Here is a 260,734-nt window from a genome sequence, read left to right on the forward strand (position 1 = left end):
GAACGTCAGATTTTTGCTGAAATTGTGACCGCGCGGCTTAGGGTTTTTTTCAAAAAAAGTTTTAAGACGTCGGGGGCTAATTCTGTTTCCGATGATAAAAACCCATCTGTTTCCACCGAAAAAGCTTTCAGGGGATCGTTTGCAACAGTTTAGCACCATTTTTGAGTGAATTGCAGAACGTCAGATTTTTGCTGAAATTGTGACCGCGCGGCTTAGGGTTTTTTTCAAAAAAAAGTTGTTCAGACGTCGAGGGCTAATTCTGTTTCCGATGATAAAAACCCATCCGTTTCCACCGAAAAAGCTTCCAGGGGATCGTTTGCAACAGTTTGGCACCATTTTTGAGTGAATTGCAGAACGTCAGATTTTTGCTGAAATTGTGACCGCGCGGCTTAGGGTTTTTTTCAAAAAAAAGTTTTCAGACGTCGGGGGCTAATTCTGTTTCCGATGATAAAAACCCATCTGTTTCCACCGAAAAAGATTAGAGGGGATCGTTTGCAACAGTTGGGCACCATTTTTGAGTGAATTGCAGAACGTCAGATTTTTGCTGAAATTGTGACCGCGCGGCTTAGGGTTTTTTTCAAAAAAAAGTTGTTCAGACGTCGAGGGCTAATTCTGTTTCCGATGATAAAAACCCATCTGTTTCCACCGAAAAAGCTTCCAGGGGATCGTTTGCAACAGTTTGGCACCATTTTTGAGTGAATTGCAGAACGTCAGATTTTTGCTGAAATTGTGACCGCGCGGCTTAGGGTTTTTTTCAAAAAAAAGTTGTTCAGACGTCGAGGGCTAATTCTGTTTCCGATGATAAAAACCCATCTGTTTCCACCGAAAAAGCTTTCAGGGGATCGTTTGCAACAGTTTAGCACCATTTTTGAGTGAATTGCAGAACGTCAGATTTTTGCTGAAATTGTGACCGCGCGGCTTAGGGTTTTTTTCAAAAAAAAGTTGTTCAGACGTCGAGGGCTAATTCTGTTTCCGATGATAAAAACCCATCCGTTTCCACCGAAAAAGCTTCCAGGGGATCGTTTGCAACAGTTTGGCACCATTTTTGAGTGAATTGCAGAACGTCAGATTTTTGCTGAAATTGTGACCGCGGCTTAGGGTTTTTTTCAAAAAAAAGTTTTCAGACGTCGGGGGCTAATTCTGTTTCCGATGATAAAAACCCATCTGTTTCCACCGAAAAAGATTAGAGGGGATCGTTTGCAACAGTTGGGCACCATTTTTGAGTGAATTGCAGAACGTAAGTTTTTTGCTGAAATTGTGACCGCGCGGCTTAGGGTTTTTTTCAAAAAAAAGTTGTTCAGACGTCGAGGGCTAATTCTGTTTCCGATGATAAAAACCCATCTGTTTCCACCGAAAAAGCTTCCAGGGGATCGTTTGCAACAGTTTGGCACCATTTTTGAGTGAATTGCAGAACGTCAGATTTTTGCTGAAATTGTGACCGCGCGGCTTAGGGTTTTTTTCAAAAAAAAGTTGTTCAGACGTCGGGGGCTAATTCTGTTTCCGATGATAAAAACCCATCTGTTTCCACCGAAAAAGATTTCAGGGGATCGCTTGCAACAGTTGGGCACCATTTTTGAGTGAATTGCAGAACGTCAGATTTTTGCTGAAATTGTGACCGCGCGGCTTAGGGTTTTTTTAAAAAAAAAGTTGTTCAGACGTCGAGGGATAAATCTGTTTCCGATGATAAAAACCCATCTGTTTCCACCGAAAAAGCTTTCAGGGGATCGTTTGCAACAGTTTGGCACCATTTTTGAGTGAATTGCAGAACGTCAGATTTTTGCTGAAATTGTGACCGCGCGGCTTAGGGTTTTTTTCAAAAAAAAGTTGTTCAGACGTCGAGGGCTAATTCTGTTTCCGATGATAAAAACCCATCTGATTCCACCTTAGAAGCTTTCAGGGGATCGTTTGCAACAGTTTTGCACCATTTTTGAGTGAATTGCAGAACGTCAGATTTTTTCTGAAATTGTGACCGCGCGGCTTAGGTGTTTTTTTTTAAAAAAAGTTATTCTGACGTCGAGGGATAATTCTGTTTCCGATAATAAAAACCCATCCGTTTTCACCGAAAATGTTTCCAGGGGATCGTTTGCAACAGCTTGGCACCATTTTTGAGTGAATTGCAGAACGTCAGATTTTTGCTGAAATTGTGACCGCGCGGCTTAGGGTTTTTTTCAAAAAAAAGTTGTTCAGACGTCGAGGGCTAATTCTGTTTCCGATGATAAAAACCCATCTGTTTCCACCGAAAAAGCTTCCAGGGGATCGTTTGCAACAGTTTGGCACCATTTTTGAGTGAATTGCAGAACGTCAGATTTTTGCTGAAATTGTGACCGCGCGGCTTAGGGTTTTTTTCAAAAAAAAGTTGTTCAGACGTCGGGGGCTAATTCTGTTTCCGATGATAAAAACCCATCTGTTTCCACCGAAAAAGATTTCAGGGGATCGCTTGCAACAGTTGGGCACCATTTTTGAGTGAATTGCAGAACGTCAGATTTTTGCTGAAATTGTGACCGCGCGGCTTAGGGTTTTTTTAAAAAAAAAGTTGTTCAGACGTCGAGGGATAAATCTGTTTCCGATGATAAAAACCCATCTGTTTCCACCGAAAAAGCTTTCAGGGGATCGTTTGCAACAGTTTGGCACCATTTTTGAGTGAATTGCAGAACGTCAGATTTTTGCTGAAATTGTGACCGCGCGGCTTAGGGTTTTTTTCAAAAAAAAGTTGTTCAGACGTCGAGGGCTAATTCTGTTTCCGATGATAAAAACCCATCTGATTCCACCTTAGAAGCTTTCAGGGGATCGTTTGCAACAGTTTTGCACCATTTTTGAGTGAATTGCAGAACGTCAGATTTTTTCTGAAATTGTGACCGCGCGGCTTAGGTGTTTTTTTTAAAAAAAAGTTATTCTGACGTCGAGGGATAATTCTGTTTCCGATAATAAAAACCCATCCGTTTTCACCGAAAATGTTTCCAGGGGATCGTTTGCAACAGCTTGGCACCATTTTTGAGTGAATTGCAGAACGTCAGATTTTTGCTGAAATTGTGACCGCGCGGCTTAGGGTTTTTTTCAAAAAAAAGTTTTCAGACGTTGAGGGCTAATTTTGATTCCGATGATAAAAACCCATCTGTTTCCACGGAAAAAGATTTCAGGAGATCGTTTGCCACAGTTTGGCACCATTTTTGAGTGAATTGCAGAACGTCAGATTTTTGCTGAAATTGTGACCGTGCGGCTTAGGGTTTTTTTCAAAAAAAAGTTGTTCAGACGTCGAGGGCTAATTCTGTTTCCGATGATAAAAACCCATCTGTTTCCACCGAAAAAGCTTTCAGGGGATCGTTTGCAACAGTTTGGCACCATTTTTGAGTGAATTGCAGAACGTCAGATTTTTGCTGAAATTGTGACCGCGTGGCTTAGGGTTTTTTTCAAAAAAAAGTTTTCAGACGTCGGGGGCTAATTCTGTTTCCGATGATAAAAACCCATCTGTTTCCACCGAAAAAGCTTCCAGGGGATCGTTTGCAACAGTTTGGCACCATTTTTGAGTGAATTGCAGAACGTCAGATTTTTGCTGAAATTGTGACCGCGCGGCTTAGGGTTTTTTTCAAAAAAAAGTTGTTCAGACGTCGGGGGCTAATTCTGTTTCCGATGATAAAAACCCATCTGTTTCCACCGAAAAAGATTTCAGGGGATCGCTTGCAACAGTTGGGCACCATTTTTGAGTGAATTGCAGAACGTCAGATTTTTGCTGAAATTGTGACCGCGCGGCTTAGGGTTTTTTTAAAAAAAAAGTTGTTCAGACGTCGAGGGATAAATCTGTTTCCGATGATAAAAACCCATCTGTTTCCACCGAAAAAGCTTTCAGGGGATCGTTTGCAACAGTTTGGCACCATTTTTGAGTGAATTGCAGAACGTCAGATTTTTGCTGAAATTGTGACCGCGCGGCTTAGGGTTTTTTTCAAAAAAAAGTTGTTCAGACGTCGAGGGCTAATTCTGTTTCCGATGATAAAAACCCATCTGATTCCACCTTAGAAGCTTTCAGGGGATCGTTTGCAACAGTTTTGCACCATTTTTGAGTGAATTGCAGAACGTCAGATTTTTTCTGAAATTGTGACCGCGCGGCTTAGGTGTTTTTTTTTAAAAAAAGTTATTCTGACGTCGAGGGATAATTCTGTTTCCGATAATAAAAACCCATCCGTTTTCACCGAAAATGTTTCCAGGGGATCGTTTGCAACAGCTTGGCACCATTTTTGAGTGAATTGCAGAACGTCAGATTTTTGCTGAAATTGTGACCGTGCGGCTTAGGGTTTTTTTCAAAAAAAAGTTTTCAGACGTTGAGGGCTAATTTTGATTCCGATGATAAAAACCCATCTGTTTCCACGGAAAAAGATTTCAGGAGATCGTTTGCCACAGTTTGGCACCATTTTTGAGTGAATTGCAGAACGTCAGATTTTTGCTGAAATTGTGACCGTGCGGCTTAGGGTTTTTTTCAAAAAAAAGTTGTTCAGACGTCGAGGGCTAATTCTGTTTCCGATGATAAAAACCCATCTGTTTCCACCGAAAAAGCTTTCAGGGGATCGTTTGCAACAGTTTGGCACCATTTTTGAGTGAATTGCAGAACGTCAGATTTTTGCTGAAATTGTGACCGCGTGGCTTAGGGTTTTTTTCAAAAAAAAGTTTTCAGACGTCGGGGGCTAATTCTGTTTCCGATGATAAAAACCCATCTGTTTCCACGGAAAAAGATTTCAGGAGATCGTTTGCCACAGTTTGGCACCATTTTTGAGTGAATTGCAGAACGTCAGATCTTTGCTGAAATTGTGACGGCGCGGCTTAGGGTTTTTTTCAAAAAAAAGTTGTTCAGACGTCGGGGGCTAATTCTGTTTCCGATGATAAAAACCCATCTGTTTTCACCGAAAAAGATTTTAGGGGATCGTTTGCAACAGTTGGGCACCATTTTTGAGTGAATTGCAGAACGTCAGATTTTTGCTGAAATTGTGACCGCGCGGCTTAGGGTTTTTTTCAAAAAAAAGTTGTTCAGACGTCGAGGGATAAATCTGTTTCCGATGATAAAAACCCATCTGTTTCCACCGAAAAAGCTTTCAGGGGATTGTTTGCAACAGTTTGGCACCATTTTTGAGTGAATTGCAGAACGTCAGATTTTTGCTGAAATTGTGACCGCGCGGCTTAGGGTTTTTTTCAAAAAAAAGTTGTTCAGACGTCGAGGGCTAATTCTGTTTCCGATGATAAAAACCCATCTGATTCCACCTTAGAAGCTTTCAGGGGATCGTTTGCAACAGTTTTGCACCATTTTTGAGTGAATTGCAGAACGTCAGATTTTTTCTGAAATTGTGACCGCGCGGCTTAGGGTTTTTTTAAAAAAAAAAGTTGTTCAGACGTCGAGTGCTAATTCTGTTTCCGAAGATAAAAACCCATCCGTTTCCACCGAAAAAGCTTCCAGGGGATCGTTTGCAACAGTTTGGCACCATTTTTGAGTGAATTGCAGAACGTCAGATTTTTGCTGAAATTGTGACCGCGCGGCTTAGGGTTTTTTTCAGAAAAAAGTTGTTCAGACGTCGAGGGATAATTCTGTTTCCGATGATAAAAACCCATCCGTTTTCACCGAAAAAGCTTCCAGGGGATCGTTTGCAACAGTTTGGCACCATTTTTGAGTGAATTGCAGAACGTCAGATTTTTGCTGAAATTGTGACCGCGCGGCTTAGGGGTTTTTTTTAAAAAAAAGTTATTCTGACGTCGAGGGATAATTCTGTTTCCGATAATAAAAACCCATCCGTTTTCACCGAAAATGTTTCCAGGGGATCGTTTGCAACAGCTTGGCACCATTTTTGAGTGAATTGCAGAACGTCAGATTTTTGCTGAAATTGTGACCGCGCGGCTTAGGGTTTTTTTCAAAAAAAAGTTTTCAGACGTTGAGGGCTAATTTTGATTCCGATGATAAAAACCCATCTGTTTCCACAAAAAAAGATTTCAGGAGATCGTTTGCCACAGTTTGGCACCATTTTTGAGTGAATTGCAGAACGTCAGATTTTTGCTGAAATTGTGACCGTGCGGCTTAGGGTTTTTTTCAAAAAAAGTTTTCAGACGTCGGGGGCTAATTCTGTTTCCGATGATAAAAACCCATCTGTTTCCACCGAAAAAGATTTCAGGGGATCGTTTGCAACAGTTTGGCACCATTTTTGAGTGAATTGCAGAACGTCAGATTTTTGCTGAAATTGTGACCGCGCGGCTTAGGGTTTTTTTTTAAAAAAAAGTTGTTCAGACGTCGAGGGCTAATTCTGTTTCCGATGATAAAAACCCATCCGTTTCCACCGAAAAAGCTTCCAAGGGATCGTTTGCAACAGTTTGGCACCATTTTTGAGTGAATTGCAGAACGTCAGATTTTTGCTGAAATTGTGACCGCGCGGCTTAGGGTTTTTTTCAAAAAAAAGTTGTTCAGACGTCGAGGGCTAATTTTGTTTCCGATGATAAAAACCCATCTGTTTCCACCTAAAAAGCTTTCAGGGGATCATTTGCAACAGTTTGGCACCATTTTTGATTGAATTGCAGAACGTCAGATTTTTGCTGAAATTGTGACCGCGCGGCTTAGGGTTTTTTTCAAAAAAAAGTTGTTCAGACGTCGAGGGCTAATTCTGTTTCCGATGATAAAAACCCATCTGTTTCCACCGAAAAAGCTTTCAGGGGATCGTTTGCCACAGTTTGGCACCATTTTTGAGTGAATTGCAGAACGTCAGATTTTTGCTCAAATTGTGACCGCGCGGCTTAGGGGTTTTTTTAAAAAAAAAGTTGTTCAGACGTTGAGGGCTAATTTTGTTTCCGATGATAAAAACCCATCTGTTTCCATCGAAAAAGCTTTCAGGGGATCGTTTGCAACAGTTTGGCACCATTTTTGAGTGAATTGCAGAACGTCAGATTTTTTTCTGAAATTGTGACCGCGCGGCTTAGGGTTTTTTTTAAAAAAAAAGTTGTTCAGACGTCGAGGGCTAATTCTGTTTCTGATGATAAAAACCCATCCGTTTCCACCGAAAAAGTTTCCAGGGGATCGTTTGCAACAGTTTGGCACCATTTTTGAGTGAATTGCAGAATGTCAGATTTTTGCTGAAATTGTGACCGCGCGGCTTAGGGTTTTTTTTCAGAAAAACGTTGTTCAGACGTCGAGAGCTAATTTTGTTTCCGATGATAAAAACCCATCTGTTTCCACCTAAAAAGCTTTCAGGGGATCATTTGCAACAGTTTGGCACCATTTTTGATTGAATTGCAGAACGTCAGATTTTTGCTGAAATTGTGACCGCGCGGCTTAGGGTTTTTTTCAAAAAAAAGTTGTTCAGACGTCGAGGGCTAATTCTGTTTCCGATGATAAAAACCAATCTGTTTCCACCGAAAAAGCTTTCAGGGGATCGTTTGCAACAGTTTGGCACCATTTTTGAGTGAATTGCAGAACGTCAGATTTTTGCTGAAATTGTGACCGCGCGGCTTAGGTGTTTTTTTTTAAAAAAAGTTATTCTGACGTCGAGGGATAATTCTGTTTCCGATAATAAAAACCCATCCGTTTTCACCGAAAATGTTTCCAGGGGATCGTTTGCAACAGCTTGGCACCATTTTTGAGTGAATTGCAGAACGTCAGATTTTTGCTGAAATTGTGACCGCGCGGCTTAGGGTTTTTTTCAAAAAAAAGTTTTCAGACGTTGAGGGCTAATTTTGATTCCGATGATAAAAACCCATCTGTTTCCACGGAAAAAGATTTCAGGAGATCGTTTGCCACAGTTTGGCACCATTTTTGAGTGAATTGCAGAACGTCAGATTTTTGCTGAAATTGTGACCGTGCGGCTTAGGGTTTTTTTCAAAAAAAAGTTGTTCAGACGTCGAGGGCTAATTCTGTTTCCGATGATAAAAACCCATCTGTTTCCACCGAAAAAGCTTTCAGGGGATCGTTTGCAACAGTTTGGCACCATTTTTGAGTGAATTGCAGAACGTCAGATTTTTGCTGAAATTGTGACCGCGTGGCTTAGGGTTTTTTTCAAAAAAAAGTTTTCAGACGTCGGGGGCTAATTCTGTTTCCGATGATAAAAACCCATCTGTTTCCACGGAAAAAGATTTCAGGAGATCGTTTGCCACAGTTTGGCACCATTTTTGAGTGAATTGCAGAACGTCAGATCTTTGCTGAAATTGTGACGGCGCGGCTTAGGGTTTTTTTCAAAAAAAAGTTGTTCAGACGTCGGGGGCTAATTCTGTTTCCGATGATAAAAACCCATCTGTTTTCACCGAAAAAGATTTTAGGGGATCGTTTGCAACAGTTGGGCACCATTTTTGAGTGAATTGCAGAACGTCAGATTTTTGCTGAAATTGTGACCTCGCGGCTTAGGGTTTTTTTCAAAAAAAAGTTGTTCAGACGTCGAGGGATAAATCTGTTTCCGATGATAAAAACCCATCTGTTTCCACCGAAAAAGCTTTCAGGGGATCGTTTGCAACAGTTTGGCACCATTTTTGAGTGAATTGCAGAACGTCAGATTTTTGCTGAAATTGTGACCGCGCGGCTTAGGGTTTTTTTCAAAAAAAAGTTGTTCAGACGTCGAGGGATAAATCTGTTTCCGATGATAAAAACCCATCTGTTTCCACCGAAAAAGCTTTCAGGGGATCGTTTGCAACAGTTTGGCACCATTTTTGAGTGAATTGCAGAACGTCAGATTTTTGCTGAAATTGTGACCGCGCGGCTTAGGGTTTTTTTCAAAAAAAAGTTGTTCAGACGTCGAGGGCTAATTCTGTTTCCGATGATAAAAACCCATCCGTTTTCACCGAAAAAGCTTCCAGGGGATCGTTTGCAACAGTTTGGCACCATTTTTGAGTGAATTGCAGACCGTCAGATTTTTGCTGAAATTGTGACCGCGCGGCTTAGGGGTTTTTTTTTAAAAAAAGTTATTCTGACGTCGAGGGATAATTCTGTTTCCGATAATAAAAACCCATCCGTTTTCACCGAAAATGTTTCCAGGGGATCGTTTGCAACAGCTTGGCACCATTTTTGAGTGAATTGCAGAACGTCAGATTTTTGCTGAAATTGTGACCGCGCGGCTTAGGGTTTTTTTCAAAAAAAAGTTTTCAGACGTTGAGGGCTAATTTTGATTCCGATGATAAAAACCCATCTGTTTCCACAAAAAAAGATTGCAGGAGATCGTTTGCCACAGTTTGGCACCATTTTTGAGTGAATTGCAGAACGTCAGATTTTTGCTGAAATTGTGACCGTGCGGCTTAGGGTTTTTTTCAAAAAAAGTTTTCAGACGTCGGGGGCTAATTCTGTTTCCGATGATAAAAACCCATCTGTTTCCACCGAAAAAGATTTCAGGGGATCGTTTGCAACAGTTTGGCACCATTTTTGAGTGAATTGCAGAACGTCAGATTTTTGCTGAAATTGTGACCGCGCGGCTTAGGGTTTTTTTTTAAAAAAAAGTTGTTCAGACGTCGAGGGCTAATTCTGTTTCCGATGATAAAAACCCATCCGTTTCCACCGAAAAAGCTTCCAAGGGATCGTTTGCAACAGTTTGGCACCATTTTTGAGTGAATTGCAGAACGTCAGATTTTTGCTGAAATTGTGACCGCGCGGCTTAGGGTTTTTTTCAAAAAAAAGTTTTCAGACGTCGAGGGCTAATTTTGTTTCCGATGATAAAAACCCATCTGTTTCCACCTAAAAAGCTTTCAGGGGATCATTTGCAACAGTTTGGCACCATTTTTGATTGAATTGCAGAACGTCAGATTTTTGCTGAAATTGTGACCGAGCGGCTTAGGGTTTTTTTCAAAAAAAAGTTGTTCAGACGTCGAGGGCTAATTTTGTTTCCGATGATAAAAACCCATCTGTTTCCACCTAAAAAGCTTTCAGGGGATCATTTGCAACAGTTTGGCACCATTTTTGATTGAATTGCAGAACGTCAGATTTTTGCTGAAATTGTGACCGCGCGGCTTAGGGTTTTTTTCAAAAAAAAGTTGTTCAGACGTCGAGGGCTAATTCTGTTTCCGATGATAAAAACCCATCTGTTTCCACCGAAAAAGGTTTCAGGGGATCGTTTGCCACAGTTTGGCACCATTTTTGAGTGAATTGCAGAACGTCAGATTTTTGCTCAAATTGTGACCGCGCGGCTTAGGGGTTTTTTTAAAAAAAAAGTTGTTCAGACGTTGAGGGCTAATTTTGTTTCCGATGATAAAAACCCATCTGTTTCCATCGAAAAAGCTTTCAGGGGATCGTTTGCAACAGTTTGGCACCATTTTTGAGTGAATTGCAGAACGTCAGATTTTTTTCTGAAATTGTGACCGCGCCGCTTAGGGTTTTTTTTTTAAAAAAAGTTGTTCAGACGTCGAGGGCTAATTCTGTTTCTGATGATAAAAACCCATCCGTTTCCACCGAAAAAGTTTCCAGGGGATCGTTTGCAACAGTTTGGCACCATTTTTGAGTGAATTGCAGAATGTCAGATTTTTACTGAAATTGTGACCGCGCGGCTTAGGGTTTTTTTCAAAAAAAAGTTGTTCAGACGTCGAGGGCTAATTCTGTTTCCGATGATAAAAACCCATCTGTTTCCACCGAAAAAGCTTCCAGGGGATCGTTTGCAACAGTTGGGCACCATTTTTGAGTGAATTGCAGAACGTCAGATTTTTGCTGAAATTGTGACCGTGCGGCTTAGGGTTTTTTTCAAAAAAAAGTTGTTCAGACGTCGAGGGCTAATTCTGTTTCCGATGATAAAAACCCATCTGTTTCCACCGAAAATGATTTCAGGGGATCGTTTGCAACAGTTGGGCACCATTTTTGAGTGAATTGCAGAACGTCAGATTTTTGCTGAAATTGTGACCGTGCGGCTTAGGGTTTTTTTCAAAAAAAAGTTGTTCAGACGTCGAGGGCTAATTCTGTTTCCGATGATAAAAACCCATCTGTTTCCACCGAAAATGATTTCAGGGGATCGTTTGCAACAGTTGGGCACCATTTTTGAGTGAATTGCAGAACGTCAGATTTTTGCTGAAATTGTGACCGTGCGGCTTAGGGTTTTTTTCAAAAAAAAGTTGTTCAGACGTCGAGGGCTAATTCTGTTTCCGATGATAAAAACCCATCTGATTCCACCTTAGAAGCTTTCAGGGGATCGTTTGCAACAGTTTTGCACCATTTTTGAGTGAATTGCAGAACGTCAGATTTTTTCTGAAATTGTGACCGCGCGGCTTAGGGTTTTTTTCAAAAAAAAGTTGTTCAGACGTCGAGGGCTAATTCTGTTTCCGATGATAAAAACCCATCTGTTTCCACCGAAAAAGCTTCCAGGGGATCGTTTGCAACAGTTGGGCACCATTTTTGAGTGAATTGCAGAACGTCAGATTTTTGCTGAAATTGTGACCGTGCGGCTTAGGGTTTTTTTCAAAAAAAAGTTGTTCAGACGTCGAGGGCTAATTCTGTTTCCGATGATAAAAACCCATCTGTTTCCACCGAAAATGATTTCAGGGGATCGTTTGCAACAGTTGGGCACCATTTTTGAGTGAATTGCAGAACGTCAGATTTTTGCTGAAATTGTGACCGTGCGGCTTAGGGTTTTTTTCAAAAAAAAGTTGTTCAGACGTCGAGGGCTAATTCTGTTTCCGATGATAAAAACCCATCTGATTCCACCTTAGAAGCTTTCAGGGGATCGTTTGCAACAGTTTTGCACCATTTTTGAGTGAATTGCAGAACGTCAGATTTTTTTCTGAAATTGTGACCGCGCGGCTTAGGGTTTTTTTCAAAAAAAAGTTGTTCAGACGTCGAGGGCTAATTCTGTTTCCGATGATAAAAACCCATCTGTTTCCACCGAAAAAGCTTCCAGGGGATCGTTTGCAACAGTTTGGCACCATTTTTGAGTGAATTGCAGAACGTCAGATTTTCCCTGAAATTGTGACCGCGCGGCTTAGGGTTTTTTTCAAAAAAAGTTTTCAGACGTCGAGGGCTAATTCTGTTTCCGATGATAAAAACCAATCTGTTTCCACCGAAAAAGATTTCAGGGGATCGTTTGCAACAGTTGGGCACCATTTTTGAGTGAATTGCAGAACGTCAGATTTTTGCTGAAATTGTGACCGCGCGGCTTAGGGTTTTTTTCAAAAAAAAGTTGTTCAGACGTCGAGGGATAATTCTGTTTCCGATGATAAAAACCCATCTGTTTCCACCGAAAAAGCTTCCAGGGGATCGTTTGCAACAGTTTGGCACCATTTTTGAGTGAATTGCAGAACGTCAGATTTTTGCTGAAATTGTGACCGCGCGGCTTAGGGTTTTTTTCAAAAAAAGTTTTAAGACGTCGGGGGCTAATTCTGTTTCCGATGATAAAAACCCATCTGTTTCCACCGAAAAAGCTTTCAGGGGATCGTTTGCAACAGTTTAGCACCATTTTTGAGTGAATTGCAGAACGTCAGATTTTTGCTGAAATTGTGACCGCGCGGCTTAGGGTTTTTTTCAAAAAAAAGTTGTTCAGACGTCGAGGGCTAATTCTGTTTCCGATGATAAAAACCCATCCGTTTCCACCGAAAAAGCTTCCAGGGGATCGTTTGCAACAGTTTGGCACCATTTTTGAGTGAATTGCAGAACGTCAGATTTTTGCTGAAATTGTGACCGCGCGGCTTAGGGTTTTTTTCAAAAAAAAGTTTTCAGACGTCGGGGGCTAATTCTGTTTCCGATGATAAAAACCCATCTGTTTCCACCGAAAAAGATTAGAGGGGATCGTTTGCAACAGTTGGGCACCATTTTTGAGTGAATTGCAGAACGTCAGATTTTTGCTGAAATTGTGACCGCGCGGCTTAGGGTTTTTTTCAAAAAAAAGTTGTTCAGACGTCGAGGGCTAATTCTGTTTCCGATGATAAAAACCCATCTGTTTCCACCGAAAAAGCTTCCAGGGGATCGTTTGCAACAGTTTGGCACCATTTTTGAGTGAATTGCAGAACGTCAGATTTTTGCTGAAATTGTGACCGCGCGGCTTAGGGTTTTTTTCAAAAAAAAGTTGTTCAGACGTCGAGGGCTAATTCTGTTTCCGATGATAAAAACCCATCTGTTTCCACCGAAAAAGCTTTCAGGGGATCGTTTGCAACAGTTTAGCACCATTTTTGAGTGAATTGCAGAACGTCAGATTTTTGCTGAAATTGTGACCGCGCGGCTTAGGGTTTTTTTCAAAAAAAAGTTGTTCAGACGTCGAGGGCTAATTCTGTTTCCGATGATAAAAACCCATCCGTTTCCACCGAAAAAGCTTCCAGGGGATCGTTTGCAACAGTTTGGCACCATTTTTGAGTGAATTGCAGAACGTCAGATTTTTGCTGAAATTGTGACCGCGGCTTAGGGTTTTTTTCAAAAAAAAGTTTTCAGACGTCGGGGGCTAATTCTGTTTCCGATGATAAAAACCCATCTGTTTCCACCGAAAAAGATTAGAGGGGATCGTTTGCAACAGTTGGGCACCATTTTTGAGTGAATTGCAGAACGTAAGTTTTTTGCTGAAATTGTGACCGCGCGGCTTAGGGTTTTTTTCAAAAAAAAGTTGTTCAGACGTCGAGGGCTAATTCTGTTTCCGATGATAAAAACCCATCTGTTTCCACCGAAAAAGCTTCCAGGGGATCGTTTGCAACAGTTTGGCACCATTTTTGAGTGAATTGCAGAACGTCAGATTTTTGCTGAAATTGTGACCGCGCGGCTTAGGGTTTTTTTCAAAAAAAAGTTGTTCAGACGTCGGGGGCTAATTCTGTTTCCGATGATAAAAACCCATCTGTTTCCACCGAAAAAGATTTCAGGGGATCGCTTGCAACAGTTGGGCACCATTTTTGAGTGAATTGCAGAACGTCAGATTTTTGCTGAAATTGTGACCGCGCGGCTTAGGGTTTTTTTAAAAAAAAAGTTGTTCAGACGTCGAGGGATAAATCTGTTTCCGATGATAAAAACCCATCTGTTTCCACCGAAAAAGCTTTCAGGGGATCGTTTGCAACAGTTTGGCACCATTTTTGAGTGAATTGCAGAACGTCAGATTTTTGCTGAAATTGTGACCGCGCGGCTTAGGGTTTTTTTCAAAAAAAAGTTGTTCAGACGTCGAGGGCTAATTCTGTTTCCGATGATAAAAACCCATCTGATTCCACCTTAGAAGCTTTCAGGGGATCGTTTGCAACAGTTTTGCACCATTTTTGAGTGAATTGCAGAACGTCAGATTTTTTCTGAAATTGTGACCGCGCGGCTTAGGTGTTTTTTTTTAAAAAAAGTTATTCTGACGTCGAGGGATAATTCTGTTTCCGATAATAAAAACCCATCCGTTTTCACCGAAAATGTTTCCAGGGGATCGTTTGCAACAGCTTGGCACCATTTTTGAGTGAATTGCAGAACGTCAGATTTTTGCTGAAATTGTGACCGCGCGGCTTAGGGTTTTTTTCAAAAAAAAGTTGTTCAGACGTCGAGGGCTAATTCTGTTTCCGATGATAAAAACCCATCTGTTTCCACCGAAAAAGCTTCCAGGGGATCGTTTGCAACAGTTTGGCACCATTTTTGAGTGAATTGCAGAACGTCAGATTTTTGCTGAAATTGTGACCGCGCGGCTTAGGGTTTTTTTCAAAAAAAAGTTGTTCAGACGTCGGGGGCTAATTCTGTTTCCGATGATAAAAACCCATCTGTTTCCACCGAAAAAGATTTCAGGGGATCGCTTGCAACAGTTGGGCACCATTTTTGAGTGAATTGCAGAACGTCAGATTTTTGCTGAAATTGTGACCGCGCGGCTTAGGGTTTTTTTAAAAAAAAAGTTGTTCAGACGTCGAGGGATAAATCTGTTTCCGATGATAAAAACCCATCTGTTTCCACCGAAAAAGCTTTCAGGGGATCGTTTGCAACAGTTTGGCACCATTTTTGAGTGAATTGCAGAACGTCAGATTTTTGCTGAAATTGTGACCGCGCGGCTTAGGGTTTTTTTCAAAAAAAAGTTGTTCAGACGTCGAGGGCTAATTCTGTTTCCGATGATAAAAACCCATCTGATTCCACCTTAGAAGCTTTCAGGGGATCGTTTGCAACAGTTTTGCACCATTTTTGAGTGAATTGCAGAACGTCAGATTTTTTCTGAAATTGTGACCGCGCGGCTTAGGTGTTTTTTTTAAAAAAAAGTTATTCTGACGTCGAGGGATAATTCTGTTTCCGATAATAAAAACCCATCCGTTTTCACCGAAAATGTTTCCAGGGGATCGTTTGCAACAGCTTGGCACCATTTTTGAGTGAATTGCAGAACGTCAGATTTTTGCTGAAATTGTGACCGCGCGGCTTAGGGTTTTTTTCAAAAAAAAGTTTTCAGACGTTGAGGGCTAATTTTGATTCCGATGATAAAAACCCATCTGTTTCCACGGAAAAAGATTTCAGGAGATCGTTTGCCACAGTTTGGCACCATTTTTGAGTGAATTGCAGAACGTCAGATTTTTGCTGAAATTGTGACCGTGCGGCTTAGGGTTTTTTTCAAAAAAAAGTTGTTCAGACGTCGAGGGCTAATTCTGTTTCCGATGATAAAAACCCATCTGTTTCCACCGAAAAAGCTTTCAGGGGATCGTTTGCAACAGTTTGGCACCATTTTTGAGTGAATTGCAGAACGTCAGATTTTTGCTGAAATTGTGACCGCGTGGCTTAGGGTTTTTTTCAAAAAAAAGTTTTCAGACGTCGGGGGCTAATTCTGTTTCCGATGATAAAAACCCATCTGTTTCCACCGAAAAAGCTTCCAGGGGATCGTTTGCAACAGTTTGGCACCATTTTTGAGTGAATTGCAGAACGTCAGATTTTTGCTGAAATTGTGACCGCGCGGCTTAGGGTTTTTTTCAAAAAAAAGTTGTTCAGACGTCGGGGGCTAATTCTGTTTCCGATGATAAAAACCCATCTGTTTCCACCGAAAAAGATTTCAGGGGATCGCTTGCAACAGTTGGGCACCATTTTTGAGTGAATTGCAGAACGTCAGATTTTTGCTGAAATTGTGACCGCGCGGCTTAGGGTTTTTTTAAAAAAAAAGTTGTTCAGACGTCGAGGGATAAATCTGTTTCCGATGATAAAAACCCATCTGTTTCCACCGAAAAAGCTTTCAGGGGATCGTTTGCAACAGTTTGGCACCATTTTTGAGTGAATTGCAGAACGTCAGATTTTTGCTGAAATTGTGACCGCGCGGCTTAGGGTTTTTTTCAAAAAAAAGTTGTTCAGACGTCGAGGGCTAATTCTGTTTCCGATGATAAAAACCCATCTGATTCCACCTTAGAAGCTTTCAGGGGATCGTTTGCAACAGTTTTGCACCATTTTTGAGTGAATTGCAGAACGTCAGATTTTTTCTGAAATTGTGACCGCGCGGCTTAGGTGTTTTTTTTTAAAAAAAGTTATTCTGACGTCGAGGGATAATTCTGTTTCCGATAATAAAAACCCATCCGTTTTCACCGAAAATGTTTCCAGGGGATCGTTTGCAACAGCTTGGCACCATTTTTGAGTGAATTGCAGAACGTCAGATTTTTGCTGAAATTGTGACCGCGCGGCTTAGGGTTTTTTTCAAAAAAAAGTTTTCAGACGTTGAGGGCTAATTTTGATTCCGATGATAAAAACCCATCTGTTTCCACGGAAAAAGATTTCAGGAGATCGTTTGCCACAGTTTGGCACCATTTTTGAGTGAATTGCAGAACGTCAGATTTTTGCTGAAATTGTGACCGTGCGGCTTAGGGTTTTTTTCAAAAAAAAGTTGTTCAGACGTCGAGGGCTAATTCTGTTTCCGATGATAAAAACCCATCTGTTTCCACCGAAAAAGCTTTCAGGGGATCGTTTGCAACAGTTTGGCACCATTTTTGAGTGAATTGCAGAACGTCAGATTTTTGCTGAAATTGTGACCGCGTGGCTTAGGGTTTTTTTCAAAAAAAAGTTTTCAGACGTCGGGGGCTAATTCTGTTTCCGATGATAAAAACCCATCTGTTTCCACGGAAAAAGATTTCAGGAGATCGTTTGCCACAGTTTGGCACCATTTTTGAGTGAATTGCAGAACGTCAGATCTTTGCTGAAATTGTGACGGCGCGGCTTAGGGTTTTTTTCAAAAAAAAGTTGTTCAGACGTCGGGGGCTAATTCTGTTTCCGATGATAAAAACCCATCTGTTTTCACCGAAAAAGATTTTAGGGGATCGTTTGCAACAGTTGGGCACCATTTTTGAGTGAATTGCAGAACGTCAGATTTTTGCTGAAATTGTGACCGCGCGGCTTAGGGTTTTTTTCAAAAAAAAGTTGTTCAGACGTCGAGGGATAAATCTGTTTCCGATGATAAAAACCCATCTGTTTCCACCGAAAAAGCTTTCAGGGGATTGTTTGCAACAGTTTGGCACCATTTTTGAGTGAATTGCAGAACGTCAGATTTTTGCTGAAATTGTGACCGCGCGGCTTAGGGTTTTTTTCAAAAAAAAGTTGTTCAGACGTCGAGGGCTAATTCTGTTTCCGATGATAAAAACCCATCTGATTCCACCTTAGAAGCTTTCAGGGGATCGTTTGCAACAGTTTTGCACCATTTTTGAGTGAATTGCAGAACGTCAGATTTTTTCTGAAATTGTGACCGCGCGGCTTAGGGTTTTTTTAAAAAAAAAAGTTGTTCAGACGTCGAGTGCTAATTCTGTTTCCGAAGATAAAAACCCATCCGTTTCCACCGAAAAAGCTTCCAGGGGATCGTTTGCAACAGTTTGGCACCATTTTTGAGTGAATTGCAGAACGTCAGATTTTTGCTGAAATTGTGACCGCGCGGCTTAGGGTTTTTTTCAGAAAAAAGTTGTTCAGACGTCGAGGGATAATTCTGTTTCCGATGATAAAAACCCATCCGTTTTCACCGAAAAAGCTTCCAGGGGATCGTTTGCAACAGTTTGGCACCATTTTTGAGTGAATTGCAGAACGTCAGATTTTTGCTGAAATTGTGACCGCGCGGCTTAGGGGTTTTTTTTAAAAAAAAGTTATTCTGACGTCGAGGGATAATTCTGTTTCCGATAATAAAAACCCATCCGTTTTCACCGAAAATGTTTCCAGGGGATCGTTTGCAACAGCTTGGCACCATTTTTGAGTGAATTGCAGAACGTCAGATTTTTGCTGAAATTGTGACCGCGCGGCTTAGGGTTTTTTTCAAAAAAAAGTTTTCAGACGTTGAGGGCTAATTTTGATTCCGATGATAAAAACCCATCTGTTTCCACAAAAAAAGATTTCAGGAGATCGTTTGCCACAGTTTGGCACCATTTTTGAGTGAATTGCAGAACGTCAGATTTTTGCTGAAATTGTGACCGTGCGGCTTAGGGTTTTTTTCAAAAAAAGTTTTCAGACGTCGGGGGCTAATTCTGTTTCCGATGATAAAAACCCATCTGTTTCCACCGAAAAAGATTTCAGGGGATCGTTTGCAACAGTTTGGCACCATTTTTGAGTGAATTGCAGAACGTCAGATTTTTGCTGAAATTGTGACCGCGCGGCTTAGGGTTTTTTTTTAAAAAAAAGTTGTTCAGACGTCGAGGGCTAATTCTGTTTCCGATGATAAAAACCCATCCGTTTCCACCGAAAAAGCTTCCAAGGGATCGTTTGCAACAGTTTGGCACCATTTTTGAGTGAATTGCAGAACGTCAGATTTTTGCTGAAATTGTGACCGCGCGGCTTAGGGTTTTTTTCAAAAAAAAGTTGTTCAGACGTCGAGGGCTAATTTTGTTTCCGATGATAAAAACCCATCTGTTTCCACCTAAAAAGCTTTCAGGGGATCATTTGCAACAGTTTGGCACCATTTTTGATTGAATTGCAGAACGTCAGATTTTTGCTGAAATTGTGACCGCGCGGCTTAGGGTTTTTTTCAAAAAAAAGTTGTTCAGACGTCGAGGGCTAATTCTGTTTCCGATGATAAAAACCCATCTGTTTCCACCGAAAAAGCTTTCAGGGGATCGTTTGCCACAGTTTGGCACCATTTTTGAGTGAATTGCAGAACGTCAGATTTTTGCTCAAATTGTGACCGCGCGGCTTAGGGGTTTTTTTTAAAAAAAAGTTGTTCAGACGTTGAGGGCTAATTTTGTTTCCGATGATAAAAACCCATCTGTTTCCATCGAAAAAGCTTTCAGGGGATCGTTTGCAACAGTTTGGCACCATTTTTGAGTGAATTGCAGAACGTCAGATTTTTTTCTGAAATTGTGACCGCGCGGCTTAGGGTTTTTTTTAAAAAAAAAGTTGTTCAGACGTCGAGGGCTAATTCTGTTTCTGATGATAAAAACCCATCCGTTTCCACCGAAAAAGTTTCCAGGGGATCGTTTGCAACAGTTTGGCACCATTTTTGAGTGAATTGCAGAATGTCAGATTTTTGCTGAAATTGTGACCGCGCGGCTTAGGGTTTTTTTTCAGAAAAACGTTGTTCAGACGTCGAGAGCTAATTTTGTTTCCGATGATAAAAACCCATCTGTTTCCACCTAAAAAGCTTTCAGGGGATCATTTGCAACAGTTTGGCACCATTTTTGATTGAATTGCAGAACGTCAGATTTTTGCTGAAATTGTGACCGCGCGGCTTAGGGTTTTTTTCAAAAAAAAGTTGTTCAGACGTCGAGGGCTAATTCTGTTTCCGATGATAAAAACCAATCTGTTTCCACCGAAAAAGCTTTCAGGGGATCGTTTGCAACAGTTTGGCACCATTTTTGAGTGAATTGCAGAACGTCAGATTTTTGCTGAAATTGTGACCGCGCGGCTTAGGTGTTTTTTTTTAAAAAAAGTTATTCTGACGTCGAGGGATAATTCTGTTTCCGATAATAAAAACCCATCCGTTTTCACCGAAAATGTTTCCAGGGGATCGTTTGCAACAGCTTGGCACCATTTTTGAGTGAATTGCAGAACGTCAGATTTTTGCTGAAATTGTGACCGCGCGGCTTAGGGTTTTTTTCAAAAAAAAGTTTTCAGACGTTGAGGGCTAATTTTGATTCCGATGATAAAAACCCATCTGTTTCCACGGAAAAAGATTTCAGGAGATCGTTTGCCACAGTTTGGCACCATTTTTGAGTGAATTGCAGAACGTCAGATTTTTGCTGAAATTGTGACCGTGCGGCTTAGGGTTTTTTTCAAAAAAAAGTTGTTCAGACGTCGAGGGCTAATTCTGTTTCCGATGATAAAAACCCATCTGTTTCCACCGAAAAAGCTTTCAGGGGATCGTTTGCAACAGTTTGGCACCATTTTTGAGTGAATTGCAGAACGTCAGATTTTTGCTGAAATTGTGACCGCGTGGCTTAGGGTTTTTTTCAAAAAAAAGTTTTCAGACGTCGGGGGCTAATTCTGTTTCCGATGATAAAAACCCATCTGTTTCCACGGAAAAAGATTTCAGGAGATCGTTTGCCACAGTTTGGCACCATTTTTGAGTGAATTGCAGAACGTCAGATCTTTGCTGAAATTGTGACGGCGCGGCTTAGGGTTTTTTTCAAAAAAAAGTTGTTCAGACGTCGGGGGCTAATTCTGTTTCCGATGATAAAAACCCATCTGTTTTCACCGAAAAAGATTTTAGGGGATCGTTTGCAACAGTTGGGCACCATTTTTGAGTGAATTGCAGAACGTCAGATTTTTGCTGAAATTGTGACCTCGCGGCTTAGGGTTTTTTTCAAAAAAAAGTTGTTCAGACGTCGAGGGATAAATCTGTTTCCGATGATAAAAACCCATCTGTTTCCACCGAAAAAGCTTTCAGGGGATCGTTTGCAACAGTTTGGCACCATTTTTGAGTGAATTGCAGAACGTCAGATTTTTTCTGAAATTGTGACCGCGCGGCTTAGGGTTTTTTTAAAAAAAAAAGTTGTTCAGACGTCGAGTGCTAATTCTGTTTCCGATGATAAAAACCCATCCGTTTCCACCGAAAAAGCTTCCAGGGGATCGTTTGCAACAGTTTGGCACCATTTTTGAGTGAATTGCAGAACGTCAGATTTTTGCTGAAATTGTGACCGCGCGGCTTAGGGGTTTTTTTTTAAAAAAAGTTATTCTGACGTCGAGGGATAATTCTGTTTCCGATAATAAAAACCCATCCGTTTTCACCGAAAATGTTTCCAGGGGATCGTTTGCAACAGCTTGGCACCATTTTTGAGTGAATTGCAGAACGTCAGATTTTTGCTGAAATTGTGACCGCGCGGCTTAGGGTTTTTTTCAAAAAAAAGTTTTCAGACGTTGAGGGCTAATTTTGATTCCGATGATAAAAACCCATCTGTTTCCACAAAAAAAGATTTCAGGAGATCGTTTGCCACAGTTTGGCACCATTTTTGAGTGAATTGCAGAACGTCAGATTTTTGCTGAAATTGTGACCGTGCGGCTTAGGGTTTTTTTCAAAAAAAGTTTTCAGATGTCGGGGGCTAATTCTGTTTCCGATGATAAAAACCCATCTGTTTCCACCGAAAAAGATTTCAGGGGATCGTTTGCAACACTTTGGCACCATTTTTGAGTGAATTGCAGAACGTCAGATTTTTGCTGAAATTGTGACCGCGCGGCTTAGGGTTTTTTTTAAAAAAATTTGTTCAGACGTCGAGGGCTAATTCTGTTTCCGATGATAAAAACCCATCCGTTTCCACCGAAAAAGCTTCCAAGGGATCGTTTGCAACAGTTTGGCACCATTTTTGAGTGAATTGCAGAACGTCAGATTTTTGCTGAAATTGTGACCGCGCGGCTTAGGGTTTTTTTCAAAAAAAAGTTGTTCAGACGTCGAGGGCTAATTTTGTTTCCGATGATAAAAACCCATCTGTTTCCACCTAAAAAGCTTTCAGGGGATCATTTGCAACAGTTGGGCACCATTTTTGATTGAATTGCAGAACGTCAGATTTTTGCTGAAATTGTGACCGCGCGGCTTAGGGTTTTTTTCAAAAAAAAGTTGTTCAGACGTCGAGGGCTAATTCTGTTTCCGATGATAAAAACCCATCTGTTTCCACCGAAAAAGCTTTCAGGGGATCGTTTGCCACAGTTTGGCACCATTTTTGAGTGAATTGCAGAACGTCAGATTTTTGCTCAAATTGTGACCGCGCGGCTTAGGGGTTTTTTTAAAAAAAAAGTTGTTCAGACGTTGAGGGCTAATTTTGTTTCCGATGATAAAAACCCATCTGTTTCCATCGAAAAAGCTTTCAGGGGATCGTTTGCAACAGTTTGGCACCATTTTTGAGTGAATTGCAGAACGTCAGATTTTTTTCTGAAATTGTGACCGCGCGGCTTAGGGTTTTTTTTTAAAAAAAAGTTGTTCAGACGTCGAGGGCTAATTCTGTTTCTGATGATAAAAACCCATCCGTTTCCACCGAAAAAGTTTCCAGGGGATCGTTTGCAACAGTTTGGCACCATTTTTGAGTGAATTGCAGAATGTCAGATTTTTGCTGAAATTGTGACCGCGCGGCTTAGGGTTTTTTTTCAGAAAAACGTTGTTCAGACGTCGAGAGCTAATTTTGTTTCCGATGATAAAAACCCATCTGTTTCCACCTAAAAAGCTTTCAGGGGATCATTTGCAACAGTTTGGCACCATTTTTGATTGAATTGCAGAACGTCAGATTTTTGCTGAAATTGTGACCGCGCGGCTTAGGGTTTTTTTCAAAAAAAAGTTGTTCAGACGTCGAGGGCTAATTCTGTTTCCGATGATAAAAACCAATCTGTTTCCACCGAAAAAGCTTTCAGGGGATCGTTTGCAACAGTTTGGCACCATTTTTGAGTGAATTGCAGAACGTCAGATTTTTGCTGAAATTGTGACCGCGCGGCTTAGGGTTTTTTTCAAAAAAAAGTTGTTCAGACGTCGAGGGATAATTGTGTTTCCGATGATAAAAACCCATCTGTTTCCACGGAAAAAGCTTTCAGGGGATCGTTTGCAACAGTTTGGCACCATTTTTGAGTGAATTGCAGAACGTCAGATTTTTGCTGAAATTGTGACCGCGCGGCTTAGGGTTTTTTTCAAAAAAAAGTTGTTCAGACGTCGAGGGCTAATTCTGTTTCCGATGATAAAAACCCATCTGTTTCCACCGAAAAAGCTTCCAGGGGATCGTTTGCAACAGTTTGGCACCATTTTTGAGTGAATTGCAGAACGTCAGATTTTTGCTGAAATTGTGACCGCGCGGCTTAGGGTTTTTTTCAAAAAAAAGTTGTTCAGACGTCGAGGGCTAATTCTGTTTCCGATGATAAAAACCCATCTGTTTCCACCGAAAAAGCTTCCAGGGGATCGTTTGCAACAGTTGGGCACCATTTTTGAGTGAATTGCAGAACGTCAGATTTTTGCTGAAATTGTGACCGCGCGGCTTAGGGTTTTTTTCAAAAAAAAGTTGTTCAGACTTCGAGGGCTAATTCTGTTTCCGATGATAAAAACCCATCTGTTTCCACCGAAAATGATTTCAGGGGATCGTTTGCAACAGTTGGGCACCATTTTTGAGTGAATTGCAGAACGTCAGATTTTTGCTGAAAAAGTGACCGTGCGGCTTAGGATTTTTTTCAAAAAAAAGTTGTTCAGACGTCGAGGGCTAATTCTGTTTCCGATGATAAAAACCCATCTGTTTCCACCGAAAAAGCTTCCAGGGGATCGTTTGCAACAGTTGGGCACCATTTTTGAGTGAATTGCAGAACGTCAGATTTTTGCTGAAATTGTGACCGCGCGGCTTAGGGTTTTTTTCAAAAAAAAGTTGTTCAGACGTCGAGGGCTAATTCTGTTTCCGATGATAAAAACCCATCTGTTTCCACCGAAAAAGCTTCCAGGGGATCATTTGCAACAGTTTGGCACCATTTTTGAGTGAATTGCAGAACGTCAGATTTTTGCTGAAATTGTGACCGCGCGGCTTAGGGTTTTTTTCAAAAAAAGTTTTCAGACGTCGAGGGCTAATTCTGTTTCCGATGATAAAAACCCATCTGTTTCCACCGAAAAAGATTTCAGGGGATCGTTTGCAACAGTTGGGCACCATTTTTGAGTGAATTGCAGAACGTCAGATTTTTGCTGAAATTGTGACCGCGCGGCTTAGGGTTTTTTTCAAAAAAAAGTTGTTCAGACGTCGAGGGATAATTCTGTTTCCGATGATAAAAACCCATCTGTTTCCACCGAAAAAGCTTCCAGGGGATCGTTTGCAACAGTTTGGCACCATTTTTGAGTGAATTGCAGAACGTCAGATTTTTGCTGAAATTGTGACCGCGCGGCTTAGGGTTTTTTTCAAAAAAAGTTTTAAGACGTCGGGGGCTAATTCTGTTTCCGATGATAAAAACCCAACTGTTTCCACTGAAAAAGATTTCAGGGGATCGTTTGCAACAGTTTGGCACCATTTTTGAGTGAATTGCAGAACGTCAGATTTTTGCTGAAATTGTGACCGCGCGGCTTAGGGTTTTTTTCAAAAAAAAGTTGTTCAGACGTCGAGGGCTAATTCTGTTTCCGATGATAAAAACCCATCTGTTTCCACCGAAAAAGTTTTCAGGGGATCGTTTGCAACAGTTTAGCACCATTTTTGAGTGAATTGCAGAACGTCAGATTTTTGCTGAAATTGTGACCGCGCGGCTTAGGGTTTTTTTCAAAAAAAAGTTGTTCAGACGTCGAGGGCTAATTCTGTTTCCGATGATAAAAACCCATCCGTTTCCACCGAAAAAGCTTCCAGGGGATCGTTTGCAACAGTTTGGCACCATTTTTGAGTGAATTGCAGAACGTCAGATTTTTGCTGAAATTGTGACCGCGCGGCTTAGGGTTTTTTTCAAAAAAAAGTTTTCAGACGTCGGGGGCTAATTCTGTTTCCGATGATAAAAACCCATCTGTTTCCACCGAAAAAGATTAGAGGGGATCGTTTGCAACAGTTGGGCACCATTTTTGAGTGAATTGCAGAACGTCAGATTTTTGCTGAAATTGTGACCGCGCGGCTTAGGGTTTTTTTCAAAAAAAAGTTGTTCAGACGTCGAGGGCTAATTCTGTTTCCGATGATAAAAACCCATCTGTTTCCACCGAAAAAGCTTCCAGGGGATCGTTTGCAACAGTTTGGCACCATTTTTGAGTGAATTGCAGAACGTCAGATTTTTGCTGAAATTGTGACCGCGCGGCTTAGGGTTTTTTTCAAAAAAAAGTTGTTCAGACGTCGGGGGCTAATTCTGTTTCCGATGATAAAAACCCATCTGTTTCCACCGAAAAAGATTTCAGGGGATCGCTTGCAACAGTTGGGCACCATTTTTGAGTGAATTGCAGAACGTCAGATTTTTGCTGAAATTGTGACCGCGCGGCTTAGGGTTTTTTTCAAAAAAAAGTTGTTCAGACGTCGAGGGATAAATCTGTTTCCGATGATAAAAACCCATCCGTTTCCACCGAAAAAGCTTTCAGGGGATCGTTTGCAACAGTTTGGCACCATTTTTGAGTGAATTGCAGAACGTCAGATTTTTGCTGAAATTGTGACCGCGCGGCTTAGGGTTTTTTTAAAAAAAAAGTTGTTCAGACGTCGAGGGCTAATTCTGTTTCAGATGATAAAAACCCATCTGATTCCACCTTAGAAGCTTTCAGGGGATCGTTTGCAACAGTTTTGCACCATTTTTGAGTGAATTGCAGAACGTCAGATTTTTTCTGAAATTGTGACCGCGCGGCTTAGGGTTTTTTTAAAAAAAAAAGTTGTTCAGACGTCGAGTGCTAATTCTGTTTCCGATGATAAAAACCCATCCGTTTCCACCGAAAAAGCTTCCAGGGAATCGTTTGCAACAGTTTGGCACCATTTTTGAGTGAATTGCAGAACGTCAGATTTTTGCTGAAATTGTGACCGCGCGGCTTAGGGTTTTTTTCAGAAAAAAGTTGTTCAGACGTCGAGGGATAATTCTGTTTCCGATGATAAAAACCCATCCGTTTTCACCGAAAAAGCTTCCAGGGGATCGTTTGCAACAGTTTGGCACCATTTTTGAGTGAATTGCAGAACGTCAGATTTTTGCTGAAATTGTGACCGCGCGGCTTAGGGGTTTTTTTTAAAAAAAAGTTATTCTGACGTCGAGGGATAATTCTGTTTCCGATAATAAAAACCCATCCGTTTTCACCGAAAATGTTTCCAGGGGATCGTTTGCAACAGCTTGGCACCATTTTTGAGTGAATTGCAGAACGTCAGATTTTTGCTGAAATTGTGACCGCGCGGCTTAGGGTTTTTTTCAAAAAAAAGTTTTCAGACGTTGAGGGCTAATTTTGATTCCGATGATAAAAACCCATCTGTTTCCACAAAAAAAGATTTCAGGAGATCGTTTGCCACAGTTTGGCACCATTTTTGAGTGAATTGCAGAACGTCAGATTTTTGCTGAAATTGTGACCGCGCGGCTTAGGGTTTTTTTCAAAAAAAAGTTGTTCAGACGTCGAGGGCTAATTCTGTTTCCGATGATAAAAACCCATCTGTTTCCACCGAAAAAGATTAGAGGGGATCGTTTGCAACAGTTGGGCACCATTTTTGAGTGAATTGCAGAACGTAAGTTTTTTGCTGAAATTGTGACCGCGCGGCTTAGGGTTTTTTTCAAAAAAAAGTTGTTCAGACGTCGAGGGCTAATTCTGTTTCCGATGATAAAAACCCATCTGTTTCCACCGAAAAAGCTTTCAGGGGATCGTTTGCAACAGTTTGGCACCATTTTTGAGTGAATTGCAGAACGTCAGATTTTTGCTGAAATTGTGACCGCGTGGCTTAGGGTTTTTTTCAAAAAAAAGTTTTCAGACGTCGGGGGCTAATTCTGTTTCCGATGATAAAAACCCATCTGTTTCCACGGAAAAAGATTTCAGGAGATCGTTTGCCACAGTTTGGCACCATTTTTGAGTGAATTGCAGAACATCAGATCTTTGCTGAAATTGTGACGGCGCGGCTTAGGGTTTTTTTCAAAAAAAAGTTGTTCAGACGTCGGGGGCTAATTCTGTTTCCGATGATAAAAACCCATCTGTTTTCACCGAAAAAGATTTTAGGGGATCGTTTGCAACAGTTGGGCACCATTTTTGAGTGAATTGCAGAACGTCAGATTTTTGCTGAAATTGTGACCGCGCGGCTTAGGGTTTTTTTCAAAAAAAAGTTGTTCAGACGTCGAGGGATAAATCTGTTTCCGATGATAAAAACCCATCTGTTTCCACCGAAAAAGCTTTCAGGGGATCGTTTGCAACAGTTTGGCACCATTTTTGAGTGAATTGCAGAACGTCAGATTTTTGCTGAAATTGTGACCGCGCGGCTTAGGGTTTTTTTCAAAAAAAAGTTGTTCAGACGTCGAGGGCTAATTCTGTTTCCGATGATAAAAACCCATCTGATTCCACCTTAGAAGCTTTCAGGGGATCGTTTGCAACAGTTTTGCACCATTTTTGAGTGAATTGCAGAACGTCAGATTTTTTCTGAAATTGTGACCGCGCGGCTTAGGGTTTTTTTAAAAAAAAAAGTTGTTCAGACGTCGAGTGCTACTTCTGTTTCCGATGATAAAAACCCATCCGTTTCCACCGAAAAAGCTTCCAGGGGATCGTTTGCAACAGTTTGGCACCATTTTTGAGTGAATTGCAGAACGTCAGATTTTTGCTGAAATTGTGACCGCGCGGCTTAGGGTTTTTTTCAGAAAAAAGTTGTTCAGACGTCGAGGGATAATTCTGTTTCCGATGATAAAAACCCATCCGTTTTCACCGAAAAAGCTTCCAGGGGATCATTTGCAACAGTTTGGCACCATTTTTGAGTGAATTGCAGAACGTCAGATTTTTGCTGAAATTGTGACCGCGCGGCTTAGGGGTTTTTTTTAAAAAAAAGTTATTCTGACGTCGAGGGCTAATTCTGTTTCCGATAATAAAAACCCATTCGTTTTCACCGAAAATGTTTCCAGGGGATCGTTTGCAACAGCTTGGCACCATTTTTGAGTGAATTGCAGAACGTCAGATTTTTGCTGAAATTGTGACCGCGCGGCTTAGGGTTTTTTTCAAAAAAAAGTTTTCAGACGTTGAGGGCTAATTTTGATTCCGATGATAAAAACCCATCTGTTTCCACAAAAAAAGATTTCAGGAGATCGTTTGCCACAGTTTGGCACCATTTTTGAGTGAATTGCAGAACGTCAGATTTTTGCTGAAATTGTGACCGTGCGGCTTAGGGTTTTTTTCAAAAAAAGTTTTCAGACGTCGGGGGCTAATTCTGTTTCCGATGATAAAAACCCATCTGTTTCCACCGAAAAAGATTTCAGGGGATCGTTTGCAACAGTTTGGCACCATTTTTGAGTGAATTGCAGAACGTCAGATTTTTGCTGAAATTGTGACCGCGCGGCTTAGGGTTTTTTTTTAAAAAAAAGTTGTTCAGACGTCGAGGGCTAATTCTGTTTCCGATGATAAAAACCCATCCGTTTCCACCGAAAAAGCTTCCAAGGGATCGTTTGCAACAGTTTGGCACCATTTTTGAGTGAATTGCAGAACGTCAGATTTTTGCTGAAATTGTGACCGCGCGGCTTAGGGTTTTTTTCAAAAAAAAGTTGTTCAGACGTCGAGGGCTAATTTTGTTTCCGATGATAAAAACCCATCTGTTTCCACCTAAAAAGCTTTCAGGGGATCATTTGCAACAGTTTGGCACCATTTTTGATTGAATTGCAGAACGTCAGATTTTTGCTGAAATTGTGACCGCGCGGCTTAGGGTTTTTTTCAAAAAAAAGTTGTTCAGACGTCGAGGGCTAATTCTGTTTCCGATGATAAAAACCCATCTGTTTCCACCGAAAAAGCTTTCAGGGGATCGTTTGCAACAGTTTGGCACCATTTTTGAGTGAATTGCAGAACGTCAGATTTTTGCTCAAATTGTGACCGCGCGGCTTAGGGGTTTTTTTAAAAAAAAAGTTGTTCAGACGTTGAGGGCTAATTTTGTTTCCGATGATAAAAACCCATCTGTTTCCATCGAAAAAGCTTTCAGGGGATCGTTTGCAACAGTTTGGCACCATTTTTGAGTGAATTGCAGAACGTCAGATTTTTTTCTGAAATTGTGACCGCGCGGCTTAGGGTTTTTTTTTAAAAAAAAGTTGTTCAGACGTCGAGGGCTAATTCTGTTTCTGATGATAAAAACCCATCCGTTTCCACCGAAAAAGTTTCCAGGGGATCGTTTGCAACAGTTTGGCACCATTTTTGAGTGAATTGCAGAATGTCAGATTTTTGCTGAAATTGTGACCGCGCGGCTTAGGGTTTTTTTTCAGAAAAACGTTGTTCAGACGTCGAGAGCTAATTTTGTTTCCGATGATAAAAACCCATCTGTTTCCACCTAAAAAGCTTTCAGGGGATCATTTGCAACAGTTTGGCACCATTTTTGATTGAATTGCAGAACGTCAGATTTTTGCTGAAATTGTGACCGCGCGGCTTAGGGTTTTTTTCAAAAAAAAGTTGTTCAGACGTCGAGGGCTAATTCTGTTTCCGATGATAAAAACCAATCTGTTTCCACCGAAAAAGCTTTCAGGGGATCGTTTGCAACAGTTTGGCACCATTTTTGAGTGAATTGCAGAACGTCAGATTTTTGCTGAAATTGTGACCGCGCGGCTTAGGGTTTTTTTCAAAAAAAAGTTGTTCAGACGTCGAGGGATAATTGTGTTTCCGATGATAAAAACCCATCTGTTTCCACGGAAAAAGCTTTCAGGGGATCGTTTGCAACAGTTTGGCACCATTTTTGAGTGAATTGCAGAACGTCAGATTTTTGCTGAAATTGTGACCGCGCGGCTTAGGGTTTTTTTCAAAAAAAAGTTGTTCAGACGTCGAGGGCTAATTCTGTTTCCGATGATAAAAACCCATCTGTTTCCACCGAAAAAGCTTCCAGGGGATCGTTTGCAACAGTTTGGCACCATTTTTGAGTGAATTGCAGAACGTCAGATTTTTGCTGAAATTGTGACCGCGCGGCTTAGGGTTTTTTTCAAAAAAAAGTTGTTCAGACGTCGAGGGCTAATTCTGTTTCCGATGATAAAAACCCATCTGTTTCCACCGAAAAAGCTTCCAGGGGATCGTTTGCAACAGTTGGGCACCATTTTTGAGTGAATTGCAGAACGTCAGATTTTTGCTGAAATTGTGACCGCGCGGCTTAGGGTTTTTTTCAAAAAAAAGTTGTTCAGACGTCGAGGGCTAATTCTGTTTCCGATGATAAAAACCCATCTGTTTCCACCGAAAATGATTTCAGGGGATCGTTTGCAACAGTTGGGCACCATTTTTGAGTGAATTGCAGAACGTCAGATTTTTGCTGAAATTGTGACCGTGCGGCTTAGGGTTTTTTTCAAAAAAAAGTTGTTCAGACGTCGAGGGCTAATTCTGTTTCCGATGATAAAAACCCATCTGTTTCCACCGAAAAAGCTTCCAGGGGATCGTTTGCAACAGTTGGGCACCATTTTTGAGTGAATTGCAGAACGTCAGATTTTTGCTGAAATTGTGACCGCGCGGCTTAGGGTTTTTTTCAAAAAAAAGTTGTTCAGACGTCGAGGGCTAATTCTGTTTCCGATGATAAAAACCCATCTGTTTCCACCGAAAAAGCTTCCAGGGGATCGTTTGCAACAGTTTGGCACCATTTTTGAGTGAATTGCAGAACGTCAGATTTTCCCTGAAATTGTGACCGCGCGGCTTAGGGTTTTTTTCAAAAAAAGTTTTCAGACGTCGAGGGCTAATTCTGTTTCCGATGATAAAAACCCATCTGTTTCCACCGAAAAAGATTTCAGGGGATCGTTTGCAACAGTTGGGCACCATTTTTGAGTGAATTGCAGAACGTCAGATTTTTGCTGAAATTGTGACCGCGCGGCTTAGGGTTTTTTTCAAAAAAAAGTTGTTCAGACGTCGAGGGATAATTCTGTTTCCGATGATAAAAACCCATCTGTTTCCACCGAAAAAGCTTCCAGGGGATCGTTTGCAACAGTTTGGCACCATTTTTGAGTGAATTGCAGAACGTCAGATTTTTGCTGAAATTGTAACCGCGCGGCTTAGGGTTTTTTTCAAAAAAAGTTTTAAGACGTCGGGGGCTAATTCTGTTTCCGATGATAAAAACCCAACTGTTTCCACTGAAAAAGATTTCAGGGGATCGTTTGCAACAGTTTGGCACCATTTTTGAGTGAATTGCAGAACGTCAGATTTTTGCTGAAATTGTGACCGCGCGGCTTAGGGTTTTTTTCAAAAAAAAGTTGTTCAGACGTCGAGGGCTAATTCTGTTTCCGATGATAAAAACCCATCTGTTTCCACCGAAAAAGCTTCCAGGGGATCGTTTGCAACAGTTGGGCACCATTTTTGAGTGAATTGCAGAACGTCAGATTTTTGCTGAAATTGTGACCGCGCGGCTTAGGGTTTTTTCCAAAAAAAAGTTGTTCAGACGTCGAGGGCTAATTCTGTTTCCGATGATAAAAACCCATCCGTTTCCACCGAAAAAGCTTCCAGGGGATCGTTTGCAACAGTTTGGCACCATTTTTGAGTGAATTGCAGAACGTCAGATTTTTGCTGAAATTGTGACCGCGCGGCTTAGGGTTTTTTTCAAAAAAAAGTTGTTCAGACGTCGAGGGCTAATTCTGTTTCCGATGATAAAAACCCATCTGTTTCCACCGAAAAAGCTTCCAGGGGATCGTTTGCAACAGTTTGGCACCATTTTTGAGTGAATTGCAGAACGTCAGATTTTTGCTGAAATTGTGACCGCGCGGCTTAGGGTTTTTTTCAAAAAAAAGTTGTTCAGACGTCGGGGACTAATTCTGTTTCCGATGATAAAAACCCATCTGTTTCCACCGAAAAAGATTTCAGGGGATCGCTTGCAACAGTTGGGCACCATTTTTGAGTGAATTGCAGAACGTCAGATTTTTGCTGAAATTGTGACCGCGCGGCTTAGGGTTTTTTTCAAAAAAAAGTTGTTCAGACGTCGAGGGATAAATCTGTTTCCGATGATAAAAACCCATCTGATTCCACCTTAGAAGCTTTCAGGGGATCGTTTGCAACAGTTTTGCACCATTTTTGAGTGAATTGCAGAACGTCAGATTTTTTCTGAAATTGTGACCGCGCGGCTTTGGGTTTTTTTAAAAAAAAAAGTTGTTCAGACTTCGAGTGCTAATTCTGTTTCCGATGATAAAAACCCATCAGTTTCCACCGAAAAAGCTTCCAGGGGATCGTTTGCAACAGTTTGGCACCATTTTTGAGTGAATTGCAGAACGTCAGATTTTTGCTGAAATTGTGACCGCGCGGCTTAGGGTTTTTTTCAGAAAAAAGTTGTTCAGACGTCGAGGGATAATTCTGTTTCCGATGATAAAAACCCATCCGTTTTCACCGAAAAAGCTTCCAGGGGATCGTTTGCAACAGTTTGGCACCATTTTTGAGTGAATTGCAGAACGTCAGATTTTTGCTGAAATTGTGACCGCGCGGCTTAGGGGTTTTTTTTTTAAAAAAGTTATTCTGACGTCGAGGGATAATTCTGTTTCCGATAATAAAAACCCATCCGTTTTCACCGAAAATGTTTCCAGGGGATCGTTTGCAACAGCTTGGCACCATTTTTGAGTGAATTGCAGAACGTCAGATTTTTGCTGAAATTGTGACCGCGCGGCTTAGGGTTTTTTTCAAAAAAAAGTTTTCAGACGTTGAGGGCTAATTTTGATTCCGATGATAAAAACCCATCTGTTTCCACAAAAAAAGATTTCAGGAGATCGTTTGCCACAGTTTGGCACCATTTTTGAGTGAATTGCAGAACGTCAGATTTTTGCTGAAATTGTGACCGTGCGGCTTAGGGTTTTTTTCAAAAAAAGTTTTCAGACGTCGGGGGCTAATTCTGTTTCCGATGATAAAAACCCATCTGTTTCCACCGAAAAAGATTTCAGGGGATCGTTTGCAACAGTTTGGCACCATTTTTGAGTGAATTGCAGAACGTCAGATTTTTGCTGAAATTGTGACCGCGCGGCTTAGGGTTTTTTTTTAAAAAAAAGTTGTTCAGACGTCGAGGGCTAATTCTGTTTCCGATGATAAAAACCCATCCGTTTCCACCAAAAAAGCTTCCAAGGGATCGTTTGCAACAGTTTGGCACCATTTTTGAGTGAATTGCAGAACGTCAGATTTTTGCTGAAATTGTGACCGCGCGGCTTAGGTGTTTTTTTTTTAAAAAAGTTATTCTGACGTCGAGGGATAATTCTGTTTCCGATAATAAAAACCCATCCGTTTTCACCGAAAATGTTTCCAGGGGATCGTTTGCAACAGCTTGGAACCATTTTTGAGTGAATTGCAGAACGTCAGATTTTTGCTGAAATTGTGACCGCGCGGCTTAGGGTTTTTTTCAAAAAAAAGTTGTTCAGACGTCGAGGGCTAATTCTGTTTCCGATGATAAAAACCCATCTGTTTCCACCGAAAAAGCTTCCAGGGGATCGTTTGCAACAGTTGGGCACCATTTTTGAGTGAATTGCAGAACGTCAGATTTTTGCTGAAATTGTGACCGCGCGGCTTAGGGTTTTTTCCAAAAAAAAGTTGTTCAGACGTCGAGGGCTAATTCTGTTTCCGATGATAAAAACCCATCCGTTTCCACCGAAAAAGCTTCCAGGGGATCGTTTGCAACAGTTTGGCACCATTTTTGAGTGAATTGCAGAACGTCAGATTTTTGCTGAAATTGTGACCGCGCGGCTTAGGGTTTTTTTCAAAAAAAAGTTGTTCAGACGTCGAGGGCTAATTCTGTTTCCGATGATAAAAACCCATCTGTTTCCACCGAAAAAGCTTCCAGGGGATCGTTTGCAACAGTTTGGCACCATTTTTGAGTGAATTGCAGAACGTCAGATTTTTGCTGAAATTGTGACCGCGCGGCTTAGGGTTTTTTTCAAAAAAAAGTTGTTCAGACGTCGGGGACTAATTCTGTTTCCGATGATAAAAACCCATCTGTTTCCACCGAAAAAGATTTCAGGGGATCGCTTGCAACAGTTGGGCACCATTTTTGAGTGAATTGCAGAACGTCAGATTTTTGCTGAAATTGTGACCGCGCGGCTTAGGGTTTTTTTCAAAAAAAAGTTGTTCAGACGTCGAGGGATAAATCTGTTTCCGATGATAAAAACCCATCCGTTTCCACCGAAAAAGCTTTCAGGGGATCGTTTGCAACAGTTTGGCACCATTTTTGAGTGAATTGCAGAACGTCAGATTTTTGCTGAAATTGTGACCGCGCGGCTTAGGGTTTTTTTCAAAAAAAAGTTGTTCAGACGTCGAGGGCTAATTCTGTTTCCGATGATAAAAACCCATCTGATTCCACCTTAGAAGCTTTCAGGGGATCGTTTGCAACAGTTTTGCACCATTTTTGAGTGAATTGCAGAACGTCAGATTTTTTCTGAAATTGTGACCGCGCGGCTTTGGGTTTTTTTAAAAAAAAAAGTTGTTCAGACTTCGAGTGCTAATTCTGTTTCCGATGATAAAAACCCATCCGTTTCCACCGAAAAAGCTTCCAGGGGATCGTTTGCAACAGTTTGGCACCATTTTTGAGTGAATTGCAGAACGTCAGATTTTTGCTGAAATTGTGACCGCGCGGCTTAGGGTTTTTTTCAGAAAAAAGTTGTTCAGACGTCGAGGGATAATTCTGTTTCCGATGATAAAAACCCATCCGTTTTCACCGAAAAAGCTTCCAGGGGATCGTTTGCAACAGTTTGGCACCATTTTTGAGTGAATTGCAGAACGTCAGATTTTTGCTGAAATTGTGACCGCGCGGCTTAGGGGTTTTTTTTTTAAAAAAGTTATTCTGACGTCGAGGGATAATTCTGTTTCCGATAATAAAAACCCATCCGTTTTCACCGAAAATGTTTCCAGGGGATCGTTTGCAACAGCTTGGCACCATTTTTGAGTGAATTGCAGAACGTCAGATTTTTGCTGAAATTGTGACCGCGCGGCTTAGGGTTTTTTTCAAAAAAAAGTTTTCAGACGTTGAGGGCTAATTTTGATTCCGATGATAAAAACCCATCTGTTTCCACAAAAAAAGATTTCAGGAGATCGTTTGCCACAGTTTGGCACCATTTTTGAGTGAATTGCAGAACGTCAGATTTTTGCTGAAATTGTGACCGTGCGGCTTAGGGTTTTTTTCAAAAAAAGTTTTCAGACGTCGGGGGCTAATTCTGTTTCCGATGATAAAAACCCATCTGTTTCCACCGAAAAAGATTTCAGGGGATCGTTTGCAACAGTTTGGCACCATTTTTGAGTGAATTGCAGAACGTCAGATTTTTGCTGAAATTGTGACCGCGCGGCTTAGGGTTTTTTTTTTAAAAAAAGTTGTTCAGACGTCGAGGGCTAATTCTGTTTCCAATGATAAAAACCCATCCGTTTCCACCAAAAAAGCTTCCAAGGGATCGTTTGCAACAGTTTGGCACCATTTTTGAGTGAATTGCAGAACGTCAGATTTTTGCTGAAATTGTGACCGCGCGGCTTAGGTGTTTTTTTTTTAAAAAAGTTATTCTGACGTCGAGGGATAATTCTGTTTCCGATAATAAAAACCCATCCGTTTTCACCGAAAATGTTTCCAGGGGATCGTTTGCAACAGCTTGGCACCATTTTTGAGTGAATTGCAGAACGTCAGATTTTTGCTGAAATTGTGACCGCGCGGCTTAGGGTTTTTTTCAAAAAAAAGTTTTCAGACGTTGAGGGCTAATTTTGATTCCGATGATAAAAACCCATCTGTTTCCACGGAAAAAGATTTCAGGAGATCGTTTGCCACAGTTTGGCACCATTTTTGAGTGAATTGCAGAACGTCAGATTTTTGCTGAAATTGTGACCGTGCGGCTTAGGGTTTTTTTCAAAAAAGGTTTTCAGACGTCGGGGGCTAATTCTGTTTCCGATGATAAAAACCCATCTGTTTCCACCGAAAAAGATTTCAGGGGATCGTTTTCAACAGTTTGGCACCATTTTTGAGTGAATTGCAGAACGTTAGATTTTTGCTGAAATTGTGACCGCGCGGCTTAGGGTTTTTTTCAAAAAAAGTTTTCAGACGTCGGGGGCTAATTCTGTTTCCGATGATAAAAACCCATCTGTTTCCACCGAAAAAGATTTCAGGGGATCGTTTGCAACAGTTTGGCACCATTTTTGAGTGAATTGCAGAACGTCAGATTTTTGCTGAAATTGTGACCGCGCGGCTTAGGGTTTTTTTCAAAAAAAAGTTGTTCAGACGTCGAGGGCTAATTCTGTTTCCGATGATAAAAACCCATCTGTTTCCACCGAAAAAGCTTTCAGGGGATCGTTTGCAACAGTTTGGCACCATTTTTGAGTGAATTGCAGAACGTCAGATTTTTGCTGAAATTGTGACCGCGCGGCTTAGGTGTTTTTTTTTTAAAAAAGTTATTCTGACGTCGAGGGATAATTCTGTTTCCGATAATAAAAACCCATCCGTTTTCACCGAAAATGTTTCCAGGGGATCGTTTGCAACAGCTTGGCACCATTTTTGAGTGAATTGCAGAACGTCAGATTTTTGCTGAAATTATGACCGCGCGGCTTAGGGTTTTTTTCAAAAAAAAGTTTTCAGACGTTGAGGGCTAATTTTGATTCCGATGATAAAAACCCATCTGTTTCCACGGAAAAAGATTTCAGGAGATCGTTTGCCACAGTTTAGCACCATTTTTGAGTGAATTGCAGAACGTCAGATTTTTGCTGAAATTGTGACCGTGCGGCTTAGGGTTTTTTTCAAAAAAAGTTTTCAGACGTCGGGGGCTAATTCTGTTTCCGATGATAAAAACCCATCTGTTTCCACCGAAAAAGATTTCAGGGGATCGTTTGCAACAGTTTGGCACCATTTTTGAGTGAATTGCAGAACGTCAGATTTTTGCTGAAATTGTGACCGCGCGGCTTAGGGTTTTTTTCAAAAAAAAGTTGTTCAGACGTCGAGGGCTAATTCTGTTTCCGATGATAAAAACCCATCTGTTTCCACCGAAAAAGCTTTCAGGGGATCGTTTGCAACAGTTTGGCATCATTTTTGAGTGAATTGCAGAACGTCAGATTTTTGCTGAAATTGTGACCGCGCGGCTTAGGGTTTTTTTCAAAAAAAAGTTTTCAGACGTCGGGGGCTAATTCTGTTTCCTATGATAAAAACCCATCTGTTTCCACGGAAAAAGATTTCAGGAGATCGTTTGCCACAGTTTGGCACCATTTTTGAGTGAATTGCAGAACGTCAGATTTTTGCTGAAATTGTGACCGTGCGGCTTAGGGTTTTTTTCAAAAAAAGTTTTCAGACGTCGGGGGCTAATTCTGTTTCCGATGATAAAAACCCATCTGTTTCCACCGAAAAAGATTTCAGGGGATCGTTTGCAACAGTTTGGCACCATTTTTGAGTGAATTGCAGAACGTCAGATTTTTGCTGAAATTGTGACCGCGCGGCTTAGGGTTTTTTTCAAAAAAAAGTTGTTCAGACGTCGAGGGCTAATTCTGTTTCCGATGATAAAAACCCATCTGTTTCCACCGAAAAAGCTTTCAGGGGATCGTTTGCAACAGTTTAGCACCATTTTTGAGTGAATTGCAGAACGTCAGATTTTTGCTGAAATTGTGACCGCGCGGCTTAGGGTTTTTTTCAAAAAAAAGTTGTTCAGACGTCGAGGGCTAATTCTGTTTCCGATGATAAAAACCCATCCGTTTCCACCGAAAAAGCTTCCAGGGGATCGTTTGCAACAGTTTGGCACCATTTTTGAGTGAATTGCAGAACGTCAGATTTTTGCTGAAATTGTGACCGCGCGGCTTAGGGTTTTTTTCAAAAAAAAGTTTTTAGACGTCGGGGGCTAATTCTGTTTCCGATGATAAAAACCCATCTGTTTCCACCGAAAAAGATTAGAGGGGATCGTTTGCAACAGTTGGGCACCATTTTTGAGTGAATTGCAGAACGTCAGATTTTTGCTGAAATTGTGACCGCGCGGCTTAGGGTTTTTTTCAAAAAAAAGTTGTTCAGACGTCGAGGGCTAATTCTGTTTCCGATGATAAAAACCCATCTGTTTCCACCGAAAAAGCTTCCAGGGGATCGTTTGCAACAGTTTGGCACCATTTTTGAGTGAATTGCAGAACGTCAGATTTTTGCTGAAATTGTGACCGCGCGGCTTAGGGTTTTTTTCAAAAAAAAGTTGTTCAGACGTCGGGGGCTAATTCTGTTTCCGATGATAAAAACCCATCTGATTCCACCTTAGAAGCTTTCAGGGGATCGTTTGCAACAGTTTTGCACCATTTTTGAGTGAATTGCAGAACGTCAGATTTTTTCTGAAATTGTTTCCGCGCGGCTTAGGGTTTTTTTTTAAAAAAAAGTTGTTCAGACGTCGAGTGCTAATTCTGTTTCCGATGATAAAAACCCATCCGTTTCCACCGAAAAAGCTTCCAGGGGATTGTTTGCCACAGTTTGGCACCATTTTTGAGTGAATTGCAGAACGTCAGATTTTTGCTGAAATTGTGACCGCGCGGCTTAGGGTTTTTTTCAAAAAAAAGTTGTTCAGACGTCGAGGGCTAATTTTGTTTCCGATGATAAAAACCCATCTGTTTCCACCTAAAAAGCTTTCAGGGGATCATTTGCAACAGTTTGGCACCATTTTTGATTGAATTGCAGAACGTCAGATTTTTGCTGAAATTGTGACCGCGCGGCTTAGGGTTTTTTTCAAAAAAAAGTTGTTCAGACGTCGAGGGCTAATTCTGTTTCCGATGATAAAAACCCATCTGTTTCCACCGAAAAAGCTTTCAGGGGATCGTTTGCAACAGTTTGGCACCATTTTTGAGTGAATTGCAGAACGTCAGATTTTTGCTCAAATTGTGACCGCGCGGCTTAGGGGTTTTTTTTTAAAAAAGGTTGTTCAGACGTTGAGGGCTAATTTTGTTTCCGATGATAAAAACCCATCTGTTTCCATCGAAAAAGCTTTCAGGGGATCGTTTGCAACAGTTTGGCACCATTTTTGAGTGAATTGCAGAACGTCAGATTTTTTTCTGAAATTGTGACCGCGCGGCTTAGGGTGTTTTTTTAAAAAAAAGTTGTTCAGACGTCGAGGGCTAATTCTGTTTCTGATGATAAAAACCCATCCGTTTCCACCGAAAAAGTTTCCAGGGGATCGTTTGCAACAGTTTGGCACCATTTTTGAGTGAATTGCAGAATGTCAGATTTTTGCTGAAATTGTGACCGCGCGGCTTAGGGTTTTTTTCCAGAAAAACGTTGTTCAGACGTCGAGAGCTAATTTTGTTTCCGATGATAAAAACCCATCTGTTTCCACCTAAAAAGCTTTCAGGGGATCATTTGCAACAGTTTGGCACCATTTTTGATTGAATTGCAGAACGTCAGATTTTTGCTGAAATTGTGACCGCGCGGCTTAGGGTTTTTTTAAAAAAAAAGTTGTTCAGACGTCGAGGGCTAATTCTGTTTCCGATGATAAAAACCAATCTGTTTCCACCGAAAAAGCTTTCAGGGGATCGTTTGCAACAGTTTGGCACCATTTTTGAGTGAATTGCAGAACGTCAGATTTTTGCTGAAATTGTGACCGCGCGGCTTAGGGTTTTTTTCAAAAAAAAGTTGTTCAGACGTCGAGGGATAATTGTGTTTCCGATGATAAAAACCCATCTGTTTCCACGGAAAAAGCTTTCAGGGGATCGTTTGCAACAGTTTGGCACCATTTTTGAGTGAATTGCAGAACGTCAGATTTTTGCTGAAATTGTGACCGCGCGGCTTAGGGTTTTTTTCAAAAAAAAGTTGTTCAGACGTCGAGGGCTAATTCTGTTTCCGATGATAAAAACCCATCTGTTTCCACCGAAAAAGCTTCCAGGGGATCGTTTGCAACAGTTTGGCACCATTTTTGAGTGAATTGCAGAACGTCAGATTTTTGCTGAAATTGTGACCGCGCGGCTTAGGGTTTTTTTCAAAAAAAAGTTGTTCAGACGTCGAGGGATAATTGTCTTTCCGATGATAAAAACCCATCTGTTTCCACCGAAAAAGCTTCCAGGGGATCGTTTGCAACAGTTTGGCACCATTTTTGAGTGAATTGCAGAACGTCAGATTTTTGCTGAAATTGTGACCGCGCGGCTTAGGGTTTTTTTCAAAAAAAAGTTGTTCAGACGTCGAGGGCTAATTCTGTTTCCGATGATAAAAACCCATCTGTTTCCACCGAAAAAGCTTCCAGGGGATCGTTTGCAACAGTTGGGCACCATTTTTGAGTGAATTGCAGAACGTCAGATTTTCCCTGAAATTGTGACCGCGCGGCTTAGGGTTTTTTTCAAAAAAAGTTTTCAGACGTCGAGGGCTAATTCTGTTTCCGATGATAAAAACCAATCTGTTTCCACCGAAAAAGATTTCAGGGGATCGTTTGCAACAGTTGGGCACCATTTTTGAGTGAATTGCAGAACGTCAGATTTTTGCTGAAATTGTGACCGCGCGGCTTAGGGTTTTTTTCAAAAAAAAGTTGTTCAGACGTCGAGGGATAATTCTGTTTCCGATGATAAAAACCCATCTGTTTCCACCGAAAAAGCTTCCAGGGGATCGTTTGCAACAGTTTGGCACCATTTTTGAGTGAATTGCAGAACGTCAGATTTTTGCTGAAATTGTGACCGCGCGGCTTAGGGTTTTTTTCAAAAAAAGTTTTAAGACGTCGGGGGCTAATTCTGTTTCCGATGATAAAAACCCAACTGTTTCCACTGAAAAAGATTAGAGGGGATCGTTTGCAACAGTTGGGCACCATTTTTGAGTGAATTGCAGAACGTCAGATTTTTGCTGAAATTGTGACCGCGCGGCTTAGGGTTTTTTTTTCAGAAAAAAGTTGTTCAGACGTTGAGGGCTAATTTTGTTTCCGATGATAAAAACCCATCTGTTTCCACCGAAAAAGCTTCCAGGGGATCGTTTGCAACAGTTTGGCACCATTTTTGAGTGAATTGCAGAACGTAAGATTTTTGCTGAAATTGTGACCGCGCGGCTTAGGGTATTTTTCAAAAAAAGTTTTCAGACGTCGGGGGCTAATTCTGTTTCCGATGATAAAAACCCATCCGTTTCCACCGAAAAAGTTTCCAGGGGATCGTTTGCAACAGTTTGGCACCATTTTTGAGTGAATTGCAGAACGTCAGATTTTTGCTGAAATTGTGACCGCGCGGCTGAGGGTTTTTTTCCAGAAAAAAGTTGTTCAGACGTCGAGGGCTAATTTTGTTTCCGATTATGAAAACCCATCTGTTTCCACCTAAAAAGCTTTCAGGGGATCGTTTGCAACAGTTTGGCACCATTTTTGAGTGAATTGCAGAACGTCAGATTTTTGCTGAAATTGTGACCGCGCGGCTTAGGGTTTTTTTCAAAAAAAAGTTTTCAGACGTTGAGGGCTAATTTTGATTCCGATGATAAAAACCCATCTGTTTCCACGGAAAAAGATTTCAGGAGATCGTTTGCCACAGTTTGGCACCATTTTTGAGTGAATTGCAGAACGTCAGATTTTTGCTGAAATTTTGACCGCGCAGCTTAGGGTTTTTTTTCAGAAAAAAGTTGTTCAGACGTCGAGGGCTAATTCTGTTTCCGATGATAAAAACCCATCTGTTTCCACCGAAAAAGCTTTCAGGGGATCGTTTGCCACAGTTTGGCACCATTTTTGAGTGAATTGCAGAACGTAAGATTTTTGCTGAAATTGTGACCGCGCGGCTTAGGGTTTTTTTCAAAAAAAAGTTGTTCAGACGTCGAGGGCTAATTCTGTTTCCGATGATAAAAACCCATCTGTTTCCACCGAAAAAGCTTTCAGGGGATCGTTTGCAACAGTTTGGCACCATTTTTGAGTGAATTGCAGAACGTCAGATTTTTGCTCAAATTGTGACCGCGCGGCTTAGGGGTTTTTTTTTAAAAAAAAGTTGTTCAGACGTCGAGGGCTAATTCTGTTTCCGATGATAAAAACCCATCCGTTTCCACCGAAAAAGCTTCCAGGGGATCGTTTGCAACAGTTTGGCACCATTTTTGAGTGAATTGCAGAACGTCAGATTTTTGCTGAAATTGTGACCGCGCGGCTTAGGGTTTTTTTCAAAAAAAAGTTTTCAGACGTCGGGGGCTAATTCTGTTTCCGATGATAAAAACCCATCTGTTTCCACCGAAAAAGATTAGAGGGGATCGTTTGCAACAGTTGGGCACCATTTTTGAGTGAATTGCAGAACGTCAGATTTTTGCTGAAATTGTGACCGCGCGGCTTAGGGTTTTTTTTCAGAAAAAAGTTGTTCAGACGTCGAGGGCTAATTCTGTTTCCGATGATAAAAACCCATCTGTTTCCACCGAAAAAGCTTCCAGGGGATCGTTTGCAACAGTTTGGCACCATTTTTGAGTGAATTGCAGAACGTCAGATTTTTTTGTGAAATTGTGACCGCGCGGCTTAAGGGTTTTTTCAAAAAAACGTTGTTCAGACGTCGAGGGCTAATTCTGTTTCCGATGATAAAAACCCATTTGTCTCCACCGAAAAACCTTTCAGGGGATCATTTGCAACAGTTTGGCACCATTTTTGAGTGAATTGCAGAACATTAGATTGTTGCTGAAATTGTGAATCACCTGGAAGAATTTCTAAGCAGATCCTAAACAGACCCTGCTAATAAACCCACCAGATGGGATATGAACCCCTGGGAAATAGAATTAGCCCTCGACGTCTGAACAACTTTTTTCTGGAAAAAAAACCTAAGCCGCGCGGTCACAATTTCAGCAAAAATCTGACGTTCTGCAATTCACTCAAAAATGGTGCCCAACTGTTGCAAACGATCCCCTGGAAGCTTTTTCGGTGGAAACAGATGGGTTTTTATCATCGGAAACAGAATTAGCCCTCGACGTCTGAACAACTTGTTTTTGAAAAAAACCCTAAGCCGCACGGTCACAATTTCAGCAAAAATCTGACGTTCTGCAATTCACTCAAAAATGGTGCCAAACTGTTGCAAACGATCCCCTGAAATCTTTTTCGGTGGAAACAGATGGGTTTTTATCATCGGAAACAGAATTAGCCCCCGACGTCTGAAAACTTTTTTTGAAAAAAACCCTAAGCCGCGCAGTCACAATTTCAGCAAAAATCTGAAGTTCTGCAATTCACTCAAAAATGGTGCCAAACTGTTGCAAACGATCCCCTGAAATCTTTTTCGGTGGAAACAGATGGGTTTTTATCATCGGAAACAGAATTAGCCCCCGACGTCTGAAAACTTTTTTTGAAAAAACCCCTAAGCCGCGCAGTCACAATTTCAGCAAAAATCTGACGTTTTGCAATTCACTCAAAAATGGTGCCAAAATGTTGCAAACGATCCCCTGGAAGCTTTTTCGGTGGAAACAGATGGGTTTTTATCATCGGAAACAGAATTAGCCCTCGACGTCTGAACAACTTTTTTTTAAAAAAAACCCTAAGCCGCGCGGTCACAATTTCAGAAAAAAATCTGACGTTCTGCAATTCACTCAAAAATGGTGCCAAACTGTTGCAAACGATCCCCTGAAAGCTTTTTCTGTGGAAACAGATGGGTTTTTATCATCGGAAACAAAATTAGCCCTCAACGTCTGAACAACTTTTTTCTGAAAAAAAAACCCTAAGCCGCGCGGTCACAATTTCAGCAAAAATCTGACGTTCTGCAATTCACTCAAAAATGGTGCCAAACTGTTGCAAACGATCCCCTGGAAGCTTTTTCGGTGGAAACAGATGGGTTTTTATCATCGGAAACAGAATTAGCCCCCGACGTCTGAAAACTTTTTTTTGAAAAAACCCTAAGCCGCGCGGTCACAATTTCAGCAAAAATCTGACGTTCTGCAATTCACTCAAAAATGGTGCCAAACTGTTGCAAACGATCCCCTGGAAGCTTTTTCGGTGGAAACGGATGGGTTTTTATCATCGGAAACAGAATTAGCCCTCGACGTCTGAACAACTTATTTTTTTTAAAAAAAAACCCTAAGCAGCGCGGTCACAATTTCAGCAAAAATCTGACGTTCTGCAATTCACTCAAAAATGGTGCCAAACTGTTGCAAACGATACCCTGAAATCTTTTTCGGTGGAAACAGATGGGTTTTTATCATCGGAAACAGAATTAGCCCTCGACGTCTGAACAACTTTTTTCTGGAAAAAAAACCTAAGCCGCGCGGTCACAATTTCAGCAAAAATCTGACGTTCTGCAATTCACTCAAAAATGGTGCCAAACTGTTGCAAACGATCCCCTCTAATCTTTTTCGGTGGAAACAGATGGGTTTTTATCATCGGAAACAGAATTAGCCCCCGACGTCTGAAAACTTTTTTTTTGAAAAAAACCCTAAGCCGCGCGGTCACAATTTCAGCAAAAATCTGACGTTCTGCAATTCACTCAAAAATGGTGCCAAACTGTTGCAAACGATCCCCTGGAAGCTTTTTCGGTGGAAACGGATGGGTTTTTATCATCGGAAACAGAATTAGCCCTCGACGTCTGAACAACTTTTTTCTGGGAAAAAAACCTAAGCCGCGCGGTCACAATTTCAGCAAAAATCTGACGTTCTGCAATTCACTCAAAAATGGTGCCCAACTGTTGCAAACGATCCCCTCTAATCTTTTTCGGTAGAAACAGATGGGTTTTTATCATCGGAAACAGAATTAGCCCCCGACGTCTGAAAACTTTTTTTTGAAAAAAACCCTAAGCCGCGCGGTCACAATTTCAGCAAAAATCTGACGTTCTGCAATTCACTCAAAAATGGTGCCAAACTGTTGCAAACGATCCCCTGGAAGCTTTTTCGGTGGAAACGGATGGGTTTTTATCATCGGAAACAGAATTAGCCCTCGACGTCTGAACAACTTTTTTCTGGGAAAAAAACCTAAGCCGCGCGTTCACAATTTCAGCAAAAATCTGACGTTCTGCAATTCACTCAAAAATGGTGCCCAACTGTCGCAAACGATCCCCTCTAATCTTTTTCGGTGGAAACAGATGGGTTTTTATCATCGGAAACAGAATTAGCCCCCGACGTCTGAAAACTTTTTTTTGAAAAAAACCCTAAGCCGCGCGGTCACAATTTCAGCAAAAATCTGACGTTCTGCAATTCACTCAAAAATGGTGCCAAACTGTTGCAAACGATACCCTGAAATCTTTTTCGGTGGAAACAGATGGGTTTTTATCATCGGAAACAGAATTAGCCCTCGACGTCTGAACAACTTTTTTCTGGAAAAAAAACCTAAGCCGCGCGGTCACAATTTCAGCAAAAATCTGACGTTCTGCAATTCACTCAAAAATGGTGCCCAACTGTTGCAAACGATCCCCTCTAATCTTTTTTGGTGGAAACAGATGGGTTTTTATCATCGGAAACAGAATTAGCCCCCGACGTCTGAAAACTTTTTTTTGAAAAAAACCCTAAGCCGCGCGGTCACAATTTCAGCAAAAATCTGACGTTCTGCAATTCACTCAAAAATGGTGCCAAACTGTTGCAAACGATCCCCTGGAAGCTTTTTCGGTGGAAACGGATGGGTTTTTATCATCGGAAACAGAATTAGCCCTCGACGTCTGAACAACTTTTTTTTAAAAAAAACCCCTAAGCCGTGCGGTCACAATTTGAGCAAAAATCTGACGTTCTGCAATTCACTCAAAAATGGTACCAAACTGTTGCAAACGATCCCCTGAAAGCTTTTTGCTGAAATTGTGACCGCGCGGCTTAGGGTTTTTTCAAAAAAAAGTTGTTCAGAGGTCGAGGGCAAATTCTGTTTCCGATGATAAAAACCCATCTGTTTCCACCGAAAAACCTTTCAGGGGATCGTTTGCAACACTATGGCACCATTTTTGAGTGAATTGAAGAACGTCAGATTTTTGCTGAAATTGTGGCTTAAGGGTTTTTTTTAAAAAAAGTTGTTCAGAGGTCGAGGGCAAATTCTGTTTCCAATGATAAAAACCCATCTGTTTCCACCGAAAAACCTTTCAGGGGATCGTTTGCAACAGTTTGGCACCATTTTTGAGTGAATTGCAGAACGTCAGATTTTTGCTGAAATTGTGACCGCGTGGCTTAGGGTTTTTTTAAAAAAAAATTGTTCAGAGGTCGAGGGCTAATTCTGTTTCGGATGATAAAAACCCATCTGTTTCCACCGAAAAAGCTTTCAGGGGATCGTTTGCAACAGTTTGGCACCATTTTTGAGTGAATTGCAGAACGTCAGATTTTTTTGTGAAATTGTGACCGCGCGGCTTAAGGGTTTTTTCAAAAAAACGTTGTTCAGACGTCGAGGGCTAATTCTGTTTCCGATGATAAAAACCCATTTGTCTCCACCGAAAAATCTTTCAGGGGATCATTTGCAACAGTTTGGCACCATTTTTGAGTGAATTGCAGAACATCAGATTGTTGCTGAAATTGTGAATCACCTGGAAGAATTTCTAAGCAGATCCTAAACAGACCCTGCTAATAAACCCACCAGATGGGATATGAACCCCTGGGAAATAGGATTTGCAGAAGGAAATAGGCCCCTTGATTCCATCCAACAGGATGGTTCTCATCAGAAGCACCAATGCCTTCCCTTCCTTCTAACAACAGCAAAAGAAAAACCTCTGTCTAGAGATGCTTAGAAACCAAAGGCCAGTTTATACAACCAGTAGAAAAACTGGGCTGTACAACTTCACGCTGCAGGTAGCAAGGGTGTATTGCATGTTCACAACCCCTGCTCACAGACAACTAACATGACAGGGACAGTTTTCTTCCACCACCTTCTCCCCAACAAACTTTCTTCTTCTATGAGTAGCACTTACCATTATGGTGCAGCAAGCATTCAGATATTAAAATCTTGTGTTTGATCTGATGATAGAAAAATGGTTCTAGGTTTCATCACTTAATATTTTCTGGAACAGCTGAAAATTCCTAAAGTGGTACAATTTAGGCAGAGGTGCCTAGCGGGTGGGGGGAGCTAAGATTTACTGCATTATTAAAAAGCTGATGGAACTAGACCTTTCTTCTACCATCTGTGACTGGATTAAAGACTTTCTGAGGACACAAACAGTGAGGATTGGGCCTGTTACATCTACCTCCGCAGGGATGTGTGCTGAGTCCCTACCTGTACTCGTTGTATACATATGACTGTATTTCATCTGATCCATCCACTGTAATTATTAAGTTTGCAGATGATACTACCATAATGGGTCTAATTACAGGTGGAGATGAATCAGGGTACAGGGGGGAGGTTCAAAAAGTATCTACATGGTGCTTAGAGAATAACTTGCACCTAAATATTAGCAAGACAAAGGAGATGGTGTTGGACTTTCAGAGGAAGAGAGGGGAACTAGCCCCGTTGTATATCGGGGGGGGGGGGGGTTGTGTGGAGAGATTCTCCTCCTTTAAATTCCTGGGAGTTTACCTTGGTGAAGACCTGACTTGGAAAAACAATAAAACTCAGGTGGTTAGGAAGGCCCAACAGAGACTCCATTTTCTCAGGGTCTTGCGAAAGAACAGTGTTAAACAACAATTGATGACCTTCTACTGGTCCACAATAGAAAGTGTACTTTCATATTGTATCACAGTGTAGTATGTTGGCTTGACAGCCACGGACAGAAAGTCTTTACAGAGGATGGTGAACACAGCACATGATATCATGGGCTGTCCCCTGAGCCCGCTAGATGACATCGCAGGGGATCATTGCCTTAGGAGAGCGAGAAAAATTCTCAGGAACGATTCACACCCCGGCCAGCACCTCTTTAACCTTCTACCCTCGGGCAGGAGATATAGAAGTATTATCAGTCATACCAGCAGGCTAAAAAAACAGTTTCTATCTGTGGGCTGTTAGGCTGCTGAACGGAAAATAATATAGTGCAACTGATTTTCAGGGTTGGTGTGTTGTGCGACAAGCACACAGAGTACAATGAGATTGAGTGTTTGTGGGGGGGAGGCTTGGTTAATTTCATTGTACACAGGTCGTACATTGACAATAAAGGTATTATGTATTTTATTATTTATTTATTTATTTATTTATTTATTTATTTATTTATTTATTTATTTATTTATTTCACTACAGTGGGAATGCATTTTAATTTGGTACCTAGATGTTTATTCTAAAGCCAATATTTAAGATGTTCTTTGGCAAGGCATAACTAGAGGCTGGTGAATCTGTCCGGGTTTTTTCTGTTTCCCATTTAAACTCGGTTTTCCACATTTCTATAACAGTGATTTATTTATTTCAACCCACATGAAATCATCAGCATTTTAGTAGCAATTTCTCCCGATATACACATTTTTCTAAGCAATTCCCCCCAAAATAATGCAGTTTGGTATGTTATTTTTCACTGATGTAAGTGTTTGGGGTTTTGTTTTGTTTTTGCACATTTTACGTATATGCAATTTGGTTTTACACATTACTTGGCTGGAGAGCTGACTTGAAAAATTCAGAGAATTGCACATATTGTCTCAGACATGATGACTTAGGTAGGTTCACCTTTAAATGCAAATTGAATCAATTTTCTCCCCCACCCCTGGACAAAATGCAGGCATGGAAACAGCATTTATCATTGGCTGCTAGCTAAATAAAACACCCAAGTTTAAAAGGCAATAATTTCTAGAGTTGCCCCCCCCTGCCATTGCAGCAAGGGTCTTTACTACTTTTTGTGTTACTTTTGTTCTTATGGTAATTATGTTTTAATCTCCATTTCCCACTTTTAGATGACAAAAAGGCAAAGCTAGAGGGAAACTGACTAAGAGGGGAATGTGAGAACTGACCTTCAGGCATGCTTTTAAAGCCCCGTGATGGCCTGTTGGCTTGAGACCTCAAACTGATTGAGAATGCAGAGTTTGACTATGACTTTTTGCCTGAGGAGAACAATTTACATAATATACAGCAGGGCTGTCCAACTTCCAAGAGACTGTGATCTACAAACCACTATAAAAAAAACTGGCAGTGATCCATTCAGAGTTGGACAGCCCTGATATACAGATTGCGGTGCGGGCAGCATGAAAAATTCAACCGCTCCCATCTTCCCAGCCAAATATCCTCTCAAGTTGTTCTCCTCATCCAGCTCTCTGGGTCTTGTTTGTTGGAGATGGACTCAGACGAGCCAACAGGAGTGGAGCTCTGGTGTTTTCATCACCTTTGGCCCCTGGGGCATGCGAGGTTAATTACCATTTTGTTTGCAAGACATCAGCTGTTGCTTTTTATTTGTACAAACTTGTTTGAACACCATGCAAAAAAGAAGGAAAAAACCCACTACCACGGATACATCCCTAGGAGCACTTATCTGGCTCAGATCTGCAAATTGTCCCTAGCAGCTGATTAGCTCATTCATAGGAACATAAGAAGAGCTTGCTTGGTCATCCCAGTTGCTTATCTTGTCCAGCAACCTGTTCGGCCCAGGATACCTGAAGGAGTGTCTTCACCCCCATCGTTCAGCCCGGACACCGGGGTCCATTTCAGAGGGTCTTCTGGTGGTTCCCTCGCTGCGAGAAGTGAGGTTACAGGGAACCAGGCAGAGGGTCTTCTTGGTAGTGGCGCCTGCCCTGTGGAACACCCTTCCATCAGATGTCAAGGAAATAAACAACTACCTGACTTTTAGAAGACAACTGAAGGCAGCCCTGTTTAGGGAAGTTTTTGATGTTTGATGTTTTATCGTGTTTTTAATATTCTGTTGGAAACCCAGCCAGATGGGCAGGGTATAAATAATAAATTATTATTACTTTATTATTATCACAGTGGCCAACTAGACATGATGGCTAGTAGCCATTGATAGCATTCTGCTCCACTAAAATTATCCAGGTTGGTGGCCATCACAACATCTTGTTGGGGGGCAAAAACCATAGTTCAACTATGCTTCATTATGTCTGTCCTGAAGAGAGGTGCCAACTTGCGAGGGTTATGGGGGGGCAACGCCACAAGCGTGATGCTGCGACGTCGCCATGTCGTGTGCATGATGTCAGGCATTGAGAAAAGCCAGAGCTGGGTGCGCTTTGGGAAGGTGGTGAGAAGGTTCTTAGACCCCAGAGTATCATGTCTCTCCCCCTAAGCCAGGCAGAAGTTCCCAGGGCTTTGGGAAGGAGGTGCCAGGCCTCTGACAGGATGGTGAAGCCTTTCTGCCTCCTTCCCAAAGCTCTGTGCTTGGGGGACATCAGGGGGGGCCATGTTAGGATGCAGTTCTGTTCCACCTTTAGAACAGGCATGTGGAGTTGTTTTTTGTCACATGTCTGTTTACTTCCAGCACAGTCTACTGGGAACTTCTGTTGTATATTGCTTTTGCTGTACTGCTGTTTTGCTTGGACACAAAGGGAAGCAGATGTGTTTTTCTTTTGTCCTGCTGCTGAATAAATGTTGTAAATATGCTTACATATGCTATTTCCGTAGCAAAGAGTTCTTATCTCTGCTGGATTGCGTGCTCAGTCTCTAAAGGTTTCTGAGGCTTGAGTCGCAGTTTTGATGCTGCTCTGAGAACCGGAGTTTCGCTCGGCTGCCAGCCGGTGGGCTGGAGCTAGCTGGGGGGCCTGCCAAATGCTGTCTCCCCGGCAGCATTCCAACAAGCCCTTCTCCAGAAATATGGGGGGGGGGAGGCTTGGCACCTTGAAGCCGGTGCCCCAGTCCTGAATCTTCCAACAGTCAGTGTCACTGAATGTCCCCAAAATCTTGTGTTATGAGGGAGGGTTCATTTCTTTTGATTAGGACACACTAGTTACCCTGAAATGATTCTGGGAGATGATATATAATGAGTTAAAAAAAATGTTGAAATATACATTTATAAAGAAACCAGAAGCATTTCTATTGGGCATTGTGGGGAGTGATATAAATAGAAAGGAATGCAAGCTCTTTTTATATGCAATAACAGCAGCAAGAATATTATTGGCCCAAAAATGGAAGCAAGAAGAGTTACCGTCAATTGAAGAATGGAGGATGAAGTTAATGGACTATGCAGAATTAGATAAACTAACAGGAAGGATTCGAAACTGGTGAGACCAGAAATTCATGGAAGACTGGAGTAAATTTACGGACTATTTGAAAAGTAATTGTGAAGAACAGACGACGTTTGTAGGGTTGCAAGAAGTTTTGTGAGGAGTATTATTAGAAGTATTGTAAAAATGAACAAGGGGGAGGATGATTCGTTAAGAGATGTAAAGGCAATCTAAAGTTAAGAAATGCATAAGAAGTGATTAAAACGGTGGATCATCAGAGGTGCTGATGGAAGTCCAAAAAGATTGTATAAGTGATAAGTTTTGTGGTACATTTTATAATTTATATGTTAAAATTAATAAAAAATATTATATATATAAAAAAGGACAAACTAGTTACCCAAAGTTTAGGTAACAGTTTTATTTTTAAATATTCCTGCACTAAGCTCTAACGATAGCCCAGAATTTAGATTATTCTTTGACAACCTCACCATACGTATTTTCACTTTTTCCGAAAGTAAAGCAACTGCCGTGCATCTCAGAGTGGTTGTGTTGGAGTCTGTTCCAATGCTTTGAAATTCTCCACGTGGAACAATCCTATGGAAACATCCATGTGGCAAAAATGTTGCATAAACCAGCACGGCCACATTGACAAAAGATGTTGTAAGAGTCCAAACATAGGGAAGCGTTTGGCTTCTGATATTAAGAAAGGGGTTTAGGATCCAGGGACGCGGACTTATAAAAAATATTGGGGGGGCCCGGGAAAGCTCATGAATAATAAATAAGCTCATGAATATGCAAATAAAGTGGCGCCGCCTCCTCGTGAGCGAATAGGGGAGAGCGTGCTGCGCCTATTAATCAGCTCCAAAGGAAATTGGGTGGAGCTTTTGCTCGGGAGGGAGGGCAGGAGGCATCCAGCCCGCCCCTCCCTGTGCATTTTGGGCTAGGGGAGGGGCGGCGATGGCGCTCTGCTGGAGGGGCGCCGGAGATTATTGGGGGGGCGGAGCCCCCCCAAACGAATTTTTGAGGGGGCTCGGGCCCCCTCAAGCCCCATGGAGTCGGCGCCTATGTTAGGATCATTTGCATGATTACAAAACAGGACATTCTCACATCAATTGCATTTAAAGACTGCCATCTTGTGTTTAAAAATATTTTTGTTTTATTAGAAGATCCAGGTTTTATACCCTGCTTTTGAAAACTCCATACTATGTGGGTCTCATTTTGGATACGTCACAAGTACTAACACCCTGAAATCTATCTGTACTTTTTTCTCCCTGAGATCAAGAGAAGCTTTAGTGGGATTTTAGTTGGGGAAATGGCATAAGGAAAATTATTGCCAGGTGATGAAGTGGCTAGGAGTGGTGGTTTTCTTTACTTCTAGCTGCCTCTCTGAAGCCCCACAGCTGGCGCAGAGGAACTGCCTGTGGTTGAAACATGCAAAAGGGAAAAATAATTCAAAATTTCTGCAGCAGAAAATGCATTTTGGATGAATGCATTGGGAAGGCAAGTCTATACAAAGCATCAGCCTAATCTGGTGTTATGAAATGTTTCTTTTAAAAAAGAGCAATGTTCCAGGTAAGATGACTTTGAAGGTGCACACTGTCAATCAACAGTCTCATTGGCAAGACATTTGCTGCACTGTTAAGCAAGCAGCAAAGAACAAACCTAAAAAAGCAGTAAAAACACAAACAAACAGAAACAATATACAGTGGTGCCTCGCAAGACGAAATTAATTCGTTCCGCAAGTCTCTTCGTCTTGCGAGTTTTTCGTCTTGCGATGCACGGTTTCCCATAGGAATGCATTGAAAATCAATTAATGCGTTCCTATGGAAACCGCCTTCAGACCAGGTCCGGGGACAGTCTGTCCCCCGACCTCTTCTGAAGGCTGGGGGGGGGGGACAAGGGCTTTTCTTCCCACCCCCAGCATTTTAAAAAACCCCGGGACAGCGGAGGACTTCTCCGCTGTCCGGGGCGATCTTAAAATGCTGGCGGGCGGCATTTTAAAAATCGCCCCGGGACAGCGGAGGACTTCTCCGCTGTCTGGGGCGATTTAAAAGCCCCTGGGAAGGCAGGCAGGGGGGACAAAGACTTTTGCCCCCCGCCAGCCTTCAGAAGAGGTCCAGGACCTCTTCTGAAGGCGGGCGGGGGGCGAAAGTCTTTGCTCCCCCCCCCGCCTGCCTTCAAAAGCCGTCCGGGACAGCGGAGAAACGCACTGCGTTTCTCCGCTCTCCCGGGAAGGCAGGCAGGGGGGAACAAAGACTTTTGCCCCCCGCCGGCCTTCAGAAGGTGTTCCCTCCCCGCCGCCCGGCTTCGGAGCATCGTTCCAAAGCCAGGCGGCGGGGGGAGGTGTTCCCTCCCCGCCGCCTGGCTTCGGAGCATCGTTCCGAAGCCGGGCGGCGGGAGGAGGTGTTCCCGCCCCGCCGCCCGGCTTCGGAGCATCGTTCCGAAGCCGGGCGGCGGGGGGAAGTGTTCCCTCCCCGTCGCCCGGCTTCGGAGCATCGTTCCGAAGCCGGGCGGCAGGAGGAGGTGTTCCCGTCCCGCCGCCCGGCTTCGGAGGAGCCTTCCGAAGCCCGGCGGCGGCGGGAGGAGGTGTTCCCGCCCCGTCGCCAGGCTTCGGAGGAGGTCCGAGGACAGTGGGGAAGACGCGCTGCGCTTCCCCGCTGTCCCGGAGATTTCCCTATGGGCTGTCGTCTTGCGAAGCAAGCCCATAGGGAAATTCGTTTTGCGAAGCGCCTCCAAAACGGAAAACCCTTTCGTCTAGCGGGTTTTCCGTCTTGTGAGGCGTTCGTCTTGCGGGGCACCACTGTACCAGAAAAAGCACCAGAGTAAGTTATTTACCAAACAGATAATTACCAAAATTACCAAAATTTCAGCCCTTCAGCAGGCAGCTGAGATGGATATACACCCAGTGCTTGAGCCAAAGTCCACCTACAGCTTTAATCAATAAATCTGTGGCCAATTTTTATCCCAGATCATTGTCTTGTCAAGTTTTGTTCCTTTACACCAGGGACGTCCAACTCCCAAGAGACTGCAATCTACTCACAGAATAAAAACCTGGCAGTGATCTACACCTTTTGGGGGTGGCCGGGGGTGGGTTTCAGGTCAAAGGTGCTGAGCTCTTTTTTTTTTAGGGAGGAAAGTCGAAGTTATTAACCTTTTTTAGAGGGGCAGGACAGCCTTGCAGCGAAAATTCCGTCTTCTGTTCTAGCGATTTTGAGTGAATGGAGGAGAGGGTGGGGCTGAATGCTCCCCCCACCAAGGAAAAAGAACCTGAGATCGACTGCGATCGACCAAAACCTCGCGGGGATCGACCAGTCGATCACGGACGACTGGTTGGACATCCCTGCTTTACAGCATAGCTATTGCCTATGCACAGGGGTGCTGTAACTGGGCTCGCAATTGAATTGTATCAGAGTTCACTGACATTTTTCTGCAGGGTTTCTTCCTTCTAGACGGAAAAATAAAGAATGCAAGCAGTTCAAGTGCAGTATCAGCAACTTTATTTACAAATACAAAATAAGTCAACAGAAGGGGGGAAATGCTCAGTCTTATTAACTTGTTTGAGGTGCAAGTAGAGTTACATTTCTCAAACATGAAAAGAAAGAACGCCTCAGAAATAATTTCCCCGATTGGCTATAACTATTAAAGCACAATGAAATAGTGAATCCCAGGCAAAACAGACTGAAGTTTACATTTTAGTTTTAAAAACGATAATATTACTTAAGCTTAGTAACTCAAATATAGACAGCAGCCACCTGTATGTCTTTGAATGCAATTTCATAATATCCTGCAGAACTTGATAGCATATACATCAGATGTAGAAACTGCGGTTACGAATACATACTTGTTATTTCAGTAATGCTCATTTAAGAACATTAAAAAGCCTCCTCATATATGATTGGAAAATTAAAGCTATTTCCTCGCAAGTCTCCAACATTTTTAAATTACCCAATTAAATGTTTTTCTCCCTTTTGTATGTGTGTGTAGATATATATAAGGATGGAATTATACATTGAACTTAAAGCACTCTGTTTTATTTATTTGTGATTACCTTCTCATAAATAGCTCCATATAAGTATAATAAAAGATACCATGAATTTTCTACATGAGCTAGACAGGCAAACATATTTTTTAAAAACCACACACACAAAATATATTTATAGATCTACAGCAGCAGCTTCCTCCTCTATCTGTAGCAGTGGTTTCATATTAAGGCTTCTATCACATAATGGTTGGCTGTCCAGCTGTTTAAAATAAGAGGAAAGAGAAGGATTAATTAATGCAAGGGTTCAGGAAGATAAAAACATCTCCACTGCAAACTGCTTTCTTAAAATCCTCAAATATTTCTTGCATTCTGCTTAATTGCGCTGACAACATCCAAACTGTTCTGGAAAAGTAAGGTAGCTTGTGGGTAGAACCCTGAGAATTTCATTTTCAAGCTCTCATAATGAGATCCCCCAACAAGTTGAATGAACTAGCACACTTAAGTGCCATTAGATTTTCACAAGGCCAGCAGAAGGAGCTCTTGTAACAAAAGTTTACTCATGAGCCAACTAATGGACAGAAAAGGAGGGGGAGACTTGGAGAGAGAGAGACTTGAAGCTACCACAAGTTAGTAGCTGCCTGGAATTGTGGAAAGTTACGGTCAGGCTCCAATGAGCATTTCTCTCCTGATATATAGGAGAGAAGAAGAATTTCCATGAGCATCACAGCAGGAAAAAGGGTTAACCTCTCCCTCCACATCCACTGTGTTCCCAATGCTGCTCAGAGCTATGCACATTAAAATGACACAAAAGTGCATGAAAGTATTTAACATAATGTGATATCTATTTGGGCCCTTAGAAGACCAGGACAACATGACTAGCCCTTTAAAGGGGCTCAAATAATGACAACGGCAACAACAGGAGTGTTCTTAAATGGCATCCCAAAATATACTGAGGATAAAAGAGGGTGAAAAGTCTAAGGGCATGTGCCCATGATTTGGCCTCAAATTTAAACACCTACATTGGTTATGATGTTCGACTGCACTAAGAATTATTTTCCTCAGCTTTTCCTTCCACATCAACAATTGCAAAAGTTCACATAACCAACATGAGGGGTTAGAAAAACTGAAGTCTTAGGCATGCAACCACCGGGCAGATATTTTGGCTACAAGTTAATGCTACCACGCACAACTGGGCACTTTAAAGGTGTCTGAAGCAGCCTTCACTGTGATTGGAAGAGTCTTACAGTATGGAAAGCCAGACAACCAGTCCCTATAATCTTATGTGGGCTAGCAAGCAAGCAAGATGGGTGGAAGTATCCCACTACAGGGCTGGATGCAGACAGAAGTCCTGAACCCCTGAATTTGGAGTCACCTATAGGCATTTTGAGAAGAGCAGAAGCTGAGAGCAGCAGGGAGTCTAAAAAGGCAGGGATGTGGATTAACATAAAAAAAGCAGATTAATATATAAGAGCAAGATTATAAGGAAAAACTCAAAGAGGAACACAAAAGCTACCTTGACAGGACATGTTTAAGTCAAGAAAGCATTTTCAAGTTTCCTGTCTACTCAGATGTTTCAAGAAAATGAAACATCTAATGATGTGAATTGGCTCCACGGAAAAGCATTGCATTTCAAGTGGCACCAAGGTGATATGAATATTACGTCTGTGTTATTAGATATGCAAAGGCTCATTTACACAGAAAGCTAATCCCCTGATGTTGCAGTCATTGCGTGAGGAACTATTTCCAAACAAGGCTGAGATCTGTGTTAGGACACTTCTGTAACTCATGATGCTTTGCTAAGAGGCCCACTCTTCTCTTGCCAAAGTCCCTGGAAGAGACAAGGTAACGTCAACCTACACTGGAATTCTTGCTGGGGAACCTTCCAAATATCATACATGGATAGGCCACCAACTGTTCAAAGCCTCATACTTCAAAAGAAACCTAGATAGGCTACACTAGTAAAAGTACTTCCACTTCATCTATAATGGAATTTGTCTAAAGTTAAAAACACTGCCCTGTGATTTCATACAAAGCAGAAATGTGTTGGTTCAAAGCAGAGCTGACATTTCAGGTATGTCATCTCCACCTAAAAGTAAGTCAGGTAAAGGTAAAGGGTAAAGGGACCCTTGATCATTAAGTCCAGTCCAGTCATGGATGACTCTGGGGTTGTGGCGCTCATCTCGCTTTACTGGCCAAGGGAGCCGGCGTTTGTCTGCAGACAGCTTCCAGGTCATGTGGCCAGCATGACTAAGTGAACCAGAGCAGCGCACGGAAACGCCGTTTACCTTCCAGCTGGAGCGATACCTATTTATCTGCTTGCACTTTGACGTGTTTTTGAACTGCTATGTTGGCAGGAGCAGGGACCGAGGAACGGGAGCTCACCCAGTTGCGGGGATTCGAACTGCCAACCTTCTGGTCAGCAAGCCCTAGGCTCTGTGGTTTAGACCACAGTGCCACCCGCGTCCCTTGCAAAGTAAGTCAAGCAACTATTAGCATGGCACACACAGCACAACACACATTATCCCACCTAAAAGGCCCCTCAGAACAGCATACTAAATAGCCACAAAACCTGAGTAAAATAAAAAATAATAACTATAAAAGACCAGAACAATGGAATGAACTGGGATCAAAATCCAACAGCAACAGCCCACAGAATCCATAATTGGAAGGCAAGCAACTAATATTGAAGAGTGGTTAAAAATAAGGCAGCCTTCAGTAAACACTTAAGGTAAATAAGGCAAGGGTTGCCTAAGCCTCCCAAATTTCAGATGCTGCAGCCAGGAAGTTCCTGCCCCGTGTGATCAGCAACTGTGCTTCTGATGGCAGTGGGATGCACAGCAAAGCTTTCCTAAAGACAAATCTGAGTATAACAAGATTAAGGGAGCAGACGAACCAGGCCCCATGATCTCTAAGATATTTAATAAGTTGGCCACCCAACAGATTTCATGAAGCTGAATTCCTTAAAAGCATACTTAGGATCCCAGCCAATGAAAAATTAATTTTCTCAGCTCTTTAGATCAAGTCTTCCTCCAGCTGTGACCACTAAGAGGAAGCCTCCTTATCCCAGAGGAGGATGCTCCTTCAAAGCAGAATAAAATTTATGATTTGTCATAACTTGCAATATCTAAAACATTATAAACCATTCATCTTCCTCCCTAATTATTACTAATCAACTGTTTAATATGTAGGTGTAGTACTTTTAATGTATCATGACACATAGTGAGAGAAATACAGAATAATGTAAATGCTATCCCTCAGACATACTGGTTTCTTTTCTTTTAGTCCTATTGCTCCAATTGCGCTTTTGGTAATTGTTCCATTTTTTCTTTTTAAATATTTCAAATCAGGAAAAAAAATAGCCTCATTGATCCAAGAAGAAAATCCTCCCAAATCCCAGTGGAAACAACCACTACAACACAAATCATCCCTATAGCACATACACAGAGGAAAGCTATAATTCTGAAAAGCATTTGGTGTAGGCGTAAGTAATCAAAACTTTAGCATTGTTGAAGGAACCCCTTACTCTTAAATCTGAGATAGCAGTCATTGCAGAAGAGTTCATTGTTTCGGATCCGGACTTCAGTCCCGGCCTGAGAGCCCCCAAGGTCGCACCCGCAAGCATTGCACTGTGAAGAAAAAGGAACAATTAGCAGCACGAACACATTTTGCAATGACTTTTCAAATACAAGATTTGAACCATGTACCCTCTTGAGGAAGAGCGGGAGTGTGTTAATGTGCAGGAGAGGTTCTAATACTAGAAATAAGCAATGTGAAGAGCTGCGCACTTTAAGCAGAGAAGAGGAATGAACCAGGGATTAGTAAACGAGAGTCTTGCTTTCTGAAACAGAATGGTTTCCATGGCACAAAAGAATCAAAAGCAGTGATTTTGGCACCAAGCATGAGTCACAATCAGATTCCTGCCACCCTAGATCTCCTTTCTTAAAGTCTGGTCAGACTTCATGTTTACAATGACATCAGTGCTACTAATTCTGTGTGAGAATGCTTATTTAAGTGTATCTTACTTTATTTTTAAAAATCACACACACACAGCTTCTAAGAAATGCTCAGGATGGCTTGTAATATATAACTTCAGTATACCTTGTTCATCGATTTTAAAGCAGTCATATTTTCAGATGGAACTGCCATAAAACCCATTCAATTCCAAAGGCTCACTAGAATTCTCCATCAACTTCCTGAAGACCCTAAAGAAGCTAAACCAAAAGCTAAACAACCTCACCAGGAGGAGCACCTATGTGCCATCACTGAAAAAGCCTTACCAGCTTCAGACAGTGCTGGCATTCAACACAAAGCCCCACCCCCTTATGACCTAAGTGCACAGGGAGTTTCCTATTGGAGCCAGAAGTGTGTGGTGGTGGTGGTGGCAGCAGAGGGACTATATTCTTCCATACATTAACTACCCTCATTGTGCGAATGCAAACAGATGAAGATTTGAAGACCGAACTAATCCACCTTACATGATTAAGGATGTAATTGCAAATGTAGAATGCTAATTCAGATGTGTGCAAGGTTGCATGAAACCACTGATGGAAGATATTTCGAAATCCTCAATCAAATCAAGAACCTGATTATTTTAATTTGAAGCAGGTGAGCAAGCAGAGATATTTGCCAGGCTGAGTTATGCATGTAGCGGAAGGTTGATTAGCAAAGCCCCTAAGTCTTCTAAGTTGCCATGCTAGCCTGCAGTGTAAGGTTCCTCCATCTCCCTGGCGTTTTGCCCACCTCTCACCTTAAAACAATGTAAATGATAGCAAAGACCAAGAGATTCGATGATCATGGCTGCTCCTTTGCCCAGAACGTTTCTACAGTATGAGCACACTCGCTTTCCACTGACCGACCTAAATACAGAACAAGAAAGCGGCTGAGAGGCAGATTTTAGGAAACTAGAGAAATGTCATTGAAAAGAAAGTGCTACAATGGCATGAGTAATGAACCCAAACCCAGGACTGCTAGAAGAAATCTGCAAGTTACTATCCTAGAACGGAAATTTTCAAATTGGGAAAAGAAGTTACCATTTCAATGATTAAATGAGTGCCTTCAGCAATCTCTCATGCAATATAGTGCCACCATAAATTTTCAACATAAATTACAATGTCCAAAACATTTCTAAATTTAGCATGCAGGAATATATGATTTAGATTCCTCTCTTTTTCTTTATCTGTGGGAAATGATTATGAATACATTTCAGAAAGTGCTCCTATCCAAATCCCAACAGCTGTATCTTTTTAGGCAACACAGCACTAGGCTGGGATATACAACAGAAACCTCTCTGAAGTCCTGCCATATAAAATTTGAAGATAACACTACAGTCTAGTTCACATATTGTATTGCTGATCACTAACAGTTGGGAGACTGGAAACTTCCCAATGAGCTCACAAATGCTTATTCCAGTCCTTGCTTTGTCATCAATAAGCATGATTTTACCGTGTCATCAAAACTGATGTAACCATGGTCTGCTCTCAAACCAGAGAGGTTAAAAACCAGCATTAAAAAGTTGCAAGAAGACAAGTATCATATTATTTACATAATATAAACATGCTCTTAATGTACATTTTCCACAGAAAAAGCCATACAAAGTACCGTATTTTTCCGTGTATAAGACGCCCCCATGTATAAGATGCCCCCTATTTGGGGGGGCTCAAATTTAAGAAAATGTGGCGGGGGGTGGTGGCTCCATGTATAAGACAACCCCCACTTTTCAACATAATTTTTAAAGGAAAAAAACTAGTCTTATACACGGAAAAGTACGGTATTCAAAAACCCTGAAACAAGGAGGAGTGAACATGGTACTTGGGTGCTTAAATGTGTGCATTCATGTTCTAATTAAATACACATTGTAAAATGGAATTTTATAACATTAGTTACCATGCAAAACTGATTTGGAACCCATAAATATCAATTATGAGGAAGGGGTCAGAGGGAATCGGGTTCAGTGGAAGCACATCTTGGGAAGGCCACAATCCTTCGCATGACCCTGTTCAAAATTTCAGCCTTCCAGAAGGAGGTTGAAATGGATATATACCCAATGCCTGAGCCACTGGCTTACAGAATATATGTGTGTATGGCTTGATTTTATAAACGTACACTTTGAGGCATAAATCACTTTAAGAATAAAACAGCAAAAGAGGCAGAGCTGACAAAATAATTTTTATGTCCCTCTAATTATGTAGTGCAAAACACATTCTGCAGCTCTGTGTGGGTCTCTAGAGCTTGCAAGCTTAAAAATAAATGGTGCCATTTTAATTATTTTCTGCACGGATGGAAGGAGTTCATTGTTCTCTATATCACCCCTTATGAAAACTCAGTAACGTTAAGTTATACATAAAAGTTTTTAGCCAAAAGTTTTAGACAGAACCCCATACCTGCTGCGTTGCTGAGTTCCAGACTGGGAAGCAGAAGTTGGTGACTGAGAACGGGGAGCAGGAGATTGCGCAGATGGAAGAACATGAGGCAAGGATGATGTTTTCGTGGAACTGGCCGAAGGAGATGGCAGGCTGGAAGAGGGTATGCGCGTGTAGGCACGATTTGAAGTGGACACTACAGGAGGCACATGGTGACTAAAATCTTGACTAGATGATAAAGACAGTGAAGATCCAGACTGGCCTATCCAAGAATGAGGCCTCCGGGAATTTGAAGAATCAAGGTTATCCAAACTCTCACCTCTGTACGTTAAAAAATAAGAAGAAGATTATATGGCTGCCATTGTAGCAAGAAGGTGAAGGTTGAGCGTGGACATAGTGTGCTTCAACAGGTTTGCATTTTTTTGGTAACAAAATGGTACCTTGGTCAGAGCACACCCGAAGTACCGTGTCCAGTTCTGGTCGCCACAATTTAAGAATGATACTGACTAGCTGGGATGTGTGCAAAGGAGGCCAACCAAGATGAGCAAGGGTCTGGAAACCAAGCCTTATAAGGAACATTTGAGGCAGCTGGGTGTGTTTAGCTTGGCTAAGAGGAGACAGAGGAAGGCATAATAGCCATCTTCAAATATCGAAAGGGCTGCCACATGGAAGATGGAGTGAGCTTGCTTACTCCTGCTCTGGAAGCTAGGACCCAAACCAATGGATTCAAGTTACAAGAAAGGAGATTCTGACTAAGCATCAGGAAGAACTTTATGATGCTAAGATCTGTTGGACAGTGGAATGAACTCTTCAGAATGTGGTGGACTCTCCTTCATTTCAAGCAGAGAGTGGATGACCATCTATCACGGAGATGCCTTGATGGCCACTAGCTTAGAGAACTTTGGACAAATTCATAGAAACTACTAATCTGTCTGTCTGTCCATCCATCCATTTAGTATACCAACCTTCATCTGTAGATCTCAGGACAGTTCTCAACATAAAAATATGGCTACATGGAACTTGCAGATTCAGAGGCAGAATAGTAAGGTAAGGTTATTGCATTCATGCCCTGCTTGTGAGGTTCCCAGAGGCATTTGGCTGGCAATTGTGGGAAAGCAGGATGCTGAACTTTTCTTATGATGTTAACAATGCTCCCAGATGTTCAGATTCAAAGCCAATTTCTATAATAGGTTCACAAAGTGACAAACTCTGAACTCCCAACTGTGAAGCGAGTTGTTTTCCACATGAATACACAGGCGGTCTAAAGGACCATGCCAAGGTGGCAATGGATTCATGTTTCAGAAGCAGCAGTTTCTCAAGCTTCAAGGAAACTCGCTTCCAAAATTGAGAGGAGCTTCAAAATCAGTTTGGGAGATAGCCTGTGGGCCTGCTGTTCCAAGAAAACAAAAGCAGACCCAAGGCTCTTGAGTGTAACAAGAATAGCTCTTTCAATCTCAGCTAGGGTGAATACCCACACACACACTGGGAATCCAAGACAAATTATTTCATCAACAAATTTTGCTAATGCAGCTCAAATAGGTACAAGGATCATAACAAATGCTGCTTAAATGATACATCAACTTCAAAAACAGTGCACTACATCCAGGAATCTCTCTATCTAAGGGGGAAATACAAATTTTCATGAAAAAACTGAAAATTTGATCCATCTCAAATTAAAATAAATTCTTTCCTTGACTGCTTTGTAAATCAATCACAGTTCCAGAATGGCATGAGCATCATACAGTCAACGATAGGCAACACACAGTGAATCAATATTACCTCCTCATTCTAGTGCCAATAAGACTAACAGGCTCTTTGTGCATACTGGAACTGCGTTGTCTGATCCAGCTGTTGTCGGTGTGTAGGGATGTCTTCTTTCTCATTTCCTGAAGGATCTGCTGTCTTTCCAGCTCAGCTGGGGACAAGCCATGCTCTTTCTGAGATCTCTTCTGTGAGTCACCAGCATTTGAGGACTGCTCGGAAAGTTTGCTCTTCATGCCTAATTTGAAAAATAAAGAAGCACAGACACACAAATCACACAAGTGCACTAAAGGGGTGGAGGGGAGATAAAAAGCAAACTCAGTAACATCTCTTATGATGCACGATACTCTATATGCATTGTAGTATGAGTCATGATTCGTGACAGAATACTGATAGAAAGGTGAAGCATTCTGCCTACTTTTTACAAAGGCAAATCTCTGCTCCAGTGGAGAAAAATACTGGTGTTAAAATGAGCTGTGAGTCATCCAAATGGTTGCATCTCCCTGGGATCTAGTGTTCAATAATGCACAACATGTCCCGACATTCTGACCCAGATCAGATTATGTACCTACCTGTATCTATAGGTAAAGGTAAAGGGACCCCTGACCATTAGGTCCAGTCATGGCTGACTCTGGGGTTGCGGCGCTCATCTCGCTTTATTGCCTGAGGGAGCCGGCGTACAGCTTCTGGGTCATGTGGCCAGCATGACTAAGCGGCTTCTGGCGAACCAGAGCAGCACATGGAAATGCCATTTACCTTCCCGCCGGAGCGGTACCTATTTATCTACTTGCACTTTGATGTGCTTTTGAACTGCTAGGTTGGCAGGAGAAGGGACCGAGCAACGGGAGCTCACCCCATCACGGGGATTCGAACCGCCAACCTTCTGATTGGCAAGTCCTAGGCTCTGTGGTTTAACCCACAGCGCCACCCGTGTCCCACCTGTACCTATAGACAAGGCTTAAGGCTAGAACCTAAGTTCTGCAATAATTCAGTCTTACCAAATAACCAATGACAAAATAATCCAGTATCTCATATTGTTTCTGAGCATCCGGCTTCGTCCATCCCTATGCTTTGTTTTTTTTTAATCTCCTTTTACAAAAAACAAAAATATGCACACACCACTCACCATTTCTATTTGCATGAAGATCATCTAGATCTGGAGTTGATCTGGATTTACTTCTAAAAACAATTAAGAAGTTACATATTAGTAGCTTTACTCACCTCACCTCAACATACCCCATCCCCTCACAAAACTCCTCCTCCTTCCTTTACATGTGGCTAACCCGGCCTCCTCTCTCCCTTTACATTCCTCACTTTACAGCTCAACCAAACCATGGGCCACACAAGCTGCAAAGGAAGAGCCAGGCTAGGCCAGCTCCCCATCAACTGCTCTTCTGCTGCTTCCCTCCTCAGACTCTAGCACCACTGAGGCTGAAATGGCAGCAGTGGTGTAGCAGAGGACGACGGTTGCCAGGGTGCTACCACAGCCTGTCCTAGTTGTTCCTTTCACCGTGCTGCTCATGCGGCTGCCTACTGGCGGCCACATGAACTGCCATGTGACAACAGCCTTATGATTTTATTATACAGAGAGATTTAATCCTGCACAGCATTTGCAAATTGTATGTGGGTATCCAGAGAACAGTCCAGACCCCTAATCTGCACTGCTGCTGGGGATTAAGATGTGGTTGAGGTATCCCTCAGCTGTATTCCACCAGTTTGGGGTTGGCAGGGGGAGCCCACATGTTAGCACAGTTGGTGTGCCTGCTGGGGCAGCGGACACAATGGCCCCAAATGGGGCATTTTAGGGGTGGGGTGGAGCAAGCGACAGATCTGATGGAACAAAAGCCAACTCATATCTTGGTGAGGGATCCAGTCGGAGCCCCACTGGCCCAGCCTAAAAGCTGGTGCTGCAAAAGAGAAGAATCAACTGCCCCAACCTTCCCCGCAAGCAGCGGAACTGTAAATGTAGTAGACAACCCACTGCTCCACAAGCTCTCTGCCCCTATTAGGGTTGCTCCCTTAAAACACTCAGGAAATAGGGTCAAGCAAATGCATATGGATAAAGCGAACAAGAGTCCCAGGTAGATTCGGAGGACTATAGACTGCAACATATTGAGCCAGTTCTTTGTGATTTTAATTTGGAGAGGTACAATCTTATAAGGTGGGAAATAACTGCTGTTTCAATGTTCACTACATAAGGACAATGAAGATAACTAGGCACGAATGGGAAAATGCCTCAGACATATGGATATGAATGGAAGATGTAACAATTAAAAATAGATCAGGAACACTGAACATATTCCCCCCCCCCCCTGAATGTCCTATGTGACTACAGAAGCTCAAGCAAATCCTGTCGCTGTTGATATCTTTGCTCCCTTCTACGCCTACTCTTTGCTTTTCATATTTTAGATTATACAACCATGTGGGTGAGCAGCCTATAACAAAGTATGATGTAATGACGGTCAATAATGGTTGAAGATAAAAAAATAACAGCTGAAATTATCTGGTGCCTCATTAAGCCAGTCACATCTTAATTTTCCTCTACATTGAAACGTATACTGATAAACATGGTGCAGAGGCTGCTGTGAATCACAGAATTACACTTTAACATCTGACTTTGCTACATTACATCATATCTGAAGGGCTTCCAAAAATACTATTAGTATATGCTTTTATCTCTTCTAAAAACCCAAATATCTCTTCTAAAAACCCCAAAAATATTCTGCAGCTGTGGTGGCTTTGTTTTATGTGGTATGATCTAAGGCAGGGGTAACTCAGCTAGGTGCTGCCCAGATGCTCTTATCAGACTCATCACCCTTTGATCACTGGCCACATGTGCAGGAATTGAAGTTCCAACAACCTCCTTTACTACCCAAGATCTAAGGCAATGCAGCTGAAATGACACTTTATCCCATCATACTCATACCCATAAAAAGGTAAAGGGACCCCTGACCATTAGGTTCAGTCATGACCGACTCTGGGGTTGTGGTGCTCATCTCGCTTTATTGGCCAAGGGAGCTGGCATACAGCTTCCGGGTCATGTGGCCAGCATGACTAAGCCGCTTCTGGCGAACCAGAGCAGTGCACAGAAACGCCGTTTACCTTCCCGCTGGAGTGGTACCTATTTATCTACTTGCACTTTGACGTGCTTTCGAACTGCTAGGTTGGCAGGAGCAGGGACCGAACAACGGGAGCTCACCCCGTCGTGGGGATTTGAACTGCCAACCTTCTGATCGGCAAGTCCTAGGCTCTGTGGTTTAACCCACAGCGCCACCCGCGTCCCTCTTCATACTTCCATAGTTGCCCATTATTAAGTAATCCACAAACTAATGCTGTATTTCCCTAAGCTGTGCCAGGATTCCAGCATTTCAGAGGCACACTTGTAAAAGAATCCCAAACAAGCATAATTTGAAGGACAGGAAAGCCAGCATAGTTTTACCTGTTAGTACTGAAGTAGCCTGTTGGTTCATCAGAATTTCTTGGTGTTTCAAAATGCCTAAAGTAAACATGCAATAGAATGAATAGATTACACAGGAAGAGATACTCATTTGGCTGGCACTGCAGGAAGATACAAAACCATGAACAATAGCCTCCCACATATTGAACAAGAAATTCTTGCAAATCTAGATTTGCATCCAAGAAAACAGGAAGCTGTAGGAGAAGGGATGGCAGATTAGGAAGTTAGACCTGTTCTTTGTTGTATAATTTACAACAGCAGCATGACTTGTCTTAGAAATGCTCAGTGCCAAGTTCTGAGCATTTACAGTTTGCAAAATAAAAATAAAATAAAATAAAATATATACAGTATATTTCACTTTTGAAATGCAAGACCTGAGGTTCTTATGCACTCAAATTCATTTTTAAGGTTTGGACACACACATTGGGAAGACACAGTGATGGTGTGACTGAGAAGCACGTGGGCAAGAGAAGTCTGTGGAGGGAGGAAGAGAAATTAACCCCCCCCCCTCTCTGCAAACTTACTTTCTCCAGCTGAGCAATGAGAAAGCAAGGATCTGCTCCCATTTCTCAGTGGGCAAAGACAGCTGATTATTCAGGCAGCTTTCAGTGTGCCTGGATGGCAACTTCTCCTGGATTCCTTTTGGCATGCTCAGAAAAGGGCTACCCTTAGTGCACAGAGAGGAAGCCATGGGAAGCAATACTGGGAGTATTGCTAAGATGTGGGAGTGCAGTGCTGAAAGTCTCAGTGCAGAAAGAGAAGAAACCGGAGGGAGGGGAGAGAGGGAGGGAAAGGGATGGGTGCTAGTTAAAGGTGTGTGACTGTCTGCTGCCTGGCCACAGCCACCAATGCAAAACAGTTTCCAAAAGCTTTACACTAGAGTAATGTGGCCCTTGCCTTCTTCCCCACCCCAAAGGATCCCTGCCCTGGTTTAAATACAGGTAGATCTGCAAAATCTGACAGTCCTGGTGGGCATCCATTGTAAGTGCTAAGGACTATGTACACACAGCAAACTAAAGCAGTGGTGGCAAAACTGTTGCCCTCGAACGCTCACCAGCCTTGCCCAGCATGGCCAGTAGTCAGGGGTGATGGGAGCTAGAGGGCCACATATAAGCCTTCCTTGACCTAAACAAACATGCAAAGGTAATGCCTACGTTAGCAATCTATTCTCTTAAACCACGCTGGTTATCTATGCATCTGTTTGCAACAGGCATGCAGCAGGCCTTGTTAACTGTAAATCCTGGTTTAAGAATGAGGGAGGTACAACTGATGGCAAATACTTAATCCAGCTTTCCTTTGTAAATTTTGCTGCAGTAGCTGCAACACATTTTTTTGGCTCAGGCTTTTGCTGGCAGCATACCCAATGATGCAGTGGCTGGAGCCCATGAATGCAGAGCTTAACTGAAACAGTTCTTCTGGAAATCAGTCAGTGTAGCGTCACGGAGAGGGAAAGTGTTATAGTTATTATGGTTTAGTGATGGGGCAGATTTCTGATTCCTGCATCCTAACATATCAAGTTAAGATTGGCTCTAGAGTCCTCAAAAGTCCAGGGAGATCTTAACAGAGTCATATATGGGGTTCTTGCCCATTGCAGCACTTGGTGTCAGCTCTCCTGAAAGACCCTATTATTGATTTAATAAGGTGGGATGAGGATAAATGAAGAATGCTTATACTGATGTGTGACAAGAACTCCACTAGGACTTGGTTGCTGCTGCCAAGTGTATATTTGCATCCAGGGATACTTGCAGCCATGGGAAACAGAGCTTTTACCAAAGTCCTACCACAAACCTCAACATAAATAGTCCAGTTAACAATTTGAAACTGACATTGTTTCAAAACAAGCCTATTGGCTGATTCTATTGCTTTTTGCACTCACAAGTACTTGTGCATCAATATAATAAATTCTCATGAATATAAAGTATTTTAGTCATACATTTTTGAGCTTATGCTTATGTCTTCTGTAGGTCACTATAGCAAAAAAAAACAACACATAGCGAAAAACTGAATGCACACCTTTGATACTGGGGCCTCTGTATCGAAGTTTCCTTGACTTGTTCAACCTGCAATTTCTGTTCTGCTGCTTCCTGATACCTCGGCTCCTCTGCATAGCACACATTTCGTTCCTTCTCACGTTCTAGTTCTTGGCGCTTCCTCTCTTGTTCTATTCGTAACGCTGTTGCTGCTTCTTCCAGCCTCTGGGCCTCCTCAAGACGTTTCCTTTCCTCTTCCTTCTTCTCCTGTTCTCGTTCTTCTTCCCATCGTCTACCAGCATCAGAATAGTCAGCCTTGTGATCTCCATTTGCTCTCCACGTGGAAACAGGAGGTTCTTGTGCAGTTACAGACACAGTATTTGGCTTTAATACAGTCTCCTCCTAGAAGAGAGTGCAAGGCTTATAAAAATGAAACAGACAGGATGGCGCAGAGTTTTAGGAAATGGAACTATTGAATATTATTAGCACTTGCCTTTGCCTCTAACTTTTAAAATTAGTGGTTTTTGCCATATTTAGCACATTTAGTACTTCTACTTACATTTTATTTTACTCATTTGCTTTAACTTAAAGCAGGCATTTATTTTTAAGTTTTAACCAATTTTTAGCTTTCTGTATTGTATTTCTTGTACACCGCTTAGGGAAGATTGCAGTTAAGTGGTCCATTATCAACCATTTAAGTCTGTCACACTGTATGTTTACATGATTAAATATGATCTTTGCATTTTATGGATCTGGGAACTGAACGCTATACCTGCTAAGCCTCTGGCGACTGAACACTTGTAGATTAGTTAGTATGACCTGCACTGTAGAGCCCTCAGTGCAGGGCTAAAGCTATCTAAACTTTTCTTGAAGTCTTCCAGCAATCTCCATGGTCATGGACACAAACAACTAAAAGATTGATGGTAGTTTGCTGAAATGAATAAAGGTGAAAGCGACAGTCTTTCATCCATCCACCTTGTATCCAAATTGACAGTGCATCCATTGTCAAAAAGAAGTCTTACCCGGACTTCCTTCTCAAGATTTTTAATTGAAACTGGCTTAAGGAAACAGATCAGCAACAGCTGGTGAAGGTAAGCGGTGACACAAAGACACAAATTAAGCCACCAACTACTACACAATATGTGATTTGTAATAAGAAATTCTGCTTGGATCTCTTAGTACAGATCTCCCCAAACTAGTGCCTTCCAGATGGATCTGGACTTCAACATGGCTAATGGTCATGGCTGATGGCAGTTGTAGTTCAACAACATCTCAAGGGCACCAGGTTGAGGAAACCTATCTAAATGGAACTGTTAGCATCTGTTTTGACTTTCAGTGTTTTTTAATGCACATTTTAAGATGATTTATCATTACTGCTAGAAACTCATGCTACTCATGGATTTGTGATTTTCAGTTTGTCCTGATTATTATCATCCTGTTCCTGTTTAGATTTTCTTCTAGTGGCATATAGTTGCCCGCATTTCCTGATTCTGGTGCATTTGCTTACTAGCCAGGGAGAAAGCAAATTGTAAATTTTGTTCCATGGAAGTACCAAGAGAGGGCAATCCACAATAAGTTATAGCGCTCACCTCATTTAAGTATTTGGAGTTCTCCTTTTCAGCCTCTTTCTGAGCTTTCAGCCATTCTTCCTTCAGTCTCTCTTGTTCACGCCTGTATTTCTCCTAGGTTTTTTAAATTAAAAAGTATATTAATTTCATGGCATAATTAGCTGAACATATATATTTTTTTTCTGGCAATGTAAACTGCATAGAAATGTGGTATGTTGACTGTACTGTACAAAGTAAGATAAATCCATAGTTGGGCAAGCCTTGCACACACACTCTTTTACATTATAAATATCAGTTTCATTTCAAATAGTGCCCTCTCAATAATGTCAAAATCTCAGTACTCTTATGAAAGCTAGTTCTGGCAAATCAATGGCAAGGGAAGGTACTTTCTAATATACCAAAAAAGCACTTTTGAGGATGTGTAAAGCCGTGGGTGGCACTGTGGTCTGAACCACTGAGCCTAGGGCTTGCCAATTGGAAGGTCGGTGGTTCGAATCCCCGCAACAGGGTGAGCTCTCGTTGTTTGGTCCCAGTTCCTGCCAACCAAGCAGTTTGAAAGCACATCAAAGTGCAAGTAGATAAATAGGTACCGCTCCGGTGGGAAGGTAAACGGCATTTCCGTGTGCTGCTCTGGTTTCGCCAGAAGCGGCTTAGTCATGCTGGCCACATGACCTGGAAAAACTGTCTGCAGACAAACGGCGGCTCCCTTGGCCAGTAAAGCAAAAGGAGCACCGCAACCCCAGAGACATTCGCAACTGGATTTAACTGTCGGGGTCCTTTACCTTTAAAGGTGGTGCGGAAGTATAATACAAATTTGTAATTGCTTCTGCACAAATACAGTAATTGTTACCTTGGTACTTTCTCATTTACCTATTATTTTACTTCTTCCTATAAGAAGCAACCCACTCTTCCTAGAAAGGAATGAGTTAACCTTAACCTCTGTCTAGGGAGCAAAAATAAGTCATCAGACTTTTAACATTTTATCTCAAAGCAGGATTCGGTTTTGTCTCAAACATCTAGTTCCTCAGAGATTTGTACAATGGATTAGAACATAGGGAGGTTGGGCAGTAATAAACACACAACTGGTTTTCAGACAGCTGCATTCAGGATGCTTAAGAACATATTAAGATGGCATATGCTTTGCCCCAGAAGCCTTTTACTCTAAAACAGATGACAAGACATCAAAATAGGATGAACTCAGAGGTGCTTATTTGGAAATAAAACCTATTAGCAAATGAGATTTTATTCTAAGTATCTATACAAAGCAATTATAAACCACATATTGATACCATGTTTAGTATGAATGGTGGGGATTTCCCTCTTTAATTGCTTTAAAATAGCAGTTATATACTCTCCAAAACTTAGCCTCACTAAGTTAAGCTTAATCACTATAGACCATTTCTATTGGCAGCATAAATTCCAGAATAGGCTTATTTTGGAGGTCAGTCTGGCTGGCCAAATCCAGAGCCAACCTTGTAGTGATGGGCATTGCATTATTAAGTCCACACCTGAAGTAAGCGATCCTGTTCTGCTTGCCATTTCTCTTGTCTTTTTCTTTCTTCCTCTTGATCCCAGGCCCAGCGGCTAGAAGCACTGATGGGTGGAACTGGGAGCTGAAACACAGAAACATAAAATCAGCTAGAGCAGAATGTTTTGTTTTGCTTTGAACACACACACACAATGTCAGTTACAGTCTTAGACCAGAAATAGATATTTGGCAGCGAACATGGATTCCCAATCTTGAATTTGTCTTAAGTTTGACAGAGTGGGCAGATAAGGAAAATGCTTAACCCTGCACACTATTGCTCGGCAAGCTATCACACCCACACAACTTGGCCAGTCTTGGAAAGTGCCCAAGGAAAAAGAGGGTTCAGCTCTGTTCCTTCCCACTTCCATGGACAGGTTTGCATATTAGAGGCAATTCGAACTGCTAGGTTGGCAGAAGCTGGGGCAGAGCAACGGGAGCTCATTACATCACACAGATTCCAGCTGCCAACCCTATGATTGGCAAGCCCAAGAGGCTCAGTGGTTTAGACCACAGCACCAAATGCCGGCTCCCTCAACATGAAGCGAAATGAGTGCAGCACCCCATAGTCGCCTTTGACTGAATTTAACCATCTAAGGGTCCTTTACCTTTTTACCTTTAGAGGCAATGTGATATTGGGAGTACTTTTTGGATCCAAACATCTGGTTACATCCCTTGTTCACCAAATAAAGCTATCTTATGAAGAACCTTTCTTTAGGTTTCAAGCAGGTAGATTTATAGTCACGGGATGGTAATCCACTACAATAATTAACATGACTAAGCTAGATCCATTAACTTTTAACAGGTCTGCTCTGAGCAAATATTAGTTGAATACCACCCATAGTTCTTGTTCATCAGTTTTTAAAGTAATAATTTTCATGATAATGTGTGACTGTATATTTCCCCCCAAGTTATGCATTATACTATTTTATCTCATAATAACATCTTTATTGCTTTGCGTATTCATTTTCATTTGTGGGAATGTACACTTTTTAAATGTTATATGATTATCTCATTAGTTAAATACTATTTACTATAACTTAAGCAGCAGTACTCACATCAGGAATGGCAGGCTCTGGGCCTCCTGGCAGTGAGAAGAAATAATTTTAAAAAGAAAGAAAAAGAAACTTTGTTAGTATGACCTGGAAGATACAATTTAAAGTTGTAGGCTATTGGAAGGCACTATTTAAGCTGTTGGGCCCCATTCCCTTATCAGGTCAAGGACTTTCAGATGAACAAACACCTATTAGACTTGTATGATTTTACAGTTTTTCATCAGTTGGACAAGCAAGGGACAAACAGCTGTTCTACACAGAAAAACACACAACAACGATGGTAATCTTAAGGGTGAATATGTGCGTCACCACATCAAGAGAAAACTGAAAGAAGTCTTTATTTTCCCCAGACTTTCTCCAGGGTTTCATAATGCTTGCCAAAGCAGTATTTTATCAGGAATGTTATATTCCCGCATTTTTTTCAGATCGTAATCCACCACAGGCTTCTGACCACAATAAGCAGGAAAAGATAGCAGCTGTAGGACAATTAGGGAGTAAGGATCTCTCAGTATGCACTGAAACGTGGATAGTCTTAGAACGATATGAGGAACAGCAAAACGAAAACACACAAAATGAGATATCGAGATTAATATATCACACATCAAATTCAGTGAACTGGGTTGGAAAAAGACCTCCCTCTTTCCTCCTCTCCCCAATAACCCATACAACCAGAAACGAGGAGTGCACCAGAAAAAGGTGGACACATCCTATTCCCTGCCTCAAAAGATGAGTAGCACTGGCAGAAAGCACAGTACAAAAACAGGCTGCATGAGCACAGCACATAGTTCATGGGTGCTGAATGCAAGATTCATCCCTCAATGGCTCCCCCCCCCCCCACTTTAACAATGCACAATGGAAATAGGAAATATCAACTTAATGGATATATACAAATTTGTAGACACAGCATAGATAGCTCTAAATATGCAATAATATTACTAAATATTGCTTTAGTCTTAAAAGAATTCATCTCAACTTTAGCGATACCACAAAGTTCGCTAAAGAATCTTCTTTTAAAAACCTGGCTAGAACCACCAAGCCACTTTTCAATTTAGAGATAAGCCAAAGCTCATCACAAAGCAAGGAATGCACTGGAAAAACTCCCCACTTCTACTAACGCAGTATACAATTAAACAACATATTATTTGAAAGTTACTACTCATGTACTTTTCTGAAGGTCTAGGGCCATCAATAGGGATGGCTCCCTTTTTGTTGTTTTTAAAGAAACAGCTGCACGTACATTTTTATCTTGCTTACCAAAGACATTACATTGGTGTATAATTCACTTTCATTCCAACCACAGTTTAACCTCTATGTGATTCTCCTTAGCACCCATTTTTGCAATGCCAAAACCAACCACATACATCAGATGGGTCAGGTTGTGCCTTTGCTTTGTCTGATACGATTTTTTTAAAAAATTACTAGATATATTAATCACTCAGCATAATGCTCTTAGGGCAGCATATATAAAAACAATAAAAACACGCACAACAGAGGTCAAATACAAAATCAGTAGGATTGGTTAAGTGCTCCTGCACTGGAACTGTATGCTGAGAAACTGCACAACTTCCAGAGAATTGCAACACTAGCAGTAATATATTACTGCTAGAGTTGCAATTCTCAGGAAATTACTTTAATACTTTATATATACACAAAATTAAGTATTGGGATTATAGTGGCAGACTGCAAATAATTGTGCAGGGGTTGTTATCTCTTCTGGTCTACTGTATAGGAAACGTTTAACAATCATTTCCCATCTGCAACACATGGGCACTCTAAGCGGTATTTGTAATCGAGGGAAGATACATATTTTTTACTTATTAGTGACAACAAAGTCTCTTTGCAACAGCACCACCCTGACAGAAGATGAGCGGACTCTCACATCAGATGACAAACATGCGATAAAAAGATGAAGTGGAAAATTCTAAGGAAACCAGTGAAAATAATAAGACCACGTTCCATACCACGTTCCAGCAGTCTTTACTGTGAAGCGCATTCCATGTTTGGAAAAGCCCTACCTGCACAGCCAGAGAAGCTGGGGGATTGAAATGTACAAGGAGGCCAAGGCCTCCCATTCTCCCCTCTGTTGGCTTTGAAAAGAACTTATAGAGGAATATGCCATCACAATAAAGGATGCTTGACAGCTATGCTGAGACATTGCAGATACCTGCGCTAACCCCATGAGCACAGGAGGTACTGTAATTCACTCAGCAGTATATCACTAGGACAAACCATCCAAACAGAGTCAAAGAGAAGCATTTTAATATTTTGTACTTATCAAAGGGACGTATATATTCAAGGGGAAACAGAACTTTGGTGATACTTAATGTTATAATAAATGTGAAGTGCCCTAATAACTTCAACACATTCCATGTGCACAAAAATACTGAAACAGGTACGAGCAAATTACTGAAGTGAAAATGAAGGAGGTGAGATGCAACATGCAAAGGAGAAGCCTTAGAGAATTGTGACAAACCATTCACAGCCGAGACACTGTCATTTTGATTCTTAAAACCCTTTTTCAAAGTATTTTGGAGCCATAAGATTTGCTCATGGTTATGGAACAGGCATTTTGTAATTAGCTACTGCATACTAATCTGCCAATTTTTAATAAATCTAAATCGCATTATGAATACATTTAAATTTGACTGCATTTCTCGGGTTGGGAATTTATTGTAGCATGTCTGTTGCTTTGCTCAGCGTAATGGCATTTTGTAGGAAAGCTGCAAATCCGAACAAAGGTTTCTGTACTTCACACTGCTCCCCAGTGAGAGCAGCGTTTGAACAAATATCAGAAGTGTAAAAGGTTTGAGATACAGAGGAACACACAAAGCCCATTACCACAAAGGTAGACCCATGAATTGTAAGAAAAACCTGATGACCCTAAGGAAAGAATGGAAACAGATTAAGCTAGTTTGGCATGACGGCAACAATCAATGACTGAAGAAACTTAGAACCCAACACCAGAGACTTGTTAAGAAGAATGTACATTGGGAAACAATTTCATGAAAGTACATGAAATGTTAGCTTTTGGGGTTGTTGTTTTTTTACCTTGTTCAAAAAACTGTGATCGCCTTTTTAAGTTTTTCAAAGAAATGGGTTCTGTGTCTATTTGGAAAAAATATGAAGATACAAAACAAGTCAGTGTGGTGTGGTTTGGCTTTATTTAATATCTGTCCAATGGATAAACACTATTCAGAGCATCCAACTTAAGCTGCATTGAAACAAACATCTTGCCAGCATAGTAGCCTATGTCATAGGAATGTGTTTACCAAAGTACAGTGCTCCTACTCTATACATCATCTTTCAGTGTTCAAATTTCAGCAGAGGCAGAGCTAGGGTAGTAAACGAGATTGTTGGGAAACGAACAACCAGAAAACCTGGACATTGATCTCTGCTTGTTTCATTGGGTGGCCTGGGATTAAGTCATTCTCTCTTGGCCTGAACAACCTTACAGGGTTGCTCTTCCACACTTCCACATCGGTGCCCTGAACTCCTTAGATGAAGGGTGAGTTAAAACATGTAGTAATATCATTAAATGTTGTCCGTAGGGTCTGAATGGGCTTCTTGCTCAAACGTTTCTTTCAATTCTTTAGTTATTTATCATTTTGTACATGCTACTTCTATTCAGCTTGCCTTTTTAGAAAGCTCACATTAGCCTAGATATAACTATCAAACAAAACAAATCTTAAATAAGTGCACTGGGCTCATGACAAGTATCAGGTGTCCTTAGATCAGCAAATGCGGTGTCTTCTTGCCAGTGGAAGGTTCACTTCAATTTCTATGTGCTGCAGGCCGGAATTATAAAAATGCATTCTTAATCTAACTGCATGGGTATAGGCCAGACTTGAGAAACTTGGGCTCCCAGATATTGCTGGACCACAACTCCCATCATCCTTATCTACCAGGACCAATGAGGATGATGGGATTTGTAGTCCAACAATATCTGGGGATCCGAGTTTGAGAAAGGCTGGCATAGGCACACAAAGCTGTTGCCATCAACACACCACCGGAATAAATGGAAACTGCAAGGGAAACTAAGCTCTTGGGCTGAAATGCATTCTAGTTTTATATTACAGGATAGGTTTTCTCTTCCTTTGCCTTCCTCAAAAGTCTAAACTTTCAAAAAACATAAGCTAACTCCAAGTCTTACTGGGCACACATAAATTTTCACCATACAATTTTCTACACATTGAATATACTTTTCTTTTTTCTTTCAAAAAGCATTTTATAGAGTATCTCCCTCCAAGCACACACACTGAAGCTCGGACGTGACAGTGAAAGACAGGTAATCCCATGAACTTGCTAGGACCTCAACGCCAGTACTGTTTAAAATTATTTCTGCCTTCCCCCCCTCTCTTCTTTCATTCTTATTACACACACTCATACTGTCAGTCATCCAGAAATAAAGGAACAAGCTGCCATCTTGTTAGCAGTTCTTTATATATGCACAACGCTTCTGGAAGAGAACCCAATTTGTCTTCTGCATGCAATTATATTTATGAGCCACCAAAGAAAATTGGAAGTTCTTATATTTCAACTGTACACAACTCCCCAGTACACCATATCCACTAGGTATACATTTCCCCCTTCAATCCCAATCATTGCCTGCAGCTAGCAATTGAAAAGCTCTGATGGTTTTACCTTTTTTCTCATTGGAATTTGCATCTCCTTGCATTCCATTGACCTTTGTTTCTGAATCCTGAAACCAGAAAAAATAACATACTGAAATAATTCCATGACTCTTACTTTCATGCCCCACCCCCGCAAAAAAACCATATACCGTATTTTTTGCACCATAACACTCACTTTTTTCCTCCTAGAAAGTAAGGGGAAATGTCTGTGCGTGTTATGGAGCGAATGCCTGCGGGTGACAGAGGGATCTGCTGCAGTCGTGAGTCATGGAGTCGTGATCCATGGTTCCCCTTCCTTCCATCCTCCGTGGTTACAAAGCATGGATCCACATGGATCCTCAGGATTTTTGCATTGGGCTACTCCAAACTCACTGTCAGATCACATGTCTGTGGCCACAGCATGAACCACAAAAATCATATATCCACTATTTCGTTTAGAATATTTTTTTTCTTGTTTTCCTCCTCTAAAAACTACGTGCGTGTTATGGTCTGGTGCGTGTTATAGAGCGAAAAATACAGTAACTACAACTGCTTTTGTATGGTAAGCCATAAAACCTGTAAAGCTAAAATAGATATTTTTGGTCCTACCCCTAAAGAACTTTACTTTTATGCATATTTAATAAATGATGCAGAGTGAACAATCATTCATCTAATAATCTATTGCTGGATTTAAAATCTAAAAGAACTAGCAATCAGTTCATGTGCCATTATGGGCTTCTGATGCTTAGAAAATTAAGAGAAGAGATTCCGTGGAACTTGTTCCTCCGTCCTCAAGAAGGAAAGGGTTATGCAAATGTTTCTCAGACTTCTGGCAGCTAAGTTAAGTTTTCCGATTTAATACTGAACATGCAAGATGGTAACTGGCACACTCATTGATTTGCTTTGTTGCAAATAACTGGCTAGTAATTTGCTTTGTTGTTGCACTGGGAGAAGCTGAATGATCCAATGAATGAATGGACAACCAGGAAATTGAGAGCTAAATTTGTGGTTCAACTTTGAATTGTTTTTGGTTTTTTGGTGGGTGGTGGTGGGTTTTTTTGGATATCTGTTCTGTGAAGGTTTATAGATACCGTATTTTTCGCTCTATAAGATGCACCAGACCACAAGACGCACCTAGTTTTTGGAGGAGGAAAACAAGGGGGGGGGAAATATTCTCATCTCAGAAGCCAGAACAGCAAGAGGGATCGCTGCGCAGTGAAAGCAGCAATCCCTCTTGCTGTTCTGGCTTCTGTGATAGCTGCGCAGCCTGCATTCGCTCCATAAGATGCACACACATTTCCCCTTACTTTTTAGGAGGGGAAAAGTGAGTCTTATAGAGCAAAAAATATGGTAAATAAAATTATTGCCTACCCTACCCAATGCAGTAGGAAAAAATTACCCACCTGGATGGGAAGAAAGCAAGGCCAGAACAGATAAATTACATGACAACAGTGAGCAGATGCCTCTATGGGTATTTACGTTGGGTTCACAGGAAACTCCAGTAAGTTAAAAAAGTTTCCTGCAGTATACTAGCGCTTCTCTCATAGCGCAATAGAACAACTGACTTGAACAACAGCAGAAGTATCTGGCCACATCACTTTTACATGTCCTGGCATAAAATGTTGCTGGCCTGCATCACCACCTAGCTAACAATAGGACCTGGACTTCTGGTCAACAGGCCAAGACAACATTTATTCATTAACCGAACCTTGGAGACGTTTAACTTTCATTGAGTACTTTCTAAAAGGTAAAGGTAAAGGGACCCCTGACCATTAGGTCCAGTCGTGGCCGACTCTGGGGTTGCGGCGCTCATCTCGCTTTATTGGCTGAGGGAGCCGGTGTACAGCTTCCGGGTCATGTGGACACGGAAACGCCGTTTACCTTCCAGCTGGAGCGGTACCTATTTATCTACTTGCACTTTGACGTGCTTTCGAACTGCTAGGTTGGCAGGAGCAGGGACCGAGCAACGGGAGCTCAACCCGTTGCGGGGATTCAAACCGCCAACCTTCTGATCGGCAAGTCCTAGGCTCTGCGGTTTAACCCACAGCGCTACCCGCATCCCTTGAGTACTTTCTAGGCACAGTTTAATGTGGCTGAGAGAAGAAATGCAGAACCTCTTCCCAAATGCAAACATAGGCATACTTACATCATTTTGAAAATTGTTGTGCAAGTCTTTTTGTGCTGATATGCTTTGACTTTTGGCTGAAGTGCTGTCCACAGATGTTGCATCAATCCATTTGTTCTCAGGTGTACCTATAATGTTGGTAGCCATACTGGTGAGATTGAGGATTTTGTGCCTTGCATATGGCAGGGAAGGCTGGTCTTTGCCCCAGTCTGATTGGCATGTGGAGATCAAAAAATTGAAAAGTAGACAGGGGAGATGTCAAAGCATAAAGAAAAAGACTTAATGAAAATACATCAAAACCAAAACACACACAAAAAAGACAGGAGGGACAGATGAAGTAGAAAGTGAATTGGAATTTGTATGTGTGGAAATTGGTTAGGGCTTTTTATGAACAGACCGCCTTCCCCAAAAAAGCAAGCATTAGTCAAAGGCAAGCACAATGAACAATAGCAAGTTTACTAACTTTTATTCTTCAAATACAGGTATACACTACAGTGCTAGAATATTTGGACAGAGAAAGGACCTAATTGCAAGGGTTTGGGTGTGGGGAATAGATCACATGGATGCTCTTCCAGGAAACTGAACCACAGAACTAATCATAAAAGTGCTGGATTCTTTCTGCATCTCTCTGACAAGGTCAGGAAAATCAGTATTTCTGAAGGCTGGGGGAACAAGAAAGCTACGTGGATATATTTCTCCTTGAAAAAAGTTATCTCCCGTTTAAGAAAAGTAGACTTGCTAATGCAGATTTACACAGCTTTAACACATGCAAAAAACAACAACCCAAAATTAGCAGCAGCAGGAACTGTATTTACAATAAGCAGGTGCTGCCAGGAAAAAGCTGTTGCTGCAGAAAGCTGCCGAAATAAAGGGCTCATCCATCCCAACAAGTTCGCAGGCAAAGAACAGACACCTTTCAGGTCACGCAGAAGTCACCCCAAGCAAAAGCTCACCCTTCTTGCCGTATCGCCTAACATCCATGACAAGGTTTCCGGTTTCTAGTGAGCTGCCGATGGCTGCTTCCCACTGACTCTGGTCCATACCTGAAACCTTTGTGCCATTGAGAGTAAGGATTTCATCCTCAACATTCAACTGGCAAAAGTCTGCTGGGCTACCTGGTGGTGGTGGAAAGATGAGAGCTAACTTGTAATGTCAGAAACATGGGGCAGCTAAATGAAAAAGGCACTCACTCTAATTTTTAATGTTAGTTTTTAGACTTATTTTTTGTATGTTTTATCTTTGTGAGAGCTGCTGCGAGTGCTGCACTGCCTTGGAAAGACAACGGGGGGGGGGGGGTTAGAAGCCACTGAATAACTACCAGGACTTGTCATTCATATTTAACATACAATATGTCTTTTATTGTGCCTAAGACATGACTAAGCCTCTTCTGGCGAACCAGAGCAGCGCACGGAAACGCCGTTTACCTTCCCGCCGGAGTGGTACCTATTTATCTACTTGCACTTTGATGTGCTTTCAAACTGCTAGGTTGGCAGGAGCAGGGACCGAACAAGGGAGCTCACCCCGTCGCAGGGATTCAAACCGCTGACCTTCTGATCAGCAAGCCCTAGGCTTTGTGGTTTAGACCATAGCGCCACCGCATCCCACCTAACTACTTCTATGCAAATAATTGTTGGAGTGCACCTTTGGGGATGAAGTCAAACCATTGGAGAGTTACAGGGCCTGCTGTGGCTGTAGATAGTGGTATGGAAGAGACATGTTTTGTTGCAGCTGGGGGCAGATGAAGGCGCCTAGATGCGCTGCTACAGGTGCACCATGGCGTTAAAAGTGTGGATTAATTCAAGGACACAAGAGGTACAAATAATCATAATGACTCAGCATTATACAGCCTTTATTGATAGTTAATTGACATGACTAGAATAGTTTGGTATTTTTATAGGCGTAAAGGTTTGTTGTGAATACAAAGCCAAGCAGTTAAGGTGGTGTGGCAGTTTCTTGGTTTTGCAAATTGTGAACAATTATCTCCTCCTCTCCTACATTAACAAAAAAAAATGCTAAAAAGGCAAAAGCAACAAATGATCCTATATAAATCTAATATGCCACCCTAACAGATCCGCCAGAGACCCGCCACTGCTGTTTTGCAACTTGTTATCTATGTTGCCTCTGTGAACATTTTAAAAACACACTCATATTTCCTCTGTTTACACTGGTTCTCAACCATGTTGCTAAGCACAGCAGAGAAGTGTGAACACTTCAGAGCACTTTCCCACCCAAGATCAAGAGCACTTGCCAATGTCAGTTCCAAGTTATGAAATGAGATTTTTTTTAACAGGCACTCTCAAATGGTGAAATTTTAATAACCTTTTCTATTACCAACCCCACACCTGCTTCCCATCTTTCCCCCCCAAGGGGCTGACATGTGATGTTACTCAGCTTTATTCTAACTCAGGCATGTCCAACTTTCAAGAAACTGGGATCTACTCCCACTGTAAATAAAACTAGCAGTGATCTACCAAAATTGTCAATGTTGTTGAGCTTTTTTTAGGTGGCGGGAGGCTCCTGAGATCTACCACGGTCTACCTTTTGGACATCATCTGCAACATTGACAGTGAACTTGCCTGACCAACTTTACCAGAATGGAGACCTGAATCCAGGGTTCTCCTGCCCAAGTTAATGCCACGCTGGCTCTAAAGCACATTTCAGGTTTTAACAGAGAAAGTTCCAGGTGCAACACCCAGCATCTTCAACTAATAAGGTCTCGGACAACAGTTCTGCGAAAGACTTCTCTGCTCAGTGCTATCCAGCAGAGCCATTCCATGTTGTGAAGGACCTTTTACATCATGGCAAGCAGACGTTACATGAGGTCATGGAACCCTATTGTGACCTATTTGCAAAGCACTTTGCAGATAAAATTACTTAGATCAGCTCCAACTTGAACTTCGCAGGAGTCCGGAGGAATTTTGGATTAGAGAGTCTGTTTGTCCTGTTTAATTGGATACCTTTCAGTTGATTGGCTGTGAGGAGGTAGGCAAAATCTCTGGGGGGGAAATGGATTCAATGGCCCATTATCTTAATTATTGCTTATCCTGTATGATAAATCAACTGTCTCAGCTTCTGTTGAGCCAAGGACACTATAGAATGGCTCCCTTTGGCCATAAAGAAGCAATGATATGACTTCTGTTTAGCAAACTATCTTTGGACCACCTTGAAGCTGAGTAACTATAGTTCATTGTCTAATATGGTTACTTCGAGACTGGGCTACTGCAATGCACACAATGTGAGGCTTCCCTTGATACAGAAGCTGCAGTTAGCATAGAATGCTGCAACGCAATTGCTGACAGAAGTGAGACCTTGTCAGCATATAACACCTGAGCTTAGAGATCTGCGCAGGTTGTCAATTTGTTACCGGGTCAAGTTGAAAGCTCTTCCCCATGGCCTGTGCCATCTAGAGTTCTGTAAGGATCTATCTTTTTCTCCATGCTTCTTAATATATTCATGAAGCTGCTGAGAGAGGTCATTAGCTTCTGGGCTGTATTCAAGGCACCGGCCATTCAGGGTTTTATAGGCTGAGATATTTCCTGATGTGGCTTCTACTCCAATGAATGACTTGCCAAGTGAGGTTCAGAAGGCCTGTTGCTAGACTGCTTTTCAGGAGGCTGGCGAAGAATTGTCTTTTTAAAAAGGTTTTCGATTCTGATAGCAAAATGTTGATAGGTTTTTGGTAGCAGAATCTGGATGGCCATTGGCCATGTATGATCTAGCTGAGATTCCTACATTGCATGGGGTTGGGATAGATGAACTTCGGTGTCCCCTCCAACTCTACAGTTCTTTGATTCTATGATTAATGGTGCAATTTGGCCAGCTCAGTTTGTTGCTGGAATTTGTTAAACAGGGTGGATGCCGTTAATTCATTAATCTGAATGTAAATTGTGGTGCTTTGGCAATTCTGTCTGATTTTATTGCTGTTTGTGCCACTCTGAGTTTTCTTGGAGAAGCAGTAGGGACTGGACTTTTAAAAGAGAAATAATAAAAATTATTCTGCTTTAGGCCTAGAAGAGCAGCTATCAATATGTGCCCACAGCAGTGGGCAAACGAACCAACAGCCTGACTTGGAGGGTGACAAGAGGGTGACAGCTGCATGCGTTAAGATTGTCGCCTGAATCTATAACTTCATGGCCTCTACTTGTACCGAAAGCACCACAATCAACTTTGCCTGTGCTAAGTTTCACGGATTCAGGAGTTGTCTCAGACTTGTTGTAGGTCAGACTCTGAGCTTCTTTAATTATTAAAATCTTAATCTCACTGCTTAGTAAATTACAGAAAAACCTTTACTGCTCCTTCTGCTATGGCATGCTTCATTGTTGAAGAGCTCTAATGAATTCCTTTTGGGAGGCCAGAAAGACAAGCTACAGCTTCTATTAGGGAAATAATCCTTTTTTGTTGTTTTAAGAGTAGGGGGGGGGGGACACAAAGTTTTGTAAATTAATGACGCTTTACAACAAAGTAAAATCAATACTGCCGAAAAAGTGATATAATTTCTTCACAAAAATGTCATGCAAGTCAAAGAGCTGATATAAGAGACATCATTTATTTCCTCTGAAGTATTGGAAGGGTGTTATTTGAATATGAAAAGTTGATAAATTTAAAATTCTAGCTCAGCTAAAGCTTGCTTATTTTCTTTTAATACTATTAATGATCATCATGATTTGTTACTTATATGTTATGATGTCATACATTGTTTTGTTTTTATCACAAAAGGAAATAAAATTTATTTATTTTTAAAAAATAACCATCATTATTTTATTCAAAGACAACTAAGAATTTATTGACAGTATTGTCAATAAGTTTAACTACATAAAAGACAAAAGACAAATCTTACCTTCTTCCTTGCATGCAAATTATTTTAAAAATTGCAACACATCTATATGAGAAAATTAATGCAGTGCAATATAGACCTAAAGACTTTTTTTTTTGGGGGGGGGACATTATTTTCCTGGCTGCTACTGGAGAGCTACAGCTGACAGCATAATCAATCACACATGCAAATAAGAACACAAATTAATCTTAGAGCATTCTCTCTCTACCATCCCCAACAGTTTTTCTTTTTCCAGCAGCCTTGCCACCCGAATTTGCAACCTGAATTCTTCAGATCAAGTTAGATCAATTGCTTGCCTTCCAATTAACTTTCTCAAGGCAAGCACATTACGAGTTTACACAGGAATTTTTACCTTCTTCTATTGACTTCACAAAGACTCCAGAAGGATCCTGGTGCACTGCAAACCCAAAACTCCGACTGCTACCTGGTCTCTGGTTTATACTGATTCTCATATCACTGTACTGGTCCTGAAAAAAAAAATTAAATAGAACATGATACTGCAGTATCTGGTGTCACAGGCTCCTACATGGAGGAAAGTCTATCCATTAAATAGGTGAGGCAACTTACAATGTGCGCTCTGGGCTTTTAAATTATCTATCAAGCAGACAGAAGTGTTCTCTGCACTAAAGAAGGCTAGCTAGTGCTTTACTTTGGCAACTAATTTTAAATGTTGCATTCCTATAAATACTTGGGCCTTGCTGATAAGACCTGTTAAGAGGTGCTTCAGCGGACAGAAAGTAACCCTTTGATATGCATACCAGTGATGACAGGCAGTTCAATTGCTCAAACAAGTACGTTTTTACTTCTGCCTCTTGCATTCAGCAAATGAAGTCAAACTCGAAATTAAAAAAATGCTCCAGGCACATTTAGTGGTGAGAGTCCCCCATTCATATGTCTCAATAATCCATGTGTTGACAGAAGCTCCTTTGGTAGCCATGAATATGTTTTGTATTTGAAGATGAGCTGCATTCTCATGATACAAAAACCAACACACACATACGCCACAACCAACTAACCAACCTACTTCACCAAGTCAGACAGGTATTAACATGATCTAGAGGCCTAAAAACAGCATCTTAAAAAGCAGAGGCATCACCTTGCCAACAAAGGTCTGTATAGTTAAAGCCATGGTTTTCCCAGTAGTGATGTATGGAAGTGAGAGCTGGACCATAAAGAAGGCTGATCACCGAAGAATTGATTCTTTTGAATTCTGGTGCTGGAGGAGACTCTTGAGAGTCCCATGGACTGCAAGAAGATCAAACCAATCCATTCTTAAGGAAATCAGCCCTGAGTGCTCACTGGAAGGACAGATTGTGAAGCTGAGGCTCCAATACTTTGGCCACCTCATGAGAAGAGAAGACTCCCTGGAAAAGACCCTGATGTTAGGAAAGATGGAGGGCACAAGGAGAAGGGGGCGACAGAGGACGAGATGGTTGGACAGTGTTCTCGAAGCTACCAGCATGAGTTTGACCAAACTGCGGGAGGCAGTGGAAGACAGGAGTGCCTGGCGTGCTCTGGTCCATGGGGTCACGAAGAGTCGGACATGACTAAACAACTAAACAACAACAAGAGGCCTAAATTTGAACAGAAGAAGAGCTTGCCAGATCAGGCCGGAAGCCCTATCTAGTCCAGTATCTTCTTCTTACAGCGACTAACCTGATCCGTATAGGAAACCTATAAGCAGAACCTGAGTGCCATAGCACCCTCGACACCTGGGGTTCTTCCTAGCAACTGGTACTGGTCTCCAGCAGTGGAGGTAGAACATAGTCACAGTAGATAGTAGCTACTGGTAGTCCTATTCTCTTTTGGGAATATGTGTGGTTCAATACACCCCAACTATTACAGAAATATCAAAACATTAGCACACCTCTCCCCCAAAGACTGGCGGATTCAAAGCTGAAAGCATTGTCAAGGAATAAATTGGTTTAAAATGTCTGGGAAAATCCGAGAGTATGGCAGCCCATATCGGAAGTGTTGATGGGGGGGGGGCCCAAATTCCCCCCCCCCCACAAAAGCTCAACAACTTTGGCCAAACAAACAAACATTTATACCCCACCCATCTGGCTGGGTTTCCCCAACCACTCTGGGTGGCTTCCAACCGAATATTAAAAACAATACAGTGTTAGACATTAAAAACTTCCCTAAACAGAGCCGCCTTCAGTTGTCTTTTAAAAGTAAAATAGTTGTTTATTGCCTTGACATCTGCTGGGAGGGCGTTCCACGGGGCAGGCACGACTACCGAGAAGGCCCTCTGCCTGGTTCCCTTTAACCTCACTTCTTGCAGCAAGGGAACCGCCAGAAGGCCCTCAGAAATGGAACCCAGTTTCTGGGCTGAACGATGGGGGTGGAGACGCTCCTTCAGGTATCCTGGGCCGAACATGTTGCTGGACAAGATAAGCAACTGGGATGACCAAGCAAGCTCCTCTTATGTTCCTATGAATGACACCTCAGTGTCTGGGCGGGATGATGGTGATGGAGATGCTCCTTCAGGTATACAGGACCGAGACCATTGAGGCCTTTCAAGGTCAGCACCAACACTTTGAATTGTGCTCGGAAACATACTGGGAGCCAATGAAGATCTTTCAGGACCGATGTTATATGGTCTCGGCAGCCACTCCCAGTCATCAGTCTAGCTGCCACATTTTGGATTAACTGCAGTTTCCGAGTCTCCTTCAAAGGTAGCCCCACGTAGAGCGCATTGCAGTAGTCCAAGCGGGAGATAACTAGAGCATACACCACTCTGGCAAGACCATTTTGTACAAACCTGAGACTTTTTTGTGACTGCAATGTACCCTTACTGTACAAAATGGAAAAGCGACACCTGCTGCTTTTGCGTCTAGCTGGCTACAGATCCACTACAGGCATGTGGCCCCCAGAAGGCTGCCCAAGAGGCAATGTGGCCCTTGGGCTGCAAAAGGTAACCCACCCACTTATTTACACGGATTCCTCTCCTGGCCTATCCTAAAGGTGGCATTAAAGCACAATGGCAATGATGGATAAACATATTCACAGCCAACAGAGAGCAAGCCTGAATGGAAAAGCTTTAAGGCAGGGATGGGGAGCCTTCAGCCCTCCAGATGTTGTCAGACTACCACTGACATCATTCCCAGCTAGCGTGGCCGATGGCCAGGGATGGTGGGAGTCCAGCAACACCTGGAGGGTCCCCACCTCTACCTTAAGGGGAAAGGGTGTTGATGTTACAGGTTGGGAGAAGATAAATATATAATCAACATTTAAGGTAAGAGTAAACCCTTGCCATAAAGTGTAGTCTGATTTCTAAATCTCACTGAATGCATTTAAATGCACTGCTCCCCCAATCAATGTGTGCTATCTTTGTCTAAGCAGCAGAAACAATTCTCGTCTTGGGGTATTATTTAGTGCATTGAATTGCACCCAGGCTCAAATTTCTGCTTCCCAGAGGCTCAAGCACAAAAGAATTATTGCCTTTTATTCAAACCGTACCTGCATTTCAGCAGCTAAATAGGCAATCAACAATCTCCTTGCAACTTTGAGAATAAATTGACTGGGAATAAATGTTTGTTCGGAACAAAAGGAGAGGGCTGTTGCCTTCACATGACCTTCCCAGAGGCATCTAGCTGGTCACTGTAGGGAACAGGATGTCGGCTCAGAGAGATCTTTTGTCTGACCCAATGAGGCTGTACTAAATATATGTGGGGTAAAGGGGAAATGCACAGAGGCTAGGCTTCCCCATCTTTGAGGTCACATCCACACCAAACATTTAAAGCACATGGCTTCCTACAAAGAATCCTGAGTCCTGTAGTTCACCCATCCCAGAGCTGCAATTCCCAGCACTCTTAATGAACTACAGTTCCCATGATTCTTTAAATGCATAGTGTGGATGTGATCTGAATCACCAGGTGTAATGGTTCTAGGGGTTCCTCGTGCGTAAGCCTGTGCCAACACCTGGCTGGGTTGCCTGAGTGAACCTTTCCTGTCCGGACAGCCACTCACCCGTGGCTGTCTCAATCGCTGGCAGAATCCGTCAGTGGGCGTTTCTTAAACTTCTTCCAGCAAAGAAGCTCTTTGACGCCCAGTCTCCTCCTACTCTCCCTGCGCGGAAGCCTTCTGCGCAAGGAGGGCGTAGGCAGCGGAGGACTCTTCCTCTCCCCCCTGGTCCCCGGCAAGGAGTCATGGGACCGCCTCGCCGATTCCCCCATCTGCCCCCCTTCTCCACTGGAGCTACGCTGATTCCCTTCCCCAGAAGATGGGCTGCCTCTCCCACTCCCGGGACGCTCTCTGGGATCCCTTTGGAGCTTGCTCTCTCCCTTGGACACTGATGGCAGTTCCCTGACACCAGGATATGTCTCACTCAAGACTCTACTATCTGCTGTCACTGCTTCTCCCCTTTCATTATACCTGCATTTATTGTACTAGTTGGGATACATATTTCAGATGCTTAGAATTGCAAAATGAATTACGCTGATTTGGAAACCTATTATTTGGCTTCCCAAATGACAATCAATTGTAAGATATATTTTTTTAGAAAAGTTAGAAAAGGGTTGCATGAAGATTTGTTTTAAGATATGGGTTGAAATGAAAACACTTTTTTAAAAAGCCACACCTAGGGATTAGACAACTGTCTGGGAAAGTTGCTTCATGGATCAACATCCCAGGGCCTAATTAACATTTCCTTGCTCTAAGATAAATAATACTTATAAGGAAAGTAAGGAATGCTACTCACTAAGTGGATAGTCATTAAGTGTTGCAAGATACAAGGGTACCAAAGGTCTGGCTGCTGACACTAATTTTACATTTCTAAGTGAGGAATGATGGGGACACAACAGCTTCTGTCAGTATCATTAAAAAAGCTTTAGTTTCTGAAGCTAGAATTAAATCACTTTCATAACTTGCGAGACTGCAAACCCATAGCAGTGGGGCAAGTTCAAGCTCAGAAGAATTATACACCCAAGTGATCTTTGTGCCATAGCATTTGCCATTAATGAAGAGACATTCTGGTGTTTGGGCTGCCATACGTCCGGATTTCCCCGGACATTACCGGGATTTCAAAGGTGGAATTGACATCTAGGGGAATTTCTGAAAGGTGGCCTCTGTCGTGGATCTTAGGCAAGTCAATCAAAAAAGTGCGGGCTTTTTGGCCTTCTTGTACAAGAAACTCAAATTTATCTACAAAAAATTTGGGGTGTCCTGGTTTTTACTTTTTGAAATATGGTAACCCTACAGCTGTTCAGTTTTCTTTTACCAATGGGAACAGTTAGGAAGACACCATCAAACAGCACGCAAGCTCAGACACCTTCTCCCATGCACATCTGCTTATTTAGTCTGTGGATCAAGATGTCAGCATTTGCAGAAACAGTTTGAAAAGAAAATGATGGAAGGAGATTCACTTCAAAGTTTAGCTGAACAGTTCATGAGCTGGGCGTAGCAAGAACAAGATAGAGAAAAATAAAAATGGAAGGTGAACAATACTTAGCAAGTTTATAAACATATGTTGAAAGCTAATCTCTTCTTAAGACATTTGCCCTTCCAGGATGGAAATGTACTATATTATTAAACTGACTGCAGGGGAAAAGTCAGATAATCCGCAACACCTGGTTAAAGTGTTGCAAATAATTGTGAATGCAGAACTAGCAGAACAAGCCGCCCAACAATTGCATGTTTATATTACAAACTGGGAAATAATTTCAGGCCCACATCCGTCAGGACATCAATTAGATCCGCAAAGTGTCTTGGGAAGATGAATGAACCTACTGTTGCCTTCAGTAATTCAGGCTTCAACCCAAACATGGCAGTTTCAGCTATTGTTTATCTATTATTTGCCCTAAGAATTTCATTATGCTGCCTTGCTAATGCCACCTCAATCTTTTTTTGTGCAGGTTCAGTTGAAACACTTGCAGCTTGCCCTTCCTGCCTTGTATCTTGCAAGCGACTTACGAAAACAGTACAAACACCACTAAAAAGCACAACTAAACCAGCTACAAATTTAACATAAGGATCAAAGATTAACCACCAATAGATGAGTTCCTTAATGTAGAAAATATGGACCATTATCTTTAATTTGCTGCCATACTACTTCTAGAAATTATTTCTACAGCTGCAAAAATCCAAAATCCTCATGGAAACTATTGACATGGCCCTACTCCCCCAAGCCACAATTCTAACTTTTCTGGAAGGGACTTACTAGCAGGTCAATTTACTAGCATGCATTGTGTGTGTGTTGAATCTAAATAACTCTACTCATCAGGCTAAACCTCTCTTGAACTGCCCTAGCCAATGCTGCTGCCTTATTTTCCATCCTGTATCTGAAAGAACTTCCTCCTATCCTAGTCTCGCCTGCCAAATGTAAAATTACAGTTCACCTTGGACAGAGACCACGCATATCCTCCTGTGCCCACTGCTCCTAGCACACCAACAACAGCCAACAAAGCATTACAGTGTGTAAATGCTAGCATCTCTCCATACTCACTTGTGCTCTTGAAACCTCAGTCTCTGGATGGCTTGTTTGTTCTGATGCTGAAGACCCAGCTGCAACTGAGTCATGGGTAGTATGATGCTCTGATTTAGGGCCCAAGTGATGAACATCTGCACCTTCGCTTGCAATGGCAGCATTCTCTGTAGGCAATTGTCTTGTCTTTGTCTTGTCCTCAACAGATGAGTATCTTGTCCAAGTCTTGTCCTCAGCACTTCTTAGGTCACTTATAGATTGGCTTTGTCCAGCTTCTGGCTTAGAAAGTGAATTGCTGGTGAATGCGTACTGAGTTCTCTTGGACACATCTACTTCTCCATTATATTTTGGGGCGTCATCCATCTAGGAAAGGAGGTAGTAGTTGGTGGTTTTTTTTAAAAAAAAAAAGATTATTATTTACAATTGGTTTCAACATGTCACCCTAAATGTTTGCCTTCTTCCTCATGTTCTCTCAGGCCCTCTGCCCACTAATGATTGGCATCATCACTATTAGAGGAGATTTCAAAAAGTAAAAATTACAGTGGTGCCCCGCAAGACGAATGCCTCGCAAGACAAAAAACCCGCTAGACGAAAGGGTTTTCCGTTTTTGAGTTGCTTCGCAAGACAAATTTCCCTATGGGCTTGCTTCGCAAGACGAAAACGTCTTGCGAGTCTTGTGATTTTTTTTCGCTCCCCCCCCCCTTTTTCTAAGCCGCTACGCCGCTAATAGCCTTTTAGCCGCTAAGCCGCTAATAGCGCTAATCCGCTAATAGGGTTGCTTCGCAAGACGAAAAAACCACTAGACGAAGAGACTCACGGAACGGATTATTTTCGTCTTGCGAGGCACCACTGTATATAGCTTTGGTCAGAGTAAAATATTCAAGGAATAAACTGCCTGTGCTGCAGTATATGAAGGTAATTAAATTAAACCCTTTAAAATCACGAGTTGGGGTAGCCTGACGTAACAGAGACACAGATCCACTGAAAAGAAGCAGCACAAAAATGCATTTATTGCTGTGTTCTCCTTTAGCAGCAACGCCATTGTCTCTTGCAAGTCTCTATGAGGTAAAAGCATTTAATATCATTTCCCCCAAAATATTAGTTTATACAGAAACATCTGTCTATATGTTTTAGGCACTAGACCAGGTAACTACTCATTGTCACTGCAACACATTTTTAATCATTTCTACATGGTGGGGGGGGGGGAGTGAAAGCTCCTTTGAGTTTATTCAGAAGAATTACCCACAGAGACATTAGGAAGATGGTTTGTTTTTTACCGTAAATGACCTAGGAAGTGATGAGATTCCTCTCGAATGGACACCAAAGGGCCTTGGTGTAACCACAGACGTTAGTCTGGCAGTATCGGTTTTCTGGTAACTTCTTGGGAGAGAAGCCGAAACCCGAGCTGACCCAATTGGTGCATTTACTGAATGATATGTTGACAAAGGGGGCTGGTGCTTTTCTTCTGCTACACTCTTAGGTGGAGCTTGAGATTCGATTCTTGCATAGCTCTCCGTTCCTTTATTGCTCTCTTGACTGTTTTCTTCGCTCTTCAAGGAGCCGGCAGCATCGTTTTCAACAAGGTGCTCTTTTGAAGGTCTTGAAGGAATTTGCTCTCCACTAAACACATCGTCGTTTGACAAATACATTCGCCTGTTTTCCGCTCGATGCTCAGCGCTGCTATAGAGCCCTTGATCTCTGCCCTCCCTGAGGGGGGGAAAAGTGCATTACGACATCAGTGACATAAAGAACAGGTGGGATTTCAGTCATCATTTCGCTATTAGGTGTACTGTGAAGTGAAGACAGAACAGTAGAAAGGTTTGTGGCTATTATACAAGCTTAATCCGTGCACTCATAAACAGAGATCACAATTCTCTCTCTTTTTACATATAGTACTATGTATATTTTCAGAATGTTAGGGGTTTCCACAAATAACCTTCTCTTTGGCACATTTAGGAAGATATTTCTTATGGCTGGGTGCCCAATATATAGTGCAATCCTGTAATAGTGAGTTCACTGAGACTTACTCTCAGGATTATGCTGTGATCATGTACTGCAGCTTGTATGTTTTATTGTGGTTCAGTGTAGGCTTTTCAAATAAAGGGTTTTATTTTAAAAAACTAGAGATATTTCAATACGGGCATCTCTCAGTTGCCATTTTATTTGTTATGGCTTAATAAAGGCTTAATAAAGGTTTTCATATGCTTCTGATTCCACTGGGAACACGCTGCATTCACTCCACAGTTGAGTTGGGACAAAGACATGCAAAAGCCTTTGTCATATTGTAACCAAGAATAGCTCACACAAATATCAGGTTTTTTAATAATCTAGAAAGACCTCACCCTATCAGCTAGAAGCACAATCACAAATACTCTTACAGCAGGCATACTAAGTCAGAAGCAAGTCACAATGCAATCAATGGGTCTTACTTCACACAAATAGTTTTAGGATCTGGGTGCGAACCCTACTAATCATTTTAGTTTGAAAAGGCAATAGGATTGAAAAGGGATCCATAAATTTAAACTTAAATTAGAACTTAATTATTCACTCCTTTTAAAAAAAATCTACTAAGGTGATTAACATACAGTGAAACTCATTTTATTAGCAGAAAACACCTTAATCACTTCTTAAGTACTGAAGGAATCAGTAACCATGGAGGAAAAGCTGAAGACTGAAATAAAGTAGTCACACTTGAGTGCTGAAAAGGTTTTTGGCTCCATCCTAATAAATACAAAGGAAGTCATTTAAACTCTGTGCAACCTACTTCTAAATAAACAGACGGAGCTGTTCGAAATGCTAAATATTGTTTGCCAACGTTACCTGTCCCTCTGCATTTCTCTCAGAGATTTGCCGCGTCTTTCGGAACTCTCAGAAGTTCTCCGCTCAATTTCTTCTCTCTCCTCCTTTTTCTTTTGCAAGTCAGAAGTGTGGCTTTTACGACGGCTTTTCCATTTTGCCAAATCCTGAGTACAAATCAGGCAAATGAACACTGCATTTGCTACAGACCTTGGTAAGAGCTACTACTGTGAATGCTCACGGATCTCATTACCTATCCAAGAGTGCTCATTCTGACTGGATGTTCAGGCGCTCTAATTTCACTCTACATGTCTAGTGTTCCTGCATTCTCAAGTATCTTCCTGCAAAATTGTCTCTAAAAGAGCTGGGCAGTGGCTGTCTTCTGTTCAGATGAAGAAGATAGTAGTCTCATGTTTAAAAGCATAAAGACTTTGCAAGGGAAAAGGAAGTACACTGTCTCAAAAGCAAATCTGTCAGTGTAAATATTTGCTCATCTCTTTCACAACAACAGTCAATGGAGGTTTAATTTTAAAGAGACTTTTGTTCAAACAAAACAGGAACACAAGTGTGTATTTTATATTTAGCTCGTCAGAACAGTTTAGGACAGTGTTTTTTATTGTTTCCTGTTGGATACAGTATAGAAATACAGGCTCTCTTTAATTATGTGAATGACAGTTGTCTGGAAAAATTGTCCATCCCAAAATGTACCTTGGGTACCTGCATGAGGCATTCCGATTTAACAGCCCCTTGGCACCTCTTGAAAACCGCCCAGGCTGGGAATTGAATTCCCCTGCTTTTGTTCCACGGACAACAGTGCCATCCCTACAGTCAGTTTTTGCCATTTGCAGCCCTTTGTCTTGCAGTGCAAGACAAAAGAGCTGCAAGAGAAAATATAATTCCCCTCCCTTTTCCTCAAGGAGAGGTATACAGATTCTTGTCCTGTGCTATCTTGAAGTGGCCACGAACTCTAGATTCCTCATGACTTAAAACTGAATAACTGTTCATAATCATGGCCAGTGGTGGACCTTGATGTCTTAAATTTCAGCAGCGTCCTTTTCTCAAGCCAAATTCGGTGCCCCCTGCCTCTTACCTTCCATTCTGCATCATAGTTGCAGTGCCCCCTGTGGTGCTCCCAAGGCTCTGTGCCCAGAAAACAAATCTGGATCTTTGGAATTGTCACACCCCTCTCAAATTAAAGGCAAGGAGGCAGAGATTTGTAGGCAGAATAAATGGGAGTGGAGTGCTTACCTCTTCCTGTGCCCACCCATTCCTTTTTTCTTATTTTAGGCCTGAATTAGACTATTTGCAAAGTGACTTTGGATTTTACCTGAAAGTAGGGAGCACTGAATTCTAATTGGTACCACCCACTTTTTGCTTCCCTTTGACTGTTGAAAGATCTTCATGCTGCAGGATTTAAAGTGCATCTTCAACATGCTGTTATAAGTTAGGGGGTTTGTAGGTTATAGATTTATAGGTTAAGGTTAGAGAGTATCATAGCTAATTTCCTTGGAGGAGATAGCTTGACTCATGTGTGTTTAAGATAAATCCGGGTGTGTATTTAAGATGCGTAATTAGACCCCGTTAATCTTTTAATTAGCATGTGTGAGGGCCCATCTAAATCAAACCCTGTGTGCTGGACCATGTGCCAGACACCCTTAATCCGGTGATGTCAACCTGGGTTCAAAGGTACTGGAGACAGCCTAATTTCCTTTGAGGTGAGAGCCTGGGGGTCAAAGGATCGAAGACCTAGGTGTGAGAATACAGATGAGTAGGGACTATTTGTGCATTACAAAAGAGCAAGGCTTAGGTTAGCAAGGCTAGAACAGGTGGGATATGACCATTCTCAGAGAAAGGTAAGCAGCAGAGCAAGGACACTGCTGCTTTTAGAGCAAGGACACTGCTGCTTTTGGAAGAAGGTGGCGCCGCTTGGAATGTAAAGCTCAGAACCCCCTCCACAGCAGGTACAGGTTATGTATATGTGCAATTAAACCATCTATCACAGGCTTCCTCAACCTTGGCCCTCCAGATATTTTGAGACTACAATTCCCACCATCCCTGTCCACCGGTCCTGCTAGCTAGGGATCATGGGAGTTGTAGGCCAAAAACATCTGGAGGGCCGAGGCTGAGGAAGCCTGATCTATCATAAAGACATTGCAGTTTCCACTGTGCCTCTTTTTCAAAAAGGAAACACAGACCCTGGTGAAAGCTCCTGCAACCCCTGGAATCTCACTCTGCTGGTGGAAATTGGGGTGCTGTGTGACAATACTTACATCTTGCCATTGTTCATCTTGTTCTTGTAGCTGAGATCTTATTCTCTGAAGCTCCTCATAACGCAACTGACGGATCGTTTGGAGCTCATCTGCACTGACATCATTCAAGGATTTGCTCCTAGGAGTCAACACATCATTATGTTCAAGTTTCAAATGGCCTTAATGTGGAGTAACAATTACTTTGGAGAGGGAGCTAAACTATCCATTCAATAAACCGAACTGCACTTAAAAACAGCAAGTGATTACTTAAAATTATACATTTATATTGTTGGTGCTCAGATGTTTATATTTAATGACCATCTAAGAGAGGGTTTTTTCACTTGACAGGAATATGCCACAGTACACTCTGATATTCATAATATACTTTAGAACTAGGATTGTTTTGTTTATGTGGTGTCACTTTAACAGCAAATCATTTCCGGCTGTCATCACAAACAATGTCTCCCTCTTTAACTGCTTACAGAGGGCTAGACCATAAAGCCCAATATTGGCTGATGAAGCTGGAAGTTAAATATTATGGTTGTACTCTGAACAACACACACTGGGGAGCAAGTCCCATTAAATCAAGTGGGATTTACTACTCTGTAAACATACTTAGGATCACACTGTATGAAATAATAGAAACATTGACTGCACCCCAGTTACTGAATGAAGTTTAAAAAGGCTTAAAAATCTAATGTATTTGCACTTTTAAATGTTTACAATGTTTGTTACAAGTCAATGGTTTTTATAGGGGGGAGAAATTACTCAAGTCAAAAGTTTCCCCAAGAAGTCAAACAACTTTACAACTATTAACTTGGTTAAAGCAACAGAAGACCTAAATATATTACATGTAACCTCCGTTAAGGAATGGAAATTCCAGCTAAGTCTTTAGTACTCTTTCATACCCTTGCTGATTTTGGCAGCATATAACCACTTATTGTGGAGTTATCTGAATACTTACTACAAATCTAGTCCATTTCCAAAGGTCATTGCCAAAAAGCCACGAGAGACATTAGACAAGATTGAAATAAAGTCACAAAACGCTCATGCACATTGTATTCTACAATGCAGCATTCAGCTCCCAAACAAAGGCAACCTACATGCATATAATCTGATAGCATTATCTAAAGTAAACGCCAGAGCTTTCCTTTAAGCAGCATTTCAGTAGCAATCATGCTCTGTATTTTCATTAGTTTAGTGTTGTTAGGGTATCTGCTCATATAAGTCTTTGCAAATATTTGTTTCATCCTGTTTTTCCAACAAAAATACTATTTGCAAAAGCTGTCTGCCACGACTACAATCCCATACAAACAGTAAGAATATAGTTCAAAATACTGCTGTGCAAAGCGTATTTTTCTTTGGGACTGGGTTCGGGGACAATGGAAAGTATCGTCTTCTCCTCCCTCCCTCTCTCTTTCTCTCTCTCATAGCTTGCTTTATGTTGTGGATTGTCTGATAAATAATAGCTAGAAAGGAATGTTTGTTACTCATTGCGAATATTCTTTCCAGTTGGGATGAATGAGGCATCCAAAATGCTGAGTTATAGCCACCAATTTCCCAGAAAAGCAGAGAAAACCTTGTCTAGTTCTGTCTCATGGCAAAGCTTGAGACAGAAATAGTATATACAGTTCCCAAAACAGTAAGAAAAACACTACTTGTGTCAAGGCAGGAGAAAAATGGTGGATTCACTTTTTAAATCTTTGATCTTTCTCTCATAAGAAACTATGCTAACTTGATACTCAGGTGGGTCAGGATGTAAAAAAGGACTAGCGGAAAAGATTTACTGTGGAGAGAGACTTTTATAAGGTGACCCTGCAGATCTTCACAAATAGGGCATTTGTTGGTGAAGCTACTCTTGTATAGTGTGATGAGATGCAGCAAGGTTTTGTTAAATGTTTAGTGTCATAGGCTAGAAAGATGCAGGATTAAGCCTATGACCAAGGTCGCACTCGACACTTTCTTACCTAAAGATATAGGGTTGAAAGAGACCAATAGGGAATTGATCCATCTGACAGAGGTCAAATCCTATGCCTTGGATGAGAGAGTTGGAGACAAAAAAGATGGTAGGATCAGTTCTTGTTCTTTGTATAAGAACAAGCTGACCTTTGGAATAAATGCTGGATTCATCTGACTATCTTTGTGGAAGTTACACACATTTTCTCTCACAAAGAAGGCTTCCAATTCAGATACTCTGTGAGCTGTTATAGCTATCGAGGGGGGAGGAACACTTCCAGAGATAGTAGCCACCTCTGTTCTTATAGATTTTAACAAGGCAGGCCAATTCTGGTAGAGCTCGTTTGAAGGATTGTGTCACCCAAGTCCTTGCATCAGGCAAGAGGTATGCCAGCTCTTGTAGCTCTGTCAAAAAGTGGTGGTGATTTGGAGGGGTAAGGCAGAGGCATCGTGACTCTTTTCAAGAGCTTGGCTTGCTCCTTACTCCCCATCTCCATGGCCCCTTTCAAGAGAATCATTACTCCAGAGAATAACAGAGCTCAATAGCAGTGCTGGCAGTGAAGTCTCTACTACTGAGGTTTTAAGTGTCTCCATAAATTTGTCTGGTAATTTATAGTGCTTTTGAGGTAAACTAATAACCTTTTTGCTTTGTAAGCTATTTGCCCATTCCTGATCAATCATATTAGGGGGGAAATGGACAACAACAAAGAAGAGTTGGCTTGTATTCAGTAAAAACAGATGCGCATCTGGAAACTGGCTGAAAAGCTTCTGGAGTTTCAGATTGTAAATCTAGGATGGAGATAAGACTTAGATGGTAAAGGCATGGAATCCTCATTATGAAAAGACTAGACGGGGGAATTCCTCAGGAAAACAGCTTCCCTCTTCTTTGCTGGGATACTCACGGGAATTGCAATCACTTTGTAGATACTCATGGGAATTGTACTACTCTGTAGAGGGTACAAGAGCAGTGCTACATGGCCTTTGTTTTTCTCATTCCTTTTGGAAGGCAAGCAACTGGAATGAGGCTGTAAGGTCACGAGAGACTGTACAGCCTTGATGAGAACCTTCTGATGAACAAGGGGTGGAGCCAAGGGGCTGTTTGGATGGGTGTTTTTGATATGGTGGCCAACCTGGGAGGACCTTAGAGGTTTTGAGATGTCCCTTCTCTGCTCTGGTGAAACAGCTGAGCAGAGATATCTGCTAGGTCTGGCTGCTTAATGTTTCTAATAATTCATTCCTCTAGAAGGAGGGAAGGTAGTGCTAAACTGGAAGCTTCCCTTGGGGGGGGCACAATGCAGGTGCTTTTGTGTACAAAAATAGTAACTGGCCTGTAAGATGGTGCCTTATGGGGAAAACACTGAGGACTCCACACCCAACTGAAGGGGACACACTCTCTCATCACAGGCCCCTTCTGTATCATAACTGTGGGTGATGGTCAATGTGTGAATGTCTCCACTTTTAAGGCCTTCTGTTCTCTCACAGTAACCCTCAGCAAGTTCTCTCACAGTAACCCTCATAAGCATAAAGAGGAGAGCCAGTGTGGTATAGTGGTTAAGAGCGGTAGTCTCGTAATCTGGGGAACCGGGTTCGCGTCTCCGCTCCTCCACATGCAGCTGCTGGGTGACCTTGGGCCAGTCACACTTCTTTGAAGTCTCTCAGCCCCACTGACCTCACAGAGTGTTTGTTGTGGGGGAGGAAGGGAAAGGAGAATGTTAGCTGCTTTGAGACTCCTGAAGGGGAGTGAAAGGCGGGGTATCAAATCCAAACTACTACTCTTCTTCTTCTTCTTCTTCTTCTTCTTCTTACGGACCACTGCGTCCTGAGAAATGCTGCCCCAGATGAGAGAAATTTCTGTTGGCTGGGAGTGGTGTCGAATGGGCAGGGATGCTGCTAACTGGTGGTCTTTAGATACTGGTGGCACTGCTTGCACAAAGGCCCCTGGGTGTGGCAGCAAAAGTGTTGTATTCCTTCCTCCCCAACATCCCTCAAGTGTTTTCTTTGTTGAAGTTTTTGCTGTCCTTCCAGAGGGAGTTGTGCGGAAGGGAGGCTAGGCAAACAGAAGAGAGAAGGTTCATAGACAATACAAAGGTCTTTTCTTTCCTCCTTTGAGAATTTGGGGGGGAGGGAGGAATGAGAGACTAAAAGGGGGGAAAAAACTAAGAAGGAATAATAATTACAAAATATGCTGAAGAGGAGTCATACAGGAGAAGCTCTATCCTGGCTCTATCCTCTATCAGGGAAGGAACTGGAAGAGGAGCCTAAGGGACACAGAGCTATCCCAGAATTCTATCACATGCTTCCTTGCCTTCCTGGGCAATTGGTGGCTAGAACCCAGCTTATTGGGATTCTCATCACCCCAAATGAGAATAGGTGCTTAAGAGATTTTAAGAAGACTAACAACCTTAAAACATTATCTAAGAATACCTGAATCCTGGAAGTCCACATTTTATAGCTCTGTTAGTGCAGCTGCCCTCTTCAATGACTCTCACATTTAGTTTCATGACCAAACTACATGTAACTTTAAAATGTGGCCATGGTTGTTGTTGGTTTTTTTGGGGGGGTGAGTAGTCATCATGTACCTCACTCCCACACCCACCCTATAAGATGTGGTACAATGTCTCACATCTTACTCTCAAAGTACAGTCGTACCTTGGAAGTCGAACAGAATCCATTCCGGAAGTCCATTCGACTTCCAAAATGTTTGAAAACCAAACTGTGGCTTCTGATTGGCTGCAGGAAGCTCCTGCAGCCAATCAGAAGCTGCAGAAGCCTCGTCAGACATTTGGGTTCCAAAGAACATTCACAAACTGGAACAATCACTTCCGGGTCTGCGGCGTTCGGGAGCCAAAACATCCAAGTTCCAGGGCGTTCAGGATCCAAGGTAAAACTATATTACAAATGTCCCTGATGTGCACCAATGCTAGGGAAAGCCAGGACATCATAATCTCACGTTATGTAATTTTTCCTATATGCTGTGAAAGAAATGAAAGTTTGTGCTTGCTGTGTTTGGTGCCAGAAGCACTTTTATTTCATCATATCTGGCTTTGCTGTTAGTAGTCAACATTTGTGAAATAATTTCCTCAATTTTAGAAACTCTCTAGGTGCATGGAACAGGCAAAACCCAACTGGTGGGGGAAAATGTATTATTAAAGGATACCAATTTTACCATTTATCTCATTAAAAGATGAAAATCCTTTCCCTGGTGTGAATATTTACCACTTAGATGCCTCACAATATTTCTCGTTTAAGCTCTCTTTCTGTCAATCTTTCTCCAAGGCTGAAAGGGGATTGTGTACAAAGAGGCTGCTGCTGAAAACCTACAAATACTTATAAACACCACCGTCAAACTGCTTGTGAAAATTTCCTGGCACAGCTGCTGGTACATCCCATTCTCAGGCACAAGTTATTGGTTCAGGAAAGTTGCTGGTCATCAACTTCTCTGGCGGAAAGTCAGTTTTCATTTAGCTTAAGGAGCTACTTGCGGGAAGTGTGGATTGCATAAACAGTATTCAAACATACTCTATCCGAAGTGTGCCACATGCTAGGCTTCAAGCAATGAAACATTCCCAGCTTGTTTTAAGAAGCTGCTAGACTATAACTGCTCATTTTATTTTCCTCCATACATGCAAAACCTTTGCCATTCAGAGTTCCTCCTAGACGAGGGGTAGAGAACTAGTGGCCATTCCAGATGTTGCTGGACTTGAACTCCCATCATCCTTGACCATTGGCCATACTTGCTAGGGATTGGAGCTGATGGAAGGCAGAAGTTGAGCAACATCTGAGAGGGCCACATTTCCTGCCACTGCCTGATATGAATCCCAGAAACTGCGGTGCAAACCAATTAAGCACTCAAGTACGAAGCATCATGCACATTTTGCCTCAAAGCACAAGTCTTTAGCCAGTGCTGCAAATGCATAAGCTGCATGGTTAATCCATTGCATTATGTTGGAATCTTTATGCTCTGCCATGCTTTTCTCAATAAACTTACCCATGCTCATCAGTAATCTTTTGAAACAGCCTGAGGGGGAAATCAGAAAACCAAAACAAGTTCATACTACCCATTCCATTTTCACCATGTGTAAAAATATGCCAACAATATTATGTAGAACATATGAACTAAAACAATGAACAAGTTGCTAAAGTAATGTGAATATGAAAACCCTATGGCAATATCAAAATTCAGATATTAGGCTGAACTTTGAGAATAATTTAAACTCTCAGATTCAAATGCCAACACAAATACTTACACCTGCTTTTTTCTTTGTGGTTTAGTATGGACCACAAAATGTGAATACCAAGAAACTTTCCTTAAACTTAATCTCAAAAATGCAAATATGAATGGGTTCCCCGCCCCCCCCCCAAAATCTTGCATTGCACGTCTTAATCTATCAAACACACAGAAGACATATCAGAAGCTTAACACATTAAATACAGCCGCAGTTACAGCTCTGATTTGTATCTAGTAGTTGTTTATATAATCATTGCATAACTATTTAAAACAGTCACAGAGTAATATGTTAGGGCAAAGATTCAGCCCATGCCTTTCTGAGCCATTTACAGAGCACAGCTCTCGGATAACTAAAAGAAGGCAGGGAGATTCAGGGAAAATGTAAGGTGCCTCGCATGTTTCATTCTAATTGTTCCTTAAAATTTGTTAACTGTGTTAAGCTTAAGTATGCAACCAGCTTGCAGTTATACTTTCCAACGAAACATGCATAATTGGTGCTCTAGAACTACTCAGCAGACAAAAAAAACATACAAAGTTTGCTGAAGGACTAATGAATGCTCCATGTAGAATGAAATGGATGAGGGTATTTCAAGATGGAAAACACTTTACCAGGTGAATATAAGAAACCTCATTAAGATTGACCCAGGACTGTTTCTTCATGAAGATAGGTGTTGTCAACAACCGCAAATTATGCTCACTAGTATCCAAACATCTTCTGAACAGGTTGTAAAGTCCTCCCACATTAGGGCTAGATTTCAGTGGCTGGATTGGGACAGAGTTACTTGTTAATATTTTAGTGGGATTACTAAATATCTATCTATCTATCTATCATCTATCTATCTATCTAAATTCACACTCATAATTGCTCCACAAAGTGTTTTTAAGTTGGGAGTTCTTTTTGAGTCAAGAATGGGACAGAAGCAATTTAGAAGCAAAACTATGTATAAACTGCTGGGAAAGGTCAGCGGTTGCAGATTGAAATCTTTGCTCCACCTGTGAGCAACCTTTGAGCATACCTAAAGGGCCACATGACCTGGAAAAACTGTCTGCGGACAAATGTCAGCTCCCTCGGCCAATAAAGCGAGATGAGCACCTCAACTCCAGAGTTGTTCGCGACTGGACTTAACTGTCAGGGGTCCTTTACCTTTACCTTTTTAAAGGGGTTATTTAGATCACATAGACGTTGACTGCGGAGAAAGAGGATGAAAGAGGAGAAGCAATCCACATGTACGTTTGCTCCTGTTCATCCACAGATGTGTTTTCGATACAAGAATATAAACACCTTAAACAGTAGTAGAGCAAGGAGAAAAAAATTATTATACCGATTTAGCCACTCCTACACTTGAAATGCACACATTTCCAAGAATGTCTGCAAACAAATACTTTGAAGTACCAGCTATGTTGAGTCTGTTGTAAGCAGAAACTTTTATTTCTGATCCTTTAAATAAATGTATTTGTGAAGGTTGCATTAGTCCAGTGATCAAACAGTCCTGAAACTCCTGAAGTATTTGGTTTGTATTGTTGATGAGCTTGACAACCAACACGACAACTTATGGGACAATATACAAAGACACAGACTGAAGTTTCACACCAAGACATGCACGGTTGAAAGCAAGATGTTGCTGTCCCTTGTTCTCTCTTAAAAAAACAACAACACCATTTCAGAATATTTTGGATGCAAGCACAATCCATGCATGGCCTTGAGCTGACCTTTCAACCATTTGCCTTTTCTTGTGCCTGATTTTGCTGGCCTCTCTGATTGCCTCCCATTTTTCCATGTCTTCTTTGCTGCATGTTCCTGGAGAGAAACTAATGGGCTGCACATTGACTCCTACGTTGAGCAGCTCCATCTTGCGGGTCAACATATCATCCTTCTTTTGCCGTGAAGAAGGAGATAAAATCTTTCCACCACTTTGTCTCTCATCCTTCGTTGTTGTCTTCTCAAGCAAACAAAGAAATTTGGCCTGGATTTCTGGTGGGAGACTCCAAGGATCCGGAAAGAGAGCAGGCCAGTATCTATCTGGGGCTCCTGATAAGGGCACTTCTTTCTTCTGAAACTGAGCTTTGCGAACTGTCAAATCATCTTTTTCCAAATCTGGAATTACAGTTTCATCGTCTCTGGGTTGCAGAACGATCTCTCCTTCTATCTGAGGACCTTGCTTAAGATACTGAAAACCTTGGAGGATTACCGGATTCACATGGGAAGCACCAGTCTTACGAACAAACAAATCATCATTTTCCAAATCTGGATAATTGTCTCCATTTTCATTGTCCCTTTGGTCACATCCAGGCCTAAAATAAATTTTTTTCCTGCAAGTTATGAGCCTAGGCCCTGAAGAAGGATCAATTTTGGTTCTAGTTTCAGAGGACAGGTAGTCGTCAGAATATTTTTGCAGTGCCCGCAGAAATAAAAACTGACTGAGATATAAAAAAGACACACAAATTAAAACTTGCGTTAACTAGTAGAAACAGAGACCTAGCTCTCACTGAGGTGCTAAACCTGTGTCTGGCATATAAAACCAATATGTCAGGTTTTCTATTTGGGGGTGCTTTTTTTTTTTAAGGACTGTTTATTCAAGTTAGCCCTCAGTGCTAGAGCTCAGAAGTTTCCCAACTCAGTGAGAACAAGGCCTGAAATGCAGACCAAAAAGATGCCAAAAAAAAACTTTGCAACTGAAAAGGGGTGCACACTGCAACATTGAAATGTGGCTTGTTACGACTCCAACATATTTTTAAAAGGACAACACTTTTACTCCTGCGTAGCAGCAAAGCATAGCAATCGTTGCAGGGGAGACAAGAGCATCGACCAGCACAAAAAATAAAATCCACTCTGCTTTAGTAGTGTGAATTCAGTAAGCCAACATGTATGGACATAGCGGGGGAAAGTTCAAAAGGCAGCGATCCATATTAACTTTTCACTTTAACTTTTAGCAAACAGCAGGTTTCCGTACACACAGGACAGCATAGTTCATGCAATTGTAGCAACCTTGGTAGATCAGAGGAACAGTTAACATTTTCTTCTGCAGCTTGTAGTACTGATTTTGCAGCACGTTCCGCAGTCTGTTTAATGCCGTTTGAGTCTTCTCTGCAACTGTTACCCAAGTTACTCAGGCTGTTGCTTGTCTGGACTCTTGCAAGATCCTCTTCAGAATCTGCACTTTTACTGCACAGTAGCACGTAAATGAAGAAGGGGGAAAACAGGGAATATGTAAGTTCTGGCACAAAAATGGTATGCCGTAATCTGTTTGAATACACTGCTTAAAATAACTGGTATAGGAAGAGGCTGCATTTAAAAATCGAACAGAACAGCAATTCAGTTTCCACAGGCAACAGCCAGTGAAGACTCCACGCCCCCTGCCGCAACTCAAATCGTGCAGTGATTTGAGCCACTTAAGCATGTGTGGTTTTTTTAAAAAAAGGTCTGCTTGGATGAAAAAAGAACATGCAAGACAACAAACCTGAATCCTTGAATATCCTTATACCATTGCTTGGAAAAAGATATCCTTTTCGCTTTTTTCCACTGCAGTTCTTCCCCTGGAATCCAAGACTTGGGAAGAAACTTATGAGAGGAAAGTTTTGGGTTTGACACTGCAGCATTTATTTTGCGAACATAAAGGTCATCTGTTTCAATGTCTGGGGTGCCCATTGTCTTTTCTTCTTCATCCTCCTCCTCCAAATAGTTGGAGAAGCCTGAAAGAACGTTAGCTGATGTATGGCATTCCGTCTCTCGCTGCAAAGCTCTTCTCTGGTTACTGTACAAAATACCCAATCAAGTTATATTTTCAAACACAATTTGTTGTCGAATGCAGAACAGATGACATATTTGGCTAAAAATTACAAACTTGTGAATGAAGCAAAATTAGTTCTGAGTATCAAAGCACTGCAACTATGAAAGAATGCCATTATAACAGAAGATTTTTGTTTCATATGACCAAAAGAAAAATGTTGGGAAACTGTTCAAAGCATACACATACACATGGGAAGTGGTTTAAGTTTCTGTACAGGCAGATCAAGAAACTCTGGCTTCAGAATACACTATTCACAGATAGTGTGTTTACAGATATTTTTTGATAGTTGAGGAGTAAATCATAAGAACCCAGCGAAGTAGACCTCTAACCACATCTCTTTCAGCACCATGGGTAATGGGTCAGTGGTACAATGTCTTGAGCATCAAGCATGGAATAATAATTTTGCTGGGCATAAAGAAATCCAGGTCTAGCAAAAGCTATTTTCACCAAAAGGCTGCACTTTGCCAAATCATCCTGAATAACATCTGTCAGCTTTCCTTTCAACTTCCAAATAGGAACTACCATCAAACTGGCAGGTCACCTGTGGGGAAGCTGGATGTGCAAAGCCACTCTCTGCTCTGCTATTTTGGCTGGAAGGTAAAGGACTCCTTTCACATCTGCTGAGATCAGTCATAATAGGGATGAAGCTACAGAATGAGAATTGGTAAGCCTAGTCACCAGCTCTACTACAATCACAGCATAAGGCAATGCTATGTTCAGCCATTTACCAGCAGCACCCTGTGTACCACCCCACATTATTTAGGAAGACCTTCCAAAGGGGCTTTGGGAGAGACAAAGATGGCTTCAAATGGAAGGAGGGAATGGGAAAAAATCCTTCTATGAACTTCAAGTTAATCTCATTTTATTATCTGAGTAAATGAACAGAATATTTACTCTGTTACCTTACAAAAAGAGTTAGCAAGTTTTATTAAAAGTCACATGGGAAAGCAAAAAGAGTGTGTCATATTTTAATAAACAACACATCAATTTAGCAAGCTTCAAAAAAAAAAACCCACAAAAAAAACCCTACCAGAAATTCAGGGGCACCCTTTTTTTAAAATATAAAAACACTGAGTCAACCTTTTCATAAAAGCAACTTTGTTGATCTGGTGTCATGGTTAGGAAAAGGAAAAATCAGAAGCCTACTGAAGACTCATGAGCCCTCTCACCTTCTGTCTCTCACACGAAATCCCTCCTTTTCCACGGTTTCTTTTAACCACTGTTAAAAGTGCCGTATACAAAGTTTGAAACTCAAATGTGAAATGTAAGGGCAACTCTGGCTAGCATAAAATGAGAACGTAGTACAGTGGTACCTCTGGATACGCACACCTCTGGTTGCGCATCCTTCAGGTTATGCGCGCAGCAAACCCGGAAGTATTTTTTCGGGTTCCGCCATGCGCGCATGCGCAGAAGCGCTCTACCACGCTGCGCGCATGTGCAGAACAGACACCCCCGGTTGCGAATACCTCAGGATCCGACCGGAGTTCCGGAACAGATCCCGTGTGCTGTACCTGCAAGCATAGTTAAAGCAAACCATAAACAGGAAGGGGAACAGAACTGCACAGAAGGAAGGAGAAGATTACATGCCCTCATTATTCCCCTGATCTCTACTGACAATGGTATGCTTGCACCAGGCCTCTTCTGTAGTGATAAGTTAACATTTGCCACAATGGCAACATTTAACACATTTAAACACCACACGAATACCTTGAAAATGTTCCATCCGGCTCTGTAAACACAGGACTTGCCCAGCTTCTTCTGTTATCCTCATTCTTCTCTGTTCTTCTCTTCCGCAAGGGCGCTGGCATGTATGTTGGTGGTTTAGCTTTGCTGGGTAAGAAACGATTGAACTCTGCAGCAGGCTTGGGTTCAATCAAAGAAACTCTGCGGTACGACATGTCATCTTTACTGGGATCATGCATTCTTGCGCGTGTTTCAGAATCTGTGTCACTTTCACAATCTTTTAAGCAAAAACACACAGAAATCCTCTAAGTTGAAATTTCAGCATCAGAAGTTTACTCTGTTATAAGCCAGCGCTGACCTAAGCCCTCTTATGATTTTTATTGCAAATAGAGCAAGAGAATATTTTTAGATGCTTGTCCTGATGCTATATGAAAGTTCACCTGGCTGAACTTTGGTTTTCCTAGTTAAAGGTACCCCTGCCCGTACGGGCCAGTCTTGCCAGACTCTAGAGTTGTGCGCCCATCTCACTTAAGAGGCCAAGGGCCAGCGCTGTCCGGAGACACTTCCGGGTCACGTGGCCAGCGTGACATCGCTGCTCTGGCGAGCCAGAGCCGCACACGGAAACGCTGTTTACCTTCCCGCTTGTAAGCGGTCCCTATTTATCTACTTGCACCTGGGGGTGCTTTCGAACTGCTAGGTTGGCAGGCGCTGGGACCGAACGACGGGAGCGCACCCCGCCGCAGGGATTCGAACTGCCGACCTTTTGATCGGCAAGCCCTAGGCGCTGAGGCTTTTACCCACAGCACCACCTGCGTCCTAGTTACGCTGCATTAATTACATCATTTCCTCATTCCCACTTGCAAAATGAACTGTTGATCTCAATGACTGTGCTCTATAACTGATACTTCTCCATAGAAATAACAAGACCAATAATATTAAATGAAAACCCCTCTCTGAACTGGAAGCAACTTTTTCAATTTATTTCTCAGTGCCAGAATAGACGGGTCAAAAATCACATACTGTGCCACAAAACTAACAGAGGTCACGAAGTCCTTACAAAACTGTTTGTGAAGTCTCTGTTAATATTATCATAGTTACCAAAATGGATTTGTTGCTATTGTGAACAGCTATTCAACTGCGTGCCTGGGTGTCTCACACCCCACCACCCAGCCAGTCTTAGGAACAGTAAATAAACAAAATATGACAATGTACATTTTGGGTCAGATCAGGCCACAACTTTATTGACTGCAGAGGTAAAGAGGTTTGGCAGAGGCACTGGGTAAAACTAATGACTTCCAGCTCACCTGCCAGATGTATTTGGTATTTGGGGTCAAACTGGAAGTGAGGGAGTCCTATGACCTATCTAGTATCAATTCCCCATTCAATTTCCTTCAGTCAGTTGTTTGATAGCTAGCAAACGTGTTTAAGGGAATGTTCTTTAGCTATCTGACACTCGTCTGGAAAACCTCAGGATATTTAAAACTAGGAAAAGACTGGTGTGAGAAGGCAAAATGTAAAAGCATCTAACCCTTACAGCTTTTGTTGTCCTACTTCTCTCAAGCAAATATGGCTAGTAAGATTTTAAAGAATATATTACCTTCACTGCCACCTTTCAAAGTTACGTCTGATGAAAAGCTTGCAGAAGATCTTGAGCCAAAGGAGTCCAAGCTATCAAAGGAATCGTCTCTCTTGTGGCTGATAGATGACGAAAGTGAGTCACTGCGTTCAATATACCAAATATCTCCGTATCCGCTATCCCTTCCGCTTCGTTTGGGACTGCTGGATTCTCCAAGAGCCTGCAATGAAAAGTTGTTGTTGCTGTTTGTAATTTTAAAAAAATTATCAAAGGATTTTAGCGATGATAATTTTGCAACATGTTCTGTTTGAGTGACATGAATCGTGATCTTCTCAATGGAAGCTTATAGCCTTTAAGAAACTTGAAACAGAAAATAAACAGATATAATCACTACTTTATAATTACTGCTGAATGCGAATTATAACTAGTAAAGTTCTGTAGTGATACATAATTGTGCTTGTGAGTAACAAAGCATTGTGCTGTGGATCTGCAAAATGACACTCTCATGGCCAAATCCATTTCTCCAGTTAGTAGCTCCCTTCCCCAAAATTGCAATATCAGAAGTGAAAAGTCATGTGCAGAGCAATGGGAGACTACAGTAGTACCTCTGGATGTGAACAGGATCCATTCCGGAGCCCCGTTTGCATCATGAGCAGAACACAACCCGCGTCTGCGGGTCACGATTTGCTGCATCTGCACATGCGCATGACGTCATTCTGAGCACCTGCGCATGCGGCAAAACCAGGAAGTAACCCGTTCCGTTACTTCCGGGTCGCCGCAGGACGCAACCTGAAAACGTTCAACCTGAAGCGACTTTAACCCGAGGTATGACTGTATAGCCATTAGACTTGTTGTCAGTGCATTTGGAGGTTCAGGGTAGATGTGAGGCTCAACTCCCCATTGCTCATTCCCTCTTCTAAGTGACCTCCTATAAAACTAGCTGCCAAACTGGGTGTCACACAAATGGACAAAAGCACATGCAATGTTTATTATTATTATTACTATTATTTTACTAGTCTGCCTTTTTGCCTGCCCAAGGTGGCTTACAGCAATGAAAAGTATATAAAAAGGAAAATTTAAAGCTATAGATTCCCTTCCCCTCAAAAAGTAGAAAACTGAATCAGATAAAACATGCTCAGCTGGTCAAACACTTTTTTCCACAGCTATAGTGGATAATCTTTGCTGAAATTACTTTTCCTTCCATGAATGCCTTACCTTTGTCAAGGCTTGTCCTAGTAATTTCTCAAAGGCTTTTAAATTTAGCTGTGGGCCATTATAGTAAGGGTTGCTGTGCGCTTTCCTGCCCAACCAATATAATGTAATCAAAACCTAAATTTAAAAAGAACGAAACATTTATGAATAATGATGTGAAGCCAGACAAACACACACACACAAATTATGCCAAACGTATGCTTATTATAAAACTTCTTACTTTCTTGCTTCCAAGACAGACATTTTTAACACATTTCCTCAACTGATACCTGCTATTAGCATAAAAGCATACAAAAAGCCTGCTAGATGAGACCAGTGCTCCATCTAGCCCTTCCCCGTTTTCACAATAGCCAAACAAATGCCTATGAAAACCCCCAAAGCATTTCTTAGTGGCCTCCCCATTTTCAGTTCCCTGCAACAGGCACTCGGACGCCTCTTGCCTCTTGACACAGGAGGTAGAACTCTGCCGCTATGGCTAGCAGCCTTTGATAGCTTTATCCTACATGAATCTGTATATTTCTTTTTTAAAGCCATCTGAGTTGAAGGCCATCACTAGGGGTTTTGGGTTTTTTGTGGGAGCAAATTCCACATATTGACTGTGCTGTCTGAATAAAGGATTTTCCTTTTCATGTTTTCCTTATCAGAGGCCTTCTTCAAACTGATGGCTAAAGCTAGTATTTTCTGGCCGGTTTACAGGCACTGGTCCTGGGGCCCTTGACAAACATGAAAAAGGTTTGCTGCACAGTGAGTGTGGTTTGCATGCACAACATGCATACTTTGGAGGGTGAAATGGAGCAGCAATAATTTTCCATCGCTCCCCACACTTCTCTTGCCACTACACTGGTGCAGAAGGAAAAACTCCCAAATTACCTTATTTTTTGCTCTATAAGACTCATTTTTTCCCTCCTAAAAAGTAAGGAGTCTTGGTTGACCACAAACTTGACATGAGCCAACAGTGTGACGCGGCAGCTAAAAAAGCCAATGCAATTCTGGGCTGCATCAATAGGAGTATAGCATCTAGATCAAGGGAAGTAATAGTGCCACTGTATTCTGCTCTGGTCAGACCTCACCTGGAGTACTGTGTCCAGTTCTGGGCACCACAGTTCAAGAAGGACACTGACAAACTGGAACGTGTCCAGAGGAGGGCAACCAAAATGGTCAAAGGCCTGGAAACGATGCCTTATGAGGAACGGCTAAGGGAGCTGGGCATGTTTAGCCTGGACAAGAGGAGGTTAAGGGGTGATATGATAGCCATGTTCAAATATATAAAAGGATGTCACATAGAGGAGGGAGAAAGGTTGTTTTCTGCTGCTCCAGAGAAGCGGACACGGAGCAATGGATCCAAACTACAAGAAAGAAGATTCCACCTAAACATTAGGAAGAACTTCCTGACAGTAAGAGCTGTTTGACAGTGGAATTTGCTGCCAAGGAGTGTGGTGGAGTCTCCTTCTTTGGAGGTCTTTAAGCAGAGGCTTGACAACCATATGTCAGGAGTGCTCTGATGGTGTTTCCTGCTTGGCAGGGGGTTGGACTCGATGGCCCTTGTGGTCTCTTCCAACTCTATGATTCTATGATTCTAAGGGGAAATGTGTGTGCGTCTTATGGAGCGAATGCAGGCTGCACAGCTATCCCAGAAGCCAGAACAGCAAGAGGGATCGCTGCTTTTGCTGTGCAGCGATCCCTCTTGCTGTTCTGGCTTCTGGGATTCAGATTTTTTTTTTTCTTGTTTTCCTTCTCCAAAAACTAGGTGCATCTTATGGTCTGGTGCATCTTATAGAGCGAAAAATATGGTATACTCACATACAGAGGTTTGGGGAAAAAACATGATGGTCTTGAAATAAGCAGCATATCCTTTGTACTGCATTTACTGGCACAACTGTTACTGAATTGGCCAAGTCCATTCAGAATTCAGTCTTAAAAGAACTGAAGTCAGCAAACTGCACAAGCACCTCAGGAGAACTCTTACTATTATTTTTAAAGTAAGCAGTGTTCAAATAAATGAATGCATATGGTTTGCATAATTCCTTGTTACATTTACATAACATAATTTATTAGTGTCATTTGAGTTCTCTTGGAGCAGAGTTTGGTTTATTTTGTTCAGAATTGCTTATTTCCTTTTAACACAACATTATTGAACCTTGAACCTACATTATACATGATCTGCTGAAATTCAGATTGTATCAATGCAGCTTACTGCACAAATAGGTAAAGGTAAAGGGGGCCCCTGACCATTAGATCCAGTCGTGACTGACTCTGGGGTTGCGGCGCTCATCTCGCTTTATTGGCCGAGGGAGCTGGCGTACAGCTCTGGCGAACCAGAGCAGCGCACGGAAACGCCGTTTACCTTCCCGCCGAAATGGTGCCTATTTATCTACTTGCACTTTGACGTACTTTTGAACTGCTAGGTTGGCAGGAGCAGGGACTGAGCAATGGGAGCTCACCCCGTGGCGGGGATTAGAACTGCCAACCTTCTGATCAGGAAGTCCTAGGCTCTGTGGTTTAACCCACAGCGCCACCTGCATCCCTCCGACTGCACAAGTATTATCATACAAAAATATGCAATAACGTTGTCCAACTTTGCATACGCTCACCAGAGTGAAACATACAGTGGTGCCCCGCAAGACGAAATTAATTCGTTCCGCAAGTTTTGTCGTCTAGCGAATTTTTCGTCTTGCGAATTATTATTTAGACAAAGGAAACAAAGTCGCGAGACGTTTTCGTCTTGCGAAGCAAGCCCATAGGGAAATTCGTCTTGCGAGGCAACTCGCAAACGGAAAAACCTTTCGTCTAGCGAGTTTTTTGTCTTGCGAGGCATTCGTCTTGCGAGGTACCACTGTACACACAAACCCCAACCATGATATAAGCAAACAGGCCTTAGGTCCAAGATAGTAAAGGGAGACCCACCCACCATCTGAAAAGCAATTTACCTTGGTTGCATGAGGTTTGTAGATATGTTGTAAACCTATCTAATAAAACGCACCGCACACACTACATTTAACTAGATTGTGCCATTTGAAGGATCTTTCTACTACTTGACCTCTTTCAAGAAGAGGGGAAAGCTTGGTTAACTAAGCTAAAGGTCCAAGTTTGTTTTTTAAACCATCTGCATGTTTGAATCAAATAATGAAAAGAGAATGAGTCTTACATTCTTCACTCTTCTGTTAGTCTCTTCTGGTCTGCAAAAACACACAAACAGTAACATGTCAGGCATATATTACATCTTTTAGAATGACTAATACCAAACAGTACTGTAATTACATAGTGAAACTGACTGCTCAAGTCTATTAACATGCATTAAAGTACAGATTATCAAGACACAAGCCAGAGAAAAGACCATATTTTTTGCTCTAGAAGACTCACTTTTCCCCTCCTAAAAAGTAAGGGGAAATGTGTGTGCGTCTTATCGAGCGAATGCAGGCTGCACAGCTATCCCAGAAGCCAGAACAGCAAGAGGGATTGCTGCTTTCACTGCGCAGTGATCCCTCTTGCTGTTCTGGCTTCTGAGATTCAGAATATTTTTTTTCTTGTTTTCCTCTTCCAAAAACTAGGTGCGTTTTGTGGTCTGGTGTGTCTTATAGAGCGAAAAATACAGTACTATTCTAAAAATGCAGAATTCTAGTTGCCTCTATGAACTTTCCCTGAGCTTTCTGGTCCCAAAGGTTATGGCAAGCTTTATGGCAAGACCTCTACATAAAAAGGAAAGCAACACTAATTGATCTTTGAAACTCTAAGCTTCAAGTCCTCAGCAGTGATAGAAAGGATGAAGATATAGCACTCTAGAAGCAATTCAGTTTCACTATAGAAATAAGAAGAGAGCAACTGTAATTTAAAAGCATACGGGGAGGAAATATGGGTCATCTAGCAAGAATTCATACATCACACAGACGGAGGTGGGGGGGTGGGAGTTTACATCCATTGTCCTTTTTTTGGAAAAAGGACATAAAATATAACTGAAATTTTGTTATAACAATGGATGGTTGGAAAGGCAATACAGTGGTACCTTGGGTTACGAACTTAATTCGTTCCGGAGGTCCGTACTTAACCTGAAACTATTCTTAACCTGAAGCACCACTTTAGCTAATGGGGCTTCCTGCTGCTGCCGCGCCGCCAGAGCACAATTTCTGTTCTCATCCTGAAGCAAAGTACTTAACCTGAAGCACTATTTCTGGGTTAGCGGAGCCTGTAACCTGAAGTGTATGTAACCTGAAGCGTATGTAACCCGAGGTACCACTGTACTAGTTACAGAGACACATTTACAATCATTTAGATGTCTAACGTGAATTCTTCTTATTATAATGCCAACAGAATGTGAATTACTTTACTGAAGGTTATGTTCATTTGAATATAGCTGGTGAACATGTTACCATCTCCATAGGGATGCAATCAAAAATGGAACTACCTTTAGTGAACAACTCTGCAAGAACTCACTTGTCCACAACATGTTGGAGTATGCTTGCAAACATTATAGGCCATGGAGGAAACAGTTGTTAATACAGAGCGGCTATTTTTGGCACCCCTCTCATGGGAACACAACCTGAAACGGCTAGTAAGCTAGACAGAGGCCGTATCATTTTCAAGAATGGGATTCACATGAACATGAATCATGGAATCTGGCGGGGAGCGGCAAGGAAGTGACCGTGCAATTTTCAATTGTTGCCCTGCAATAATGCAAGGAGGCCAGCTCCACACTTCTGAGTAGTCTTAAGTTCCTTATAAGGAACACATAATGGAGACTTGGGATCATTTTCTAATGCCTGCACATTTTTGAATGCTACAGAAATAATGCAGGGAAGGAAGTGTGTCTGCACACACATAGTACCAGCTTTTAAAGCAGCAGCACTCTCTCAAATCGAGCAGTATGTCTTTGTGGGTCCCCAGTGACCCTCTTTACCAGCTGAAATATTCAGAATTATCTGCACTTCACTCCCTGTGTTCTAATCACCAGATTGTTTCCAAGCTCCAGCCAAGCAAATGGAGTTGTGTGTTTTTATCAGTTAGCAACCTTCAAAAGGCCATCTGTTTAATTTAAACAAGCGATCTCTAGAAATCAAGGGAGTTTATTTTACTATTTGCTATTTTTTTTAAAGGAAAACTCTAGAAGTTTGGACACTTCTTGCTTTTGTAGAAAGGAGAGCGTGCTTCACCTTTGGCAATATTACAATTATAGCTAGAATGGGTCCGTGTGTGTGTGTGTGTGTGTGTGTGTGTGTGTGAAAGGCCAGGATAAAGAGGTACTTCTATGCTTCTCAGTCATTGCATTAAAATGCAGACACTCAATGTCTCTTACAATTCTCCCGAGGTAACACATAGAATGGAATCTCCCCAAGTAGTTACTGAAGCTGGGAGGAAAAAACTCAACCATTGCGCAATATAGCTTTATGCACTCAACATTCTGAACATTTTATTATCTCCCTCAAGCATGAACTTTACAAGAACCAGCGTTTGTTTTATCAATACCACACTAAAGGAAGTAAAGAAAATTTAGCTTAACACTACGTGCAAAACAGGCCAGTGTTGCAGACATCAGAGTCGCTGCTCTTAGGAAGGTCAAACTATAGGGACATACAGAACACGAGAGAGCTGAACAGGAACTCATTTGGCTATCAAAGTGGGGGCTTAAGACTGTGTTTTCTATCAATACTATACAAATTCTACATTAAAAAAATTATATAATATCCCTTTAAAAACTTTGTTTCCAGCTTTCAGCTGATTTTTCCACCTTCCTTTACCTACTCAAATTCAGATTCTGCCAAAATGCAAAGCTTAGTATGTTTTACAATAAAAAAGGATCCAAGAAGTTAGTCTCAAGGTGCCATCGAACACATTCTTATTTTCTGCCTGAGTGACATCTCCTGTCTGGGAGCAGGGACACCTCTCCTATTTGCAGTGCACTGGGTGGACTTTTAAGATCTTTATGCTCAGCTAGGAAATATGCTAGGCAACATCTAAGACCAGAGCTTGACTGTACCGTCCTCCAACTGCCTCCCTGCAACTAAGGTATCTTCACTCACCCACCAGTGTTTCTGCAATGCAGTCCAAACAGCTTTTGAAGTTCATCTGCCTGCCTACACTGTCCCCACCCTTGGACAGCTGCACATTCCTTCCCCCGCCAACAGCTGACTCTCAAATTGATCTCTGAATACATGGCCAGTCAGTTAGCAGAGATGTGGGAGTGCTTAAGCATCAATCTGTTGGGGGCCCCAAGGCAGCCTTCTGGAAAATATGCTAGGCCAGGAAATATGGAACAGGGAAGCCCAGTCTCACCACACGAGCACTTTTGGTTAATATTTTATATTAACTTTAGGAACTTGACAACATGGGTCTCTGCCCACCTCTGCATAAGAGGATCGGAAATGAAGAAGCTTAGGAAAACCTTGAAGGATTTCACAAGTACGAGCTTGCTGGCTACACTTAAAGCTCATGGGATGGGATGGGGATGTTAACATGTGCAAACAGTTTATCTATTAATTTTAAATTCAGCATGTTAGGCTTTTAATTCATTATTCACCCTGAGTCTAACCCAGGGGTCAGCAACCTTTTTCAGCTGTGGGTCGGTCCACCGTCCCTCAGACCATGTGGTGGGCCGGACTATATTTTTTTTGGGGGGGGGGAGGAATGAACGAATTCCTATGCCCCACAAATAACCCAGAGATGCATTTTAAACAAAAGCACACACTCTACTCATGTAAAAACGCGCTGATTCCTGGACCGTCTGTGGGCCGGATTGAGAAGGCGATTGGGTTATGACCACAAGACCAGCACAATCCCTAAACTTCAACTGAGGATACAGTACAGTGGTGCCTCGCAAGACGAAATTAATTCGTTCCGCGAGTTTTGTCGTCTTGCAATTCTTTTCGTCTTGCGAAGCACGGTGTCGGGAAAGTTTTGGAAAAGCTTCAAAAATCACCAAAGTCTTCAAAAACCTCAAAAAAGGCTACCACACCGCGTGCTATGAGTTGCTCCTCGAAGTCAAGTCGCAACTGTATTAACGGTGTTAAGAAAAAGGAAACAAACTTGCGAGACGTTTCCGTCTTGCGAAGCAAGCCCATAGGGAAAATCGTCTTGCGAAGCAGCTCAAAAAACAAAAAACCCTTTCGTCTAGCGAGTTTTTTGTCTTGCGAGGCATTCGTCTTGCGAGGTACCACTGTATTTCACATCAATGCACCGCGAAGGGCAGAAGAAGAAGAAACAAATTTCTATTTAAAACCTAGGGAATTGTGCCTAACAGTGGAAAAGATCCATGGCTTCTTGCTGAGCCTCCTAGAGTTTACCCGCCAAGCCCATTTCCTGCCCCTGTTTCCATGCATTGTGAATATGAATACTGCAGTAGCTCGCTATAAGTGAAACCATGTTTATTTTCAGAAAGGTTTTGATGCAGCCCTTTCACCCCCGGAACAATAAACCAAGGCAGTGTCAAATCACAGCAGGGTTTGTTTCTTTCCTGCATCAAACAAACAAAAACAAAACCCACCCACCCCCCAAAAAAACTTCCACCTTAACAGCTGTTGGAAAAAGCAACCTGAGAGTCAAATGGCTTATCAGTAGAAAATACTTCACGTACGATAGTTTATAGTTATTTTCCTTTCCAGACAGCCTACAAAGGCTAAGTATGCTGCACCAGCCTGATGGATTTCATCCTCCTACACACAGAGACACATTTGCTGCCTGGATACCTTCTCTTTGGCTAACCGTGTTGGAACTATTAGATTTGCTATACTCTCACTTGCTGCTGGAACAAAACAGTTGTTATTGGCAGAAGGTAGAGAGATGATTACAGCAGCTATGCTAGGCTGCTCTTATAGAGGTCAGGTGGTTGTTTAAAAACCCCTGAGCAAGACACTGTACTTAATTCACATAACCACAGAAATCTACAGAGCAAGGGCCAGTTCTCACAACCAATATCTGGGGTATTTTCCCATGGTATCTGGGAAAACCTACTGTCATTTGAACATACCAGCATGGGTGATGGTGGTTAATTGCATTGTTATCCCACCTTTTCCTCCAAGGAGCTCAAGGTGGCATATGTCGTTCTCCCTCTCCTCATTTCATCCCAAACAACAACCCTGTGAGGTAGATTAGGCTGATAGGCATTGACTGGCACAAGGTCACTCAGGGAATGCCATGGTCATATGGGTTTTTGAACCCTGGTCTCCTAAGCTCCTAGTCTAACACCACACTGGTTCTCTCAACAATTTAACATGTCTGCAACTGCTAGATAAATTAGGGAATTTGTGTCAATGAGTTTAAATGGTATGGGAATTCAGATTCTAGGCTTTTAGAGCACTAAGAATACTTCTAGAAGACTGTGCCAACTGGCAGATTTATACAAGACATTTTGTACTCTTGTCTAGCGAGATACATGTGTCCTATGAAGTCAGTGGGGCTGAAATCTAGATAGCATGAAAAAAAACGAGGCAGGGTGCAGACAAGATAAGCAAGGCCTTTGACAGGAAACAGTAGCAAGCCAAGTCTTTGGCTCAGGCCAGAGATAAAGTTCAACACTAAAACTAGTCTATCAATGTTCAAGATGCTTTTTGCAGGTCTCGTTGCTAGTGATCATTTATTCTTCTCGACCTGCCTGACATTCTGAAAATCACAAGCTCAGAACTTGTTGTCTCCTCAGGCACAGACTTTGAGAAAACAAGTTTGTATGTGCAGTGCTTCACCCCCTCTGAAATAAGGATTGCCTTCAAAATGTTGAAGAGGCAGCAATCAACACATTTTTGGGAGCTTTACATAGAAAAATCCAGTTATGTTTGTCATTTACTGGATTTTAGTTGCAATATAGAGATAACAGCCACTTTGGGACCCATATGGTGAAAAGTGGGGTACAGTTTTTTTTTTAAATAAACATGCAGACTTTGGCTCTCAGCATAGCCTTTCCTGTCAAAGCTGCATTTCATATTTTAAATATGTCAATACTATGTTGGTACAGTATTTGATTTTTGATATTGGACTTTTGTCTTCCTGCTTGTTTTAGCTTGTTAAGAGTGTTGCAATTTGATCAGAATCTTCCCATCACCCCACATACATGAGGAACAAATGAAACCCCACACCCTGAAACTATGGAATAATTCTCACTTCCTACCAGTTAACATAGCAAGTTGTTTAACTAGATTACACAAGGAATGAAAAAGACAACAAATAAAGATTGTGCAACAGCAGGCAGCCTAGCATGTTTCTTATTTTTAAGATGTATAGATCGTTTCTCTCTCCAAAAGCTGCAGTCTCAAAAAAAGGAATTGATTTTGTATGTTAGGTAACTGCAATGAAGTTTGTGCTGTTATGTGCAGCGGGATCACATACAAAAGTATTAATAAATTGTATGCTTTAATAATACAAAAGCATTCTAAGTTTATACAAAAAGTATAAACTTAGACATTGTTCAACTTTAATGTGCTCAAGAAACTAAAAGCAGATATTCCATCAGTTTGTAAGAAAGGCAACAGAGATGTCATTGATTTAAAAACAAAGAGAAAAATAAGGGGGAAATGTTATGCTCAAACCATCCATTTTATCCAACAGGGTAGAGAAAGAAGAACTAGACATTACAAATTATGGCCTTTAAGTCTGCAGAACTTGACAATTTTTTTCTAAATGCCAAAAAGCAGACTGAAATCCAAAGAGTGGAAAGAACAAAGAGTGGTTAAAACTACTCAAGATGTCAGGAACAGATAACTATTTCATTAGTGGGTGCATCTAATTTTATGCCTACTTAACTTTGTTGGGAAGAGATTCATTCCTTCTGCTGTGAGGTTTCAAAATGCTATTTGTGCTTATTCGTGTTACATAGCTAAAATAAGTGGGATAATGCATACAGTTTCTATTCCAATGTTAGGCAACTGATTTTGGGTGTCATGAAGGGACACCCAGATATTGTATTTTTATGGCAAAGTCATTCTGGGATTTTCTGCTTCAGGTGCCAAAATAACTTGGCTGGCCTTAGATGCTATGTACCTTGATGGGGTATGAATACACATCATTTGTTACTCTGCCTTAGGAAACAAAATGTCTTGGGCTGTCCCTCTACACATACCTGAATGTATGTATTCTGATCATTTAAATTACAGCAGAATCCTGCCTTGACACAGTTCTATGACAGAATGAACCAGTTTTCTTCCTTTTATACAACTGGAGTACAACAATCCATTCAAACCATCAACCAGAACATCCTTCTGGACCGTCTAGAGGGGCTGGGAGCTGGGGGCACTGTCATACAGCGGTTCCACTCCTTCCTCCTGGGCCGTGTTCAGAAAGTGGGGGGGGGATGAGTGTTCCGACCCCTGGGATCTCACTTGTGGGGTGCCTCAGGGTTCTGTCCTCTCCCCCATGCTTTTCAACATCTACATGCAGCCATTGGGAGAGATCATCAGTTGGTGCTGACCTTTAAAGCCCTAAATGGCCTTGGTCCAGTATACCTGAAGGAGCGTCTCCCGGATACTGAGATCCAGTCCCAAGGGCCTTCTGGCGGTTCCCTCGCCGCGAGAAGCCAAGTTACAGGGAACCAGGCAGAGGGCCTTCTCGGTAGTGGCACCCGCCCAGTGGAACGCCCTCCCGCCAGATGTCAAAGAGAAAAACAACTACCAGACTTTTAGAAGACATCTGAAGGCAGCCCTGTTTAGGGAAGCTTTTAATGTTTAATAGGTTATTGTATTTTAGTGTTCTGTTGGAAGCTGCCCAGATTGGCTGGGGAAACCCATCCAGATGGGCGGGGTATAAATAATAAATTATTATTATTATTATTATTAAGCATTCTATCAGTGAATATGGTACTTGTTTGTACTTAAAACCATTAACCTGAACTCTGGAAAACAAAACTGGGGTACAAGAGATGAAGAAAATGCATTTCAAAGTCTTCCCACCCCGTGTCTATTTCTAGGGTTGTTTGGATCTGCCAAATCTTATTTTGCAGAACCGTAGTTAGGTGATCTTGCGGCCCTGATAGAACCGTCCAGATTGCACCCCCTAGCCATGGACAAATTAGCTTTTCTTTCCACCTCTCCTCCAATCCCCCTTTCCACCCATTCCATTCACCCTCTATTTAAAACCTTTTTATTTATGGACATATTTTAAGCCGATTTTGCCCCCTCGCCTGCACCCCTGGTGGGGGCCCACCTCACCACCCTCTAGCTACAGCCCTTCTACCTAGTACAGTGGTGCCTCGCAAGACGAAAAGAATCCGTTCCGCGATTCTCTTCGTCTAGCGGTTTTTTCGTCTTGCGAAGCAAGCCCATTAGCGGCTAAGAGGATTAGCGCTATTAGCGATTTAGCGGCTTAGCGGCTATTAAAGGATTAGCAGCTAAGCTGCTAAAAGGCTATTAACGGCTTAGCGCCTTTGAAAAAGGGGGGGGGGAGCAAAAAAAAATTGGCGAGACTCGCAAGACATTTTCGTCTTGCGAAGCAAGCCCATAGGGAAATTCGTCTTGCGAAGCGCATCGCAAACTGAAAACCCTTTCGTCTAGCGGGTTTTCCGTCTTGCGAGGCATTCGTCTTGCGGGGCACCACTGTACAGGAAATCAGAATATCAAAGAAGGCTGGAAATCTTTTTATTGCCTACTTTAACTGGGAAGCGACAACCATCTTTTAAAAATTATTATTTTAAAAAAACACCCTCTACTTTATTTTTTAAAAAGAACCTAAAAGGGAGAGCAACTAAACACGCTTGTTTTACCACCACCACCTCAAGCTTGTAATCGGCATGGTGTTAGCGGTCAGTTGCGACCAATGCTAATTTATAAAGATGTCCCAGACTTAAAAATCATACTGTCACCCATATGTCATACTCAAAACTGTAATTACACAAATGCTGCTGAGGGTCAGAATCAAAGGCATATTTTAGAAATCAACAAAAACAATGAAAATGTGCTTAAGAAGTCTGACTAGGTATTTTTCTGTATGTATTTCAGTAGGAAACAAAGTTCAAGTGTTTGCCATCCAACATGAAACTCAGACTGTTTCAGAACATGCCAAGTTGTTGCCTTCCAACTGTTTACAGTTAACATTTAGTGTATTATGACTGATTGCTATATTACAATGAAACTGACTATACTATTTCATAATAAGGGGCATAGGATTCCGACTACCAAATCTAATTATCTCTAAATCTTGTGAATAAAATCTAATTCAAGCTTGTCAAGGTCATAAGACATTCCTGCTCCTGGCACAGACAGACCAATATTTCAACACTGGGGTGCATATGGACAATTTAAAGCAATCCCTTGCATGGCAACTGATCAAGTCTCTAACCAGGATGGAACTCCGTGGATTTTGTATAGCCTTGGATTCTTAATTTAAAAAAAGAGAAATGCTTCCTAGAAGTTTTGACTGGTATTGCTGGGCAAAACACAAGCGGACAAGGAACCAATCTTGGCTCAGTATGGATGACCCAAACTAACTTGAGACTAGTTTGACGGGTTTCTAAAAACCCAGAGACGATGAAGGAGGATCAGTAAAATACAGCCACAGCAAACAGCATGTTGTGCATCCAATTTAATAAATGACTAAATAGAAATTAAGAATACACCCAAAAGCACTCAGTCATCGTGCCCCTGTATATGTCATAGTCTCTATATATGACAAAGTAGTCTCTAACGCTATGGTGCAGCTGTAGCAGCAACATCAGACAACTTCATCTGCACCACCTGCAATAAAACATGTCTCTCCTGTACTGGTCCCTACAGCCACAGCACATGCATTAACTGTCTATCAGTTTGACTTTACCCCTGAAGACACACTCTTCCGGTGTCTCCAGAGACAGACAGATGCCAACAAGTCTCTAATTCAGAGTCTCTATAGTCCTAGATCCAGCTCACATATGCATGTTGATTGCTGTGTTATAGTTTTCAGAGAGAGAAACACATTACTCGTCCGTCACCACACATAAACTTTTCATGTCACTGACCCTACCATGAGGGAAGATGAGCCCCTTGCTTCAGGCAGCATATTGAAGAAGTGGCAGAGCTTTGCCTGCCCACTCCCACTGGCCCACTCCTTGCTGCTATTCCTGCCCCCCCTCCAGCTCACCACCAAAGTAAAACCCTTTCCAGCTGGATTCCTGTTTGATGCCTCAAGGCCAGATTCTGGCAGACTGCTCTTTCTTCTTATGCTGAAAAACTGTGGCTGCCAGATGGCTTCAATCTAAGAAGAGAAACCTAGATGTCTGCCCACTCAGCAGAGCTGCAGTAGCTGTACTGATGAATCACAGAGCCTTCCTAGTCACTCTCTTCTCTTGTTCCTGCGACAGAGCTTCCATGCTGCTCTGAAATATGGCCACTTCCAGGTTCCAGAAATTATTGATGTCGCCATGATTTTGGTGGTTTACAAAGGGATGAGGAAATGCAATGATATGTGTGGGTTAAGCACCCCACAAGCAACACAGAATGAATGCTCATTGTCACAAAACTACCCTGTAAACAAATCAAAAGGAATGCTCAGGAAAGACCGGACACAGTCTAACCACCATGTTAGCTTTGTGCAAACAAGTAAGAATGAACACTGGGTAGACAGGTCGCCTGGAAGAGCCCTGGAAGTTTTAGTTCTGCTGCAAACCTGGGTCCTTCTAGCAGTGGGCAGAGTTGTGCTTTTGCGCTAGGACAACTACTTCCCTGGGGCAATGGTGACCAGTGCATTTGAAAGGATTGCAGCTTGCCTCTCCTAGCACGTTTAACTAGCATAGCACCATTGGCAGCTGATAAGAAGCTGTTCTTTTGCCCCGGTAAAGTAAAATGTTTCTCTCTCTTTTTCTTTTTTGTTAAAATAGAGAATAGGAAAGTTCCGTAGAAGCAGCCACGATTCATGGGCTTCCCTGCCACCCTTCCTCTTCCTCTGTTTCTCTTCTTTCTGCACTGAAAGGACTCTCAGAGTCATTGTAATGAAAGCTTAACTTCCTCTGCCTCCAACCGCACCCCCTTTAAGTTAAGTGATGTTGAATTTCATAATATGAAGCTGATAAAGTTAGGCAGGGGCTTGGCATACTACAGTGCCCCCTTCCAGACAGAAAAACCCCACACTCTACCACCTCTCAAATAGCTGTTAGAATAAAAATACACATAATTGCCTGCTTTCTTCGTATAGGTAGGACAAAAGTTTGTTTCTCTGCTTTTTGTTCATTTTTGTTTGTTTGTTTAAAAAAACCATTTGGACACAACCCCATTATTTTTTCTTTATGTCTGAATCAGGTCATTAATTGATTCTAGAGATGAGAGTTTCTGGTCTGACCACCAGACACAACACCTTTAATTCATGTATTTACAATATTTCTTGGAGCATGCCTGCCCAAAGCTTTAGGAGACTTCCAAAAATATCCTATATACTACGTGGACTATTCCAGCTAGTATTAGAAACAGAATACAAGGCCAACTTTTATTTTATTTTTTGGGAATTGGACAATATTTTCCTCTCATTATACAGATCCTTCCTCATTCATACAGGTATCTTACCATTTCACCCAATGAGACTCGCGTACCAAGACCGACAGCATACTCTATGCAAATATGACCATTCAAGTTATTCAACCATGTGGTGGAACACCAACGATACCGTTGCTTGCATAGTTTTCAACTTATTCAGATTGTGTGAAACTGATATTACCCAGTGAGTCATCCATAAGAATTTCACAAATAGGCCTCAAAAACTCCATGTGAGGCTACAACCCTGGGGAGGAAATGAGCACAAGGGCATGTATAAAAATGACTCAGCAGCAGCCATCACATACTGTAACAAAGGATAAGACTTTACGTTTTGAAAGCAATGTTCATGGAGAATGTTCCATTCCGAGTTCATAATTATGCAATGTAAAGGCTGAAATTACTATTAGAATTGTGGCTACAAACATACCACAGGAAAGCCTCTTACCACAATGTAAAACACATCATGCATAAATACAAAACCATTCCAGAAATAGAAACCTTCTAGTATTTGGAGCCAGCAAGAGAAAAATTCTGAATTACTACTATCGGTGATCGAAATAGGGTAGGATGTTATCCCACTACTTTTCTAGGAAGCCTATAACCAACCCTCTAATTTTCAGGGGAACATAAATGATCTTCAAATATCTAAAGGGCTGTCACATGAAAGATGGAGGAAGCTCCTGTTCTGGAGGGTAGTACCTGAATGATAGGATTCAAGTTACAAGAAAGGAGATTCTGACTAAACATCAGGGAAAACTTTCTGACAGTAAGAGCCATTCGACAGTGGAACACACTTCCACAAGAGGTGCTGGACTCTCCTTCCTTGAAAGTTTTTAAGCAGAGGTTGGATGGCCACCTGTCGTGTAGGATCTAGCTGAGATTCCTGCTTTGCAGAGGGTTGGACTAGATGACCCTTGGGCTCCCTTCCAGCTCTACAATTCTATGGTTCTAGGAACCTATAACCAACCCACTTATTTTCAGGTCTACATAAGTAAGTCTGTCCTAACCACGGAACTTCCTTTTGTCTCCCACCTTCAAAGTGGGATTGTGTTCATCTTATTTTCCTCCACCCACTTCAGGGACCGCTTACTAAATATCTACAGTGGTACCTTCGGTTACATACACTTCAGGTTACAGACGCTTCAGGGTTACAGACTACGCTAAATAGTACCTCGGGTTAAGAACTTTGCTTCAGGATGAAAAGAGAAATTGCGCAGTGGCGGCAGCGGGAGGCCCCATTAGCTAAAGTGGTGCTTCAGGTTAAGAACAGTTTCAGGTTAAGAACGGACCTCCAGAATGAATTAAGTTCTTAACCCAAGGTAGAGGTAAAGGGACCCCGACCATTAGGTCCAGTCGTGACCGACTCTGGGGTTGCAGTGCTCATCTCGCTTTATTGGCCGAGGGAGCCGGCGAACAGCTTCCGGGTCATGTGGCCAGCATGACTAAGCCGCTTCTGGAGAACCAGAGCAGCGCACAGAAACGCCGTTTACCTTCCTGCCGGAGCGGTACCTATTTATCTACTTGCACTTTGTGCTTTCGAACTGCTAGGTTGGCAGGAGCAGGGACTGAGCAATGGGAGCTCACTCCGCCACGGGGATTCGAACCGCTGATCTTCTGATCGGCAAGTCCTAGGCTCTGTGATTTAACCCACAGTGCCACCCGCGTCCTTTTCCCAAGGTACCACTGTACTAATAGCCACCATCAAAAGCCAAGCAATCTCTTTCTCTCTCTGTTGCACACAAAATTCCCAGCATGTTTCTGGGCAGATCATTTCCGGGAGGGGGTGTGTGTGTCAACCACGTGCTCTTTTGGGCCCATCTTATTTTTTCCTTCTGGAATAAAAACAACAGCTACGGTTTATAGAGCAACCTTAGAAGGGAAGCACTCACCTGTACTCACCAATCTGCACTCATGATTATATTCTGCCTATATTAAAGTTCATTGTTAATATAGTCATGAGTTGGGGAGAGTTTTATCCCCCCCCCCCCCCCGCATACAGCTGAACTATACCAGGTGAAAATTGTTCCCCCCCTTTGCTAAGGAAAATAAAATACATACTTCCTAAAAGAGCAGGCCTCCAGGAAAGCTTTTCAAGTGAGCTCTTAAACTTCTGTTTCACTCAGTGCCAATGAACCACAAGTTTAAAGTACTGTTCAATAATAGCTGTATAGCCATATGGCAAGCACATGCCCCCCCCCAAGGTAAATATGAGTTATTTCCAATGCACCCAAATGTTTAACGTTCTAAAAGCATTGCACTATGTTTAGCTACTGACTTATACAGCTAATCTGATGATCCCATAGAGCAGGCAAGTGCTTATGCTACATCTCTAATACATGGGTAAATAATAGTCATGGGACAGAAGTATTCAAAGAAGATACTATGTTTGAATGATTTATGTAGCTGTTGATATGTTTATTCACTCAGAAGCTTTGCTTTGCTATGCTTTAGTAATCTCACTCCACTTCATTTTATTTTTACATAGTTATGTAAATATTTAAGATTCAGTATTATTCTTTATAGTTACGGATGCTGCAGAGTTTTGTAATTAAATTTGTCATACGTAGGAAGAAAGCAAAAAAAGGAATGTCACTCAGATTGCTTTTTTCAATTTAACTTTGCAAATGTTCTTCTTATGCTGTTCTTCGGTTGTTCAAGTACAGTATTATCGCTTGTTTGCAATTACACCCAGGGTTATTACAGCACCTTATCTTTTGACCAGTAACTTAGCGGTGCTATAAAAATATGCCGCTTTTATATTAAACGTTTACCAGGAAGAACACTTTAACCTTCACTAATTCACACATGGCCATTTTAATTTAAATTCTTGTTATATAACCAAACCTTCACATTCTTTGGCATAAATTAAGGCTCTGATATTCCAAGCTAAATCCCCAGTTCATCTTTCTTAATTTAAACCAGAATGCTCATCTCAAGTATAAACAGTCAAACAACTCTGGATGAAGTAAGGCAACAATTTGTTCTCAGTTTGGGGCATTTCAGGCATCTAAACCTGGTGGATACTATCTAGGCTCTTGCGGCTGATATTAGGGAGGGAACTCCAAAAAGGTTGGCATTCCCTGATCTAGTGATATTGTTGTTTAGGCTGAACAAGACCACCATTAACGCCAAAGGGATCTAGCCTCCGTGTATCTATTGCCAAAACTGAGGTCACATCTGACTCCACTAGGAAGCTGTGGTGAATCAGGAGGATAAAGGTACTACAAAATTTCAAGGAGGACTGAACTCACCTGTAATGATTGGGATGTGAGAATAAAACTAATGGGAAGGCAACACATGAAACCTACACACACTTATATAAGAAAGAATACTATTTAAGAAATGCCCAAAACTATACAGCATGCTGTGAGAAGGACATAAATGTTTAACTCAGATATGTACCATTACGCACACACGACGCTGCACAAACTAGAATATTACAGTCCTTTGCTCACCTCGGATTTTTCCTCTACCTCTCATACTCTCCAAACCCAGGGCTGTGTAACAAAGCTGAGTGTTGGAAGTGCTTCATACATCGCATACGTAAATTTTAGGGTGGTATTTACTTCAGTTTTACTCAGGAGTAGACCCGCTGAAATTAATGAACGTGAATAAGTTAGGTCCGGTGCTTCTTTCCCTAGAAAAATAGGTGCTGGTACTCACCATGAAGTTGTTATAGTGAGTGCCACACTTTTTGGGGCGGGTTTTTTTTTTAAAAAACCAACAAATTTATTTCTAGACTTTTAGGGGAGGTCTTTATTCTTCTTTCTTTTGCTGGAAACTTATCTGTTACAGGTCTGCTGGTGAACATGTGCATTTCAGACCAGTGATGCCAATAAGTACAATATTATTATTTTTAAAAGATACAAATCTGATTTGTTTTGCTTTCTACAGATTGTTATAACAATGTGACAAATAAAGCATCTCTGTTGGCATGTGAACCCGCTTATCAGCATTTGGCCTTTTAGTACATACAATACTTAAAATTTTGCAGTACATGCTGCCGCTTCTCAGCAACACATAGTATAACCAACAACCACTAACTCAATAATCTTGCTTGGTTCAGAGACACAGAGATGCCACAAACAGAAATGTCTATGAGGTAAGCAGTAAGAAATGTTCCTGAAATTTGGACAGAATTAATCCAGCCCTCCTGGGTCCTGCGAATGCTAGAAACCTTACAAGCCTGCTGTCCTTTTCCATTTGAATAAGTTTAGGTAAGATCTTAACTGCGTTTGCCCTCAAAAATGAAGTTCTAATTCTGTTTTGCTTTAGCAGCATACAGGCAACTAGATTATTCTTCATCATACAACTCTGTTAGCTGGGCTTACTGAATGAGATTTACAGGTTATTGTTTGTATTTTTTTTAAATTAAAGGTAAAGGTAAAGGTACCCCTGCCCGTACGGGCCAGTCTTGACAGACTCTGGGGTTGTGCACCCATCTCACTCAAGAGGCCGGGGGCCAGCGCTGTCCGGAGACACTTCCAGGTCACGTGGCCAGCGTGACAAAGCTGCATCTGGCGAGCCAGCGCAGCACATGGAAACGCCGTTTACCTTCCCGCCAGTAAGCGGTCCCTATTTATCTACTTGCACCCGGGGGTGCTTTCGAACTGCTAGGTTGGCAGGCGCTGGGACCAAGCAGCGGGAGCGCACCCCGCTGCGGGGATTCGAACCGCCGACCTTTCGATCGGCAAGCCCTAGGCGCTGAGGCTTTTACCCACAGCGCCACCCGCGTCCCTTTTTTTAAAATTAGCATTATGCTATAATTGACATCAACAAAAACCCTAATATATCATAACAGATTAAACACACACAATACTTAAATTCCAGAAGATAACCTATCATACCGCATGATTCCACATTTGATATATGAAAGGTGCATTATAATATAACTCTCATATGCCCGATGCTTTCCATCACTGGAGTGCCACACTTTTTAACAACAACAAAAGAGGGGCCAGTACTGCATACCCTTGAGTACCCCCTGGAAAAAAAGCACTGGTTAGGTCCATTAATTTTAATGGGTCTACTCTGAATAAAATTCAAGAGGTACTGATTGCCAGAAACTTGGATAGCTTTAAAAAGGGATTAGACGTATTCAGGGAGGGTGAGGTTATCAATAGCTTGTGGTCATGATGACTGTGTGCTACCCTTCACTGTCAGAAACATATGCCTCCGTATGCTGGTTGCTGGGACTCTCAAGAGGAGAAGTTGCTGTTGCACTTATGTTGTGCTTGCTGATTTCCCATAAGCACCTGGGTGGTAACTATGGGAACAACGTGCAGGGTTAAATGACCCTTGTGCCTGAACCAGATGTTTGTAGGCATTAAATACTATTGTGTGTAAGTAAATATACCTAAGCAAGGGTATAATATCTATTTCCATTTTTACAGTCCATAGATAGATCCATTTTTCAATCTATAAAAAAGAGAATTTCTACAAAGCAGATTTATGTAAGAATTTCTAGTGTGAGTTTTCTTTCCAGAACTACACAATACCAGTGTTTCCAAATCTATGGTTTCGATATTTATACAAGTTTCAATTTTAAAACATAACAAGGCACTGAAACTTCCAAACTGTGCGTCACAGGAAGAATTAAAGAGTCCGAAATGTACTGTTTAGCTCTACCCATGCTACTGCAAGTATTTTTAGCAAGAGTTTCACATTGCACCCTATAATATTCTCGGCTGACCTTAAAGCACATTTACTTCCTACAGAAGCAGAGATTCATACTCAACCCCCCCCCCCCCCCCGTGCAGAAAACATGTCCCAATAAAATAATTATACACTATTTTCAGTAGTTCAAAATCTAGGCATTCTCCCAAATGACTAAACACATACTTACTGAATTTCAGTGTTTATATAGTTCCAATCCTAATGCTGGAAAAGGCAGCAATTGGTGTAGAAGTTCTCAATCTCCCCTCCAGGGGTTGAGAATATACATTAGCTGTTTGCCACCCAACTCTCCAAACATAACTACCTGCCTAGGTAGCATTTAGGAAGGAGTCCTGCCTTTAGCTTCTACGCTGAAACTCACAGCTGCACTGAAGACTCTTTGAAGCCGAAAATAACTGGTTCTGAAGACCATTATGAACAGCCCGCTACAAATATACTTGCAAACACTAGTCTAAGAAAACAGTGTTTGTCTCATAAGAAACGTTCAACTTAAATTCCAAAGTCTAATGTTCCTTTATATGCTTAAATGCACTTATGAAAAGTGCACTGTGAACTGATATTGGTTAACACTCTCAGCACCCTTTACAAACTACAGTTCATAGGATTAACTGGGGGATGCCATAACTGGTAGAGGTATAAAGGTAAAGGTAAAGGTACCCCTGCCCGTACGGGCCAGTCGTGTCCGACTCTAGGGTTGTGCGCCCATCTCACTTAAGAGGCCGGGGGCCAGCGCTATCCGGAGACACTTCTGGGTCACGTGGCCAGCGTGACAAGCTGCATCTGGCGAGCCAGCGCAGCACACGGAACGCCGTTTACCTTCCCACTAGTAAGCGGTCCCTATTTATCTACTTGCACCCGGGGGTGCTTTCGAACTGCTAGGTTGGCAGGCGCTGGGACTGAACGACGGGAGCGCACCCCGCTGCGGGGATTCGAACCGCCGACCATGATCGGCAAGTCCTAGGCGCTGAGGCTTTTACCCACAGCACCACCCGCGTCCCTATGGTAGAGGTATATAACAATGTTTAAAAGTATGGTTTGGATGTGGTGTTATTCTAAAACGGATATTTCGAATGTAACTGTCTCTCCCTCCAATTTAAATCATGATTTAAAGCTGAACACCAGACAGGTTTGTGACATGCTTGAAAGCTCCAATTAAGAGAAACAGACATGTCATTTTCTTACACGACTTCTCATACATACATCATGATGCTGTGCAAATTCTAATTAAGTTAATGGGAGCTGTGATAGTGCTTTTGTTTCTCTAGGACCAGGACAAAGAATCTTCTCAGGAGGTAGTGTCCCTTGGGTAATGATGCTTTCATTGATAGTATGATCTGTCAATAACTGAAGGTAATTGTCTCATGTTGGGACTAGTCCACTGCTGATTATATATTTATTTGCCTTAGTCCGGGTTGTGCAAACAATCTTTGCACAAATCATTAATTGTTAATTGTAGTGCATTGTTGTTGTTGTTTTGCATTTGATAGCAGCTACTAGACATTGTTTGCTGTAATTATAAATCAGCTTAACTAATGAAGAAAATAATATTTTTTTGTGAGTCTGATGTCGAGCTCATCATAATGTCTGTTAGTTCTTACTCCAAGAACTGTAAGAGATACCAAAATGATAACAGCAGTTCTCAAATTGAGCTACCATTCCACCATTCATTTCACTGCCAATTACCATATATCCCTGTTGCTCATTTTGGACTAGAGTTCATGCTTATAGTTTTAAGGAATATCTTGCACAACTGTTTCCTTTCAAGCTATCTGATCTCAGTTTCAGTTTATTACATATCCTAGTGACTATAGCTGAAGATGAGCTCATGTCACCTTCCAGAAGGAAAACAACCACTGTAGACTGTAGAGGTAGTGTGGTTTATTGTTGCTTTGCTGCAGTATGTTTTTGTTTTAGGAAGCTAATCAATACCTTTGCAAACCTAAAAGGAACAGGGTACACAAACAGTAAATCACAAAATGTTTATTAACTGAACTCAGCTTTACTATTAATGAACAGAATTATTTAAGTTTCATTAGGCCACTGTGACAAGTGCCACAATGTTGGCCACAGGATTCATGACGATATACAATGTTTGTGTGGTAGTGGAAGGGGTATCATAACATTTCTTGACAAGGGAAAACTCCTATAACTTTATTTAAAGGAATCCAGGGAAACCTTGCAAATAATCAGGCGAAAGTCAATCATCCACCCCCAATCCATTCATCTGAGTCTCCTAGAAGACATGACACAGCAGGAAGGAGGGGCAATTGCCATTACTGCCAAGCTATGGGCTGGCATCAATGGTAGCTGCTTCCTTTCTATTCTCCATACTTAAAGCTCCGGGTGGGGGGACAGAGACTCTGGACCCAAGGGCAGCATCTCATGACAGAGTCCAAGCTTGGTTTCCCCTCACTCTCCTGCCCCCACACACACAGAAGGTGGGGGAAGAGATAAATCAGCCAGCCAGCCAATCACAGCTGAGGTAACAGAACTCATTCCTCTTTGGGATGTGGGACAACAGAAAACACAAGGGACAGTTCTACAGCATTTGCAGCAGAGTTAGAAGGATGTGCCTTTTCCTAGTCTGCTCCTGTTAGAGCAGGGCTTCCTAAAGTGGTTGATATTGATAGTGTCAATGGGTCTGTGAAGGGGTGAATAAAGACCTAGAGACTGAAAGGGAGAGGTGGTCGGCTGGAGCCTTCCCTACCTGGCCCTTGCTCCGCCCCCCAGCCAGCAGCTGATTGGCTAGTCAGGGAGGGCGGAAGCGATGGCCAGCAAGCAAAAAGGGGGGTGTCACCCAGGCTCAGGAAGCCCGTGCCAGGTCGCAAACCCCGCCCACCGCTTTAATGGGTGAGTGGTAATTACAGGACACAGTTCAAAAAATAATAATAACTGGGAACTATGAGCCTCGGAAACAAAGGGCATGGACATGTATAGAGTACACCTTCATTGCCAGTGAGGAATGGAGGGTATTTCTTCACTTAATTTCATTTACATTTGGGTTAGTGTCGATGACAGCTTTATAAGCTTATCAAGGGGTCAATGAACTCACGAGGTTTGGGAAACCCTTTGCTAAAGAGGAATGAACACAATGCATGTGACCTCTTCCACCACTACCAGGATGCTTTTCAGAATGGGCCACCCCAAGACCCAGGAAGGCTGATGGAGGGAACAGTCCCATTCACTGCCTCCAGAGGAGTCAGGGAGTTTGTCTGCAGAATCGTTGCTTTGCTTTTACAGCAGAGAGAGCCAACCTTCAGAACAGGAAGGAACCTGCACAATAGTCTCTCTTGGTTGGCCACCTGGAGATAACCTCTTACACATATCATCCGATCGATCAACAAAATGGTTATTTGCAGCGCTGGTTTTGATTCGTAGAGTTTTCAGGTTGCTGCAGGCTTAGTAATGCTGATTTCACAACAGTGTTTACCATTCTTAAACTAACATTCTTGGCAACTGCATTTACACGCATATTGCCCTTCTCAAATGGCCTGAAAGACCAAGGGTAAAGGTTTCTCTGAATCCTTGCATTCTTGCCTTGTTGATTACTGCCCTACCTACTTCTCCACAACCTGTAACCACTAGCACAGGTTAACAGCCCAGGAAACACTTCCTGTATGCTGTATTTACCTTAGTAACACTTGTTAACGACAAAATTCTTGGCAACGTTTTAAGGACTTTGTCTTCAGTGAAACTCCTGGCCGTATAGTAAAGCAAGCTCTGGCAGTTCCAAGATTATAGAAAGCAATGAATAATTTGTTCAAGACCTAACATTTATATTATCTCGTGAAACAGACTATAATAATAGCAATTATACATAGCCTGAACACACTGTACTTAGCTTTCCTTTTCATGAGAATAGTTTCTCTCTGATACTGCACACACTAAGACTTCTCAAACCTATTCTAAAAGTGAGAAAGACTGCCCTCAGGAATAATGAAATTATTCTTTATTATTGTCATTATTATATGGTACTCTCAACACCCTCAAATGCTTCATATATATTGTTTTCAGTAATTCATACATCAGCTTTTATAGCAGGGCACTGTTATCACCCTGATATTACAGACGGGTCACTGTGGCCAAGATTTAGTAGCTTAACACAACCTTTGATCAATGAACTGCTTAGGAAAAATGGAATCAAGGACTTCTAAGTCCACAGCACATAAACTTAGTCACTTTAACAAGGCTGGGCAGATCAGAACCTTCTGGTAGATCTCTGGGTAACCTGCAGTGGCTCACCAGGGGTTTCTGTGAACAATTGTTTAACAATGTCATTTTTTTAAAAAAAAATGTGCTTCCTCCTCATCTTGAATTAGGTAGCTGAAGAGAAGAAAGCTTGGGGTAACAGTGGAGTTTTTCATGAAAGGGCTACAAGTTCAGTTCAGGTGCTGAAAAGTTCCTAGGCTCCACATATGCTCAGAAGCACCCAGTTCTTTTATTCTAAATCTATGTCCTTTGCACCTGGTTGTTAAATCTTGGGGGTGGGGTGTTGTTTAGTAAAAACAAGCAAAGTAGATATATGACAAGCCTGCAGTCTGCCCAACTCTGCACTACACAATATTACCTCTGTTAGTAATGTATCGCACAACATTTTAGCAGAATATCCATAGGCAACACAGTATGTCCCTTGGGTTCAGCTCTCCAGTTAAGAGATTTCAAGATCTGAATACTAAACCAAAGGTGGGTACATGCATGCATAGCAAACACACAGAGAGAGTACCCTTCTGGTAATTACACGCTTATAGTGAAGCCTTCCATTTTTACTTTCACATTTAAGAACTGTTGAACATACGACTTTGCATCTTCAAGCGATGCAGCCATTAATTAGTAAAGCAGCTTGGCACATTTTAAATGTCAGCAAATACTTAAAAACAAAATGTACCAAGGTAGTTGCTTCAGAAAAATGGACGCAAATTAAATCCCAGCTTTTACCGGCTTGAAGATCTAAAGAAGCCTGACAGCTTCCACGCTGAACATACAAAGGAAACATTATATAAAATCCCTGTATACATGAACAGCAGCACCACAGAAGTCACATTTGAATATTCTTAAAAGTCAACTGATAAAAACACAGGATACTTACTTGACAGTAACTCGATTAGATAGATCTTGAAGGTCACCAGGATGAAAAAGCTGAGCTTCTTTTAATCCAAGATTTTCACAAGCTTTCAAAAACACATTTATATTATCCTGTGAAGAGAAGTGGAAAGCAATTGCTTAGTTGAGCAACGTGAAGGAAAGGATTGCAAGCTGCTTAGCCGAAGTTTCAAAGTCCAGTATGCGGAGAAACAGAATGCCAATCTTCTGGATCATAAATGCTAGCAATATTTCATATGAATCCTCTGGTTAAGCAATGGTCTCTGTGACTGACAGACCACGTTAAAGATTACCAGGTACAAAAGCAAAAATGCTCAGCCAGTAAGCAGCAATCTACACTTTGATGTCAGCTCTGCAAACAAACGCCCTCTTTTCAGCTTTGCATGACAAGCCTCACCTCTCACATTTAAAAATAACTACAGCTACTGACATTCACCCACCCAGAAATGGCTGGCAACGGAGGAATTAAGAGGAGGAACTCTGTTTCTATGATTACAGATTGATCATAGAATAATGCACCTGGAATCTGGCTTTGGTTACCGAGCAAGCTAATACGAGAAGAAGCAAATGAAAGGCAAGAGCAAAAAGACACAGCACAAATGTGTGGTTTTCATTGGGCAAGCTGGAAAACATAGGTGTGGTTTAGCACTGACTTAACTACACCTGCTCTGGGCCGGCTGCTTGAGTCATGCACCGAAAGCTACAGGGAGACTTTGCAGTTCGTGTCCTCACTTTTTTGTTTAAATTACATGTGTACTTATGACAGCGTCTGGCTGGTCCACGTTAAACCCCGTCATCCAAAGTGGCCAAAGAATTTCTACTCGTACATTCCAAAAGATACCTAGTAAAAATAGCACCCAGGAAGGGAAACAGAACGCAAATATACATGTCTATGATTGTGACATAAGCAATCCAAAGCTTTTAAAGTGCCTGCTCTTCGGCTAGGAGCTTCAAGAATAGTGTAATGGGAGGAAAGAGATATCTGAAAGCAATAGCAAGGGAGAACTTCCAGTGAAATATACCAACAGTGTCAACCCTTCCTATGAAAAATGGCACATACTGTTGTTTCATCCACCATCACTCTGGTTAAAAATGGAATTGCTGTGTAGGATCATTAAGGGGCAACATCAAGAGTCACCAATCTTTTTGGATTTTGAGGCAGCGCTGGGGGCACCAGTCACAAAACATCTGCCAAGGGTGGCATGGCATAACACAAAATTAGAAAAAGTACAATTGCAGTGAAGTTTTCCCATAATTTTTTCTTCATATGAGAAAAGGTTTAACCTGTTGAATTTCTGCCTAGGAAATGAGACAGATGCAGGAAAAGTGTACTAGAAGGGATGTGAAAACAGCAGCTCTTGGGGGCCACAGGGATTCCTGTAGCCTTGGTGTCCAAATGTCTCACCATTTGCAGCTCTGATTACCTTCACTAGGTTTAATAAATAGGTAAAGCTACAGATTGGCTTTAAAAAATAGTTCAAAATCTGGGGCTCTGAGTTGGCAACCTCTGGGCTAGACCCTTAGGTGTTAATAACTCAGGGTTTAATGATTTAACACAAATAATACTAGATACTCAGGATTTTACTTAGCAGCACTCGATATTTGATTTCACATTCATTTCGCCTCATTGGAGCAGTGTATTCTTCAATATATTTGCATCATTTGCCCGATTACTAAGTGGCAACTGGGAAGTTAACTGAGCGCCTTGATCAACAACCCTGAATTCTTTTACTTTGCACCAATCTAGTCTATAATCCGCTAGAACCTTGTACTACAGTTACTGACTGGGGTGCAGCTGCACTGGGCCCAGTACTGGTAAGGGAACCACAACCCAACTTCATGGGTTTTTAACCCTTATAAAACCAACTTCTTTTAGCCAATGAGCAATGTCAGAGCTGTGAGTGATGAATGCTACAGATAACTTTAAATGATCTAGGAATCTGTTTCTCCAAGCAATGGAAAGGGGCTTCATTCTGAAGCTGCGCCCATTCCTAGCCCCAATTTCCCCTGGTACAGAGGTGAATATTGTCCAATAAAATAATTGATCAATGTGTAGTTACGGCCTGGCAATAGCACACCCACCTGAAAGAAAAGGCAGCAACAAAGACAAGACCTCCTGCTCTAACACAGGATTAATTTCATGCCCTCATGTGGCGACCACACAGGGTCCCCAGACGTTTCACCGTCTATTGATCCCTGTGCCACCACTTTATTTCTCGCTGCCACCACCCAGGCCCTACCTGGTACAATACTGAGTCCAGTCAGGGTTAAATTGGAACATAAACTTCTGTTTATTTATTGCAGTTTAACAAGCGTGTGGTTTCATAAACGGTATCAGTCAATTACAATCATGGGGTGCCTATCCAGACCTATACCGTATTTTTTGCACCATAACACTCACTTTTTTCCTCCTAGAAAGTAAAGGGAAATGTCTGTGCGTGTTATGGAGGGAATGCCTACAGGTGGCATGCCTACGGATTTTCCTCCTCTAAAAACTACGTGCATGTTATGGTTGGGTGCGTGTTATATAGCGAAAAATACGGTAACTTCCGCTACCTGCTCTCACTCCCTAAACCACCTCTCAGATATTTACTTGTCTTCCTAGCCCCTAACTGTTCCTGACTCAGCTTATTTTGCTACACTAACTCAACCTCCCCACAGACTCTATCCCAATTCATTCCCACTCCAACCAACCTCCCAACGTACTCTTCCCTTCACCCCTCCCAGAGCTGGTTTTATAGTCCCTCTGACTCCACCCCCCTGGGTTCTGATTGGGTAACTTGTTTAACTAATTCACCTCCAGCACTCTCATATGTTAATGTCACACCCCAGCTGCCCCCCCCCCCGAATTACTCTGCTTTGAACTTATAAAATCAAATAAAATGTAAATAAAAACCATCATTATAATACCATATGTTTGGGGGAGAGAGGGGGAGAAATGGCTGTGGTGGGTAAATCATGGGTTACATCATTTGTGCAAAGCAGCTCAGTGTTGCTATACTAATAATGTTTTGCCGGCTCAGGGTGGGGCCCTAAATGTATATGACAACCTTGCAGTGCAGACCGATGTTGCCATCAAGTCTCTTGGCATATTGGGACTTCCCCCTCCCTCCCTCTTTCTCTCTCTCTTTCTTTCTTTCTTTCTTTCTTTCTTTCTTTCTTTCTTTGGAAAATGCAACTGCAAATGCAGCATGTGATTAACTTATTTCCTCCCATGGGGGGTGAGGGAGGAGAATGGATGTATTCTTGCAGTGGGCTGTTCCTGATCATATAAACACAAAAAGGGGTATTCATGTCAAAGACTCAAGTCCCTTTTGTTAACAAAAAAGAAGGGGTTGGGGAATGAGCAGTTGTCTGACCTGTGCAGATAACACTGCTGTAGTTATCAGGAGGAGGATGAATAACCACAACAATGCTTTACAATTATACTGCTTACTTTTTAACAGTTTACTCTTGAATTTACCCAAGTATGGGCATCTGAATCTTGCTATAAATATTAAATGCCTTTTGATCTCCCGCCGCACCCGCTCAGCCCCAACCACGATGTGAAATACCGTGCCTGATCTTCCACTGAGTGTGATATTGCCAGCCTAAGATCAAACTGAGGAAAGACATACAGTAAGGGTGCAGAATCTCTGGCTGTTTTCCACAAGCCATGCCCACCTGCCTCAAACTTGATGTCATACATCATGTGTGGGGCAGGGGGAGGTGCAGTTGCCAGAATACAATCAGGAGCCTGAAAAGTATGTCTTTGGCTTATCACCCATCAGCTAAACTGGATGTGCTAGCATGTTCCCTGCAGGAACTCACTTGTGCAGCCAGCGCCTGCGGAAAGTAGACTTCAGCATTACCACCCATCAGCTGATGGGCGGTAGAGCCAAGCCAGCTGGATCGGCTGCATGAGCAAGTCACTTTAAAGCACCAAAAAAGGCCTCAAGCACTCAATCATAGTGATGCCAGACCCTGCCCACATGTCAAGTTTGGCCTACAAGGCTAGGATCTCATAATGATCTGGCGTGTGGAGCCCAAAAGGCTCACTACCCCTGACTTAGTGTAACCTACCTGGTTTGCAACTCATGAAACTTGAGTTCTTTGAATGGCTTAGAGTTGGCACTTGGGGAGAACAGTGCTCTTCTAGCTCTAACAGCCAGGTGGTAGGCAGAGATAGAATGGGTTAAAGTATTTTGTACTACGGAACTATAATTGAGAAAAGCCTCACCTGTTCACATTCTTATTGCTTGTGAGAGGTTTATCTTTGAGGCCCTGTGAAAGATGACATGTATTTGCATATAATGCAAAACCTATGCAAAATTGTGCTTTCTTCTGGTTTTCACCTTTAAAGCCCTATGCGGCCTAGGACCCACGTACCTATGGGGCCGCCTCTCCTGGTATGCCCCACGGTGGACCTTAAGGTCCACAAATGACAACATTTTGGAGGTCCCAGGTTGCAAAGTGGTTAGATTTCTCTCAACTAGGACCAGGGCCTTTTCAGTACTGACCCCGACTTGCTGGAACGCTCTGTCACAAGAGACTAGGGGCCTGCGGGATTTGATATCTTTCCGCAGGGCCTGCAAGACAGAGCTGTTCCGCCTGGCCTTTGGTTTGGACTCGGTCTGACCCTTATGTTTCCCTCCCCTTATGGTCTTGATTTATCGGCTACTTTAAAATGAGGCTGCATTTTAAATTGCATTTTAACCTGTATTTTAAATTGTGTTTCCCTCCCCCCTCTCTTTCCCCCCTATTATGTTTTTACTGTGATTTTATTGGTGTTAGCTGCCCTGAGCCAAGCTCTGGCTGGGGAAGGCGGGGTATAAATAAAATTTATTATTATTTATTATTTTTATTATTAAATTGGGTGAAGGGGCTGATCCGCATGCAGTCTACTAAGCCCATAAAATCCTGCTGGTAAAGAGGAGACTGAGAGGAGATATTATAGCCCTCTTCAAGCTTGTTTTCATCTGCTCCAGAGGCTAGGACCCAAACCGATGGATTCAAGTTGCAAGAAGGGAGATTCTGACTAAACAACAGGAAGAACTTTCTGACAGTAAGAGCTGTTCGACAGTGGAACACACTTCCACAAAAGGTGGCAGACTCTCCTTCCTTGGAGGTTTTTAAGCAGAGGTTGGGTGGCCTTCTCATGTATGATCTAGTTGAGATTCCTGCATTGCAGGGGGTTGGACTAGATGTCCCTCGGGGTCCCTCCCAACTCTAGGATTCTGTGCACACAGAGCTACTACTGTCACCTATTCCCCACAATATTTCGAGATATCCCTCCATGGTTTTGCTACATTGTTAATGCTGACTCCCCAACACACAGAATTATTATTTACCAAGACCTACAATTTCACTCTTGTGTGCTTGTATAATTGCATATATGGCTGCCAAAAGCTGTATTTCTCCACCCATTCCAATTATTGAATTGCAGAGTCCAGAAAAGAAGGGCACAAGCGGATGAAGGGGGATTATTCCAGCAGCCAGATTTACCCATGATAGGCTCCTTGTGATTTTAAGAGAAAAGTTATCCTTCAAATTATGGGACAACTTGTTTTGATTCTATCCAAGTATGCACTGGTTACATTAAAACCAACTTAAATCCTCAAGAGAGAGCGTAGATCTATTATGTAGGAAACAAAGTTTAAAACCCTTGGCTTCCTGTTAATTCTATCTGGGCAGAACCCTCCCAGCTCTTCAGTATATTTGCTTTCTTTATTGTTTAAACAAATACTTATGAGGGGAGTCATACGTTCTCCTTACGTAACAAATATAAATTCCAGCATGCACACCCCAAAGTACCAACACTGCATTATTCGGCTGGGACAAACAGCTTCTACGTAGTATCAGAAATACAAGTTATGGCACATCTTTAACATTCAACCAGAGAGGCGGGGTGGGTGGGTGGGAGGTTAGGTTTGAAGAGGAAGCCTAAACTAAATTAGAACACTTAGTTTATGATGCAAAAACTACAGGAGTTTCTCCAGGCCATAGGAAGATTCAATCTTCCAACACATATTTTGGACTGTTTTCTACCATTATTTACATGCCTGCCACTCCGGTTTATGTACTATTCAAACCAGTGTTACGCAAGCAAAACCAGAATTAGATTTAATGAGTATGAATTAATTAGCGTGAAATATATGCACAGAGTCTAGGAGTCCAAAGGTTGGTGTTAGATATACACACATCCTTACTCAATGACTTTCAGTGTTTATTTTGACCACCTTAAGTTGCATTAGAAAGATTTTTGTTTAATTCCTTTAATACCTCACAAAACTTAAACAGCAAGGGAACGTAAGGGATTGGGCATACCAAGAGCTACGTAAGTAGAATCTAATGAATCATGACATTGTAAGAACATTGTATTACTATACCCATCAGTATTAGAAGCGAATATGCCAATTCAAATATTTAGTAACAAAGTCCGTATTTATCAGTGAATGTGAAACAGCAAAGACCACTCCACCTTCTAAGACAAATTCTAAAAACCATAGTTTATAAGTACATTAACACTCTCAACTTTTCATTTAAAAAAAATCAAACTCATGTGCCTCAAAGTTTTCTAAGTTATGAACTGTTGTCCACAGTTATGTAGAATCCCCCACTGCCCCAGAATTTTGGCATCCCTTCCTTTTAAAACATTTCACTCACATAACACAACACACACATCTTTTTTCTACTCTTGGCTGAGTGAAGGACCTAAACACGAGCTTCAATAGCAAATCAGAAGGGTCTAGCAATATTTATGTTAAGACTGGAGATTCAAAAAGATAAAGCAAAAAAGGGTGCTTAAACAGCTACATTCACACATGATGCTAAACCATGGTTTAACATTGCAAAGAAAAGCAGGAAAGAGCTACCTCCCCTCTCCTTCATTGTCACAAGGATGCCTTTGGCAGAGTTTAAGGATACCCAGATTAGCACTACAGTTAAACCAGGTTCTCTTGTTTGTTTGTTTGTTTGTTTGTTTGTTTGTTTGTTTGTTTGTTTGTTTGTTTAAACAAGCTAGCTTCATAACCTATGATTTGAAGTTGGCTTGTTAAGTAACTGGCCAGAATTAATTTTACAACACAATGTTTGGTTTTTGTATAACAAGGCAGGTTTCATGGAAAGCAAGATTAACTCTACCAATGTCCCTGCTTCTAGCTGTACAAGAGGACTGAGGAACCAAAGCATCTTTTAGTGTCCCATGTGAATTTTAAAAATCCCATCTTCAATTGATTTTTATTATTATTCTGTTTTGTTTTCAGCAGACAACCTGAAATCTGTAATCTACAGTGCGCCCGGTTAATTTTACATATTGCATAAGATCTCAAAGCTGATCTCAGATTCCAATAGCCAAAAGTATTTGCACTGGAATATTTACAGAGCAATCCTATGGAGGCTGAGAAGGGGGAAGAATTCCTTTGAGGCAAAACCACCAGTTCGAAAACCCTGCCAGCTTATGCCAGTCAAGGCAGAAGAAGGGGGCATGGGGAGGGCTTGTTCATTTTTCTCCTGCCACAAATGACTGCAGTGGGAGGGGAGAGAGTAAACCACACCAGCTTCCAGCCAAGGTTTGGTTTGAAGGGAGAGAACAAGGCATAAGCCTGAGTTCAGAAGTCATGGCAAGCCAGACACTGGCTTGTTTCCCCAATGATGTGGGAACAGGAGTGGGAAAAGCCACACAGCAATAGGTTCTGCCCATCATGCTGCTCACTCAAGTTAAACCAAGGTTTGTTTCTAACTATGTTTCAATGTGATGTGCAAACGAGGGTGCCGGTACTAATTTCATAAGAGAAAGCTGCCCAGGACGGAGCTGCCCAGCATACTAGGCGACTGGGCTTATAAGACGAACCCCCAAATTGCAGCTGCCAATTTGGGGGGTTGTCTAATACGCCCAGTTGCCTAATACGCCGGAATCTATAGTACTTTATTTACACAATGGGCCCCACGTGATTGGCTAATTCCAGGATTCCCCTGTAGGCCAATCAGGTTGCAGATTCACTTCCACCTGGAGCTGGATTGGGTGGCTCCTGTGGACCAATCAGACTGCTGCATTCTGGACCCTATTGTTCTAGGACCAATCAGACTGCTGCATTCTGAATCCTATTGTTCTAGGACCAATCAGACTGCTGCATTCTGAATCCTATTGTTCTAGGACCAATCAGACTGCTGCATTTTGGATCCTATTCAACTCAGTACATAACACAGTTCTAGAAACAGAAACTCTCCCAACTTCCTATCACAACTCTCTTTGCAATTCACTTTCCTGCAAGATCTCCAAAGTGTTTTTGTGCATACCCAACAGTACAAAAACTAGTTTATGCTTTTCCAAGTTGTTACACTATGTCATTATCTTCAATCAAGTGTACAGTTCCTATTAATTTGCTTTCAAAATAATGCTTATATGCACGAGTTAACTCCCCCCCCCCACCCCTAGTCTATACTTTCCCTACCTGTCCTTATTACCGATGAGCCAAAACTGGTGTGTGTGGATTTCACATAAATCAGTGCCCCCCCCCCACAAAGGACACTGTCCACTTTTTGCTCTTTTTACAGGTCGTAATCAGATTGGTATTCTTGCCTTTCTATGCTGTTCTGGTGAGCAGTTTTCTGCCAGCACACCATGCGAAGACAAATGTTTCTGCCCAGTTGCTTTGTGGGCAAGAGGCCAATAGTCATTCCTCTCCCCCTTCAAGAGCTGTGACTTTCGTATACAGCTACACATGATTGGCTCCATACTGGCATGGTCCCAATTGGCTGGAATCAGAAAGTGAAGCAATTGCCCTAATTATAAAGAAGGGGCACTGGTGCAGTGCTGTAGTAGGTTACAACCAGGACACAGACAGATGCAACAAGGAAGTGTATAGTAGCAGCAGTGGCTACTAACACCCCACCTTTTCTGCAAGGGACTCATGGTGGTGTAAATACAGACCTCCTCCTTCCCATGTCATCCTCATAACAGCTCTGTGAGGAAGTTCAGGCTGAGAGTGAGGGGCTGGCCTTTAAAAGCACACCTTGTGCACCAAAAACTTTCAGTGGTTAAAAAAAAAATGCAGGGGAAGACTAAGTCTTAACAGTGTTTCCTTTTTGAAATTGCTGCCTAAAATAAAATAAAAAACCTTCATTCATTAGAAAGTATGTTCAGTCTAGAGGCGAGTCTCAGAAAGGGCATTAGAAACAAAGGAGAATTTCCTGGACCAAAAAAATCCACCTGCAGAAAACAGGGATTAGGGCAGTTTATATGTTTCGAACATCAACTAATATTTCTGTGGCAGCATAACTCAACTTTTCACAATGGCCATGCCCCAAATTTTACAGCAGATGTGGACTAAAACAAAGCGATCATTTTCAAACATTGGAGCACATAATAAATGTTAAGTCTAAGGAAGAAAATAAAAATTTCTCATGATTTGGAATTACCTGAACTACTGCCACTTTTGTATTTTGTGTGTGTGTGTGTGTGTGTGTGTGTGTGTGTGTGTGTGTGTTTACCTCCCTTCAACTCCTATGGATCATAAATAATCAAAATTGTGAGGGATACTTCCAGACTACAATCTCAAGATCTACAGAGTTATAAAATGAGCTTTTTCATACATAGGGCATTTATCATGTTGGGCCATAAAAGCTTATGCATTCTACAATTACAGTGGTACCTTGTTTTGCAATCCGTTCCGGAGCCCTGGTCGCTGGCCGAAAATGATGCTGGGCAAAGTGCCACGTCTGCGCAAGTGCACGGAGCGATTTGTGCTTCTGCACATGTGGCAAACCTGGAAGTAACCCGTTCCAGTACTTCCGGGTTTGCTGTGGACGTTCGATGGAATGGACGCTTGACGAGGTGGACACTAGACGAGGTACCACTGTAATTCAGTTCCATGCTTGGAGGTGCATGTAGTTAACCAAGTCAGAGCTGCACATTGGTACTCACACCCCGTTTATTAGAAACAACACAACAAATAGCTGGATTTGGTTTTTGCATTCAGAGGGCAAAAAGCCTTTGTGACTATTCATCACACATGCATTAGAATTACTAATTATCGTTATGGCGCATGGAGAGAAACAGGCGGCTGGTCACATGAGTGGGAAGTCCAGAATTCCCAGACACTAATCTCAGCTGACTGTGACATTCCATCTATGTAAAAAGGAGAAGGACCAAAGTTGCTTTTCTCCAGGCTGCACTAAAGATTTATGCAACTTCGATTGAAACTAACTAGACCACTGTGTGGTAGAAAGTTTAGCAGTGCACATATTTTTTTACCTGAGCAAAGGGGAGGCCAGGGGAGCCTGCATGTAGAGTGTGCAACTAAACTGTAACTCTCCTCCCACATTTTCTGCCTTCTTTTGCAGCCAGCTTCCCCTAATCTGTTGCATCTAAAGCCAGCAGAGATATTGCAAAAGTATAATTTATAAACTCAAAATCTACCTCTCTTTCTCTTGCACACTCACAAACTGTAAGTCAAATCACATTTCTACTACTGTAGACACAGTTATAGTATTCGGGATGGAAGACCTCATGTGAAGGCAAAGTCCAGCACTTCAAACCAATATAAAATAGGGAGTACCGTAAATCTCAAAGGTCAGACAGTACATTTAAATCTTTACACTGTCTTTAAAAAGTAGCTCACGATGACAACATCACAAAGCCAACAGCTTTCATGTCTGGGGCACACTTTCACACTGTGCATAGCTCTTTGCCCATCCACATGATTAAAAATGGAGAATTACACAAACCAAGCATACAAAGCATATAAAGGACACATAATTCCTCCTTTACTTGGTGCTGAACTGGGCACAAACATTTTATATAGTGAAGAGGGATGAACAGCATTTCATATTAAGTTACATATCAGGGGAATCGGCTTTACTCATCGGGCAAAGGGAGCCACATGCTTCTTTCACCAATTCAGCCACTTACTTACTATTCCCTAATGACCCTTGGCAAACCTGCTTTTGATCTGGCTTCAGCTGCCTCTCTCAGTTACAGGGGCTGCACAGCTGACAAATACAGAAAGATTGATCCCTGGGCCAAGTGAACACACTGCAGGAAACAGAAACACCCCCTTCCATCAGATGGAAGGATTTGGGAGAAAGACCTGCAAACCTTAGGTACCACTTGCCAAGATGAAAGTTCCCTCCCAGTCTGATTTAAGGAAAGGTACTAAAGATCAGAAGGTCGGTGGTTCGAATCCCCACAACGGGGTGAGCTCCCGTTGCTCGGTCCCTGCTCCTGCCCACCTAGCAGTTTGAAAACATGTCAAAGTGCAAGTAGATAAATAGGTACCACTCCAGTGGGCTGGTAAACGGTGTTTCCGTGTGCTGCTCTGGTTCTCCAGAAACGGCTTAGTCATTCTGGCCACATGACCCGGAAGCTGTACGCTGGCTCCTTCAGCCAATAAAGTGAGATGAGCGCCGCCGAGGGAGCCGGCGTACAGCTTCCAGGTCATGTGGCCAGCATGACTAAGCCACTTCTGGCGAACCAGAACAGCACACGGAAATGCTGCTTACCTCCCCGCCGGAGTGGTACCTATTTATCTACTTGCACTTTGACATGCTTTCAAGCTGCTAGGTTGGCAGGAGGTGGGACCGAACAACGGGAGCTCACCCTGTCATGGGGATTTGAATCGCCAACCTTCTGATTGGCAAGCCCTAGGCTCTGTGGTTTAGACCACAGCACCACCTGCGTCCCTTTAGCAGGCCTTAGTTTTTAATAACAAAAGTTTGTAATATGACCTAAGAATGCCAGAATATGGCATTAGGAGAAGACAACTTTATGGAGATATTGGCAACTACGAATGCCTGAATATATACAAGGCTACCACCTATGATTCCCTTAGTTTCTCTAGAGGGTCTCAGGTGCAAGGTAAAGGATTTCAATGTGAACTGAAGTAGAGCAGTTTAACTCTCAAGGTATCATATTATCTGAAAACATAACAGGTGCAGAGATTCATTTGAAGCTTGGAGGTTTCTTTCAGTCCATTAAACCTTTTCTGCATTTGCTTCCTGTGAAAAGGCTGCTACAGATACTTGCTTTTATCACTATAAACTTCAGAACACACATCACTCTGTAGAACGGCACAGTCTTCTGCAGTATGTGCTTCTGTTGACACTTGGTAGTTTTGTTAACAGAGGGGAAGGTTGACAAACAGCAGTGATGGCACATCACACAAACACTCACTTGTCAAACCAGAGTTGGAGAAGAAATACAGGCTAAAAGTTGCCTGAATCTAGACAGCTGCCCAGGAAGTGTAAAGGGCAGGGCAAATGTTGCACATTCCTCATCCGCCCATTGCCAGGGTTGCCAACGCATTGCCTCCTACACTGAAGCCAGGAGTACATTTACTAAGAATTCAGCTTGAAAACATTGCCCTGATGCTCAAAAATGCTACACCCACTAGAAACTATTTGCTCTGGCTTAACTGGTTTGTGGTTCAGACCTGCTGTGGCTCCAGCTGCAATTCCAGCATTAAGCAGGAAACACAATACAGAACAATCTCTTAACAGGGCAGGCAAAAGTATGCTTACCCTTTATGGCATCAATGACCTTTGAACGCCTTAGCTCCGCTGCTGTGTTTAATCATCCACAAATACCATTTGTTGACTTGTTTGTGCTTCCACGGCGAACATTATCCCCAACAGCTCAGGACACACCCACATTCAGCAAGTGTGCACAATAGCACTACAGAGGAAAGTTCATGTAAAGTTTTCAACTGTCTAGCACAGGGACAGAAAACCCTTCCTGTTGTAAAGGACCATGCTGCCATTTATAAATTTGTTTGTGGGCTGCATGGAACATATACTGCACTAACAAAACACTCAGAGATACAAGCTTCAGCACATACAGTATAGAGAAAAGAAAATATGTACAGCAGGGGGTGGGAGGAGACATCTCAGTCGCAGGAGCCAAATATGGCCCCATTTGATCTTCAGGACATTCCCCCATCACACACAGCCAGCCCATAATACTTCCCTCACTGGCAACCCACCCACCTTTCAGCTGGTTGGATTGTGTCTTTGAATTTTGATAATGCATCTTGTTGGGATGGAAGATAGAGAGATGTGTGCAGAAACTAGACACACAGTGATACAGAGGTAATTCATTGCTCGGTTCATTTTTGCCTGCTCATGGGCACTTGCCCAGAAGAAGTGTGGCCCTTGCATTGCCCTCACTCCTGATGTATACGGACATATGCTTACATTTTTCCTCTGCTTGTCAATTCTATACAATGCTAAGTCACAGCAGACTATCTATCCAACCAAGCTGGGACTGTGTGTACTTGTGTAGCTAACTAACACAATCACAATGCTTGTTTTGCTGCAGAAGTTTGGTTCCATGCCCTCATAAATTATTGTGGGGTTTTTTTAATGGCAAGGACTACTTCCTTCACCTGCGAGGGGCTTTTACTTTGCCCTAGATATGCATACTTCAGAACATATTATCTGTCTTTTAGTTTAGCTTCCTTGAGCGCCACCCCACCCCAGCAACACACTCTTAGTTTTCCTATGAAAATGCTTGCTTCACAAGTCGATTCGCATCTTATTTGCAGCTTAAGAAGCCCAGCTTTCGCTGCATGCTTTTTTTTATGTAAAGAGCATCACACAGATGGAATTTGCTAATTGGAATGCTGCCCTTCCTGCAGTACACAATGCCCGATTCAAAACGTTCAATCGCTCCCCAAACATTTTCAAGAGAAATAACATTCAAATGCGCTTAGTGACGAACAGTACTGTGAAGAATGCTATGGGTTCTGTTCTAAAAATAATCCTACCTACCATGCCCAACGCGGGACGCGGGTGGCGCTGTGGGTAAAACCTCAGCGCCTAGGACTTGCCGATCGTCAGGTCGGCGGTTCGAATCCCCGCGGCGGGGTGCGCTCCCATCGTTCGGTCCCAGCGCCTGCCAACCTAGCAGTTCGAATGCACCCCCGGGTGCAAGTAGATAAATAGGGACCGCTTAGCAGCGGGAAGGTAAACGGCATTTCCGTGTGCTGCGCTGGCTCGCCAGATGCAGCTTGTCACGCTGGCCACGTGACCCGGAAGTGTCTGCGGACAGCGCTGGCTCCCGGCCTCTAGAGTGAGATGAGCGCACAACCCTAGAGTCTGGCAAGACTGGCCCGTATGGGCAGGGGTACCTTTACCTTTACCTTACCATGCCCAAGGCATTAAAATACTACTTCACCTGAGGGAACTCACCTCTTCTTTGTTTTGTTTTAAAAATAATTTATTACCTATAAACATTTTGGTCAGCAACTCACGTTCCAACTGGTGAGATATTTTTAACACATCTAAAAAGGCTGGCTATCAACACCTCCCTTCTCCCAAACATCTTCCAGTAGGTGAAGAGCTGTGTCTTGGTACAGCCCCTCTCATTATACAACACGGATGCTCACCTTAAGATACCAAGGCTTCTGATCCACGCCCCCCCCCCCCCCCGGTACTGCACTTATGCCATCAGCAATAAAGTTGCTCTCTAGTTCGCCTCATCTTCTGAGGACCACGCTAGATGCTGCATAGACATCTATGATGGATCTGCCCCAACATGCTTTTCTTTGGTAAGCAGCAGCCATAGGGAATGAGCATTTGGATAACAGCTACACAGATTGGATGAGGAGCAATTTTACCCTTTCTTCAGTGGTAATCTGCCATAAAATGTCTATTTTGGTTCAGTATCACTCTTCCTGCTATGGAAGGGTTAAATGTTGACTCACTGCGCAAGGGAATGTGGTGTAAAAATATATTTACCTGTATCCCCCAGGGGGGAAATAGCTAATGTGTCCAACACAGGAAGTGTGAAGAGCCCCTAGACCTGAAGTTGCTTATCCCTATTAAAAATACATTTTCTGTTTCAAATGGTGCAATGAAACAAACTAATCTGCTGTTTCAAAATATAATTCATTTGCTTAGCAACGGCAGGAGAGTTTGTTAAATTTAAATGAATACCATCATTGGAGGAAAGATAGGGGATTATGGTAGGAGTGAATAAAACACTAGATAAGTTACTTTAAAACTTGACCCAGATGTTGCATATGGAGGCAGGAAGTAAAGAGAGAGATACGACTATCCTTTTAAAGGCAACATTAGTAATGCTTAGTAATTGTGTTGGTATGAAGAATGAGATGAAACCCAATTCAAGGAAAATATTGCTGTACATTACTAGGCTTGGCATAGCTTTACCAATATCAATACATTAAGAACATGTTGTGAACATCTAGTAAGTCTATACTGTAACATGCAAACAACAAGGGGGGAGCCAGATGTTGTTGGACTACAATTCCCATCATCCCTGACCTCCTGCCATACTGGGGCTGATGGGAGGGCACACAATGGCCAGTACTGCACCCAAACCTTATATTAATATCACCTCTAAAAATCCAATTTGCCAATGCTAATTTGAATAAACAAAATCCAGAAAGCAAAACTGACAATGCAAAAATATTATTTACGACTTACCAGACCAGCTATTGGTGTTGACAGACGATTAATCTTTCTAATGATGCCAGGTTTGATCTTGTTAATTAGACTAGAAAAGAATGAGAGTTAACCAGGTTTTATAATGCAATTTTACTCTAGGGCTAAACATAAGCATTAAAATTACAAAGTACTGCTCCTCTCATTTAAATTATACGAATCAATTAAACAGGTGACAACTGCCTTTGCCTCAGCTTTTCTACTGATAAAAAATATAACATATGCATGTGTACACGTATGTATCAAAAGACTTGGAAATGTAAAACAAACAAACAAAAATCTTTAAGCATGGGAAAATACATACTAAACAAATACAATGTACGGTAGTTACACAAAATATTGCTGTTCGTACCATGAAGCTGCATGCATAGACAAGAATCTTTTCTGTTTTGTTTTGTGCAACCTGCTATTTAAAAAAAAAGTTGTTTCAAACTTTCTACCTTCAGGGAACCCTTGGATTTACCCGCCAAGGAATCCCTCCTGTGCATTGCGAGAGTTTGGGAGTGTCTTAGAGCTGATGGTTCACAAGAACTGCTGGCCAGGCCTTTTGCTTGCCTCACCACAGCTTCAACTGCACAGAGAATGCAACTATCACATTGTAAGAAGAGACTAGTGAAAGGGACGAGCGGGGTTGTCTTTTAGAGAGGCTTATGCACCATTTTCAATTTTGGGAATTCATGAATTTCAATTCATTGGGAATAGCCTCTAATAAGCTTCTGGGGAACTCTTGTGCTCCTCATTTAGAAAAGTTGTACTGACCAAGCAAGGACCAGTTCCCTTACTCAGACAGAACAAAAGCAAACACCACCCATGTAAGATAAGACTACACTTTGCTACGAAGAAGAGGGGGGAAAGTATTAGTCATCACTCCCATCATTACTACAGAGAAGGACAAACAGATGTGACTTGGGACAAAGTTGTTCAGTACCCTCTTGTAGCATATGCATCACAGCCAATTTACACAACTGGGAGATTCATCATACACTTAAAAAGCAGGTCCAACTAGAGCACTGACCAGTTCAGCATACGAAACTGGAGCTGAAATGAACGCTGGGCTTAGTCCAGCTGGCAGCAGCTACAGTTACACAGTGTTATGTGAACAGGCAGCACCCAAGTCTCCCCAAAGCAGATTTTTAACAAGGTAGAACTCAATCAATACTCTGCCTCCAGTTTTGACAGTCCTAACAGAGTGGTTCACACAGGCAAGTAGCTCACAACTGCTTACTTGCCAAGGTTTTGTGGACTAACTCTACTGAAAGGCGTTAAGATAAATCACACATGCATGTCATCACTTGATGTGATGGTTGTCAGGTGGTGAGCTGTATGTGTGAACCAGCCCCACCAAGAATGAGGCATGGACTCCAAAGGTCTTAATTTAGGAAGATTCATTATGACAAAGTTGAAAAATTGCCTATAAATACAGTATCTGAAGCAAAATAAAACTTCAGAAACAGTAACAGCTCTGTCTCCCACAAGCCTGGTAGCCTAGATCACCGTAATTGAAGGTCTTCCATTTATATACAACAGCATGCCAACAGGTAAAAACATTTTTTTCTCAGTTCGCTCACAAATACTTGAGAATAAGTGGAGGGGAGAACATAAAGTGAATGATCTATAAACCCTAACCATAGAATTAAACAAGTTGCAGCAGTGCAGCTTTGCATTCTCAGAAAGAATTTCATTTCTAGAGGCTGCCATCCAAGATCTTTCTTGATTGCAAGTGGGTGCTCATTAGTATGAACGAAGGGAAGCTTCAAAAACGGGGGCAGTCCCATCTGCCAAATGCCAGATATTTTCACATTTCTATTGCCAAATATGACAAAAGCACTTAGGAAAATATATCTTTGAAAAGGGTACCTGGTAGGAGTTTTAAACCTTTCCAAAAACCACAACTACTTATTAAACATGTGGCAGAGGAAGAGAGGGAGAAGCACCATGCTGATGTTTCAAAAGGTTGGGGCACTGGGAGAATAGTACCATAACACTCCCAAATACTGACACTTTTGGGGTATCCTTTTGCTAGATAATATGTAAGAGAAGCCAGGAAGAGAAAGCTCCCTCTCCTCAGATGATTGAGGAATTTAACTGTAAATAGACTTTCAACAGAAACTGACCTGTGTGAATCTGGCTAATGTACAGGTAAGAACTTGGAGTTCTCCACTGACGAACACACTTTCCAAATGTTCCAAAACAGTTCTCAGTTTTTTAAAATATATATATATTTAAAATGCATATTTTGAGAGAAAATACAAATGAATGCTCATGTGTATTTCTTTCTCTTACCACGTCACAACTTATGTTGGAATTGGGGTGGTATGGACATATGGGGAAACACATGACACATATTGCATGTGATATGTATCATGTGATACATATTGAAAAACACACCAGCACCTTCCAGATGTTGTTGGATGCCCATCAGCCCCAGCCAATATGACCAATGGCCAGGGATTATGAGAGATGCAGCCCATCAACATCTGGACGACCACAGGCTCCCAACTTCTGAACTAAATTATCCTCAGAATTGGTGCTAATGAAACTGACCTTCTCTGCAGATTTTTTTGGCATCAATTGGCTGAAGAGGAGGACTGTGTCACATTATGCATGGGAATAATAGAAGTGGGTAGATTTATACCAAATTTGCCTCTGTTGAAGGTGGTTAATGTTTAGTTTTATATGCATCAAACAAAGTATAGAAGAGAAATGCATTAAATAAAACACCCAAGAGCGCACACAATTATATTTTCAGTTGCAATTAAACATTTTTCATGTTGGCCATGGGGTGTGCAAGGCATCCTGGAAGACAAAGCAAAATACTAAGAAGTCTTGTAAGCCTGAGAAGGGCAGAACTGCTTCTGCTGTTGCACTCATCAATAGATGATCAACAGCTTTAAAAAGCTTTACAGATAAATGCTAGCCTTTTCTTGTCAAAAATACTTACTCACACAGGAGGACTCCATTTTCCAAAGCAGCACGGAAGTCGTTCTTTCCAAAACTTTTCCCAGTAGCTGCCTAGAAAGAAAACATAACATAAGCTGTCTTTTCAGAAAATGGGAAACAAGAGAATGCAGCCCTTTTAGATGTATACATAGGATGTTATTTCTCAAGTCTGCAGTTTTACTCAGCATGGTGAAAAACCTCCCCGGCCCCCTTATCCTGGTGAGTGTGACAAGTTCCAATCTCCCTCCCAAGTTTGGACATAGAGAAGGGGCAGAAGAAGATCCACACTTTTGTGCTCAGTAGGCCTGAAAAGCACACAGGAGCTGCAAATATGATCTCTACCCTTCCCTAGTTCACCTAGGAAGAGACATTGACCCCAACTTCACACTGATTTTTGTAGGTTTGTAGTAATGTCGGGGCAACCACAGGTTTTGAGTTGACTGTCAGCATCCCTAATGATTATTCATACTTAGGAATGCAAGACTATGCTATCTTTTAATGAGGGCACAGGTGACATTCTATCAGGGAAATGGCCCCAATAACAAATTTGCTACATTCTTAAGGTGTTTTACTTCAAGGGCCTGAAAGTTTGTTCAAAACTACGTCTACCATACTGTGTCTCTATTCGCACTTTTATTTTATTGGAAGCAGGGACAGGGCACACACCTCAGCTTCATAACCTGCAGGTTCCCATTGTATTTCATTCCTGCAACTTTCATTAAACATACAGGGTTAAAGGGTAAAGGTAAAGGGACCCCTGACTGTTAAGTCCAGTTGTGAACAACTTTGGGGTTGTGGCGCTCATCTCGCTTTACTGGCCAAGGGAGCCGACGTTTGTCTGCAGTTTTTCCGGGTCATGTGGCCAGCATGACTGAGCCGCTTCTGGCGAAACATAGAGCAGCGCACGGAAATGCCCTTTACCTTCCCGCCGGAGCGGTACCTATTTATCTACTTGCACTTTGACGTGCTTTCGAACTGCTAGGTTGGCAGGAACTGCTAGGTTGTTATGCCTTAGCATATAAGTAATGCATTCATAACGACATTCAAGCCAGAAAAACAAATAGCTGCTAAACCCTCAAATGTCTTCCCACCCCCTTCATAAATTACCATTCTTCTGAACCATTCTTTTCTAATGGCATTCATCTTTTTAAACAGTTATACTAGGGTCTGTATTATTTGATCATTTGGATATTGCCCTCTACATGGAGCTGCCTTTAAAGACAATCTGGAAATTACAGTTAGTAGAGACATCACCTTGCCAACAAAGGTCCGTATAGTAAAAGCTATGGTTTTCCCAGTAGTGATGTATGGAAGTGAGAGCTGGACCATAAAGAAGGCTGATCGCCAAAGAATTGATGCTTTTGAATTATGGTGCTGGAGGAGACTCTTGAGAGTCCCATGGACTCCAAGAAGATCAAACGTATCCATTCTTAAGGAAATCAGCCCTGAGTGCTCACTGGAAGGACAGATCGTGAAGCTGCGGCTCCAATACTTTGGCCACCTCATGAGAAGAGAAGACTCCCTGGAAAAGACCCTGATGTTGGGAAAGATGGAGGGCACAAGGAGAAGGGGACGGCAGAGGACGAGATGGTTGGACAGTGATCTTGAAGCTACCAGCATGAATTTGACCAAACTGCGGGAGGCAGTGGAGGACAGAAGTGCCTGGCGTGCTCTGGTCCATGGTGTCACGAAGAGTCGGACACGACTAAACGACTAAACAACACAGTATGCCAAAGCAAGATAATAGAGACAGACATCAAGGATCCTGAACACTGATCCTGAAAGGTCAAAACTGCATGACCTAATCATTTCTAGGCTAAATTTAAGATGACTGTCTTATAAAGCCCTCTGATATCACTTGAGGGACCAGGTATATGAAATTCCACTTCATGTTGGCAGCCTGCCTGGGTGCTTAGATCAAGGGGAAGCTTTTTCATTGTTCCAGCACTAGGGTGATGACACAAGATAAGGCCTTTTTGGTGGTAGCACCCCAGTTATGACCTACCTTCTCTCTGGAAGTAAGCCTGGCATGGACATTGTTGACATTTAAGTGCCAGGTTAAAATCTGTTTGCCCAGAGACTTGTGGAACATCAGTCTGCTGCTGCAATTGGTATGCTGGAATGTTTATTATGTATTTTATTTGTAATAATAATAATAATAATTTATTTATACCCCTCCCATCATGGCCTGCTTGTATTTTGTTACAGTTGTTACTTTAATTGCTGTTTTAGTCCACTCTGGGATTAATTGATGAAGGGAGGTTTAAAAATGTCCCTAATAAATAAATATCACAGGCGGCTAACAGTTTTATTTCTAAGGTACTTTAGTAAGTATGACATTTAAGAAATGCAATTAGCGGACAACTTGTACTTTCAACACACACAAAAAATGGGATGCATCAACAGGAATAGACAAAAAAGAGAGAGAATCGATTTCAATGTACTGAAGAAAGAGTAGGTTGTACTCTTTTCTTTTCTTTTTAAATTCCTAGAGGAATACCTCATCTAGCTGAAACATGCTGGGCATCATTAAATAGCTCATTCTGCATATTGAGATCAGCGCATACTTTGCATCACAATGTCTAATCTCACTAGAAACTGCATACAGAAGGAATTACAGAACAGAGGTTTTTCCCAGCAGGCAACGCGCAGCATTCTCCACTGGCCAAGTTGACGCAAACTATGTTAACTAATCCCCACATCCCTGTGTCTGCAACCTTTGCCCTACAGCCTTGGTAATGATATCATGTATTAGATAGGGCATTGCTATTCATAAAAAGGTTTGATAAGAGCCTCTTACCTGCCTTTGATATGTTTTTGACATTAGAGATGTCAAATCAAATCAAATCAAATTTTATTAAACGGTCACAGACCAGGTTAACTCGTACAGCTAGTCAGCGAAGCATAACACCAGGAAAAAACAAAGGACAATTTCAATACAGATTAGGCCATAACAGCAGTTTGAAATTAGACAGCATAAATAAAATTAAGTATTTGCCTTCGCCTGCATATTGACGTTGGAAAGCTCTTGTTTCCTGCGCCTAATAGCGGCTACACAGAATTTGGCAACATTGATCGTAATTTCAGGAACCTTATCTTCTACCAAGGCTCTCATACGTTGGGGTTCTGGTACCTTTTTAAGCTTTTGTAGAACTGGGGCAATAAAGGTCAGGCGTAGATCCTCGTAGTAACTACAGTGCAGCAATACATGCAGACTTGTTTCCACTTCCGATGAGCCACATGGGCAAACACGTGACTCATATGGTTTGCCCTCATATCTGCCTAGCAGCAGGGCAGAGGGCAGAACGTTAAATCTGGCCAGGGTGAAGGAGTGTCTGTACTTAGGTATTTGTAAATCAGCCAGATAATTTGCGGGTGAGAACCCTCTTCCAAAGTCTCTAATTGTGGCATGTTTATCCATTTTGCCCATATGACATTGCAGCTCTATGTCCCTAATGCGTTGGAGCACTTGACTTCTGGCTCTCTCATATCCTGCCGCTATCAAGATCTGCGGGGAGAATCCCAAGCTTCTTATCTTTTCAAACAGGGAAGCTTTCCAGGTAGAATGAAAGGTGTCTAAGAGTGTTAAAGGAGCCAAACCGGCCGGGAAAAAAATAAGTTTTAACCAGTAGTGTATCTTTAGAATCCACAACCGCGCGTTAACGGGTGGTTGTCCAACTTCTAAGCGGACAGCTATATTAGATACACAGGGGGGGATTAGAGATGTCTAGTAGCTGTGGATTTGCTGCCCATATCGCTTTGGTAGCCAGCATGACATTATATTTAAATGAACACTCAGCAAAGATAGCGTTGTTCAGTTCTCCCCAAGCTAAATCCAACCCTGCCCACTCTACTGTTCTGGCTCAGAAAAACAGAAAAAGACTGCTTCAAAAATGGCATTTGGCAACTGTTGTATGACTGCTGTTTAAAAGCCAAGATCTCTTTTACTACTCGTCCCCTTAAGCCATTAATATATCATATCACTGTGGTGATAAATCGTTAGCTTTTAAAGCATTATGATTCATACTTTGATCACACACACCATTCACCAACTGGTTAATTCAGAGGTGTGGTGTATTTCTTTAATCCACATCAATTAATGAAAAAGAAAAAGGAATCCAGTGTGTGTCGCATGCACCTCATTTGACAAATCACATTCCAGAAGAAACGAGGCTATCAATTTCAGAGCATTCGACTTCCTTTACTCCAGTGCCTACACCCAAGTATGAGCCTGCTTGGCTTTCAGTGCATAAAGAACTAATTATTTAAACAACATTTCTGAAATTCCTGTGTAATTACTTGCTTGCTACTGTCAAAGTTTACTGAAGTAGATTTTCAATGCTCTTTGTGATATCCATATTTTAGTTCTAGGTTAGTCTTGTTGACTTCTTTCTCCGTGTGGCAAAAGAGAAGATTAAGCATCTGAATATTTATGTGGAGTGAAACACTCACATTAACCAGGTATTACTAACCGGTAACATATAGAATTTACCCAATGACTACTGGAGAACTAAAAGCAGATAAGGATCATACTTAGGACGTGGGCAGCCAACATGTCCATCCAGTTAAACCTTGTCTGGTGAACAGGCTATATCACACAGGGGTACTTGCTGCTACAGTGGTGCCCCGCAAGACGAATGCCTCGCAAGACGAAAAACTCGCTAGACGAAAGGGTTTTCTGTTTTTTTGAGTCGTTCCGCAAGACAAATTTCCCTATGGGCTTGCTTCGCAAGACGAAACGTCTTGCGAGTTCTTGCGAGTTTGTTTCCTTTTTCTTAAAGCCGCTAAGCTGTTAATAGCCGCTAAGCCACTAAGAGCCGCTAAGCCGCTAATAGCCGTGCTTCGCAAGACGAAAAAACCGCAAGACGAAGAGACTCGTGGAACGGATTAATTTCATCTTGCGAGGCACCACTGTACTTGCTAAGTAATCATTTTTATTTATTTAGAATAATTTATATATTACTTAAATTTGTGGTTTCTAAGTGGTGTGCAATACACATATACATGCACACATATACAAAGATCAATTAAAATTAACAGGATCAGAGAAACTAGAAGTTATATCCTGTCAATGGTACCCTTGTAAGATTTTAAGAGGTTATCTAGACCCTAGAAAACAGTGGCTAATAAAAGTTATCATTTGAGTTGATTGCCATCTATTTTCATCTCACAACTAACAAGCAGCAAAATGTAAACACAATGCAAAATGGCTGCATTAGGAGATTCTTTCTGGGTACTGTGTTCCAGAGGTGGAGCCACCAGCATACCTTAATGCACACTGGTTTGCGACATGAAGAGGCATTGCCAAGGCTGCTATTGCTGTGGGATACATGCACCACATTGTAATTTAAATATTTAGTTACCGCTGGAAAATAAACAATAACTTGAAGCTTCCAGGAATAATAATAATCAATTCAGCAACATCTAGGAGAGCCAAGTTTCCCAAATTTGGTCTAGTGCAACGGTGCTGTATCTTTTCCCGCAGGAGTTAAACGATGTGTAATTAATGCAAATAAAGGTAATTGTCCTAATTTAATTCGAGTGGCCATGCTTTTCAAACTCTGCAGGAGTCGCTCAGCATATTAAGGTAAATAAAGAGCAACAGTTAAACACCAAGTCGAAGAACTTATAAGAAAGACTGATTCAAACTGCCTAATTCAATTGACCTATATAAAAACAGTCAGCTTTGGAATTCAATGCTGGTATTACAAAGTAACCACCCTATTTCTAATAACATGTGTTACAGTAAGTTTGGGAGGGATGTCTTTTGTAACAGACACCACTCACTTACTGTGATTATAGATTTTGCATTTCTGGTTGTAGTCCATTTCATTACTGGGATGCCTAAAGGAATGTGTTGTGCAATAAGATCTATAGCTTTACCAGAAGTTTCACATGGTACCTTTCATATCTAACTGGAGTGTTCCTTGATGAGGTAACCAAAACAGATTTGGGAACTAGGTCCTGACTTGTAAGGATTGCATTCCTCTGTGTCAATGAAAGTTCTCTTTCAAGCAATACCATTCACGCAAGACCATGTTTCGTATTCTATTCCCCTTCCCCATCACAGCAGGGAGTTTGGGGCTGTGTGTGTAAAAGGATGAAAAGATGGCTTGGCCAATGGTGTCACAAGACCTTGAGCAGAATGTGCTGAAAAAAAGGAGGGAGAAAACAGCCTGATTAGAAAAACTAACCAACAAACTTAAACCGACACGGGGACAAATAGAAGAAGATGCCTTACACAGCCCAACAAGACAACGACAAGAATCCACCAACAGCGTACGAGTCAAGATGGCTAACCTGATTCAAAAGCACCCACCCACCCCACTCACACACGAAAACAAAGTTCACCACAGCCTAGGCCAGGGGTCTGCAACCCGCGGCTCCGGAGCCACATGTGGCTCTTTTACACCTTTGCCGTGGCTCCGGGGCAGATACTAGCGAGGGGAGGAGGCGCATTGTGCGCCCCGACACTCCCCACTGTGGCGGGCGCTGTACTGGCTGTGACGTCACATGGGGGCGGTGCGTGCGTTAGTCACACACCGTCCCGACGTCACCTTCCCGCCCGCCCACTACATTGTAAAGGGCATGTACGCTGGTCACTGCATTGAAAGGGGGCATGTACGCTGGTCACTGTTTTGAAGGGGAGTGAAGAACACACACACACAAAAAGGTAACTTGTTAATTTAACGTTTATTTCTATGAGGAGGAGTAATTCTGAGGGGGTCAAACAAAGAAATAATAAAAAAGTGACAAAAATGTTATTTTTATAATGACGAGTTTTGCGGCTCCCAGGTTTTTTTTCCTTCGGAAACGGGCCCAAGTGGCTCTTTTTGTCTTAAAGGTTGCAGACCCCTGGCCTAGGCCAACCACAACCTCTCTCACCACAAGCGAATAGTAAAAGGAGCACAAGCGAATAGTAAAAACCTGTGCAAGCGACGCTGACACAAAAACCCACACAACATTAAGTAGAATAGAAATATTGCCACCCGACCCCACCCCCACTCACCTCTTTCCCCCTTTTCTTCCTAATGTAACACTAATGTCTCAGCAAATAAAACTGATCTGTAGAAAATGTAACTTGAAAAAAGAGACATTGCACATACTTTTGTAAACCAAGAAATCATTAATAAAAATATGTTGTTGTTTTTTTGAAAAAGGAGGGAGAACTCTCTTTTAGGGAAAAACATGCCCTGCAACTCATTTCTCCCCACCATTCTTGCTGCCTTCTTACTTTTACAAACTTTACACACCTAACACACTTTTATCCCACATGTTGCACAAAGGGAAGCACATTAGTTCTGTCTGAGTTCTTTAATTCTCTTTCACTGTGCGGTCTTGAAGATTATCCAGTATGTGACTGAATCTCTCCTGCAAAACAGCGGCAGCCTGGAAGCAATCGTGATCTTTCTGACCATGTGACAAGGAGATTTTTGGATAAGCGTATCTCCACTTAATAAGCAGAGATACGAAGGAGCCTTTTGACTGCTCATGAGCATTCCTCTACAGTAGAAAGAAAACAGCGGACATGCCGCCATTACACTTCATTAGCACAGCAGGGAAGCAGCTAGCTCTACTTGAACAAATTTCTAAACATGAGGAATTATTCAAAAAGTAGCATCTCGCCTACAGCCAATGCAGTCCCATTTTATCACATCCTCCTGCTGCTCGTGAATTTAGGGCAAAGCAGCATCCTACACATTACAGAGTATGACGTGGCAGAATTGTGGCATCTAGCACTTTAGCACTTTCCCATGGTGGTCGTGAGGAGGAAGACTTTGGTGTTGTAAGCTACCATATCAGAGAGAAGAGCCTTCAGCACCGTTCTCTTCCTGCTGTGCTAGTTTACTGCACAAGAGTTTTAATGTGAGGGAAGGTTGCAGCAGGAAATTTTTACAGAAGACCAGCTCTACCCTTCATCGTGTGAACTGTGCAAAATGGTTCTAACACCTATGTTGGTCTCATAGAAGGGCAGCCTATTGTTCTGCTGCAAGCCCAATCGAAGCACACAAACTCAGAGGCTGATTCTTTCGGGAAGCTTAGTGAAATATGTTGATCCGACAACATGCCCCTTGCATTCCTCTTGGAGCCCGGAGGGGAGGCAGGGAGAGAGAGAGAGAGAGAGAGAGAGAAACTTAGCACAGAATTGCAGTTTGGTTCCTTAGCAAGCAATCTCACATGTCACCTGGGAGGCTGGAACACTTGTTCACACCTCCATTGGTGTGTCTGAGATTTAAGTGGCAGGGAAGGTGTTCCTACCTCCTGAGAGGCAGAAGAATCAAGCACAGCACCCCCCTCTGGAGAGGCAAGGGTAGAATCTGTGTCTGACTTTAAAGGCTGGATGGACAGAGTGACAGGAAGCTTCAGTACTGGCCTCTGACAGTTCTAGAGAGGGAGGAAGGCAGGGCGTGTGGATCTCACTGTGGTGACTGATGAGACTTGAGCGCAGGATGAGGAAAATTTGGATCCCGCACCCTTAGGATCCTCAGCATCAAACACCTGTGGATCACACAGTGACTTGCCAAGTCTTCTGGAGCCTTCCCCAGGGTCCACTGCAAGCCACCCCTCGTTGTCGTCTTACCTCAGCCAGCCCAAGACATACATGGAAGTAATGAACAACTCCAGTGTTGAACACGCACATCTGAAAAGCTAGTCTGAAGGAGGAATGGTGCAAACAGTGGAACCGTGTACTGCCTTCCTCATAACAGTGTACAAACAGAAGCAGATTGCTGCAGTGGTTTTCAACCCATGTGCCGTGGCACCCTGGAGTGCCTTGAATGATGGTCAGGGGTGCTGCGGGCAACACTGGCCTCTGTCCCTCTTTCCTTCCTTCTGATGTCCTCTCGCGTCTCTGCCTCCCAAAGGCTTGTTTGTTGCAGCAGCCCCAGCTACAAGCTCCGCAGACGAATGGTGCCTCTGGGGCTGGCCAGGGGGTGCTGGTTGCCAGAAGCAGAGGCGGCCCAAGGTATGGTGCTGGCCTCATGTTTGGCCAGTCTCCATTAGGCCACTAAGGCTCAGGGGATCCTCTTCCGTGGACTCAAAAAGGTTGAAAACCTCTGGATTACTGTATTGGGGATTTGGTTCTTGCAAGCCAGTCCTGCACACATTTTAAAGGCTTTTGGTAGGATACTTCCACCCTTTTCCAGAAAGCAGTAGAATAAAGCAAGGAGGAAGTGGCATGCTAAGTCACCACATATAATTTGAAAGAGATTTTTGGAGCCAAAAATTATAGTTTGCAGTGATTTTCTGTCAAAAGCAGAGCCTTAATAGTACTTCTGGATATATTTTAATAGTATTCATAGTTTCACTGGCATTGAGGCCTCTTACTGTTTATAAAAAGTTTGAGGTTTAAGGCTAAATGAACTCATCCTTCCTCTGAAAAGTCCTGAATTTAGCAGTGCTGCCCCCCTCAAAATACCAATTATATGCATATATTTTACAACTTAGTGTAAGAAACGGCAGACTTAGGTAGCTGCCTTTCAACCTTCTCTTCTTTATTGCAGTTTTCCAGTTTGGAAGCAGCTTCTAACTAGTTTTTCTTTTCGTGCCCAGGTTTTAGATGTGAGAATTCTGTTCTTTTTCCTGCTTCCCACTCTTTAAGATTCTTCCGGATTATCTCTATATCGTATATTTGACTAAAAAACAGAAGGATGCAATGTACAACACTTAAAATGTCAAACACATTTTCTAGCAATCTTCACCCGCCATGCACTCACAGTCAGTGCGCACTCAGGAACAACACTGCTTCCTTGAATACCATTTTATTTTTAAGGTATCAGACTTTTAAAATTTAAAACCAGGTTTGACAGTGGCTAAGGTAGGTGGTCTTAAACCATTGAGCCTAGGGCTTGCCGATTGGAAGGTTGGCGGTTCGAATCCCCATGATGGGGAGACCCAGTGTGGTATAGTGGTTAAGAGTGGTGGAATCATAATCTGGTGAACCGGGTTCGCTTCCCCGCTCCTCCACATGCAGCTGATGGGTGATCTTGGGCTAGTCACACTTCTCTGAAGTCTCTCAGCCCCACTCACCTCACAGAGTGTTTGTTGTGGAGAAGGAAGGGAAAGGAGAATGTTAGCTGCTTTGAGACTCCTTAGGGTAGTGATACAGCGAGATATCAAATCCAAACTCTTCTTCTTCTCCTCCTGTTGCTCGGTCCCAGCTCCTGCCAACCTAGCAGTTCGAAAGCATGTCAGAGTGCAATTAGGTAGGTACCGTGCACTGCTCTGGTTTCGCCAGAAGCGGCTTAGTCATGCTGGCTACATGACCCGGAAAAACTGTCTGCGGACAAACGTCGGCTCCCTTGGCCAGTAAAGTGAGATGAGCGCCGCAACCCCAGAGTTGTTTGCAACTGGACTTAACTGTCAGGGGTCCTTTACCTTTTAAGGTAGGTACAAGGATTCTAGGTAGATTTGCTGCTGAGTTTAATTTATATGTTACAGGTCATAACTAGGTACACATTTTGCACTATACCTGGCATACACAGTGCTGATGCACTGATCAGCAAAAATGCATTCTGGACTACATGTCAGATAACGATTTCTTTCCTGCTCAGCCATATGTAGATGTGACAAAAGTTTGAGAACTGTACCAGTCTAATGAAGTTAGGCAGTTATTTTGTTGGAATCCAAGAGAAAGAACAGATTTGAAATTAGAAGTGAAAATGAAGAAATGGGAACCCAAAACAGTACCATGTCATTTCTTTTCCCCAGAGCAAGGAAAAAAGATGTGTTTGGTGATCTTAACTCCCACTACTATTCTACAATATTGCTAATATCACACATTTTCAGCCAGGCTACCCTCCATAAAATGCAGCACTGAACATAATGAAGAATTAACTTTGTTATCAACACTTCCCATGGATCAGGCTTCAACTCGTTTCCATTACAGGGATGTTTTGTAAAGTACATGGCAAAGGGAGCATGGCCAACATTGCCCAGCATAGCCTAATGAAAGATGCACGGTGCAATATTACCACAGGTTCAGAGCCAACGCCAGGCTTGTTCACTGGCAAGGGATGAGAGAAACTGCCTCTGGCAGATATGTTCAAGTAATTACAGTCAGCAGAGGGAGGACGGGCATAAATCAACATAAAATCCGATGGAAGAAGGGAATCTGGATTCGTTCACTGATTTGAAGGAAGCTCAATTGTGTTCTCTACGACACCAACAAAAAAAATCCATTAACAAATATATACTGCAGAAGCGATAGCAATTTTGCTGTGAAAAACTGCTACAAATAAGCAGTGAACAAACTCACCATTTTCTTAGCAATACATCTGCACTTTCTAGCCTGAGCTAATCTCCCTTACACATCTCATTCTATTACCTTTGCCATTTGGTCAGTCATTTTCCTGTGTGGCAGCTTAAGCCTCAAATTGCAAGTTTTATTCTGCCCAAGTCAACCTGGCTCTAACTTGCATCCCGTCTCCCTTGCAGGAAACTTCTGGAGCTGTTTCACCTCACTATAACATGGCTGAGATGAGCTAAACAAGTTTGACAGAACCCTTCTCTCTTATTAGGGTGTGTCTCCCAGAACAAAAGATCAAATTACCACCCTGCTAGTTGCTATGTACATTACCCACATACCAACTACAGATTAACAAGCCAAAAGCAGGCAGGAGCTATTATTATGTATAAAGCCTCCTACAGAGTTGAAGGGACTGATTTCTAAAGCTAACCAAGGAAAATTCTGCTTTGTATATCTGTCTATGTAAGAAACTCCCTGCACTTGTCTCCTCTGAATAAGGTGGGGGGGGGGGAGAGAAGGGGAAATTGTTTGTAAAACATCAACAGCATGTTCATGTAGTGAAAGCCTGGCTATTTTGGTCCTCAACTGAAGGCAAACCCTGGTACAGCATCAGACTCTTGGAAAATCACCAATAATCATAAAGAGCCAAGGTGCCAAACCTGGAGTCAGTGTCAAGGGTTTTACGACAGCTAGATATCTTGTGCAAAAGAGGAAGACCCTAAAGCATTTGTCAGGATACAACAGTAGGATGAGAAAGAGGTTCAGGGTCCAGTAGAGAAATGCAGGGAGCTGCAGGCAAATGTGTAAGCAATCAGGATAAGCAATTAGGAGCTATGCGTGCTTCCATCCATCCGCGAGTCAATTAGAGGACCATCATGCAAGGCAGGTTGATGAAGAAAGGTATAAGGAGATTAAATAGGAAATATTTCAGTGGAAACAAATGAAGTTTAGCTAAGGGGAATCAGGGGAATAATCAGGGGAAGAGCCAATGAATGACCACAGTAGCTCATTAAGTCAGATGCTTGATAACTGCAGTTTGGACATAGTGGTCCCAGAAACAAACTGGCAGCCAGTGTAAGCGCTTTGGAACAAGGGTTATGCGAGTTCCAAATGGACTCTCAGCTAGTAATCTGGCCACTACATTTTTGATCAGCTGGAGTTTCTGAGCAGTCTTCAAGGATAGTCCCACACAGAGCGCACTGCAGCAATCCAATCGGGAGATTACCAGAAGACTGAATACAGTCGCCAAGTCACCTCTGTTCAAAATGAGTCATAGCTGACAAACCAGTGAGAGCTGGGAATAAGTACTCCTAGTCCCTGAGGCCACCTGAACCTTCAAGGACAATGTTAGATCCAGGAATACCCTCAAGCTACAGACCTGCTCCTTCCAAGTGATACAAAATAATAGAATTGGAAGGGACCCCAAGGGTCACCAATTCAACCCCCTGCAATGTAGGAATCTCAAGAGGTGGTCCCCCAACCAATCTGAAACCATACCAGATGCTGCTTAGCTTTGCAAATATGCTAGTGGCTCTATTGCTGCACCACTAGGCACTGAAAACCCATTCAAAACAGATCATCTCACCACCTCTTGGATTCAAGAACTTGCAACAATGCAGAGGCAGTTTGGCTTCAATGTTCACTGAATGTTCATTGACTTCATTGTTGCAGTGTGGCTTCACCAGGTGCACAGCCGAGGAGGGCGCCTTCTCAAAGCTTGGTAAGCACTTGCCAAGCCTCGGGAAGGATGCGTGAGGGCTCTGACAGGATCCTAGAGTCCTTCTTTCTCCTTCTGAAGCCAGACAAGCGCTTACCAGGAGATGGGAAGGACCCTGCTAGAGCCCTCACACCTCCTTCTCAAAGCCTGGCTTAAACTGGCGCCATGAGGGCTGGGGTGGAGGGTGTCAAATGGCCTTGCACAGGGTGGCATATTACCAAGGTCCATCCCCAACAATAACGCCTCTGTATTTTCTGGGTTCAGTCTCAATTCATTGGCCCATACTGAACCCATCACCATCTCTAAGTATGGGCCTAGCTCTTCAAACACCTCTCTCAGTTCAGATGGAACAGAGAGACAGAGCTGGGCATCACCAGCATATTGGAGAACTGCAGCTTTGGCACTGCTAAAAAGATGGGCAAACAGAACAGAAAATGGAGAATCAGCACTGGAGTTACGAGAGTATTTAAACCATCAATTTAGAGATTAGAATATCCTGAGCAATTGAACCATGCAAGTCCTATCAGAGTATCTAGGGGATTTCTACCACTTGGGGATAAACTTTGGCTCGCCTGATGTTACTACAATTCCCATCATCCCTGGCCATTGGCCAAGCTTGATGGGCCTGACAGGAGTTGTAGTTCAAGAAACATCTGGAGGGCCAAAAGTTCCCACACATGTGCTACATTTAACATTGTCTGCTGGTAAAGAAGTCCTTTTGCCTCCCCTACACAAAAATTGCTTAGAACCTCCAAAGACACACGACAGGAAACTTAATACAAGGACCTGATGATCATACACAAGGAAAATTTGAAGGTTTAATGGTACTTGCCAGAAACTACACACAGCAAATCATGGATGGAGGAAGTAATCTGGCTGCAAACGAGTGAAACTGCAAAATGTTAACGAACAAGAGCTGCCTTGTATTGGGCGGAATCCTGGTCTTACTCAACATTAGCTTGCACTCCCTTTTTAGTCAACATGGGAGGCATTATTCTACTGTACATTACAAAGCAGACAGCAGCAAATGAAAATATTTGCATTTCTAATCTATTTATACTTTTTCTGTGGTCAGTGAAATAATTTTGGAGATCTGACCCTTATGGAATGCTCTTCTAAATGCATGACATTAACTATGCAAGAAGGCTTGCCATAGCCCAGACTGCTCATGTGTGTTAGACAAGATGCTTAAAGCTTTATTTGCAGACCACAATGGTTTCTATGATCAGCTACATATTGGAATGTTCAGACTTTAAGAATGTCTGAAGTTCTGCCTAGCAACTCAGACAAAGAACAGCCTATTCCATGTAAATACATCTTCTCAGCAACATACTCCATGGCACCAGGCCCTTCTCAGCTACTTAAACATAGCAATTATTTTCTGAAACAAAAAAAAAAGAGTTTTATTTATAGACCAGTAAAGCAACTGAAGACACCTCTTCCACTGTGCCCTGAATAAGAAATTAAAGCTAATAAATACCTTTAGCATTAAGCTATACATCATACAAAACAACTTGATGGCTCAACTGCAAGATATAAAAAAGGGGGAGGGTGTTGAAAGGGGAGGTCAAGTCTTAAAATTCCCTATTTAATCTTCTATGTATCAAGTCTAATCAGATTTCTTTAAGTAAGGTTTAGGGGTGTTTTTGGCATGATGACAAAATTACATTACATGCTGGACATTTCTAGAAGGATTTGCAGCGGTCCATCATTCAAATGTTAAGCACAACTACGGTTTGTGGAAGTCCCACTGGGCTTGCAAAAAGCTTGCATACAGATAATTTTAAGCAAAATTGTGGCTGAAGCACTTATCATGGCACCATACCTTGCCTATCCAAAATACAGAATTTTGCCATGATCAGCCCAATTCATTAATTTAATTATTATTAATCAAAAGGTTCTTTGCGCCAATAAAAGCTCACTGGCATAGACTGATTCCTTCATACATGTTTGCCGTTCGCAAACTTCATTGCACGTCACTATTGCCAATTCATCAAGTTCCAATTCCTGCTCCAGAACATCCAGTGAAAAAGATAAAGTGATTTATGCATCTGTGTACAGAATATGTGACTAAAATGAAACTGCTTGATGATGCAGCTGAAAATGAGCAAAAGTTTTAACAGCCTCAAACATCTGTCATAAATACGCTTTTTAGCCAATCTGGGACTATTTGTTCTATGAGTGGATAGGGTACACAAGAGATTTGACATCTGCATTACAACCTAAAAGAAAACAAATTTAAAAAAGCAATGTCTAAAAATGTGCTTAATCTACAAAGAAGTCAGACCATTGTTCCATCTAGCGCAGCACTACCTGTTCTGACTGACATCAGCCTTGCAAGGTCTTTTAGCATACCTATCATAAATTTATCAGAGGAGATACCAGGGATCAAACCTCTTAAGCCTTCGGTATTCGAAGCACACAACATGCTTTGAGGCAAGCATCCCATAATCTAATCCAGCCACAGCACCTGCAGCTACCTGGGATTCTCCACCCTGTTTACATTCCAACTTGATTAGTCCATAACATCGAGATTACCATATATGTCACTAGCAATGACAAGGTGTGGCTAAGATGCATCACGGTGGAAATACATGCAGAACAAGTTTAACGAAATGTTCACGTGGCTCCAGCAAGCAAGCTCTGCCAGAACCTCAGGTAAACCACAATCCAACAACCGCCCAAAGACTTCAAAACATAGAAATGAACAACCAATGCAGCTTGTAATAAATGGCTATATGTATATCATAAATGTAACAAACCCGCTTGGGATCATCAATGTGTACAGGGTCAGCTTTTAAATAGTCTGATGTAAGTTCAAATTTGTATCTTTGGATAACATTAATTATTCTGCTCTTGGAGCCCTGCCCAAGAATGGTGGCAGCCAATTCAACAAAGCATTATTTTTGCTCAAGCAGGCTATCAAAAGCTGATGCATACCAACTTTGCGGCAAAGAATCAATAAAATGTATGTGTGCCCAGTTCAGACCACATCAATGTGCCTCAGAGGCAGGGATGTATGTAATGCAACAAGACTTTTATCCTTCTACTTGGGTCTTAATATTTTTTTTAAGCCTTTAAGTTTTCTTAGATGTGGCTTCACTTCATTCCATGGGACCACCACATAAAACATCTAAGAGTAATATATTGCATTGCACATATGTTCCATATATATCACAAGTCAGGAGAACAGGAATCATGATATACTTCAGAAGGAATTTGGCACTTGCTAATTATGACATGTTTATCTCCGGTTTAGATTTGAAGGCAATAAGATAACAGGATGTGGGACTATTGTGCAAATACTCCCAAGAATGTACAGTTGTCATAACCTTCCATTTCAGCTCAGTAGACAACAGCTGGGTTTCCTCCTCACCATAAAGTGCCCAATCTATAAGAACTCCTGCTTTGTTTTTATTGCAATTTTCACACAAGAAAAGGTATTATAATTGAAATATTCAAAAGGAAGAAAGAGTCACCAGTTTATTCAGGTTTCTCAAGAGGCTGATTCTTTTGAAAACCAAATAAATAAAAACAAACAAACAAACAAACAAACAAACAAGTGGGTTAAAATGCTTAGGGCATCAATTTTTAAATAACAACCAAGTTTAAAAGTAAAGGTACCCCTGACCGTTAGGTCCAGTCGCGGACGACTCTGGGGTTGCGTGCTCATCTTGCTCTATAGGCCGAGGGAGCCGGCGTTTGTTGGCAGACAGCTTCTGGGTCATGTGGCCAGCATGACGAAGCTGCTTCTGGCGAACCAGAGCAGTGCACGGAAACCCAGTTTACCTTCCCGCCAGAGCGGTACCTATTTCTCTACTTGCACTTGATGTGCTTTCGAACTGCTAGGTGGGCAGGAGCTGGGACCGAGCAACGGGAACTCACCCCGTCGCGGGGATTCGAACCACCAACCTTCCGATCAGCAAGCCCTAGGCTCAGTGGTTTAACCCACAGTGCCACCCGCGTCCCTAACAAACAAGTTTAGTTCTGCTTTTAAAAAAGTACTATGCACTATTAATACTTTCATAAGTTTGTCCAGGTTAGAGTTTTAACTGATAACAGTTGGTACGCTAGCTGTGCAGTGGGGAAAAACAACACCTGGAGAGTCTTAAAATGTGAAAATGCAGACATGATACGTCTTAACTAGCATTAACAAGAATTAACAAGGTCTAGTTAGCACTGCACCATTTAAATATGTTTTTTAGTACATTTCTGATTTCATCATTTTATTTTATTAGTTTACTTAGTTGTAAATCATTTCAGGGCTATATATATATATATATGGAGAGAGAGAGAGAAGTGATATATACAATTGCACAAGCCTACCCTAACCATAGGGACGCGGGTGGCGCTGTGGGTAAAAGCCTCAGCGCCTAGGGCTTGCCGATCGAAAGGTCGGCAGTTCGAATCCCCGCGGCGGGGTGTGCTCCCGTCGTTCGGTCCCAGCGCCTGCCAACCTAGCAGTTCGAAAGCTCCTTCGGGTGCAAGTAGATAAATAGGGACTGCTTACTAGCGGGAAGGTAAACGGCGTTTCCATGTGCGGCTCTGGCTCACCAGATGCAGCTTCGTCACGCTGACCATGTGACCCGGAAGTGTCTCCGGACAGCGCTGGCCCCCAGCCTCTTGAGTGAGATGGGCGCACAACCCCAGAGTCTGTCAAGACTGGCCCGTACGGGCAGGGGTACCTTTACCTTTTTTACCCTAACCATACCAAGAGAAGAGGTGGGGAAATTGCATGAGTGAAACAAAGCTATGTGAGTTTACAGCATGCTCCCAATCTCTTTAACTATGGCTAGGAGCTCACTAGGCCACTTGGGTGAAAGCACCACAAGGATTCAAAGTGGTGAACATTCCAGGCTGGCTCTTTTTATTAAAACGAAAATAAAGTTGTTTTTCTGTCAAGCATGGATCAGCACTCTGAGGTCAGTTTATTCAGGGAAGTTTTTCTGTGAGTTGTTTTTGATACCTGTGCTTTACTTCAGAATCTGAAGTGTATTTGTTTTCCTAGCTTCTGTGGACAGAATTACTAGCTGATTTTCCTATAAATACGATGCTCTTAGCTGCCTATAATCTTTCCCACTCTTTCTTGCAAGAAAATCCTGCTCTGCTCCATTTCAGCTTTTTGCACTGACCACAGCATAAGGGAACAAGATCTTGTGAGCCACCCTAAGATCTTTTGATGAAGATATAACTCTAACAACACCACCACCACTACAATAATAATTTGGTGCATAATAAAACTGTTATATATTTTACAATAATAATTTCACTTAGGGCTGCAAGACAGTATGGTGAAGCTTTGCTTCTTATTTCTATATATATGTATTGGCCTTTTAGAAAGGTAAATTTATAACCACCACCATTTGGGATATCAACTCCTATTTCCTTAAAATACCAAAGAGAAAAAAGGGGGGCATTAAAAAAAAAGATTGCTTACTTTCAATGATGGCAAATGATTAAGGAAAGAACTACAGTGGTGCCTCGCAAGACGAAATTAATTCGTTCCGCGAGTTTTGTCGTCTTGCGATTTTTTTCGTCTTGCGAAGCACGGTGTCGGGAAAGTTTTGGAAAAGCTTCAAAAATCACCAAAGTCTTTAAAAACCTCAAAAAAGGCTACCACACCGCGTTCTATGAGTTGCTCCTCGAAGTCAAGTTGCAACTGTATTAACGGTGTTAAGAAAAAGGAAACAAACTTGCAAGACGTTTCCGTCTTGCGAAGCAAGCCCATAGGGAAAATCGTCTTGCGAAGCAGCTCAAAAAACAAAAAACCCTTTCATCTAGCGAGTTTTTTGTCTTGCGAGGCATTCGTCTTGCGAGGTACCACTGTATTAAACTTTAGAAGTTTTGTTATTATTACATATAGAACAAAATATGAGAGCTAAACAAAAAAATACCCAGTGAAAGTTCTTGTACAACAAATGTCAATAAGACTGATAACAGAATATTTACAGTACATGATGGTAATATCATAAACAATAATACAAAATAACCTAAATATGGTTTAAAAAGCCTTCTCCATGGTACAGCAATGCACACATATCTACGTATCTGCTAACGTGCTTAATATATGCTTGAGGAATGGAAGGGAGAAAAATAGATTTGTCACACTAGCAAAAAAAAGGAAATTGGGGGGAAATGTTTCCTATTAAAAACGAAGCTGAGATAACTTGACACTGATGCTGCCATTGCTAAAATTCAGTGTTATTTTCCTCCACCCTGCTCCCAAGCATGTTATCTGGCTTATTACTGATGTTTTTGTATGTGGTGCATTGCTATGTATTTTTTTGTTCAGCTCTCATATTTTGTGGGCCTGTATTAAATGTTTGCTTATTTTGGTTTTATATCATTGCTCCTTAACCACAAAGCAAAACAAAAGTTAACACAGTGAACAAATAAAAGTTATCTTTTCACATTTCATAAGAGAATGTATTCTGTCACGAGTCACCATTTGCTATTGCAGTCTGACCTCTGCTGTTCTTGCCTGGAATTTGTCCTGCACATCAAATTTCCTAGTAAGAGATTTGTTTTGTAGCACTTGTTTCTTTCACAGAAGAAATTAAATGATAAATCATTGCCACAGCCTTTTTCTAGAGGTAGTTTATAAGTAATAGGTTAGTACTGAACTAGCACCACATATTTATTAAATCTGTGCAATCACTAAAAATAAGCAGAGGAATATCCCTCAAATAATAAGTAGCCCAATAATTTGCATATATGTGTGTGTGCACACGCGCGCATACCCGCGCGCGCATACCCGCGCGTGCCTGTTTCCATCAAATCTTACCACAACTTCAAGAACTACAAAATCACTTAGACAAAGGATTTTTAATCTCACGTTATTTAGCAGCTAGGAGCCCTAGCTAGACTATGCTGAAACTGTGGAATTTTCAGGACTTTGGGGGAAACAGTTTTGGACCATTTCATAGTTCGTTCGTTCATTCATCATATTATGGCTAATAAGGGATAACTGTGATATAGCACATACTGAAGTAATTTTAAAAGGATTGGCTTGGGGGTCAAATTGTAATGACCTTCAGTGACTGAATGAGACCATTTTGCCTTTTGAAATAGCACTTCCAAATTTTGAAATAGCACTTCCAAAACAGGGCATTTTGCTGGAGACGGCCAAGAATACAATGTGTTACAGTGTTACCCAACTTGGTTCTCTATTTGTGTTATGCTCCTGGGAACTATCAGTATCCCAGAAAGCAAGTTTTGCCCCCCATTCCCTCTTTCTTTTTACCTAATAAGTGATAGATGGATCACTATTTCTGGCCCATGCCAATGTTGCAATCAGTCTGTCCAGCTGCATTTCTGCAACTGTTCAATTACATCTGTAAAAATGGAAGAACATGCTTATTTTTGCTCCTATGAGGGCTTTTCCATTGGTTCCACTGATGTGTAGCCTCTCAGAGAGAATCTTTGTTCTGTCCTGGTCCTTTTTGATGCCACACCATGCTGAATGAAGCCAAGGCTTGGGTTTGTATCCAGCCCAATTGCCTTCTAAATCCGGCCCACGGACGGTCCAGGAATCAGTGTGTTTTTACATGAGTAGAATGTCTCCTTTTATTTAAAATGCATCTCTGGGTTATTCGTGGGGCATATGAATTCATTCATATATATTTTTCAAAATATAGTCCAGCCCCACACAAGGTCTGAGGAACAGTGGACCGGCCCCCTGCTGAAAAAGTTTGCTGACCCCTGGTTTAGTGCATTGTCCAAACTGACTCTCTCCTCATGAGCTGCAGCCAAGGTTCGTTTTGGGTTTGGTTTAGTGTGCCATGTGAACCAGCTCAATGCATGGCAAATGACCGTTAATACTTTAGTTATGACATCACAATAGTGGTGTCAAGACCTCTGCCACAGAAAAGGGTATAAGAAGCTCAAGGTTTAACAATTATACCCAAGCCTTTAACATTAAAACAATGTCTGTGGTGATAGAAAGCAGGTCACCTCATCAGGGGTAGAAGCTCCTAGCTCCCTTAAAATCAAAGGTACCTTTTCCAAACAAAACAGATCACCTTTATAAAGTCTTCTAGATCCCATGTCCCCTACAAATTAATTTTGGGGCATGCTTTTGGAAGCATGATGGGCATTATTAACAACTGCCAGGGTAACAAAACTATTCACATTCATAAGAGCAGTTTAGAAATATAGGGCTGTGAGAGTGGAGTTCTACTTGCGCAGCTGACTTCTCCTTCCTCTTCCCCACGGCATGTTCCCAAAATCTGTTCTGGAGCAGATTTAGAGCATATGCTTTGGGGTGGGGGGGGGGAGAGAGAGAGAGAGAGAGAGAGAGAGAGAGAGAGAGAGAGAAGAGGAAGGGGAATTGCACTGTACAAACAGAAACCTGTTGTGTGAATGAAATGAGAATGCTAGATAAAACCTATACTGAGCCATTTGAAAATATAATTGAATTGGGTATCATTTCTGCCTTCTAAGTTCTTTACACCTCAGTCACTAGCTCATAGTACTTTCTTGCATGCCTCTGAGGGAAATAAGCCAGTTTCAAATTAACTGCAGCGGCCTGTAATGTATGAACTCAGAAACTAATTTGCTTAAAATAGCCTTCAGCAACCTGGTGTCCTCCAGATGTTGGAGTGAACATTAAAAACAGAAACCTGCTGGATCAGACCAAGGGCCTATCTAGTGCAAACATCCTGTCTTCATAGTGGCCAGTCAGACGCCTATGGAAAGCCCATAAGCAGCGCTATCCCTGCTTGTGGTTCCCAACAACAGGTATTCGGAGACATACTGTCTCTTGACACTGGGGACAGCACACAGTCATCATGTTTAATTGCCACTGCTAGCCTTAACCTCTATGATCTAAACCCTTTTAAAAGTCATCTAAGTTGGTGGCCCTCGCTACAGCTTATGGGAGCAATACTATGTGGAGAAAACAGAAAGAGCTGGCTCCCTCTGGAGGTGGTGGACTCTCCTCCTCTGGAGGTTTTTAAGCAGAGGCAGGATGGTCACAGATGTTTTAGATAAGATTCCTGCATTGCAGGGAGTTGGACTTGATGACCCTGGGGGTCCCTTCCAACTCTACAATCCACGATTCTAAATACCGTAATTTTTCGCTCTATAAGATGCACTTTTCCCCTCCTAAAAAGTAAGGGGAAATGTGTGTGCGTCTTATGGAGCGAATGCAGGCGGGAGGCTCTGCTCAGCGCTCCCTTTAAAGAAGGCAGAACTGATACCCAATTCAATTCTATTTTCCTGGGGTAAAATCAATCCCTCCAATCCTAAAAAAAAGGTCAACAGCTTTTGGCCCTCACGGCCCTTCACTTCATCAAATCTGGCCCTCTTTGAAAAAAGTTTGGACACCACTGGTTTAAGCAAATGGGTAGAGTGAATATGCGAGGGTCCAAAATCATGGTTTGTATTGGCTTGCTCTCACTGAAGCTTCAAATTCAGATGTTATGAGGAACTGTGGTTAGCTGAAAACTGAAGTTCTCAGTTCCATACCTGTGGGAGCAGAAGAGGTTAGAGAGGAGAGAGGGAATATTACAATAGCCTAATGCTAGCATCTTCTTGTTCTCATAGTGGGAAACCATGAATTCCTTTTTATGTCGAAACTGGCCAACAGTCTAAATTTGTAAAGGTACTACAGGCAACAAGGACCAGGAGAATGTAATAAGAAAGCTGCTGGATCAGACCAAAGGCAAATATATAGTGAGTCCATCACGCTGATTCTCACGGTGGCTGAACAAATGCTTTCAGGAAGCCCACAGATAATGCTGGGAAGCAATTGCCTCTCCAGCAACCAATAGCTAGTGGCATATTGCCATTGGACAGCTCTGTGGTACGAAATGGAAGCTGAGGTTTTTAGAACTGTTGAGACCCCCACCTGGCACACAGATTTGAATGGTTTCCAGAGGTATTGGCCTATTAGGTTAATGTACAATACAATTAATGAATCTATGGCTAATAATGATGATGATGATGATTATGAGCCGCCCACCTGACTGAATTGCCCCAGCTACTTTGAGCAGCTTCCAACAAATTAAAACACCTTAAACACACACACACACACACACACACACACACACACACACACACTACAAGGTTTTGTAGACTAGAACCTACTTTGTGAAAGATTGGGCATATTCCTACTTCACAGGTATATAATTAGTGAGTGAATGTGCACTCATGTTTGTAAACAGTGGGACAAAAAGCATATGAAATGCAAAGAGTAGCAACAGGTCTTATTTACGCTCTGCAAAGTGACTCATTATTAAAACTCTTGACCGTGTTTGCATATTACTTGCTATTTAGCAGTTGCAATTGCTTTTAATGGAAAATATATTCCCCAATCTCTAGTAGGTTCCAGTTCAATATATATTCTAACTGATTCCAGTAACAAGTTACTCTTTTCTGAAGTATCACTTGACCGTACCTTGTACCAAGCGCTTCTCTTCCAAGCAATTACATTCAACTGAAATAATCAAGTCAAATTAGAACAGAAAACATTAATGTCACGTCTATTAGCATTTTTTAAACAGGAAACTTTTTTTTTAATAGCCAAAACACTGATTCTGGTTTTAGTCACATTTGTTATTTGTACATGATCTTGCAGAGACAATCAGTAGTTTAAAATGAAGAGGCAGAACTTTAAGCCAACCTTTTAAAAGAAGCTAAGTGTGAAGACAAAGAGACCCAACCACACTGGTTCCACTTACATCAGCATGCAGATTTCTTAGTCCCAGATATTATCTTCAGTCAGGATTTCTGGGGAAGGATTTTTAGCTGCAAGGGAATATCAACGCTGCTTTTGAATCCTACAGCGTTTTGAATTCTGAAGATTTTGGACAACATACTGTAAGCTATCAGAAAGCAGAAAATGGATAGCTTATGACTGAGTTCTGAGACAGTGAGGGACATAGAGATCGGATTCAAATGAAATGAATTCCATGGCCACATGAACAACCCTGCGCTTAACTTGTGATATGAAGAACGCCTACCAGTTAAGATATTTTTAGACACAAATAAGGGAGATAACCCCCCCCCCCCAGCAACTTATGGAAGACAAACGCTGGCTCCCTCAGTCTGAAAAGCGAGATGAGCGCTGCACCCCATAAATCGCCTTTACTGGACTTAACCGTCCAGGGGTCCTTTACCTTTACACTATAACTATAATCTTGAAAGTGTGGTACATGAAGAATATGACATGAACAAACAAGATAGATGTTGCTGGGCCTACTTAAGAGGAAAAATACATATTTAGCTGAATAGCTAAGCCATAGTGAGTGTTATTTTTGAGATGCTGGAATGTCCTTAATCTGGGCACATTCATTCAGCACTTTGTAAATGATTAGCTCAGAGTCTCTGCAACAAAATAAAAAAGCTTGTTCCTGCCCATTTCTTTTGGCTATTAGTATTTAAATGAATCATGGTCTGAAAGTTTATTTGCAAAACTGCAGCACCCGGAAAACAGATAAAGCCTGGTTTATTAATATGCAATCCAAGCCTGCAAAGGGTTCTGTTGTCCTCTTTAATATAAGCAGTTCAGACAAAACCTTCCCAATAAAAAGATACAGCCAAATACTTGTTCGTAACAGAGAAATGTTTGTCTGAATCACATATAAATGCCACAGACCCTGGGTCTAATCCTAGCTCCACCATGCTCCTTCCCTTGCCTAAGACAAACTGAATGTGCCCTTGTTAAAAATGTATGTATCCTCCTAACAACACTTTGACTCTGCTAAAGTGGCAAAGACCTGGCTCTGGTCAGCTGCTTCACGTGCTAACCTCTCTTCCCGCTTCCTAGTTTGATAGTATATCACCATCTTATAGCAAAGACAGACAAAACAACAAGAGGAAGGGGGAATCTCAATGTCTTGCAACCAAAAGAAACTGATTAAAATTCCTAGCTTTAAATATATAGACAGCCACAGGGCAGAGCAGCAGCTGCATGTTTCCGCCAATGTGTTGTCGCTACCAAAAGTGGTGGCCCTGTGTTCTTCCAATGATCTCAAGAGGAAAGGGGTTAGAACGGTGGATAGAATTAGTCACAAAGCACCAGGCCAGGAAAAAAATGGAGGCGGGAAGGAAGGCATCCGCAGTGGGTTCTGCCAGCTGCAAAAGAATGCCAGGTGTTGATGCTGGCCTTTGCTCTTGGTCCCTCCTCTGCCAGCCCTCAGGAGGCAACAAGGATGTATTGGGCGAGACAGACATTTTTTGCAGGCTAGTAATTTCCATGGGTTTATTTACAAGGCTTAACTCGTCCACTGAAGGCACTGACAGATTACTAAGCAGGACACATTAGGGAGTAAGAGCACAAGGTATTGTTCAGGCAATAGAGTACCATCCTCACCACATACCCACCCCTGTTCTTAACTGCAAACAGGCCACCGGGTAGGTTTTTCCATCAAACAGTACTATGTGGGGGTTGTTACCCTGTAGAACACTGCCTAAGCTACAAGAAACTTCAATATTATGCAGTCTTATCTGGAGCTCTGCAATATCTCGCTGCATTCTTAGATAAATGCCACCTCCATGCAAGAAAGGTATGCATGAGGTTTGTTTGAACACCTGGAGAAATGGTGTAGCTGTGAGAAAGCTCCAGAATTATATATTGTGCTCTGCTTTCTCTCCACTTTAACCTAGCAATTCTGCAAGGCAGAGGTTAGGATTGAGAGGTAGTGAGAGGCTCAAGGTCACCAAATACAACATAATAAAGTGTCTTGGTGGATCAGACCAAAGGCCTATCAGCATCTTCTTTCTCGTGTGGTTAACCAGATACCTATGAAATGCCACAGGATATGAGGGCAATTCTGCTGTTACTCCCCAGAAACTAGTATTCAGAGGCATACTGTCCCCAATCCCATACAGTACCATACAACTACAGTGACTAGTAGGCATTGAGAGTCTTATCTTCCATGCATCCAATCGCCTTCTAAAGTAATTCAAGTTGGTAGTCATGACCATATCTTGAGGTAGCGAATTCCACAGTTTAATTATGTAGCCTGTCGTGGATGTCCACCCTTTGGCTTTACTGATGCCAGCTTACAGGAAAGGGAGAAATGTCTGCCAATTTCTTGCACACCATGCATAATAATAATAATAATAATTTATACCCCACCCATCTGGCTGGGCTTTCCCAGCCACTCTGGGCGGCTTCCAACAAAGTATTAAAATACAGTAATCCATCAAACATTAAAAGCTTCCCTAAACAGGGCTGCCTTTAGATGTCTTCTAAAAGTCTGGTAGTTGTTGTTCTCTTTGACATCTGGTGGGAGGGCGTTCCACAGGGCGGGTGCCACTACCGAGAAGGCCCTCTGCCTGGTTCCCTGTAACTTGGCTTCTCGCAGTGAGGGAACCGCCAGAAGGCCCTCGGCGCTGGACCTCAGTATCTGGATAGAACGATATAATGATATAAACCTCTATCATGACGCTCCCTTAGTTGCCTCCCCCCCCCCCATATTGTTACCCATATTTGCACGCTTTTCCAGCTGTTCCTCTTTGTGATGGGCTATCAAAACTGTACATAGTATTCAAAGTGTGGTCTCACTACTGATTTGTATAAAGGTGTTCTACACCAGTGTTTCCCAACCTTTTTTGGGCAAAGGCACACTTGTTTCATGAAAAAAAATCTCGAGGCACACCACCATTACAGCCCCGTGACGTCAGCGCGCAGCGTCACGCCGGGAGGGACATGAATTGCTAGCAAATTACATAATCACCTCCTTGAGGGCTGGCTCATCTTCTCCGAAGGCAGAACCCCATTAATTAACAGCACAGACTCACACCATAGCCAAGACGAGGGGGGAAAACCTCAGTCATGCACAGTCATGCACATGTGGGGGCTAAATGAGGACGAAGACCGGGCAGAGAGCAGGGTTCAAATCACCCCCACCTGGCCAGGACAATCCCTGGGTGCTCCCTTGGGCCACTCGCCTGACCCACCTCGCAGGGCTGTTGTTGCGAGGATAACACGGGGAGAACCACGCGCGCCCCCGGGAGCTCCTTGGAGGAGAAAGCGGGCGATGAATGCAATGCACGAAATATATGAGAGGCGACCAGGTTTTGCAGGTGAGGGGCCCCCGCCAGCCTCCGCTTCCAACACCCGGCGCAACGACGCCGAAGTTTCCCCCCGGGCTCGGCTCGGGGAGCAGCGCTGCTCCCCCCCCCCGGCTCCCCTTCGCCCTCCCGGCTCTCTCTGCCACCCACTGGGGACCCCCCTCACCTGCCAAGTCCGGAGCGCCGGTGGAAGTTGCATGCATGCATGCAGGGCGCCGCGTTGCCATTGCATTGCACTGCACTCCATGCAACGCCTGCACGCATGCATTGCCTTGCACGCCCGCCAAGGGGTCTCCCCGCGGTCCGATGCGTCCCCTCCGGCGCGGATGCAGCATTGCAAAAATAAAAAACCCCCGACGCAACCCTACCTGGGGGGCAGCCTCCGCCGCTCCGCCTCCGCGGGGATCCCCGGGCTCCATCCTGCCGCCCGATCTCCGCGGGGGCGCAGGCAGGCTGCGCGGGGTCTGCGCGGAAGAGCCCCTGCCCGCCCGGCCGCCGCCACTGCGCTCATTCCATGGCCGGGAGAAGAGCGCTTCAAACAAAACGCCCGGCCCGCCAGGCCACGCTGGGAAACGTAGTTTGCGCACCCCACACGGGCGCGGAGCCCAAGGGCGAGGGGACTACGGATCCCGGCAGCCTCCGCGCCGGGGACGGAGGGGGAGAGGCCGGGTGCAGGGATGGAGGGACGGGTGGGCGAGCAAGTGAGTGAGTGGCAGCCGCCAAGCCTTGGCCGAGAGCCAGGAAGGGCCTCCCCGGAGGAGGAGGAGGAGGAGGAGGAGGAGGAGGAGGGAGGCGCAGAGCGGGAGGGAGGGAGGGAACCCCAGGGATCATCTAGTGACGGCGCCCCAATCGAAAATTTGACTTTAAAAAAAAATCTTTCAATTTTTTAATTTTTCCCGCGGCACACCAGGCAACATCTCGCGGCACACTAGTGTGCCGCGGAACAGTGGTTGGGAAACACTGTTCTACACTGATAATTTTGTTTCCAATCTCTTAATGATCCACTAAGCATGGGTTTTGCCTTCTTCACAACCACTAAAAACAAGCTTGACATTTTCACTGTGTTGTCATTCACGATCCCACACTGTCAACTCATTTCCCATCAGTGTATATGTGAAGGTATCATTGTTTTACCCTGATGTGCATCACTTTACACATAGTTAACAATGAACGGCATTTGACAGATGGGAGTTCATCTCTATCTTCCCAGTGTATCCACTGCACAAAATACTGTATTTTTCGCCCTATAGGACACACTTTTCCCCCTCCAAAAATGAAGGGGAAATGTGTGTGCGTCCTATGGGGCAAATGCAGGCTTTCGCTGAAGCCTGGAGAGCGAGAGGGGTCGGTGCGCCGGGCTCCCAAGGGTTGCACAGAGCTGCCTGCGCTCCCGGGCTTCCCGCAGCTCTGCGCAACCCTCCGGAGTCCGGCGCAAAGCCGCACTGGGCTCCCGAAGGTTGCGCAGCGCTGCCTGCATTCCGAAGCCTGGTGTGCGCTGAAGAGCGCGCCCAGGCTTCGTGCAGCTCTCCGCACGCCTGGGGAGACCGGTGCGGCTCCCTAGGCTTGCGGATAGCAGGCTGTTCTGGGGGCTTGGGTCAGGGGAAGCTCGGGCTTCCCTGCGCCTGCCCCGTGCCTGGGGGGGATAATTTTTTTTTCTTTATCCCCCCCCCCCAAAAAAATTAGGTGCATCCTATGGGGCGGTGCATCCTATGGGGCGAAAAATACGGTAGTTTTCTGCAGAATTCATCTGACACAACAGTGTTTAATATGTGCAGAATTTTATTCAACAGGAAATTAAAAGGAACCTGGTTGATTTGCGTGCTTGGAAGGAAGAAGTCAGTGTTAACACGGTTTGTCTGTTCTTAATTTAAAAGCTGGAGTTTTCTAAAATATATGGTTCTCTTTGCACAGAAAATTATAGTAGTGTGGAAATGCCAGTCAAGTCCGACACTGAAAAACCTTGATTTAAAAAACAGTAAGCGGTGACATATTATAAATGCACAAAGTGGAATTTCTTATCACACTGCCATGCAGATACAAATAAATATTTCTAGTGCACAGCTATATTGAGTCAGTAAGAAGAAATGTCAGCCTAAGCAACTCCTGATTGTTAAAATGCCCAATAGCCACATTCATTGAGGATGTGATAAGCAGAGAAAAGCTTTTCTAAAAATGGGGAAACCACATGCATAAACAGAATTGGATTTAACACAAACCATATGACTAACTTGCTGTGCCTTGTGGATTTTTCCTTAAGAGAATGCAATGTCCAAGAAAAAAAGTTATTTATAAATAATCACTGCGATATTTAACACTTGCTTCCTGTGCTTCCTTGCGAAGCCATTCCTGCCAAAAGCTCACTATAAAGAAATTGCACAAGATGACATGTTTTTATAAATCATCAGTTCTATTTTGAGTGAAACTGAATCATCCTCAAGTGCATTTTAAGTGATCCTTGAATGCTCTTACCATAAGTCTCCAGTCAACTATGGTTCAAGGCTTTGTGGGATTGCATTTTTTAAAGTGTTCTGGCAACTGCTAGTCAGGAAGCGACTAGGGAACTTTATTCTCACTTCTGAAGGCCTCCCCAAGAGTAGTTTAGAGTGGGTGGAAATTCATGACAGCGCAATCCAAGATTAAAAACAGAACCTCTTGGCAGAAAACCTCAGTCTTGAGTCCATAAACACCACATAAAAATAGTGTTATGGCTGCTGAGTGACCATCTTTCCTTAAACTGATTGGCTGGTGTTCTCCCTCAGTGAGAGCTGACCAGACAGGTTTTCCTGAATGGGCACTTACCATCAGGGCTGCGCTTGACACCAGTGACCTGCCAGTGGGTGCATGAGACAGAACACAAGCTGTTTGAATGTGGGGCAGACGGAGAGATGGGAGTTCCTAAACTGGAGCTGAGCCAGATTGGAAAGCAGCCTGGAAAGACTCAAGCGGCCCAAACTCTTGTTGGAAATCTGATGCAGGATCAGTTTCGCTCAATGCTGCACGAGCCTCTGATTCCAATATATTCTGCTTGCATGCAGTAGATGTAAACAAAAAAAGAAAGGAGAAGCAATCTGAAGATGCTGGAAAGTACAGTAATGCACTTTTTATTAATGCCCAATGTGTTTCAGCACCAGGTAAACAAGTCAAAAAGGAATGGGGTACATATGGACTCAACTAGCTAGATTCACATTGCTGTCCAGCTATCCAGCTTATGCAGTTTGACCAATGAGTTTTGTTTTGCTTTCTGTACTAAACCAAACCAATCCTAAAGGTGAAAATGTTGCACAGAAGAGTTTGGATTTGATATCCCGCTTTATCACTCCCCGAAGGAGTCTCAAAGCGGCTAACCATCTCCTTTCCCTCCCTCCCCCACAACAAACACTCTGTGAGGTGAGTGAGGCTGAGAGACTTCAGAAAAGTGTGACTAGCCCAAGGTCACCCAGCAGCTGCATGTGGAGGAGCGGGGAAGCGAACCCGGTTCACCAGAATACGAGTCCACCGCTCTTAACCACTACACCACACTGGCTCTGAACAGAGACATAGGAAGTTGCCTTATACTGTGTCAGTTCATTGGTCCATCTAGCTCAGTCTTGGCTCTCCAGGATTTCAGATGTGGGTCTCTTGCATCCCTATGTAGAGTTGCTGAGGATTGAACCTGCGACTTTGTGCCTACAAAGCAGATGCTCTACTCCTGACCTCCGTGGTCAGAAGCAGTATGTATTGCCTTAGCCTGGCACTGCGAACAGAAGTGCTGGGCTGGCAGCTATCGCCACCTTAATTATCCCCAGTGCTTCTGTGCCCAATCCCTCAGTGTAGGATATGCTGAAGTGGGGAGGGGGTTGTCCAGTGGCATTGGGCTATTAACACAGGGTGGGGAAGAGGGGTTGAGAAAAGCACAGGTAAAGATTTGCCAAAAAAGAAACACAGACTTTTTATGTACGCGACTACGGCAGCTAGGGTATTATGGGCACAAGGATGGAAAAATGATAAAGTATCAACTAAAGAAGAATGGCAAAGAAAACTTACAGAATACACCGAATGGCAAAATTAACAGATAGATTAAGAAATACGGACAAAAAATCCTTTAAGGAAGACTGGGAACCATTTGCGGCTTATTTACAAAAACAATATGAGGAATTGGACTCATTAGTAGGTTTCGAGTAAACACAAATAGCAGCATTAATTGTAATTAAAAGATTATAAAGCCAAAATTAGGATAGGATAGGGAAATAGCAGGAACTGGGGTGATATGAAAATAAACCAGAAATGGGAGTTGAGGGAAGTCCAGCAGGGGAGGGGGGAAATAGAGATGGAAATGATTTATATGGTGCTTGTATTATTGTATTAATGGAATTTTTTTTGGAAAATGTCAATAAAAATTATTAAGAACTGTAACTAAAGGGGGGGAGAGAAGCACAGTATCCAAATGCTAGTGGCATTTGGAGTTTAAATGGATCAGCAGAAGTTGAATTCAACTCTGAATCTCGGTTGGAGGAGCACACTTTACTCCAGATACAATCACACTGAGATTCTGAATTTAGAAAAATAAGAAAGCTATGTTTGTTGCAGGAAATACACACTCGATGGGAGAGATCCAAGTTCTAACTAGGTAAGCTGTTTGTCTTGTGTCCACCTCTTTTCTCAGGCACTGTTGTGGTTCTCTTGCACCTCAGCAGGAGAGAATGAGAAGATGCCTGCTCTCCCAAGGTGAGGACAAAGAGGAAGGAAATAGGAAATGAAATGATCAACCCTAAGGGTACCATTCTCGTCCAAAGATTGGTCATTGCAGGCTTAAAGGGCAGTTTCTCTCTCCATCAGCTCTTTCCCACGCAGACACATCAGCCTCCAGGTCAAAACAGAGTTGCATCCATGGGCGTAACCGAGGGGGGAGGGAAGGGCAGCTCAACCCCATCAATAAAAATCAATAAAAATACATAGCTAACTGAGGTTCTGCCCCTCCCCAAACAAAAGGCCTGGCTACACCCATGGTTGTATCCCAGCAACTTTCAACGACTGCCACATGCAACACAGACAGCAAAGAGCAGGGCTCACTGCCATTATTCTGCACCACCCTGAAGAATGCACATTGAATAGGTGTAAGAGTCTGAAAAGTGTTATAGGGTTAAAGCCTTTCACCCTATGGGTGTAAAATATGAGAACCCAGTCTGCTATACAGAAGGCCTGTGGAAGCCAAACAGAAAAACTTCCCATATCTTAAGGTCAAGTTGTTTCCTATATTCAAAGGACAACCATAGCATATGGGGGAGGGGTAGGTTTCAAACATCCTGAAAAATAGACGTGCATTGGTTATTTAGGTTCTGAAAATAATTTGGGTTGGGGGGCGTTATTTGGCTAGGTCTCAAATATAAAATTTTGATCACCGCTGCCGAGACGCTATGAAAGATCAAGCAACCTGTGACTGTAGTGAATCATGTTTTTTTAAAGTGTAGTAAACATGACAGAAAAGACTGTCAGCTAGCCAGAGGCAGAGTTACGCTTACTTTAAAAGAATGCTGCCTTTTTCTCAAGAGAAAACCTCAAAGCCCTGGGATTTATGCAAAGACAGAGCATTACCTCTACACTATAACCCACCCCATTCTCAGATTCATGGATTACTTAAAATAGGAGTTCCAACATTCAGAGTGTAAACTAAAAATTTTTTAAAAAAAAAATGGTTACGCTGTAGATGTTAAAGCTTGAAAACCACTGTAAGTGTGAGTGTCTTCTTTTGCAATATACATGACATTGTAAGAAATCAAAACTCAATAAATGAAGTTCATGTTGTGTGAGGCTTCATGTAACTAAGAGACAATTTAAAGTGTACTATTCCCTAATATCTTTGCACTGAACAGCAGTCTTTAATATGTTGTTTTAGGTGCTACTCAAAATTTCTGCTATTGCAATAATAATAATAATAATAATAATAATAATAATAATAATAATAATAATAATTTATTACTTATATGCCGCCTATCTGGCCGGGCCTCCCCAGCCACTCTGAGCGGCTTCTAACAGGATAATAAAAACACGATAAAACATCAAATATTAAAAACTTCCCTAAACCTTCAGATAGCTTCTAAAAGTCAGGTAGTTGCTTATTTCCTTGACATCTGATGGGAGGGCATTCCACAGGGCAGGCGCCACTACCGAGAAGGCCCTTTGCCTGGTTCTCTGTGGTCTCACTTCTCGCAGGGAGGGAACCGCCAGAAGGCCCTCGGAGCTGGACCTCAGTGTCCGGGCTGAACAATGTGGGTGGAGATGCTCCTTCAGGTATACTGATATGCTAATATGCATCCACTTCAGAATTGTGCTTTTACTGTAAGTTTGATTTGGGCTGTATCCAATGTTCCATGCACATGATTCTGAAACAGGACTTCAGTTTCCTTTCTTCCCTCCAGTGCATTCCCAAAACCTGCTCCAGAAAGTCCCCCAATCCTCTAGAGCTGATTTCAAGAGTTTATGGGGACTCAAGAGAACAGGAGAGGAAGTTCAATTGAACACATGGAGTCCACTGTACCAGGGGAACTGCAGCATGAAATATAGTCCTTAGTTTTTATTGTTTTACTTGTTCTAGTTTTCATAATCTGCAGTGAAATATCTGATTAAAGGCAGCACACAAATACTTGTACAGTGGTACCTGTTATGTACTGAAGTTCTCACCTGGGCCAGCAGGGGGATACTGTAGATAGTTCAGGTCCACATATGCAAATAAGGGATTGAAAGTGACGTTCAGTGATTGGATAGTTACAGAAAGTTGTTACAGTAATGTTGTACAGGAGCTCTATATAAGCAGGCTGGCTGAACCCTTCAGTTCAGTTCTGTTCTGGTCTATGAATAAACAAGAGCTGTTTGAAGAATCGCTGTGTCGTCTGATATGTTCACCCACAACTTAACAGTACCTCGGGTTACATACGCTTCAGGTTACAGACTCCACTAACCCAGAAATAGTACCTCAGGTTAAGAACTTTGCTTCAGGATGAGAACAGAAATCATGCTCCGGCGGCGCGGCAGCAGGAGGAGGCCCCATTAGCTAAAGTGGTGCTTCAGGTTAAGAACAGTTTTAGGTTAAGAACAGACCTCCGGAACGAATTAAGTACTTAACCCGAGGTACCACTGTATGTAGATTACCATGATGCTGCTACCATGACACTTACCCGGGAGTGAGCCCAGTTGAACACAATGGGATCTACTTCCAAGCAGACATACATAGGATTATGCTGAAGATATACAAACTGTTAAGCCATTTAAACTAGTTAAATTCACTGGGAAGCAGAATTAGGAGCGATATGTCAAAAGGAGTAAGAGGTACCCAAAACTGTAGGCTTTTTAATTGTTAGGTGAAGAAATGGAAACTAAAAATGGGCACTAGAGTTAATATGGATTAAAATGTGAAGAACTCTGTGCTGTTTCTCCTTGATCTCACAGAAGGTACTAACATTTTCCTGGCAGAGTGCAACCTTCCCACTGCTAAATATTTTGCACAGATGCCAACATATTACATACCCCATTTTATCAATTTTGAGTCATTAACCATGTTTTTGAACATTTCCATTCCCACTCTCATTGTGGACCAGAAATAAAGATGTCCTTAATTTATGTCGGCGTTTCCGTGTGCGGCTCTGGCTTGCCAGAGCAGCGATGTCACGCTGGCCACGTGACCCGGAAGTGTCTCCGGACAGCGCTGGCCCCTGGTCTATAGAGTGAGATGGGCGCACAACCCCAGAGTCTGGCAAGACTGGCCCGTACGGGCAGGGGTACCTTTACCTTTACCTTAATTTATGTCCCAATTCGCACACACCTTCAGCAATGTGTTTGTGTCCCAAAGTCATTATTCCGAATGCTCTCTTGTCCCTGCTCTTCATGATGGCTACTACTGCCATAATGACATCGTGGGATTGCTATATTTGGCAGCAAACTTCTTTCTTGAAATTCCTACTTCTGCTCTAAAGTTCTGCAAGCATGGCAAGGTGCAGATCTAGCTAACCAAAATATTAACATCAGTGTGTTAAATAAAGTTCAAATCACACAGAACCGCTGATAATCAGAGAACCAAAGAACATCAGCAGGGTGTGCTCCTGGGCCTGTAATAGCACATGGTTTCATTTGCACATTTGTTATTCTACCCATATGACTATTTTATGATTTGCTTCTTTTAGATTTATTTATAGTGCTTTCGTACATACAGTGGTACCTCGGGTTAAGTACTTAATTTGTTCCGGATGTCTGTACTTAACCTGAAACTGTTCTTAACCTGAAGCACCACTTTAGCTAATGGGGCCTCCCGCTGCTGCCACACTGCTGGAGGACGATTTCTGTTCTCATCCTGAAGCAAAGTTCTTAACCCAAGGTAATATTTCTGGGTTAGCGGAGTCTGTAACCTGAAGCGTATGTAACCCGAGGTACCACTTTATTATGTAGGAAAGCTGTAACGTCCAGAGAATGAGCCATCAATTTATATATACACAATGCAAGTTACAAATTATTATTTTCTCTTCCAGCATACTTTCCAACTCCGCTGAATATTTTACAGAACTTCAAACAACATTGCAGGATACAAGCAGTTCTGCTTTTTGCTAATATACTTAAGGAGATAAGCACTCCTCTGTTCTAAACCATCTGTGCAGGTACGCAAGCCCTTTTTAAAGCAAATTTAAGTATGGGTTTTCCTTCTCTCTGCCTTAGCCAGGAATGCTGAACTCAAATGTGTTTGTTAAAAGATTTAAAGAGGCAGTACTAGAAGGCGAGGCTGTGGCAGAAGAAAGAACAGTGAAAGTTTTGACAGGGAAACCGTGTTACAGGAGGCAGCGAGGTTCATTATGAAGTGCTGACAATACTATCAAGTATGGAAAACATTATCTGACATCTGTTCACTCTTGAACTATGGAGGAAAACATCAGTACCTTACAAAACTCATGAAAGCTTTAGGTCATAGTTCAAGGAGACAGAAGCAAGAGAGTAGTAATGGTTCTGAAACAAATTATAGCTTGCAACCATGGCAAGACATAACTCAAAAGATCAAAAGGCACGCAAGCACACAGAACACTCCATCATCTATAAATTCAACTCTAACACACACTTTTCTTTTTTATGCATACCCAATGCATCCAGAAGTATTCCTGCTCTTGGCCCAGCTAATCTCAGTGTGATCCTTCCTGAAAATGCCACACTTGTCAAGTTATATTTTTCTCCGATCCAGAGATGAAGTTTTCTTTATACATAGCTATCACTCATAAAAAGGGGCATTTCACCAAAGAATATGGGTGTGGAGCGCATTTAAATACATTAACAAAAGGTGAACTGCTTAATTTTTTAAATAATGCTTACAAGAAAACATTAACACAATGATCTATTTTCAGCTAAATAATTGCCATCATTACTCTCTTGCTAAAAATATACGTCTTCCTGAGCATTTCAGGAATTCCGGCATGAAGGATTAGTATGGATTAAATGACCTATTTCAGTACTTGATGGCTGACATGAATTAAAGTTCTTGCACGGAGTTAGACATTAGGGATATTTGGTAGTCAAGGTTAACATCTCTCTCAAAGGTATTCACAGTTTGAGGGAAGAGAGAGAAGTCAGGAGCTTGGCCACAATCCAATGCTCCAGGTCACTGATTTCAATGGTTTTAAGGACACTTCAATATGTGTTGGATAGTGTTTAATGCAATACTGTTCCCCTGCATTAGAGATTTGATGTGAGCACTCTTTGGCTCATTATTTTAGGGCTCCTACGCTCCTCCCCACCCCCTGCCCCAAACTGGGGAGTAGCGAAAAAAATGTCCACCTCCGAAACACAGGGCGGATATACGCTCGTGATTTTTAACATTAAGGGCGGGTTAAAGAATGCTTTTGAGAACGTAGATTGACACATGACGTCCTACTTTTTACATCCATAATGCGTTATTACCGTGTCTTTTTGATTGCTTAATTTTTAATTGTTTTATGCTGCTATATCGGTGAAACACTGCTCATATGTCCCTATATAGCGGGGGGTTTTTTTACTGCATTCAAACTCCGAGGGCCTCCCCCCGCAATGGTATTTGAGGGGAGGTGTTCAGTTCCAATAACAAAGGACACAGATGGAGGGAGGAGGAATTAAAATGTGGCACCAGAGGGCAGGGCAGAGCAACCAGTGACCACCAGCAGGGAAAGAGACAGCATTTTGGAAATTGGTATAGCTGGGTATTACTTACATTTGAAAAAGAAACAAAAAACCCAAGGTAAAAAACATTTTAATTAACAAGTATGCCCTGTGACGTTTTAGAACAACACATCGAATATCATTCTAATGGGGGAGCCACGTTGCACTGCTGGAGGACCCCCCCCCTCCCAAAACGTGTGGGCACCCACAATCCTGAGGTCGAGATGGTGCCCCTGACGGGGATGACAGAGAGATTCCACAGACCCAGCTGATGCACCATAGGAACTGAATGCGCACACAGTCTAAGAGCATCCTCTGGAATCTTATGCACAAACGTTCTTGCAAATCAAAATGAAAAGCATTCTCTGAAGAAAGAAACTCTTTTTTTAAAAGGTGTAAACATTTCTGCGTCCTTGGCATTAAATAGTAATTCAGCTTTTAATACTGCAGTTTGAATGTTTACATGTATCGTCAACTCTTCGATCACCCTTTGAACTAGGAAGTACAACGGATTATAAGAATGGCAAGTGACGTGCACAACTGCTTAGCAAGATCTGAAGGGGTCTCTCACAGCACACACCATTATTCTGACACGCTGTAGAGTTTCTTTTCGGCCCATGTAACTAATCTAGAGGTAGATCACGATGACTTCCATTTTACAGACTGAGAACTGAAATGGATACTATCTGCCAAATATCAGTGGATGAGCATTTGCCTGATGCAAGCATCAAATCCAGATTCCCCAAGATTAATGCAAGTTGTAGATCACAATGCCTGCAGTTTCTCTTAATTTTTCTGCCAGTTCATTACCCAGGCAACAAATGTTTATACATCGACTGGCCACATTTCAAACTATGATTGAGGGCCCCTTGAAACACTGCTTCCCCCACCTTCACACACAGTGAAATAGCAATACTCACCTAAGACTTAAATATATCCCTTATGCAGATGTTTAAAAGCTAAGCCAAGACCATAGCAACACAGCTATAAAAAGCACTCCAGAAAAGGCCCACCCAGGTTTTACAATATGAATGAATCACTTGATTGAGTTATGGGCTTTGTCTTTCAGAAGTTATTTTAAATATATGATCATAGTTCTCTACCCAGTCCTTGCCATACTGTTGAGATGCTTTGGGGGGGCGGGGGGAGAGACTACTTGCCTATAAATATTAGAGTTAATTCTACTCCTTTAGGTTGCACAAGATGAGTCTGAAAGCTCATTATCCCTGTTTTCCCCCCGTTTGTCCCTTCTATATAAAACCATACCCCAGTGATTAGACCCATGCTTTGAGAAGGAGTTTTTTTTTGGGGGGGGGGGGGGAAGGCTCTTTATGCAAATTCAGGAAATCTAACCCAGGCAGACATCTTTCCTGCCCTGGCAGAAAAGCAAACCATAAAAACATACAGTAGACAGACGAGCTTTAAAACAAGTTCCAGAAATAGAGACATGTGGTGGCCACATGTTGGACAAACCATTTCCTTAGACTCCATATATTGTACTTTCAAGCTAGAGGCAGATTTATTTAAAGCAAACGTCTACCTCAGAGAGAATAAATTCTGTCCTTTCAACTAATCCTCCTGGAGCTGCTTCTCAAGAAAAGGTTTTGTGGAGTCCCCCCCCCCCCCACAGCCCAGATATCCTCTAAACATTACCTAATGGTGTCTACTCAATTTATCTCAGCCCCAGAAGAGGGTCAGTTGTGTCTCCAAGATTATGCCCTAGCCAAGCCAACTTAATAAGGAATAGGTTTTTCTCTCCACTGTGCTCCAGGAAGCCCTGCAGCTCCTGGAAGTTTTTTTTTTTTGTTCTTTGAACAGGACACAATGGTTCTGTAGCAGCTGGCATGTTGAGGGTTCCCCAGAAAACAGGTCAATGTAAAAGAAAAAGGGTTCCCTAAAGACAATTTCTGGCCTTAGAGATTTCTACACCTACTGTAGGACCTACTACACCAACGTCAGGAAAAATGGTGCTTTGCTCCCTTGAAGAAAGTAAAAGACCCGGTCTTCAAAACTTGTATTGTCCTGCTGAGATCTCTACTTTTAGAGCAGCCATCCTATACACAAGAAGCCTGTATGAAGCAAGACCAGCCTAAATTAAGCCACCGTAAGTAACCAGATCCAAACTCCATTCATGAGTGGGTTTACTGATAAGTCTTTGAGGTTCACCACTCTATTTGCCAGCTCAACTTTCGTTGAGTTGCCCAGTCATGTAACCAATCTAACCAGGCTTAGATCGGATCCTAAACCAGGCTTAGACCTCATGGACCTGCCCCCACCACCATACCCCCTTTTCAGGGCTTACACCTATTAAGAGAGGTTCAGCCACCTGGTTCCTGGCTCAGCAGAGAAACATTGGCACATCGTCAGCTGAGCTGAGGATAAAAGAGTTGAGCTGGTGCAGTCCAGCTGTGCCAGGGGCCTCAGATGGATCCAAACTCTGCTCTTGCCAGCAGAGCTTGCTATAGGATTGCTCCTTCAGCCACGACAATTTACAAGGCTTTGTTTCTTTCCTGCACCCCAGATTGCTTTGGGTTCGTTTCCTAGCAACAGCGGCAAAATTATCTGCTCTAAAATAAGAACCTGTGGAAATGAATCTTTTCTTCTTCTTCTAAACTGCAAGACATCAGGATCAGCCACAGACATAATCTAAGCTGTCGGTGGGAGAAACGGCCCATGCCTCCATCACCCACCTTCGCACAACGCAAATGTGACGTATGTCTACTAGCATGCAAAATTAAAGGCAGTATTATTATTTTAGAGCTTCGGGAAGCTAAGCACCACATTTCGAAGTAAATGCCTCTGCAGGGGAAGCATACATTTATATGAATCTTAGCCGACCACGAATTCAGGGAAAGAAACATCCAAAATGCAAATCATGAAGGACAGCCAGCCTTGAATATCACATGGAAGTCCAACATTCCTGGTGACCAAGCATCCATCAAATGTCGTCTGTGGTTTTTCAGATCATTTGACTATTCAGACCTCAGTTGATTTTTAAAAAGCAGGTCACAAGGGCATTTTCCTAATGAATAAGCTGGGCATGCTGTTTGCTCAACATGCATTTTCGCCAGACTGGGACAGTCCAAGTTGTTTGCTCCTTTTCCAGCTCCATAATGCTTGGAACGCACTCCGAAGCAATGCTAAGAATTTCGAGCAGTTGCTCATCAATATTTACTACTTTACAATGGGCTCTTATTTGCCTTGGGAATGAGCTTCTAACCAGGGCTATTAACGCAGCTGCAATTGCTCCCAGGGGACAACTTTGTTCCAATATCTTGGCTCTTCTTTAAGTTGAAGAATTTAGCCAATGCTTCACATGAACTCCAGAAGATGAAAGTATTTTTGCTGTGCCAAATAGGAAGCCATAGTCCATCTGGGACAGTCCTGCACAAATGAAGACCCATCATGTCACATGCAGCACCCCAGCCATGTGCATTGAAACTTGCCAGAGGTCACCACCAGCCACACTCACTGCAGCACCAACACTACTCTATGCAGACTAAAAAATAAAAAAAATAAAGAAAGAGCAACATCCTGCGGTCTGGACATGGCCAGAAAAAGCAAGAAAGCAAATTTGAGGTTCGAATACTTCCAGCAGCTATATATTCCCTAATCTACAGCTGCGGGAGAAAATTTGGTCCTGGTCCTTAGAGGCAGGATTCAGAGGAATCCTAGTTTAACTAAAGCGAAGCATCTCTTTATCCTGGATAATAAAAACTTAAAGGTAAAGGCTCCCCTGACCATTAGGCCCAGTCGTGGACGACTCTGGGGTTGCGGCACTCATCTCGCTTTATTGGCCGAGGAAGCCAGCGTACAGCTTCCGGGTCATGTGGCCAGCATGACTAAGCCACTTCGGGCAAACCAGAGCAGCACACAGAAACGCTGTTTACCTTCCCTCTGGAGCGGTACCTATTTATCTACTTGAACTGGCGTGCTTTCAAACTGCTAGGTTGGCAGGAGCAGGGACCGAGCAATGGGAGCTCACCCCGTCACGGGGATTCAAACCGCCAACCTTCTTATTGGCAAGCCCTAGGCTCTGTGGTTTAGACCACAGCGCCACCCGCATCCTTGCTGTTAATGGAAGGACAAATCTGAAGCACCTGATGTTCAGTGAAAGTACCCCCAAACAAGAGCTCTTGACCACAATGGCTAAGGAAGCATCAATTAATTTCACCGGCCCCCCTCCCCACAAAACTGCTGCACACCAAATTATATTTTTGAAGAACCATATTGAGCCCAAAATGTCATTTGCTAATAGAATAAATTCTACTTAGCTTTTTGAGTTGTTTTTTCTTTCCACTGAATCTCTCATCAACCATGTCCATAAGCCCGTTTTGTAAAAATTATTTTTAAAAAAATAATTAAAACTGCCAGTAAATCTTTTCACGTTGTCTGGCTCATTGGTAACTATTTGCAACATATGTAGTGCCTCTTCTTTTCATTATGAACATGGATAATTAACTAGTCACAGTGGTTTGTAAATCATTTTGAGCATGGGTAGGCAAACTAAGGCCTAGGGCCCGGATCCGGATCCGGCCCAATCGCCTTCTCAATCCAGCCCGTGGACGGTCCGGGAATCAGCATGTTTTTACATGAGTAAAATGTGTGCTTTTATTTGAAATGCATCTCTGGGTTATTTGTGGGGCATAGGAATTCATTCATTCCCCCCCCCCCATATAGTCCGGTCCCCCCCCACAAGGTCTGAGGGACAGTGGACCGGCCCCCTGCTGAAAAAGTTTGCTGACCCCTGGTTTTGAGGGTTGTTTTTACAAACAAGAGGTATATAAATTTTATGAAATAAAATAAGACACTTTGAAAACAGACCACTGATTTATACCTCACATTTTGTCACTCTAAACATCTAAATAAATAAAGATATGAGGAATGATTCCCCCCCCCCCCATTTTTTCTTCAAATATATTTTGTTAAAATCACCATGTAGGAGGTTTTCTCCACACCTCTCAAATACCTTGGTAAAGGATCAGTCAGTGCTGTTTAAGAAGGTAATGGTGATGCTTCCCATCTCATGGCTTACATCCAAGACTTGCACTACCCAACTCATCTAGAAGAATCTTTATGGCAAACTGGATTAGCTACACAAAACATCTAAGCCTCCCGGGCTCACCTTAAGGTTCCAGTACATGCTATCTGGATTTTCTTTATTAAAACAATTGCAATCCCTAAACAAAACCAAAGCTTGCCTTTACTTTCTTCACTTGATACGGCAGTGGAAACTCAAATAACCAGAAGTTACTTTGGCGCAGCTTGTTGTACTGGTTTAAAGTTAGCCCTGTTTCCACTCCATCTTGCTCTCAAACTTTTGTGCTGTGCTGAGGCTACAAGGAAGTATGTGCATAGCTAAAAACCACTAGAAAAAGCTGAAGTGTTTTCAGTTTGGGGGGCTCACCCACACTTCCGCCTAGAAAACGCAGGTCAGAGAGCTTTTCCGCTGGGCTTTCTGTCTGCCCCTCCGCTTTCCCTGGAAAAACCTCTTTACTGCAGAATCGGAGCAAATATCAACGCATGGAAAACCCAACTGAGGTTGGCTCCAATTCAGGAGTAAAGAGAGGCTTTTCCCAGAGGAAAAGCAGAGGGACAAATGGAATTGTGTATGAGCCCTAAGTGTGCAGCGTTCTTGAGATGCAGACCAATGTCCAGTGGGTGTCCTTTGCAATCTTCTCAGGAACAAATATAGTTGTTGTTTTTAAATGATTTTTTATATTTAGGTTAGCCAATTATTTTTTGATCTTAGTGTCAGAGATGGAATATTTCCTTTCCATCACTTATAACACAACTCCCAAAATATGTCAGCAGCAAAAGCAGGCGAAAACGGATGCCTTTCCCTGCTTTCCAAACCAGAGTTGATTTCAAAAAGTGTATAACACCTTAACAAATCGCAGCTGCTGGACTTGAATCCAGGTGCACATGCCTCCAGACTTAAGGAGTCTTCATACACAACATGAAAAAAAAACTGCCACTGAGTCCCTGCTGAACTATTTTTAGCGTGTTGGAATGTTGTTACTGTGGGACAGGAAACAGAGGACACCCATTCCGAACTGAATGTGTATGTCGACCACTGTAGGGTTTTTTCATTCGCACTGAAGTTGTGTATCAAACTCTTTGGGGACAAACTAGGTACATTCAGGAGGCCCACGAACAAGCTATCCAACATTCCTCCCACCTTTTTAAAAGCAGCCACAGAAGGAACCCAGTGCACATCAGAAGTGGGAGAGTGAGGTGGTGAAATTAACCTTCTTTCCCACCTGAAAGCATCGCCTTCGGAAACTGCTATTTGCCCCACAGGGAAAAACAAAGTAAACTGTAGATTTCCTTCCACTGGGAAGATTGTGGGATTTATATCAGCAAGATAGTACACTGGTACTTCGGGTTAAGTACTTAATTCGTTCCAGAGGTCCATACTTAACCTGAAACTGTTCTTAACCTGAAGCACCACTTTAGCTAATGGGGCCTCCTGCTGCTGCCGTGCCGCCAGAACCCGATTTCTGTTCTCATCCTGAAGCAAAGTTCTTAACCTGAAGCACTATTTGTGGGTTAGCAGAGTCTGTAACCTGAAGTGTATGTAACCTGAAGCGTATGTAACCTGAGGTACCACTGTAATGAGAAGGAGGATTAATAGCATACAGCACTATGACCCTTACCTGAATTGTACCCCATCACAGTGCTTTGAAGTTTTTTGTTCATTTTTTAACAACCTGGAAGACATTCTGTTCATCAGTCCCCCACATGACACCTGCTTTGGCCCTTGGAGATTCCTGCCATTCTACAACCTGAACATCATACATCTGCCTATCAAACAGCAGCCAACTTCAGTGCGAAAGCCCACTGTATTTCTATAGCCTGTTGCCCCAACTTCTCTGTATTTTGGGTCTGTAGCATTCCCACCCTGTATTACCAAGGAAACCGCTTTCCAGTTTTGGTGCATTTACCTGCCTCCTCCAAACAATGACACCCAAGAACTTGCTTCTTATCAGCAATCCTTTGGGACCCAGGTCTTGACAGCAAATCTTTAGACAGCTGCAGACTAGGTCTCTGTTTTGTCTTCACTGTCTGATGACCTGCCCGCCTCTCTGGTAACCTGACGTTGCCTTCCAAAAATATCCTGCCAGAGGCCCCATCTCACACAAAGAAGTGGAATGCAAAAGAAATAGGATGCAAATTGACAAATAAGGAAGGTTTCCTGGATGGCATTTCTAAATATGCAGAGACACATCCACAACTACCGTCCTTGCTTCCTAATCACAGTGATCTAATATACCTTTAGGATGCATTTCCTAACTTACGTCAGGGTTTCATAAGGGCTGCAATTTCTAACACATGGTTTTTATGATGCTTTATGAACAACATACCATTAACAATACAAGAATTGGCTGGCTGGATCAGGTCAAGAGCCATCTAGTCTTGACAACAGCCAGCAAGATGCTTTGAAGCTCAAAAGCAAGACACAAAGGCAAATGCTTTTCCTTTTCTTTCTCCAGCAACTGTCTGCTTAGAAGCAAGCGTACCAGGGAACCCACTGGACTCTTCCAAGCGTGTGCGCTTCAGACAAAGGGATGTACAAGTTGTGCTACCTGTTCCTTAAGGAAAAAAGCTCACTCATCCAAACACCCTGTATGAATAGTGTAGAACATACGGTACCCCTCATCAGAATCAGACCCTTTTTGCCTTCTCAAAAGCCACATCTTAAATGAAAGAAAACCCATATCTCTTTAACATACAGTGGTGCCTCGCAAGACGAAAAGAATCTGTTCCGCGAGTCTCTTCGTCTTGCGGTTTTTTCGTCTTGCGAAGCAAGCCCATTAGCGGCTTAGCGCTATTAGCGGCTTAGCGGATCAGCTGATTAGCGGCTTAGCGATCAGCTGTTAAGCGGCTTAGCGGATCAGCTGTTAAGCGGCTTAGCGGCTTAGTGGATCAGCTGATAAGCGGCTTAGCGGCTTGGGAAAAAGGGGGGGGAAAGGAAAAAAACCTGCAGGAACTCGCAAGACATTTTCGTCTTGCAAAGCAAGCCCATAGGAAATTCGTTTTGCGAAGCACCTCCGAAAAGGAAAACCCTTTCGTCTAGCGGGTTTTCAGTCTTGCGAGGCATTCGTCTTGCGGGGCACCACTGTATTAGCTACATCTGTTCTAAGAAAAATACTTCAGGTCCTAGGGGATAGTCTGCAGTGTACATCCCCTATCTGAAATCGTATCATCATTGCATTTTAACTATTGTAATGTTTGAATTAAGCATGCTTACTACGCTTCACTGTGGAAGTTCTCCCTATACTTAGTTCGAAAACACACACACAAATTTGTATTTCACCATTTCACATTTAGAATTTTATTGCTGTTCCCACCTGCGTGTTACTGGCAACAAAGAGGGACTACTGAGAGTGCTATTGCTACCATATGTTAACAAGCAATACGACTTGTGGTTGCATTTATATTCTTAAAGTGCATTTTTATCAGTGTCAAGGATATCATCTTGCACATACGCCTTTGAGTTGAAAACGGGTATCAAGATAAATACTAGAGGTGTGGGCGATGCAAAGCAGACATTTGGTGGGGCTGTATAAAAATAAAAGATTTTTGGTTCCAAAACAGAATGGCTAGCATCACAATTCCTATACAGTATATAAAATCTACTGCTTTGCCACATTTGAAATTTCAGTTGGCCCATTTAAAAAATTGAGACATTTGACTGGCTACTGTCAGAAACAAGAAGTCTGGCTTGATGGACTCTTGGTCTGACCCTGAACTCTTGCATCTAATAACTGAAAATTATTTGAGTCACTCAATTAGAACACTCTACACCCTTCTAAATGTGTCTGTGAGAGGGGGCGTTATTGGCTTGCTTTGTTCTTGTTCTTGTTATTATTATTCATTTTGCGTTTTTTATCTTGTGTTTTGACGTTGTGAACCACCCCAAGATTTACGGATGAAGGGCAGCATACAAAGTTAATGAAATAATAATAAAAATAAGTACATGAAATTCATTTAGCAGTTGTATTGAGGATACCTCTAAGGTGGAATCTCATTTACTGATTAAAAAGGAAACAGTCTGCAAAGGTAAGAAATGGGGCAAAGCCTCTTTGCAAATGTCTTTACTTGGCAAGTGGAAGCAGCAGAAGTTAATTGCAAGAGTCAATCACTACTTCTTTCTTGTTATGCTTCCCATCAAGAATTGCAAGGTCCCATTTCTCCATAAAATTGGGGGGGGGGGGCGCTAATAGATTCTTCACTCTGGTTGGCTGTAGCTTCTGTGCTGCCTCCATAATCAAATTAAGGAAAAGCATTGCACTTGACATCATGGCCCAAATACAATGCCAGAGCCAGGTGTCTATTCTTCAGGTGTCTATTCTTCTACAAATGTCAACAAATAAGGATGTAATCCTAACCAGCCTACTCAGAAGAAAGTCCTATTGAATTCAATTGAGCTTACTCATTGGTAAGTGAGGTTCAGATTGCAGCTTAAATTGCTAGGTTGTTTTTTTATTAGTTCCAGGGTAAAAGGGAAAAGTCCCAGTTATTAATAGACATCCATCAAAGGAAAAATCCTCCCATATCCTAAAATAGTACACAAACTCCTTGAGGGTAAAGAAAAATTCAATTATCTTATCGACCCATTAACTTCACCTTTGTGGAGCAATATTCCTTTTTCAAACACTATGGTTGCAAATAAGCAAGTTTAAAAATCTGTTTCAAGAGTTTGAAAGCAATTCAGGGCAGAAGTATGATTCTCCCTGATAGTGCCCCTCTCAATTCCTTTTTAGTGTTATGGATCATAAGCCTCATATTTACTTTCTAACTTGTAGCTCCACTCTCACTTGTTATAAAGTCAATTGTAATTAACACTACAATTACGCTCTGCACACCTGCTGTGCATGTGAGCCCAGTCTTCACATATCCCACATAGGTGCCATAAACCTGTAGGCTCAGAGTCTACTTGCTGAGAAATTCTACTACCCGAAACAGGACAAGGCATGGGAATACATTTAAAATTCCAGTTTATTCATTTCCTGAAACAGAAGAGGGGGGGCAAGGGGGGGAAGTGTTTCCCTTTTCCCTTCCTTTTAGAAACCTAGTAAAGTGTATACAGAAATTCCTGGAGTTGCAAACAATTTTCTTGCAGAACTGTGAATAGTTTTACAGCAGAACTTAAGTGTCGCTTTCCGAAAGTGCACAGGTGCCTGCAACTATTGGAGATGTTCAAAAGTGTTTAGCAGTTGGCTTCTGCTGAACTGAGCCACCAAGGCACCTTGTTAACTTTATAGAGCATCACCTCTTTCAACTACTTGAGTTCCAAGCATAAGTTAGGCTCTTTTCCGGAATCGGCTGTCAAATTTCTCCCACAAGTGCAATTCCATTGTCCCTGGCAGGACTACATTAGTTCAGGTTGACAACTGAATTGCCCCCTTAAGAACAGCACACAGATCCAATCCCTGCCACAAAATTTAATATATGCTTTGCTAAGTGGAAAGGAATGCACCCTCCCAAATCCTGTTGTTCATTTGAGAACATTTAAGGGGAAAGTTAAACCAGATCTGAAGGCCATCTAACTTAACCATCTGCACCTGAGCAGGATTCTTCATTCCCTGCATTCTTAATGAGCAACTCCCAATAACAGCAGTCTGCTGGCTTATCAGGGCCAAGAAATGCCTGAGTTTCTAAACCAAACTTTCACTGAAGGCACTGTTTTCCTGAAGTTGCCATGTGGAAAATAATGAATACCGAATGCAATTCACCGAAGTGTAAAAGGACATGAATGAGACCCACTGTATGTTCCAACAAGTCATCTTCTAGTACCTTAAAGGCTAAGAAATTTGTTGTGGGAATCAGGCTTCCATGGACTGCAAGACCTCTTGGGGAGTTGTTTTTCCTAGAGCAGTGTTTCCCATACTTAGGTCTCCAGCTGTTTTTTAGAATACAACTCCCACAATCCCTACTTAGCAGGACCAGTGGTCAGGGGATGATGGGTATTGTAGTCCAAAAACAGCTGGAGACCCAAGTATGGGAAACACCGTTCTAGAGCAAGAAAGCCATGCCCCTCTAGTTGTTGCTGACGGACTACAACTCCCATCAGCCACAGCCGGTGTAGCCACCGGGATAATGGAAGCTGTGGTCCAACAACAGCTGGGGGAGGTGCTACAGGTTCAAAAGCCTATTCTCTTGAACCTAAATATCCTGTAACAAGAAACTTTCCTATACATTAAAAGGATATGCCTAAATAACAGGGGATCCAGCAATTGCAACACAGAAGCAACTCCAACTTGGTACACATACTCAGAAGTTATTCCTACAAAATCCAGTGGGCCTTATTTCCAAGTGAGCTAACATCAACCCCATCAAAATTTCCACAAAATCTCTGCTTAATTTGAGCAAACGCTCCACCCAAGAACCTGTGGCTGAACTCTCAAATGACAAAACAAAACACACTAGTCAGAGCCATAACCAGGCTCCTTTGACCTCTCTGCCCCTTGCACTCTCTGCCAAGGTGCCCAGATGAGCCTGTGTGCCTCACCCGGTTGCCCAGGGCAGCAAAGGAGCACCCCAGGGAGAGCACAGATGGGCGGATGGGCTCACTCCAAGCCAAGTGGAGAAGGTGCAATTTTGGAAACTGGGCCTACACCCTTGGCAGGGACAACCTAACCAACACCTGGGCACACCTCTGAATCTAGTGCTCATACTAGAGGAGAAAAAGTTGGGTGGCCCTTCCTGATAGCCGTAAGGCCCACACCCCATCTCTCTTCAATTTTACCCATATCATATCATACCACACCCTACCTAGAGTGTGTTTTCCAAGCAAGACAGTAGTTAAAGGGGCCGTCCCCACCCTGTTATTTAACAAGGCATGAAAGGACAGGGAGTATGCAAGCAAAGATACCTTTACCTCCTCAAATCCCCACCAGGCACATCTGGAATTGGCATTAGGTGCTTGCAGGAAGGTTGCATGACCAACCGGCCAGCCAGCCACTCCACTTTTTGCAAGTTAAATGCTACACCCAAACCCCTGCAAGGAGCAGTGCTTTTTTTCCCCTGGGGGTAACTCAGGGGTAAGCAGTACAGGCTAATTTTGTTTCGGAAGAATCATACTGGCTTTTTCCAGGCTGCAAAACTTTCTGAGACTTCTGAATGGAAAGGAGAGAGGAGAAGCGTACCTGTTTGTAACACACCCACCCCAAAAAACTTAGTTACAGATAGGTAGCCGTGTTGGTCTGCCATAGTCAAAACAAAAAAAATTCCTTCCAGTAGCACCTTAAAGACCAACTAAGTTAGTTCTTGGTATGAGCTTTCGTGTGCATGCACACTTCTTCAGATACACCAATACGTGTACAGATACGTGTATCTGAAGAAGTGTGCATGCACATGAAAGCTCATACCAAGATCTAACTTAGTTGGTCTTTAAGGTGCTACTGGAAGGATTTTTTTTTTGTTTTTCCCAAAAAACTTAGTATTTTTGTTACAGTTGAACCAATAACTTTTGTTTTATGGACCCAAAAGGTAAATCTGGAGGGTGATTCACTCTGTATTTTGCTACAGACCATTTCCCCGTCCCGTTCTCTTTTCCACCCACCTCCCCATTTGAAAATACCGCCCGTCTGGTGAAGAAGTGTGGGCAATGCCAGGGCAGAGGAGGACGGGGAGAAAGAGAGGGGGAAGCAGCCTTCATTGTGCTGGGGCCTTGTTGCTTTTAAAGGGCAATATCTATAAATGCTCACGACAAAAAACAACCCCCCCCCCCTGTCCTTCCCACTGCCCCGCTTTTCTACCTGCGGGGCGCAGCAGGGACCCCGCGCGCGCGGCTCTCTTACCTCCACCCAGCGGCGAGCTTCGGCAAAGGCGCCCTCGCCGCCGCCGCTGCCGGCGCCCTCGGCATCCTCTCTGCTCTCCATGGCCGGCAAGAGAGAGGAAGGCGCGGCGGGACTCCCGAGCTGAGGAAGAAGAAGCAGGGGGAGAAGGCTGGTCAGAAGCGCCCCGCCGCCCAGGGAAACGGGGGGACGGACGCCGCTCAGGAGGCGTCGCCAAGTCGCCGCCCTCGCAGCCTCCCCCCCGCACGAAGGGGAAAAGGGGGGCAAAGTTTGGGGAGGGGTGTCGTCACCCCCTCACCGTTACCTCAGAGAGAAGCGAGGGGCTCAGCCGACGCCGCTCTCGCGCCTCAGCCCCCTCGGCGCGCTCCAGCCGCGACGCGCCCTTTCCCTCTTGCGCTGGAGCGCTGCGGCGCCTCGCAACCGGGGACCCCTCAGGCGCACTTTCGCCGCCGCCACTGCAGCCCCTTTCCCCGCTCTCTCGCTCGCTCTCTCCGCGGCGTCCCGCTAGGAAAGGCGCGCCCGCCCCACTCCTCCTCCTCCACCACCTACCTCCGGCCGGCGCTCCAGCCAGCAGCCGCGGGCAAACTTTGGCCAACTTCCCCGGGGGACGGAGGCGCGACTCCCACCTGGCGGCAGGTAAGGCAACGGCAGCCGCGCTCCGAGGACCTTCTCGGTCTCTCCTTAAGGAAGGGAAGCGCGGCGGCGCCCCCTCCCTGCCAAAAAGCGGCACGGCGCCTGGAGAGAGCCTCATTGCAGGGTTTTGGAAACTTTTAAAGGTAAAGGTAAACCCCTGACCGTGGCCGACTCTGGGGTTGCGGCGCTCATCTCTCTTTCCTGGCCGAGGGAGCCGGCGTTTGTCCGCAGACAGCTTCCTGGTCATGTGTCCTGCAGGACTAAGCCGCTTCTGGCGAACCAAAGCAGGGCACGGAAACCCTGTTTACCTTCCCGCCGGAGCGGTACCTATTTATCTGCTTGCACTGGTGTGCTTTTGAACTGCTAGGTTGGCAGGAGCAGGGACTGAGCAACGGGAGCTCACCCCGTCGTGGGGATTCGAACCACCGACCTTCTGATCGGCAAGTTCTAGGCTCTGTGGTTTAACCCACAGCACCTCCCGTGTCCCTTCTTACTTGTGGGGAAATTGCTGCTGCATCAGCGGCCTAGACCTAATCCAGCAAGCCCACAGCGATCAGGTGCGTGGTCCATTTGAAAAGCGCATGGAAAGCACTGTTGGCCTTGGGGTGGCTGCAGGATGACCCTCAACCCAAAGATAAGCAGATCTTCCTCATGCAAACCATCCTGGCTGGCAGAAGGAAGCATGGCTGCCTCTGAAGTCCTTTCAGAGGCCAGGTTCCTCACTGGGACAAGACAGCTTGAGCCATCTGGGACTCAGCTAAAAGGTAAAGGGACCCCTGACCATTAGGTCCAGTCATGGATGACTCTGGGGTTGCGGCGCCCATCTCGCTTTACTGGCCGAAGGAGCCGGCGTACAGCTTCCGGGTCATGTGGCCAGCATGACGAAGCCGCTACTGGTGAACCAGAGCAGCGCATAGAAATGCTGTTTACCTTCCTGCCACAGCCGTACCCATTTATCTACTTGCACTTTGACGCGCTTTCGAACTGCTAGGTTGGCAGGAGCAGAGACCGAGCAACAGGAGCTCACCCCGTCGCGGGGATTCAAACTGCCGACCTTCTGATTGGCAAGTCCTAGGCTCTGTGGTTTAACCCACAGCGCCACCCGCATCCCGGGACTCAGCTATACAGCTGCAAATACATTTTAAGTGTGTTTTAAGTGCATCATACAATTGTGACAGGGACGCGGGTGGCACTGTGGTCTAAACCCCTGAGCCTCTTGAGCTTGCTGATCCAAAGGTTGGTGGTTCAAATCCCCATGACGGAGTGAGCTCCCATTGTTCTTTCCTAGCTCCTGCCAACCTAGCAGTTTGAAAGCACACCAGTGCGAGTAGATAAATAGGTACCGCTGTAGCGGGAAGGTAAATGGCATTTTCGTGTGTTCTGGTTTCCGTCACAGTGTTCCATTGTGCCAGAAGTGGTTTAGTCCTGCTGGCCCCATGACCCGGAAAGCTGTCTGTGGACAAATGCTGGCTCCCTCGGCCTGAAAGCGAGATGAGCACTGCAACCCCATAGTCACCTTTGACTGGGGTCCTTTACCTTTTACTTTTTTTTTTTTTTTACATAAATGTGACACTAGATGGCAATGGTGAGCTTGTGGCAAATTCAATATATTTTCCAAAACTTTTTTAAAAATTAGCTGCCAGGCACAATTCCAAGTGCTGGTTTTGACTATATTTTTTTTTTTATAAATTTTTTATTGCGTTTCTTTCCATAATTTTATAGGTTACAAACAAATAACATAATTGCAAGAAACAAATTTTCCCTTTTTTTAACAACAAAAACAAACAAAAACAACTTGGACTTCCCCACCCCTTCCGATTCTGCGTTATTTACATTAACAATGTCAGCATTTTGTTACCTTATTTCATGCCTTATTGTAACTTTCCAATGTTATGTACCCAAATTCGATATATTGTATCTCATATTCGATGCCTTTAAAATAAACATAACATGTTCAATTCAAATTGTCTCCTTTTCTCTTTTATCACTTATTTTACAATTTACTTAATCATAATTGCAGAAGCATAACTTTTCCTAATCATGCACTATCTTAAGATTCATACAGCTTGTAGTATTTTTGCATATAGTCTTTAAATTTTTTCCAGTCCTCCTCAATTGTTTCTTTATCCAAATCTCGGATTCTGCCGGTCAGTTCAGCTAATTCCATGTAGTCCATCAACTGCGTCTGCCATTCTTCCAGCGTGGGTAAATCTTGTGTCTTCCAGTTCTTTGCAATGAGAATTCTTGCTGCTGTAGTAGCATACATAAACAACGTTCTGTCTTTCTTTAACACTTTCTGGTCCACCATGCCCAGCAGGAAGGCCTCTGGTTTCTTAGGGAAGGTATACCTAAATACCTTTTTCAGTTCATTATAAATCATTTCCCAGAAAGCCTTCACTTTTGGGCAGGTCCACCAGAGATGATAAAATGTACCTTCTGCCTCCTTACATTTCCAACATTTATTGTCAGACAGGTGATGTATCTTAGCTAACTTGACTGGGGTCATGTACCACCGGTATATCATTTTCATAATGTTTTCCTTCAAGGCACTGCATGCCGTGAATTTCATTCCGGTGTTCCATAACCTCTCCCAGTCTTCAAACATAATATTATGCCCAACATCCTGTGCCCATTTTATCATAGCAGATTTAACCAACTCGTCCTGTGTGTTCCACATAAGCAGCAAGTTATACATTCTAGACAAAATCTTGGTCTTTGGTTCTAGCAATTCTGTCTCTAGTTTCGATTTCTCCTCCTGGAAACCAACTTTTTTATCCATTTTAAAAACCTCTTGCATTTGAGCATAATGTAACCAATCTCGCACCTTGTTTTTTAGTTTTTCCTGGCTCTGCAACTTCCAACTGTCTCCAATTTTTTCAATTAATTCCCAATATTTCGGCCATTGACTATAAAGCCTTAAAACAGCTCAGGACCACAATATGTCAAGGACTGCCTCTGCCATTATAAACCTTCACAGACCCTAAGATCATATTCTGAGGCCCTTCTTTGGGTGTCTCCTTCCAGGAGAGGTCTGAAGGGTGGCAACATGAGAAAAGTGCCCCCCCTTTTTTTGCATTGGCTCCCCATTTGTGGGGAACCTCCAGAGGTTCACCTGGAACCTTCATTATATATATTTTAGATGCCAGACGAAAATGTTTCTCGTCAGCTAGACCTTTGGCTGATTAACATTCCGTTGCCTTTTAAATGTGTTTGTGGTGAGAGGGGTTATTGGCTTGTTTCGCACATGTTATTGTGTGCTTTGGTGTTTTCATTTGGTATGTTTCCATTGTGAAAAACCCTGTGCTCTTCGGATGAAAGGTGGTATACAAATTCAATAAAGAATAGTAATAGTTCTAGAAGGAAGTTTAGGGATGGTAGTGGGCAGGGAAGCTATAATTGTGTTGTTGCAAACTTTGGACCAGTACTGCACCCATAAACGCAGCTTCCTTATTGGAACTGAACACAGTATATAATCACCCTTATCATACTTCCATGAGACAAGGCAGGGCTTACTTTTATTCCAACACCAATATAAACCAAGGGATTGAGGTTTTTGTCCCTGCATGTAAGAATGCAGGCCTTTGTGGTAGTCACGTCGGGGAACGGAAGGCATTCTGTTTACTGTGTCTGTATCAATCATAGCTTTTGTTGCCTTGGAAAGTCCAACAAGGGCAGATGTCAGAGGAGAGATTCACAGCATCTTGTGATGACCCCCAGGTGCTCAGTCCCATTCAAAGATGTAGACTCCAATGTTTCAGTTGTTACTGAGCCAATGTATATGTCCTCTATATTTCTCCAACCATATGTATCTTTCACATATTTAAGCTTAGAGGTAAACGATGTATAAACAGGAATAAATTAATTCCACTGATATTCCAAGGCGATGCATATCCACTTTTGAAAATACCTAGAAAAATCAATTGTAAAGCTTCCATCCCCTTACTACCTGAACCCAGTAAGAACAAATAAAATATGATCTCCCCTCTCCCCATTTTTTTAAAATTGAATTCCTCCTGGATGCAATTGCAACATAAAAGTCTAAATGCCTAGATACTTCATACTGATGTAAAATGTCATTTTAGGCACTCCAACATTCTATCTCAATTGCTATCAGATAATACAAGGTAGTTGCAGTTACCATAAATTTTCATTCTTTTACAGCTCGTGTTTAGCAAAGTATGTTGAAGGGACATCCCTGTTTTGTCTGAACTCGGGTATTACAAGAATTATTTTAATTTTCTTCCATAGAGCAAATGTGTGTTCCAGTAAGTTCTGCTTTTGGAGAATTTACTTAATCACCAGCAAGTGCTGTTTATCACAGGGGTCATTTGTTCTGTAGCAAATTGAAACAAGTCATTTTATTAGTTGCTATTTAAAAAACAAAACAAAAAAACCCCAAATGCCTGCGTTCCAAAATCGTTCTGAATGCCATATATGCTCATTTGGAAGAGGCATTCTAACTTTCATTTTCCTCTAGTCACTAGGTCAGCTGGAGGTTACAGGGGCAGGGCAAGGGGGGAGAGAATATAATGGGAGACTGACAATCTCAGCTATCTACTCTTCCAACTTGATAGCCCATCTTAGCCAAAGCATCCTACATTCCAGACAGTTGTTTTTCCATACAGAACTCTCCAGTAGCAAGAGGACCAGGACACAGAAGCATTTATAAAAGGGAGGGTTTTTTGTATTTTGAAATTGAACCCTTGTAAATTCCTCTGTTGGGTTTGTTTCTGTGCAAAAAAGAAAAAAGAAAAAAGGGGGGAAAAGTTACTACTCTGTCACCTCTTAACAGTTCCTTTCCCCTTAGATACAAATATTAGTTAACAGCCCAACTTCCGAGAGTTTGCTATTTTAAAAACAACAGTGCAATCCTCTACATATTTAAAGTTGGGGGGTAATCTAGAAGCTCAGACCTGTAGTACAGCCACGAGCTGTTTTCCACAATGGCTTGGTAACAAGCCTTGCTCCCTACCTTTGAGACACAACCACTATGACGGCTTTAATTCTACTTGTTACTTTCCTCCTACTTCTCACTGTGATGCTGTTCCCAGAGCCCATAAAAAAATGATGAGAGTAGGCTTGAGATACAGGTGGCATAACCTAGAAGAGGCAGCAATAGTTGAAGGGAAGGCCAAGCCAAGCAGCAGCAACCTGCATTAACCTATGGAAGGCAGGCATCATAAGATGGACTAGAATCAGTGTTTCCCAACCTTGGGCCTCCAGCTGTTTGTGGACTACAACTCCCATCATCCCTAGCTAGCAAGACCAGTGGTCAGGGATGATGGGAATTGTAGTTCAAAAACAGCTGGAGGCCCAAGGTTGGGAAACACTGGACTAGATTAACCTGTTTGCTTCTAGGAAGGCCCTCCTCCTCTTTACCTGTTGCACGGTGCAGGAACAGTTTTCTCAAACATCCTTTGGTTTCCATCATTTGTTCTGTGTGCAGCAATGACTTATTTCACAAGGCATGTGCGTGTTCTCAAGTTAGTACATTTCAGCCACACTATCTTAAAACCTTAGAACGTATTATCCTTTGTTGTTGTTGTTGTTTTGTCGTGTCCGACTCTTCGTGACCCCATGGACCAGAGCACGCCAGGCACTCCTGTCTTCCACTGCCTCCCGCAGTTTGGTCAAACTCATGCTGGTAACCTCGAAAACACTATCCAACCATCTCGTTCTCTGTCGCCCCCTTCTCCTTGTGCCCTCCATCTTTTCCAACATCAGGGTCTTTTCCAGGGAGTCTTCTCTTCTCATGAGGTGGCCAAAGTATTGGAGCCACAGCTTCAAATCTGTCCTTCCAGTGAGCACTCGGGGCTGATTTCCTTCAGAATGGATAGGTTTGATCTTCTTGCAATCCATGGGACTCTCAAGAGTCTCCTCCAGCACCATAATTCAAAAGCATCAATTCTTCGGCGATCAGCCTTCTTTATGGTCCAGCTCTTACTTCCATACATCACTACTGGGGAAACCATAGCTTTCAGTATACGGACTTTTGTTGGCAAGGTGATGTCTCTGCTTTTTAAGATGCTGTCTAGGTTTGTCATTGCTTTTCTCCCAAGAAGCAGGCATCTTTTAATTTCATGACTTCTGTCATTATCCTGTATTATCCTTGCTTCGTGTTTTACTGTTAACAACAACATACGCAATACGGGATTGCAATTGCTCCATGGCAAGATACCCATAACCTCTTCCCAGTGACAGAGTGACATACTCCTTGTAGTGTTTAGCGAACTTAAAAAATATATATTATGTTACAGGCTCCTGGAGTTCAAGAAAGGGGTACCTCATACAGGAAGTGGATTGAGGCTGAATAAAAAGGAGCGGTGGTGGAGGAATGTTAAGTTGTAAACAAGCACAATACGACTTTGGAATGGGCTTCCTGCTGACGTGGAAGTGAAAGTCAAGTGCTTTATCTTGCCATTTCTACTTGTTTTAGGGCACAAGTAAATTGTAAGCACTGCAGCTCTAAAAGCCAAAGCTATTTTCCTGAATTTAAAAATGAAACACCTGAGCAGATCTCACAATAGCTGCTTCTCTGTCTGTCTGTCTGTCTGTCTGTCTCTGATTGTCTGTCTGTCTCTTTTCTATCCAATACATTCATACAGGATTTTTGCAGGCACTCGTCACTCCAAGAGCAGGGCTCATGGAGACCTTACATTACAGGCACAAATACAGCTAGCACAAATAAGCAGATGTTAGAAACAGGCAGGTGTTTCCAATTACAGTATTCTACAGGGGAACCTTCAAAAAGTTTATTCTCCTTTTTCCTTGTCGGCATTCATGTGATCAAGTCATCCTGAACCAAAAGCTCAGCAGTGCTAGCTCAAACAAACAGAAAAATGAGGCTAACCATTAGAGGTATTCACAAGCGTGCTAGAAACACACACGTGCTCACAGACATATGCACAGCCCATAGCTCAATTAACCGCTCAGTGCCTGCTTTGCTTCAAGTCTCTGCAAGGAAAATAAAACCCTTTTAATGAGACATTTAGCAACACTGACAAGAGTAAGGATGGGCAAGGCCACAGGTCAGGCTAGTGATGAAGTCTGTTGAATAGTTGGACCATCTGAATGAATTCAAAACCAGGGGGCCGATGACATCTTCAATGATCCTGAATCTTAGTTGGAAAAGAATATGGGAACCATTAGTTAGCATGGCTGTGAATGATTTTTTTTTTTTTCAAGGCTTGCAGCCATCTCTTAAGAACGTGGTTCGTTATCTTCAGTGGAAAGCTCAGGGGAATTATGAACAGAGTAGCTTGACTTCTGTAACAAATGTTACAAAAGCAAGTAAGAGCTAATCACAAGCATATAAAAGAAAGTCAGTGACTTTATTAAGACACAAGACAATAATGGTGTTCTTCTTCAGTCCAGTAGCTGGCTATTTAATACAGTGTCATCATAGCAGATAAAAAACTTCAGAAAGGCTAGGATTAAGATGAAAAGTCAATTGGGGGGGGAGAGGTCTACAGAGTACAGTGGTGCCTCGCAAGACGAAAAGAATCCGTTCCGCGATTCTTTTCGTCTAGTGGTTTTTTCGTCTTGCGAAGCAACCCCATTGGCGGCTAAGCGGATTAGCGCTATTAGCGATTTAGCGCTATTAGCGCTTAGCAGGCTTAGCGGCTAAGCTGTTAAAAGCCTATTAACAGCTTAGCGGCTTTGAAAAAGGGGGAAAAAGCGGGGGGGGGGGAATGGCGAGACTTGCAAGACGTTTTCGTCTTGCGAAGCAAGCCCATAGGGAACTTCGTCTTGTGAAGCGCCTCCGCGACGGAAAACCCTTTCGTCTTGCGGGTTTTTCGTCTTGCGAGGCATTCGTCTTGCGGGGCACCACTGTAGTAGTATTAATTAATGGATTGGTCAGAGATATTAATATTCCTCATTGGCAGGGATAGCTCTAGTCCAGGCTTCCTCAACCTCAGCCCTCCAGATGTTTTTGGCCTACAACTCCCATGATCCCTAGCTAGCAGGACCAGGGGTCAGGGATGATGGGAATTGTAGTCTCAAAACATCTGGAGGGCCGAGGTTAAGGAAGCCTGCTCTAGCCCATGTTATTAGTGTCATTTGCCATAAAAACCTGTGCTCATTTCAGAGGTGTATGGCATATGTTATTAATATGGTCTGTTTACACAGTCAGTTCTAAGGCCTACTGCGGTTAAGAGCAACCCCAGAATGCAGAAAGTGTGGGGAAAGTCAAACACTTTCAAACACTTGTTTTCCTCTCTGACAGATTTGGGCCAGCTCAGCTGAGAGCAAGTAGCCTTGCTCCTGAATGGGGTTTGGATCTGGTGTAACTTTACACCGGATTAACATATATGAGCTTCTTGTGTACAGGACTGCTCCCTTAACAACATCTCACGAAGTTGGCAACTGCTTACCAAAAGTCCATGCGATAACCCGTAAGACCAGATCAGTTGCTCTGCAAACAGGAGTTGTCTTGACCTTTCTTTTGTTGCACGTTCATGTTGAGAACTGCATTGTGCCTGCAGCAATTTACTTTATAGTGGTGGAGCTTTCTCTGGCTGCTGCAATCAGAGAAACTGCTATGGGCCACATCCAAGGTAGCCAAATTAGACAGCATCAGATGAATTTTGCTGTGCTATGTATGAGGATGATCAGGATTGCTTGCTCTCAGTAAAAAAAAAACACAAAACCTGTGAACTGGGTCCATTGCGCTTTTCATTATGTTATGCTACTAACACAGCTGCTCTCCTGGAATGCATTCATGCAATCATTCAAAATACACTAGAAGAAACAGGCTACACGAGATAAAGGACAAATTTGAAGTTTAATCCACATCAACATATTATTTGCATGGTATCAAAAACTCAATCATTGATTTATGGCAAAAGCATTATTCTGTTACAATACATTAGGCAGTTTCTGTCCTTGTGCAAGAATAATTTAGGCAGCTGCTAGAGCAATTGCATTGAACCTTAATTCATCTGGATCACGTTCCATGAATTTCTTGCATACTTCTACTGCATCCTAGTAAGAGGAAAGAAAGGATAAGGATGTGTCATCTATTTTGCAAAACAAACACAACTGAAATTGATCAGTCATTGCCTAACTAACACTAGGAGTGGTGAGAACAGTTCTGCATTTGTTTACCAGGAATTTTGACTGATCAGAAGACTGATCATAAAGATAATACCAAGCAGAAAACAATATTCAGTATGCCCAGCTTCTAGCAGTACTGGCAATTTGAAGCTCATCTAAGTTTGTACTATATTCTACAACAGCAGTTTCACAAAATAACATAGTAAATACTTCATACCACCCACAACAGCTCTGCTATAAGAAGTGTCAAAGTCTGCTGATATGAAACAACATTCCTACCTCTAAAAAAGTGTCGTCACTAGATTGCCCATGGTTTATTGGGAAAGGCTTCCGTCCATCTGTTGGAAAACACAGAAAGAAAATTCTTAAGAATTTATGTAGAAAGCATTAAGTAGTAAATTTGACATGGCAATCTTCCTCATGGGGAAAATACTACACCTCACGTGATCCCATAAAATAAGTTTTAAGGTCATTTAATCCTTTGATATTTTCCCCACTATACGTACAACGAAATTGTACTATAGTTAAATTTGTATGAGTAGCCAAGGTTTAAAATCATCATCATCATTATTTAATCACCTTCCACAACATATGTCCCAAGGCAAGGTATGACATGCAATAAGCCCTACTAAAAAAAGTTACAAAACTATACAAAAAAACCCCTAAACAAAACAGGAAGTTTAGAAACAACAGAAAATGGACATCTGGGATAGCCACAAATTCCTGCATTGCAGGGGGTTGGACTAGATGATCTTCAGGGTCTCTTCCAGCTCTACAATTCCATGATTCTCAGAGACCTATTCATCCAGCTGCAAAAGCTTGTTGGAACAAAAATGTGAATGACTATGCATTAACAGCATATACCAATTCCACTGACAGAGTTGGGCATTGCTGGGCATTGCTCTAGTTCTTCCTTTAAAAACATGTACACAGATAATAATAATAATAATAATAATAATGATGATGATAATTTTTATTTATACCCCGCCCTCCCCAGCCAAGGCCGGGCTCAGAGCGGCTTACAAGCTATAATAAAAACAAGTTGAATGATTACAACTTAAAAACAAAATTAAAATACAACATTAAAATATTAAAATGTAGCCTCCTCGCAGGAGGAGAAGGAAAAGAAAAAAGAAAGAGGGAGGGAATCAAATTGGCTCCAAGCCAAAGGCCAGGTGGAACAACTCTGTCTTACAGATCAAAGCAAATGGAAAGCTACTGGGTTTTTCATGCTAACTTACTATAAAATGAATTAAGATCCCCTGTAGACTAGCTTCCCATTGCCACCACTGGAGCCCAGACACACATCTCCAAGTTCAAACAGGACACAAAGGCAAAAGCCCTTCTATGCTTGGTTTTATAAATTCAGACATTCCCTGCCCTTAAGTATGGAGGCACAATTTAACTACCTGATTAATAGTAGCAGGCCGATCCTCCATGGCAATTACTTTTTAAAGCTATCCAACATAGATAGCCAAATTCATGAAGCCAACTTCTCAGCTTCCATTAAATATGCCGGGAAAGACTTCGTCTTCCATTCCCAGTTTTCAGTTTCTTGTGTAAATTCATTTAGTTTGGTAGCTATTTTTATTCCATCACGGACAAAATCCCTAAATTATTTTCATATGAGGTATGCGCTTCAGACATTTTCGATGTGTTTACTGCAATGGTTGACTTCTATATACGCAGCGCTCCAAGAGGCAGTTCCGCAATGCACATTGTAATAGTAATAGTGCCACTGTATTCTGCTCTGGTCAGACCTCACCTGGAGTACTGTGTCCAGTTCTGGGCACCACAGTTCAAGAAGGACACTGACAAACTGGAACGTGTCCAGAGGAGGGCAACCAAAATGGTCAAAGGCCTGGAAACGATGCCTTATGAGGAACGGCTAAGGGAGCTGGGCATGTTTAGCCTGGAGAAGAGGAGGTTAAGGGGTGATATGATAGCCATGTTCAAATATATAAAAGGATGTCACATAGAGGAGGGAGAAAGGCTGTTTTCTGCTGCTCCAGAGAAGCGGACACAGAGCAATGGATCCAAACTACAAGAAAGAAGATTCCACCTAAACATTAGGAAGAACTTCCTGACAGTAAGAGCTGTTCGACAGTGGAATTTGCTGCCAAGGAGTGTGGTGGAGTCTCCTTCTTTGGAGGTCTTTAAGCAGAGGCTTGACAACCATATGTCAGGAGTGCTCTGATGGTGTTTCCTGCTTGGCAGGGGGTTGGACTCAATGGCCCTTGTGGTCTCTTCCAACTCTATGATTCTATGATTCTATGATTCTTGGTTGTGTTCCACAGACCTAGAGCTGACCACACACAGTTTGCAAGCTAAGTTTTTTTAAATTCTATTCCCTAGTCTATTCTGGTAAATTGTTATCTATAAATATAAAGAGCATATTTTCTGTGGCAAAGCGTAAGTGTTTTGTGTTTAGGTGGTCTTCCAGGATTCAAAAAGCAAACAATCTGAACAGACTAAATAAGGCACAAAAGGACAGTACAGTAAGAGGAGATCTTAGGAAACTTTGGATGTCCAGTTTTGGTGCTATGGTTTCAAATCAAAGTTATACTAATGACACAGCACTAATGAGTATTAGAAGTTCAGAGGTCTTAGGCAACTGCCTCACTTAACCCTGTTATTAGAGATTGTTTGATCAGATATTCTTGGGGACTGAATCCACAGCCTTTTTCACATGCAAGGTTTGCAATTGCAAGTTTCCTATGACTTCACTTTATACAGGCTCATGGAAGACAACGTACATCTTCAAAAGGTCACTCTAAATCCATGGCACATTCAAGGCAGGGAAAAACCCATTATCAACTCATACATTAAAAAATCAGAAACACGTTATGAACTAAAACGGAGGCCTGCTCATCAGGTTAACAGCTTTCCCCTTTCAAAAGTAGCTGTTCCAATATTCTTCCATTCCTCTTAACTGTGGTTCTCGAAAGGCAGAACATAATTACTTGACCGAGAATTCTTTACTGGACGATCTTATAATCACTATCCGTTCTTGGCAGGCAGGTTATACACCCGAGGTAAAAATATCAAAAATTAAGCATTAAGTAGATGATAATATGATCCGTTTTGAAAGAGAAGGATTGCTCTTACCCAACTCGTAGAGATTGCCATCAATGTTTACTAATGCGATGAAGTGAAGATCTACTTTTTCATCTATACTGGGTGCCTGCGAGAGAATACAACATGCATGCGAGTCATTAGTAGGAGCTGAAACTCTTGCTCTACCCAGTTGGGAAGAACTTAACCCGAGCCAAGGCTCAACCTATGAACCCGGTTTGAACAATACATGTGAAGTATAAAAGACATGGGCTTCTAAATAAAGAAAAGCACACTCTTCCTCAAGACTGAACCAGCTTTTAGGATTGGTTTTGGTTTTGTCCAGGCTTGACCTCTGGCACCTCTCATTTGAGAACTTTGGCACTGGAGAGAGAAGAGACCTGTCTCAAAGGAATGGAGGGTGAAGGTGGTACTTTGGCCACTACTGTACCTACAAAAAATGTACTTTAACACATACACACACTTGAAATTTGTGCTAATATATAAATTTTCACACTAGACAAAAAGTATGCCCTCTCCCTTTCATACACACCTGACAGATGCAAGTCCCACTGAACACTGAGGTCTACAGCTAAGGAGTAAGATTGCACTGTAAACTCTTGTGTTTTGAGTCTGTATACATAATCTCATACTGAAATGGTCCTTTCCTAACAAAAACACAGCGTCCGTTTTGCTGGGCTGGTTATCAGGCAACGGCCACAGGACAATACCAGGAAAAACAGAGGGTGGTGATACGAAACGGTACTTGAATAATCCTGGCACCATAGGGAACCATGTTGCTTCTGATCCCAATACTAGACTTAAAATGTTATTTTTACTGTGAGATTTTTAGTAAGCCACTTTTGTGAGCCCTTTGGTGCATTAGTGGGGTGCAAATATTTCTAAACAAATAATAAAATTGACCATGGCTATTTATTGGGCATTTTGTAGCCACACAGTTTACAAAATGCTATTGATCTGCAGCCCCACCCCCACCCCCCACCCCCATGCAAAACAAAAGCGAAAATGAAGTTTTTATATTGTAAACTGCCCTGTGAACTTTGGATGAAGGGTGGTATAGAATAATGATAATCTGATTTTAACAAAATAGCCAGTATGACAGCTTAAGAATTAGAAACACAGAATGGCTGTGTAAGTCAACTGAAGCAAATATATCACGGTAATTTAATTCCACCTATGCACAAAGTATTGGTCTAACAGACATCCAAAATACACTGTTCTTCGTGGCAACAGCTCCAGAAGCTGGTTAAAATTAACTTCATTTTTTAGAAGTCTCAGATTTCTGCCAAAAGGTATTCCAAGTGTTCTCATTGATGCAAGAAGCATTTCAGTGCCAAAAACTCTGGGTTAGTACATAGCTTTTGCAACAACACACCGACGGCACACGCTAAGAACACTACAAACCTAATGTAATGTTATGACAGTGTCATTTGAAGATATAAAGGCACAAGTGTCCAAGCTAGAGACATTCATTTCTAGATTGGAACAGCAGCTCCCTGTAGAGATGAAAGATTTGTGTAAGAGCTGTGAAAGTGTTAAGAGGAGAATAAAAAACATCAAAGGATGGGACACCTTTTTCTGCAAAGAGGTGCAAATATATAGTTTGCAACTTTCTTTTTGTGGGGGAGGAAGACACAACTAAAGGGGAGGTGCAATAGTGGCTTACAAAGTTGCACAAAGTGTGCAGGAAATGCACAGAAAATCTGACATGACTCACTGATTGGTATCTGTGTGACTGATATATCCACGCCTGCTTTGAATGTTAAGTGGGAAAAGCATGGATATGAAACATGGTCTGGCTGACTTTTCACCCATGGCCACTTATAATTGGCAATCTTATAACAAACTTGTAATTTTGAGACTGTAGCGACTTCCACTGTGGAAAAATAGGGGGATGTTGTCAGGAGTATAGTCTCAAGATGTTTCTCCCACAAGTCAATATTATATTGGGGTCAGTTGTGCCTCAAGACTCAAAGCAGTTTGCCATGTACTTAGCACTCAAATTCTGTACAGTGGTACCTTGGGTTAAGAACTTAATTCGTTCCGGAGGTCCATTCTTAAACTGAAACTGTTCTTAACCTGAAGAACCACTTTAGCTAATGAGGCCTCCCACTGCCGCCACACGATTTCTGCTCTCATCCTGAAGCAAAGTTCTTAACCCGAGGTACTATTTCTGGGTTAGCAGAGTCTGTAACCTGAAGCGTCTGTAACCTGAAGCGTATGTAACCCAAGGTACCACACTGTATTACTTACACAGGGGCATGTAACCTTTGTGCCTTTGATGAAGGATCACATTGGGGACTTGCAGAGGTTTCTTCTAGACCCTATCAGTTTTAGTCTTAGAGGACATTCAAAAGCATTTCTTAGTTCCAGGTCTCCTTCAGATCTTAAATTTTCATTGTCACAGATATTCAGTCCCACATTCATGTCACTTCTGAAAAAGGTATACAAATACGTTAACACAAAGCAGGCCTGAAGGCTGTGTGAAGATGAAATGTATATCTCTACCAGCTTTTCCAGAAGTTAGTGTCGGTGTGGGCAAGATCAGCAGCTTCTAACTAGACAATGAATGCTTCTATAGCAGCCATTTTCTCTAGAACTGATGGCACTTGCCCACTCAGTTATTCCTAAGAATCGTAATGACAAATTCCAAACCACTATATTCTCATGCCTTCCCTGTGACTCTCCTGTTCTCCCCTCCAGCAAGTGTTCACTCACGGCAATGAGTTTGCACAGAGATGCAAAAAAAGTTGATGTGTTCAAACTGACATTGCACCTAGACAAACTTTTGTAGCGGTGATCGGCTGCTGCACTTTTTCATTTCAGAGTGACACCATGGCTGCACTTTGGCCAGTGACTGAAATAAATTGATTCATTCACACCATGGCTGTATCATGTAGATGCAAAGAACGCAAACCCTGTTTGAACAGAGTTCCCAGGTTCCTGCGGACATCTTTAAATGTAACAAAGACAGGATTGTGGGGGCTCCGCCAGTTATAATTGTGCTTCCAGCTGATCACAGAAGACCATTCACTGTCCATTGTTAAAGGTTCCTGGTGCTAAAGTATTCAGTATTCTTACAGATTTAGCAAGCTTTCCAACAAACTACATGGATGGGTACTAGAATGCAGCCAAAGGAAAAGAGTTTCCACAATGAATGAACATCCTTCTCCATCCTGCCTCCATCTCGTTTGGTCAAGATGCTGTGGAGTGCTATTGCTCTTGTATATCCTGCTTAATCTTTGAGCTGAAAGATACCACTGACATATTGATTTTTTAGAAGTAAGCACTTAGTAGTCTATGCACAGTTCCAAAGAGGAGTTTCTGTTGTATAGAAAGAGTAAGATTGATGCACTCCCTTATCCCACTTCTTGTTATGAGAATTTGGGTCTGGTTCATTCAATTTCTGAAAGTACTGCATATCTCTTGACAACTGCCTTCTTTGATGATTTTAAAAGACGAGTCTATGTGGTCCATATTTGATTACTCTTTACAATACATCTTAATGAGTTCAGATCACTGCTCTTTTAATTTATCCAAAAGTCTGCTACTGAGTTGGTTATGAGATATTTTACATCCTCCATCAAACCAACTGTTACAGCATAACATATTTATCCAGAGTAGGGTATTTTTAGTTTTATGTAGGTCAGTGTCTGTATATTAATTTTTTAATACGGAAGTAATAGCAATAAGCACCCATCAACTTTATTTATACAAAATTTTAATGCTTATATGAGCTCTCTATTTTAAGCCAAAGGTTAGCATCTAAATAGAAATTTAAAAACCTATTCATGTTGTCAGTACCACACAGAGACAGTATTCAGACAGTGTTCAGTGTTCAGACACAGAGACAGTGTTCTTCCTGGTAGCTAGACCTCTCCCAAACTAGAAGTAAAAAAGATTAGAATTTGAACACACAATGCAGTTTAATACAGTCATAAAAAGACAAGGGAAATTTGAAAACAAGATAAAAACCTTTTGTTTAAGTTGCAGAAAAATATTTGTTCATTGGTATAATTCAAATGCCTGTTTTTACAAAAGAAAGGAACAAGATCAACCAAGATCAAGATCATATTGGATGATTTTTACAATTAACCAGAATATACATATATTTACTGCAAATGTAAACAATCAGCGATGCCAATACAACATTTAAGCCATATTGTACATCTCTGATGAAAGATTTAGATCAGGAAGAACTGGAGAGTATTGCAAAGCGCGCAGAGCACTGGGCCCTGGAAAAAAAGCAGAGAGACTTTCAATCAGATGTGATAGGAGCAGATTTGGCACAGAACTAAGAATTAGCAGACCCAACGAAGCACCAATGAGATAAGAGAAACCAGATGGAAGACAGGAAAAATCTTGGGGGGGGGGGGGAGTAGACGTTCCTAATGCTATTTGTCTGCTGATGAGGATTTAAGACAGTATGCTTCGTCTACTGGAAAAAGCCCTAAGGGAATTCAGAGCCAAAGAGACCCGCCATTAAGCCTAAATGTCAAGGGCGCCTGCCGCAGAGAAGAGATGGAAGATTGACTACACTTACAAAAGAATGGAGCCCAATAGATGATAGGGGTATTGTGGGCCGCCAGCGCTGGAGGGAGACAGGTGGACTGGTAGCCTTTACAGGGCTTGTGGCTTTTGCAGAGGCTACATGATTGCATCTGATCAGGGTCAAGGAAGCAGAGCGACGCAAGGGTGAAGCCTTCATTTTGCAGTGGCTAAACTCAGGCTGTGGTGAGGTTGATGGTGACTACACAAATATTAAAAAGAAAAGAAAAGAAGACACAACTTTACCCGCTTTAGAGATCACTGTACAGTTTTTGCTCATGTTATTTAAAAAAATATATCCCACTTTTCACCCCATCTGGGTTTCAAAGCAGCTTACAAAAAATTAAAAACACACCGTAAGTAACATTTAGAAACACAACTTAAAACATTGCAGAACAACAGAACTTGCGTCCGTGGTGCAAAGGTCTCCTGAAATAAAAGAGCCTGAAACGTTGCAGGTACTGTGCCTGCCTGATTTCTAATGGGAGAGAGTTCCACAGAGTGAGGCCCATAGCGCTGAAGACATTACTCCCCACTGACGTGACTCAAGCTTCTGGTTCGTAGGGGACCACTAATACTACTCCCCCAGATTATCTAAGGGGTTGGCTTAGGACATACAGGTTAAGACATTCATTGAGGTACGCTGGATCTAAGTTGTTCAGGACTTTGGACGCCAATACAGAAACCCTGAACAGCTGCCCCACATAGGTTATATGCATACGAAGGGACAGAAATTTAACTGAAGCTATCTAAGAGCTGTTATGATCTAAACGTTTGCTGTGCTGTTCTTTTTTTCATGGCAAATGTGTTCGTGCTGCTCTTAATCTTACATAACATCAAGGCTCATCTAAACCACCTGCAAATGCAATTTCAGGCACCGTGTGATAAATTCTTGTGGGTCTGCTATCTTCCCATCATTCTGTTATGTTGCGGTAGGTAGGGGATGGGGTGGTGGTGGAGAGAAATAAGAAAGCTCTAGTGTGGTTCATCACTTCATGAGATGGGCACTCTAGGGCCGGAAAGGCAGACTAGCAGCCTTCAAACAGCAAAATTGCAGACTCTGCTACCTGGGGCACATTTGGTGTGAGTTGGTCTCCCTGATAAAACAAGCTCAAGGATCAGTTGCTTTTTTTGTTTTTAAGTGAGAAAATCACAAAAGGTGGGATCCAAATGGGGGGCAGGGAAGCCAGGCCTGAACCCTGGGAAGACAGAAGCCCTGTGAATTGGTTGTTCCCGTGTCCTGGAGACTGACCAGTTACCTGTTCTGGATAGGGCTGTGATCCCTCTGAAAGAACAGGTTGGGAGTTTTGGGAGTGCTCCTGGATCCATCTTTGTCACTGGAAGCTCAAGGTGGCTTCAGGAGCTAGGAATGCTTTTTACCAGCTGCAGCCAATAAACCTGTTCTTGGGACAGGGGTAATCTGGCCACAGGGAACCATGCACTGGTAACCTCAAGACTTGATCACAGCAGGTGAAAAAAGCTGTGGCTAGACTGCTGATAGGGACAGATGATCACCAGTACGTACCTCTGGTGCTCAAAAGTTTGCACAGGCAGCCCATATCCTACCAGGCCAGGTTCCAAGGAAGGTTCTTGTATTAATTTACAACACCCTGAAGATGCCTTGAGGGTCACCTAATCCCTGATCACGGAGGTCTTTGGGGGGCAGTCCCTGTTAATGGTTCCCCCATGGCTGTCCAGTACTGTGGTCCCAGTTTTATAGAAGTCCCTACCACTTGAGGACAAACAGGTGCCTTCCCTACTGAACTTAATGACACCTACAGAATTTTGTTGTTATTATTATTTCGGCAGGTATTTTAACTGAAGTTTAATTTTATAGTTTTAACTGACTTTTATTTTTTGTATTGCATCTTTGCAAACCGCTTGGATACACTGTAGTTAAACAGTATATGGATTATTTAAATAAGTAAGTAAAATTGAGATTAGTAAAGGCCAGTTTATATAGCAAGCAGGATCAAGCGGTAGAGCTTTCCCTGTGTTCTGCAAATTTAAGTCACCTGGGAATGGGATTCTATATTTGAATACTTTCCCCATAAAGCATGTAGAAAATAAGCGTGTCAAGAAGAAGGGTTCAAGTTTATCCTCCTCTCTCAAAAGGATGAGTCCACTAGTCAATTCCAGCTCTGACAGGAGTTACTGACACTAGCACAACTTTTTTCACACAGCTGTTGAAGAACAAGAAGAGTACCATCTGGTCAAGAAATCACACAATTTTAAAAAAATACACTGTGATTTGAGTACTGGAAGACTATATACTACAGCTATTGCTAAAGGGAGTGTGACTGCTAGACTTATCCCTATACACCTCCTTCCGCCGTGTAAATCATTGCTCCTGCGACCTGCCAAGCGGAGAGGAATACAGTGAATTCAGCAGCAGCAAGGGGGATTGGGCAATCCATGGTGGAATGCAGGAAATACGATTGTTGTCATCTTAAAGTCCTTCTGGAGCCCTAAAATTAAAAGTCTGCTCTAATGGGCAGCTCACTGCACATTCGTCTTTTTGGAACCGGTAAAGTTTCACTGACAGCCCGATGGGTGAGTTGCAAAATGCAGACCTATCACTCAAGAGTTGCCCAAAGTTTTCTCATAATTGAAATGCCAAAGCTAGATAACATATTTAGCTCTGCATTCCAGAACACCTCAGCCTTATTTGGGAAGGGAGGTTCGGCTTCATTTTCCTGGTGGGTGAATTGCTTGCCTAGAAACACAATAAAAACAAGCTTTGCCAAGGCAATAACTTAGCTCGGTTAACACTTGGCAGGAAATAACTTTACAGCGTGTGTACTTTGCTCTGAATAACAAGTTTCAGGAAATCAGCAATGAAGAGTCCCATCAAGACAGGAGACAAGGCCATCCATACAACACAATGATTTTATACTTGTAAGGCAGCAGAAACTGATTAGGATCGGGAGCCCCCAGAGTGGCTGGGGAGACTCAGTCAGATGAGCGGGGTATAAATAATAAATTATGATGATGATGATGATGATGATGAAGCTAAGGATTTACAATGGGAATGTATTTCCCAATGTTAAATTTCAGTTAAACTGCAAAAATTATACTATTAGATAACCCCTATCCATCAATTCACTGGATATAATTTCCACTAATCCAAGGTTAATACATACAAAATGTTGCTGGCTGGTCTACACACACACACACAGCTGCCAGGAGCCCCACACTCTAAGGTGTTTCTTTTTCTTTTTAAAAGGAAGTTTCTAGCCTGTGCAGAACATAAAAGTTAGAAAGCAGCCGCCATTTGAAGCAATTGCTTTCAGATATATGCACCTGCTCCTGCCCTTCCAATGAGCGCCGTCAGAGCTGTGATTGACAAGTACTAGAGAAAAAGTACACAAACCTAACAGAAGACCAGAAAATGGCCTCAGGAACGACTTTTTCCAGACATTTGGAGAATGGACTTTGTGGGTCATTCCAAAGCCATTTTCTTTTTACCTCCTCTGCTATGGAAGTGACTACTGTCTGGAGAAGATAACTAAGAAAAATCCATGATTTTAGCATCGCTGACTTGATGGTGACATGTCCACTGAAAACCAAAAGGTACCAACAGAGTTCGTATTCTTTCTAACAGAGGCTTAATTTCACGCAAAAAAAGAGGTATTCTCCCCCCTCCCTCCACAGTTTGTAAACATAAATAAGCCCCAGCAAATAAAAATTAAATCTAGCATTATAGTACATCATCCATGTTGCAGCACGGTATTGTGGTTCAGAAAGCAAGGCTGACATCAGTTCTAGAACGAAGCCCAATACAGCCATACAACATTGCTGGGGCAGGTAGTCTGCAAAAGTTGTATACAACAAACCTGCAGTATAGCCCACGGCCATTACTCAGTAACTTGTTTTTAGGGAACTGCTGTTGTGTGGGACTGTCAATCACAGCAGCAACGTGGGCAGAGGGGGCTCTTAAATGCTTCCGCACCCCTGGCAGAAAAGTAGAGGGATCCTTTTACATGGGTTGTGCTGCTGGTATGAATACTAAAATAGGCATTCACATCAAAGACTCCATTACTTTCTGTTAAAATAAAGGAAGAGAATGTTCATCTGGCCTCCGCTGATAATTACAGCAATGCTGTTATGAGGTAGAAATAAGAACTACAACAATGCTTTTATAATATGCTTTGTAACAGTTTAATCTTGATTTGATCCAAGCATGGGCATCTGAACCCTGCTTGCTATAAATCGTGGGTGTCTTTTCATCTCCTTTTGCACCACCACCTATGTAAGATAAATTGTCGGTCTCAGATAAATTGATGAAAGCAGTACCGTAGCATAAGTGGCTTACAACTTGTGAAACTTGAGTCCATTTGCACGGTTTAAGGTAGGCACCAAGGGAGAGCGGGGCTCTTGTGGCTTTAACAGCTGTGTGGCAGGCAGAAATTCAACAGGTCAACCTTTTCTAGTATGTGGATACAATTATGGTAAAAGCTCCCCCTGTTAACATTCTGTCTCTCAGACATCTCATTGCTTGAGAGATTTATGGGGGGGGGGGGAGCTTTGACCCACCTGCAAAAGGGGAAGTGAACAGCATATCACACAAAGAATATGTGAGTGGGGCCAAGTATATCAGTGTATTGCACACTTGTAGGTATGCATAGCCTTCTTCAGATGTTCGTTTATATATAAATGAACCTGCATGGGACAAATTCATAGCAGCAAGCTCCATCCCTAAGTTACACACATTCATTACATTTATCTGTAGGGAGCTGCCACAGAAATCTGTTCTCTTCACTTTAAGACATATTCCATGTACAGTGGTACCTCGGGTTACAAACTTAATTCATTCCAGAGGTCCGTTCTTAACCCGAGGCGCGCTTTCGCTAATGGGGCCTCCCGCTGCCGCCTCACCGCCAGCACATGATTTCCGTTCTCATCCTGGGGCAAAGTTTGTAACCTGAGGTACTACTTCCAGGTTAGCGGAGTTTGTAACCCGAAGTGTTTGTAACCCGAGGTACCACTGTACATAGCGAGCACCCATTTTTTGTATGTTCTGCAACCAGAAGTAATAATGATGGATTGCTTAATATTTCTGGTAATGAACTAATTGTTATTCCTAGAAATCCTAAGGAACCAGTCAGACAATTTTGCCCATCTAGCTCAGAACTGTCTACACTGACTGGCAGCAGCTGTCGGGCTTTCCCAGATGCTGCAGTTTCAACCTGGCATCTTCTGGAGGCAAAGTAAATTGCTAGGCCACTGAGCTATGGGGATTCCCAGAGCAAAAAATATAGCAAACTGTGGAAAAGGTCACCTAGGAAAGTTCTCGCCTCACATCAAATACTCTGAGGAAAGCACATATTCCATCTGGATGTGTAATGCAGTCTAACCTGCAGGCAAGGAGGTGAACATTATACACAATGCAGAGTGCAATTCTGTATTTAGAGCAGAAATGGATTATCTGAGCTTTCCTTGTAAAATAGGAAACTGCTAACTACGAGTTTTTGGATGCAATTTCACCTTACAAACAAAGGACCTGCTGTTCTTTGAACTTATGCCAATCTAATTTTGTGGGGTTTTTTTGTTTTACGAGGAAACCATGAAGATTAACTTTGCATCCATGCACTCCTAGAATCCCAACTTCAAAAGATGAGTGCGCAAAATCAACAGAAAATAGTCATACATCTGAGCGTGTTAGAAGAAGTGTTTTGGAAATAACAGTTCAAGAGTTCCCAGACTGAGCCTCTACACAGTTCCATGTTTACTTCAGACACCATGATGTGTCGATATATCACAAAGTTTAGCTGGTGATATATCGCAATGTTAAAAACCAAAATATTGCCCAGCCCTACGGAGCACAGTAGGGATATACAAAATATTTATTTGCATCTTAAAGATTCTTTGCTTCCATCAAAACATTGGCCTAGTTCAAACGGTCCCTTAAAACCATAGCTATGAAAACTGGAAGTCAGCCATGGGTGTCAACACAGCAATTGGCGGTGGAGCAAAGCAGCTGTGATTATTACAGTGAGTGCCCACACGCCTAAAATTCACATATATTCATGATTCGGCTTAATGTTACATGTGAACTGAGCGGAATCCATGCTGCACAGGCAGATGTGGGGAGGGAACCACATGATCACACAGCTCACTACAAGCACAGTTAAAACCATTGGCACTGCTACCATCGAAAATTAGGAAGCAATTTTAACAGCAGCACTAAATGTGTTCTAGACATCCATACCAGTGGATCACTGTTTAATGCTAGCATAGCGTCTTTTCAGTACCAGCATACAAATAGTCATTGTAGCACGGCTATTACAGCAATCCCTCAGACCTATTTCAAATACAATGCACAAGTAAACTCTCTGTCACAATTTCTAGTCAAGATTTTTTTGTAATGATTCCTAACTAAATTTAGGACACACACACACACACACACACACACACATATATATATATATATATACACAGTGGTACCTCAGGTTAAGTACTTAATTCGTTCCGGAGGTCTGTTCTTAACCTGAAACTGTTCTTAACCTGAAGCACCACTTTAGCTAATGGGGCCTCCTGCTGCCGCTGCGCCGCTAGAGCACGATTTCTGTTCTCATCCTGAAGCACTATTTCTGGGTTAGCGGAGTCTGTAACCTGAAGCGTATGTAACCCAAGGTACCACTGTATATATATAGCCCAATGAAAATATGCTTCAAATTTTACAGTCATGCACATCCACTCCTAGAAAGCAACTTGTATACATTTAGCAAATAGAAAAAGGCATCTGGCAAATAGAATTTCATATTTTAGCACCTAGTATTGTATCCCCACCTAGAGGTTACGCAGCACAAGTTTGCTTTCTACACCCTTGTAATACAAACAGTGTCAGCCAGTAATAAAACGAGGCTTTCCCAACTTAAAAACTCACAAGGTCAGGCACCCAGCCCATTTTAGTTAGTGGCTGGTTCACACAGCTTGTGGCTAGTCTGGAGAGCGCTAAACCACAGGCCCGGGTCAAATGAAACATTAAGTCAAGCCACACCTTAGCTTGGCACGGCAGCCAAAAGGACCAGGGAGGAACAAGGCAGATGTGAGCTCATCTTCAGGAGCCTGTTCATTCACCCCAAACCAAGTTTTAGTTTCATGTGATGTACAAGCCAGGCTGCTAACACTGAAGTCCTGTGACACTTTAAGGACTGACAAATAATTACAGCGTAAGATTTTGGGCGCTCCAGCCCAGTTAATATTTGTTAGTCTTTACTGTGCCCACAACGCTCCTTGATTGTTTTTGCTACAAAAACCAGCATGGCTATGCCTCTGGCAAGGTTTTCACCGTAATGATTCATTTAACCTGTTGCAAGCAAAGCCAAAATGGGGAATGCAGAGAGAATAATTGGGTGCACTCTTCCCACCTTAGATCAAATCTATGCTGCCAGGTGCCATAAGAAAGCGGCAGAGATAGCGCAGGATAGTACGCACCCCGGAAATGATCTCTTTCAGCTTCTGCCTTCTGGAAGAAGGTATAGGGTTATAAAGGCCAGGACTAGCCCCCTGAGAAACAGTTTCTCAAATGCAATTCTGGTTCTAAACGCAGCATAAGGGGTTTCTATTGTATAGTGTATTTTAAAATGGGGTTTCAGAGTTTTTAGGGGTTTTTGAATGTTTTATGTAGTTTTTATGTAGTTTTATGTAGTTTTTCAATTTCATTGTCCTGCATGGGTCAATGACAATAAATATATCGTATCGTATAACTGAAGCATTTCAGTGTTTAGTAAACAGCACTACATTGTTCTCCATCCTACAGCCTGCCAGATACAATTTTTACCTTTCCATCACCATCATTGCTCAAACATATCTGTAAGCAGGCCTTGTGCTTAACTGCATCTTTTCACAATGCATAGGCAAATAATGCTAAATTAAAATCAACACAGAAATTGTTGATTTCTGCTGCATTTAGTAAACCTGGCTGCATACACTGAAATTTATTTCATTCCGTTATTACGCTATATGAATGATACGAGACAAAGTATGCAGCCATGCTTCGGATGGCCTAATGTGCTACATATAATAATAATTTATTATTGTAACTTAAATGTTACATGTTATCTTTAAATACAAAATACTAAAGTATCCGTTTTGCCTGCCGTGGGCCTTTGATGCACAAGATGCACAAAGTTTTGGAAAGGATCCACTGCAAGGGAGACCAACATCTAGTTGAGGAACGCTTAACCATTGCAAAGCAGCGCATCGTGAGCTGGAGAACACATGAACACCCCAATGCTCTCAGGATTTCTTTTGCCTCAGCCCCATCCCAAAGAGCCCAGGAAGGAGAAGGTGGGACACCAGTTTTATTGTATGTATCCTGCCTAAACCTTCACCTATTGATACTTTGCCTTTCGCGATGGCTAATGGACATGATCCAGAATTAAAGACAAGGCTAAATCCTGCTGAAATCAACTAAAAAATAGAAGCATTTCAATTTTATCATTGATTGTACAAGATGGGTCTTTTTTTAAAAAAACAACAACCCAGCCACCAGCCTATAACCACAGCTGTCTCACCACATGGGAGCGGATTAGATTAGATTAGAGTGTCTTTTAGCATTAAATGTGCTCACAATGTGCTCATCATGTATGTGCTGGTGTGAACTGAGGAGGAAGGGTAGGAAGAAGACAATGTCCCTATGGTAAGAAGATGATTGTCCATGCATTTACAATAATAAAAAGCTTCCTGTGAATATTCATATAGCACTTTCCCCAAGCATTTGCTTCTTCAGATATAAGGCCTCATTTAAAAAAAAATCTCATATAATAAAACACGACTAGTATTATCCTTACCATACTGGTGGCAGAAGTGGCTTTTTACCCAGAAAATTAATGGCTGAACTGACATCGACCTAAGCACTGCCCCTTTACAACTATGAGCCAGTATAATATATCAGGTACCAGTGAAACATATTATATTTGTAACTTTATGTATTTCATACATCCATATGGACCCTTGCTACTTCCCACTTTTTCCAGTTTTTAGCAACCTAGTAGAATATTTTTTTTTACAGAAAAGAGAGAAGCGCCCCCCCCCCACTTGTTATAAACTGCATACAGAAAGATCCCTACTCAAAATTTTACTCAGGGGAAAAAACACATTAAGTTCAATACCTCAGTCTGACCTTCATGGGCACTGGATTCATGAGTGACACGGATAGCCTGAAATAATAAAAAGGCAATTAGTTTATAGTCAAGATCTTACATTATGCAGTGATTTATAATAATGCAAGTGCCAAACCCAGATTTTTAAGTTCCCTCCCACTGTCTAAATAAAAATACCATTCTGAACTCTTTAACCAAATACCAGCAGCTTTTTTTAATGAAATCATGTGCCTTCAGATCCCAAGTAGTATTTAGGAGAAGTGTAGGTGGATACTGAGATTGTAATGAGGTCTGGATTGATGGTGGGAGAACCTCATTGCCCCCTCTCCATCCCAGGGTTGGGGCGGAAATTAAGATGGTCTGCCCGCAAGAGACTTATGAAACTGAAGGGATACTTTAATGCTAAGGGGAATTTTCCAGTTGGCATGGCTGGTGTGGCCCTGACTTTACTGCAGAATAGTGAGACGGAGGAGCTCCAGGCAAGACAGCAACAGGGGTTGGTTTCCTAGCAAAACCAACAAAACACAGATTAAGAGCCCACAACTGTGCCTGCTGGCTGTGATGCCACTAGTACTCCAACATCTATCCAAACCATCTTCGTCAAACAAGGTTGTACAGGTGCCTTGTTTGTAAGCAGCAAGGGACTGGATCAGAGACATCTCATTATCACACGGATGCTGCACAGGTACCTTATCTGTTACTGGACCAATTTGAGCTGTTGGCAAGCATTAATATATAAAGCCCTTAACAGCATCAAACCAAACCATTTGAAGGAGCATCTCTTCCCACATCTTCCAGCCTGGGCCTTGTGGGCAGCCAGATTGGGTGGGAATGGGGTGCACCTTGAGAGGCTTTTGGCAAATGAAGTTGACTCTCTGAACTCAGACATACGGGTGAGCAGTCCAAGTGTAAATATTTGAATGCTTCTATGATGCTGCCTTTCCTTTTATTCCACTGATACTGTCTTTCAAGCAACAAAGGGCAGTGTGTGTGTGTGTATGTACACACTTACACACACACACACACACAGAGAGAGAGAGAGAGATAATAAAATTCAGCCAAATGTATGTAGTTCTTAGGTAAAGGTAAAGGGACCCCTGACCATTAGGTCCAGACGCGGACGATTCTGGGGTTGCGGCGCTCATCTTGCTTTATTGGCCAAGGGAGCCAGTGTACCTATTTATCTACTTGCACTTTGACGCGCTTTCGAACTGCTAGGTTGGCAGGAGCAGAGACCGAGCAACAGGAGCTCAACCCGTCGCGGGGATTCGAACCGCCGACCTTTTGATCGGCAAGTCCTAGGCTCTGTGGTTTAACCCACAGCGCCAGCCGCATCCCGGGACTCAGCTATACAGCTGCAAATACATTTTAAGTGTGTTTTAAGTGCATCATACAATTGTGACAGGGACACGGGTGGCACTGTGGTCTAAACCACTGAGCCTCTTGAACTTGCTGATCTAAAGCATCAGCCCTAGGCTCTGTGGTTTAACCCACAGCGCCACCCGCGTCCCATGTAGTTCTTAGACTTCCTTAGTAAAAATGAACCCCAAACCCTGCATTGACTGCCCCACCCAAAGCCTGTGCAATCTGGCTTGACATACATGGGCCTAAAAATAAAATACTCCCGTTTCCCAAATTTATATTCAGGAATGATACTGACTTCGTAAGTTTCTAGATATTTGGCCCTCTCTTCAGGACTCATGGGCATAGAGTCATCTAGGAACTTCTTTAGCGAGGAGTCAGTTTCTAGAACAAATAAAAGAACATGAATTTAAAAATACGTTAAAATATGTTACTTTGAACTCTACGACAAAAAGCATTGCTGAACTTATCACCTCTTATTTATTTCACATGAAGTGACAACACAAATAATTACAGTACCTGTTAAGAAATGAGAACAACATTAATCTTAAAAATCCATGCTGAATTTGCTATGTATTTTGCTATGTATTGCTATTCATATTGTGGCAATTGTTTTCCAAGAGCATTTAGCCAACTTTCTAAGTTTTCTGCAGTTCAGTATAAGCAATAAGCAGTTCAGGAGCGCCCCCTACCCTCCAAACCATTAAGAGGCACCACAGTAGAAATGAAGTATTTACCAAAGTTAATTTTATCCCTGTTGTTTGCAATAGCGTGAATAAGCCCAATAGTTCCACAGGCGTTGCTGATTGTTTGCTTCATGAAATACACTGATGGTTTTACTTCTTGTCCCTGAGCTTTTATTTTTGCTTCCTCTTCCGTTCGGAATGTTTCATACTAGAAGGCAAGAATAAAAAAACACGTAGCAATTTGATTTTTTCCAATTCTGTTTTTTAAAAGAATAATTCTATATCATAAGCAGTCCTTGCCAAACAGAAGCAATACAACCTAAAAATAAAGTTTGTTCTTGTTTTGAGATACTGTCACTAGTAATCTGGAGACCTTTCTAAACATTACAGATTGTCTAACTGACTGTTTTACTCTCAGTAAACATGCATCAATTTATGCTCTTAGCATGGCTAGTTCACCATCTTCACCATGGCAAATTCACCATCTTCTTTTACAAAGAGCACATCACAAGCTAAAGTTAACTACTATCAACTGAAGCAAACTAAACCTTGCTAGTTTTCACATCTGCTAGCTTATGCTTAAAGTCTATACACCATTATACCAAGTTATTTCATTGGTTGAATGATCTTCAAAGCACATGACAGCTAGTTGTGTCTATTATATAGCACATTCTGTTATAAATCTACCTGCAATCTCTTCAGTTGACAAATGTTTTAACCTTTGCTCCCAACCAAGCTAACTCAAGGAATATAAATCATTAGAATATCCTAAAACAAACAACAAGCCTATTGTACAGGTGTTTAACATTTCCAAACATATTTAAACCTTTCCCGGATTTCAGCAACAGAGATACACTACAGCTTGGACTGCTGCAAAGGCCTGGCTCATGCTGAAACAAACCTTTGGCTAACCTGGTCACAAAAACCAGGAAAAAGTAGCATTTCAAGTGTGATCCTAGTCACGTCTCCTCAGAGGAAAGCCCTGCTGAATTAAATGCGGCTTGGTCCACGGTAAATAGGTTAGGACTGTAAACATACTTTGTTGTTAAATAAATATACACACTGAGCAACAAGCATGACCTTAGAAGAGATATTTGCCTACAGTGGTGCCTCGCAAGACGAAATTAATTCGTTCCGCGAGTTTTTTCGCCTTGCGATTTTTTCGTCTTGCGAAGCACCGTTTCGGGAAAGTTTTGGAAAAGCTTCAAAAATCACCCAAGTCTTCAAAAACCTCAAAAAAGGCTACCACACCGCGTGCTATGAGTTGCTCCTTGAAGTCAAGTCGCAACTGTATTAATGGTTTTAAGAAAAAGGAAACAAACTTGCAAGACGTTTCCGTCTTGCGAAGCAAGCCCATAGGGAAATTCGTCTTGCGAAGCAACTCAAAAAACCAAAAACCCTTTCGTCTTGCGAGTTTTCCGTCTTGCGAGGCATTCGTCTTGCAAGGTACCACTGTATTCTAAGAATGCCTGCTTCCTGCCACTTTAAAAAGTAAAGATCCTGTTCTCAATTAGTAGAGAACTAGAAGTTCTGAACATTTTTAAATTTAAACAATTAAGCAACTCAACACTGCAATTGTTAATAGGAGGCCCAACAGGTTAACACAGGTTTTGGCCTGAACTGCTTGCTATATGAACAGTGTCTACACTGGTGGCCAACAAAATTAAATATTCAGGTTTTTCTCCCCTGAAGAATTATGTTTTCCAAAGAGGCTGTGGTTGAGAAAAACGAAGTTTAAAGTACAGTGGAACCTTGGTTTTTGAATTTAGTCCATTCCGGAAGTCCGTTCGACTTCCGAAACATTCGAAAACTGAGGATCAAAGGGCTGTCAGCAAGTTGAATGGGAGAAATTGAGAAATGCGCCTCAGAAGCCGTTCAACTTCTGAGGCACATTTGAAAACGGAAGTATTCACTTCTGGGTTTTCAGCGTTCAGCTTCTGAAACATTCGGCAGCCGAGACGTTCGAAAACCGAGGTTTGACTGTACTGTGAGAACTTGATCAATGCAGGCTTGGAAACATCCATGGCTTCCAGGTGACCAGGTCAACTATATGGAAAAACCCTCTATTGTTCAGGCAGTAAATAAAAAATGGTTCCCTTAGCATTACGTGGCCAGTTGCTACTAATTTTTTGGATTCATTTGCAAATGTGTGGCTAAATATATTCTGCATACCCAGGAAGGGTTTATTGGGAAAAGTAAAGGACTGCAGGTGTTAACTACTTCCTACTGCAAACATTATCACTGTTTGCAGGCCTGCCACAAGCTTTAAGACAGAGGTAGGGAATCGTTCCCACCTGACGGGGCATATTCCAGGTCCTTCGTTCCCCAACAAGTCACTCTGACAGGGGCTGACATATGATGGCAGGTGAGCAATTTTGGCACAATGACCTGGTGAGACAAATTGGGCGTGCAGGCTGTAGGTCCCTGCTTTAGGAGTATTTTAGTCTATTGAGATTTAGGGTACAGGATCAAATCCTGACTTGGGAGAAAGCCTTAAACAAGTTCAAGTGTCATGAGAAACTGAGGCTTAAGAAGCTAGAGTCTCACTTCTGGTCTGCTGCAGAGGAGAATGGTGGTGTGCTAAGTGTCGTCTGTGACACAGAGCCGGCAGAAAGGCTTTGAGGGCAGCGCTAGAGTTCAGCGCGCACCCCCCCAAAAAAAAAACACCCCACAGGAGAGTGAGGACCTGAGGGCTCCAGCTGAGCGAAAAATCTCGCCCCCTGAACGTCTCCCGGCCGTGGCTGTGCACACAGGAGAGGAAGGGAAGAGGCTCAAGTTCGCTCTCGGCACCAACGCAGCTGGCTGCCGAAGCTACGATCCGTCACCAGAAGCAGTGGATTTTCCGATTAGAGGTAAAGGCCAAATAAAACATTTAAAATTGAAATTAGGGTTTAAAAAACTGATTTGGCGAAACGGAAGCAAAACAGGAAGTCAGCTTCCGATTTCTGTGGGTGAACTCTGCAAAGGAACTTATTTGTGAATGGGATATAGAGACTGACTACAGTGGTACCTTGGGTTACATACGCTTCAGGTTACAGACTCCACTAACCCAGAAATAGTACCTCGGGTTAAGAACTTTGCTTCAGGATGAGAACAGAAATTGTGCGGCGGCAGCAGGAGGCCCCATTAGCTAAAATGGTGCTTCAGGTTAAGAACAGTTTCAGGTTAAGAATGGACCTCCAGAACGAATTAAGTACTGTACCCAAGGTACCACTGTACAGCAATGGAGAATGGATACATTTTACTCTGACTAGCTGAATGGTTACATTCAAAGGATTTATACAGTAACTGCATCAAGTTATCTGTTGGCTTATAAAGTAAAAAATCTACCAACAGCTGGAGGAATTGGAGCAAACCTTTCAAACTGCCAGAGCTGGAAAAGGAAGGGGGAAATAAAGGAAGCCAGCAGGGAACTCCTAGCACATCTGGGGACACCCCAGAAAGTGGGAAAGAGCCTGGAACAGCTTCCGAACTAATTTCTACACCCCAAGTGACTGAAAGAGCCTGCCAAGAAGGACCTGTTGAGTCAATCTCCAGCACTTTAGTGAATTAAATAATAAGACAACTTGCCATGGAATTACAAACAGGAAATAATATGGAGACATAAACTTTGGAACTATTGTAAGCCAATGCAGTTTGTGACAATTACAAGCAGATAAGTACAAATTAAAGAACATTTTAGTTTCTTAAAGACACCAATTTAGAGCTGAACTGATTTAATTTTTCCTTTCATGAGTATTCTGGATTTTTAATTTTTTTTTTTACTTTCTTCTGTCTTTTTTATTTGATACCCTTTTAATTGTATATTTTATGTCCCCTGTTATATTGGAAGTTTTTATTTCTTGTTTTCCTTTTGGTTTGTGCCTTCCTTTTGTTATATGATTGTAAGTTTTGTTGTTGTCTTGAGGGAGGAGGCAGATAAGAGGGAAAGTGAAACTGTAAGGAAGTTGGGAGGGGGGAAAGTCTCACGGTTGGAGGGAACTGGGCTAGCAGGTGTGACCTTGGACATCTCAAATAACACTGGGAACCGACTGATAAGACATGGTGTGCAAGGAGGGTACAGTAACAACTAGGAGGGGAGCAGCTGCAGCTGCGGCAGCCAGCAGAAGGGCTGGTGGACAAGCAGAGATTGGGAGAAAGGGGAGAAAGAGCAGACAGACCTTCTGGCTTTGCAACTTTCTGAATTCAGGAAAGAAATGGTTCAATCAATGCAGGAATTTACTCAATCTCCAGTTGTGGCAGTAGCAGCAGTTTGAGTAAATTCCTGCATCGATTGAACCATTTCTTTCCTGAATTCAGAAAGTTGCAGAGCCACACTGCTGCTCATATTTTATTAGCTAAAAAGTGGGAAACCCAAAAATTACCAACGATAGAAGACTGGCAGATGAAGATGATGGATTTTTCGGAGCTAGCCGACCTAACCGGAAGAGTCCGTGACCAGATGGAGGATGGGTATCAGGAAGAGTGGATTAAATTTAATGATTATTTAGTTAAACATGTTAAGTTAAATTAACTGAAAACAGCTTGCAGACACTTAATTGGCTTAGGATTTTATTTATGTTAAGTGATGAATTAATATGTTTAATTTCATAAGGTGAAGATTTAAGGATGTTAATGTTTAAGTTAAATTTTATAAGAATTATGATTTGGGAAACCGTTAAAAGGAAATGCAATGAAATTCAACCAAGGGGAAGCAGGGAAGTCATTTAACAAAGTTAATAAGTGTAAATTTCAATAAGGCTATGATTTTTGTTTGTTTGTCTTATGTGTTTGTTTGTTTATAATATTGTGAAAACCAATAATTTTTTTTTTGGAAAAAAGGGAATTTACTCGATCCAATCAAACACTGATTGAACAAGTATGCAAGCATATTGAAAACTCAAACAGAGTTTCGAAAGAGCAATTTGGGATGTTGGGAGACAAGGTTAGAAACCAAGGTGGACAAACTGGAAAAAGTTAGAGACGAGGTAGGAGAACTAAGAGAAGAAGGGAATTGTGGAAGGGGTTCAAGGGAAACAGGAAGAACTGGAGGACCAGATCCTCCTTCTGTCATTAAAGGATCACCACACGAAGCTTTGCTGCTCAAACCACTTGGAAAGAAAGGAAAGTGGCTTACATATATTGATCTGTTAAAGGATCAAGATGGGAAATGGAAATTAAGAGACTACGAAGAAATAAAAGACCATTTTCAAAGTTGGTTACATTATCGACAATTATATGAAACATACAAAGACAACAAGAAAGGCTTTAGTTATACAACATCTAGATTTCAAGAAGAAGTGGTAGAAGGGAAAGTAAAACTGTTGAAAGGTGCATACAGTATCTCGTTACAATGGGAGACCAAAGACACAGAGGTGAAAGCAGTTATGATTAAATGGGCGCACGACATAGGCCACAATATTATGTTGGAAGACTGGGAAAGGTTATGGAAAATTGACCTAAAATTTACAGATTGTTCTTTACTGAAAGAAAACTACATGAAAATGATGTATAGATGGTACATACCACCAGTACAATTAGGGAAAATGTATAAAACGGGCTCAAACCTATGTTGGAAATGCAAGGAAAAAGAAGGGACTTTTTATCATATGTGGTGGGATTGCAGTACAGTTAAAATGTTCTGGGAAATGATATATAATGAGTTAAAGAAAATGTTTCATTTAAAAGTTGTGAAAAAACCTGAAGCTTTTTTATTAGGGATTGTGGGGAAAGACCTGCCAAAGAAATGTAAAAATATTTTTATGTATGTGACAATGGCGGCAAGAGTCTTAATAGCACAAAGATGGAAGAATGAAGAAATCCCGACGAAAGGACTGTGGCAAGAAAAACTGATGGACTATGCGGAATTGGCAAAACTGACATACAAACTACGTGACAAGGATAACTGACTTTAAAGATTAATGGCAACCTTTTATAAAATATTTGAAGAAACAACAAAATGAATTGAACTCTCCTTGGCAGGTTTTGAATAAACATTCACAAAATCTTTATTGGTAATATATAGATAGATAAACTCAGGATCTTTACAATTTGACAACATGCAAATAAAAATATGTGTTGAGAAACCAGAGAAAGGAGCTGAGGGCGGGTGGATTTCTGTCTGGGGGGGGGGGAAGGGGGGATAATGTGGATGATGTATCTTTGTTAAAATTATTGTGTTGAAATTCTTAATTAAAAATATTTTTTTAAAAAAGAAAAGAAAAGAAGCTAGAGTCTCTTCACCCAAACAAGGTTCATGAAGAAAGAAGAGAAAAATGGGAGTGAGCGTGTATGGAACATAGCTTTGTTCTAGTCTGATAAAATGGTTCGTCAGACCAAGATCTGAACCTACCAAAGCCTGCTTTCCTTAGGTCATTTGTGAGACACCAAAGTTAAAGTACTTCATTGGGAAGATCATAGAATCATATCATAGAATCATAGAGTTGGAAGAGACCACAAGGGCCATCGAGTCCAACACCCTGCCAAGCAGGAAACAACTGTGTTGAAGATAAATAAGAATTACCTTTTCTGTTACTGGAAAGAGGAGTAGGATGGCACAAACAGGTCTTGGCACCATGCTAAGGAGTTCTGGTTCCATGCCGTACACATCCACAAATTGCCAGCTGGGATGTATCCCCAGCTGTTTGAGAAACTAGTAAAAGAGAGATACACATTAAGCATTTATCAATAAGTATATCCGTCACACAGTGTACTGTAAAACAAATTCTTTCCGAAAGAAAGGTCATATTTTGCATCTTTCAGTATGGTTCAACGTAGACAGCACAACTGACAGAGGATGGTAGTAATAAACAGCAATGTTAAGTTATATATTATTAAGAAACCGAATTCTTCAAAGCTCAAGGGAAAATGGTTTTGCTTCTGGAACGTAAGTGTAGCTGAGATCTAGGGGGCAATGCAATCAGTTTTGCAAATTTAAGGCTGCCTGTGGCTTGTGATTCTCAAACTGTGATTCCTACACCCACCCATCCCTGCATTTTAAAGTAACTTTTCAAACTCGGAGGACTTTTATATAAGCAGTTTGTGATGTGGCAAGGCAATCTTCTGCTCAAAGTAAGAAATTCAAGGGTTCCACGCACCCAGTATTGCAAAGAAGCAACCTTCAAACTATGCTATTCCTAATTTCATTTCCCACTGCTCTCTCCAGAAATGAGAAATTAACACAGTTGAGGATAACCAATTTTATCTTCAGAAACTCATCTGCAAGTTCTCTTACACTAATCAATACAGATGCACAAGAGAATAACTGTTCACATAGGTGACCCCACATTTTCCACATAGCCTCTGGCTTAACCCCTTAATCCTTATCATGACCTGTACCTGGATTTTAAAATGTGTTAACTGTACTTGGTTACAGCCATCACTTGCTTTTCCGATCCCTCCTTAAGTTATAACAGAACAGAGGAGATAATCTACATGCAGTGGTACCTCGCAAGACGAATGCCTCGCAAGACAAAAAACTCGCTAGACGAAAGGGTTTTTTGTTTTTTGAGCTGCTTCGCAAGACGATTTTCCCTATGGGCTTGCTTCGCAAGACGGAAACGTCTTGCAAGTTTGTTTCCTTTTTCTTAACACCGTTAATACAGTTGCGACTTGACTTCGAGGAGCAACTCATAGAATGCGGTGTGGTAGCCTTTTTTGAGGTTTTAAAAGACTTTGGTGATTTTTGAAGCTTTTCCAAAACTTTCCTGACACCGTGCTTCGCAAGACGAAAAAAATTGCAAGACGACAAAACTCGCGGAACGAATTAATTTCGTCTTGCGAGGCACCACTGTAGAATAATTGATGGAAGAGGCTCAGGCATGGAGACAGACCCACAATGTTTCTACTGCCACAAAGCACACTAGGGGACCTGCAGCATGTAATTCTCAAATGCTTCACTAATCATCATAAATTGCCACCCAGGAAAAGCCCTTAAATAGGGTTGCAAAAATCTGAAGGCGTGCACTTCTCTGCATAAACCACTGATTATGCAGAGCTTGAACCTGTCCATGAACACAGATATAGAAGACTTATACTTGGTTGTCAAAATCTAGTTACCGATGGTACAAGCCGGGCCACTGGAATTCAGTAGACCTTTAACTTGTGTGCCACATTAATGAACCTGCTGAACTCAATCCGATCCCACGCAAACAGCATTTATCTAGCAGATAATGCATTTACAATGCCGGCTTTTCAGGGCGGGGTCTCTGTGCCACTTACTCTGCAAGTTTATCTTCTTTCAGTCTTCCATATACTCTGCCAAAACCCAGCACTGACTTTTCCCAGCTGGGGAAACCCAGCACCGTGCTATGGAATCAGTTCATCTCACACTCGCGCGACACGGACTTCCACCACAAAGTTTAAAGGTGGCAAAATGAATGCAGTGACATGGCAACTGTCGCTTGACACTCCTGCCTGCCTGAATCTTAGCACTGTGGACATGGAGAGGAGAAGAAACAGCAGCTGCCATAATATATTGCTGTACCTGCCCCTCCAGAGTAGGCCAAGCAGGAGAAAATATGCACTACTTGGAGGCATTGCTCGCTTTCCATAAGGGCAGGCGACTGTGTAATTGCAAGGCTGAATAATCCTTCTCCAGAAAAAAAGATTGTGAGGAGGTAAAGGGAAGAACTGCATTTGCTGAATTTTACAGGGATGGCTTAAGCAAGAGTTACTGTACTAGTACAGATGTCACATAGGCCTAAAGGGAAATTCCTTCATGAACCATATGTGCTGATGCACTAGCCTTTGAGCATGCCAGAAAACTCATCTGCTGTGAAAGATTTCGTTACCACCCAAGCAATAAGCAATTAACCTGTCTCGTCTTCTCAGGGATGCTGTTGAGCAACATCGGCAAAAGCCTAATGCGTCACATTCGAAAGACCAGATTACAATTTTTCACAAACACCACAAACCTCTTCCTCCACATACCCAGCTCAGATTCAACATAAATTAAGATTCTTTATTATGAATCTTGTACAAGAAAGTGCCTTGATTGTCCTTTATAATAATAAATAAATTTTTATTATTATTATTATTATTATTATTATTATTATTATTATTATTATTATTATTATTATTATTACCCCGCCCATCTGGCTGGGCTTCCCCAGCCACTCTGGGCGGCTTCCAAAAAAATATTAAAATACTATAATACACCAAACATTAAAAGCTTCCCTAAACAGGGCTGCCTTCAGATGTCTTCTAAAAGTCTGGTAGTTGTTGTTCTCTTTGACATCTGGTTATCTATCCTCTAAACAAGGGGTTAACTAATAACTTACATATGTTTGTTCTTTTAAAAGTCACCCCTCATATTTTATACACATATTCAAAAGGAGGTCACCCTTCCAGATCAACTCCATCACTTTTAATTGTTATCCTTTCCTAGAAAACTGATACTGTCCTATGCATACAGGAAGTGCATTTCCTTCCTGTGGTGTCACCTAGGACCAGTTATACAGGACAGAGCAATAGCTATGATAGGTATGGCAAAATACAGAAGCTGCATAGTCCTGGGTAGCTGACATACGCAAAGGAAGATGATACCCCATTCCATTAATGCTTAAGACATGTTAAGATGCAAAAGATACAAAGCTATGGTGAGGCAAACCAAGTGTTATAGAACCAAAACAATGTGTTAATGGAAACAGTGATGTTTGAGAATCAAGTTTCTAAGCATTGCAAATTATGATTAACGAGATTAAAGATACGGATACTTAGAAACATTATGAGACCATGCGATAAACAGTGATGAACACTGTTATCAAACACTGTTTATAAAACCATAAAACACATTTTTATGTTCATGAGTTTATTTTCTCCCAAACTTAAATTCTCCACAAGGAGATGCTTTCCCTAACGAAATGAGTAGGCTGCAAGGAGGCGGCCGGGGTATAATTTTTCGTGGTGACTGTGCAGGGCCTTGAAGGAGAATGGGAAACTCCCTGGCCTTAAAACAGGGAAGGCAGCGAGTCAATGTCTTGCAACAAATGCAAACATGTATTGCAGCATCCTGAAAGACCAACAGATTTATTGCAGCATAAGCTTTCGTGGACCAGAGCTTACTCCATCAGATGCCCAACTGTTATCCTCAGCTGACGGATGAGAGAGAGCCTGTGGGTGGGTGTACAATACACAGACACACATCCATGCACTCAGAGACAGAATAAAGGAGGAATATATACATCACAGCCAAAAGGTTATGGGAACAAAAGAGGTGCAAAACCCAAGAATAAAACAAGCAAATGGTTATCTTAACAAATAAATAAATAAAACATGCTCACCTGGTTTGTGACCTGAAAAAAACAGGAAGAAAAAAAACGTGGTTTAGTTCTAGTCAGTCACTAAGCAGTAAAACTCAAACTTTAGCTCATTCCCCACCTTCCTGAAATCCCCAACAACTCATGCTCCCCTATGCATAAACCCCTTATCCCAGTCCCCCCCCCATTATCTTTCATGCTCTCATCCTTACGTTATACATCTTGAGTTTCCACCCTGTGATCGCCGGATGGAAGGTGGTATATAGGTTTAATAAGCAAGCAAGTAAACAAACAACTTCCCCCCTTTTTTTGTCATTTGTCTCCCAACCACTTTCCCCTCCTTCCCCAAACTTAAATATATGAAATGCAGGAGTTTGTCTATATGCATATATGTGTGCATGCAAGTGCATGTATGCATACATGTATATAAACTGTATATATATAATTGTATATATGCACATGTATACATATATGTATATTAATAGATGTTTGTGCAAGCATATATATGTGTGTACAAATATATATGTGCATGCATGCCTATATTTATTCTTGTGTGCATAAATATACTAATATGTATATTAGTATATTTATATGTATTAGTATATTTATATGTATATAAATATGTGAGTATGCACATGTGTATGCATTAATATAAATATCTATTACATATATATGTACACGTGTGTGCATATACTTATATACAGATGTCAATAAATATGTGTGTGTGCGCACGTATATGCGTGTGCATTAATATAAATATATTGTGTTACGTAGATACATATATGTGCGTATATGTGCGTGTGTGTACAAATATACTTATATACAGATGTCAATAAATGTGTGTGTGCATTAATATAAATATATTGTGTGTTACATAGATATATATATGTGCGTATAGTGTGTGTGTACAAATATATATACCCTGTTTCCCCAAAAGTAAGACATCCCCCCAAAATAAGACCTACAGTTTTGCCTCTCGCTGTAGTATAAGGCCTCCCCGATAATAAGGCCACCCCGGAATATAAGCCCCCCAAAGCTACCATAGGCATTGTACCATTGTACCGTATACAGGTAATAAATTTCTTTTTCTTCTTCTTCTTTTTTTGTTCAACAATAAATGTTCTTCATGGAAAAAATAAGATACCCCCTGAAAAGAAGACCTAGCGCATCTTTGGGAGCAAGAATTAATATATTTATATATAAAATATAATTATTTTCGGGGAAACAGGGTAGATGTAAATATATATGTGTGTGTATATATTCATGTAAGTCTGTGTGCATTACATCTATCTATCTATCTATCTATCTATCTATCTATCTATCTATCTATCTACACACACACATATATAAGCATCTACACCTCGACGTGTGCCTGGCCCCCTCTTTCCTCCCCGGCCCCCGGCTCCCTCACCTCGGGGTTCGCCTCCAGAGGCAGCCAGCGGTGGGACTCCATGGCTCTCTCGCTCTCGCTCTCTCGCTCTCTCCCTGCTGCCGGCCGGGCTTCTCGAGACCTCGCTCTCCTGCTCCCTCGACGCGCTTCCGCCCGGAGCCCCGGCCCGTCCGCCCCGCGCGCCTCCCGGCCTGAGAAAGGCGTGGCGCGTACCAACGCCTCCCAAGACGCACGGGGGGGGGTGAACCCGGGAAAGGAAATACGCACGCACATCAATGTGACCCTCCTTTTTTTTTTTTACCCCCTCGCCGCCCGTTGAAATAAACCCGGTATTAAAACAACAGAATAAAATGAGGGTCCCGCGGCGTTGTGCAAATATGCCTGGTTTCCTTCTCTTCCTCCCCCCTCCTCTGCGATGAATTGGTTTCTCCCACGCCCGGCGGAGCAGCTGCAGCGGCAGCTTGCTGCCTCTAGAGGGCGCAGCTCGAGGTTCCGCTGTAGTCTCGGCCGGCCCACCTGAGCGGCCAGGTGAGGCGGCGGCCTCGGGCGGCGCAGCATCCGCAGCGGGGGCAAATCTTCCCTGGAGGAGAGAGGAGGAGGCGGCTGCCCTCCTGAGGTTCCTTCCAGGCACCCAAATGTCTTGGGCCGGCCCTTACCTGGTAACAAAGTTTAACCCCTTGGGGGAAACAAGCCTCTGGCTCTTTTAGTACTTGTGAAAAAGAAGTATATAAAAGTATACAGAAGCAGCGCTCCATGAGAGTTACCAGAATGCTTTCTTGGGTTTAGACTGAGAATAATAGAATTGTAATAATAATAAGAGCGTACTCGGTTGAGTTGGCAAAAATGAGAGAAAAACTGAGACGTAATACTAATCAAACTTTTATTAAGAAATGGGGCACGTACAAAAAATAGCTTAAGGATTACTGTAATAACATGACGTCAGTGGCAGGACTTGAATGACTCCTGTGGTATGATGGATAATTATAAGAGAACATCATATTGATGAAAATTAAGAAAAAGAAAATGGAAATTAATAGTGCGCTAGATAGACTAAGTGGTAAATACATGATGGGGTGGTGGGAAGTCGTTGGAGACTCAAGAAAAACGTACTGTGGTGTGAGGTAACAAATATTATTATTTTCTTTTCCTTTTTTCCTGATTAATCCTTTTGTTTGTTACTGTACTTCTTTTTAATCTCAATAAAGCATTAAAAAGCAAAAAAAGAAGAATTGTAGTAGCAATAATAATAATAATAATATTAATAATTATTTCTACCCCGCCCATCTGGCTGTGTTTCTCCATCCACTTTTGGCAGTTCCCAAAAAAATATTAAAAACATGATAAAACATCAAACTTTAAAAAAAAAAAGTTGGAAGGGACTCCTTGCATTGAAAAGCAGCATTTCATGCTGGCATCTCTAGCTCAGTACTACAGGAAACGGTGAGGCAGAGCTTGAAATGAAACTACCTTCCCATTTTAACATGGAAATTTTGGGGGCTGACTGCCTAATGTAGTTTTCTTTTTGCATATTTAACTGGCATTGAATGTGAAATAGTTATTTCTGAGGGTGTTTAATATGCCAGTGTTTAACCTAACTAGAACATCTTCCCTCTGAAGCTAATGTCTATGTATGGCTGGAGTAAAGGATAAGGTCAGTCTGGCTAATCCAGCATTGGCCAGTAAAATGCTTCTAGTTTGCACGGCTTGAAGGTCCAGATCAGATACTTAGGTATCCAGTGTCTAAATACAGGACCCTAAGGAAGTTAGATTAGCTTCAATCAGAGCCAGGGCCTTTTCAACTCTGGCTCCAGCCTGGTGGAACGCTCTATCTCTGGATCTGATTTCTTTCCGCAGGGCCTGTAAGACAGAGTTGTTCCGCCTGGCCTTTGGATTGGAGCCAATTTGATTCCCTCCCTCCCTCCCTCTCTTTCTTTTTTCTTTTCCTTCTCCTCCTGCGATGAGGCTACGTTTTAATATTTTAATGTTTCATTATTTTAATGTTGTATTTTAATTTTGTTTTAAGTTGTAATCATTCAACTTGTTTTTATTATTGCTTGTAAGCCGCTCTGAGCCCGGCCTTGGCTGGGGAGGGCGGGGTATAAATAAAAATTATTATTATTATTACTTGCTTTTTGCAGCGGACTTACCCATACAATGTGAATATATGGTAGTTTCTTCTTTTAATATTGAAGGTGCCGTTGCAACACATTAGACCAGCCAGCAATTTTTTATTGAGCAAGACTGCCAAGGAAGCCACAACACCATTAAATGAATGATTCACCCCCTGTTATTCACCCCAGTTTCTAGCAGTTAACAGCAAAGGCACAGCCTGAGCAAAATCTTCCAATACCTGAATACCTGATCATCCCGGATAATAGTTGTTGACAGCAGTACTTCCTGCTGTCTGATTGCTTTTATGATTAGCTTTTAATTAATACATGACTATGACATTTTGATATCAGCTTCCGTGGATGCCTCACTGCTGATTCACAATTTTTATATGCGCAATGCACATGATGGGGTACACCTTCCATGCGTCACAGAGCCACAACCAATCACAGCTTTCAGCAGGTGTCCACTGTTGGTCGCTGGATGTGTCTGGGGGTGTCCCTCCCTTTCCCATCTGAAGTCCCCAAGCATCAAACACTGCTGTACTGCATTTTTGGGGTTTAGCTTCTTTTGCTGATGATGTAGCCAACTTAGTGTGGCCAGGGTGTTTCATCACATGCAGAAGACTCTCAGCTTTCAATTGGGTTTTATTCCAGTATGTGAAGCCTATGTATGGTCAAAGCACGTTGGGTTCAAAGGAGGGTGGGATTGTCAGTCTTTTCCCCCCTCAGACACCTAAATCCTTTCTGCCCTCTCTTATTTTTTTATTTGCCAAGCATTTAAAGCTTGAATGCACAACAGTTAAATGTACATAAGTTGCAAGTCACTTGTAGTGCATGTTCTGTCTCTTTTGTTGTATTCTATTGCAACTTCAATGAACGAATAGCTTGTTAAGTACGGTAACTTAATGCTGGAGTCTGCCTTAGAAGATTCTTTGTTCAAAAACAGCCACTTTAAAGTCAGTAGCAATAAATGGATACAAAACCTGACATCAGAAGGGGTAACTACAGTGGTACCTCGGGTTACATACGCTTCAGGTTACAGACTCCGCTAACCCAGAAATAGTACCTCAGGTTAAGAACTTTGCTTCAGGATGAGAACAGAAATCGTTCTCCGGCAGCGCAGCAGGAGGCCCCATTAGCTAAAGTGGTGCTTCAGGGTAAGAACAGTTTCAGGTTAAGAAGGGACCTCCGGAACGAATTAAGTACTTAACCCGAGGTACCACTGTATTCAGAAGTCCCTGGGAGAAAACTGCAAGCTTTCAGGACACTCCTGTTACTAACCTTAAAATGGCAATTTTCGAACACAGGAACGTCAAGATCAAGCATGAAAATGCTAAATTACAACAAGCTGATAATACTGTAGGGGATTTGTGACAACAGCATCCTCTGAAATGCTGGAACGAAATAATCTTTTCCAATCCAGGTGGGACTGTGTTTAAATTTATTACAATCAAGCAATCATTTTATATGTATGCTGCCTTTCCAAAAACCATGTTCAAGGAGGCTGACAACATATAAAAAATACATATCTACAAAACATAACAAAAGTCGTCATAAACAATGAACAAAACATCAAAAAGTACCCAAATGAAATGTTTTCCCCGCCCCATTGGTTGGACGTAGCCAATGAAGGACGAATCGTTCGCAAGAGAAAAAGAAAAATGGCCGCCTGGCTGCAAGAGGATTACATGTATTGAGTAAGTTGTAACTCTTTCTGACCTTTCTTGCCCCCACAATGTCGCAGCAGCACGTGCTCCCCCAGAGCAAGGAAACCCTCCTTCAGTCTTACAACAAGAGGCTGAAAGATGACATCAAGTCTGTCATGGATAACTTCACAGAGATAATCAAAACGGCAAAGATTGAGGAAGAAACTCAAGTTTCTCGGGCAACCCAAGGCAAGCAGGACAACTATGAGATGCATGTCAGAGCTGCAAATATTGTTCGGGCTGGCGAGTCTCTTATGAAGCTTGTCTCTGACCTAAAACAGTTCCTGATCCTCAATGACTTCCCTTCCGTCAACGAAGCCATCAACCAGCGGAACCAGCAGTTGCGCAGCCTTCAGGAGGAATGCGACAAGAAGCTTACTGCCCTGCGTGATGAGATCTCCATAGACCTCTATGAGCTGGAGGAAGAATATTACTCTTCCAGGTACAAATGAAGCCATGGACGGTTCCCCTGTAGTAACCACAACAATTTCCTGTTTCTGACATTGGGGGGGGGGGCGGGTTGTGTGTGAAAACAACAACAACTGTCCTTGTTTTAAAAAGCATCCCTAAATTCTCAGCATCCCAAAGAATCCTGCCCCCAAAGCAGTTTTATTGAGTACTTTATGTTTGGCGTGAGAGGTGGCTGTTTTGGAGGGCAAGTGCGCCATGTCACTAGGACTTTCTGCATGGAGATGTGGAGATCTGCCCCCTCATCGACACTGTGATTTTGTCAGCTAAATGACTTCCAAACAGGAACAGGTATTGGATCTTGAACTGCCCAGAGTGCCCTAATCACTAGTCAGTGTAAATGGCAATCCTAACCATGTCTACTCAGAAGTCAGGACCGGATTTAGGTTTGAATAAGCCCTAAGCTACTGAAGGTAATGGGGCCCTTTATATGTCCAGCTGGTTTTTGTGTTGAATATATGCTATACAGTCATACTTCGGGTTACAGACGCTTCAGGTTGCGGTTTTTTGGGTTACGGACCGCCGAAACCCGGAAGTACCGGAACGGGTTACTTCTGGGTTTCGGCAGTCGCACATGCGCAGAAGCGCTAAATAGTGCTTTGCACATGCACAGAAGCGCCGAATCGCGACCCGCGCGTGCGCAGACACGCTGCAGTGGCTTGCGAATGTGCATACCGCACGGACCACGTTCACAACCCGAGCGTCCACTGTATGGCAATTTATGGACCTAATAGGTATCTAAAGCCATTTGCACATAACAAAATATGTATTTTATCAAAGTACATCCAGTCCCCCCCCCCTTTAAATATTTTGGAGACCCCCAAGAGTGTGGGGCCCTAAGCTATAGCTTGTTTAGCTTATACATAAATCTGGCACTGTCAGAAGTAAATCCTCTTGAATTCAATGGGGTTTGTTCCTAGCTAAGTGGGATTAAACTGCTTTGAATTTATTTATTTTTACAATCAAGTGGTGTATAAATTTTATGAAATAAATAATAAATGAAGATGCCAGCTTTAGGCCACATTCATACAATACATTGAAGGCACTAGGATGCCATGCTGAACAGTTATTGATTCCCCCGGATAATTATGGGAGCTGTAGTTTTCGAATGGTGCAGAGATTACAGCAGGGGTCAGCAAACTTTTTCAGCAGGGGGCCGGTCCACTGTCCTTCAGACCTTGTGGGGGGCTGGACTGCATTGGGGGGGGGGGGGAGAATGAATGAATTAATTCCTATGCCCCACAAATAACCAAGAGATGCATTTTAAATAAAAGCACACATTCTACTCATGTAAAAACACCAGGCAGGCCCCACAAATAACCCAGAGATGCATTTCAAATAAAAGGACACATTCTACTCCTGTAAAAACACACTGATTCCCAAACCATCCGCAGGCTGGATTGAGAAGGCGATTGGGCTGAATCCGGCCCCCGGGCTTTAGTTTGCCTACCCATGAATTACAGAATTGCAATTAATTCCCAGAGTTCTCTGTTAAAATGGATTGATTGTTAAGCCACTCTGGAAATTGTAGGCCTGTGAGGGCAACAAAGGCCTCCTAATATTGCTTAGCACCCTTAATGACAGCTCCCAGAGTTCTTCGGGAGAAGCCACAATTGTTTAAAGTGGTATCGTATGCATGGTACGAGCATGCCATAGTCAAACAACAGCATCAGAAGGGCTGCAGTCCAGAAGATATGGAACTTTGGGGTTTAGAATGCAATCATATGCACACTTTGCTGAAAGGGACCACAGCTGAATAGAGTGGGGCTTGCTTCTGAGTAAAGATACAAAGGATTGGACATACAGTAATAAGCATTTTTTATTCTGTCTGTGATGACTGGACCATGAGTTTCCAGTTTGAGAATCTTAAGATGCATTCAAAACAAAGCAATATTTTAAGGATTGTTATGCTGTATATCAGGCTTCCTCAACCTTGGCCCTCCAGATGTTTTTGGCCTACAACTCCCACGATCCCTAGCTAGCAGGCCCAGTGGTCAGGGATCATGGGAATTGTAGTCTCAAAACATTTGGAGGGCCGAGGTGGAGGAAGCCTGCTGTATTGCATATTATATTATATTATATTATATTATATTATATTATATTATATTATATTATATTATATTATATTATATTATATTATATTATATTATTATAACATTACATTACATTACATTACATTACATTACATTACATTACACATACATATATCCCATTAAAAATATTTGCTGGGGGGGGGGGTAAGTACCCAAATAAATTGAACAATTTCCACATAAATCAATAGGATCCAAAACAGAAATGAAAAAAATGCTGCTGCAGCAAAACTCGGTTCCCAAACAAGCCCCGCCTTAAATGATAGCCCAGCCCAAGATTGCTACAGACCTCTGGTGAACGTTGGACTCCAACTCCCATCAGCCCCTGCTAGCATGATGAGCGGCAAGGAGTTATGGGAATTGTAGTCCAGAAGAAATAAAATTTAAGTGGGAGGAGGGGAGGATGGAGCGTTTTCAGGGGGAAGCGGCCACGACTTATTCCAGCGAGAGTCAACTGATTCCCCCGGGCAAAAATGCATGCTCGTAAACCGGCCAAAGCGACCAGGAACGGAAGAAGCTCCGCCATCGGAAACAACGGAGGGAAACCCTGGCTTCTGATTGGCTAGGAGGGAAGTCTCGGAAGGAGAAAAAATTCTTTGTTGCCGCGAAGTGACCAATCAGGGAGCCGCTCGTTGTTCGTCGACGTTCCAAGGCATTCCAAAGTGGGAGGCGCGTCCTTTGATGTCCATGGCTGCGGGAGCCGCCGCGATGGGGCTCGGAAAGCCGCTCGGACCGTGGGGTGAGTGGGGAGAGGGTGGTCGCTTTGGGGACTGAACGAGGAAGCATGCCGTGGAGGCGGGGAGGGCTGAAAGCCCATATATTTTTACCCGGGAGTAAGCCTTGTGGAACATAGTGGGGGTTTTTTCCTTGAAAAAGGCGTGGAATAACTTTATTATTATTATTATTATTATTATTATTATTAAGGCTAAGGGCATAGCTGTCAACATTCAGATTTGAAAATAAGGGATCAGCAGCCTCGAAAATAAGGGATCAGTAGCCTCACCTATCCCGGGGACAGTCTATGGGATATCTAAGAATCCGGGGTAGCAGCGGGAAGCAGCGCTGGAATAAGGGAATTTCCCGCAAAAAAGGGAAGGTTGACAGCTATGGCTAAGGGTGTAAATGAGGAGGGTTCTGGGGAACCGGCCCATTGCCTCAAGTGCTTCCTGCTCTACATTGCCTCCCAACTCTGCTTAATAACAGCAATAATAATAGTTTATTATCCATACCCCACCCACCTTCCGCTTCGAGCAAAATATTAAAATACAATAATCATCAAATATTAAAAGCTTCCCTAAACAGCGCTTCCCACTTCCTACATAGGTGGTTCTAGATTCAGGTAGGTAGCCGTGTTGGTCTGACGCATTCGAAATAAATAATAAAAAAATATTGTCTCTAAGGTACTCCTGGAATTTTTTTTTATTTTTTATTTCAAGTGCATAGGTGGTGTTTATCCTGTGCGTCTTTTGCAAGCCGCCTTCTCAACGTGCTTGCTCTCAAGTAAGCCCTCTGTTTCACTTTTAGCCATACCTAGAAGCTATGCATTGCTATTATTTGCTGTTTATTAAATGTGCATATTGCCTTTCCCCTGTAGATCTCAGGGTCCACAATCTCCCAAGGGAATCTGTTCCACTGTCAAAACAGCTCTTACTGCCAGAAAGGTCTTGCTAATGTTTAGCCACAATCTCCCTTTTTGTAACTTGAAGCCATTGGTTTGAATCCCACCTTCTGATCAGGAGAAAACAAGCTTGCTCCATTTTCCATGTGACAGCCCTTGAGATAGCTGAATATCTTGTCTCCTCTCTGTCTACTCTTTTGCAGGCTAAACCTATCCAAATCCCGCAACAGTTCCAAATAAGGTTTTGTTTCCAGACCCTTAAGTGCAGGCATAGGCAAACTTGGCCCTCCAGATGTTTTGGGACTACAACTCCCATCATCCCTAGCTAACAGGACCAGTGGTCAGGGATGATAGGAGTTGTAGACCCAAAACATCTGGAGGGTCAAGTTTGTCTATGCCTGCTTAAGTGTTTCTTGCCACCTCCCGCCCAAGGAACACCTAATTTTTCCTGACATCTTCCTGCGTATGCTTTGCCCCTCAAAAAAAACTACATTCCATACTTGTGTGGACTACAGATGTCTAGAAGATATTCCAATATTCATCATTTTTGCAGCCACTCTTGAGCAGAAAACAACTCCATATTCATTCAGTTGGGTTAAATAATACAATGTTTATACTTTTATCTGACAGTAAAATACATTTGGTGGTTTTTTTAAAAAAATATTTATTTGTTTTTCTGTTTTATCATATCATCAGTGCATAGTATGTTACACTCAAGCATGTGGTAGTAGGAGATAAAGAGAAAAATAAAAATAAATAAAAATAAGACATATATCCATAAATAATAATAGTACTGTTACATATTCCTCCAGTTTAATTGACTCTTATGAGCCTTAATTTTAACTCCTCTTCCACCCTTTCTCTTGTTTCCTATCTTTTTGACTGCATTTTCTTATTCTACTAAATTATTTTCATTACTTTTACACTATTCCACTTTGTCACATCTACTGCCGAGTATTTTTTTCCAGTCTGTTACACTTACTTTCTTCTTATATTTTCCATATATTCTATATATAAAACATCCAGTCTTTTAAAATTCTTATTGTCTATATTTCTTAAATCTATTTGTCATGCTGCCACATTTTAATATTTTAAGGTGCCGTTCTTCTCTTGCATCTGTTCTCCACTTTTGTGCTACGAAAATTCCTTCTGGGAAGATTAACAATAGAAATCCCCCAAAACAAAACTGCTCTATGGATGTATGCGACTACAGCTGCCCGAATTCTAGTAAAAGACCTTTTGAAAACCATTTGTGGAGCAGTTCAGTTTGTGGAGCCCTGCTGTTCACATGAGCCAGAGTGTAAGGTGCTTTGGGGGAAACTCTATTTTTTGTTGTGCCAAGGCAAACAGGTGCAGCTAAGGGGTTTAAGCCCACCAGCAAAGTGCACAATTTTGAGGATTTTCTTCAGGCTACTGCCAGCGAGATACCCACTGGTGGCCATTTTACATAGAAGGTGCATTGGTTAGAGATGCACAGTGATTTAAATGCGACGCTCAAAATCTTCTCTCTGTTTTGCAGATTTTGGCAGCACCGTGGACATCATCAGAACAATACCACAGGATCTGTTTGCAGAGCTAGTAAGTAACTCTGGTCTCCTTTCCCTCTTTTATAGCGTTTTATAGCCATTTTGCTCCACTGTGTGTCTTGCGGTTTTTAAATTCCTTTCCTAGTATTTCTGATGCACAGTTTCATGAAAGAAAAACAGTTTTGCTTCAGAGGATGGTGGGATGGAGCTATGCTGTCTCCTCACATGGGACTGGAATATATTTTAAGACTTGAGATGCACTCCACTGAAAACAGTGGAGCTTACTTCCAAGTAAACATGCATAAGTGACACAGCTCATAAACAATTCTACCCTCTACCACTTCACATTTAAGGAAAGCTTATTTATTTGTCTCCAGGATAAACTTCAGATTTGTTTGTATGATTTAACTTAATAATACAATTTTAAAAAATACCGTATTGGCCCGAATATAAGCCACACCCACAAATAAGCCTTTAAAATTTGGGGGGGAGAGAATACGCAAATATAAGCTGCTCCCTTAAAATTCCGCAGGCACTCACACCTGTAAATGGCAAATGTAAAAGAAAATCCTATGAGTACTAGAGAGGACCCACAAGTGGGTTAAACACCTGTTCGTAGCACCGTAAATGCAAATAAAAAATCAATACTGCACTGTAAAATACGAGGAAAGCGACGAATAACATTAGAATTAATTGCACAACAGTCTCAAGCTCGCAAATCGGCAAGAAAACTTTTTTTTGTTCCGTTTTACCGTTATGTCTGTTTCAGTAGCGATATTGTAAAAGCCAATTTTCATAAGGTCACAAATTTAGGCCGCACTTTAAGTTTTCACGGTCGGAATTTGGAAAAAAAGAAGTATGGCTTATATTCGGGCCAATATGATATTCTCCAACAAATCATTAGAGTTGAAACTGTGTTAGGTTCTAGCCTGTTAATATTATGGCCGCATTTGCACATAACTCTAAGAAACCATGGTTTAATGTGAAAATGATGGATCCTGGAGACAGCAGCCACTTCGGCCAGTTGATGTAAGCCATAGTTTGGCTTAGTGTTACGTGCAAACCAGGCCCTTATCGCTTTATTGGCAAATGTAGAGTGCTTGGCCCAAGTAAAGACTATTATGTACAGACCCCCTTCCAAGGACAGCCTCAGTGGTTCAACTGTCCAAGGGGGCTGAACTAGGTGAGCCTTTGGGTCCCTTCCAACTCTACATTTCTAGTCAATGATTTTTTTAAAAAAATTAATTTATAGAAGTATATACTGCTATATCATTAAAAAAATCTAAGTGGCTTACAGTACTACCTATGTGTGAGAAAAATGCATAAAAATGTAAAATCTGAGACTATCAATTTCCATTATGGAAAGATGTAATCTTGATTGCTGGCCTAAGCCAGGTGGCATAGGAAAGTTTTCAGCAGACGTTTAGAGGTTGAAACAAGATGCACGATGAATCTTTCTTGGCAGAGCTTTAGCTTTAGTTGATTGTTTACCGTTTAAAGGTAAGTTTCATGTTAGCAAGGCTAATACAGACCCATTCTTGGAAATAGGGATATGCGAGAGAATTTACAATATAAGCAAAGGATATCCTTAATGCCCTTTTGTATAATCTTTTTGTTATTGGCCATTCTTTAGTACAGTAGCTCACTATAGCCAAGGAAGCCTAAAAATAAGTCTCGGTTATTTAAATGTGTATTGCATTAATCGGTCAGCTAAAACTTCTGGTTAAAGCTTGTAGCCGTGGGTAGATTATGAAAATTGTCCAGGCAAGGCCTTCCCTACCATAAGGTTGATAAGTCGCTAGCTGATTGACAGTTGCCATGTTTTTGTATGATCTTAAAACCAGGGATTCGTCTCCTGCCATTTTATCACTCTCTTGCCATTGAAAGCAAATGAATGCTGTTTTGTTCCACACAAAAAAAATCCTTTTAATTCCCACAAATTGCATTTGCAATTAGCAAGTAGTTGTCATCTAAGAACCATTTAAAATCTTCTTTCTTTGCAGTGTCAGCAAATCATTCAGAATCTTCAGTGTCAGATCCCAGCTGTGAACACAGTGGAACTATGTCAGGTAAACTGAATTGCTAAAACAATATTGCATGCATATTAACAACACCCGTTATTAATTTGTCCTCTGCTACAACCCTATAAACTGCATTTCTCTCCTAGAGATTTCAGGCAGCTGGGATTGAAATAGTCACTAGTGACCTGGAAAAGGTTGTTAATGCCATTTCCTTTGTATTCAGGTAAGCAAACATGGTCCTCGGATCTCTTTAACTACATCGCTACTGTTTACTGCATGGAAGAAATTTAGTATCTGTAATTATGAGCAGTGCTTCTGTGAATTAAAATACGGATTTACCCTTATAGCCTAGTTTGTAAACCTGTCCTATAATCACCTACGATATATAGGGATTCCTCATACATATTCTTTCGTACACCGTTGGTCCAAGGCAAACCATGATGCTCTGCTTAACCTTCTTGACAGTGTCCTTTGTGAAATTGAAGTGAGATAATTCCAGAATTTGCTGTAGGAAGAGCAAGCCACAAGTATGAGAAATGATCTAATTTTGTTTAATTGTATTTTATTTGAGGGTTGTTTTTTTTACAAAAACCCTGCTAAAATAGGTGTAAAGCAGTCTTCCAGGGGACAAGCAAAATTTAAAATCAGCTCTTTTCTATTTAAAATCTAGCAGTGAAGTCTTCCTTTCCCCTCCTCTCCTTTTTTTGTTTTGTTTAGCACAGCAGCAAAAGATAAACTCTCGCCAGAAGACCTGTCTACCAGGCTGGGAGGTGCAACTGGTACTCTGCCGAAACAAGCCGTCCAGGTTCTTCGTCACGTCTGGAACGAACAGGGCAGCTCGATCGCAGTGTCGGAAGATGCCAAAAATGTAGCAGTTGTTGGACGGGTAAAACAATTTGTTTCAAAGGAAGTTTGCATTGGGGTAGCCTCCTAAGGCAGCGCATGGTGTAAAATTCTAGTTATATATTATTGTTGTCCCATGACACAGTGTCCTGGTTTGCATACCACATTAAATCATAGTTATTTAGAAAACCCCCCACTATGGTTTAACATGAACAAGCAGCACAATGTTGCATGCTGTGCAAAAGCTTCCAGGGCTCTGGCTGCTATCTCTGAGCTGCAGATGTAGGTATGTTGTTTTGTGCAAAATGGGGCTCGTGGTTTGTTTGGGGGAAGCAAACCATGATCCAGGGTTCAGACCAAAAAGCATCATTATTAATTAAATGACCATTGGTTTCTAAGATGTGTCTTAATGTGGCGTCCAAGGTTTGCTGCAGCTCTGTTGACATTGACGACAACTTGGTTCACATCTGAATTAGCACAATCTGGTTTGCTGTGAACCAGAATATCAAGGAGGGAACAAGAGCAAGCATGGGGAAGAAACTGTGCATGTGCCCAAGTCTGTTTAATGGAATGCCAAACCATGGTTTGGTGCTGCATTTGAACACACTACTTGCGCATTCTGCGAGCCTCAGAGAACTCTATTGGCCACAGTGTCTGATTCTCTCCTCTCCCTCTTTATTTATTTCCAGCTTATTGATTTTCAGTGGAAGCTGGGGATGGCAGTGAGCTCCGACAGCTGCAAATCTTTGAAGTCTCCTTATGTTACGATGGCAGTAAAAGTGGCAGATGCTTCAGGCCACATCACAAGCAAAACATTTGAAATGACGCTCCCACAATTTCAGGTTTGTATAACAACATAACCCCTTCTAAAGGTTGGCACTTGTTCTAACGTGGTTACAAATCAACTGGGTTGCAATGGAAACGCCATTGGTTTTCCATGTTCCTGTTAACTTAAGACTCCAAAACTGGGGAAATGCGTTGACTTTTTGAAATATGTTTTGTGTAACGGTGTGCTATGATTGGCTCTAGAATGAAAAAGGGAGAGAATTTGAACATTAGAGGAGAGAAGGAAGGTTGAAGAAATGCAGAAGTGTGAAAAGGCCCTGACTGGGGATTTGAACTTGGAGATACAAGCCAAACACTGTAGGTCAACTTCCCCCAACTTGTGTCATCCCAGTGTTTTGGACTGTAACTTTGATCAGCCTCTGCCAGCGCGAGCAGCTGTTAGAGATTTTGGTAGTTCTAGTCCTAAACATTTGGGGGGCACCAGTTTGAAGTAGGCTGCTACATCTCATGGACTGTGTATCCAAATAATCGTATATCCTTTCCTTTTCCTTCCATTTTAGAACTTCTACAATCAGTTCAAGGAAATGGCAGCCGTCCTTGAGACAGTTTGAGCATCTGCTGCGCAGTTTGCTTTGAACCAAATGAGCTGTTCCTGTTTGCCTTAAAACATTGTGGTTTTTGCTAAGAGAAGGTGTCATTTCCATTTCCTACGCGGCTTCACCCATCTGCTGGACTGTTCATGTTCAAAGGCCTGTAAAATGCCTTCTTATATACTGAAATGCTGCACACATGTAGAAGGACGTGCTGCTTAAGAGCAAATGTAGTGGGCATATGATTTTCACCATACCGAAGAACCCAGAAAAGGGGGGCTGTGCAGGAGATGTTGCCTGAGTGCTGTTAGGCCACAATTATAAAGCTTGTGGTTTCTGTTAATTTTTAGCTCAAGCATATTGATTAGCCTGTTACCCATGAAACGTGGCATGCCACATATTTTGGGATCCCAAAATGCTGTTGTTTTCTATTAAATGTAAAGGTGGGGAAATCGTTGCACCTTTATTTTCCTGATTGTCTGCTGCCTTTTGCTTATGAACCTTAAGACTGTGTGTGAATGTACTTGTCTTCTGCTAGAAGTTTTAAACACAGCAAGTTTAGGCTGGGATTTGTAGTTTTCCGTGCACGCCCCAGACTGCAGAACCTTGGGCCTTCTGAAAATCATCTGAAAAGCAAAACTGTCTGGCTGTCACCTGTATGCATGCATGTTCCCTTTTTTTTAGATCCCAGCTAGCCCATTAAAGGTAAAGGGACCCCTGAGAGTTAAGTCCAGTCGTGAACGACTCTGGGGTTGCAGCGCTCATCTTGCTTTACAGGCCGAGGGAGCCGGCATTTGTCCGCTCCGCAGTTAGTTTTTCTGACCAAGCCGCTTCTGGCGCAGCGGAACACCAACACCAGAGCAGCGCATGGAAACACCGTTTACCTTCCCACCAGAGCAGGACCTATTTATCTACTTGCACTTTTTAGCGTGCTTTCAAACTGCTAGGTTGGCAGGAGCAGGGACCGAGCAACGGGAGCTCACCCTGTCACTGGGATTCGAACCGCTGACCTTTTGATTGGCAAGCCCAAGGCTCAGTGGTTTAGACCACAGCGCCACCCACGTCCCTTAGCTAGCCCATTGTTGTTGTTTAGTTGTTGAGTTGTGTCCAACTCTTAGTGACCCCATGGACCAGAGCATGCCAGGCACTCCTGTCTTCCACTGCCTCCCACAGTTAGGTCAAACTCATGTTGGTAGCTTCAAGAACACTGTCCAATCATCTTGTCCTCTGCCGTCCCCTTCTCCTTGTGCCCTCAATCTTTCCCAACATCAGGGTCTTTTACAGGGAGTCTTCTCTTCTCACGAGGTGGCCAAAGTACTGGAGCCTCAGCTTCTGTCATTCCAGTGAGCACTCAGGGCTGATTTCCTTCAGAATGGAGAGGTCTGATCTTCTTGCAGTCCATGGGACTCTCAAGAGTCTCCTCCAGCACCATAATTCAAAAGAATCAATACTTTGGCGATCAGCCTTCTTTATGGTCCAGCTCTCACTTCCATACATCACTACTGGGAAAACCATAGCTTCATGGATCACTGCCTTGCCGTGGCGAAGGGGCTTGAATAACTCAGAGAAGCTAAGAGCTATACCGTGCAGGGCCACCCAAGATGGACAGGTCATAGTGGAGAGTTTTGACCGAATGTGATCCACCTGGAGCAGGAACCGGCAAGCCACTCCAGTATCCCTGCCAAGAAAACTCCATGGACAAGGACAACAGCTAGCCCATTATGGGCTATTAAATACAGCTTTGGTTCTATTGCAGAGTACTTGCTTAAAGTGATTGCTCTCTTCTTTCCTGATGTATAACCTGTGTCCTTTCCTCCCAAACTAGCCCTGAAGAAGCAGTGAATGCTGACCCAGCAGTTAAGTTTAGTAAGTTATAATTTGATGCATAAGTCCTCGGTCCCTGTCTGCTACTGTCCTTCCACAGTTATGGTCTCTTCAATGGAGGGTCTGGGTAAGAGTCAACAGTTCACCCACTCTTTATTTTGACAAGTTTCTTGCCTTGTTGGAAACCTGAAGAAATTACTAAGAGGCCTTTTAACTGCTACTAAATGACCTCCAAGCGGCTTATTGTATCAACAGGGGCAGTGAATATTTTAGGGCAGTGTAGAATCCTCTGAATTTTGTAGAAATTGAAATAATAAGGCCAGTGGCTCACTGGAGAAGAGGCTTAAGTTGAAGTCACCTTTGGCTATATTCTCTCTATCATCTCTTGCTGCATATATATATATATATTAGATGAACATACAGCAACCAGGTAGAAAAGGTGGGAAAAAATGGAGCACAGTGTAAAACGCTGCAGCACCAGCAAAAAGAATAAGATACTGTAGTAGTTGTAAACTGCATAAGTCCCATCTTCTGTTTATCTAAGCCAGCCTCTCCATAGGTCACAGGAGTCAGCAAACTTTTTCAGCAGGGGGCCAGTCCACTGTCCCATATACCTTGTGGGGGGCCGGGCTATATTTTGAAAAAAATAATGAACAAATTCCTATGCTCCACAAATAATCCAGAGATGCATTTTAAATAAAAGAGCACATTCTACTCATGTAAAAACACGCTGATTCCCAGACAGTCCGCGGGCCAGATTTAGAAGGCGACTGGGTCAGATCCAGCCCCCAGGCCTTCGTTTGCCTACCCATGGAGTAGGAGGAAGATCTGTATCTCAAGCTGTTGTGACAATAATGACTAATAAGTAATCCTTAGTAATTAGTAAAAATAAGTAATCCTCACACTCAGCAAAGAGCCAGCACAAGCTCTGATGCAGAAGTTCCTACCTGTAGTCTCCTAGGATGATGGGTGCTATTCTAGTGCTGCAACTAGCCCTTTCTGCATTTGAGGGCAGATTCTAGATGCTGCGCCAGCAGCCTCCCCTGGGAACTGGATTTGAGGATTACTAAACTAGCTGCAGAGGTGCATAGCCAACGTGTGTCTGTGTGTGCGCGCGTGCATGTGTGTGTGCTTGTGTTTTAACAGTCATGATCACAACCTAGCATACCCAAATATGAACCCTAAACAGTGACTTCCATGAGCAAAATGGCATTGAAACATTTCCTCCCAAGTACGGAGCCAGTGCAGGGCTTTGAGGATAACAAATGATAGGCGGATTAAGGGATAAGAAGCCAAATGATGAAATAAGTGGATAAGCCTGTCAGGAGATGAGGGGGGATTATTGGATGGGTTGATGTGAATGGATCCCCGGATTGTGAGACAGGAGAGAGGGAGTGCTGTTTTACTGTTGGGGATGTTACATCCCGATCATAATTGTATTTACCCTCAAAAGAAGGCTGCTGGTTTCAGTAGTTCTTGCTTTCAAATAAACAGGCTTCAGTAGCAGCCTTTAATTGTTTTAAAAGGGGAAGGTGAGGGTTTGAGAACCACTGGTCTAGTGTATAAGATGTGCAGCCGTAGTCTTTAAGGCTCCAGCCCCCAACCTACAAATCAAATAAAACACTACCTCTTGGAAATCTATAGTATTTTGGGGAAAGGGTACCATATAGCCTATAAAACCTTAAAATGTGAACTTGGGGTGGTGGTGGTTTGAGATGGACAGAGACCCATCTCTTCCTAGGTATGAATGATTAAAACAACACCCCTACAGAGCAGGATGGTTTAGGGCAAATTGGGCACCAGCCTCAATCAGCGG

The 260,734-nt window shown here is 42.2% G+C and overlaps 4 protein-coding genes across 24 annotated transcripts; 2 read left to right on the forward strand and 2 right to left on the reverse strand.

Moving 5' to 3' along the window:
• Nucleotides 1-54,054: 54,054 nt before the first annotated feature.
• Nucleotides 54,055-203,901, reverse strand: LMO7 (LIM domain 7). 15 transcript variants are annotated; one of them, XM_077927761.1, is made up of 34 exons: nt 203,786-203,901; nt 203,240-203,359; nt 153,309-153,375; nt 150,346-150,415; nt 134,909-135,015; nt 112,884-112,914; nt 109,742-109,855; nt 108,548-108,746; nt 106,975-107,227; nt 104,938-105,231; nt 104,466-104,642; nt 103,190-103,897; nt 101,240-101,269; nt 95,317-95,434; nt 93,071-93,213; nt 91,528-91,957; nt 90,272-90,613; nt 84,179-84,293; nt 79,946-80,107; nt 79,014-79,201; nt 76,899-76,956; nt 75,306-75,362; nt 75,096-75,137; nt 72,261-72,286; nt 71,186-71,290; nt 69,699-69,791; nt 68,153-68,511; nt 66,122-66,178; nt 63,809-63,861; nt 62,701-62,920; nt 60,943-61,242; nt 59,310-59,418; nt 58,086-58,188; nt 54,055-54,821 (listed from the first exon to the last, which is right to left on the reverse strand). In XM_077927761.1, exons 9-34 carry the CDS (start codon nt 107,187-107,189, stop codon nt 54,799-54,801), a joined length of 4,527 nt encoding a protein of 1,508 aa, XP_077783887.1. In that variant the 5' UTR covers nt 107,190-107,227; nt 108,548-108,746; nt 109,742-109,855; nt 112,884-112,914; nt 134,909-135,015; nt 150,346-150,415; nt 153,309-153,375; nt 203,240-203,359; nt 203,786-203,901; the 3' UTR covers nt 54,055-54,798. The 15 variants fall into 15 exon arrangements, with proteins under 15 accessions (XP_077783887.1, XP_077783878.1, XP_077783882.1 ...); XM_077927752.1 differs by having other exon boundaries at nt 153,305-153,375; nt 203,786-203,899; XM_077927756.1 differs by lacking the exon at nt 203,786-203,901 and adding an exon at nt 203,541-203,648 and having other exon boundaries at nt 79,014-79,120; nt 153,305-153,375.
• Nucleotides 203,902-212,635: 8,734 nt separating this feature from the next.
• UCHL3 (ubiquitin C-terminal hydrolase L3) lies at nt 212,636-243,524 on the reverse strand. Of its 3 annotated transcripts, XM_077927772.1 has the most exons (10): nt 243,357-243,524; nt 241,970-241,981; nt 238,210-238,338; nt 231,759-231,915; nt 231,320-231,405; nt 229,669-229,716; nt 220,545-220,751; nt 216,035-216,110; nt 213,206-213,264; nt 212,636-212,854 (listed from the first exon to the last, which is right to left on the reverse strand). In XM_077927772.1, the coding sequence occupies exons 1-10, from the start codon at nt 243,396-243,398 to the stop codon at nt 212,771-212,773; spliced, it is 900 nt and encodes a 299-aa protein (XP_077783898.1). In that variant the 5' UTR covers nt 243,399-243,524; the 3' UTR covers nt 212,636-212,770. The 3 variants fall into 3 exon arrangements, with proteins under 3 accessions (XP_077783898.1, XP_077783899.1, XP_028584191.2); XM_077927773.1 differs by lacking the exon at nt 241,970-241,981; XM_028728358.2 differs by lacking the exon at nt 220,545-220,751 and having other exon boundaries at nt 243,357-243,520.
• Nucleotides 243,525-243,622: 98 nt separating this feature from the next.
• On the forward strand, nt 243,623-248,063 carry LOC114596598 (mediator of RNA polymerase II transcription subunit 22-like). Of its 2 annotated transcripts, none has more exons than XM_028728361.2 (2): nt 243,623-243,994; nt 247,191-248,063. In XM_028728361.2, the coding sequence occupies exons 1-2, from the start codon at nt 243,971-243,973 to the stop codon at nt 247,602-247,604; spliced, it is 438 nt and encodes a 145-aa protein (XP_028584194.2). In that variant the 5' UTR covers nt 243,623-243,970; the 3' UTR covers nt 247,605-248,063. The 2 variants fall into 2 exon arrangements, with proteins under 2 accessions (XP_028584194.2, XP_028584195.2); XM_028728362.2 differs by having other exon boundaries at nt 243,624-243,994; nt 247,194-248,063.
• Nucleotides 248,064-250,120: 2,057 nt separating this feature from the next.
• COMMD6 (COMM domain containing 6) lies at nt 250,121-257,570 on the forward strand. Of its 4 annotated transcripts, none has more exons than XM_077927767.1 (8): nt 250,121-250,449; nt 251,154-251,210; nt 252,848-252,906; nt 254,858-254,923; nt 255,022-255,098; nt 255,593-255,761; nt 256,408-256,560; nt 256,748-256,876. In XM_077927767.1, the coding sequence occupies exons 1-8, from the start codon at nt 250,392-250,394 to the stop codon at nt 256,775-256,777; spliced, it is 669 nt and encodes a 222-aa protein (XP_077783893.1). In that variant the 5' UTR covers nt 250,121-250,391; the 3' UTR covers nt 256,778-256,876. The 4 variants fall into 4 exon arrangements, with proteins under 4 accessions (XP_077783893.1, XP_077783892.1, XP_028584199.2 ...); XM_077927766.1 differs by lacking the exon at nt 256,748-256,876 and adding an exon at nt 257,065-257,570 and having other exon boundaries at nt 250,134-250,449; XM_028728366.2 differs by lacking the exons at nt 251,154-251,210; nt 256,748-256,876 and adding an exon at nt 257,065-257,570 and having other exon boundaries at nt 250,142-250,449.
• Nucleotides 257,571-260,734: the final 3,164 nt, after the last annotated feature.

The sequence above is a fragment of the Podarcis muralis genome, chromosome 4, assembly GCF_964188315.1.
Source record: "Podarcis muralis chromosome 4, rPodMur119.hap1.1, whole genome shotgun sequence".
Lineage (NCBI taxonomy): Eukaryota > Metazoa > Chordata > Lepidosauria > Squamata > Lacertidae > Podarcis > Podarcis muralis.

Coding starts and splice junctions, on each gene's coding strand:
- LMO7 (XM_077927752.1), bottom strand. CDS start 203,320: ATGGAGAGCAGAGAGGATGCCGAGGGCGCCGGCAGCGGCGGCGGCGAG. Junction 76,957..79,013: donor ACAACAATTTTCAAAATGAT/GTAAGTATGCCT, acceptor TTCTGGTTTCAG/GATTCAGAAACAAAGGTCAA. Junction 69,792..71,185: donor AACAGGATCGCTTACTTCAG/GTGTGGACTTAA, acceptor TAAAAAACCTAG/GAGAAATACAGGCGTGAACA.
- UCHL3 (XM_077927772.1), bottom strand. CDS start 243,398: ATGGAGTCCCACCGCTGGCTGCCTCTGGAGGCGAACCCCGAG. Junction 231,916..238,209: donor TCTTTCCAGTAACAGAAAAG/GTAATTCTTATT, acceptor CTTGCCTTCTAG/TATGAAACATTCCGAACGGA. Junction 212,855..213,205: donor GTGACGACACTTTTTTAGAG/GTAGGAATGTTG, acceptor TCCTCTTACTAG/GATGCAGTAGAAGTATGCAA.
- LOC114596598 (XM_028728361.2), top strand. CDS start 243,971: ATGTCTTGGGCCGGCCCTTACCTG. Junction 243,995..247,190: donor CTTGGGCCGGCCCTTACCTG/GTAACAAAGTTT, acceptor ACAATGTCGCAG/CAGCACGTGCTCCCCCAGAG.
- COMMD6 (XM_077927766.1), top strand. CDS start 250,392: ATGTCCATGGCTGCGGGAGCCGCCGCGATGGGGCTCGGAAAGCCGCTC. Junction 251,211..252,847: donor CTCAACGTGCTTGCTCTCAA/GTAAGCCCTCTG, acceptor TCTGTTTTGCAG/ATTTTGGCAGCACCGTGGAC. Junction 255,099..255,592: donor GCCATTTCCTTTGTATTCAG/GTAAGCAAACAT, acceptor TGTTTTGTTTAG/CACAGCAGCAAAAGATAAAC.